The sequence below is a fragment of the Lonchura striata genome, chromosome 15 (assembly GCF_050655825.1).
Source record: "Lonchura striata isolate lonStrDom1 chromosome 15, ASM5065582v1, whole genome shotgun sequence".
NCBI classification, from domain to species: Eukaryota; Metazoa; Chordata; class Aves; order Passeriformes; family Estrildidae; genus Lonchura; species Lonchura striata.
In genome coordinates, this window is record NC_140717.1 from 15,679,443 (window position 1) to 15,964,823 (window position 285,381).

Consider the following 285,381-nt stretch of genomic DNA (forward strand, 5'->3'; position numbering starts at 1 on the left):
GTCTGTACTCCCTCAAAATGTGCTCTATTAATAAAAGATACAGGCTATAGCTGATTTCCATTCTAAAAAAAAAACCTGACAAATGGAATAAACCCTGGTGACAGAGGATTGGAGGGTGAATGTGCCACCTCTCCAATTATATTGGATAAATTATTAGTATATCAAATTTTTCTGCTTCTATGGAGGAATGTAAAATAATAGATTGTTTATAGGAATTTGCATGAGAAAGTTTTCTATAAGAATGTAAACTCAGAAGGCTTTAGAAAATCTTAAGAATCAGGGCAGCATCACTGCCCTGGACAGGTCTGGTGATCCTGGGGTTCTTATCCAAAGGATGCAAATAAAACAGCCCTGTCACAAATATTGCCTTTTATGGGTTTTAGCACAGAATTTCTATATCTTGTTTGTGATAAAACTCAATTCTCACACTCCATTCACTGACTGCTGCATTGCACCTGCAACAGGAGCAGGTGTAGGAACAAAGTGAATTTTTCAATTTCACCTGTTGCTTTGAATTCCATTAAAAGAAATTTTGAAACAGTGCGAGTCCACACTTTTTGTTTGATCTTTTAACATATTCATGTTTGCAAGTAGCTAAACTAATGTCAAGAAAAAATAATTGAGAAAAGCTTTAAATCTCATGCACACACCTGAGGATTTTAAAAGCTGGGCCTAGAAAATTGTATTGGTCTATTAATAAATATCAAGGACATTTTTTGCCAGCTCTGTTAAATGCTTCCATCAGCTGAAAATGTATTATTTTGCAGTTAGAAGGGTGTTAACCTTTTAGTTGTGTGGGAACAATAATAAATCCATCCTCTTCTAACATGGTTTATCAGGTAATGATGATAGTTTAATAAATAACAATGAGCTCTTTATTCAACAATACATAAAACATAACTAGAATTTTGTTTAATGACTCATAACAGTAATTCCTTATTTTGCTGCTTTTTTGGGTTGTTTTTTTTTTGTTGTTGTTGTTGGTTTTGCAATTCCCTGACCTATTGTCCCTGGTATCATTAAGATACTTCTGTGCAATCCTTAAGAAATGAGATTTATCATCATGCCTTTGAAGTGCAAAGGATCACAAGCCTCTTGCCTGGTGGCTAGGATGTATTTTTGAAGGCACTGCACCATTTGGAAGTGTTTCTTTTCTCCCTCACACCCCACCAATGTCACTGCACTCTGCACAGATGATTTGCAGGGATGATTTCCCATCCGTGGCCAGCTGTGGGATTGGAGAGGAAGGCAGGGGAGATCCTTGAACTGGAACTGTCAGTGCTTGCCTGAGCTGTAAGAACTCTGTGCTCTGACATCTCAGACACCATCCACGTCTCTGGCAATTAATGACTTTTTTAAAACGTGATTTCTGCATTAGAAAATTAAATGTCTTTTCTAGAATGACCAGAAAGTCCATGTAACACCAGAGCTGTGACATCTCTGAAGCATTTCTAAGTGCAGAAGCACTTCCAGAGACAATACAGAGGTCAGCAACATTTTCTGTCCATGTGGAATTATCTGGAAATATCAGTTTTCCAGGAAAACTGATTCAAGATCTATGCAGTGCAATAAAAGAAAGTGCTTTTTATTTGTGATGAACTTTGGGCAGATGCTGCTGACCTAGAGAGTCCACATCCAAAAACCACACTGAGGAACTGGCAGGAAAGGCACCAGGCTCAGAAAGGAAGGAGAGAGGGAAGAGTGAATTTCTTTGCTTCATGTGGAAGGGTTCCTTTGGATCATTCCCATATCCAGGACTGAAGCTGGGAAAGAAATGGAACAGCAATGGCCCAAGCAAGAAAAGGACTTTTTATGGATATTTGATCTCAGAAACCAATAACAGCTTTAGCTCTAGAGAAATGGGGAAAGGATACTCATACTGGTTTTACTGGTATCTCTTTCTCTTGGGATTCTGAGAGGAATCCAATCCAAGCCTGCTGCTGCTCTTGCTAGTGGGAGACACAAGGGAAGAAAATGAATAAAATGGGCATCCAGAGGGATGTTTTGGAAATCACTGTTCTTATCTTATCTGATTGCTGAATTCTTCTGGCCTCCCTGCAGCTGTAGTTCTGTATAAAAGCAGCCAAGCTGCAATGTTGTGAGCAAAGGTTTAACAAATAATAGCCTGGGATCTATTTATTTCCATCTGCAAATGAATATGTCTTGCTAGTCGCATTTGCATAATGAAAAGAATCCAGATGCTCATCAGCTTGGACACACATCAGGTTGTTGGAGGGGCAGTTTTGATGCCTCAGTTCCACACCTGATCCACTGGGTTTAAAAGTCAGTGCAAAGTCTCCCATCCATTACGTGAACCCTGTCCTGACAGTGCAGGGTTTTCAGTCCTCATCAAACAAAATTCAAAATTCCACATGTCATTACTTGAAGACTTTTCTCCAGCAATCACCCCTTGTCAAGTTGGAGTCTGCCAGCTGAAGTGAAACCATTAATCAAAGTATAACCAAAACAACAAAAAAAAGACATTTTAGTAAAATTCAATAATATTTCTACCATACCCATTCACACAGGATAAATCCTCACCTATTAGTAATCTCATTTTCTTAGATGCCAAACCAGCATCTTTTGAAGTGGAAAAGTTTAAAGATGTTAAATAATTTCTCAATACAATAATGAAATTGTTTTTGTCCTTTTCCTCAGTAGCCAAAGACTGCAATGAATCACTCCATTTTTAATGAAGTCTAACACTCACTGTGTCAAAAAGATATTTAAAGTTACCAAGGAAGCTGCATTTTACTTTGGCCCATAGTAGCAGATTACCAGCACCAGTATTTCCAGATCTTTGACTTGCTCTGGGGGCAAGAATTCTTTGGATACCATGTGATTTCTGCATATGTTTGCACAGCTTTCTGTAACAGTGTTTGGGTAGCTGTTCCAGCCCATGTTAAGTTGTCGCTGTGTTGCTCCAGAAACCCTGATGGTTTTGTATCTTTTTTTAAGTGGGTAAGATGGAACAGGATCCCGTTCTGGCTCTGTAACGCTCTGTGCATTCTGCACGGGCGTAAAGGATGACATGAATTATTGCAGAGGCTTGTTGGAATACCCTCAGTCAGAGAACACTATTTGCTCAACAAAGTGATGAATTTTAGTACAACAAACCTGCATTTGCCCATCACTTTGCTAATGGCTGCTGCTCCCGACATGACAGGAAACAACCACATATTGACAAATACAAGCGAGCCTCGAGCTGCTTCGAGTAACTCTGCGAGGCTGGGAATGGGATTTTAGGAAATGTGGCTGGTGTGGAGCTGTGCGACAGGGCCCTCTGCTGTGCGAAGGAGCGGCACCAGCTGCGAGCGGCGCGGGCCTGGGATTTGTTTGGGATTTGTTTGGGATTTGTTTGGGATTTGGGTGTCTGGGATTTCTTTGGGATTTCCTTGGGATTTGGGTCTTTGGGATTTGCTGCAGGATGGATGCTCTCAGGTTTGCTCTGGGATGGATGCTCTCAGGTTTGCTGGGGGATGAATGCTCTCAGGTTTGCTGTGGGGTGGATGCTCTCAGGTTTGCTGTGGGGTGGATGCTCTCAGGTTTGCTGTGGGATGGATGCTCTCAGGTTTGCTGTGGGATGGATGTTTGGGTTTGCTGTGGGATGGATGCTCTCAGGTTTGCTGTGGGATGGATGTTTGGGTTTGCTGTGGGATGGATGCTCTCAGGTTTGCTGTGGGGTGGATGCTCTCAGGTTTGCTGTGGGGTGGATGCTCTCAGGTTTGCTGTGGGATGGATGCTCTCAGGTTTCCTGTGGGATGGATGCTCTCAGGTTTGCTGTGGGATGGATGCTCTCAGGTTTGCTGTGGGGTGGATGCTCTCAGGTTTGCTGTGGGATGGATGCTCTCAGGTTTCCTGTGGGGTGGATGCTCTCAGGTTTGCTGTGGGGTGGATGCTCTCAGGCTTTGCTGCACTTTAAAACCTCTTTGGGCCTCATGTGCCGCTCAGCCCAGGCTCCTAACGAGGTCAGGCACATCTCCCACCCTTGTCAGGCAGCACAGCCATCCGATTTCTGATGGCTGCTCTCATTTCTGTTTCATCAACTCGACTCTGCAGCCCCTTGAAAGAGACAATGGCCTTTTCAGTGGCCGGGGCTCCCAGCCTTTGCTGCTCTTTTGAAGGGTAGGTGTCTCTTGACCTTGGAGATCCTCAGCGTCTGTAGTGCTGGAATGTGCCCTCAGGACACTCCAGAGCTCCTTTACATTATCGGAGGCAAATGTTTGTTTATGAAAGTTGAAGTAAAACACTTGAGTGATCAAAAGAGGAATGAACAGACACCTGGAATGCACAGTAAGGAGATCCCTCCTAAGAGGACATTTGTCCTGTCTCAGCTGCTCTTCTGAGTTAGGACAGAGGAAAACGTTTCTCTTCCTTAACTCTGAAATCTAAAAAAGAACAGGATTCATGGGGAAAAAAGCCAGTTAACATCCTGATTCGCTCTCCTGTGTGTGTGAAGTGCTGATGCACTGCTGCCAAGAGCTGTACCAGTCCATTGTTCAGCTGGGGACAGGACTGGTGACTTCTCCTTGTTCCTTGGGTACAGACCCACGCAGGTCAGCAGGTGGATTTTAGAGGTGTTCTTGAGAACAAGATTGGGACTGTTACCTTCCTAGGAGAAAGAAAGCAAGCCAAAAAGAAAGCAAGAAAGAGGCATTAAAAACATCTCCTGGCTGTTCTGCCAAGCAAAACCAGAACAGAATAGGGACAGAAAGTCCTGCACAAAAGACATTGACATGTCATTTACAGACAGGTTGTGAGCATGCAGTTATTTCCTTCCTCTGGATGGAAGTCATTGTGTTTTGGAGAGGAAAATGCAGTTGATATTTGAAATCAGAAAAATGATTGTTTTGAAAGAACAGCACAAGCCTTCTTAGCAGAAAATTACAGAGAAGTCCAACTCCTACACTGCTGATTGCAAGCTTTTGTATCCAGACTTATCCGAGACAGTTTGTACCCTGCCTTGGACAAAGATGGCATGTCAACCTGCAGGTGCCAATGCAACTTAATATTTTAATAATAAAATACTATTAAAATAATGCATAACAATATAACATATAATAAATATTATTAGAAATACTCTAGAGAACAAAAATGTCAATCAAAGTACATTCTTAATAAAAATGCTTCTACTGTATTGACATTAAAAATCAAAGGATTCTTGCATGCTGACACACGTAGCTTTAAATGAAACCTCATAATAAAATTAGAATTGAGTAGCAAAAGCTCCCATGCTCAACCTCTCAGAAGCAGTTGCAGTAGGGGATTCAGATTGATGCAGTGTATTGTTACAAGATAATTTCCCCTGAAATAGAGTTCCTTAATTTATTTGGTAAAAAGGTGGTTAATACTCTGATGAATGAGAGCTTTTACATTTTCTGAAAATGCTACTGTTGTAATTTCAGACGTTGCCAATATAAATTTCCTGTACTTTTATAACACTGCTGATCACTTCCACTGCTGGTGTCTGTGGGAAGCAGTTCCACAGACATTGCCACTCTTCATAAGGGCAATTTAAAAATTGCTGTATTGCAATTATATTGAATATCCCTTTGGCCTTACATTAATATAAAAATTAATGAAATTCTTGATTTACCTTGCCATTATTGTTCATTATTTATGCCATTTAATCTTCTCTACTGATAGCAATAATTTAACTGCTAATTGTTCTTACCCTACACTAAGGAAAAATGCAAGGTTGTCTCATGGACCAGTTTTGCTTTAAGTTCATAAAAGTTTGAATGTAGCTGTGGAAATCTGGACAATCCCTCCCTTTCTACCTTTCAATTTGGCAGGCCAGGGAGGAACAGCACTCCTGATATTATAAAAATCATGATGTCAGCCTTAAGTCTAAATTTGTAAGCACAGTAAAATCAAGAAAACTTATAAAAATTCCTCCATGAGTCTTTCTAAAGCTGTTTTTTGTGTTAACAGACAAAAATGACTTCATGCACAATCTATTCCTGGCACTAAATGTGTGAGCCATCATTCAATGGCAAGATAACTCTCAGCCTAAAATGCCAAGTTTCCATCTTGGTACTGCAGACAGAAGTCCTCCTGTGCTGGTAGTGTGATTTATCCTCGGCACTCAGGAGTTAACCAGGTCTGTCTGCTCCACAGATGGGCCCCGTTCAACTATTGATTAGAAGCATTAACATTTGTGGAATGCATTTTGGAATGATTTGGGTTGGAAGGGACTCAAAGCCCACCCAGTGCCACCCCTGCCATGGCAGGGACACCTCCCACTGTCCCAGGGGCTCCCAGCCCTGTTCAGCCTGGCCTTGGGCACTGCCAGGGATCCAGGGGCACCACAGCTGCTCTGGGCACCCTGTGCCAGGGCTGCCCACCCTCCCAGGGAGGAAGTTTTTTGCAATATTTGATCTAAATCTGCCCTCTTACAGTTCCCATCTATTCCCTCTTGTCACTCCAGGCTCCCCTAAGGATTCTCTCTCCATGTTTCCTGTGGCTCCTTCAGGTACTTCAGGCTGCACTCAGGTCATCCTGAGTCCTCCTCTCCTCTCCTCTCCTCTCCTCTCCTCTCCTCTCCTCTCCTCTCCTCTCCTCTCCTCTCCTCTCCTCTCCTCTCCTCTCCTCTCCTCTCCTCTCCTCTCCTCTCCTCTCCTCTCCTCTCCTCTCCTCTCCTCTCCTCTCCTCTCCTCTCCTCTCCTCTCCTCTCCTCTCCAGGTGAACATTCCCAGCTGTGCCAGCCTTTCCTGCCAGCACAGTTTCTCCATCCTCTGCCCATCCTCTGCCCATCCTCTGTTCTCTCTGCAGCAGCTCCAGCTCCTCCCTGTAAAGCTGGGGCAGCTCTGCAGGTGAGCTCTCACCTGTGGGCCACAGGGGCACAATCCCCTCCCTGGATCTTTGCCCACGCTGCTTTTGGAGCAGCCCAGGACAAAGTTGGCTTCCTGGGCTGCCAGCACACGACGGAGCCCAGAGAATCAAAGATTATCCCCAGAGCTCCAGGTTCAGTCTATTTCTTTTTTTGGGCATCTTGAAGTTCCTCTTCTACCAACTTGTGTTGGCAAAGATGTCCAAAAAAGCAGCAAGCAGTGACAGAACTGTTCTGTGGAGAGCTTTCTGCCTTGCTCTGTTCCATCTAAATAAAACACACCGCTTCAGGAAAATGAGCTGCTTTCTGGAACCACAAAACCTGGTGTGTGTTACTGAGGAGGGAAGAGCAGGCAGACTTACACACCCCCTGAGGAGTTCCTGTCGGTCCCTGGGGATCTTCTAAAGTTTACATCATCACTCTGCCTGTCACAGCCTGCCAAACTGTGCTCTTCAGACCACAAATATTTAATGGGAACATAACTAATAGTCTCTGGCTCGTCTGTAGAGTCATATTGTCTTTCATTTCTAATTAAAATTCTCATTATAGTAACAGTGGTGGTGGTTTCTGCAAGAAACATTCAGGGCTGACAGTTATCCATTGATCCAACAACCTCCTCTAATGCTTCTTGCCTTGAGTTCATCCCTCACTTTAACGTCCTGCCCTCACTGCCAGCGATTTCTGTAGGATTGGTGACTTGTAAATCAAAATACATCCAGGTGACTTGTTTGTGCCCTGGTAATTTCATGTAAATTAGTCTGGAGACATATTTATGGAGAGCTCAGCATGGACAGTTATCACTTTTTTCCTCTTCTCCTCCTCATATTGTAATTAGTGATTTTCTGGTTCCCATAAAGAACAGAACTGCAGAGCATTTTAGATTGCAAAAATACTCTGGAGGCCATCTAACACAAGCCCTGAGCCACTAAGAGTCAAATCTGGGGTGATTCCAGCATTTCTGCTGAGAAGTGAATGTCCTGGTAGAAGAACAAAACACCTGAGCACTGAACATAGTGAACTGAAGCTTCAAATTTGTTATCCCCTGGAGACAGTCATAAGGTAGGGCTTAGTTCAGCAAATGCATCATTTTAGGATATGACTTTGGCACTTGGAAGGAGGTTTTGAAAGCAAATATGTAAATCTGAATATTCAAGAAAGTCTTTGGGACCTTCAGAAGAGCCAAGAGGCGGCAACAAAACAGTTCCTGCAGCACCTGCACGTGTTTCTCAAAACCTGTTTAGATGGCTCTCCTAAACCATTAGGTGCCTAAAGTGTTTTCCTAATACTTCTCTACTTCTGGTTGTTTGTGTGGGATTTTTTTGTTGTTTCAGGTTTTTAAATCTGCCCTATGACGGGCAAGACTCAACATTATTATTATTAAAAGACAGCTGTATCTAAAGTGCCATTTAAAATCTGTTTGTTGCAGATTTCCTTCATTTGATTGGGGAAAAAATAAAAACAGGCAGAAGTAACATCTAAAAGTTCCTGCTCCTTGCTAGACTATTATTAATTTCTAACTAGGACTATTTAATTGCATCTTCACTGATTTACAACAGTTATTGGCCGCAGTAATCAAACAGCTATTAAAGCAATTTGAAGCATTATACCCTTCTAAGACTGTATTTGTTTTGCAGCGTTTTCTTTATAAATAATACGCATTAGTTTGTAACATTATCCTCATCAGCCCAGAGGGCTGCTGAAAAGCAGCAGCTACGTGAAAAGATTGAATTTCAGCATTTCAGGTCCTATTATGCTGGGTAATTAAATGAGAACCTCTTCTAATTGTAGCGCATCAAAGCCCGACGATGCCCCGGCAGCAGCGGCGCGTTCCGTTCAATAGGCAGGGAAATGGGAAATGCGGGAGGAGCGCGGGAGGAGCGCGGGGTGCGGAGCGGTGCGGAGTAAGGAGGGTGCGGGATGAGGAGGGTGCGGAGCAGGGATGCGGAGCGGTGCGGGGATGCGGGAATGAGGAGCGGAGAGGGATGAGGAGCGGTGCGGGATGCAGGGATGCAGAGCGGTGCGGGGATGCGGGAATGAGGAGCGGAGCGGGATGAGGAGCGGTGCGGGGTGCAGGGATGCGGAGCGGTGCGGGGATGCGGGAATGAGGAGCGGAGCGGGATGAGGAGCGGTGCGGGATGCGGAGCGGGATGCGGTGCGGGATGCGGTGCGGGATGCGGTGCGGGATGCGGAGCGGTGCAGGATGCGGAGCGGGATGCGGAGCGGTGCAGGATGCGGTGCGGGATGCGGAGCGGGATGCGGAGCGGGATGCGGAGCGGTGCAGGATGCGGTGCGGGATGCGGAGCGGTGCAGGATGCGGTGCGGGATGCGGAGCGGTGCAGGATGCGGCCGTGCCTCCCGGCCGGGGCGCAGCGCTCCCGGAGCGCTCCCGCGGCCACGGCGCTCCTCCCGCACCAGGGGGAGCTGCGAGCGCTGCGAACCCAGCCCGGGGATCGGATCCAGCCCGGGAACGCATCCCCGGAGTCCCTCCGGGAGCCGCCTCCATCCCGGGAACGCATCCCCGGAGTCCCTCCCGGAGCCGCCTCCATCCCGGGAACGCATCCCCGGAGTCCCTCCGGGAGCCGCCTCCATCCCGGGAACGCATCCCCGGAATCCCTCCCGGAGCCGCCTCCATCCCGGGAACGCATCCCCGGAATCCCTCCCGGAGCCGCCTCCATCCCGGGAACGCATCCCCGGAATCCCTCCCGGAGCCGCCTCCATCCCGGGAGCGCATCCCCGGAATCCCTCCCGGAGTCCAGCCCCGCGCTCCCGCCCGGGAGCTCCCGGGAGCGGCTGGGCGCTGAGATCCGCTTTCCAGGAGTTTCTCCTGCCTCGGTTATCCTCTGCGAGGATCCAGTACCGACACGACCATTCCCAGAGCATCCATCCCGTGCATCCCTGCCTGCAGCTCCGGGTAATTTTAGGAAGTGCTGGAAGCACTGGTTGAACTGCAGCTCGGTGTCAGGGCTCCCCCGGATCAGCAATTTATCCTGCAACACGTGGGACTTGAGTATTCCAAAGCTTTGCAGGCAAATCCAAGCATGCAGCAGGGAGGTGACAAACACCTTCACAAATATTGTATCTGACAGATATTTTGTTTCTTTGGTAAGTGCGCATGAAGACAACTAATTGTCTTAAAGCTGAGACCAGGACACTAATTCACATTGCAGAAAACATCCCAGAGAGCTCCTGGTATTCATACTTAAAGCTTATCAACAGATCTTAATTTCTTTTACTTTATGTAAACAAGGAGTAAGAGGGATCAGAAACATTTGTGGGTGAACTGTTCCAAAGGTAATAAATATAAATAGATGCTACAAAATACACAAATAAAAAGTGCTGTGTAAGGCACAGACTCAGTGTGTTCTGGAATTCCATGGCAAAAGAACCTAGAGCTTATAATTATTGCAGCATGGTCCTTCCCATGAATATATAGTCCCAGGTTATAATACTTGGATAAAACAAAGAGGAGAATCATTACAGATTGAAAAAAATACTGCCAGCAGAACTTCAGTAAGTATTTGCTATATGAAAATAAATTAGTTATTTTTGGCCCTGTCGAAATTCTGTTGCATTTGCTGTCCTCAAATGATGAAATTGTGTTTGAGTTCTAGAAGCCCACAGTCCCAAATGTCACTGGTAATTGAGTATTTGCTGCAAGTGTGGGTGTTCTGGTAGTTGTGTTGAATGGCAGGATGGAAGGCCATGTATTTAATCCCTTTGAGATCAGTGATTTCAATGTCTACTGGGTTTTTGTGTGCTCATTTGCATTTTTCTTCTGGTCCAAAAAGCCACCTGTTCCCACCTCAAGCTGAAGGTATCCACCCTGAATTTTTGATGCATGCAGTGGGCAGATGTTGAGTACTAGGAAAGATCAGTGACCAGGTGAGCTGATTCCTTTTGCAAATATCTGTACCTTGTGATCCCCAGTGGGTGTTAAAAACATTTGTCAGCCAAAGAGATGACAACGCCAGGCCCTGTGGTGGAAAATCCCCTTTCAGATGTGCAGAGTCCCAAGCCAGGCCGTGCTCTGCATGCAGCACCAGTGAGTAACTGCGAGAGATACAAGCTATATCTCTATTACAAGGATAGATGCTGACACTGGAGGATAATAAAATCACTTTAAATGGCAATACTCCTAACTGCAAACAAAGCACAGAAGGCAGAAGAGAGATGATAATGCACCCAGGCACAGGGATGGCATAAAACTGAATGTTGAGTATTTTTTCACTCTATTCCTTTATGCGACTCCAGATGTCTGGCAGAATTTGGGGTGCATCCCTCTCCTGTTCTTCCTTTTGGAATCCTGTATAGATGGGACAACACAGGCTGTGATTTCTGTATGGACACTTGGGTGAACTAGCCACAGTCACATGCTAAGGATTTAAAATTCTGTATTTAAAGAGAATGAGTTATGAAAATTATATTGATGAATAATTACTGAGAGAGCAAGAGATACATTAAATGGGACAGACATATACACACCCAGTTTGAGCAATGTAAAGAACAGCAGAATGTACATACAGCTCTTCCCTCTCTGCATCCACACCCAAGCCAGGTGGTGCCACATTTCACACCGAAGGCCACTGAGGGACCTGGCTTAAGGTGACACTAAAAGCCAGAGTCCCTGGGATGATGCAGTGCCAGGGGAGCAGGGCACAGCAGCTCAGACTGAGCAGCAGCCCCACGGCCTTGCAGGAGCAGACACTGCCCAGGATCCCTCCAGAGCCTCTCACGTGCACCAGGGCAGTGAATTCTGCCTGGGCAAGGACACTTGACATTGCAGAGTTACTAAATTCACCATCACACACTGCAATGATGGCACTCGGGTGTGCCAGGAGTGCTGAGCTGCTGGGAACATCCCAGCCCCAACACCTGCATTCTGTCAGGTTATTCCCTCTGATACACTTCTGCTGCCAGTCCAGTTTTGGGGGGGGTTGACATGTTTCTGAATTTCTTTTAATATTGATTAATATTTTAATATTGAAAGTCTACTTAGCACAACATTTAGCCTTAACCCTTCCACATTTCCACATTAAGAAAATAGTGTATAATCTTATAGTTCAACTATTTTTCCATCTTCTGATGAACATTATCCATCCCATGCATAGAACAAGACAACTTTTTAGCTTTTGCATTCCCTAACAAAAAAAAATAGCAATTTGGACAGCTGTAGTACCTGTTGTCATGCTCAATCACCTACACAAAATGCTACTTCTCCAAATGTATGATCATGTTTTCACCTGAGAAATGTTGGTGAGATATATTTGATGAACAGAACTTCTGCATGACAAAATACCAATTGTACAAAACCCTCCGATGCCTGCACAGGGGTTGGAGAGTTCCTCTAGCAATTGCTACCTGCACATGGAAATAGGAGCTTGGATTTGATGAGTTTTTCTTTCTGCTTTCATTTTTGAGCATTGGGTCAGCGAATTGGCACGTGATTTCAACATTGTGGCTGGCAAAATACAGAGAGGGAGATGAGAGCCCTCAAAGGCTGCATTTTCAGCCTAAAGTACATTATATGGTACATCTGAACATTTTTAGAGGCTGACTGACCTCAGGAAGACAACTTTGGTGCAGTCACTCTCCCTTCTTCTGAGCATGTTCCTTATTTCCTTACAGGTTTTGCAGGAATATGCTACACATGAGATTGGAAGTTTTGGTTTTGTCTATTTAAAGTCATGAGAGCCCATAAAGACTTCAAAAGAAACTCCTGAGATTCTCATGTTCTATAGATTCTCCAAACTAACCCTCAGCTGGATAATCTGAGGAGCAGCACAATAATCACCATGAATAAAATGCCAGAATCTAACTTTAACTTACTCTGGAGCAATCAAACATCACAAAAATCCAAACCTATTCAGGATTAGAGATCATTTAAATGGCTTTGATTAATGTTTAGAGACATAATTTGTATTGTATAAAAGGTAGGTAATGACATTTGCTGTGTTATTTAGTGTACAGTTTCCTTTTTCAGGACTCCTTATATACTGTCCCCTGCCTTCAGACACACTGCTCTGTTTCTGTGTTTGGTGCTAATGGAGCTGTTGTACAGTGTCCACAGCAACCCATATTTTCATTATAAATGCATTAAGAAAGAAATTAATCTGTGTTCTTTGAGTGTGATTTGTGTACTTAACCCCTTCGGTTGAAAATGCAAGGCTAAACAAATCATCTTGGGCAGAACCTGTACTGAAAATTCTGGTACTGAATGGCTTTGCCTAGAAGGACATGAAATCAAATTTCACAGGAGTAAGAACAGCAAAATTAGCAAAACCTAATCTGTCCAGACTTCTTTACCATTTATATCTCCTCGTTATTTGACTTCTGCCTCTTATCCACGACAGTCTCTGACAATGGACTCAAGGTGCAACTTCCAAAACTTTAACACACAGCCTCCAGCTCAGACTTGATAAACAGGACCTCTACTGCCTGTCAGTACTTCTGAATAATCTCATCTTCCATCTAATTTACATCAGACTGATTTTTTCCCCCCACAATTCAAAGAAGACAGACGTTGGTAGTTTATGAATTATGATAAGATTGGGTTTTGGTCCCTTAGTGAAAGTTGCCTTGGAAAGAAATAGCATTTCTTGTCACCGTGTCTGCTTTTTCTTATAAATGAGATGAATTGTCTCCATTATCTACAAATTCAAGATACAGGACATAAATGTTTGATAGCTGCTGTGTTTTACTGTCAACTGCTGGATTCTTATATTTAAACTCATCCAAGTATTTGTAGTGTCTAGTGAAATCTACAATCAAGCAGAAGAGACTAAAGCAGTTACACATTTTTAAATGAGTTTTTCAAGGAGAAATGTTTCTTTACACTCTTGTGGGAAAAATTACATTGAAATTGCATCAATGCGATATCCTCTTTTTGCTTTTTCCACATTTGAATTAGCTGCTACTGAGAATAAAACCATGTAAACCATGACAGCACAAAGCACACTCCTGACAAAGTTCTTTGCAGTGGAAATCTCTCTCCCTGGAAATCTCTGTGTTAAGGAACTCTTTCCTCACTTGGCTCATCAAACCAGGGACGAACAATAAGCTTTTTAGAATCTGCCAAAATAGGCATGTTTAGGGTAGTATCTACTAATAAACTTAGACACCTTTTTCAGGAACTGACTGCAAATAGAGCCTCGATTTTGGCCAGCTACAGGGGAATGGCTGCACTTGTCTAAAGATCAGAGCCTGATTTCTCAGGATAAAACCAGCAGATTGTGGAATAAGCCATCATTTAAAGGGGTTGCTTTGTCATAGTGTTCGTGGAGGGTTTTTTCCCCCGCTTAGGTGATTTCTGCCCTCGATCTATTTCAAATACTCACTACTTGATACCAACCCGCCCCTTGCTTGCTGTGTGCTACAGCTGTAGTAAATATTATTGAAAGTGTGTTTACTGTCGGGCCACAAATATTTACGTTTTTTGCCACAAGAAGGAAGGAAAGAGACGCCAGCTATCCAGGATGCCCAGGGGAAAGAAAGCATCAGAACGAAAGGAATAGAGATGAAACGTCTGCATGTGAATTATGTTTGGAGGATGGGGGTGAGAACGCGTAAAAGAGGCAAAGCAAGAGGGTGAGGAGGGGGTGGCGGGGTCCGGTGAAACTCAGGTGGGCTTGAGGTGGGGAAACGCGGGTGGGGCGGCCACGGGCGGGTCCGGCTGGGACGGACACGAGTGGGACGGACCCCGGTGTTTGGCGGTGGGTTTCCACCGCGGGTGCAGAGGAAGGCGCACAGGGCAGTCTCGTTTTTTGACAGCGCTCTTCTCCTGCGCTTTGCCGCTTTCCCGTGCGCTGCTGCCCGGCGGGAGCGCCGCGGCTGAACCGCTCCGTCCGTCCCTCCATCGCTCCGCTCCGCTCATCGCTGCGCTCCGTCCGTCCCTCCTCTCCGTCTGTCCCTCCTGCTCTCTGCTCCGCTCATCCCTGAGCTCCGTCCATCCTCCCCTGCGTCCATCCCTGCGCTCCGTCCGTCCCTCCTCTCCGTCTGTCCCTCCTGCTCTCTGCTCCTCTCATCCCTGAGCTCCGTCCCTCCTGCTCTGCGCTCCGTCCATCGCTGCGCTCCGTCCGTCCCTGCGCTCCGTCCGTCCCTCCTCTCCGTCTGTCCCTCCTGCTCTCTGCTCCTCTCATCCCTGAGCTCCGTCCCTCCTGCTCTGCGCTCCGTCCATCGCTGCGCTCCGTCCGTCCCTGCGCTCCGTCTGTCCCTCCTGCTCTCCGCTCCGCTCATCCCTGCGCTCCGTCCATCCTCCCCTGCGTCCGTCCCTGCGCTCCGTCTGTCCCTCCACTCCGTCCGTCCCTCCTGCTCTCCGCTCCGCTCATCCCTGCGCTCCGTCCGTCCCCTCCGCTGCGTCCATCGCTCCTCTCTCTCCATCGCTCCGCTCCCTCCATCGCTCCGCTCCGCTCATCCCTGCGCTCCGTCCATCCCCTCCGCTCCGCTCCCGCACCGGGGCTCCCCTCGCTGCCGTGCCCGCTGCCCGGAGCCCCTCTCACCCTCCGAGTCCCTCCCACCCTCCGAGCCCCTCTCACCCTCCGAGCCCTCCGCCCTGAGCCGCAGCCTCCCCGCCCCACCCGCGGGTCCCGCTCCATCGCCGCCTCAGCCCCGAGTCCCCCCACGCCCCTGAGGGTGGGGCTCGGCGGTGCCCCCTCCCTCCATCCCTCCATCCATCCCTCCCTCCCTCCCTCCCGGCAGGGAAAAGTGTCTGAGCGCGCCCGGCCCCTCACACCGCCGGGAGAGCGGCGGAGGGCGCTGGGGCGGGCGCGGCCGGACAGCGGCCGTGAGGACGCGCCCGCCGCGCCGCTCCGCGCCCCGTCCCTCCCGGTGCCGGGGCGCTGCCAAACTTCAGCCCGGGGGGCGGCGGGGCGGCAGCGGGGGCCGTGCCCGGGCCGTGCCCGGTGAGGCGGCGCGGGCCGTGCCCGGTGAGGCGGCGGGGGCCGTGCCCGGGCCGTGCCCGGTGAGGCGGCGCGGGCCGTGCCCGGTGAGGCGGCGGGGGCCGTGCCCGGGCCGTGCCCGGTGAGGCGGCGCGGGCCGTGCCCGGTGAGGCGGCGCGGGCCATGGCGCGGCCGGCGGGCGCGCGGAGCTGAGGGCGGAGCGGCCCCGGAGCCCCGCGGCCGGGCGCGGCGGCGCTCGGCATGGCGCGGGCGGCCCGGCTGCTGCTCGGAGCGCTGCTCTGCGGAGGTAAGGGGCGCCGCGGGCACCGGTTGATCGCGCACGGGCGGCTCCGAGTCCTTCCCCAGCCCGGAGTGCCCTGCCAGCCGTGTGAACCCAGCTACCCCTTCCTCCTCTTCTTCCCCCTGCCTTTTCCTTTCCCTTCTGCCTCTCCGCTGCTTTCTCGCTCCCCGCTTATGTGAACTGAGCTACCCCTTCCTCTTCTCTCCTGCCTTTTCCTTTCGGTCCTGCCTCTCTCTGCTGCTTTCTCTCTCCCCGGTTATATGAACTCAGCTACCCCTTCCTCCTCTTCTTCCCTCCTGTCTCTCCCTGCTGCTTTTTCTCTCTCCCCGGTTCTGTGAATGGTGGGCAACCCTGCGAGCTCGCGTTTGTCTGCGATGAGGAACGGGCAAAGTTTACTTTCGTCCTTGACCATGATGGTTTTGCAGATGCGTGTTAATTACTGCGTTGTGTTAACTGCGTTCTCTGTGGGAGGGGGGTCCCAGCGCCTGCTTGGAGCGGAATTTGGGCAGCGCTGAAAGCTCCGAGAGCAGCACGGTGACAGCGTTTGGGAATAGCGTCCTTTCAATTCTCTTGGAATTGTGCGGTGGTAGCTCCGGAGCCTGGATGGAAGAGCTGTCACCTGGGCTGGACCAGATGCAAAGGGACAGCTGAGGAACAGGTTTGGCTTAGCAGAGAGGTCATTTGAATGATCTGCTGGTTTTTCTCATCGCTGGACTTCTGTGATCAGAGTTCCTTTGACAAAGGGAAATCTCTTCTGAAGTGCCTCGGGGATGCAAGCAGTGCGTGCTCCCAAGGGGGATTTCTGTGCAGAACAGTAGGTGACTGCCGTGTCTCAACACTTCTTGTTTTATTGCTCAGAAGAAACATGCTGGTTGTGGATGCTTTGTTAAACCATGCCCTCCTCCCCGTCTGGGTGGGAGGGTGTGGAAACTTCCTAAGCTAGCCGCAATGCCTGCTTCTGTTGCCATTCCTAGGAATGAAACCATGATTTTGCCCTTTATCCTGCTGGTATTAGTGGTGCTCTTTGTGGTAAAACGATTATTCCTAAAGACTCCTCATTGTTTAGCTCGGTCCAGCCCTGCCAGCCTCTCTCCCAGGGCAGTTGATTGCGGAGGCAGCCGTGAGAGATACGGGAATATCTCAAGGGTGAAGCAAGAGCGGCATCGGGAGCAATTCATAAAAGGACTTTTCCCACCCCAGTCGGCAGGGAAAACAAAGTACTTGGCAGAAAATTGCATGGCCTCTTAGTGCCGGTCATTTCAACGCGCATTAAAATGAATGGACAGCGCGGTGCCTTGACGCGCTCTGATGTGCAGAGTCTAAAATGCAGGTTTCTGTTCTGGAGGTGAGAATGAGATCAGCCTGGTGCTCAGCTGCAGGGCCTGCACGGGATGAAGGTTTGTAAGCAGTGCCTGGCGTTTTGTGGGGATGCTCTGATGAGCGCATCCCCTGCAATGAGCTTGGGCTCAGCGTGCTGAGTTAGGCACCACTCCATGGCACTGCTCTGGGACAGCATTTGTACAGCAGAAACGGGGTATGATTCTTCCTAAAGGCGGGAGAAAGTTCTCCAGGGACAGTTTATAACCAACCCAACTCCTTAAGCCCTTTGTCCCTGCTGGAGCCCGGTGTCTCAGCCATGCAGGAGCCGGGAGTGGTGGCACTGCCAGCAGCTGCTGCTGGGGCTCTGCTCTGCAGAGGAAAACACGAAATATTACTTTCCTTCAGGGGAGAAAAGCAGAGCTGCTGAGCGGGGAATTGGCCTGGGCATTGTTGGGCGCTGTATGATTTAGAAAAGAGCCACTTAATTAAACTTATTTAATAAGGTGTTTGTATAGTTTCCTGTGGAGCCTTAATGAGCGTTTCATTTGCGCTCCCCTCGTGTATTTGCACTCTCTTTGTTGGTGTGTGAGGACAGTGATTGTTCTTGAGAGCTAAAGTCCAACTAAATGAAAGTCACTTTATAGCTCGAAAGCAAAAACGTTTGTAAATGTGCTGAGAAACTTACTGTTATGGACAAGTTGTCGTTTGCTATTTAAAGAACCATATTTACTTCTCTAAGCTCATTAGCATCTCCTATCAGGCTTGAATTTCTAAGAAAATTCTCACGAAATGTTGCCTTAGGCCCCAGTGTGCCATTATGCTTGGGTTATTATCTGGCCAATAATGTTAATTCATTCAATCTCAAGCAAGAAGCTTGGCATTTAATTTGAGCCATGCCTCTAGTTAGACCAGGATGTATAAAAGTCAGTGTGCAAGAGTGCTCTTGCATTTAGGTGCAAGCACATGTTTTACATACCGATGATTGGATGTCTGCTCCTTAGGTGGAGAGGATGTGTGTGAAATTGTATTTACATAAGTAAATCCCAAGTGTATATATATTCCTTTCAGGAAATGACCTCTTTTCAGCAAAGTGCTAATGCATGTGCTTAAGCCCCTTTATAGCCTATAGAAGGTATTCATGAGCTTGAAGGAAGATTATTTATTTATTTTAATAGCTTTTCCGAGGCAGAGCATAAATGTGAACACACATGTACAGATTTACTGCATTTTGGAATGGATAGATAAGTGGGAATCTTCATTTGCTGTTAGCAGTGAGCTAGAGCAAGGCTCACAGAAATTGCAAGTACACTAAGCCCTAAAAAAGAGCATTTAAGGAGGCACAGCTAGAGAACTGATTTGTTTGCACAAGCATCTGTAAGTGCAAGAAAGTATTGAACAGGAGCAGCCGTTCAAGGTGAGTGGATTTAGCAGGATTTTAGGTACAGAAGCAGTGTTTGAGCCCAAATGCAAACACAGCTGTGCATCCACAGGTTGGCACAGCACCTGCCTGGGCTCTGCTCTGCCCTTCTTCATCCCACAGCCCTGCAGCGTCCTTGCTTTTGTTAAACTGCAGTGGTCACTGATTGAGGCTGTTTATTTTCAATATTGTTTCATTCTCATTTTGAATTAATCAAGCAGCGAGAGTTTTTATATATCTGATTTTGGAAGTTCAGTAGCATGGCATACCCTACTGTTATGGAAAACTCAGTAAATTTCCTTTTTCTCAATTTCATCACGTTAGTACTAGCCAAGAGCACAGCAGGAGCTTGCATTATGTTAAATTATAGCTGCGTGCAGTTTTTATAAGTGGCTAATCTCTCTTCTGGATAGAACCCTTTCAAAATGGAGATAGTGCTATTAATATTCCACTTTACTTTGTTTTCATATTTGGTAGTAGATCAAAGTTTATGAGACACTGTACTTACCTAGTAAAACACCCAGCAGTTGTACTGCAAATGGTTGTTCAAAGCTGCTTCTAAGTGCATGACTGTGATATAAAATATCATCCCTGTAATCGTTCTTCTAATACATAAATGTGTGTCTGGCTCTTGAATTGCAGAAGTAAATATCTGTGTAAAATGAAGTACTAAACAGCACAATGTCACGTTTTCTTAAATGGCCAAATATTAGTAAGTATTGAGAAATTCTATTCTATTCTGTTGAAGTTCAGCACTGCTGAAAAGGTGGCTTGTAAGGAATAGCCAGAAACTCTGTTAATAATGGCAAACTTGCCAGAAGAGTTGGAATACAAACTTTCCTGGTCAGAGTTTGGAAGGCAATGCCCCTCTGCAGTAAATTTTTGTTCCCAGGTGTGGCTGTGTCTATCTAAGACAATTAAGTGACAAAAAAGTAAATTAAATCTTGCAATTTTCAGGGTGTGACCGTGCCATGAAAGAGGTGTCAGAGATTTCTGTGCAGAATCCCACTTTTCTCCAGGGCTTTGGTAAACTTGTTAATTTACTCAGAAGCTACATGCAAGTTTGTGCTGCCACAGTGTGATTTTGGCAGTGGTTCATACCTGGCAGGCACCACTAGATGTGCCCCAGCTATTCCCAGAGAGACAAAAAGCATATTGTGATAAAAGATGTAAAATGGCAACAAGCTGAGAGAACTGGGGTGTGAAGACAGTAATGGAGAACCATCCAGTAGGGATGTTGAAAGGGTAAACTGAGAATTTTGGGGAAAGCAAATGCATGTTTTGGGTGACTTGCAGTCGTACCTGTGCATCAGTTGGGAGCTGTTTCCTGTGCAGCAGGGAGAGCTGCCTGTACAAGGGAGGTGGCTTCAGTGCAGGGGAGGCTGTCAGCAGAGCTGGAGCTGGTCTCTGCTGCCAGGATTAGCACTGCCTTGCTGGTTTTGTCAATCATTTCTCTCTTTCTCTCTGTCTCTTACTCACTGTGATTGCCCCTTTGGTGAAACACTTGACTCTAGTTTGGCCACCTTGTCCGGTGGGGCTTTTTGGTTTGTTTACTATCCAAAAACTCCAGTGATAAAAATACAGGCACTATTTTGGGATGCTGTAAGGTGTGAGCTGAAGGTATTTGGCTGAAATTTGTTTTCCCTGTCCTTCATAGTCATTAGCAATAACTTTCTGGCCAGAAAACTTGTTTTTGTCTAGTTCAAACTCTTGTCCTGACTTGCTCTTGGCGGCCTGAGTCCTTTATATTTTATTCAGCCTTCCTTACAGACTCAGTACCCCGGCAAAACAGTTTCACAGTGTTCAGCTCTTCAAGCAGTTGTACTGTTTTGTGTTCTGTGGACTGGCTCAGGCTCTAGTGACAGATGTGACCCCTTTGAAACAGGGAGGGACAAATGGTGCATTCAAAGTTCAGAGCTTCTGCAGTCTCCTCACTGCGAGGTATCTGCCGAAAGCCTGCGGATGCATCTCGCTCTGGAAATCATTTCAGCCCAGCAGTGCCTGTGTTTTCGTTAGCAAATGGAAATGCTCTCTCTTTATCTATTTGTTCACATTTTTTTGGGTCAATACACAGCCTCAGGTCAGCATTTTTCTTTTCAGCTGTATCCAGTGAAATGACCCAGTGAGTGTACTCTTCTATTTTCCTTGCTAGTCTAAAGCATATTAATCTGTAGAGCTTGGATTCCATACACCAAGTGTCATCCCCATCACTAAAATTACTGGCAGCTCTGCAGCCCTGGTCAATGAAGTGAACTTTTCGTAGGGAAGTGCACTGGGACGAAGTGGCTCTTTCCCATTACACTTAAGCAAAGTGCTGATGTGTCTGTTGCAGCCCTGACATCCTGGCTCGGTACCTTTGTGCTTGCAGACAGCCTCTTCTGGCACTTTTTTTTGCTTGAATAGCAGAGATCATGCCAATTGTAGTGCCACTGCCATGAGCAAAGGCTGCTCCTAGAGCAGTGCAGTTTTAGCAGCTTGACAGCTGGAGCAGCCAGACCAGTCCCCTTTAGTGGACACTTTTATTGTACCCTCCTGCAAGAATTTAACCTGGTTTTGCCATCCACTGCAGTGTCAGGGGTGAGGTCAAACGTCTTTTTTTGTTTGTTTGTTAATCGTTCCTTCTTGCATCCTATTTTTACTATTCTCCAGTTGTTGTAAATTTCTCTGATTTTGTAGAAGTGCACTGTGAAATTTCAAATTTTTTTTCATAATTATGTTAATGACTGCTGCTAAAATTTCTGTGTTTGGTGCTTTTAGTTGTGTATTTCTCTATGAGACACCACCCTGCTGTGACTTGCCCTTTCCAATACCATGAAGCCAACACTAAACCCCAAAACAGTGCTTAAGAATTTGACATTTATGAGAAAACTTGGAAGGTAACTAAAAAGGTAAAGTTTGAGAAAGGTGCTTATTTACAAAAAAAAAAACAAAAAAAAAAACAAAAAAAAAAACAAACCACTTTGAAATAAATTTATGCTTTTGGATAAAAAAAAAGACTTAATTGTTTCCTGAGTATACTTAAAAATCAGATTTTCTGTGTCCAAAGAGGAAATCTGAAGTAAATAAAAGGAAAGCTGATGTTCCCTGATGCACCAGAGGGCTTGGACCACTGGATTCTGCTCATTAACTGCAGCAAGTAGTGCCAGGGTGTAGATATTGAAATATCCCATCAATATGTTTAAAATTTCATTACTAGGGTTACTGCTGCATTTTGCTGCTTGGTACCATTTTTCAACTGGGCAGCTCTTCATTTGAAAATATTTTTGAAACGGATACAATTTACAAGGCAATTTGCTTTTAAAATTGGGCTTGCATCCCAAATTTACTTGGATGAGTCTCTATTTTTTGTGAACTATTTCACATAAACTGACCATTTTGACTTCAAGTAGATCTATTCAGATATAAACTGACAGATATTCTATTAATGTTTTTCTGTAATATTGTATTGCTTTTACAAAAACGAGCCGTGATGAAAAGATTTGTCACTCCAAACAACTTCTGAAAAAGCACTGTAACTTTATGTAACCATTTAATTTTTCCTTCTGATTAAGAATGAAAGTTAACTTTTGTAATGTTCATTTCTGTCCTTGTGAAATTCCATTTCTAACCAGTTGTATTGCCTGAGGGTGCTGCTCCTTACCAGCTTGAGCAAATGGAAATTGATGCTGCCAGGTTTCTGCCCTCTCCCAAACTGAGCTCCCCTCTTTTTGTGTGCCAGCCCTGGCGTGCCTCTAATTCCTCTGGAAACTGCTTCAGGGCAGATAAAGCACATAAAATACACTTTTTTCTTTAAATGAAGGCTGAGTTTGTATCACCTTGGGATCCCCTTACAGCTTGAATAAGCAAGAAGGGGGAGGAGAGCAGAGCTGAGCTGGCCCTGCAGCCCAGCAGCTCAGTGGTATGGCTTTAATTTGTCCCAAATTAAAACAAGGGATTGTTCTGGGAGCTGCTTGCATCATACATCCACTGCAGGATATTAAACACTGAGAGGTTAGAGAACATGAGAGGCACTCTGTAAACCATGCAGCTTTGATTTCTGTAGTGGGTGGAGTTTTTTCCTCATTCTGCTGGTTCTGTATCGTGTTGAACAAATAAAAGTGAGGCTTACATGAATACACTGCCATTCCCTCATGCAGGTAGAATGTGCTTTTTGATGCTTAAGATAAAACTATTTTCCTGAACTCAAACCAAACACACACCATCACCACCCCACAACAAACAAGAAAAACCCCCAAACCCTGAGTTTCTTGCAGTGTTATTTCAAACAGGGTTGGTAGCACTACTGCTATTGGAGTTGTCATTAGGAGAGTTTGTTTTTAGTTTCTTATAAATTCCCCAACCATTAACTGTTTCAGCTAAAGTATTCTGTGCCAAGCATCTGCCTCAGATTGAATATATTTTTTTTCTTTTCCAGAACTTCAGCCAAGAATTCAGTGGTTTACAAGAACAGATCTTATGAAGGGGGGCAGGGGGTGGGTAGAAACTCTGAATTTTCCTTTGTTTAAAAATAGTTGCTGACCTCTTGTTTGGGAAGCACTGCTACCCTGATGGAACATCAGTTATGCCTTATCCAGCTTTTCTCTTCTAAATCATTTTTCCACGACTTGAAGTGGTGTTTTTTTTTTATTTTCTAATTTCATCTCTCTGGAAACAGCCAGAATGTTTGATTTTTGCACTGTGGAATCAAATGACCTCTCACTCTGCTGGTATGAAATAAAGAGTAGCAAATGGAATAAATAACTACTGTGGGGAAGGTGATACAGTATTGACTTCTGAATACCTGTTAATTTTCACTGATCACAACATGGGGGAAGAAGGAGATTGAATTTGGCTGCCCCTTAGTGAGGGGTGGATACCTACTTATGAACATCATCCTAAAAACTCATGAGGGTTTCCGTTTTGCTACAGATTTATGTAAAATCTTGTAGAGCATCAATTTGTATTACAGCTTTGTCATACTTTGTATACTTTGTTATTATGCCTTGAATTCCCACATTTTTAATGATGAGCTTAATCTAGGCTTTCTGTAGCTCTGCTCTCCTGGTGGGGTGTGAAATTTGATGTTTTGTGACTCCAGGTGTGCAGCGTTGAGCTGTTGAGATGGAGAAGGTGCTTCTCTTTGTGCACGGCTGTGATTTGGGATTTAGAGTGGACTGGTACAGCTAGGAAGGACTGCTGGTTTCCTGGGGTGTCTGTGCTGGGGGCTGCTCGTTGGGTGACTTTGTGTGTGCCAGGCTCTGGCTCCAGTGGCCAGGAGAGCTGCCCCTGCCCCACCTGGGTGTGTACAGCCTCTCCTGCTGGGGAAGCTGACCTGACCCTGCCTGAGCTTGGTCTGTCCTGCTGCGTCTTCAAATCTTTGTCTTTTACATGGCCTTATTTTTACTGTTAAAAATAAAATGCTGTGTTTTACTTGGCAGAGTGACTAATTGCTATATTTTCTATCTTTTATAGGTGCTCAAAAAAACCTGGTGTTTTATGACAGATGTTACTGAGCTCTTATTGTCTCAAATGCCTTTGTGCTTCTCTTTTTCATAATTATACCCTTGATAATTCTTGATAATTCTGAAATCTAGTGAAGGAATTCAGGAATAGGGAACTCTCTTGCCATGTGTGTGTTGAACATGCTCCCTTGTCATTCCATCACAGTGAGAGGAGGGAAGAGCAAGGAATTCTAAGTGGTGTTCCTTATTTTCTGTAATTCTCTCTCCAGCTGTATGTGTAGATGTGAATGCTGAGGTCACCTGTCAGATTTCATTTGTTCATCTGTAGAATGGAAATGACTCTAGCACTTGATTACCTTTTGTTATCGTAATGTGGATAGGAAGAAGAAATATTTTTACTTTGGGGTAAATTGCAAGTTCTTTTTACAACAGTACCTGCAGCTGACTGGGGAGTACTGTGAATTATTGCTGATACATTTTACTGAGGGATAACCCCAGTGTGATAAAAGATCAGGCTCACATGACAGTGCTCAACAATTCACTGCAGGTGCCCATTAGTTGCATTTTCATATTGAATCCACAAGCCGATGTGTTGTGCTTTGGAATGTCAGCAAGCTGGTAAAAGGAATTTTTCCAATTGTGTGCGACATAATGGAATTAGAATATTCTCCTTTTTCCCTTGGAGTGTCACCGGGAGTCTGGAGATAAAAGGGTGGTGCTGACTGGTCTTGAAAGACAAATGTGGAAACACCTATAGTGCAAGGTCCATCTGGAAGGTCTTTATTGCATTATACCCTTGTTCAAAGAAGCAGGGATTGGTGTGTTGCCTTGGCTATTTCACGGATTAAAGCTGGATATCGCTGCAGCTCAGGCTCAAAGCTTCACAAGTCCTCAAAGCTTCAGGCTTCCATTGAACTTTAGTCTTGGTTTTGAAAATTCATTTAGAATTAAATTAGCTGTAGCGATGAAACTGTGGCACTTAAATAGGAATCATCAGATGACATTTAAACATGATCCTGTAGTGCCGTCGTGTCAGAACTGGTTTGAGGTAAAAAAATCATGCCTTTAGGCAATACTGGTCAGGAAATACAAAATGCAAATGGTTCCTTTGAACAGAGCTGACATTGATTTGTTTATGTTTTGAGAAAGGAAAGGGATCCACCTGTGCCAGTTGCTGAGATGTGTGAATTGGAATGGACTCCGCAGTTCTGGATGCCTCTAGAGCGTGGCTCCTGATCTAGACCCTGAAATGCACCTCTCAGCCCTCCAATCAATCCAGCACTGCTTCCTGGCCGTTCAGACTTTAGCAATGCTCTGCCCTTTCTTTGTACTTTCTGCCTTTTGCACCTCCTCTTTCTTCCTTCAATAAGCGTGTGCCACGTTGGAGCCGTGGCTCTCCAGGGCTTGTTAGCTTCTCTTGACTTTTCCCAGTTCCTTTTTTTATGACTGTGGACTTTGCTAAAATTAAAGATGCGATTTTCGTGTTAGAACCTGTACAGGAAGACCTGCCAAGACACTGGCACAAGCTGTTGCCTGACAGACTTTATTTATCTAACGAGTCATGGTTGCTTGGAAAATGCCTTCAGCCCACCTTGTTTTCCATGCAATTTCCCTTCCAATGACCAAAACTGCATTTGATGTGTCAGACATTCATAGTGTTATTCACAGACGGATAATAGTTCATTATGATTTTTTTTCTCCCCCAGCATTTACATATTCCTTTGTTGGAAGAGGGGAAAGTTCAGGATGTCAGGTATATTTTGACACTGCTAGACCATGTCAGAGCTGAAGTGGTTTTGGAAATATCTCTCTTTTAGTGATAATTATTCTCTTTATAGGTGCAGTTCAAACAGAACTATTTCAGTATCCTTCATGAGAGGATGTTTGAAACACCCTGAGTCCGTTTGCCCAGATTATTAAAGGACATTTCATGCAAATTATTTGGCTGTTACAAGTAGGGGCATTTTAAATGTATTTATCTGTGATTACTTACTTGGTTTTCACCTCTAAAGAAATAAAATGTAACCAGAATTTTCCTTGCTCTGCCCTGTGCCATGCTGTAGCCTCACACAGTTTCTGGATGCAGAGAGAAGCTCAGTTTTGGTGGAATTTTGCTCTGGAGTTTTATCAGCACAGCAGTTACCCATTTCATCTGTGACTTTGTCAAATAATAGTTCATGAGCTGGCTTCATCTGATGCTGAGACCTCCTGAATGTCAGCATTCTCTCCACCAGAAAAGCAGGGTGATACTCAGGGAGGGTGAAAGGAAAGCAGAACTTTCATGGGTGAGTTTGGGTGGTTTGGTGCTTACTGGGAATCAGGGCTTAAAACTCAGTTCTGGTTCCATACACTGGCAGAAGTTTTTGCTGCTGGTGCTGCAGGGAATGGCCTTTGCTCAGGAGGGAGATTTGAGTTCCAAATGCAGACACCTGGGATGGGCTGCAGCTGGAAGTGTTTTCTGTGCCCTGACAGGTGGGAACAATTCCACTTTACACAGGTGCTGACAGTGACAGAGCTGTGGTCACAGGTGAGCTTTATTAATCCCAATTATTTCCCAGTCAGTAGGGGCTTGTAGCTCTTGGTGAGTGGTCAGTGCTTTTTGGGGATCCATCCCCTTTGCACAGACTTGTAGATAAAGTTAAGATCCTAAATTACTCTGCTCCAGTGATCACAGAAGAGTAAGGAATGCTTCCAGAGGATAATTCACATTGATGGGATGCTTTGACTCCCAAAGGACCTTTCTTCTTCCATCCACAGAATAAGTTCATATTCTGGGCATCAGATGAGGTAAAAATCTTTCTTTTCATTTACCTGTGCTCTTTTTTGTGTGTTTGATTATCCAAATATTGCTCTAATAAGGTATCCAACCTTCTTTGAAAACAAAGTGGGAGTTTCCAGCCTCTGCTTTTGTTAAATTTCTGTTTGTTATTGAAGAAATACACTTGGGTTTATATTGAAATGTACTATGCTAAAGTGGCACAAAAGTAAACAGCACTTTACGTAAGTATAGGGTGAATATGCAGGCCCCCACCTCAACTCCCTTTTATAATTTTTAATTTGTCTCACTACATTTCAGGTTTTAGCTCTCTTAACTGCAAATGAAATCAAACAGTGTGAGCTTTTGGGGAACTGTTTTGAAGAACAGAAAATGCAAACCACATGGTACATTCCCGATGTGAAGATTTAGTGGAGAAATCTATTTTCATTGGGAAAACAAACTCTACTGGGTTTACTAAGTGACATTTCAAAGCAGTTGGAGATGAAAGGACTGTGGTCTAATTCATTGCACATGTGATATTTCCTAGTGGATAGGTGCTATGGTGAGAAAGAAGCCAGAGAAGTGCAGTAAAACTGAGGGGGTTTCGGTCTGAATTGGTAGTTTAAAAATGAGTCTAATCCCATTTTTTCTATCTGAAAAGTGGCAGATACCCACGATCAGAAAGTGACGGAGTAGCTGTGCAACACTTTGCACTATAATACTTCTAAAATGAGACTGTCTAAAGCTCAAGCAGTTTTAGCTGAGGTTTTTCATGCTGTTTTCTGACTGATTCAGAGGAGTCTCTGTGAAGTGGTTCAGTTGTTTCTGAGAACAAAGGCAGCTGGAGAATCCTGACTTCTAGCCAGCCACAACCATTTCCAGGAGCAGCACTCGCTGGGTTAAATCCTGTGATTTTCACTTTTGGAGGCAAAGATAGATGGTGTTTTCCTTAATCTCTCTTTCTGAAGTGATGATGATGTATGAATGCTAGCATTCATTTTTACTAAGTAAGATTCATGACTGCAGATAACTCCTGCAAACATGTCCCTGCATTACAAAAAGGCACGAAAAAAAGGGGGATGAAAACATTTTGAAGCTTTTGGTCTAACTCCATGAAAGTCGCCAGACTCCTCGAGTTCAGAAAACTGCAGAATGGTTATTGCAGAATTGGGGTGGTGGCAGCAGGCTGGTTTGGGGGGCAGTGTGCCTGTGGGATGGGTGGGATTTGTGGGTTTGTGCCTCTCTGTAGCCGTGGCGTGCAGGAGCAGAGCTCTCAGTGCCCCCTGCTCTGTGCTGCTCCTTCCCAGCCAGGAGGAAGCACTGGGGGCACACCAAGGGTTAAGGAACAGGTGCTCATCCACAGGCCTGCTGTCTCATTTTGCACACAGGATGGATAGCTTCCTGGGAAAAAATCCCAGTTTTGGGGCTGAAGGAGGGTATTGTCTGCAGGCTGGGGCTGTGTTTGCTCCAGGAGCTGGAAGGTGTGGGGCTGCTGGGGCTCCTGGCTCTGGAGCAGCCCTGGCAGTGAGTGGTGTGGCTGTCCCTGCTTTGCACCCTGTCAGAATCTGTGATATTTAAATGATCCTGGGATTGTAGAAAGTCTCTGATATTTCTGCCTCGCTGCCAAAGCAGAAGCCATAATTGGTCTGTGCTGGTTTCCAGGTTGTTTATTCTGTTTATCTCTCACATGTTCTGCTGCCCTGCCCAGCTCTGTCCTGCAGGGCAGCGTGTGGGGCTCTGCCCTCAGTGGGATGTGACAAACATTCAATACCAGAAACTCCCTGGGCTGCATTTACAAGAACGTGCCAATATCTGTCACCTCCGTTGGACAGTGTGTCCCCAGCCTGAACCAACAGAAAAATGCCAACACCACAGTGAGACATGGAGGGCATGAAGGAGGAGAAAAAGGACAAGGCACACCCAATTTCCTCCATCTTGTCCCCTTTGGACCCCTAATCTAGAATCCTAAAATTTGACTTTTGCACCCGTGCCACATTTAATTATTACTTGTATCAACCACCCAGAGCTGGTAATTCATGCTGTAAGATTGAAAACTCTTTTCCATGGGCAGAGATCACAGCCAGTGTCTCTGGGGGCTCTGTACAGACACTGTCTGTGATCTCTGGCCATGGGTTCCTGACCCCTGCCAGGGTCCCAGACCTGCCAGGGCAGCCAGAGGTTCCCACAGCATGCTCAGAGCTGGTGGCAGCATCCTAAACACCTTTTAACAGCCCTCCAAAGACCACAGCCTTGTTCTCAGGAGCCAGGTCACAGAATGAAGATAGGCAGGGGGTATCTGGTTCTAGGCATCTTCTGTTTCCTCGCTGCAATTTCCCTTGGTGTTCAGGACTCCATTTTCTGAATCCTTCTTTTACCTTCCCTTGCTGTAGCCAGACGTGGTGGATGAGTTTGCAGGTTAACTTGTGTCTTGTGGAAGGAGCAGAGATTGTAGAAGGACAAAGAGAATTTAGTGACACTCTGGAGAATTATTTTCAGTTCCTGTTCTTGCTGCACAGCACTATGCTGGGGGAAAAAAATGCACATTTCTGTTATGCTTTGATATCTTTTTATACCTGTCCCCAATGTAAGCAGGAGATTTGATCAGAACTTGCACTAATACTGAATCCTTCAGAAAATCAGGCCACAGGTTTTCTAATTAAGCATCAGTATTAGCAGATGCTTCTGAGAGTGTAGCTGTTAATTTTGCTGGGCTGCAGTTCAGCCTTTTAAAATTGTGGAAAATTCTGTTCAAGCAAAGGGCTGTGTAAGTAAATGTATTAATATTTCTGAAGTGTGCTGCATAGTACCATGATAAGCTGCCTAAAAAGTTTATCAGAATGTTCATAATTGAGTGCAACACTTGAATATTGTGTCTTGAATGACTGCATGGGGTTATACATAATGATAAAGAAATGGTGAGCAGCTGTCTGTTCTGTCAGCCTTACTCACAAGTACTCTGGAAGAAATAAATTGTCATTAAAGGCTGGATCTTAATGCATATGTATGTGGGGATGAATTAAGTTAAAGTCTGGATTTCCTTATTACTTTTTTAGTGCTTTCCTTGGCAAATGTAACATTCTTTTTTTGTGAAGGAACCTTCTGGCTCATTGTAGGCTATTCCTGCTGCTTTTAATATCCTTTGAGATTGATTCATGAAGTGCCAACATCTTGAGCTGTGGAAAAAGGGTAAGAATCCTAAAGAAAGACCCTGGATACACGAGAATAAATTTGAACTCAGACTCTTTCTGTGCCACTTTGATCTGAAAGAGACATCTTGTGATTCAAAGGAGCTTTGCTGTTAACTAAGACCATGAATTTAGTCAGTTCCATTTTGATGAAAAACTGATAGCATTAGCAAAATCTATAAAGACAACATCTGGTTCGAGTTTACTGGAGTGATACTTTAGAAAACTAAAAGAGCCATGTCTGGTAATTGTTGAATGTGTCTGTGTGTGATAACTGCTTGGAGGGAAAGAATCTCTGTGGCTGGGTGAGCTGGAGAACGTTTTGGTGCTGGTGATGTTGAGTGCTGAAAGTGCTGGTGGGTACAGGGTGGGTTGGTGTGTGTCCCCTTCACTGGCTGGGAGTTCAGCACAGCAGAGTGAAGTTGTGAGGAAACCAAAGAGCTTGGAAGTGCAGGATGAAGGTTCCATCAGTGCAAGGATGCTGGGATCCCTGCAGACCTGCAGGAGGAGGTGCTGCACCCGAGTGCAAACAGCTTGGAACTGTGCATGCTTTGAAAAATTACCAACACAGCTCATGAGAAGGAAAAACCTGTGCATTTTGGACTTCTTTAGGTGTCTGAGCAGAGGGCAGGAGAAAAACAATCTCAAAGCAATGTTTTCCTATAAATTAACCAGTAAAACCCTTGGCGTGCTGTGTGTGCTCTGAGCAGTGTCAGGAGGATCCGCCATTCCCTTTCTGCACACTCCTGCAGAAGAAATACTTTTCCCCCACCAGATTTCAGATGTTGCAGAATCCCCTAAAAGCTCTTTGCAGCTGTCAGGGAATGGGGATTCAGCACATTGCAGAAAAGGCTGAGCACGCTGAGGTCAGGAATGGTATTGACCTGTATGGTTGAGAAAAACATTACAAGAACCTCCCCCAGTTTTTAATCTGATGTATTTTTTAGTTTTGAATTTAAATTATTTCTAGGCTTCAATCACAAAACTCAGGCTTTCTTTAAGATCTTTATAAATATTCCTGCTAATTAAGCTATTGACAGTGAAGCTGAGAAAATCCACTTACAGATTTTTTGAGTGTAGTGGTTAATGCTTTGAGAATTCTGTTGTGCATTGTATGAAGTTCTTTACAGTCAGCTTACAGGATGAAACTTTATTTGAATGCCAGAGTGGTAATTTCCTTCAGCAAGTAGCAGAAATAGGCTTAAGACAATCCATTAATTAATTTATTTTAAAGAAAGGGAAATAAGAATAAGAAAGTGTTTAGAGAGAAAGAAAAACAGAAGTGTCCTCTTTTAAAGTCTCAGAAGTCTGTTCAATGGCTCTAGAGTTCCTTGATAGTTCTTAGAGCGCCTGTCAGTGCCAGTGATGATATTTTCATCTGTTTACTGACACATCACCACTGAACTATAGTGTGGGAGATTCTTCAGCTGATAAATCAAGCTTTTATCCTCCTATCCTTCTTGCAAGAGGGCTTACTTGAAAGCAAAATAAATATTTCGTAGGTTCTTTTTTACAGTGTGAACAGAGAGCAGTTATTTGTAGTTCTGAGGGCTTTCTTCTGGGACCTCTTTTGGTTTCCTCAGGAAATATACCTTATTCTCTTTTCCATCCCTTAAATGTCATATATTAAAAAAATCTAAGGAGATGGTGGTGTTCAAATAATTGTGACTGAGAACAGAAATCTTCAGTTCAGGCAGCCCAGCAGAGCAGTGTGTGTTTCAGAAACCTTCCTCTAATAAGCAGAAGTGGCCCGGAGGGTTTCTGTGGAGTTGAAGTGGTGTGATAGCACAGAGATGGGATGCACTGCAGATAAACCCAGGCTGAAATGCAGATTTTAATGCAGCCAGGCAGCTCAGCAGCTCTGCTCCGTGCAGCTCTGTGTGCTGTGCTCCTCCCCAGCCCTGCACGCCCAGCTCTCTCCTGGCTCCGAAGGTAAATCCACGCCAGCAGGTGCACAGTTGGGTTCTGGCCAGATCATCCTCGACAGGACAAAGTTGGTTTTGTACTTTGTTTTTTGGATGTGGCCGTTATGTTGGCAAGCTCCCACAATAAATTATTTTTATGTGCCTAATTCATCCTCGATGAAAAAGACCAATCCATTAAGGATTCTGCACTGTTATGTGTTCTTGTGGTGTATGACATCAGTAGGATGCCACAAGTTAATTACATTCTTAATTACAGCTTTGTATTGAATTAGGGTTGTATTATCCATAGAATAATTGAAAACCTGCTGAGATCACGTCTGGTAACATCTAATTGTATCCCATGATTTTTTCTCCCTAAACTTTAAATAAAAACTGGCATGTCATTTAGCATGGTTTTAATTAATTGACATGAGAAATGTAATTAGATCTGAGGCAACAGACCAACTATCTTTAAAAAAACACTCAGAAATTAATGCTATTTTGGGGAACAATTAACAGTTGCCAGAGCAGGCTCTATTCTCCTGCATTTCTGGAAAAACCTTGAGCGGGCACAATTGAAGAGAGGAGTTGCTGCTCTCAGAAGAGACACATTTGGATGTTCAGGGATGTTCTCAGCTTGAGGAAACTCCTTCTGCTCACAGCTCCAGGCAGAAGAAACCTCAGCATATCCCGGGAGGAGCACGGGGAGGGAATGGTTCTCCCAAGCTGAGAAGGACAGGGCATGGCTGCGTTGTGCCAGCAGCAGCAGAGCTCCCTGGTGCCCCCAAAAGCAGGGAATTTCTCTGCCAGCTTTCACTGACTCCGGTGGAATTACCTTCTGCCTGCCCAGGGTTTCACCTGTGCCCCAGCAGGAGCTGCCTGAGCTGGGCTGGGTTCCCTTTCTGCCTTTGAGTTTGTCTGGAAGCTGCTTTGCCACCCAGAGCACGACCTCAGGTAACGGGGAAAAACGTGATTTCCTCTTTTCTTTCTTCCTGCACTTTGCTGTAGGAGATTCTTGCCCTGAATTTTAAGACTGTACCTGGAATCAGGCAGGACCTGGTAGTGAGAGCAATGGTACCTGAGTTAGGCAGGTAGTGAGAACAGTGGTCAGGTACTTGGCCAAAACACTGGGCATCTTTTCTCCTTTTTTGTAAAAATCTTCTCTGGGATCTTAAAGAAAACTCACTGGACTTTAAAGAAGTCATTGAGAAGGAAATGCAGTGAACGGTGTGTTCAGTGTCAGCATTTCTGAGCCTGACTTCTAATCAGAAGCTTTGGATCTGTGCTTCTTTTTCACTTTCCTTTTGTAGGAGGCTTGAAAATTGTTTGGATTTGTGTTTTGTTTAACAAATTATGATTTTTTCTCTATTGGTGTTTTTCTGTAGAGACAAAGCTTTTCATTTAAATCCACCTATGACAAAGCTTTAATTCCAGGGTGAAGAATAATGTCCTTTGGCTGTTTGCAGAAATATTTATTTGTTTCAGGACATAGAGTTATCTCCTGTGTATAACCTGACTTAGAAGTTTTTCTGTTTGATATCTCTAAAATGAACGTGCACTATTCAGACCTGGCTGTACATAAATCTGCATCTGCATGAGCAGGGGTGGTGAGGGCAGGTCTGAGCTCTCGCTGTGCTGGGACAGCAGCAGAAAAGCCCTGGGTGCATCAGCTGGGAGCTGGCTGGCAGCCACAGCACACAGAATGGAGGGAATGTTTGCCTAAAAGACTGGATTGTGTCAGGCGTGACTAAGCAGGAATTTCAGCTAAAATGTGTTAGCAAATTGAATGCTCGGAGCAAAATAAGAACCTTCATGCTCTTATCTTTGTTCACTCGGGACTGGGTTTGATTTTTAATATAAAACATCAATGGAGGGAGGGAAAGGAAGCTCTGCGGAGTGTTCCTTGATTTTTAGGAATGCTGATGGAGGTGGCTGCTGACTGTTTTGCCATGGCTCTGTTTACATTCCTGATGGAATATGTGTGCCCTTTACTGGCCTGTGGCTCGTGGGGCGCTGGGCTGTCAGTCAGGCAGTAAAATACTTTAATTACCCCCGTGCAGGGCCAGAGAGAAAGGGTGGGAAGGGATGAAAGGAGTTCACTTCAGGCTTACTTTCTGACTGTCAGGAGAATGATAAACTGGAAGTCCTGGCTATTATTACCCATCCTTTCTCCAGGAAGGGCATTCCTGATGGGAAGAGGTGTTGGGGTGGATGTGCTTTGCAGGTCCTGCTTTGAGGGTATGGGAATGGCCACTGCAGAGTGGTGGCTCCGTGGACTTTTATCCAGCAGCTGAGATAACCTAGAGCTGAGACAGGGAGAGATTTCCTCCCCCTGCTGCAGGACTATGAGGTTTTTGAGATGCTGTGATGATATTTTTTAACTACTTCTTCCCTTCATACTCTTAATTTCCTTTTTACTTTTTCCTTTGATACCAAAAATGCTTCCTCCCAGGTAGAGATCTTCAGCAGTTAGATTGTGCTCACCTGGAATAATTGGGAACCCCTGTTGCTATAAGGTTTCTGGAAAGCTGTCTCAATTAATTAATAAACAGGTAGGAAGCTTTGCTGAAATACATGACCCTGCCTGCTCAATCTCTTTTTTTTCTGGCCTGCTGTGTTCTTTGTTCATTACTTTTCTAATGATTATGTATGCAGCTCAATGAGCAAATCACCATATTCATATTTGTCCTCTACTTGGATTTAGCATGTCAAACACTGCTGTTCTGGCAAGGTTCAGGGAACTTGTGGAATGGGAGAACAGGGCAGCTGGAGGCTCACAAATTAGTTAAAAGGTAATTCTGCATGTTTGTTGTACCACTGTATCCCAGTGTTCTTGGGAATATAAGGAAAAAAGGGATTTAATAATGGAGCAGATAAGGTGTGGTGACCAAAAAAAGGGCTTTTGGAGCTAGAAACCATTGCCTGGCAGTGAAGGAATGCACTCAGCACAGCCTGGAGAGAGCAGTGGCCCTTGTGTCACTGCTTGGACCCGGGATGGAGCTGGACAATTCTCTGTGCTGGGGATAGCATTGGAGCAGTGGTGCAGGAGTCAGCTGTGGGAAATGGTGTCAGAAACTTCATGCCACGCTGGTGTGCTGAACTCCCGTTTCCAGCAAATGCTCCTCTTGTTTGTGCAAAAACCTCGTGTTGGGCACAGAAAATTCCTTGCTGAGATCCCCTTTGCATCCAGGCTGTTTGCTCAGAGTTGATGCTGGGCTAAGCTTTTGGGGGCAGAAAAAGGGATCCAATAGGCTGAATGGGTGAAGTTAGGGAGCTCAGTTTTTCTTGCTGTGGTTTCTGGCAGATCCCTGTCTCCTGGAGCTGGAGCAGTGAGCCCAGGAGGCGTGTGACACTGGACACTGACATGCAGCTGTCTGTCTGTCTGTCTGCCCATCTCCCTGCAGCACTGCCCCAGCCTCCCTTTTTCAGTGATAATGCTAAATGAAGTCCCAGCTTGGACAGCAGCCAGGTGTCAGCACATGGCAGAAGGTTTTAATTCTGCTTTTAGAAACCAGATAAGTGGTGTGCTAATATAAGCTAATAAAAGCACAACCTCCCTTCTCAGTTGGACAGCTTGAGAGTGAAGATGATCATGACACTGCCGTGTTGTAGGGTTTTGTGTTGGAGCCTGTTAAAGCTCTGATTATTACAGCTGTCTCTGTAACGTGCTGCCTCACCATTATAACATCTATTTGATTATATGCAATGACACAGCCACCAGATACATTCATTCCCTGGGAAGCTTTCTGTCTCTTGATTATGTGCTTTTTTCACTGTTGTGTTCGGAGTCAGACTCTGCTCAGGATTCATCACTGCTGTCGTCCTCTTCCATCCCCCTCCCAAGTGCAGCCTGAGAGCTGTGTTCCTGAGCCATCACCAGGTTATTGCATTTAGCTGCTTCCTCTCTGAGAGTCCCCAGTTTCTCTGGATGTGCTGGAACTCGTGCCCAGGACAAGCTGATTATGCTGTAGTGTGTGCATTCTGGTGATCACTGCAGACATCTGGTTTCACTGAAGAAATTCAAACTGGAATGCCTCTGAATGCACAAATGGGCTGAAATTAGTGTTTTTAACATTAACTGCAGTAGTGCTTTTTAGCCTTTTTCTCTCATTCTCCACAGATTTTAACCATTTCCACTCTTTAGCAAGTCTGTGCTTGAGTTTGAGATCCTCTGTAGCATTGGAGAAAGGCTGCTTTAATTTTATGGCTTTAAAGTATTTTTTTTTTAACACGTGGGATTTCTGCAAATTGTTTTAGAGAGATCAGTGAGAACAAAGTGACCACCTCTCCCACTGTGAGACTGACTCTGTTGTGGAAGGTGAGCATTTCTCCTCTACAAAATGCCAATTTACAGAGGAGCTGGTTGTTAGGCACATTTTGGGCACTGAGGAATTTCAGGGTGTGAGTCTGGATTTGCAGAGGAGAGTGCTGTTTTCAATGCATAAAAAAACCAGGTCTGACTTCTCCAGAGCTGGCCAGGTGCATTTAAAACCTGCAGCTCCTCTGCTGGGGCTGCTGAGCTGACCCAGGACAAGCTGTGCCAGCACATTCGGAAGCGTCTCGATGGCTCCTTTGCCAGGCTGCTGTTTGCCAGCTGAATTTAGCATTCTCCTTCCCCTGATCAATGGATAGATTTTTCCCTCAGATCCTCTTTTATTTTTCGGTTTCCTCTGCAGCTTTTTTTCCCCGTGGAAGATGAAATCTGTCACAGGGGCTTAGATTTATGAACTGCTGCCTGAGTCACTTTGTGTGATGTCAGGGCGGGAGAGGAACCGATTGTATCCTTAGAACTGGCTTAACAGAAAGGCTTTGGATAATTCTGTAGATTTTTAAGATGTTGTGTTGGCTTAAGTGATTAGTGTGAAAGCTTCAAAGAAGACTAAATATTTAAGGCTTTATTCTGCCCTTACTTGTACCCGCGCATATCTCTGGATTTTCACATTTGAATGAAAAAGTAATTCTGCGTTTCCCATCCAGCCCTTCCCCTTTTCACCTCTCCCCCAGTCAGATTGCAGAGCTGGTGCTCTCCCTTCCAGCAGCTGGTGAGCAGCAGTGCAGCACTGCCAGGCCCTGGGAATGGGGGAAGGCAGAGGATCCTGGTGGCACACAGGGCATCATCTCCATCTTCAGTGCTGACTGCTGCTCCTCTCCATGCCAGGTGCCAGCTGTGACGGTGCTGTAACTAGAACTCTGCATTCAGACAGGGTCAGGAGCTCACTCAGCCTGGAGTGAACTTTTTACTGTCCCACTGTGTGTTAGGGAAGGCAGAATTTGGGTGGGAAGGACTGACTTGATCCCCTCTGCTCCCTTGGAGTGTCTCATTAGGGCTTTCCACAGCTGGATCGTCTTTGCTAGGGGAGTTGTGGTTATTGCACTGCTCTTCAGCTCCCCTTCCAGAAGTGGATGCCTCGGGGGTGGGCAGTGATGCAGCTCTGAGGGAGGTGTGTGTTGTTGGTTTGCAGCACCATTGCTGTGTGCTGGGGCTCCCGGGCACGCTGCAGGGCTGGGCTGGGTGGCACAGCTGGCAAAGCTGCCAGCCCAGAGGAGGGTCAGTCATTGCTGGGAGGGTTGCTGAATTCATCAGCAGATGTGTTTTCCTTGTTGGCCCTTGCTCTGGGTGGTGTGTGATTGCATCAGGGCAGCTATTTGCCTTCTGCCCCAGGCAGCCCTTCCTGATGGTTTTTTTTTTTCCCTGATGGGTTTTTTTTTTCCCTGATGGGTGTCTCCTGCCCTGGCTTTGTATCCTGCCAGGTCTGGAGGTGCCAGCCCTCCCAGGAGCACTCCTGAAATTGTTCACAAGGGCTCTGCTGGGCAGACTAGATCTGAGGATGCTTTCCCCAAGAATGGACTGCTCAGACCCATTCAGCTGATGTGTGGGAGGAATCTCTCAAATGTCACTTGCAAGAAAATGAATTTAGTAACTGTGGCCCTGAGACAGGTTATAGAGTGAGCTGCTGGTTAGCCATGTGTGCTGTGTGACCTCTGCCAGCCACAGCAGGCAAACAGGGGCATTGCTGGATTAAGGAGGATGCTGATTGTTCAAGATGTGGGGGGAGTTCCACCCCTGGAGAAAAGCCTAGAGGACTTTTTATTACAGCTTTGAAGGGCACAGCATTTGCTGTGGTGATTCACTACTTCTGCCAATTTGTAGTTGAAAGGTGGGCTCTCTTCATTCAAACGGATTGATGGCTCTGAAGAAAGCAAATTTAAGTTGGTTTTTAATCCTTTTTTTCTTAAGTAAGAGCATTGCTTTTCTCCCAGCTGCGCAGAAAGTGAATCTGATTGCTTTCAGTTGTTCCTTTGTGGAATTCACTTACGTTCCCTCGCAGTAACTGAGGAAGTGACTGACTTTTTCATTATACTTTCCATAGTACAGATTGGCACAGAAGGTTCCTCTTGATCTTTCATGAAGTGGCATTGTAATTCAGGAGGAGGAGGGAAGAGGGAAAATCATTTTAACTTCTCCCTCTCCCCTGCTCGAGTTCTTTCTATAAATCATTCTTGTGCAATGAAATAATTACTACTGCTTAGTAAAATCACTTGGAATTTATCCCCGAGGTGGCAAATGGTAAAGCTTGAGGAGCTGCTGAGGAGTCTGTAGAGCTCTGGAGCTGGCAGTGGGAGGCTGGGAGCTCTAAGGGGGATCTGACTTTGGGAATCCTGAATCCCAGAGTCAGAGTGACTCGGGCCCATAGCAAGGAGCACGATTCAGCTGATGCTTTGGATTAAGGTTTATTGGAATCTGGCTCTTCCCCACTTGGTACTTGAAAATAAAGTAAAACCTGAATTGAAATGGAGCATTCTGTCAGTGGGTGCTTTTTCTAGAAAAGTCATTATTCTTTTCTTTTTGTAAGAGGCTGAGGCTTCATTTTACCTCTGCAATAATCAAGATGCAACGTGCCACAGAAACTAGTACATTCATTTAGCTGTTTGCTTTGGTACTTCTTTATGCTTAGAGCACATACTCAAACTGTGTTCCTGACTATTCCCTCCCTGCAAAAAAAAAAAAAAAAAATTAGTGTGTAAATATATTTGTATAAGTATTTTGATGAAGTGCTTCTATGCCTGCCTCACACTCAGTCTGTACATGGGATGTTCTCTCTCTCTCTCTCACTGATGGCCTGGTCAGTAACCTATGGGCTGAGGAATATGTTGATGAATATAAACATATTGATAAATATAAAAATATTTAATGTCAATACCTCTCTGTGGCTCACTCTGGAAGACTTTAAACAATGTTTTGGTTTTGAGCCCACTTCTTCCCAGTTCCTGTGGTGTCATTTTCTACAGTTCCACTGTCCCTCACCAAGTGCCCCCTTCTCACCTCACCTTTAGCTGAAAGAAAAGTGATGTTTTCACATGTGAGTCCTGGAAACACCTGGATTTGTATCCCTTAAGGCTCTTTATGCTGCCTTTTTCCCCGAGGAGCCAGGCCAGCTCACATTGCAGGGAGCAGGAGCAGGGTGGGATTTGCAGGCTCAGGAATGAGCTTATGGGCTCACTGGAAAAGGAACTGCAAACACTTTTTTTTTTGGGTTTGCAGCAGCATCAAAACCCTGACTTGGTCCTTTTCAGAAGGAAGTGAGGATGAGAGGTGTATGTTACTGAGACGCTGCCTCATTTATCTGTATCTTCTCTAAAATCTGGATATTATTAAAATGCCACAGAAGTTTAGCTGGAGTGAAGGAATATGGAATCTCTGTTAATATTGAGGATGCCCTTTGACTTCTACCAGTGGAGGATGTGATGTTGTAGAAAGACTGTTAATAAGGAAGATGCTTTAAAGCTGGGTATTTTAAATATATTTCTAAGTGGAAGAAGTATTTTTTTTTGGTGCTAGTACTTAAATACTGTAATTTGCTATAAATAGTAGTTAAGAAAATGGAGAAGTTTGTACAGTTCTCCAGTTTAGGTGATTTGGACCTATTTTCAGTAAAAACTCTTCAAATGCATGCTAACTTGCAAAATGAGATTGCAGCATGCCTCATCATACTAAAAAGCATATTTTACCACAAGGGTTTCACTAGAAATCAATATAGAATACTGTGTTTGTTAGAACTATTCTAATACTCTTCTATTAATGTGAAAGTAGTTCCCTTTTCCCCCAAGATCTTTGGGCTGCTTTACATCTGTGATATCTTCTTTACTTCTGTAGGAGACTGACTAATTGCAGGAGCTCAGCTATTTTGTGTTTTGAGGAATTAGCCATTAAATAGCTCCGACTTAAAATCTTCTTTGATTGATTACATGTAACTGTCTGAATTGCAACAGTAATTCAATGTAGCAGCCCTTGCTTATGAGGTGTAAAGTAATTTATCCTGCTAATAAAACATAATTGTGTGCTTGCTAAGAGAAAATATTAAATTCATTTCTATTACTCTGTATTTTTATATATTGATTCTGTTTGAATTTCTGCTGGAATATGAAAAAATATTAAATTGCTTCTTGATAATCAGTTGCTTCTTGTCAGAAAGATGACTTTGAAATCCTTTGCAGTGGAAAAAATCAAGACAAAGAAGTTCCAAGCAGAAGTTGTACCCTGTGAATGTAAATAGGTTCTGCACTGTAATTAGTGATTTTCTAGGGCTGGACTGGAAAACACCTTTGATGTGTCCCATCCCTAATTCTGCAGTGCGTGCCTCTGTGGGTAGGCTTTGTTCCAGACGTGCCCCCAGATGTTTCGAGCTCTCACTGAAAGCTGCCCGGCTTCCCCGCTGGTGCTGGGCTTTGCTCCGTTTGCCAACTTTCCTGGAAAGCGTCAGTGCTTCAGTCCGCTGGGGGAATGGTTGGTTTGTGTGTTCCCTTGGTACTTTCAGAGCAGTGGGATTTCAAACGGCGGAGCTGACTACAACTGGTTCTATTTCAGTTATGTTTCAGCTGTTTGTTTCCATTTTGTTTTCTTTCCTTTTTTTTTTTTTTTTTTTTTAAACCGTGAGTCATGCAGAACAGAGATAAGGGCTTGCTTTGTATCTCAAGGTGGAAAGTTCTATTCTTGCAGCCATCAGTTTTAGTGTCATTTAATAATAAGTCCTTGCTTCTCTGTTCTTATCAGTAACTTTTGCATGTGGATTGTTAGTTGTTTAATTCTTTTTCCTCAGGTGATTTTCTGCTATGACATTGTTTGGTTTTTTTTTTTTAATTTGAGCTGTGATTTGAAATCTTGCAAACAGAACACAGGGGTTGGCACAGGTACAGTCAGAGCCAGGAGATGCTGACTGACTCCAGGGGCTGTTGGTATTGAGGGTGACTTCCCAAATCCTAATGACATGTGCAGAGCCCAGGTGAGTGGAACTCCTCCTTCCCTGCAGGAATAGCTTGTGGGAGCAGTTGTGTTGTGCAGAACCCAGATGAGTGGAATTCCTCCTTCCCTGTGGGAGCAGTTGTGTTGTGCAGAGCCCAGGTGAGTGGAATTCCTCCTTCCCTGTGGGAGCAGTTGTGTTGTGCAGAGCCCAGGTGAGTGGAACTCCTCCTTCCCTGTGGGAACAGCCTGTGGGAGGAGTTGTGTTGTGCCAGAGCGATGCTCACACAGTGTCCTTCAGCCAGCAGGGCTGGGGGCTGTGCTGGGCTCCGCTGGGCTCCATCCCATGCTCGTGGGCTCTGCCAGCATCCTGGGCTTGGGGACGGTCACAGACCGGCGCAAAGATTGTTTCACTGGTGCAGGAGTTCCAGGTGGCTCCCGCAGGGTGCAGATAAGGAATATGAGAGTGTAAACTGATGTCTGTGGTTAAGATGGGGCTGTGAGGTGGATTCCCCCCGAGCTGAGTTGGTTTTCAGGTGTGTGGATGGCACGGTGAGTTTGCAGAGTCTCACCCAGTCCCAGCGCTTGGATTGTGGCTCCTCCGCATTGGCGTGGTTGTTACTCCCGAGAGTACGTGTTCATCCATTGCATCTCCGTGTGGCAGTCAAAGAATTAATTACTCTGAGAAGGGACAGGCCTCCAGGTTTGAATGGATGAGAGCTGCCCGCTGGGGCTGTGGCACGGCTTGTCCCAGCACTGGCGGCGGCCGCACGGGTCAGCGGCTCCCGAAGCGCGACACCGTGCCAGCGCCCACGCCGCCGCTCCTCAGCCCCTCTCCTGGGGGAGCTCAGGAGGGGAGCTGGGAGCCCCCGAGCCATTGTTCACAGCCAACAGGTTTTGAGGTTCTCATTAAAACAAAAAAAAGCAGCGCTTTATTTAAGGCCGCGTTGCCGGCGCGCTCACCTCACCGAATCCCGATTGTGTGAATGGCCCGGCTTCAGTGCTGCTGGATGTTTGTTTCATTATCTAATGTCCCTTATTGATTTTCATTAAAAACATGTCAGCATTGATTTTGCTAAAGCACCCTCGGAAATGCATTCTGACCCTTTTTTTAACGTTGAATCCACTGCAGAGTCTCCCACTGAATCGGTCTAAAGCAGGATTATTTTCTGACTGAGAAATGTTGATTAAATATTTTGATGTGTGAGTGGTTAAGACTGCTTTAAGAACAAAGCGTGCCACGGGGAAATGAACTGAGACAAGGGAGAGGCTGAAAGGGAGGATGCTGTAAGCCAGGCACTTTGTCCATTCATGCATTGCTATTTAAAGTTAGCACTGGAAATGAGCTGAAGGCCTGGTGCTTTGCATGAGCATCAGTTCCCACTCCACATTGTATTGACATGATAGGAGAAAGGAATACCAGTTTGAAATATAGTTAAAGCTGAGTCTCAGAAGAGTCTGAGTACAGTCTTTTACCTCATTGTGATGACTTTTCAGGAAGCCTGGTGTATTTGTTGTGTAGTTTTAAAATGCTGTCAGTCACAGAATTTAAATTACCAGCTGATTTTTTCATATGCCTGTGTTCTTTTCCTGCTCTCCTCCTCCTGCTCGTTGTGCTGATTTCCCATCTCTGAGAAATGGGTTCTCAGACACATCTGGTGATGTGCAGTGACACATGAGTGATGTTCTGGGGTCCCTCACAGTAACTCCAGCACAGCTGCAGGACTCGCAGCTCACTGCTCCCAGACTTGTGCTTGTGTTCCTGCCTTAGTTACCATTCACAGAACTGACACACAGCTGAAGTTCAGTGACTGGAAAGTTCTGATACTGCTGAATTGACTGTTGAATTTAAAGCAGTGGCCTGCTTTGGGTAATAGTGTGCCACAGCAATCCAAATCTTGTCTGAAAACAGGAAAAGGCTTTCAGAGTCAGCTTTGTGTGCACCTCTTTCTAAAGACAGACTAATTGGTTTCCCTATAATTTTGACTTGCTTCTCCTGCCCCATAATCTGGATTTTGAGTAAATAATTTTGCTTGTTTTTCTCTAGATATGTATATTTCTCAGTGCACATTAAGCTCTCAGCCTTTTCTTCTTTCCTCTTTTACTGTGCTGTGTTCATGGTACTCCTAGCTGTTAGCAAGGCTCAGTGTGTTTTTGGGATAGGTGACCTGTAAACACTTGCTGAGGGTTTGAGAGTGGGACCATCTCTGCGAGTGGGACCAGCTGGTGTAGCCAGCCCTCCCTGGCACCTCTAAAGGCACATAAATTCACATTTCTCACCTCTGTGTGGCACAGCTCTTGTTGCCCAGAGCAGGGCTGGAGCAGCAGGGAGCTCCACAAGGCACAGAGGTATTGTAAATACAGGTGAAGCTGGTGGGAAGAAATGCTGATGTCTGACTCCAGCTCAGAAGGCTGAATGATTTCTTTCTAATAACTATATGATAATACACTATTTAAAGGAGATACTAAAACTACAAATCTAGTTTTTCTAACTCCCATATCTAACTCACTCCCAACTCGTGCCCCTCTCTGAGTCCAGCCCCAGGTGGGTTGGATTGGCCACCAGGCTCAAACAATCCTCACCAGAATCCAACCCAGCAATCACCCCAGGGAAACAATTCTCCAAACACATTCCACATGGGAAAACAAGGAGCAGAAATAGAAATTGTTCTCTCTTTCTTTGCCCTGTGCTCCTCAATGAGAAATCCTGAGAGAGAAGGATGTGTGTCCCAGCTCTGGAGGTTCAGATGGCCCCAGGAATGCACCAAACCCCCCAAGGTGCCTGGTGATTGTGCAACCCTACACCCCCGGCTGCAGGGAGGCCAGGGGCTTCTTCCTGACCCCCACCTGCCACTCAGCTCAGCCCTGAAGGATAAGCTGATCTTTTGAAGTCCAGGCTTAAAATGGTTGAGGCTGGAGGGCATTTGTAATAGGTTACTGGGTTAGCAGGGAGCAGCAGCAGGCTGTGGATGCTATCAGCTTTGCTTTGATCACACTCTGGAGTGCTGTGCACACACACAGGAATTTAATAGCTACTGCTTAATGCTTACCTACACTGTTTGTGTTCCCAAATCAGAGCCAGAGGATGTCTGACACCACCCTTTGCTTGAGCAGATACATCTGAGAGCTTTTCTCCGGAGCTGGTGCCTAAGGAAAAAAGTTCTTTTCCCTGATAAAACAATGAATGAACTTGTGGGATGTTTAAATGTGTGTCAGTGTAAAATGCTGTGAGGCTGCTCCAGCGGGGAGGTTTCAATGCCACTGAAATGTGGCACAAACCTACCCAGAGCAATGCACTGCAAATGCAACTTCTGAAGGGGAAACACCTTCCTTGCCCCTCAAACAGCCACACCATAAATTCTCCCCCTCTTTTGGTTTTAGTGCTGTTGTAAAAAGGCCAGGCCTGCTTTAAAAACCTGAAACTTTCTCTTACAATGGCCGGGGCTGAGCTTTGAGGCACTGCCACAGCTCATTGTCTGTGGAAGAACCCTTGCTGGGAAGGCTGTGATTTATATCAGCCTGCCTGTCATGGGGTGAAAGGAATGCCCGGTTTTTCATTTTGATCAAATGTTAGGTTTGAAAACCACCCACTGCTGTAAACTCAGTTGGAGTGGAGAGATGAGATGGAGCACATTGCATGCTTTGTTGCTGAGATAGTGTTTTAAGGCTGGCTGAATCTGTTTCCCATTGCTGAGTGCAGGGAGCAAAGATGAGGATTTAAGAAAGGGAAAACTAAACTGAGTATTTTTTTTGTCTCTGCTTTCAGTGAAGTAGAAGATGGGGTGAAAGCAGTTTGGGAATATACATTGTCTTCAGTGCAGACACGAAAGGAGGAAAAATCTTTGGTGTAGATGAGCCTGTAGAGAAGATGGGGGGTGGAATTTATGGGGGTGAAATTTTACAAAGGACTAGCAGAGATAATCACTTAGTTCCCACTGAAAGCTGCTGGACCTGCCTTTATGCCTAAAACTGGGAGGGGAAGACAAAACAATTCTGATCTGTAGTTGAGTTTATCTCCTTTTTGAGATTTGCAGTTTCTCCTATCCCCTCTTTTTTGTTCTCATTTTGTCTTCTGTTTAGCAGCTTTTACATGCACTGTCCTTTCTGAAAGTTTGGATGCTGATACCGTTCCAGAACCATGATATTCTTTATTTAAAATGCACAGTAGTTTCTGTGGCTTTTTCTTCTCTTGACTGTGCTGGCAACAGCATAGAGGGCTTTCCCAGTTTTGAGTTTCATCACAGGTTTCCAGCTTGGACTGCCCTTAAGGTATAAAAGCATCTGATCTGAGTTTGTGGCTTTGAGTTTGTGACATAGAGTTTCTGATCTTTCTTTGGTTAATTCTCATTTTGGCTGAATTTCGTGATGTAGAGTAACATTTTACCTCATTAACATGACTTTACATTCACTTGGTCCTAAAATGAGCATTCAGAAACCAGAATCTGAGTTTTTAAGCTCGAGAGCTGGGAGCAGTCCATGCTAAGGTTGTGTTAAGTGAAAGCTGTGATGAGTTCCTATGGGCTCTTCTGTTAACAACAAAGAATTCTGTGCTGTTGAGTGTCTGTAGATTGTGATCACAATCTTTAGATAGTTCTGTGTGATGCTCATGAACAAATTTTATGATTAAGGATTGACTACTATGAGTAAGAAAACCACTGTATCTTGCCCTGCTGTAGTTCCATTTGTAAATGTAAAATTAGGAGATGCAGATAATTTTCCAGGACAGGCTGTACAACCTTGGGCAAACCACGTCTGTGTTCACCTGATACAAGAAGGGATCATGCAGCCTCAGAAGGGTGCTTTGAAGCTGAGCACGTTCAAGATTAAAATATTATGGTGACAGTGGTGAAAAAACCCCCAGTGTGCTCCAAGCAGTGCATTTGATCAGTCCTGCGGGTCACGGGAGATTTAAAGGCCATCTGTGGTACGACTCCATTGACTCCCATAACGCAGGATCAAACGTGCTTCGTGCATCTGTGTGGTCTGACCCCTTTGAATTCTCTGGTCAAGTTATGTCAGGGAGGGAGAGAAGCACTGAGGTTTGCTATCAGTTTTTATGTGGGTCTTTACAGGAAACAAAACCGTGTCAACAGCTGATGGGAGTCGTGCAGGTTTTGTCACAGTTTCAGGGACGTGAGGAGCAAGCTGAGATGTGCCTTTTAAGTTACAATATAAAAGACCTCAATATTTTTTGAGGCAGTTAATATGGGCGTTATAAAGGAAATTATTTCCCCCCCCATGAAATAATTTAATGCCAGAGCTGCTGAACTAGAACACCAGCTATTATTTTAGGAATACAATTTAAACCCATTGCTTGTCCATGTTTTTTTTAAGCCATAGATTACACCTTTATTAGTTTTGTGTTTCCAGACATAAAGAGGGGAGTTACTCTGTGGCCACATAATTCTGTCCCAGCTGGGAATGGCCAGAAGGGCTGGCTGCTTACAGTCCCTAGCAGTGCCCCACAAAGGTGCTTTGCAATCTAGGAAAAAATCCAAGGTTTGTTTCATCGGGGCATCAAAGGCTGAGTTTTTTTAACATCAGGCTAGTACTGCTTCCCAGCTGGAATGTGTTAACTGCAGGCATTATTGTCAGAAATGGCAAACATCAGGTAACATTGCACTGTGGAGCTGGAAGTGATTCTCAGACTTCTCTTGCAGCTCTCATTCTTGAAATCTGTATCCTTCATAAGGTCCAGGCCTGCGTTTCTTGCTGCTTGGTATTAACTTTGTGCTTGTTCTGTTCAAGGGGTGAGCAGAGTACTAAATGCCAGCGTTCTGGAATGTTCTCAGAGATGTGGGGTTAGGATAACGTTTGCTTCTCTGTTATTTTGGTGATGTGTCTGTACCTGGGGAATCAAAGCAGGGCTGAGCTCTGACAGGTCTGGCTCTGTCTGAGACTCTTTTGCAGATAAGGATTTTGGAGTTTGAGTTTAACAGCCATTCAGAAAACACTCCAGGGCTCCCAGCAGTGAGATTTTGTGCTACTGAGTGCAAAGACCTTGGAAGTAAGAGCTGGAGATGTTTCTCAGTGGAAATTGATGTTACAACTGTCTCCCCAGCTCCTGGAATGAAAGCTTGCACAGTGCATCTCAGTGTACCATCAGTAAGATTCTTTCTAGTTGATAAAAGGAGATTATCCATTGAAAAAAAAGCAGTGTAAGTTCATTTAAAGTCCTCCTTATTACATAAAATGGGAGGCTTAGCATTTCTGCATTTGATCATATATTGATATGTAGCTGCTGCATTTCTGTCACTTAGATCAATCATATTTGTGCACAATCTCATTTGTTTCATTTGTGGGCTTTCTGAAAGAGATGTGAAATTATTCACAGCAAAAACTGAAAATATGGAAAAGCAAACTTTGATGTGACAGAATATTATCACAAAGTGGATTACTGCTTTCTATACCTATGTAGATATGTTTGATTCCTTGTTACCAGGTTAAACATTAATGATAACTATTGCAGGATAACTGGGTACTTATAAGTCACAGAAAAGGAAAAACTTCTGAATTTACTGCTAAACAGGCAGTGTAAATTAGGGAATCCTTTGGACCAGTCCCATTGAGCCCTGGAAGTGTGAGGACCTCAATATTTGATAGAAGCCACAGTCCTGCGATGGAGAGAGATCTGGAAGGAGCTGGAGGGTCGGCTCTGATCTCTCTGGTGAGGCTGGAATTTGTCCAGGGGGGATTTATCTGTGAGGTTCCCTCCCACACTTCAGTTTTGTGCATTTGTGGCACACATTTTACTGAGCAGAAAAGGAGGCTGCTGAAAGCTGCCTTAAAACCACAGGCTCTGAAGGGATCGGGGGAGAAGAGGGCAAATTCTTTTTCATTCCCATTTGTGCAAATAATTTGCAGATTAAGGATTTTGGCTGAGAAAGAGAGGCTCAAGTCTGAAATGTATGGCCCCCATGTGGGCTTCATATGAAGCAGCTGAACAGAATGCTTCATTTCCAAAAGCCACTGCTCAGCTTCCCACTCCGTTCTCAGGGAGATGATGAAGAGAAAAGACGAGTTTTCAGCTGATTAATCACTGGGAAACAGTAATCACTGGTGCTGTGTTTGGGATCATTATTCAAGGACTTCCAGACAGAAATAAACCCATGAACTACCACAGTAGCTTTCTCTAATTATTTTTCTGTGCTCAGCCCTACTTAGTGTACTGAGTAAAGCATTCCTCTTCTTCCAGTTTGTGGGCAGTGATCTCTGGGGCACAGATTCAAACCCTCCTGGCGAGTTCATTCTAGAAGCTGACTCAGTGTGACCATATTTACAACTTTGAAAGATGCGGTTTATTATGGAATTCATTCTAAAATCATAGCTAAGGGTTTATATAGCATGTTTAAATGTATATATCTGCTTGGAAAATAGGTTGAGATAGATCTTTGTTGTGTTTAAATAGGCACAGCCTCTCCAGAGCAGAAAGAAACCGAGCAGGTTTCCACCCACAGAAGTTTGGACCCCTTTGATTTTCCTTTTCAGTGTGTATAATGCATGGAGAGAGAAGACAACTCTCTTTAATCTGGGAGAATTTAGACACTCATCAAGCACTAAAGAGGCACCATGCCGAGGCTGAGAGCCGAAATCCCGAGGATGAAATCGAGTAATTGCTTTATCTCTTTCTTTTCAGACATCTTGCAAGACGCTTAAAGGCAAAACTAAAAGTAAATGAATGAACTGAGCTGAGTGGATTTCGGGGTGGGTGGATGTACTAAACTTGCAGGGAAAATAGCAGTAAATGGGTGACATTCTGTGCAGCTGGCAGCAGCAGCATTCAGGCTGCACTGGGGCTCTCTCAAGCATCTCACTGAAGGGAAAATGTGCTTCAGAAAGGACAAGTTTGATCTGAGTTGTTTTGGTTTTTTTTAAATAGCTAGTAATCAATTAACTACCTAAATACTGTGTTCAGCAGTTAACCATCTTCATGTCTGTAATTGCTCTGAGATCCCAGTATTTGCCCAGGCCCCGAGCTGTTGCAGTAGTGATTTAGTGATTTTTCTCATTAATATAATTTGAGGGATTTGTATTTGCAGAAAGACAAAGTCTAGAGGAGGGGAGGCAGGGAAGGACTGGGCACTCTTTTTAAATGAGCTATTGAGTCTGCATAACAACATGACCATTTTACAGTCACATTCTGTTGCAGCCAGTTTTTCATACTTTGCAATAGGTTGGGATCTGTTTATTGCTACTGGAGGGTTTTTTTTTTTTTCCCCTCAGCTTTTTCTCATGTATATGGTTTTATGCTTCTCATCTAGGTTAGGAACAAGAAATGCAAATTTTTTACCAGACTTGAATAACCAAGCTGTTTCCAAGGAAAAAAAGTTTCAGGCTTGGACGTTAGGTTCTGAGCAAAGAATTTATGGTATTTTTGAGCTCACTTTGTGTAAACTGTAAATGAGTAGTGATACAGCAAACTTAAGTAAGGCTAGTAATAAAAAAGTAAAAAACCGTACCAGGTTCTTTATTTATGGCTAGGAGGCTTCTCACTGTTGGGAAAACTATTGACACCAACTTTCAGCTGCAAAATGAGGACTGAGCATTACAGACCAAATTTTGCTTAAGTCCCAGAGGCCAGATTCTCACAAGAGCTCAGCCTACAAGATAAAGAAAAAAAAAAAGACATTTCCAAATTGACTAAATTTCTAGAGCCCTGTAGGTTGGATCTCGAGAGTTGCTGCCTGCTCCCAGACTCCAAATTTGGTAATGACAGTTCAGCCTGAAAGTCTGCACCCTAGATGTGTTGTAGCTTTAATTTTGGCCCCTGAGAAGGCCAATTAACTCATACAGACCTAATGATGGCTCATCTGCACTTTAATTAACTGGGGCTATGAACATATTCAGTACAGGAGCCATACAAGAATGCCACTCACATTTCACTTTAAGTGTTCTGTGTCAGACACCATCACCCAGGAATGAGCTGCTGCTATTAAATTTCATAAACAATCATTTGAAATAAAGAGTTGTCACAGGGGCAGACTTAAGCAGCATTTTAATGCTGCATCAATGGCACTGCTGAGCTGAGAATTACAGAACTCCCCTCCAGTCAGAAAGGAAAGGTCACCAGCTCTTGGTCATACTCACCTGAGTGGCCAGGGTGTGATTTATTTATTACCCGAGTGATTTATCTCTTCTGGAAGTTACAGATGTGGTTTGGGAGGTCATGAGGCCACCAGCCCTGCCTTGGCATCTGCCCTGGGAGCAGCCAGAGTGTGTGTGCCAGTGCTGGCTGCTGCTGGCAGCTGCTTGTCACTGAACTGACTCTTCCCCAGTGAAGAATTGTGGCAGCAGGGCAGTAATAAATTCAAAGCAGTCACTGTCATGGCCACAGCGGGAGAATTTTTGTTATTTTTGTTTCTCATATCCACTTTCTGAGATGTGTGATTTAAAGGAACCATGTATGTGATGTGGCTGGGGGATCTGAGTGCTCACTGACTGATTTTAGAGGCTGAAGCAGCTTTTCCCCCTTGTGTTGTGCTGCAAACCTTCCCTGTCCTGGGCTCAGCCAGCTCACAGGGACCCTGTGCAAGTGCTGCTGCTCCTTTTAGGACTGAGGAGTAGGGGGCTCTGAGCAGTGGGGGGAAATTGAAGTTGCTTTGAGGAATAAATGATTCCTGCTCAGTGCAGAGCTGTGGAATTACGACCCTCCCAAAGACAAGATCCATGTTCCTAAAGCACATCACCTTGCTGGGAGGGGAGATGAGAACTGACTCAGGTCCTCTTTGGCAGCTCTGTGGGTTTAGTGTTTTGGAATTTCTGGGGAATCCTGTTAGGGTGAGTCGGCTCAGTCACAGAATGAAATGTGCCAATGCATGTTTGAGGAATTTGCAGTTCACTGAAATGGTGTAATCAGGGCAGGGAAATGTGTCTGTGTGGAGTGAGCTGCTGTTCATGCCTCCTGGCATCATTACTGTCTGCAGAAACACAAGAGTTTCTCATAGGTCATAGATGTTCAGTTCTTTGTGGATACCACAGTAATTCTCAACAAAACAAATACAAACACATATTTTTAACTATCCTGTCACGTTTGGAGTTGCTGAACAGAGTTCTCCAGTTCTGTGATCAGTTCAGCAGGAATAGTTCTCTCTGTCTGCAGTAAGACCAGGTCAGGCTCAATCTCCAGGAGTTTCATACCTTGGAGCAAGTTCATGGATTCTAAGAGGAGCTGCCAACGCCATCTAGAGTTGAGGCTGCCTGGGATTTCTCATTATTATAGGAATTATTGTAAGGAAATAACACCTATTTCTCAGCGCTTTTGGCAGAAATACTCTAAAAGAAAGAAACAAATACTGTCCATTAGCAGAGTGCCTTTTTCAGCATCACACTGAAGAAGGAGAGATGTGCTGCAAGTTCCTTCTCTTCACTCAGGGGGCTGTGTTTCATTTTTCCTGAAGCAGTTTTTTCTTCTTGAATTCTTTTCCTTTGCTCTTGAGTGCCAGGTCTGGTAAGGTCTGACACACCCAATAATCCCCCTCTCATATCTGCAGTTACAAAAACCTGGAGAAACCCAAACCTACCGTGGAAACATGCTGGTTTAATCAGGATTTTTATCAACTGTTTTGCTTTGTTCCCCTGAGTGTTTCAGGATGCTTCCATAGTAGGTGCAAGGGAATTCTGGGAGATGGAAATGAGGATTTCTATGTAAAATGTGGGATTTGAGGGGGTTTAGAAGGAAAGGTGAACTGGGTGAAATGGTCAGATCCCATGATTTTCATGCCTGTTTTTCAGCTGGGAAGGCTGTTCTGAGGCACTGAAGGAATGGTCTCAGATCCCTTCCCTGCAGTGTGCTGGAAGTGGGACTGGAGCTGGGATGAGCAAGGTGATCATCTCACAACAGCAGAAAATTCTTATTTGCTCCATGTCATCCATGAAGAGTTTCCTCCTGCTTTGTATGAGGAGTGTGAGCTTGAGTTCAAGTAGTTACTTTTTAAATGAGATTGAAAACAGCCAGTATTTAGTGTTTTAGTGAATTATCTAGAGACTAGGAATCAAATCTAGGCATGCCAACTTCTATCTTGCTTCTCTGCCCATTAGCCCGTGCTCACCTTTCAAGATTTGTTTCAATTGGCAGCATTTCTAATGAGAAATGCAGCTTTAAAAACCAAAAGGACGTTTGTCTTCTTTAGTTCTTGAGATGCTTTATTGTGAGGCTCGTTATGGTTCAGCTGAAACTTTTTGAGTAGGGGACAGTGTTGAAGCTGGAAGGAAATGAATGGAAAATGCAAAATAGAAGGAGATTTAACAGGATGAAGTTGTTCATGTGGTTATTTGGTGGTTATGGGAATTAAATGTGCCCAAGAAATTCCCTACTTGACTATCATACAACTGATTCCCACCAACATAAAATACTAATATTCCATCAGTGAGGTTTATTTATGCTCTTGCGGTAATAACTTTAAAAATGCTATGAAAAATCCTTTATTTACATTAATAATGCCACTAATATTTCCTGGATCTGGTGAAGTTATTGCTTTTTGCTGCTTAAGGAGATATAGTAATTCAATATATAAGCTTGAAGGAAAATGGGGAGAGGTGTTTCTCTGAAAGGAAATGAAGCTAAAGCTCCTAGGAAATATTTCTAGCCCACATCAAATTGAAACATCTCCAGCAGAGATATTTGCCAGTAGGTGTTTGGTGGGTCTGTTCCTGAGCATGGACACTGACAGGAGCCAGGCTTTTGAGGGATGGGGTGGCCAGGGAGGATGAACCAGTTCTGGCTGAGGCTGGAAGGAACTCCCAGAAAACAGAAACCTGCTGGAGGTCTGCAATTTCCATCAGTGCTGGAGGAGCCAGGAGCAGGCTGGAGCAGTCAGGGTGGGTTTGTGGAGAGAAGGGAAGGGTGGTGTGGAAACCCAGGGCTTCCCTCTGTCTGCCCTGGCAGGGGTCAGGAACCCCCTGGACAGAGCCCCCAGAGACACTGGCTGTGATCTCTGCCCATAGAAAAGAGTTTTCAATCTTACAGCATGAATTACCAGCTCTGAGTGTTTGATATAAGTAATAATTAAATGTGGCACGGGTGCAAAAGTCAAATTTTAGGATTCTAGATAAGGGGTCCAAAGGGGACAAGATGGAGGAAATTGGGTGTGCCTTGTCCTTTTTCTCCTTCTTCATGCCCTCCATGTCTCACTGTGGTGTTGGCATTTTTCTGTTGGTTCAGGCTGGGGACACACTGTCCAACGTAGGTGACAGATATTGGCACGTTCTTGTAAATGCAGCCCAGGGAGTTTCTGGTATTTAATGTTTGTCACATCCCACTGAGGGCAGAGCCCCACACGCTGCCCTGCAGGACAGAGCTGGGCAGGGCAGCAGAACATGTGAGAGATCAACAGAATAAACAACCTGGAAACCAGCACAGACCAATTATGGCTTTAATTTGGCAGTGGGGCAGAAAGACAGAGACTTTTAGAATCTCAGAATCATCAATAGCTCAGATTCCAACAGGGTGGGATGGGCTGGGCAGAGCAGCACAGCTGGGACTCGGCCCCCCCTGCCCTGCTGGGCTTTGCTCCTGGGGCAGATAATTCAATAATTGTCTGGTGCTTCATCCCGTAAACAGCTCTGCTCACAGCCTTGGGACTGCCAACACCACCAGTGCCAGAGCTCACCCTTGGTCAGGGGTGGCTCCGTGTGATGGAAAAGTCTCTCCTCCAGCCCGAGCTTCCCAAGAAAGGCTCAGCAGTCTCTGTTGTTGGGTCTCAAGGCAGTTTATTGCAAGTTATCTAAAAGATTTTCTCCTGGGGCTGCTGTGGTTTGCTCAGAGCTCAGGCAGAGGCACACACACACCCTGACATCCTCTCTGACCCCGACTGCTTCTTCTCTCCTGCCCAAGGCTGCTGCTGTCTTTTATATGGTACATTACGTGTTACATGGGTACAGTTTTCCCCAATGCCTATTACCTATATTAAATGGTGATTTTCTGTCTTTTATATGGTACATTACGTGTTACATGTTTACAGTTTGTCCCCAGTGCCTATTACCTATATTAAATGGTGATTTTCTATCTTTTATATGGTACATTGTGTTACATATTTATATTTTTTCCCCACTGCCTATTACCTATATTAAATGGTGCCTTTCTACTCTAAACCAATCTGTGAGTGCCAACATCACCAAGAACATGGAGGTAAGGAAGAGGAAAGAGGGAGGAAAGGGCAGGCCCAAATCCCAAATCCATCTTAAAACCTCTGACCCCCATGTACAAAACCAAAACCCCCCTGTACAGCACTCAAAAATTCTTCCCTCTAATTTGTGACTACTTCTACTCTAATATCTAAACTTTTGTGACTTGTTCTTCCTGCAAGGTTGGTAACTCATTCCATGGCTCAAACCCAAAATCCCAGCTGTTTCCAGCTGCCTGCCAGGGTCTCAAATGCTTCTGACCTGGGCCCGGAACCTCCAAAAATGTCTGAGGGACATTTTGAGTTCCGACACACCAGCAGCCCTGTCAGTGCCTCTAAAGCAAGATAAGGTTGGTGTAGTTGTGAAATGCTAAGCAGTAAATATTTTGCTTGTTTGCTTCTACTTAAAATTGAATCTTGGAGGATTTACATGCAAATTCTATCAAATACCAATCTTTGTTCAGCCTTTGCTATGTGTTTTGATTTTTTTCTTTCTCTCATTAATTTGAAAGCATTTGGGAAAGGAAAAGAGCCAGTGTTTTCTAATTGGCTAACATAAAGGGAAATTGCTAAATCCATATGTAGGCACCAGACTGTGCTTTGTTTCTTAATGGGGCTAATTCTGCTGAGACCTGAGGGACCTGAGCATCACCAATCAGGTTGCCCGTGCAGGTATTTCAGTTTAAGAGGCTGGTTCAGTCCTCAGCTGCTGGGGCCTGCCAAGGGGGCAGGAGTTACATCTGCATACTTGAGGAAAGCATTTGAATTGCTGCTGGAATCCAGATTCTTTTCTGTGATAAGAACATGTAGCTTTATATCTTGGAAAATTTAATTTATCCTGCCCAGATTTTCAGTCAGTCCCAAGAAAGCCAGAAGGAGTAAGTCCATTGCTGTGACTGAGTTGGTGTCACGCCCTTATTTTTAAGATGAATTGGACTTTCTTTGTCTTCTGTAAATATTGCTGAGAATGAAATTTGTCACTTCTTTGCAATTAGACTGGTATCAAATATTTAAGAAAATTTTGTCTCCTCTTCCTGCACCTGTACCATAGCTCCTATGTGGAGCTATGTGAACAAATAATGAAAATACATTTAAATAAACGTTTTTCCTTTGCTTGAATGTATTGATATACCTTAATATACTTTGGTTTTATAATTTGAATAGTTCCACTATTATATAATCACCCTTTGAAATACCCCAAGGCATTTTTGAGCGCTAGTTAAAGCCCCAGGCTTTAAGTAATTTCTTTCTGCAAAAGAACTTTTAGTTATTTTATTTTAGCTTCTGCCTATTTAGAAATGAGTGGCCTAAGGTAACCCAGCATCCCTAGGGGAATGACAGATATGGTGCCTCTATTGTGGGATTACCTTATTTTGGGTAGCAAGCCTTCATCTGAACTCAGTTTTATCATCTTGGCATAACTACAGTGAGCAGTTGCATGGTTTATTCTTGACCAGTTGATCTGAAATACTCTGGTTTTTCTTCTCACCACTGCTTCCACAAAGCATCCCTTAGCTCTTGATCTCTGCAGGTTTCTGACCTGCACTTTGGGGAAAGACAGTACATTTAAAATGGTTTAAAATCTATGTCCAGCTCTTTTGCATTTGAAGGATCTTGGTCCTGTTGGAATATTTTGGCTTTAGTTCCCCCCTGGGAGCAGCAGGACTTTTGGCACTGTGGGTTCCTCGTGGTTGCTGCTGTGTGGGGGGAGGCTGGAGCAGGGAGGCACCGACCTGGCTGGGATAGATTTGCTCTTTACCTGTTCTGCTGTGGAGTAAATCAGAACAGATTTTTGGCTCCGAGCATCTGTGCATAAATTCCGTCTGAATAGGAGGTGAGTTATGAAATGAGATCAGCTCTGAAAAGTAATTCTAACCACAGCTAATTTTTTTTTTTTTTTTACAAAAAGGTATATAAATGGCTACCTTTTGAGCAGCCAAGGAAAATCAGGAGCTTGTGTAGGCTCTGAGATTTTGCCAGATTTTGTACTGATTCGTGTTAAGTCTGGTTTGCTTGAAAGGGTGTTTCAGAGTGGGTGTGAGTTTTCAGCATCAGGAGGATGTGTGTACCTGAAGCTGGGCTGAGGGCAGGCACAGAATGCTGTGTGACAGCTTCAGCTTGGGCACATCCCTCACAGCCACCCTGAGCAGAGCCTCTGCTGGCCTTTCTTGCTCCTCGAGTGTCTCCATCTGTTTGCTGACCTGGGCACTGCCTGTGCTGGGATGAGATGGGAGCAGTGACCAGGCTGGTGCAGCTTGCATTTGCTGCCTGCCTGGACTGGATCTGACCCAGGCATCTGGAGCAGAGATGGCTTGGGGCTTCTTTGTTTGCTAAGTTTTCTGAGCTGAAGCACGACAGCTGAGGAGGGAGCACTGGAGGGCAGAAGTAAATCCTGGTGGTGTAAGGAGGGAAATCAAGTGACACACTGCATGACAAATGGTGGTGTGTCATCGAGGACAGGGCTCACTGTGCCAGGGAGGCTCTCCTGAGCTCCACGAGGGCTCAGGCCATGAGAGATTGCAAGGATGCTGGGCTCCAGGACAGTTGGGATGGATGGAGACCAGAGATCTCTGAAGGCTGCTCTTAGAATATCTGGTTTATTAGAGAGGGTGGAAGGCTCTGCTTGGAGTCACCAGACTGACCCGAGGCAGGGAGAGGCAAGGGGTAGAGGGAGATGGGAGAGGATCCCAAGAGGGAGAGGATGCTCCAAGAGAGAGTGGGAGTTCCAAGAGGGCGTCTGGCTCCTCAGGGACTCCTTGTCAGGGGGTTCAAGGTGGGCTGGAACAAGACTTGGGGCAGTGGGGTCACAGACTCCTGATGCTTCAGGGGAGGGTTACAGGTGTGGGATGAAGCACACATTGGGGTGACATCGAACAGTCCATTTGACCCTTGGACCTACCTGTAGGTAAGGGCATTGTTCAACCAGAAGGGGGATTGTCTTCATCCTGGCTGTACTATTGTCTTCTACTTGTGCAGTAACTAAGGTTTGGTATGTCACAACTTGTTACCATCTCAGTCTCTGTATTTTCTAAATCCTTTGCCAGGCAATCATATTTATAAGGCTTTCCTATTTTATCTCCCCCAACAAGAGATGGCCTGGGAAGCTTTCCCAAAATGCTGTGTACACTGCTGGGGGCTCGCAGGCCACTTCAAAGAGCCCAGGCAGGCATGCAGAGCTAAAGTACACAGCAGTGTGCTTTGAAAGGGCTGCAAAGGGCTCCCAGTGCTCTCCCTGCTGCAGGGCAGCTGATGGCAGGAGTTGGATGAGATGTTGGACACGTTTTGTTCCGTCTGAGTGACGGTCTCCTGACTCCAAAACGAGGAGAGCAGCACACCTCTGTCTCACCCAGGGCGAGGGCTGCGAGGTGCTGGGGCTGCCCAGGGTGTTCATCCCGAGTCAGGACTGGGGTTCAGAGGGAATGTGTGATCTGCAGAGTGCCTCTGCTGGAGCTGCTTCTAATTAGTTGTTTTTATGAGCTCCAGAGTCAGACAAAAATGAGGAGCCCTCCCCTTGTGTAGTTTCCTGTTTGCTGGGTGCATGTAAAAGAGATCTGGCCCTGATGTATGTTAATAATGAGCTGATAATGTAAGCCAGCTGAGAGATGTGGAGTTAGTCTGGTGTGCTGCCAAGCAGGAGGTGAAAGTTCAGGAACTGACTCATGTTGCCAAGACCTGGTCCTGTGGAGAAGGTCTGCTCATTAATAGATTGAGTTTCTCATTAGGGCTACAGAGCATATGCTTACAGCCTTTGGGTTGCAGGCTGAAACCCAATCCCAGTAAAAGCCTGCTGAACAGAGAGGCAGATTTACTGGTAAATAAAGGATTAAAGGAACACTTGGCAGGGTTGTTGGACTGGAAACCTGACTGGCCTTTGAAGATTTCTCCATATTGTAGGTCCTCCCTTTAAATTTATACCAAGAAGAGATGTGTTCTGCTCTTTACCAGGCAGCCCAGAGGTCAGAGCTTTCCACAGTCTGCTCTGTGTCCAGCAAGGGTGGAAGATATGGATATCTGTCTTCTAAATCAATGCATGATACTGCCTTTAAAGTAAAACCTCCCGTGTAAGTTGTTAGCTCAGAGGAGCCTGGTGCAAACAAGGCTTCCCTCCCACACCCCCCTCACTTGGAGGCCTTGTCTGCACACAGAACAAGACTCTGCATTAGTTTGCAGAGCAAGCAGCTCGGCATTTACAGCATCTCTAAAACTACTCTTGTTCTCTTTGGTTTTCTGAATGAGTCTCCAGCAAACAGGCACCACTGCCTGCTTGGGTTCCAGCCTGTGATGTTCATTACAGCTGACTGTGAATGGACTTCATACTTGGCTCAACAGCTTCAGCAAACTGAAATGCAGACAGGTTTAAATGCAGTTGCAAAGGGGAAAAAAATACATTTATAGCAGTCCAAAAGCCCTCCAGCTGACAAGAGTGCTAATACAGTACTTTGGGAATTCAGGGTGGCATTAGCTTTTTATTTCTTTATTGAAGGAAAAATGATCCCTGTGAAAGTTTTGATTATTGAATTGGATGATGTAATGGCTTTGTAGCACTCTGCCTTAGCTGGCAAGGGTTACCTGGGGAGACCATGAGCCAAGAGGAGCTGCAGGAGAGGCCTTGGAAGCTGGTCAGGATGGTCAGGTTCCTTTTCTTGTCATGAATTGGAGTCATTGCTTTGTTAGCTAATGAACTGCAGGAGTGGAGAGAGCCGTGGATTTTCTGGAACCCCTCTTCCAGCAGAAGGGTTTCCTTTGTTCCTGCCTGCCCAGAAGCACAGGCAGCTTTAATCACTGCAGAAATCATTGTCTGGATGCAATAGCCATGCTAGAGCACAGGCTTTACTGCAGCCAGGTGTCCTTGCCTTGCTCAGATGTGGCCAGTGAGGCCGAGAGGCAGTTCAGGACTTGGATTTACAGTTTATCCTGCAGAAATGAGCTGTGCTTGTGAGTGTAGGCACAAATACATGTTTTACCCGTGCTTGTGCATGCAGCATGTTTCCTTGTGATGGTACCCACTACTGCTGTTACACAAAGAACTGTGTTATTCCTTTTATATTAATAAGAACAAGCAGAAAGATTTTTTTTTTTCTAACTCCAAAGCCTCTATTGAATATCACAGACCGAGATGTGGTTGTGGAGCCCACCAGGAGCTGAGATTCACATTAGTGATGGAATTCCTGCAGCAGAGAGAATTCCTGCAGAAAGAGAAGCCTTTCTTTTCCTAAGAAGGGCTGCTGGGGATGAGCAGCTTGGCTCCGTGGGATCACAGTGGGATCACAGTGGGCAGGGGGTTTGTCACCACAGCAGTGTCACAGCTCCTGCCTGGCCTTGGGCACAGAGTCCCAGCCAGGTGACAATGGGGACAGCCAGGTCCTACAGCCTCCTCAGCCCTGAGCATGCCTTGGTGTGCCAGCACCTCCCTGCCAGTGGAGCCCAGAGGTGAAATCAGCTTTTATCCAGCTGCCACCCATCCCCTGCCCCAGGCTCTGCCACCAGAGCTGCTGTGGCTGCTGGCAGCAAAGCCAGCAGCGTGAGTGGACAGCAGACTGTATTGAGACATCTCTGGCCAGACACATCAGCCCCTCCATCCCTCAGAGGGCAGATAAAAACACTCCTAATGCTTAATAACATAAATTTGGAGGAGATCTTATGTAAACATATTCAGTGAGCCCTCATTAATTTCCCTTTGGAGCCAGGCTGAATGAAGATGAGCTTCAAAGAAAGGAAGAAATTAAATTTGTTGTTAAGGACTGCACATGTTGGAAAAATGGCAGGAGGCACTGTGTGTTTTTAGCTGTGTGAATTAGGGATTTGTGGCAGGGACGTGGGGGAGGAGGAAGGTTTGGAAGTTATATTGGGAAAGGATAAAAATAGTGCTTAGAAAATGTATAGCAGGGCTCTATTGCATTGATTTGCTGGGAGCTCTCAGTGATTCTTGAGCACAGCAGCACTTTAGGAGCACGACACATTCAACCTCTTCAAAAGATGGTGCAAGTCATTTGCTCTATGCAGTTTTGTGGTGCTCAGCATAACAAACTGGCATCCATCATTGTCATTTGTCTTTGCCAATGACTTTAAGGACACTTGAGAAGCAACAGGAAGGTAGGATTCTGCTTTCCACCCACTCAGAAAATACAGAATTACTCTGTTGTACCTTCAGAGCTGCACAGGCCAGCTTTGCCTCTGGCATTCCTGCCCTCCCTGAAGTTGATGCAGACTGTTGCTCTGCTTTGAACATAAATTGGATCCAGGTTCTTGTCTTCATCTTAGGCAGTCCTTTATCTCTGGCTTCTGAATGTACTCCTTTTATATAATCATCATCTTGGAAAAAAGAACTTGGTCTCATTGGCTTCTGCATCCTAGTTCCAGACCTGGAATTGCCAGAAGTGTTCTCCCAGACACTTTCCTCAGGGATGGCACTGTTGGAGTGTTTTGGTTTGGCCCTTCCTGGGCAGGTTTTAGCAAGGCAAATAAAAGATTTTATTAGAGCAAATAAAAGATGTTAGAGAGTGACTTCTCAACCATTTTCTCTGCCTTAAAAAACAGAATTAAACCCACGTGTTCATCATTCTTCTGCATTTTCTCCCTGTGATTTAGCATTCTGTCAGATCTGCTTGTGTTCCTCTGGAAGATTCCCTCCTCTGGATCTCATTTCTCCTTTTGTAGTTTTGCCTTTCCCCTTCTCACTGCCAGCACCACAACCACTTTGTTCTCCTGTCGTTTCTGGCCCCACTCACGTTCCTGGTGTGGGTAAGCTGGGAAGAGGAGATGCCAGAGGGCTGCAGCTGGGGCTTGGGGAGCCCCTTCCCTCCTGCTCCTGCCCCTCAGCACCAGGGCTGTGGCTGCCAGGGAGAGCTGGGCTGCTCCCACAAAGCTTTTGGGTCAGGACAGGACCCTTGAGAGACACAATTTGGGGGCTGGGGAGTCGCTGCTCACCCCTTTGCTCTCCTAGCAGAGCCAGGGTGCTTTAAAAGCAGCCCTTGGAGGTGTGGGAGCACGAACACCAGTGCTCCAGCCATCCCTTTGGATTAATCCCTGGGAAAGAAGGTGTTTAACCAGATAAATTTCCGCTTGGTTTCTGTCCTGCTGCTCTTCTGGAATGATGAGTTGCTTTGTGCTCTGTGACAAAGAATTACTTGGAGGTTAAAGGTGATGCCGAGTTCATTTCCCCAACAGGCAGGGCTGTCCCCCACCCCCTCAGCCTCGTTTCTCAATTAATCTTCTCATAAATCCTCATTGCATTTTTGAAATGGAGATGATTAGCAGGGCTGTAGCCAGGATATTGAGATATTCTGGCATGGTTTAAATCACAGTTTGCATACAAGCAACTTTTAATACATGCAAGTATTAAAAGTGTACATGCGTTGCATCTGTTAGTGCTCTAAATTCTTCCATGAAGGAGAGAAGGGGAAAGTAAAGAAGGGATAATTGGCTGCTTTACTCTTAAATTAAATTTTCATATAAATAATAAACTTTTTTTTTTTTTCAAGAAGCAATTAAAAATACTTTTGGGTCCTTGCTGGTATAGCACATGATGATTTTCCTGTCTTTTATGAAACTTTATCGATTTATCCAGTGATGAAACTTTCTCGAGAGTGGAATTCTGCAACAGTTAATGCTGATGCAAGTCAGTACTTGCAGGGTCTTTTCTTCTCTGCGATTTAGCTGTTTCCCACCGAATTTGCAGATTGCAGCAGAGCAGGCAGCGGAGGCTGAGGCTCTTGGTTCCCGCTGGCAGACGGGGCTGTGTGGTCCTGGCAGCAGCTGCTGCCCGGCCGTGCCAGGTCCGTCCCTCAGCAGCGAGGCTCTTGCATGCCCTCACCTGGGTGCCTTCACCCGCTGCCCCCGCGGTGCCCCTGCTCCCCTCTGCTCTCTGTGCTCCTGCCAGCTCAGCGTCACTGCCGAATTCCCTGTCTGCACCGTGGCAAGAATGATGGCAGGGTGGGAGGTCTGAAGGGGTTTGTTCCCAGCAGAGCACAGGAGCCTGGCAATACCAGCCCTGAGAAGGGAGTTGGCATTAGGAACGTGCTAAAAGTGCATTACAGACCCCAGGGAAAGCCTGATTGCAAGAAACCCCTTTTCCTTTTCAGCCTTGGAATTGCTCACTGCAGGTTATGCCTGGCTCTTTGGGTGATATCCCCTGTACCTGTGTGAGGCTGGGTCTCAGTGTGAGGCAATGTGAGATAAAGTCCTCTTGTTCATGTTGCTGGCTGGCTTTATTTTTCATTAGTACCTATTTACAAGAAAAAAAATACTCTTTTTCTTCCTGGATGGTGAGGGGAGGAACATTGTAATTCGTTTATTGAGTCCTCTGTGTGCTCCTTCTATGCTTTTGCAGCTGAAAGCTTCATCCTGTGCAGGTCTGAGCTTTTTGATACTCTTGGTTCTTGTTGGTTTTCATGGCAGTCGAGTGCTGAGCAAATTGCCCCAATGAGGCTCTAGGAGCCTAATCTCTCTTTAAACAAGGAGCTGTGCAAAGCAATTCAGTGTCTAAACAGAGCAGTGAGTGCCTATCAGCATCTGACAGAGACTTAAACAGCAGTGGAAAGCACAGAGCTATTAAAAACTGGAGAAGGAGAGGCAGGACAAGTAATTGATTCATTGCCAAGGCCAGAACTTGTTCAAGTTTGTAACTTACATCTTGCATGTTCCCATTTTTATGACACTTGAGAACTTTAAAAAAAAAAATAAAAACCCAAACCCGACTAACTGTGATATTCGTGTATTTCAATCATTATGGCATTCTGGCCAAACTTTAAAATGTTGTGGAGGCTTTGGTGAGCCATCCTGTAAGGCTAAATTTGATACATGCCCTGCAGAGAGAAGTGTCTTTCACAGATTGAGCTGCCATGAAAGTGAGGGTTCCTCAGCTGTGTGCTTTCCATGGGAGATGAGCAGTCCAGGTCTCTGCAAAGGTCCTGCTGAAGGGAGAGAACACCAACCACACTGGCTGCTTTTCCCCCGCTCTGGCACTGCCACTGGGCTGCTTTTGCCTGCTTTAAAGACCAGAAACCCCCCAGACAGACAGAGTTTTACTTGGCCTTTTGTGTGATGAACTCAACGTGGTTTTGACTCGCAAGTCAGTCAAGCTGAACGATGGCTTCTCTGATTTCACTGCCAGAGAACCTGGCCTGCACAGCTTTCCTGTGGCCACCATATGTTTCTGATGGAGCTGGCAATAAACTCCAGTGCCCGAAATCCTCCTCTTCTCTCCAGCTATCGGACGGGGCTGGCTGAAGTGCTCTGTGCTTTGTGGTGGCAGTGCTGACACAATGGATGGTGCAGAATGCTGGGTTCTGAGGATGAGGAGGGCAGGGCTGCAGGGAAAGGCCAGCGTGTGGCATTTTGCCCACCATGTGCTGCTCACGGGACACTGACATTTGCAGCCACAAAACCTGAATAGTGTTTGTATTCAGGCAGAAGTTTTCCAACCCTTTTCTCTTAACAAAAGCTTTCATTAGTGGGAATTGGAGTTCCAGGTATTTATCTTTGATTCCACGCAGCAAACTGGCTTAAATAGGTCAGATGGCCTCGGCACTGGAGACAATTGGGAATGGCAGCCCTGGGAATGGGGAGCGATTCCGGAAATCTTCACTGACCTTTGCATGTACACTGTTGTTTTACAGACTCTTAAGGTCATCAGCCAGTCTGAGAAAACCATTTATAGATTTCAGCCCTGAATGTCAGGCAGTCTTTGACTAATGCAGCTCTGTGAACAGAGGGTCAGAGAGAACACAGACCTGGAATAAAAGAATATCTTGGTATTTTGCAGCCAAAGGAGGTGGTGTGTACAGAACTGCAAAAAACCATTGGAGGCTGTTATTAAAATATTGGAAACGCATTTCTGATGTGCAGTTTTTTGAGAGTTCTGTGTTTCCAAAATAGACTTGAAAGCTTCTCTTTCCTGTTGGTGAAAAGGCTGTGCCTCACAAGCAGCTATTTGTGGTTTATACACGTGTCTGTTGTGTTGGTAATCCTGAGGAAAATGGAACAACCTGACAGATGTTGGATAAGGCTTTAGAATGCAGAGGTCTAATCCTGGGTTCTAATAGATGCACTAAACCAAGGAGTTTTACATGTGGTTAATGACCCTGCTCTGGATGGGCTGCAGGGCAGTGCAAGCGTTCTGATCACCCTTTTCATTCTGGGAGAGTTCCCTGGCAGTGAGCTCCAGCATCTAGCCATGCTCTGTTTGAAATATTTTTTTATCCACTTGGAGTTCCCATCATTTTGTTTTGGTGACCATCCTGTTGTTTTTGTGTTTTCAAGGAGTGCAGAGGTTGCTGGAGTACCTCTGTTCAGTGCTTGCTTTAGGTGCTTGTCATGTTCTGACAGCTCTGAAATGTCACTGTTCTGCCTCTGCTGGCAAAGAATGGGACAAGTGCTCACTTCTGTAATAAATCCAGGATTGTCTGTAGGATTTGAGTGAGGGTTTGATCTCTGGTAATGTACAAAGGATAAATTTATTAAAGATATAATCTCAAAATGTGAGAGAAGTCTCTTTTTTCATTTAACAATATACTGAATGAATGAAGTTAATGTCTCCCACTGAAATAAAATAGGAAATTTGTTCACAATAACTGATTATAAGGTCTCCCAGCAATCTTTGCAATGTGGTTTAATTGAGCTCTAATCTAGGCTAAATAAGACTGTGCCTATATCTGGGCTTAAAATATGTCTGGTTGGTTACCAGCCTCTGGACTGCCATGTATGTGAATAGGAATACCCCATTTCAGATTAATCGGCAAAGCCCTGCAGGTACAAACCTATCCTTGGACTTCAACTTCAGTTTAGGGAACTCTGGATTCAAAAAGGAACAGCTAAAATAATTTTGTTAGCATTAATTTTGTTTGATAAAATTGCCCTCACCAGGTGCTCACAGAATATTTGATAATAGGCTGCAATTTCCCTCAAATGTTTGCTCTGTGGATTTCTTTGCCAGATTTGTTTGCAGAGTTTATTTTTAGCGTCACAAATTGGTCATCATAAGCATTTGACACTTGGCATTGCCTGTGTGCAGTTAGTCCAAGGGTCCCTCAGAGGGTGGGGAGCAGCTCTGGTGGGCACACGTGAGGAGCTGTGGCTCCTGCCCCTACCCTGCCACAGCTGCTGTTTTGGAATGCTCACAGAATTCAGCTTTTAAGCCAGAAGGGAGTGTGAGTCTGCAGTTATCCCTGTAACTTGTGCAGAGAAAAACGTGCCTGTAAGGGGGATCCAGTCTGGGTGTGAAGACATGGACGAGCCATTGCTCTCTTTGTGGCTGTATTTTATCAACCTCACGGTTCAAAATCTGCTCCATATCCTGAGCTTGTTTGGTTTAAGATTCCACTCAGCCTTTCCATCAGCAGAATTTCCTATTTCTGTAAGTTAAGAAATGGGAACTTGGAGGGGATGAGAGTACAGCTGAGGTCATCCTGAGGTCTAAGTGAACGTATTTGCTGAGCTCTAGTTCTGAGCAAAACACTGCTGCAGAGATTTCATACACTGTGGAGTCACTGAGTGTGACTGAATGTGGTGCTGGCACAGAAAATTAAGGGAAAATGAACCAGCAAACAGAGCTGTTGACATTTTTGAGGTGAAGGAAACATTTGTGCTGATTGAAGTGAGTCCTCCAAGTTTCATTCTGTTCTGCAGTTGCTGAGCTGGAATATGTGATTTGCTCTGCAGGAGCAGGACAGGTTTGTAGTGGAAGATGGAGTCAGAAGAGAATTAAGGATGGGGATTTTGGGAGGGCATGGTTTGTGTCAGGTGCTCATCTGGGTGCAGGGGCAGGTGGGAATGGGTGTCCATGGAAGGAACAGGGATGACCATTACAGCATTTGCAGGACTTTAGCTGATGGTGGTGCTGTGAATAATACTAGGTGGGGTTTGTTTCTTAAAACTCTGGTGGCATGGAAGTGGAACAAAAATTAAAATCAGTATGGTGCAGCATTCAATGATAGCTAGGTTTAGGAATGGAGGAAAGGTAGTGGTAAAGCTGCAGGAAAAAGGAGGGAGAAGAGCCTGCCTTAAAAGTTAGGGAATTCGTGGTGGGATCTCCAGCTGTGCTGGGGTTCCAGGAAAACACACAGGCACAGGAATCTCTTCAGCTCTTTTCCTCTGGCTTGTCTCCTGCAAGGGACAATTATAAATGTGCCTCTGTGGGCCAGACAAGGTGCAGGGAAGGTTCTCACATCCCTCCTCCTTTGCATGGGCAGATGTCTTCTGCTCCTCGCTGACTTCCCTGGCCCAGAAGCTTCTGGCTCAGGCACAGGCAGATGGCTGCCTGGAAGGCTCCGTGGCTCATCCAGCATCAGGCACTGAAGATCCGTGGCCACTGGCCACTAATCTCCCACCCAGGAGCTAAACCCTTCATCCCCTGCCCAAAAGGAGGTCACTTCAAACCAACCTCATAAAAGAACAACTCCAAGACATTAAGCTTTTATGACTGTTCCAGTGAATCCAGCACCCGGGGCTCCAGCTCCATGTGAAATACCCCCAAAGAAAATTCCTCTTATGCTGGAATCCAAGAAATAATAAGAATAATACAGCTCAGAAGTCAGTTTCCCATCCCATGAGCTGCCTGGGTTGCAGGAATTTGAGCTGCTCTGTCACACTGGAGCCAGTGATGTGCTTAGCAGATGCCTGCTTGGGTTCAGATGAAGTGCTGCAGAGGCATATGATTCCAGAAGAAGGATTAAAAAGTCAGCAGGCTGTTACAAAGAAGAAATAATTACTTGTAAGCCTTCACTTTTGTTCTTGGCTAATACTGGCTTTGTTTGATGGTTGTTAACCTCTTCCATGCAGGGCATCATCTCTGGGCAGCTGTGACTCCTGTTGGCTGATGGGAAGGGGTGTAAAGCATTTTAAAATGCAAAAATCTATTCCAGAGCACCTGAAAGCACTGACAGGCAGAGCTACTTTTTAAAAAAATACTTTTTCAGGTAGATAAAGTAAACCCCGCTTAATGGTTGTTTAAAATAATAACTTGTGGTGTGAAACTCAGGAAAACCCATGGCGTCTTGTTTAAATAGATTCTCTGATAAATTAAAGAACTTTGCAACTGAGCTGATCAAGCATACAAAAGTGTTCTCTGGAAATGCTGGTAATTAATTATACCAGGATGTGGAAGTTATTGGGTAGAGATGAAGAGAATAGAACAAATCCCTTAAGTGATGGCCTGCAGTTGCTGATGCATGGTGTTGGTATTCTAAAAATAAAATGGACAATTTAAACTACCAGTTTGATCAGTAAAAGGCTTAAAGTGCTTAAATAAATTGTCTAAAGTACAGCCTTCAGTATAGAAATATAGGAATCCATTATGTATGGTATGAAAGTGGGTGGAAATCTTTAGACTGCAATAAAAAAAAAAATGAAGCTTTTTTTCTTTCTGCTGTCAGTCTGGCCACATGGGTTTTGCTGTTTGTGTTCAGCTTCTTAAGGCAGAAGTTTCATGACTGTTTTTCTTAATGTTGGGCCAAGTCCTGCATACCTCATGCATGTGATTAACCCAGGATAAATGAAGTGTCTGCAAAAATGAGCCCACTGTCTGTCTGAGGGTAATGTGCTGCAGCAAAAGTCCTGGGAATTGCACAAAAACAGCTGCTAAGTCTCAAGCTTAAATCTGACCAACAGCCCTTTGAAATCACAGGACTTCACTTGTCTCTGCAGCCTGCTGAGATGATTTCTGATTTGTGTGGCTCTGTCGAAGGCAGGGATTCCCTCAGGAGCAGCGGGGCCATGTCTGGAGAATTCCTGGTGGTGGAAACCCTTCAGAAAACTCGTGAGCTCAAACCAGTCCATGCCTCCCTTCTTCAGCAGGTGTTCTGTGCCTCCCCAGCACAGCCCTGCTCTGGTACCACGGGGCTCCTGGCTGAGCAGACACCGAGAAAGCAATTCCTGTTAGCCACCAAGGCAAATTCAGTAGCCAGAGTGGCCTCCCAGAGATTCTTGTCTAGCAAAGCAGGTTTCAGTTGGCATCTGGCATCTGTCCCTCAGGTGTCAGTGGCTGCTTCTGGCAGAGGCTGCAGGCAGATCCCAGCAGGCTCATCCAGGGTGGGTGAAGGGGCTTTGAGAGGAAACGCCAAAGACATCTCTGGGTTTTCCTCTTCCCTTGAAATGTCCAAGGTCCAAGGTGGATCTTCCTTTCATTCCTTTTAGCAGTGTTAGAGCACTTTGGTGGAAGCCTGACAGGCTCAGGTAAGGGAAATCAATCAGCTCAGGAGGTGACATTTGTAAAGTCTTTTCCAGCAGAATTAAACCATGTGCCAAGGATTGGAGCCTTAACTGATGTTTTATGTTTTACATGTGATTCTGCCTGACATAGAGGGTGTTGGTAATTCACTGGTTCTTTTCCTTTCTTCACCTTTTCATTTTGTTTTGTTTAAATTTCTGTCCATTCATGGCAGTTTGCTCAGTTATGAGAACAGTTCCATGGTGGCGCATGAATTAAATATGAGTGAACACATCTTAATTCCTTATTTCAAATGTATGGCTGCTGTCCTGTGAGAGTTGTGATTTCCTCATCCTCTACATTTGTCTCCTCCTTTTCTTAATTACCTCACACCTGCCTCCCAGAGCTCTTCCCTTCCCTGCACTCTGGCATTGCACACTCCACAGGACTGCAGTGGGGTTGTCTGTCAGCAGCCATTTGGTGTCATGACAGGTATCGATTGTTTATTCATTACTTGAAAACATTTAATTAAATTTGACTGCATAATTAGCACGTTAGCAGCCAGACATGCCGGGCAGCAAATGTGACTTGCAGACATCCCCAGGCTGCTGCCCTTTGTGAGCAAGGTGGTAAGACAGTGTTTCTGTGGGGTGCTTTGGGATCCTCAAGTGTTCCTGAGTTCCAGATGAATCTCTGCGTTCTGTGTTGTCCTTGTGGTTACTTTTATTCTTCAAAGAGCTGAACCTACACAGAACCTTAAATCCTGATTCTGGTGGGGTTCCCTGAGAACCCTGGAACTGAGGGCAAACTCTTTTCTCAATACTCAAGAAGTCCAGCACTAGGTGTGTTTACCTTTTGTACCTATGGCCAATGCCTTCAGCAGGAGGTAAGGAGAGGGGTTGTAAGACATAATCAATGTGTATTTGAGCTCTTCTCCACTGTTTCCTACCCTAATTTAGACAGTACATTTTGCCTTTCAGCAATGTGGTGTTAATCTTAACAGGAAAACATTTAGGTCAAAAGGGATCTGATGTTCAGCTGAAATTTGAAATTGGCCAGCACATGCTGGTTCTCTCTGTGTGCGTCTTACCTATCAGTACTTGAAATACTTCTGGGTTGTGATGCCCATCTGCATTTAAAGAACTTGGGGAGTTGTCAGTATTTTACCACAGAGATATAGACTATAGTGCCAGAAACAATACAAGAGCAAGGTTACCTGACAGAGAGAGTGAAGAGTCCTTGGAAAAGCAGTGTCTTTGCACCTAGAAGAAAAGCTCCCTTTGGTCCTGCAGGGCTGGTGACTAGCAGCCCTGGGGCTGTTGGTCATTGGGCTCTCCTGACATGCTGCGATTCATTTTCTTTTCCAGATGTAATGCAGAAAAGAATTATTTGTATCTAAACACGTAGCTACTCTGTGAATGTGCTTTGCATGGAATAATGCACCTAACTTACCAGGTGGCTCCGCTGAAGTTGTGCTGTGTTCCTTTGAGTCCATAAGCAGACTTTGTCTAACTCACCTTTTCTTTTATTAGTGACAGAGTGTCGAGGGGTCTTGGACAATAATCAGCGATTTTCTTCACTACCAACGTACCTACCTGTGAGCTATCGGCTCTTCAACGCCGAGACATCCTTCTTCCTCAAAGAAGCCAACCAGGACTTGATGAGGAACTCCAGTCTGCAGTCCAGGGTGGAGTCGTTCTTCCCATACAAAGCCAAGAGGCCGCCCGTGTTAAACGCCAGCTACGGCCCCTTCTCCGTGGAGCAACCCGTGCCCCAGGACCTCCTGCTGACTTCCAGCTCTTTCGGCTCCGCCAACAAGTTCACGTACAACTGGAAGCTGCAGGCCTACATCCTGAGCCCCAAGATCTACCTGAGCAAGCCCAGGGTGCAGGTGCTGTTCTACGTGGTGGGCAGGGACTGGGACGAGCGCAGCCCCGCGGAGCGGCTGCCCTGCCTGCGCGTGTTCGCCTTCCGCGAGACGCGCGAGGTGCGCGGCAGCTGCCGCCTCGGGGGGGACCTGGGGCTCTGCGTGGCGCAGCTGGAGCTGCTGCCCGCCTGGTTCAGCCCCCCGCCCGTGCTCACGGGCCGCAAGAAGCCGGCGGAGCAGCCCGAGGGCAGCCCCGTGGAGCTCTACTACACCGTGCAGCCCGGGGACGAGAAGGGCGAGTGCACGGCCGAGGATGGCCGCAAGGGCAACGCCATCCGGCCCGGGAAGGACGGCGTGGACGAAAGCGTGTCCCACCTGCGCAGGATTGGCTCCGTCAGCCTCTACCGGGGCCAGGAGGCCTCCCAGCTGACCGAGCTACGGCTGGACAGCAACGTGGTGGTGTGGCTGCCCTCCAAGCCCGTCAAACAAGGGGAGGTTGTGAATGTTTACGTGACCATTGCCAACAACTCCACGGTGGACCAGTTCATCCTCAGGTAAGGAGGTTGGCCGGGCGTGTTTCTGACGCATTGACACACAGAGGTGTTGGGGACGTGGGATGAATCTTGGCTGATTGGAAGCTGATGCCCACTGAAGGTTGTTCCTAGTTGCTGCAATATCTTATTTTCCTCTTTGCGTGCTGTGAAGAGGATTGAACGCCCCGTCACGGGGAGGTTTTTAGCGTGTCTGCCGTGCTGTTTATCACAGGCCCACGGCGTGCAGCAAGGTAAAAACCACTGCTTTGGCAGGGCCATTCCTGCGCCGTGACAGACGGCGAGGCATCGCAAAACTTCTCTGCTTTATGGCGCTGTTAAAATCGGGTTTTTATTGCACAGGCATGGAGTTTGAATGTAGAAAAACTTCAATTACCTGCTTTTCTGTAAGTGTTCTGGCAGAGCTCGCCTCTCCCACACACAGAGTGGTTTTGTTAGGAGAGCTCTGTAGGGAGGGTTTAACTATCCACTTGCAGTTAAGCAGTGTTTGTCTTTGGCAGCACATTTGTCCTTTAAATAAAGCCCAAGGTGTTTGATATTGCTGCTGCCTGGAAGGGGCTGTTAGAAGTGAGTGCCATTATTTTGGACAGGAGTGGGAACAGAGGAACTGCCTTACTGGGTCAGATCACTTCCCTTTTATTTTCATTTTTAGCCGTTTCCCTACCGATCAGATGAAAATCCTTTGAGGATGACAAAGACTGGGAAACTTGTTAATCACTGAAAAATTTGATGTATCTTTTTTTAACTTGTTACCAGGCTTTAAATTCAGTGGAAATTTCCACGGTGATAAGCAACAATTGCTCTCTAAAGCCTCAGGGAATCAGTTTCCCAAAAGATTCTGCACATGAAAGAATTTATTTCTAAGGCTTATATGAATTAGATTAATACATAGTTGACAACCGCCGAGGAGAATAGCCTTTAGAACAGGAAGTGTCGCTTGGCAGATAAAAGGCTTTTATTTGAAAAAGGGGGGATTTTAGTCATCCCAGAACCGTTGTGGTGTTTGCAGCTTTGGTTAAATTGGCGAGATAATCTCCCAGACACCTGTTTACTGAGAGAAACCTCTGTGCTAGAAGTATTTTCTGATGTTGCTACTTCCCTTCTATTGAAAATCCCTTTACACAAAGTAGTAGGAAACAGAATACTTTTGCACATAACAAACAGCAGCGGTAAAAGAAGAAATCCAGAGGCAGGGAGCTGGGTGTTTGTTGGGTGAATGGGAGTGGGGATCACTCTCTGAAGGTCCTTGTCACTGCCTTTATTTTTCTGAAAAGGGAGTTGGAGATAAACAAGCCTGGTGAAATCTGGGGCTGTATTTCTTTGCCCAGAAATGAGTCTGTCTGAGAGGTGCAGGAGACAGAGGTGGGAATGTGGGATGTTGGTAGTTGCCTGTGTGACTTGCTGTTATGGACAGAGAAGATCGCTGTAGTTTTGGGAACATCTATCTGGAATGCACAGTCTGACACAAGTTGGTGTATTGGTGGTTCTGTGCCAGCACAAATGCAGGTGCAGGACCCCGTGCAGTGTCTGTGTCTGCAACGAGAGCCCAGAGAGCAGAGCAGCCAGGGAACAGCAGTGCATGTGCTGGGCCTGTCCAGGGTCCCCTTTCACCTTCTCCGTGGCCATTTGCCTGCTCGGAGAGAGCTGTGTGCTCTGCTCCTCTTGGGCTCCCAGCAGAGCGAGCCCTACATCCTGTGACATGCACTCACATTTAATCATCCCAAAGAAAAACACACCACACGTTATCCCCGGGCACAGCGGGCTTGTTTATTTTCTGCTCCTTGTATATTATTCATTGAGGTATTGCAACATGCAGAGCTGAAGCAAACAGCATGTGATCATTGCTTGGGGGGTGGGAAATAATAGCTACAAATCTTCTCTGGCAAAAGGGACAGACTGGTCTAAATGACCTCATAGCCACAAATCATAGCAATTGAAAGTGTAGTCTTAAATTGTGTCTTCATTCAGAACCCTGGTACTGTATCTGTGAAATTATCCCTGTCTTTAAATTGTGTCTTCATTCAGAACCCTGGTACTGTATCTGTGAAATTATCCCTGTCTTTAAATTGTGTCTTCATTCTGAATCCTGGTATTGTATTTATGAATTTATCAGTGTTCTTAAATTGTGTCTTAATTCAGAATCCTGGTATTGTATGTGTGAATGTATCCATGTCCTTAAATTGTTTCTTAATTCAGAATGCTGGTACTGTATTTGTGCATTTATCAGCCCAGGAGCACCAGTAAGGTCCAGGAGGATGGATGAATGGTGTGGCAGGGAGTGAGGTGGGTTGTGCAGGGTAGTGCATTAATGTGGATAAACACAGCTCCTCCTTTCCTGCCCCCAGTGAGCACAGGACTGTTTTGGGAGCAGTCCAAACCATCTTGAGAGGTTGTAGGCCTTGTTCCTGTCCCGCTGTGTCACCTCTGGTAGGTCTTTACAGGCATTTTCTACCTGCAAAACAGGAAATGCAAACAGCTGGTCAGCATCACCCATTCAGCCCTTTGACTGCAGGACTTGGATTTCCTCTCATGGAGGGGGTTTGCTGGTTTGCCTTTTGTTATCAACAATAATATAAATGGGAAGATCTTGATAAAAGAGCTGAAGGAATAGAGAAGGGGGAGGAAAATATTGCCCTGCTTTTCTACCACTGGATTTCTGGGCTCCCAAAAGAGAGGTGAATTACACTTGCTGCTGATGGTACAGTGAGGAAAATTACTGTTACCTCTAGCATGAATGGTAAAGCATGAATGGAAGAAAAGAAGCATCAATACAGGAAATAAAATAAAAAAACCCAGCAATTTTTAAAATGAAGCTCATTGAGGTCTTGTGTTCTTCCCAGAGCTGCCACAAATTGGTACCAGTGACTTTGGCAGAGCTACCAGGACTGACTGTCACCTCTCCAAGTGCTGTTACACACTTATCTAATGTGAGTCCTCATTTTGGGCGTGCTGTCTGTGAGGATTAGAAAGCAAAATCCTTAGGGCACGACCCTGTTCTTGACTGCTTTCCTGAGCCCTCACACCCAGCAGGCTGCAGAAAAGGGAGAGCATCATATCCAAATGGAAAGGGAGGTGTTCTTGTGGGGGTGGCTTCCAGAAGGTTACGCTGGATGTGATTGCTGGGGCAGCTGGAGGTGAGGAGGAGGCTGGGGAGGGCTGAGCTGGGGCACAAGGCAGCTCTGACAAGGCTGTCCTGTGTGCCCTGCTGTTTGTTCTGGGGCTCACAGTGCTTCTCCAGGGACTCTCCACAACGAAAGGATCCTGCCAGCTCTTTGCCATGCCATGGTGGGGCACGGTGGGCTTGGCAGAGCCCTGTACAGCACGGGGCCAAGCAGAAGGGGTGGCAGTGCTGAGTGCTCTGTGTCACTCTGCTGGGCAGCAGATCAGCTCTGACTCACTCTGCGAGGTGCTGAACCAGCACATAACCTGATTTACAGCAGCTATTGAGCGGGATAAGTCAAGAGAAAGGGGATGAAGTTGTTACATCCTGATTAGAGAAAAGAGGTGAAACACAGGAGTGTTTTTTTCTTCCCTTTAGGCTTCTTATTAGAGATTTTTCAGGGCAGCTCGCTGCACCTGGAGGGATGTAGGTTGTAATCAGTGCTGCCTTTGTCCAGCAAACAAATCTACCCAACACGATGGATAATTAGGAGTAATAATAAATCTACAAATTGGATAAGGATAAATGCAGTGAGGAAAGCTATTAAACCCACGAGCTGGGACAGCTTTTACATTTCAGTGCCTAATGAGTATTGACAGCAGAGCTGTGTTGGGTGGTGCTGGCAGCAGCTGAAGGACCTGGAGGAGGATGCATGTAATGAGCAGCAGCAGAGGTAGAAAAGGTTGTTATGGTCATAACATCTGTGTAAGTGCTTGGGAATCTCAATATAAAGAGACATTTTGGAGGAACTGGTCACAAAAAAGGGGCATCTCCATCACTAGCTCTGCCTGTTCTCCATGACAGAACTGTCTGAGCCTCCCCAGGCAGTAATCCTCTCCCAGGAGCTTGGCACTGCCCTCAGCTGTGCCAAAAAGAACAAAAAAAATTAACATTTTCAAGCAGTTCCTGTTTGCTTTTAGATAGTGACGTTTTCATCTTACCATGTGACGAAATAACATTTACTACCCTGAAATCTGTACTTAATTGTTGGTTCATTAGTTCCTGACACTGCAGTGTGGTGGCATCATGGCAAACACAAGTGACATCGTAATGAACTGAAGTTGAAGGTATCAAAACATGCAAACCAGAGCTGGAATCACTGTAAGTTTTGTGTTAACCCAGAATTTGGGATGCATTATCCCAAGGATCTGTTTTCCATGGTAAATGGAATGCAATTTTTCAGCTCTGAGGTGAAGGGTGCTTTTTTTTTTTACACTGATTCATATTAAAACCAGCAGAGCTTGGAGTGAAATGAAGAGAGACAGAAGAGTTTGGTGGGATGCTCTGCTGGGTGTATGTGTCCATCTCCAAACGGCAAGAATTGCAACAAAACATTTTACAAGTCCTATGCAGCCTTGCATTGCTTAAATATTTAAGAGTCATTTCACTGCACGAAAGCATTTCAGGTGACATCTGAAGGGAGAGGAGTTTGATCCCCTGGACTTGGTTTTGTTGTCTCATTATTGCAGGATGTATTTTAATTGGAAAATTTAGTTGTTTTATGTTGGTATGGCCCCTAAAGCCAGGTTCTGGTCCAGAGTTGCTCTGGAAAAATGCCCAGAGGTGTGAATTATGCCTTGAAGGGGTTTTATATATTTCATTGGTGAAGGTTTATATACTTCACTGTCTGGTGTTCAGCCTTGTGGAACTTTAAATTTTACTGATTTTTTTTTTTTGCTTGTTTTACTTTCCCTTCTGTAGAATAATTAGTAACAATTCAGCTACACATCTACAGCAGAGCAGGTTATTGAAAGAGAACTACACTGGGGGATTTTGGTTTTAGGAAGTGCTGAGCTACAGCAGCACCTTGCAAGTGCTTTGTTGAGCTTTCTCCCAAGTAAATTCGTAGCAGTGGTGCCATCAGCTTGGATGTTCTGCTCCAGTAAGCAATGGGGGCAGTCTGCTGGAGCACTCCTAATTACCATTTACTAGAGAAGTGACACACGAAAGGGGGAATATTTCCCAGTGCAGCTTTAAAAAGCATTTGTGCTGTAAAAAATACTACTTCAAAGAAGGGAACGTGTTCACGCTATTTTGAGAGAGTGGCATGCGCTCCAGTTTAATTTCATTAGCCCTTAGCAGGCACTTTTCAGGGACATTGGTGTCACACCAGAGCAGCTGGGTCCTCCAAACTAATGACTTGTTCTCAGAACTGCTAAGCTGGGGAGGAGGATGTCCTTTAAACGTCTGAGAAAGGTGTTTCTCACCAGAGCAAGGGAAGGGAGGGAAGGGCTCACTGTGCTAGCAACGAGTCTGGTTTAATACAGTTTTAGAAAGAGCTAATAATTAGCTTGAAATTGAAGCTACCTGGAAAAGAGAAACCAGGCACTCTCCCCTGGCTCTCTTTAAATGCCTCTGAAAAACTGCGGTGCCTGAGAAACCTTTTGAACAATTTTCCAACAAAACGGACTCATTACCACCGAGAATACCCGATGGATTTAGTGTTAGCCAGCTGATTCTGTGCTCCGTGCCTTGGAAATCGCTGGCTGATGGAGCAGCCCTGAGCTGGGGACCACAGCTTTGGGCCAGGAGGGTGTGAGTTTGTGGACCCCGAGTTGGGCAACTCCCGGGGGCTCCCCGACCCTCCTGGGGCAGTTCTGTGGCAGGAGCAGCACACACACATCGGACTTTTCTGGTCTTCAGCTCCTGTTTATTGTTACCTTACCAAAACTCCAGCACGCTGTCTGCATCCAGACCTTGGTGTGAAAACAGCACAAAAATGGCAACAACCTCGTGCTGCAAGGGCTTTTAAAGTCTAAGCAAAAACTAAGCCACCCAATTAAGAAGTGACACGTAAATTATTTCCCTTTCTAACCCAATAACTGACCCCTAAAGACCCACAATGCCAATTTTTCTAAGCAATTACAAGATAGCACCTAAACCCAAAAAGAAAGAGGAAGAAGAATAAGAAGGGAACTCAACACCCTCTGTCCTCCATACAAATATTTATGTATAAATGTATATATATACACACACTACTCTGTATAAATACATGTACACTATATATACCTATATGTAAATACATATAACTATGTATAAATAAACACATATATAAACGTTGTATCTAGATATATATATAAATATATATATTTATATAATATATATATAAATATATACATAGTGAATATATGTATATTTATAAATATATTCTCTGAGCTGGGTCCTGAGCTATCTCCATGGAACTGTAAAGAAACCTGAACTATATATAAACATTTCAATATAAAAGAAAATACATATACTACTATGATATATAACTATATATATATATACATAAATATATATAACTGTATATAAATAAATGTATAGAACTATACATAAATATATAAATAAATACAGATATAAACATTTTTATATATATATATATATAATGGGTTGGGACTTTTGCACTTCAGGCTTGTGTGTTGGAAAATTTTTCCTAACGTGTTGATTGGAGAAGTGGAAGAAGTGGCTGAGGGCTGTTGTAGGGATTGGCTGTGAATGGGAGAGGAGGAAATCAGAGAGTTCCTGGCTGCTGGTGCTGGGGGCTGTGTTAGCTCCTGGCAGAACGTGTTGGAGTTTGGGAATTTGTGCTGCTCAAAGCCTGGCAGAACGTGTTGCAGTTCAGGAATTTGTGCTGTCCAAAGCCTGGCAGAACCTGTTGGACTTTGGGAATTTGTGCTGCCCAAAGCCTGGCAGAAGCTGTTGGAGTTCAGGAATTTGTGCTGTCCAAAGCCTGGCAGAACCTGTTGGACTTTGGGAATTTGTGCTGCCCAAAGCCTGGCAGAACGTGTTGGAGTTCAGGAATTTGTGCTGCTAACATCCCCTGTGTGTGGTGCTGCCTGTGCCATCCCCTCCAGCTTGGCTGGTGCCAGGTTGGTGCCAGGCTCTGGTCACCCCTGGCTCCTGCCCTGCTGCAGAGCCTGCAGCCTTTCTGCCCAGCTCTGGAGCCCTGCAAGGCTGCCTGGAGATGGGGTAAGGCACCATCTAATTCCTCTTTAGACTATTAGCCATTTAGACGATTGTGACTCGAGTTACAAGCGTTAATTAAATCCTTGGTTCCCTGCCTAATTAGTGCCAGTGGTGGCTCGTTAGAAGATCACACAGCGTAAAACCCCAGCCCTCCCCAGGCAGGGTGAGGAGGGAAATCCCACTCTGCTGGGAGTTGGGTTGAATCAGGAGAATGTTCTGTGGCTGTGATCTGCTGCATTAGGGCATCTCCTGGGAATCCTCAGGGCGATTAGCTGCCAAGCTGTTGGGTTCCAGGGCCCCTGGAAGCAAGGAAGCGTGCGAGCCTGTGGGTCTGAATGGAAATGAGCATCCCTGAGAAAAAGCCAGGCTTTAAAACCTGAATGCATCTGTTGAAGCTGCAGAAGCAGGAGTGACTGGCTGGAGTCATCCTGGGAGGGACAGCAGCAGCTCAGAGCTTGCAGGGAGGAGCATTTGGGATGCGAGGATGAGGAGGATGTCATCCAGGAGTAGGTACCGTGCTAGCAGAGCTGTAAAATCTGATGGGTTTGTTGTTTCATTGCTGCTGGTGGGGTTTATTATTTAAGACAGAAAGTGTCAGATTGATTGAAGTTTCTGTTCTGGCAGGATGCTGCTCCTCACTCATGACAGCACAGGCACGAGGAAATCATTGTTTATATGTTCTTGTGGCACTTCACAGTTAAAACTCCCACAGGAGGCACAAGGATCTTGGGAAATGCTGCTCTGCACTTACGAGTTAATTTCTACAGAATGCTGAGCTTTCCTGTAATTTATAGAATGTTTGACTACCTAGTTTTGCTACCTTTTCCTTTGGGACCCCCTTTGGGGATGTTTCCTGGAAATCCCACCCTGCCCAGGTGTGCTGCTGTGTGTGGTGTTCTCTCGAGAAGCAAGTTGCATTTCTACACACTTGGAATTCATAGAAGAGCTGATTAATTCATAGTTGAGATGAGGCTGGGTTAAAAGGAAATTCAGGTTTTTTTTTTGTTTGTTTGCCTGGTTCCTGGTGTGTTACAGAGTGTCTGTATTAGCAGAGCTGCCAGGGGGTTAATTTGCACTGACAGCCTAATCATCTCCAATGACACCGTGTTGGGTTTTCACATTGCTGCTCACATCAGCAAGAGCAGAGAGAGGAGGGCTTGAGAAACAACGTGGATCTTGGGAGAGAAGAAAAATGGGGGGAAGCACTTCAGTTACAGCCCTCTGCATTTTCAGCTGTCAGGCTGCTTAAAAGAATCTCTTTTTCATACAAGCTCAGCTCTGAGCTGTAACCCTTCCTTTCCAAAGTGCCAAGAGAGCAAGCACCTTGTACAGCACAGGCTCATTTAGGGGAAGATGTGGCATTCCCAAAATGTAGAGCTTGCTTCCTCAACCTCCCCGATTAGTTGTTAACCAGAATGCATTAACAGGTGTGGGTCACGAATCACAACTTGGTTTTGCAGATAAAAGAGTGTCTGACAGACCAGACCATAAAGTCATGTTAGCCTTTCACTCATCCCAGGAGTGCTGGGGAAAAGTTCAGCCCTACAGCTGATCACAGAAACGTTGTTACTGGCCAGCCTGAGGGTTCCTTATTTGCCATATTGGACATCTGTGGATCCTGTTTTGAGGAAACGGAATTTTCCTATGGCTTGCGTGGCTGCTAACTCAGGGCTGTGAGCTTTACTCCAGCTTTTTAAAAACGAGGTGCTGTGATGGAAATTGCTGGAGTCACTGAGTCACTCGCTGTGCCTGGTCTCTGCAGGTTGTACGGATACCACCGGCAGCAACAAAAATATTTTTCTGCTTGAGGTTCTGTCTGGCTTAGAAAAAGCTCTGATTGCATTGAGAATTCTTCCTCAGGAAAGGAAGCAGCAGCCCACAGTAGGAGCCTGTCACTTAGGAACAGGCCCAAATTTAGTCCTGTGGAAAGTAATGAGAATATTCACAAGCTTTAGGCTACTTTTTATTCCTCTGGATTCCAGACATCCACGAAAGGCCACATTAGCAGCAGCCTCTGATTTTCCCTTCTATAGCAGCCTGATTACAATTTTCCAGTAGAAAGGAATGACAAAGCCATTTGTTTGGTATGTCCTTAGCCACTGTTGGTTGTGTGATGATGACTGTGGACAATGTACCCTTGTAATATTGGGTTTTGGGACGGAAAAGGATAAAAGGCTGGTTTTAAAGCTGTAATTCACTTGTGAAGAGAGCAGAGCTGGCCTGAACAGAGGCTCCGGGCAGGCACAGGAGGGAGCAGGCAGCGTGTCACAAGTCAGCCGTGGGGACAGGAGTGTCACAGCCCCACAGTGACATCCCAGCAGTGTTCAGGGAGTGGCTTTGGCTCCTTGGGACAGGACTTGGGTTTGTGGGAGCGTCCTGCTGTCCTCGGGACCCGTGAGAGTGGTGGCTCCAGATGGAAGGAGCTCACAGCAGCCTGTGCAGGGAAGCCCCAGGACTGGGGCAGGTCCCTAGGGCTGGGCTGGGTGGCACTGCCCTCCCTGGAGCTCCCAGTGCCATTCCTGGTGCTGTCCGTGCCTGAGCCACGCTGTGCAGAGCCCAGGCAGGACAGGATTGCAAATCAGGAGAGCCTGCTGGGAAGGAGTGCTGATGTCTGACTCCAGCTCTGAAGGCTGAATGATTTCTGTATTATAACTATACTATAATACATTAATATACTATTTAAAGGAGATACTAAAACTACAAACCTGCTTTTCTAACTCCCAACTTGTGACCCTCTCTGAGAGCCCAGCCCCAGGTGGGTTGGATTGACCATCACAATCCTCACCAGAATCCAACCAAGCAACCACCCCAGGGAAACAATTCTCCAAACACATTCCACATGGGAAAAACAAGGAGCAGAAATAGAAATTGTTTTCTCTTTCTTCTCTCTGTGCTCCTCCTCTATGAAAAATCCTGGCAGAAGAATGTGCCTGGCACAGGACATTGCAGGTGAGGATGATGTGTAACCTCCCTTTTCCACACTCGAGGGTACTGCTGAGGAATTTTTTTCCTCTTATCTGTCTGAGACAATGCTACTGTAATGTGTACTGGGCAGAAATATTGAGAGAGCTGAATGAAGATTTTATCAGCTGCTTGTAGATAGTGACAGCTGGTTAATGTTAATATCTTCTGAAAGATCTTTAAAGAAATCTTGTATAGTTGTGCAGAAATTAATATGCCTCATCCCTCTTTGTGTTACTGAAGTGGGGCTGTGCTGGCATCTCCAGCCTGCATTCTTTAATTTTCATAGCATGGGCTGATGGGCTCTCTGTCCATTGCTATGGTAACTGCTGCTTTATTTCTCACTCAAAGAAAACATTGACATAAAGCCCACCCCAACGTGTCCTTTTTATTCACTGTGCACACCTAATGGCTGCCAGGGCTGTGCAAGTATGTCATGATTGTGCTGGATGGAGAGCAGTGAGCTGCAGGGCTCCTGCCCTGGTGTGTAACTGCTGTCACCTTTCAGCACACGTGGAATTTTATGTCAGCTGCTTCCCCTCTGCTTTGATTCCTGCCCATGTTTAATTAGGCTTCAGATAGTTCAGGGTGGAACCAGCCCCTGGCTGGGTGTTGGGAAGTGCTGTGGGGGAATGGGATCTAACAGCAGACGAGGCATGTGAACTTGGGTTTTGCTCTTAAACAGCTCCATTTTGAAGTGGAATTGATGCCATGAACTTCTGGCAGTCATTCAAAATCCCTCCCAACCTTTTTGTGAGCACTAATGAAGGGAGCAGTGGTTCTTTCCCTGTGTTAGCACTTCTGTTTCCTTGCCTTAAAAGCCCCAAATGTCTCATGAAAATCTCCACAAAGTGCAGTAGCCTAAATCCCCTCCATGAGGTTCTGCTACCCAGTTCCCTCCAGATTGCTGTTCCTCACATCTCTGAGTGCTGCAGGTGCAGAATAAAGTGTCCCAGTTCCTCCCAGCACGGGCACCTTGCTTTCAGTCCCCACACCCCTGTGCCACCCCTGCCAGGGACAGCTCTGAGCTCTGGCTCTTTTGAAAGCAAAAATTCTCCTGGAAAAACAGCCTTCCTGCAAGTGTTTTCTAGGGTTTTCCCTGCTCCCTATCACAATTATCTGATAAGTGTGGCAATTATCTTTTCATCTTAGAGTAAAGAAAATTAAAAAGAAATAATTAAAAAATCTAATCATGATGTACAAGAGGCTTCCATGTTCTGTGTTACATTCTGGGTGATTTTTGAACCTCATTAAATATCTTTACACCCTCTTAGGTGCATCTCTGTTAACTCTTTCAGGGGTTTCCCAGGAGAAAATGACTCTGCACCACTTTGCACTAAAGTCAAGCAGAGTTTGGTGTGACAGAGCATTTTGCTGAGGTGCTGAACTCGAGATGCTGTGCGTGGAGAGCAGCGTCTGCAGTTTGAGCTCCAGTTCTCCTGCAGGGCTCTGTGCCCTCGTGTGCAGGGACTCTAAATCAGGACTGTGCTTCCCGAAATGCCTCACCCTGCAGCTGGGAATGTGCACTGAGAATTGTCAGAAGGGTCTAAGTGTTCCCCTGGTTGATGCTTTTGTGCCTCTGCGGGGTTATTTCAATCCTTCTGTGCCTCTGCGGGGTTATTTCAATCCTTCTGTGCCTCTACAGGGTTATTTCCATTTGCTGTGGTTTAAATATTGCTGATCCTGCTTTGGGGGCTCTCCTCGTCCCACGCCAGGAGCAGAAGGTGTTGTCTGGGGGTGTCCTGCAGGGTACAGGAGATGTGTTAGGTAAGAGCTGCTCTTGTTCTCATCTCATAACAGCTCTGTTCTCATCTCAAATGAGGGTGAGTCATGGCCAGCTCTCAGCTGGATGCAAGAGCAATTCCAGGCAATGGGAAACGGTCGGGAACTTCTTGTTCTGGGGAGCTCTGCTTGTTCAGAGAGCAGCGATTGTCCTGGTGTGTGTGTAATTATATCTGCCTCCACATATCCCACTGCTGCTCATGCCTGTTATGTGTCCTCATCTAAGCCCTGCCTGTTCAAGGAGGAAATTTAACAGATTGGTGGCAAAAGCAGGTGGAACATCCAGGTGTCCTTCTCTGCTCAAAAAACATGGAAAAGGATAAGCAATGTCACTTTGATAATTATTTAAATGCTGCTGAAGGGGCCTCCTGGACTGGTTACGTTTGGTCTGTGATTTGCCTTTTCACCAAAAACTCAACTGATTCAGCAACATGAAAGGAAAGGAGGAAGAAAGGCATGAGGATTGAGTCTTTCCAAATGTAAGAAAATTAGTTGTATTGAAATCCATAATTGCCAGTCTGAAGTGTACTAAAGTGTTTGTTTAATGGATAACTGGTTTTACCTTTGTCTTTTCCAGCAACATGAAAAGGATGGAAAAATCAGGAACACAAATTGAGTTTAACTCAATCTGAGCATGTTCTTAGCAGCTGGAAAAAAAAAAAAAAAAGACCAGCTATTCTCTGTGTTATATTAGAGCTTCGTTATTCAGAGCAGAAAGAGCCATGTGTGAGAATTCATTTCAGATGGGTATTTTGGAGAAAATTGGAATCTGGATTGATTTTTATAGGAAATTCTTAAAATCTGGCCATTTATGCTTTTTAACATTTTCCTAGTGTGTTTCTAAGGCTTAAAGCATCCTTAGAGAAAAGTTTCTTGTAAGATTCCAAATGAGTGCTGCTGACCTGGGGTAAAGCTGATTGTGCTGAATAGTTTTTTTCCCCCAATTTTAATTTCAGTTAAGTTTTTTATTCTGATACAGGTGCATTTGTGTAAGTGAATAAGTACTAGAGCTTTGCCTAAGTGTGTGGTTCAGTGTCCAAAATCCAGTGCATCCTTTTGTAGAGCCAAGTGGACTGTTGTTTTCTTGTTTGAGTTGGCTCTTCTTGCTTAATCTGGAGCTGTGCCAAAACCATGAATATTCATGACATTGTTAAACAAGATTTTTATTGAAAATAAAAAATGGATCTGAAGCTTTCATTTGTCATTCTGAACTCAGCTGGTGAAAGCCCTGTGAACAGGCACATTTATCAGGGAGGTTTTCTTGGTGTTTCCTGGGTTTTTTTGCTCATTGAGTGAAAATTTGTGAGAGACCAAGAGTATCTCAGTGGGCAGTGAGCCTGCTGTTAAGGTATTTCTGTGTACAATATGAATGTAATAGAGATGAAATATATAAATGAAATATATTATTTCGTATGCTGTACCAAGTAGGAATGCTTTGAGAAGCGTTGAGCCTCAGGGCAGGTGGTACAAGCAGAGGGCAGATCTAGCAGAGCTGGCAGAAGCCAGTGTTCCCTTTTTCCTGCTGCTGGTGCTCCCATCCTGGCTGCCCTGCCTGCAGGGCCAGGGCATTGCCCAGCCTCCCTTGGCATGTGCATTCCCATGCTCAGAGCTGATTCTGAGTCCCTGTGCAGTGGCAGAGAGAGAGACACATTTATTATTTCCCAGTGGAAATGGAGGGAAAGAAGGGGCAAGTGAGAAGATGAGCAATAAGACAGGTTTCTCCTGCAGCCTCTGGCCTGTACTAGAATTTAAACTTTAGCTTTTAGGTGACACGTGGAACTGATGGGAGAGTCCCTCCCTCATTTGTTTTGCAAGGTGAAATTCTTATGGGAGCTATCTCTCTGTTTCACGCTGCAGAGCAGACTGGCTGGGAGTTTTCCCAGAAGAACAGTATCCAGAGATTAGCAGGAATTATTTACTATATTCTCATTCAGTCCTGCTGAACAGTCAGCGTGGTGCTTTGACAACCTGCTGCCCAACGTGTTAGGTTGGGTGGTGTTCCTTTTAAACTAACAGGAATGTTGTAAACTACCCCAAAGCTGTGTAGGCTGCAGTGAAACAAGGTTTTTTTTTTTCAGATACCTTAAACAATTCTCCTCCCAGCTAGAGGAGGAAGGCAAAAGCTAATTCCACACAAATTGCTTGGGGGGAAGAAGGGCATCAGTGAGTGCAAGAAGGGAGCACACAAAGGGCAGGAGACACAGACAGTTCCCCAGTGAATCCTGATTTCCTCCACACTCAGGTACCTGGCACTGAGTTATTTTTCCCCCAGCTGCACTGATGGCAGTGCAGAAATCTCTCCATAATTATCCTGCACCTGCAGGATTATTGCACAGGTTTAGGACATCCCTGGAGAAGCTGTGGCCAAGGAGGGAGGGCACTCAGGGTTTGGAAACCAGGGGGGCTCTCAGGGTAGAGCTGTGGGAAAGAATTGCTGTAACAACAAACTGTTTGCTCTTAAAGAGGGGAAAGTGTGGAACACCACCAAAGGGGGACAAGGATTCAAAGGGAAACACATGTCTGAAACATACGGGTCAAGTTTATTTGAAAGGGAAATTTGTTTGCTTTTGATTCTTTATAGCATTTCCCATAGAGACTAGCAAATATAGCTGCCACATTTTTGGCAAAGGGTGTCTTATCCTAAACCTGAAACACTTAAATACACACACTTAAATAAATACGGTCTCTATTAGTTTCAGCTGTGGGACTTCTAATTCCTGCCTTTTGTAGGTTTTTTTTGTTTTGTTTTCTTCTGTTGGCTGTATTTGAAGCTTTAAAGGGGCTTGATAATAATAATAAAAAAAACCATGCTACTGCTTTTTTAGAAAGAGAAAGAAGGACAAGATGATGAAGAGAAATATTTCTCAGGGGCTCTGGTGTCTGAGCAGAGGTGTGCAGGAGTGGGGCACTGGTGATGGCCTGTACTAGAAAACCTTTCTGTAGGGTGCCTGAAACCACCCAAGGTTTGTAGCTATTGAAAGTGGTTGTTAAAACTGGTTGGTTCTTACAGAAAACATGTGGGTAGCTGTAACTCGGGAATTCTCTCTGGCTATGCTTTCCAAAAAATATCCATTAGCAGAGTTGAAATTTGAAGCAGGAATAGGGTGAAGTCAAATCCGCCCCTAATCACTGAACCATTCTGGTCCCAGAGCCTTCCCTGGGCTGGAATAAAGCAGTTTTTCCTTTTTTTTTTTCCCCAAATGGTGCTCCCAATCCCCCGCCACTCTCTTTGATTCAGTTCACTTTGTTTATTTTTAAAGAAACATATGGCACACTCATCTCTCACCCAGGCAGAGAGCTCTCAGTGATGTCAGTGGGGGCTTCACCACCTCCAGGATGGGAGCGGGGATCAATAGAGGAGCTCCTGAGAGCTGGCCAGGCTGCTGTTCCACCAAGGCAGGGTGCTTGAAAAAGCAAAGGATCCAGTGAGAGGAATCAAGTGAAGTGCATTTAAAGCACCCCTGGGGGCTGTCCCCAGGGGCCTGCAGGCAGCAGGGTTGGCAGGAACCGTTCAAAGCCTTGCTGCAGAGGTGGGCACGCCGCTGGCGCAGTCGGAGCCTCCCGGCTGCAGGGCCAGGCTGGGCGTGCTGTGTTTGTCACCCCCGTGCTGGCTGGCAGCACTGGCTGTGCACACACCCCAGAGAGCTGTGGCAGGGGGGTGGCAGTGCCAGCCTCCTGGTGTGCGTGCACAGCTCTTCTCCAGACAGGTCCCTTTGGCTCAGAGTCACAGGCTGGTGTGGGTTGGAAGGGACTTCAGAGCTCACCCAGCTCCACCTTCCACTGCTGCTGCTGCCAATGTGCTTCCAGCACTGGCACTGGGTTTAGGCTGGGATTAGGGTTTATGGCTCAGTTTTTGCCTTCCCTCCATGCAGGTGCTGTCCAGCACTGGCACTGGGTTTAGGCTGGGATTAGGGTTTATGGCTCAGTTTTTGCCTTCCCTCCATGCAGGTGCTGTCCAGCACTGGCACTGGGTTTAGGCTGGGATTAGGGTTTATGGCTCAGTTTTTGCCTTCCCTCCATGCAGGTGCTGTCCAGCACTGGCACTGGGTTTAGGCTGGGATTAGGGTTTATGGCTCAGAGTTTTTGCCTTCCCCTCCATGCAGGTGCTGCTCTTGCCTTTTCATGCACAATACAATCCTTGAAACAGCTGGAACAAGAGACAGCAGTGACAAACATGGGGACAGTCGCCAGGGTTTGTGTGGCTCTGTTTCCTTTGTCTGTCCAGCCCAAAAGCAGACACAGAGAGGAGGAGCAGGGATTTGGCTGTTGGCCACTTTGCTGGGGGGTTTGCAGAGAGCAGCATGGCCCCGAGGATGGATGGCTGCAGAGCTCTGAGCAGGAGGTGCTGGGGCACACTCAGGACCCTGCCCAGCCCTGCCCCAGGGGATGAGCTGCCTGAGCCCCCTCTGACTCCTGACAGTGCCTGGGGTCAGGTATTCAATCACTCTTAGCCAGTTAAACCAGCTGTGGGGCTGTGCTGTGTGTCCCAAAGTCTAATTCTGTTATTTTTACAGGGCTATATCTGTGATTTTGGGTGACTGATAATGCAGTAAATATGCACAGATTGTGTTTTGCACACATTGAGATAAAAATCTCTTCCACTGCTGGGCTTCTTTACCCAGAAGGAATATGTTCTTTAAATATTTCTTCACAGCTAAACTCAAGCTGAAAGATTCAGTCATCTGCCACAGAGGCAATCTTTGTGTGCAGATCTGCTTTTCTGTGGGAGACTTGGTGGGTGCTGGACTTGGGTTCTAAAACCTTGAAGTTCCCTGAGCTCCGAGTCCCAAATGGCTCAAGTATTTCTGTGCTGGAGATGTTTATTACACTGAATAATAGGATCAGTTTTCATGCTAGGAGTGAATCCAATCTTTGTGTTGTTTAGAGTTGGGTCTCATTCACTTCAGATACATCTTGATGTCATAACAATCATAAAAGTTTGTGTTGTCACTGTTGGGTTTTGGCCTTATGGCTGAGGATGGATTTAAGAAAATCCACTCTTGCTAACACAGGGATATTAAGATATTCTGAGCTACCTCTAGGAGTAATGATAAAGAGGGTGAAACATTCTAATGAACCTTTTCTAGTAGTCTGACTTCTCTTCAGATATACCTAGATTCTGCTTAGAAAATACAATTTCCATAATAATTTAAAATCTGTCAGACTGCCTTCCCAGTCTTGTTCTGAGTGTGTTACACAGTAAACCTGAAGGATGGTCTTTTTTAAGGACAGCCCAGGATAAAAATAGTATCTTTCTCACAGAGATGGGTGAAAGAGTTTTCACAGGCCCTGCCAACAGTGTTCCTGGCTCAGAGCATTTCTATTTATCCTGCTTTTCTAAAAGCACTGAATTCACTTTCAAGTTTGAAAGCATTAAAAAAAAAAAGAAAGAATAAATTGGAGATCCAGATTTGATGGTGCACTTGAAGGATCCAGCAGGCATTAAAGTTCCATCTCATATTTGGGTTCTCTCCGTGTCAAGCACCGAGGTGCCAAATCCCGAGCTGCTGGCAGTGCTCCCGTTTGCCCAGCAGGGCAATCCCCTCAGAATTCGTGTGGCCAGGCTTCTTCTTGGGCAGGAAAATACTGGTGGGGTCTGCAGAGCCCCCGGAACGCACCGGAGTGAGGAGTGAGAGCTGTGCCAGGCTGGGCTGGGCACACTGGGGACGTGTGCTGGCTCTGGCTGCTGCTGGCACCAGCCCTTGGAGCCTGGTGCTTGCATTGTCCTCTGCCACCCCTCCTGCTCCCAGGTGCCACTCCCAGGTGCCATTGTTGTATCCCAGGTGCCACTTCAGTGTCCCAGGTGCACTCCCATGTCCCCGGTGCCACTCCCAGGTGTCACTCCCATGTCCCAGGTGCCACTCCCATGTCCCTGGTGCCACTCCCAGGTGTCACTCCCATGTCCCAGGTGCACTCCCATGTCCCCGGTGCCACTCCCAGGTGTCACTCCCATGTCCCAGGTGCCACTCCCGTGTCCCAGGTGCCATTGTTGTATCCCAGGTGTCACTCCCATGTCCCCAGTGCCACTCCCATGCCCCCAGTGCCACTCCCAGGTGCCATTGTTGTATCCCAGGTGCCACTCCCATGCCCCCAGTGCCACTCCCAGGTGTCACTCCCATGTCCCAGGTGCCACTCCCATGTCCCCAGTGCCACTCCCAGGTGGCAGGGGCGCCCAGCAGGAGCTGCTCAGCCCCCAGGTGAGGCCAGGCTGTGTTCTGGGCTCAGTGAGCAGCTGCAGCTGGAGTTAGAAGTGACACTGGGCTGTGGCAGCACCTCCCTGTCTCCTCTCTCTGTGTTACATAAGCTCTTCACACAAATAGTTTGGAGTGTCTCATTATCCCCACTTCTTTCAGAAGTTCTGCAGCCAAACCCATGTACAGATCTGCTCTAAATGTGGAATAATCCTGCTAAAATCACCACGGAAGAGAACGGAATTTAACCCAGTATATCCAGATTACATAAATCCTGCTGGGAAGACAATTAAAACTTCAATTTTTGTGTTGATTACTTCAATGGTTTACTTTTAAAAACCTGCCTTTAGTAGAAATAATGCTGTAGGGTACTTAAAGTATTTATTTTTTTCTCATGCAGAAAAGCTAGTGAAAAGCCAGGTTAAAGGCTGCCCAATATTACAAATGATTGTTTATTTTTAAAAACGGTGTTTACCTCACTGGAAAGACGTTGGCATTTGGGAATGGGAAATGATGGGAGATGTAAACAGAAACATCCTTCATTGTCAGGGCAGCTTCACTACAGAAGCACGTTCAATCAGCACTGCCTCCTTCTCATTAAGTGGTGTCACTTAATTACAGCTCCAGGTGAAACAAAATGATTTGCAATAACCATGTCAATTTAATTAGTATGATACAAATATAAACCTTTTGTTTTTTTTCCTCATTGCATAATGCATGGCCGTGACCTCTCTAAGTGTATTTACTTTTATTGACATCTTAATTGGCCGCCCACGCCCGGCTCCTCCTGCAGAGATTTTCATGGGAACAAAAGACAAATGTCACTGTCGCTCACAGGAGGAACCACATCAAATCACACTGTTGGCCCTTTTTTGCTTCTCTTCCCAAGGGGTAAAAGCATCCTTAAAAACCTGCAGAGTGACTAGCACAGTAAGAGAGGACATTTATGTATTTTAGCGTGACCTCGCAGGGCCAGAGGTAACCAGGGCCCTCCCTGACCACTGAGCTGGGAGGAACTGCAAAGCACCCCCAGAGCAGCTCTCAGAGGATACCTCAGGCCCATTTTTCTCCTTTTTGAAATCAGGCATGCTTAAAGGGAATCCAGAACCAGAACATCTTTCCCCCATCTCCCACTTTTCCCCATGTTGCAGTTTGTAGCTACTTTTGTGAAATCTTCTAAGGTCATAAATTATTTCACACTTTATAAATATTTTTTTAAATTATTATTTAAACTATTTTTGCTGTTCTTATCCTGGACAGTGCGGGTTAGTTCCATTTGTCATTCTCTGTGGAGGGTTGATAGGTGCAGGTTCTTTTCATTAACTTCCCATGGATCAGTTTTTCAGAAGATCACCTTTCAGGTGCCTGGAGAGAGGTTATGAGTATCCAAACAGTGTCCATACCTTCTTAGACCTGGATCTTTGGTAAACATCATCTGGGTGTTTAACTGTGGCAATATCTTTAAAAATCTGGGTAGGTCGTGGTGTGATTTGTGAGCTCAGCAAAAGGTGCTCTAAGGGAAGGAGTTGTGCATTTGCAGATTTATTTCTGAAACAACAGCAAGAGACTCTGTAAGCCCAGATCTCCAAGCTGCTTCTGTACCTTTACCAGGATGATGAGGACAGAAAAGGAAGTCAGGCCTTTTTCTCACTCATTGAAAAAACTGCTTTCCTTCTGTGAGCAATAGAATTTTGTACCATGCCTAAATGGTCAGTGCTGTTCTCTGCCTAGAACTAATTCTCACTTTGCCTAGAAGTCACTGGAAAAGCTCTTCTTAAATTTTTTTAAAGTAGGAATATGGTCTGAAATGTCATTGCAAAACCCCACAATAGAGAAGCAAGTGGAAATTCCCAGCAGAAATGAGAGATGTGGAAGAGACCAACCTGCACATTGCCACCAGTGCTTCTAATTATAGGCCAGCAAAAGAAAACTTTGAGCTGAATTTTGCCAACATTCAGCCTACAACAGTCAGTCTATGATTAGTCAAGTCATCAAAATATAAACAAAAATAATTCAATCATCAAAGCAGAAATCCCATCTGCAAGGGGTGTAAACACGAAGATGAAAGAAGTGCTGCCTTTTGGAAGGACAGGGCAGGATTGTGTGTAACTTCTGCATCCAGCAGAAAAGCTTCACATGCTGTATAATATATATGTACAATTTCTAACGTGGCTGAAAACACAATAAGAACTTCATTTTATGGCAACCCCCTGGCAACCAAAGCGTTTGGCCTGTGAATCTGATGTTTTCAGACTGGCAGAGTCTCAGCTAGAAATTAATGTGTCTAAAGACTAGTTTTGTTTCATAGAGCATAGATGATATGAAAATTTGATTAGTTCATACTCCATCAACATAAAAGATATGAGGTATGAATATTCTATTAACATCTTTGAACTGAACAAATGGCTGTGCTTGCTCAGTTGCAAGCACTGGATTTCACAATCGCAGAGAACTCCTGTATGTAACAAAGGCTGATACATAATGCCAGCTTCAAGTATTTATCATTTTGCAATAGCACTTCTAGGACAGCTCATGGTCTACTACAGAAGCAAAAAAAAAAAAAAAAAAAAAGGAGGCTGAAGTTATAAATGAGAATAGAAAATGTAAAAGTCTGAACTCTCTGCTTTATGATTTTCATGAATATAATGAGAGATGGGTGGGCCATTTGAATAGATAAATGATGTATGATGGAAGTACAGAGAGCATCAGAAGAGAATTTTTTCCTCTAAGCATTTGAAAATGTCCAGTTCTTGTGGCACAGGCTGGTTTTTAGGTGAAGTGCAATCTAAACCCTTAGTGGATTAAAAAGTCCTTCTTGTTCCTTTTCAGAGGTAATGTTTTAGTGTCATTCTTTTATCTTCTCAAAATCCTTTCTGTAGCAGCAGTTCTAGAAACATTTCTGCTCCTGCCTCCAATCCTATTTCCATGAAATGCTGTATGGCTCCCTTTTCCCACTAATGGAAAAAACTCCATTGTTGTGGTGTTTATAGCTCTGGATTATTAGGAGCTGAGTTTGGCTGAAATTCTTGGCAAAATGATGTGTTCAGTGAAGAGTACAACTTTGAGGCAGCCAAAGAAATTAATATGTCAAATTTTAATTTAAGAAAGAGCTGAACAACCTGAAAATGAAACAGAGCCTTTCAATTTATGAAAAAAAAATAATTTCATCCAGTAACATTTTTTCCTTCCTTCTGGTAAATAGCAACCTCCAAAACCATTTTATGTTGACAGTAATAATTTTACCTCTGTTCGTGGTTTAGTCTGACCAGCAACCCCCAAACCAATTACTCACAAGGCTCTATTTCTGAGCTTTTACTTCTTAATATCCTTTAAAAATGCAGGCAGTTCTTTCCATGATTTGAAGACTCCTCGTGGGGCAGCAGCATTTCTGCAGTTGTGCTCCTGCTGCTCCCACACCAGAAGAGTTTCCCGTGCTGAGGCTTTTTCCAAGTTGTTGCAAAGAGCTTCCAGGTGCAGGGGAGGGAAAAAATTTCCAAAACCTTCACCAGATTCAGCCAGGTCTGCTCATTTTTCATGTTTGATGCTGGATGAGGGTGAGGAACCTCTCCAGGATGATGTGCAGATGGGATTTGGCCTGAGGTCACTCTGGCAGTGTGTATTTTGTGTGTTTTTGTGTAAAGGTGGCACCATGCAAGCGCTCTGTGAGAGAATTTTCTTGATCCTTATGCATGAATGAAATCCAAGTGTTGTTATTTCAACTCAATTATGATGGTAAAATCTCCACAAAATTTCTCTTTGAGTCTTCAGGTCAATGTCATCTTATTTATGTGCCTTACACATGGATTTTCTTCTTTTTGAGGCAGGACAAGTCTCTGGTGTTTTGTGTTGTGGCCACACTTGAGCCAGTGATGCCATCCCTTAATCACATTGCCAAAGTGGCACAAAGGAGGAGGAAAATTGCAATGCAAGCTTTTGGATGAGAGTCCTGAGATGGAGACAGGGCATTTCCTGGCTCCCTAATGGCTTTATGCCTTTCCAAAGGGAAAAATATGCTTCTATCAGCTTTGGAAGGTCAGCTAGTGAAATCAGAGGTGAAGCAGTTTCACTTTAGTTTTGGATGCAGCATTAAAAATTCCTGTTCAAGGGCTGGATTGAGCAGCACAGTCACTTCTGCCTGTTCATGGATCTCAGCTCTGGAGCTCAACTCCAGAGATTAAATCCCAGAACCACAGAATGCTTTGGGTTTGGAAGGGACCTCTGCTCCTCTCAGCTGGGACCTCTCCTTTGAAAGCCAGAAGTTCAGGCCAAGTTCTGAACTCACTGATAAGCAAGCAGAGCCTTAAAAATACAGCAGGGTTGTTGCCTTCCACCTTGGATTTCTGTCCATTTAGAACTGATAAAAGCTACGAAAAGATGTTGTTGGATTAAATCTGTGAAATCGGAGCTGCAGCTGCCTCCCATGGGAAACCTGGGGTGCAGTCATCCCTCTGTGCTCCCCTCTGCACCCAAGGGAAAGGAGAGAGGAGGGGAGGTCACTGCACCTGCCTGCAATTTGGGAGTTCACCTTAGGTTTCTGTTTCTCTGCTGAATTCTGCGTGGCAATGAACAAATCTGGAGCCCTTTACTCTCCACGGGTTTCTCTGTGAGTGCCAGCACTGAGCTGTCTCATGGGACTGAATCTCGGTGAGTGGGGTGATAAGGCCATGTAAAGTCACTGCTATGGCTGATCTGAGGTTGCTGATTTGGATTTAGGCCAAGGATTAGAGATTGCAGTTGCTCTTCCTGGATGTGGCACTGTGGCAGTAAGAGAGTCTTAAATTCAGGTTGGTTTTCCCTCTGCCCCTCATGCTCTGACTCACTGGCCATTCTGTCTGAACCATTTCCCACTGAGCTTCCTGTCTGTTCCTCACCTCTTGCATGGACAGAGCCTTGTCAGGACACCCAGTCAGAGGGCAGAGTATTTCAGAAGGGATTTCTCTGCTCCTCTTTTGAGCAGCCTGTGATTCCCTGCAAGCTCTGATTTCTCAACAAGCAAACTTCAGCAAGCTGGTGTTGTAATAAATGGCTTATCTTGCTCTGGCAGTGACCCACAGGTTGCTTTGATTATCTTCCTCTTTTTGGAGGTGTCTGAGCATTGACTCTTGGCTCTGCCTGGTTCAGGACTGTTGTACAAATAACCAGCTCATCTTCAGTTCTTGTGCTGCAGGGAAGAGCCCACTCATTTCATGCCTGACACATTTCTGTGCTTCTGGATCAGTATAAAAAGGACGACAGAAATATTAAGGAGAGTTGAATAAAGAGAACGTTTTGGAATAAACCAATCATGTGACCTCTCCTATTACAATGCATTTTGAAAATTCAGCTTATGTAGCAGAGTTCATTATGTATTTATAAGATAGCAGTTTATTTGGAAGCTGAGAATTGTCCTGGTTTTGTGGAATAAAGAGGCTGCAGTGATTCTGCTGTGCCAGAGAGCAGAGAAATGGGTGTAATTTGTAAGAGAGCCAGGTGTGCTGGGGGATGAGCAAGAGCAGAACTGAAGACCGGGAGAAGTGGAAGAAGCTTAGAAAGTGAAGTAGTTTTGACATTAAAAGTGATTTGTGTTCCTGCCTTTGAGGTAGGGTAGTTGAAAGTTTCCTCTTTATTTTTTTCCTTTTTTTGGTCCTGCTTCATCTACATTTGTCCCTGCTCTCTGTGGAGAGAATCTTTAGTTGGAAACAGAATGGATTTTCTTTTCTGAAATTCCATAGATTTCTGTATCAGCCTCTAGTGTTTCCACCAAGATAATTCTGTATTAATGAGGTTAACTGAAAGCGCAGTTGTGCAAATCCAGATCATCTGCATTGCTCCCCGAGGACTCCTTTAAAGTTGGGCTTTGGATCTCTCTGGCTGTAAAAGCATTTTGTAAAAACTCAGGGCAGGTTTCTGGGTTGGTTTCCTCGCTTTGCTTCCAGCATTCAGCTGTTGGTGAGAGCAGAGCAGGCAGGGAGGAAAGGGGCAGCCCGTGGTGATGGAGCAGGCCAGTAAATGCATTATATTAACAAAATTCAAGGGCACTGGAATCTCATTAAGGCTGTGTGGTTCTGGGTCTTTGGGTTTCCTCAGTAGGAGGAAACCTTAGCAATTCTGTTGACATTTGAAAGAGCAACATCTCCTCCCAGGGCAGTGTGTAGTTATTTCTTTAACTTGTGCAGTTCTGCTTTACCTGCACCTGATTCCCATTCAGACCCCCCAAAGCCATGACATGGTCTGGAGGATGATTTCTTTAACAAGGTGTATTTGGGTTTTCTTTGGGCTGGAGGTATTTTCCATGCTCAAGCACTGTCTGTCCAATGACAGCAAGGTTTAGAAATGAATTTCTAAAATTCCCATTGATATTCTCATGTATTTATACAGTCTTTGCTGTGTGTTGAGGGAGACACAAGGCACTGCAAAGTACTGATCACTGTGACTCAGCAATGCTGCTCATAATCTTCTGGCTTACTACAGAATTGACAAAATCTCCTCCTCAGTTTTTGTCTAAGCAGCAGTTGTGGCCAGGAGCAGCTGCTACAACTGCAAATAGAGCACCATGGAGAATAATTCGTGGTTTTTTATAGGAGTTTTTTTTCCAGGAGGTTTCCTGCACTCCTGAGGAGGTGGGGGCTTTTCTGTATTCTCCTTTCCTGGTATTCCCTGTGCTGTGCTTATTTTTATGCTCAGGTAGGGGAATTCCTCATGAGCCATCACTGTGCTGCAGAATGATGTGTCCCTCAAATGGCCTCTCCAGCTGCTGCCCCAAATTGCCAAACAAATACAGCTTTTTAGTAGCATCCAAACAGATGCTTTAGTTGTGCCCATTTCTACTTAACTGAAGTATTAGCTGGAGGTCATTCAGTGGCTTTCTGTGTTGTTCACTGGTGGGTTCAGTTTGAGGAGAGACCCATCATCCTGGGGCTTGCTTTAGGAGCACCTGGGCACTGGTTTCTTCAGGATTCTGGTAAAAAGGAATCACAGTCTCCAGAGTCAGAGCTGGTCCAGTTAAATCATTATTTGTTTGAGTTGAACATTGCTTTGTTCATTGACCTGGCACTTCAACAGAAAATCTGGGAGCTTCCTAGGAAATGGTGTTGGGAAGATGGAATTTTATATGTACAAAGGACATTACCTTGAGAATTCTGACACTCTGAGGACATAAGGTGTACTAGTTAATAGCTCAGTAGAAACCCCTTCATTGCATCTCTAATGTTAAAAAACAAAAAGCCCATGAAAATCCGTTTCTATTATGTGAAACCAAACTTGTTTCATGGATGTGATGCTGATATTTAGGGGAATGAAGAATGATTGACAAGATATTTTTAAGGACTTAATTTAAGGATTTTGTACAGGCTTTAAGGGAAACCATGCTCACCATGATTTCTTTTGAAGATGCTCTTTACAGACAGAAAATCAACCCCCTGCACTTGCAGAAATGTGGCCATTGCTGCCTCAAAGAGTTGGAATGTCAGGAGTGAGACAAGCCCAGCACCAGTGGCTGTTTTGTGTTTTCACACATCCCGTGTTAAAGCCCTGAGCCCTCAGCAGGGGGAGGAAGGCTCAGGGCAGGAGCTGCACCAGTTCCTCATTGTGACAGGGACTGTGAGCAGGATCAGCACTGGGGTATTGATTGTGCTACAATTCCCTGGTGGTACCGAGTGTGGATGAAGCATCCCAAAAGGTGAATTTCTGCTTGTCTCAGATGCATCCCTGTGCTTTGTTAAACACCTCTGCATCTCCAAAGGCTCCCACAATCCGTTGGATGGCCACCCATGGCAGCCAGTTTCCATTTAAGCTCTCACATCCAGGCAAAGGGGATGTGAAATGTGCTGTGACTAGGAAAATAGCATTATATATCAACCCAGGCAGCTTCCAATAGGGACAAATGACTGCTTCTGTAGTGCAAGATCAGGCTTTGGGATTTCATTTTTAAGTATCAGAATGATATAGCAATCAGGTGGGGGGAAATCCTCCTCCCACTGCCTTCTCATTTTGAGTTTCAGACACTTTCCCCCACTTTTATAGCAGCTCTGTATCATATTTACAACATCTAGCATTTCAAGGTTAGATGGCCAAGTGTTGAGTCCAGAAAAAATTGCCTTCCCAGGGATACTCAAATATTTCAGTTCATGTCTGGGAGACAGCACTGATGGGCTACTGGTGGATTTCATTTCAGAAAGGGACACCACAATGATTCACCTAGAGAGTCAAAAAGCTGATCTCAACCTTAGCCCTCACTTTTCACACACAGTCCATGATGAGATGTCTGTTGTGCAGGCAAGGAATTTATTTATCTACAATGCTGCTTCTGGAGGTTTTCAAGTTTTTGAAACCAGCATGTTTCAAATCCAAATGCAGCTGTGTTTAGGATGTGTCAGGGGGCTGAGAGTCCCCATCAGGGTTTCCTGAGCTTGGTGTCACTGGGTTTTCCTGATTCACCTGCACACTGTAAAGGAATTAAAGCAAAAACCTGGCAGAGGTATGAATGTGTGGCTGCTGCTGGAGAGTTCTGGAAGTTCTTTCCCTGTGCAATAGCACCTGTGAGGAAAAAAAACATGGGAAAAGTTCTTTTCCTGTGCAATGGTCTCTGTGAGGACAGCAGGGCACCCCTGGCTTGTGTGGCCTGGAGAAGAGGAAGGATGGAACAGGGAGCTCAGGCAGGTTGTAGAATTTATGTCCTTGAAGGATTTAAAGATCCAGCAGCCCTGAGCAGCCTGCTCTGAGTTCAGTGCTGAGGGGGGACAGGATGGGGCTCCCTGACCTTGGGTTGTTCTGTGCTGCTGGGCATTAATTAGAAAGGGGACCTGGAGAAGGTTGAAGGGGAATGTGAGTATGGATGTACAAAATCAATTAGAGAGCATAAAGCTAACTGGAATAAAATATGGATCACTTAAGGACTATCTATCTTAATGCATCATCTTTTCTTTTGCCAATTAATGTAGAAAGGGGATCAGCAAGTTGTCAGACCAGGAATGACCAGGGACTTTTGCAAATAATTCTGACCCTTTCCTGCTTTCCCTCTCTGATACAATGGCTGTTGGCTGCCACATTTCCATCCTTTCTTTTAATCTATGTCAATTCTTGTCAACAGGATTTAAAGTGCCCATAAAGCTTTAATGATCTCAGTGTCTTCTCCCTGCATTCTGTGTTTCTAACTTTAAGGAGTTCTGTCTAAAACCCAACGTTTCCAACACATAAAAATCTTCCTTTTGCTGCAGGAAAATGAAAGGTTTTTGTCTCCCTGCAAAGCCCTGGCTGTTCTGCAGAGAGGAATTCTCTTGTTTCCCTATTGTCTGTGGCTTGGCCAAAGAGGAAAATTGGAGTTTGTGCCACTCTTGGTGGCTGGAGCTTGAGCCAAGCTCTGTGATTTACAGGTGTGCTCCATTTCGTGGAGTCCCTGATGACAAGCTGGGGTGATTGGAATGACCTTTCACATTTTCCAGCAGTGATTTCAGGAAATTCAAAGGAAGCACAAACAAATAAATGTGACAATTGTATTGCTGTAAATAAACATGCTGGAAAGGGCTCCTTGCATGATTTATGCCTTCAGCATTAGTATTCCCTCCCAGGGAGGGATATTTTACCCCACGATATTTACTCCTTATTTTTCAATATAAATAGTTGTTATGTTGGTTCCTGATAATATTTATATATTCTCATCTGGGAGCAAGGCATCTATCAAATAAAGGTGTAGACACCTGGCCCGATTCTGTTGTGATTAAAGCAAAAATTAGGCTAAATGATGTATTTTTAATAACAGAGCAAAATTTGGAAACGCTCGACTAGCCTAAGAAATTATTCAGAAGAAAATTAATACTTTCAAGGGAAAAATAATATCTTAAATTTAAATCTCCAGAAGCTAGGAATTATTTTATATATAACCTATAAAACAGACCTATAAAACCGCTTTTCGGGTGACAATACATTTTCCAAGAATATAGCAGAATTCAGAATGGGCTGGACTCAGCAAAAAAATTGCCATTTCCAAATTTTCGTCATTACAGTAAGTTCTGATTAAAACCTGAACATGTCCTTTTAAGCTTTAGCAGCACACCTTGTTCTCAGTCCTTGGCTCCAGCTCTCGGTGTGCCTTCCCTCACCGGTGTGACCAAACCTGAGCTGTAAAGATGCCAATGCTTTCCTTGCAGCCCTTGCATCACTGGAGATGCTGAACCTTCCTTGTGTAAAGCTCTGAACGTGTCAGTGATGGAGCCAGTTGGTACCTCCCTGCACTCCAAGCTGGCAGCGTGGGACCTGCAAATTTACTTTTTGCTGTTTAACTATGAAGTTTGAAAGGCACTGAATGGTTTTTCAGATTGAAAGTGCTTTGTGCAAAAATAAATATCAAAACATCTCATTAGCAAGAATGGTTTCCTTTACGTTTCCATTGGGAGGTCGGCAAACGCGCGCTCATCGCTGTCCTGTTTTCCTGCAAAGCTGTGCTTTAAATTATCCCATCCTAAAAGCCCTGTTCCTTTTTTATCAGTGGAGAAACCTTTACAAGCATCCTAAGAGTCCTTGAAGCAGTTACCTTGGAGCAATTACGCCGATTGGTATAAATTTCCCATACTGGTTTTATTGCCTCTCTGAAGCGATCTGGGATTTTATATCCCTGCTTTTTCACAGGGGCTGCTTCTCCTGACAGATGCTTGCTTCCATCTCCCAGGAACACTAATGAGAGGCAGGCATATGTCTGCTGCCCAGCCAGACCTCCTTGTGCTCGTTTTGCATTTGTTCTTTTTTCTCCTCAAAGCTGCCCTGAAGTTGGAGAGGAGAGCTGGGGCGGTTCCATCCCGAGCTGGGCCTTCCCTTCCCTGCTCCTGCCCATCTTCAGAGAGCTGCAAAGTAATGACAGCAGTTTGCACTTGTGTTTTAATTCCTGAAAGAGTGCTTCTGGAGGCTTTAAAAACGTGAAATAGTGACAGTAAACTGCTGGGATTGGATGTAGGGACTGGATGGATCCAATCCCACTCAGAGCTTGGATGTGGAATCCATCTCTGCTGGTGAGCAGTGGGAAACTGCTGTTCTTACAGGTTTCTGCTCGCTTTGCCTTGCTACTCCCATCCAAGCACCAAAACCTTGAGAGGAGATTTCATTGTGTGAATGGTGAGAGCTCAAAGGCTCACAAACTCACAGAATGTCCTGAGCTGGAAGGGACCCCCAGGGACCCTGCACAGGCACCCCAACAACCCCCCTGAGCATCCCTGGGGTGGTGTCCAACAGCAGCCGTGGGGCTGTGCCCATGCCTGGGGAGCTTTCCCTGCTACCCACACCAGCAGTCTCTGTGTGTGCAGGATTTGCTTTCCCTGCTCCCCAAAGCAGTCCCTCTGTGTGCAGGATTTGCTTTCCCTGCTCCCCAAAGCAGTCCCTCTGTGTGCAGGATTTGCTTTCCCTGCTCCCCAAAGCAGTCCCTCTGTGTGCAGGATTTGCAGCGGGCACACACGGTGCCAGCTGGCTCAGGAGGTGCTTCAGGAGTGATCTGTGTGTGTGTGGCAGGTCCAAGGCATTGTGGACCTTCTGCTGCCCACAGGTGAGGACACAGAGGTTCTCTCTGCATGTCTCCTGCACCCCTGGGCAGGTGAGACAGAGTAGTTTTTATCTCTGGGCATGCTGCAGCACCAATCTCTTGGACTTGTCTCCTTTTTGGGCAGGTAGAAATTTCCCTCCTGTTGGGTTCTCTGGTGCTGTGATTGTGGCTGGAGGCTCTGGGCACGCCAGAGCACAGAACATGGAACCTCTCAGTGAGAGCTGCTGGCCAGGAGGAGCTCAGTGGCTGTGCAGGCAGCTGTGCTGGAGCTCACAGTGTCCCAGGAGACCTGCCTCTGTGGTTTCATCCTGCCTTTATCTCTCTTCTAAGTGCTTCTGATATTATAGGAGTTGCAAGAAATCTAATTAGCTAATGCTGCTACACGGTGTTCAGATCCTGAGATAAAAGCTGCCTACAGGCCTGCAGGAGGTGCCAAGAAAGAGTTTGGAAACTTTTGTGATGCAGGGTGTCTGAGATTAAGATGGTTTGGGATGATGGGGTGACTTCCAGTTTTCATTCTTACGTGTTTGCTTATTAAAAGGAGTAAATAGCTGCTAATTAATGCTGGCTGTTCATTTTGCTGTCTTAAAAATCTTTCCCGGGGTTGTTGAGAATGTCAAGAACTGTTTCTAAGTCAGACATGTTTAAAGAAGAGCATGTACTAAACCATTCATGACTGGCTTTGAATATCAACTCAAAAACATAGTGCTAAAAATGCTTTATAATAAAGAAAAGGTAGGGAAAAATCATTGCTTGTTTTTCACTTCTGTGCATCTGAGCTCAAACCCTGTCTCAGCACTAAAGCAAACAATATTTTGCTGCTGAGCTCTGGGGAGATTGTGCATTCTCTGTGGTTGGAACTGTCTTCTCCAAAGCCTTGACACAGCCCTGTTGAGAAATTTGACTGCTTGGCTGCAGTGCTCGCTCCCATTAATGCAAAAAAATCATTAAGAAAGTGGATGGAAAATGCAAAGCTTCTGTGCTCCTTAAATCCCCTAATCCTGTTTTGAGGACTTAAATGGTGAATAGGCTTCAGCCTGGGGGTGTGCAAGGCAGTGAATTTCACTGCAGGTGAGTTAAAGTCACATCAGGAACAAAACAGGCTGGTTTATTCTCCTGCAGATCTGTGTCATTCATTTGGTTTATCCCATCCTGGAATGGACAGGCAAACGCCTCATTTCTAAAGCTTTCTTGGAAATGCTACATCATCCAACCACAGAATATTTGATGTTGACACACTAAAAACATTCTTATAAAAGGTGCCACAGGTGTCATGAAGGACTGACAGCTTTGTAAATTGAATAACTCGCAAAATAAGAGTGAAAATCACTGTGTCAGTATCAGTTGGAACCAGAAACAACAGTGAATATTCTGGACAGATAAAGCAATCAGAAGCTCAGCTTTCACTGTTTGGTTGTGGCTGGGATTGCCCAGTGGGTCTGGGAAGTGCCTCTGCCCTGGAATTCTTTCTGCTTCCATGGCTGTGCAGTGTGATGAAGGAAAGCTTTCAGCTTAATCAGGAATAGCTCACACAGGCATTTCATGGCTGAAGTGGTGTTGCTTCAGCTCTGTCATTGACTTGTTCCTTGATCTCTGCTTGGGGAGTCCAATAACAGGAGATCCTTCCTGCTGCCAGCTCAAATGTACAGAGCAGCCACTGGTACCACTGGATTTCATGGTGCCCACCACAGCAGAGGAGAGGACATCAGCTGGGATGATCCTTTATTTGCCATTTAGACACTGGCCTTGGGTGAGCCATCCTTCCTGGGCTCCTTTCCTCTCCAGAGCAGTGCAGCACGCCTTGGATCTTTAACAACAATGCTTTTCCTGCCTGCAGGGGCTGCACCTTTGATAACCACCTAGAAATAATATTCACATGGCTCACATTTGAATTAGAACCTTAGCAATGAAAAGTCAGCATCAGCATCAGGAATTGCCTGTACTCCAACCCCTCTCCTTTTTATTTATATGCATTGGATTTATCAAGCACCTTCAGGTGAGACAGGAATGCTGAAATGCACAAATGCTTCCAGCTCTGCTTGCATTGCTGCTTCCTGCTGAATAGAAAAATTGAGGTGTCTGTGGAGGTTTTCTACGTGCTGTGTGCTGATTTTCCCTTGTTCCACACTATTTATACAGTCACAAAGCATTTGATGAGAAGATGCCAATCTTAGGCCAGGGTAATGGACGTTTCATTACTTATCTCTGCAGACATTGTTGGAAACTCGAGGTGTAAAATCTGATTCATTACCCAGATCCTGGAAGGGAGCGGGACATTAATCTTACCCTGGCTTGTTAAATTTTGTCGCTCATTGGCCTCTCCATTTATTTAATTCTATTTCTGCTTCCCATTCAGAAGATCTGCACGGGTCCTTTCAGGCAGTGATGTGCACCTGTGGAATTTGGAGCTGATGCAAAACAGCTTTTGCTGCTAAAACACTCACAGGGCAGAACTTTTTCACACTTTGCAGCTCATGTGTTTGCTGGTTCAGGTGGTTTGCAGAAGGTGCCCATTTCCCACAGACACAAATGGTACAAACACAAACTCCTGGTGGGACTCTGCAGATAGGTTCCATTCTAATGTTTCTTGAGCAAGCTGATACTACCAGTAGAGAAGGGGGAGGATATCACTTTTCTGTATTTTATTACAGCCAATGATAAAAAAGAGGCAAAAAATGGTAAGAGGAGAGCTAATTTAAGAGACAGTGATGTGCTCTGCAGTTCTGGGTGGTTTGATGTTGTGTCAGGCTGTTTGTTACAGAGCATTCCTGTTCCAGAGCCTTTCAGACTCCCAGTTCTCACCCTGGTGCTGGGTTTTCCATCAGCCACCCTGAAGTGTGAAACAGAAACCAGGAGGCTTTGGAGCTGCAGACAGGAGTCTGAGATCAAAACAGACTCGATGGAAGTGGAGCTGGTTGTTTGGGCAGTCCTTTAACCAGGCAGACCCACTGCAGGAGCGTTTTCAAGAGCAGAAACCCTCTTGCATGTCACAACCTTTTGCTGCAGTTATTTTTTTTTTCCAGGCTGCTCTAAGTTTCAGGCTTAGCTTGGTACTGGGGCGAGCATGGAAGGAAACATCAATTTTTACAGAGCAGAAGTCAGCTGCATTTCTTGTCCAGGAGCTGGCATCAAAGATGTTGGGGTGTGAAGGTAATCTCAGCGCCTGAGGCTGCTCTGTGCTTTTTGTGCTTTCAGTGCTTTTCTCTGCTCTGCCCTGGAGCTCCTGGCTCACAGCACTGAAAGCTCAGACAGCTCCGGGCAGGGAGGATTGCCTGGGGAACACCAAATTCACACAAGAGCTGCCTGAAGCAGAGGGGGAGCTGAGAGCTCAGCCAGAGGCTGGGCAGGAGCAGGATTCCACCCATCCCCTCTCCATGAATGTGTGTTCTTAGGTGGGCTCTGCTCCTCTGCTGTGCAAACCCAGACCCAGCCTGACACTCTCAGTTATTTATCGTGCCTGCAAACAAGCTCCATGCAATCTGTAGGATTTTCTGCCTTGCTTTTTAGCATCAGTGTTGCTCTGAACACTCACAATTTCCCCGGGAATTTCAGTCTCATTTATTTTCATTTTAATAGGAGCATCCTCTGCTACAGTTGAGGGATGGCAGGAGGACTGTGACTTCATGTTATAAAATGATCTTTTGAGCCCTTATTTTATGTTTACAGAGGAAATTGCCCCAGGAATTTGAAGTATAAACTCAAAAGAGGAGAACTTATGGAGTTCTTTTTTATTTCCTTCCATCCCATGAGATTAGTCACTGTGTTCTGAGCTGTTGAAATTAGCAATTTTATTTTTTAAAAGTCTGGGTTTTTTGGGTGCATCTATTTTAGACCACCCCCTGTGAAACACTTTACAAGAACATGTGCACTCGTGCCATGATTTCAATTTTATTAGAAAAATAGCAATACCAGAAGAAAGTCTCTTGCCTAAGGCATATTCCATATGTTACCTCTCAGTGCTTTATTTTTCAGCCCTGCAAGAGACAAATGCACTTATTCCATTAATAAAGCCAGTGACTTAAAGTGCAGCCCTACGCTGGGAAAAAAAAAAAAGAGAAATGTGAGGTTCTAAGTTGGTTTTCCATCAGTAGCTCCCTCGTTGAATTTGCTGAGATTCCAGATGAAAAGGTGCTGTTATTTCTCAGCTGTGAGCCCCTGGTGTGGAAATCCCAGCCCAGCAGCAGAGCTCAGCCCCCTCTGCCTCTGCAAGGTGACTCCAGGATTTCAGAGGGAAAATGTTATTTACATGGTAACGCTCCTTATTAACATGAATGTTATTTTTCATGTTATTTACTGCAGCTGCAGCCTGTTCTTGCATGTGTACAGAGGGCAAATCCTCATCACTGAAATGCTCTGAGTGCTCAGCCAGGGGAATGCCAACACCATCCTCTGCTGTTTTCTTCCTTCACAGAAGTTTCAATGCAAACACAAAGTGCAGTTTTGCTCTTTAAACCCCTCTCTGATGCAGGAATGATTTCATAACCTCCCAGTTCTCAGCCCTCTGCCTTACCTTTAGAAATAAATCTCCCTTCTCCCCAGTCTGGGCTGGATTTATTGCCTCTGAACCCCGTCCCCTTGGCCCTGATTTTCACCAGGAGCTCTGATGAACGTCAGGAGCCACAAGAGCATCTGAGTGCCCTGGGGAGGTGGATTCACCCCGGTGTTCTGTGTGAGCAGCACAGGTGGGCATTAAAAATGAAAAATAAAAAATAAAAAATGGGTCATTGCTCCTCTGAATGCTGCCCTTACAGACAGAGGCTGGGAGATTCCAGCGAGGAGGGCTCTGCTAAAAAACCCCAAATTGGCAAATTTCACATTTTCAAATACATTGAAGAGTTGTTAGGGGCTAGTGAGCAAAGTTATCATTTTGAGGAGGGAAGAAGGAGTAAAAGCAAGTGGTAGGGGTGGTGTTTGTTTTCTGCATCACTTGCAGTAAAATCTTTTTTTTTTTTTTAATCGTTGATCTAATGGGATTAGGAGGGCAAAGGTTCTTAAAAATTAGTAAAATTGGATTGAGAGAGGGGGTTGGTAGTGAAAGACTAAATTGGATGCTAACTAAAAGCTGGATTTGGGCTGGCTGATGGAGGCAGTCCTGCAGGCCAGCCCAGGTCTCAGGGACCTGCTCAGACACCCCTGGGAGGTGTCTGAAATTGCCACCCCCAGTGAAGCTCTTTCTCCAAAGAAAACACTCAAAGTGTTCACTTTGAGAGATCTTTTTCAGTTAAGTTCCACTGCTACTTTTCCATAACAGCAATTACACATTTTGTTATTTTTTTATGCTGAAAGGGCGGCCTTAAAATTTCCTAAGAAGGTGTAAAATGTCCTTGCAGCCTATGACATAAACTGAAGTCAGGGATGATGCTGTGCACGGGGACACTGCTGTGGGTGGCTCAGGATGACACCATGGTGATGTGGGCTCACTGCAAGGCTGGCACACGTTCTGCATATTAACTCCTGGCAGCTCTGCTCCGTGCAGTGCAGCTCTGCTCTTGATATTTATTCAATTTACTGCTTCTTTGTGCTGGAAATCAGCGCTGACTCTCCCTGGCAGTGACAGAAACAACAGGGACTGGGATGAATTTTCAGCTCCATGTGCAAACAGATAATACCTGGAGCTTGAGTAGTTTGATCCAAACAAAATCAGGGCTCTTCTGGCAATTTATGATGTGAATTTTCCCCTTTCTCCTCCCTTGAACAAACCCTTCTGGGGTATAAACTCTGTAATGATGCATTAGTGTGACAGCACAGCAGAGCTCCCAGCTCTCCTCTGCAGGCTGCTGTCTCTGTAACAACAGAATGAAATGGTCTGAGCTTGATCTGCCTTGGGTTGCCTTGTCACCTCTGTGTGAGTGAAAATGTGCCCAGGTGAGCTGTGTGTGCCCAGGTGAGCTGTGTGTGCCCAGGTGAGCTGTGTGCCCAGGATGGGTGAAGCTGTGCCCAGGTGAGCTGTGTGCCCAGGTGAGCTGCATGCCCAGGTGAATTGTGTGCCCAGGATGGGTGAAGCTGTGCCCAGGTGAGCTGTGTGCCCAGGTGAGCTGCATGCCCAGGTGAATTGTGTGCCCAGGATGGGTGAAGCTGTGCCTAGGTGAGCTGTGTGTGCCCAGGTGAGCTGCATGCCCAGGTGAGCTGTGTGTGCCCAGGTGAGCTGCATGCCCAGGTGAGCTGTGTGCCCAGGATGGGTGAAGCTGTGCCCAGGTGAGCTGTGTGCCCAGGTGAGCTGTGTGCCCAGGTGAGCTGTGTGCCCAGGATGGGTGAAGCTGTGCCCAGGTGAGCTGCGTGCCCAGGTGAGCTGTGTGTGCCCAGGTGAGCTGCATGCCCAGGTGAGCTGTGTGCCCAGGTGAGCTGCATGCCCAGGCTGATGTGCTGTCTCCATCACACCAGCCCTGCAGCCCCGAGCAGAGCGTGGTGCCTGTCCCGGTGCCTCTGGCTGATGTTTGCTGCCACGGCAGCTCCTGCTGATCCCTGGGAGAAGGGGCTGGAGTTCGGAGGGAGCTCGAGGTGCTGAAGGCCTGACCTGCTTTTCAAGCAGCTCAGAACTGCTGAATGATGGCTGTGTGCAGCTCCTGTCGCTGGGAGAACACTTGGTACCTGATGGCCAGTCTTGCCCCCTTAGTGTCAGGAGCATGAGCTGTGTCAGCCCTAAAGGACACGAGATTGAGAGCATCAGTGTCCTGCTTGAGGGAGACGTGTGTGGAATCCTGTAGAAGGATCTGTGAGACTCGGTAATTTGTCTTTCCTCCTGGTGTACTCTGAGTGTGGAAGTGTCTGCTGCTCACAGGAAAAATAAATGTATAATTGCACCATCAGCTGATGAAATCAAAGTGAAATTGCTGGCAGCCTTCTTCCTGCCCTCCCTGTGTTTTTCTAGCATTAACATTCCAGCTTTGTCACCTTTGATCAGGGGAAGATAAATCCTGCCTTTTGTAAGGAGCAGAAACACTTTCCCTGGGTACACAGAATAATGGCCTCTTCTGTATATTATTCATATTCCCCTCTTTGTACTTGTCATTTCTCTATATCCTTGCTTGTTGCACACCCCATAACTCTTGGTCGTGTTATCTGAGACCTTTCAAAGGAGGAGCTGGACGGCTCGGGAGGCAGGGGAGCTCTGCTGAGGCACACTGAACGTGCAGGTCCTGTGCCAGCACCTCAGCTCCCTGCCCCGTGGGGACCGGTGCTGAGCATCCCCCCCGGCCAGAGGGAGAGAGAAACCAAGTGCTTCTCACCTGTACCTGCAGGTGCTTGGCAGAGCAGCACAGAAATGGAGCTTGTCTTTGGCCCAGAGCAGAGGGAGCACCTCAGAGGGAGCGGCAGGAGGAGCTGTATTTTATAGATATTATAAATATCGCATATTTTCTATATAATCCTGTATAATCCTATATATAAGCACATCCATTCGTGCTGGCGTTGTTCTCTCTCTGCTGTTTGAGCCGTTCTGGTCCCTGCTGACATTCCCAGCCTGAGCTGCTGTCCCTTGAGCTGCTTTAGCTGCAGGCAGCAGTTGCAGGGGGCTGGAGGAGCCCGGGGGCTGTCCCTGCAGTGCAGGGCTGCAGGGATGCTCCCTGTGCCCATCCCTGCCCCGTTTCCCTGGGATGTTCTCCAGAGCCAGCCCTGAGCTGCTGCTGCAGCTGGATCAGGGCTCCTCTTGGCCCTGCCATCTGCTGTTTAGCTCCAGAGAGTTTCTGCTGCATCAGGCTGAAACAACATGATTTTCATCCCTGCAGTTAGTTGCTGGCTGGAGTTGGATGAATTGAAGTGACTTTTGGGGAGAGTCATCCAGGGGGAACAAAGAGACTCCCCAGGAGGTGATGAAGGGAATGTGATTTAAGCTGATCTGGAATCCTCACAAAGAGGAAGCCATGAACACGGTGAGACTTCCAAATGTATTGATCTGGTTTATCTTGAAGGTGTTTTATGTTGGTTTAGCTGTATCATGACCTTTATATCTGTATCCAGGAACAAGCTGTTGCCTCTGGCTTTCATTGACAGCTGCTTTTCTTTCAATACATCCCAGAATTTCCTGCTGATTCCTGTAATATGTCAGAGGAGCTCAGCAGTTTGCCCTCTTAAGACTTTTCTCTGTTCACTGTGGCTTCAAGAGTCCTCCATTCTCTTGAAGTACAAGCACAGCCTCAAAAAAAAAAACAATTTAAAAAAGAGTCCTCAAAATGTGCTGTTGAAATAGCCCACAGGAGATGCTGCTCTTGATTGTGTCCAGCAGTGGTTGCTGAGATAATATTGATGATCTAAATGGGCCTGGCAAATCAAAGATGTAAAACCTGCTCCAGAAAGCTCCTGGGTTTCCAGTGTGCAGACATCTGCCCTTGCTCCTAAGGCAGCCCCATCTCCACGAGAAACCTTTCAGCCTTTTCCAAAGGGCAAACAGTGCCTTGCTAAAAAAGGGCCAAATCATGCACTCCTTTTGGTTGCAGCTTTTTTCCTTTTCTCTCTTGCTCCTGAGTTTCTCTAGGAAAAGCCCTTTCTTTGATAGGCTGTAATTAGTAAAGGTGAAACCCACCATCTTTTGAAGAATTCCTTAATGATTAGAAAGTGTTTCTGTCTCTCTACTCAGTCACTTTCAGAGAAAAAAAAAAAACCAGAAAAAGCTGCAGGAGTATGAGAGTAGTTTTGTAGGCCAGTTAAGGTCCATGAGCCACATCCCATCCCTGGTTTTTAGTGTTCCTGCTGAGCTGCAGGAGCTCCATCCCTGGTTTTTAGTGTTCCTGCTGAGCTGCAGGAGCTCCATCCCTGGTTTTTAGTGTTCCTGCTGAGCTGCAGGAGCTCCATCCCTGGTTTTTAGCATTGCTGCCTGAGCTGCAGGAGCTCCATCCCTGGTTTTTAGTGTTCCTGCTGAGCTGCAGGAGCTCCATCCCTGGTTTTTAGTGTTCCTGCTGAGCTGCAGGAGCTCCATCCCTGGTTTTTAGTGTTCCTGCTGAGCTGCAGGAGCTCCATCCCTGGTTTTTTAGCACTGCTGGCTCCTGCTGAGCTGCCCTGCCCCTGAAGGTGCCCAGGGCTCTGGCAGTGACCCTGGAGACCCATGTGGGATCTGATCCAAGGGCTCTGAGGTCAGCAGGAGCCTTGCTGCTGGTTTACTGAAGGCTGGGGGTGTCAGATCTGTGCCTAAATACACAAACTACCAGCAACTGCCTGGGGCTGGAGGATTTGTGCTTTTGCTGGATAAACTCAAAGCGTGAAAGAGCCCAATTTGGAGGCTGTAGTACAGATCAGTGCCAGCATTTACTAGATTAAGACTCAATTCTGTGATAAAAGCTATCAGTTTGTCTTCTCTATCCCCTAGACCATCTTTGTAGCATTGCTACCACACTGCTGCAGGCAGAGTGCAGCACCAGGTGTGCTGGTTCTGACACAAAATCAAGGTTGGCTGTGTTAATGTGCCAGAAAGTGATCATGAACATGCTGAGGGTTGTGATGAGCAGAGCAGGAGCTGCACAGGTGTGGGAGTGGTGCTGTGGGGGACACATGTGGCCATAATTCCTGTCTGCAGCTTCCTGAGCGGCCTCTGTGCCTCTTGGCCAGTTTGGGCACCCAGCTGTGCCAGAAATGCCCACGTTTCTGGCTGGTGCTGCTCAGTACTTCAGAGGGAGGTGACACCTCAAATTGTAGCTGTCATCTTTTCCAGATCTGCACTGCATTGGTGTGTGGCTCTGAGCTCCATGTAACCTGTCAGCAGCTCTGCTCACAGCTCAGCACACTGAACAATCCTTTTCCAGCTCAGCACACAGAACAATCCTTTTCCAGCCCCAGAACCAGCCCAGGCACACTGAACAATCCTTCTCCAGCCCAGAACCAGCTCAGCACACAGAACAATCCTTTTCCAGCTCAGCACACTGAACAATCCTTTTCCAGCTCAGGCACACTGAACAATCCTTTTTTCCAGCCCAGAACCAGCTCAGCACACAGAACAATCCTTTTCCAGCCCCAGAACCAGCCCAGGCACACAGAACAATCCTTTTCCAGCTCAGCACACTGAACAATCCTTTTCCAGCCCAGAACCAGCTCAGCACACAGAACAATCCTTTTCCAGCCCCAGAACCAGCCCAGGCACACTGAACAATCCTTTTCCAGCTCAGCACACTGAACAATCCTTTTCCAGCCCAGAACCAGCTCAGCACACAGAACAATCCTTTTCCAGCCCCAGAACCAGCCCAGGCACACTGAACAATCCTTTTCCAGCTCAGCACACTGAACAATCCTTTTCCAGCCCAGAACCAAGAACACCACTGCAGCTTCAGCCCAAAAAGTGTAAAACGACAGGGAATTGAGGAGAGCAAACTGGGAGGGTGGGACTGCACAACCTGGAGCTGGAATTGGCAATTTACCCCAATATGGAAATGGACCAAAACTTATAAAAGTGTAAAAACTCGTGACATGCCATCCATCCTGGGTGGAGCCACAGCTGGGCTCTTGTACTGCCAAGGTGCATCCTTTGAAGGCCAGCACAGCCCTGCAGGCTGCAGGGAGCTCTCGGGGCTCTGCTGGAAGCCCAGCCAGTGTAAATCATAAATCACACTGACCAGATTACAGATCAGAGCTGCATCCTGGCTGCACCCGTGCTCAGCAGTGCTTTCCTCAGCTGCTGGGACAGGAACCCAGCATGGGTGCATTGGAAACAATTGCCTGGGTGGGAGGCTCTCCTCTTTCTCACTGCTTTAGGGACATTTGTCCCTTCCTCTTTCCAGCAGCTGATCTCAGCAAAATTATTTCCCTAAGGGAAGAAGTGTGACATTCCCATTCTCTGGACACAGAGACACGATTCTGCCTCTCAGGATTGCACAGGGAGAAGAAGAGAAAACAATCTCTACCTCTGCTCCTTTGTTTGCCCATGTGGAATGTGGTTGGGATTGTTCACCTGCAGGGATGGCTGGGCTGGATTCTGGGGAAGTTGTTTGGGGTCAGTGACCAAAGGGACCCAGCTGTGGCTCGGGCTCTCAGCAGAGTCACGAGTTTATTCATTAGTTAAATAGGTAAGGAGTAAGTATGTAGAATAGTACAGTATCTCTTTAAATAGTATATTAATGCAATATAGTATAGATTTAATGAAGCTATCCTTCAGCCTCCTGATGTGGAGCACACATCATCATTTCTTGCTGCATCCAGGGCTCACCACATTTTCCTGTAAAAAGGAAGCACAACCCTTGTAGCTCCGTGGCTGATGGCAAAACTGTGTTCACAGCAGCTGCTGAAGGGGCAGTGAGGATGGGATTAACAACACAAAGGGGCTGCATGGGACGATTACTTCAGAAAGTCATTGGGGTCTAGGTAATAATCCTAATAACCACTGCAAACAGTAAGTATTTCCCTCAGCACTGCTGTTGCTCTGCCAGCTGGGAGAATGTCACAAATATGCAGCTTAGAGATTTTTTTGGTAATAATAGAAACTGGATGTAGTAGGGAAATATAATCTCAAAGCATTTACTTATCTAAAAAGTGTCTCTGGTGCTATAAGATAGATCCATGAGCTTGTATTTAGCATGTGCAGCTGAATCTGTGCTCTGGATTCACCCTGGTAGGGTTTTTATTTACACAACACCCATCTCTGGCTCTTCTGCCTCTCTCAGCAGGCACGTGTTGGTGTGAGAAAGATTCTTCCAGCTGCCTTTGTGCCTGCAAAGCAGGTCTCCAGGCAGAGGAGCCGGGAGAGCTCCTGCAGGGCTGCCCCAGGTTCTGAGCTGCTGCAGGTGCGATGCAGCTCTGGGGGCCCTGGGCTGCTTCTCTGCTTCTCTGGGGCAGCAACTGAGCTCAGAGCAGCAGCAGCAGCTCAGTGGCAGCCCCTGGGAGCTCAGGAGCTTGCAGTGTTTGTCTTTGCTGGAGGCAGGATGTTAGCAGCTTGTAAATTCAGGTTGGGCTTCCTCGCAGCTTGGATGACGAATCCAGATCCTCTGGGTTGTGCAGTTTTCATCCTGCTTTATTTACAGATTTTTTTAGGATTTCCCCACTCCCCTCACACACCTTTCCTAACACCTTAACCAGTGCTATTAAAACTCAGTTTTGCCATAGATCTGTTAGGAGGTTCAGTGACTGTGCCTTGGGTAGGGTTATCCAAACTTCACAGAAAGCACCTCTTAGCTTTTCTTTTAAAACTCAGTAATGGGATACCTGGCAATGTTAACACAGAGTTAACCACAGATATCAGCCCAAAAACCGAAGAACTCTCTCCCTGGAACATCCCAAAATACATTGGATTTCTTTTTTGGAGGAAAAAACACCAATCTAAAATACAGCTGACAGCATCCACCTCGTGCCCTGCAGCTGAGCTCTTCAGAGCTTCCTAAGGGAGATGAGCACCTATTCCCTCTGAAATAGAACACAGCTGATTTTCCAAGGGTCTCAGGGAATTTCAGTTATGTAAGAAACACTACAGAAGATCAGCCCATGAGCTGTTTTAGATCCCAGGACTCCTCAGTGGCAATGGGAGAATTTGTATCATTTTGTTGGACATGAAAGTCACCAAAATACACAGTTTTGGGGAGGCTGAATTTAGGCCAATTTGCCAGACCTAGGAGGTTTCAGAAATACTGAAATCTGCCTCAGCTGCTCCCTATATTCAAGAAACTCAAGCATTCTGGTTTGGAGATTCTTAAAGGATTTTATTACTGCATTTTCAAAGTGAAATATTTCCATTTTTTTTGTTTTGATGTGTTATCTTCTCCAAAGTCTTTTCAAACAGACGAACATTGTTGTCTATTGGAAGTGAAAGGAAAATTAGAAGGAGTGAAAAGCAAGAGCTGTGTACCTAGCTTGGCTGTTTTGACATTTTAAAGGCTGTTTTCTCTTTTTCTACAAAAGTGGTTTCCTGAAGGCCTTTTCTGGACACACTGAGAGAGAAAAATGCCTGAAGCAGAGAGGATGCTCTGGGCAGCAAGGTCTTTGCTTTTACTGCTGATTCTTGCATGGATGGCCCTTTGCAGTAGCTCCTGAGTTGGGAACCAAATCTGAAATGCTGTTATTAATGTATTAAATTAATAAAATAATGCTATTACTTATTAATTTATTAAATACTGCAGTCATTTATTACCTAATCACTTTAATATCTAAATTCTGTAGCTGAGAGAGGGCTCTCTTTTGCTGCTTTCGTGGGCTTGTGGCTTGTAAGTGAAAATTTCAGTAGGAAAGAGGTGGCCATGTGCTTGCTGCAGTGGGATGGGGCAGACAGGGATCCTGTGTGGAGCCCTGCAGGAAGCTGGAGCTGATACCTGATCCCCAAATTCCCTGAGCTGAGCCAAGCTGCTCAATCACACTTACCCTGCCTGAGTGTTCTGCAAATGAAAGGATCATATTTGAAAGGCTGACCCAGCTAACCAGGTCATCTTCTGTTCCACTTCGGGCTCCTCAGCTTTCCATGAGTAAAGCTTTGCAGGCAGATGTTTGTCCTGTTCCTCCAGAGCTGCAGCGAGATCCAGCAACTCATTTCATCCCGAAAGATGAAAGGAAAAATATTTACTGAACAAAACAAATCTTGCTTAATTGCTGTGGCCAGTCTCTTGCCTGGGTTTTATGGGTTCCTGCAGCTGGCTTTAATCTCCTGATTTGCTCTGGGAACAAAGGAGGAGTGAGCATAAATCAGGGCAGGAAGAAGTTGAAATTTCTCTGGCAGAACTCATGAAGTTTTGAGCCTTAATTGCAACGTGCAGCGCTGCAACCAGGCAGCAGCAGGAGAGCTGCCCTGGCTCCCAGGAGCACTAAAGGCATTTCTCACAAGCTGACCTTCACAGCCAGAAAACCAAGAGCCTGGAGAAGCGCCGAGCTCCGGAGGAGGCTGGCCAAAAGGGGTCAGCATTTGTCCAGGGGAAGCTGCAGCAGGAGCAGGAGCATCCTCCGGGGAGCAGTGCAGTGACCGGGCACAGAGCCCCCCGAGCTGCTGCTGCCACCCCTGGGCTTCCCTCTGGCATCTCTGGAGGCTCTAAGGTGTGGGGTTCCTTAAAATCAGAGCGGTTTGGGCACGCTGCAAAAGGCAGGCCTCAGACACAGCAGAACTGTGACCAGAGCTAAGCAATAGCTGTAAGATTTGTCAGCAGAAAAATGATACAAGAAGTAGAAAGAAAGGACAAATAGAACAATGGTCTGTGTAATAATGCTTGGGTAGAATAACTCCCTAAGTTGCAGAAAAATATATATGGTGAGATATTAGGAAGGTCTAAGCTTAATAATGGAGATCTGTGCATTGTATCTTAAGGTTTACAAGCAGGTATTGTATTGGAAATAAGCCAGCATTGTTTTAACCAAAGGTACATGTGCTTGCAGTGGTTGGGTAGAACTGGTGTCAATGTGCTTTTGCTGTGTGTGACTGGTCAGAAAGCTTTTACAGTAAGTTGTAACACTAAGAGAGATCAGAGAGAGTTCTCTCAGGCTTTGGCAGGTTAGGAGAAAGAATCAAAGCAGTTATTATCTCTGTTCACTTGTAGTGCCCACGTGGAACGTGTTCTGGAGGTTGTTTGCCCACGGTGATTGCTTGACTGGATTCTGGTGCTTGGAGTCAGTGACCAGTCAGATCCACTGCTGTGCCAGGACTCTCAGCAGAGTCACGGGTTTTTGAGTTGCTAGTTGGTGAGAGCTCCTGCCACTGTAATATGGTGTAATAGAAGTATCATATAATATCCTATAAGATGCAGGGATCCTTGCTGGGACAACAGATGTGGCTGGACAGACTCAGAGCAGTGCCCTGCTCCCAATCCAGGGACACGGGGGAGCAGCCTGACATTTCCAGGGGATAACAGGTTATTCCTGTGGGCCAAAACCCACAGAAGCAGCCAGCCTGGCAGCAAACATGAGGCTGAGAGCCTGGACAGCTATCCAGAGCTGTGACCTCAGTGCTTGCAGGAATTCAGTGCTGGTTTAGCTGCTTGTTCTTTAGGGAGCCCTGCTGTGCAAGCTTTGGTTGGAGTGCAGGGTGAGCCAGGTGAGATGTACCTGGTACCTGCTGCTGTGTGAGCCAGGTGAGAGGTCCCTGGTACCTGCTGCTGTGTGAGCCAGGTGAGAGGTCCCTGGTACCTGCTGCTGTGTGAGCAGGGTGAGAGGTCCCTGGTACCTGCTGCTGTGTGAGCAGGGTGAGGTCCCTGGTACCTGCTGCTGTGTGAGCCAGGTGAGATGCACCTGGTACCTGCTGCTGTGTGAGCAGGGTGAGATGCACCTGGTACCTGCTGCTGTGTGAGCAGGGTGAGATGTACCTGGTACCTGCTGCTGTGTGAGCAGGGTGAGGTCCCTGGTACGTGCTGCTGTGTGAGCAGGGTGAGGTGTACCTGGTACCTGCTGCTGTGTGAGCAGGATGAGGTCCCTGGTACCTGCTGCTGTGTGAGCAGGGTGAGGTCCCTGGTACCTGCTGCTGTGTGAGCAGGGTGAGGTCCCTGGTACCTGCTGCTGCCCCGGGCATGCCCTGTTCCCCCTCCAGCCCCCATTTCTGCCCTTCCAGGCGCTGGCACTGTTGTTCCCCTGCTCCTGCACCGAGGCACAGCTCAGCCCTGCTGCGGGTGCTGCCAGCTCAGCGTGCCAGGCTCGGGGCAGCCAGGGAGCTGCCAGCCTGCCTGGAGCCCCAGAGCCTCCCTCTGCCTGACACAGCACACACACAGACAGAGCAGCTCCCTGGGAATCCCTCTGCAGTGAGAGCAGGGATGCTCCCCAGCACAGCCAGCAGGATCCTGCATGGGGAGAGCTGCTGGGAGCACTCAGCACTCTGCCTGCTCTCCATCACTGCTGCAGGTAGCACAGGCCTTTCAGCTCTGCAAGATGAAAATTGAAATTTAAATAGGAAGCTATAATTTGAGCTGCTTAAATCATAAGTCACATCTCCAGCTCTGGCTGTTGCTGATTCAGTTGCCTTTTGGTTGCTGTCTTTAATAACTGTACAGTATTATATCCAAATACTGCTGACATTTCTTGTAATTTGAGGATAGTGAAATGGAAGAATTAGATTTTCATCTGCAATTGATCAGAATGCATTAATTAGAAGCATCATTTCTAGATTTGACATGTTAGGAAGGTGAGGTGCTAAATGGAAATCTTTGTATATAACTGAAAGCTTCAAGTTGAAAGTGAAATATTTGCTTGGAAATTGCACATTTGCTGTGTGATTGTGTGAGTAAATAGATGCTTTAACTTGGTCTTGACACAAATTAAGTAAAGATTCCTAGGTAAGCTGCTGGAGATTCTGTAATATCTTTGAGATGCTGCTTGCTCTGCTTGCCAGCAGAATCTTTTAATTCTCCATTTGAGAGATTTAAAGAGAGGCAGTTATTTTGAGACAAAGCTGAGGCAGAGGTTTCCTGTGCTATGAGTTAATAACCTCAGAAGTTCCAGCAGCAAGAAAATCTCCCAGTGCTCTGGGTGCCACGTGTTCACTCCAGCTCACAGACCATCACCTCAAATAAACGAGCTGCTGCCCTCAGGTTGTGTGCAGTTTTAGTTTTGTGAAGTTTTAGTGTTGTGCAGTTCTAGTGTTGTGCAGTTCTAGTGTTGTGCATTTTGGTTTTGTGCAGCTTTAGTTTTGTGCAGCTTTAGGTTTGTGCAGTTTTGGTTTTCTGCAGTTTTAGTTTTGTGCAGCTTTAGGTTTGTGCAGTTTTGGTTTTGTGCAGTTTTGGTTTGTGCAGTTTTGGATTCAGTGACTCTCCAGGGAGGTTGTTTCGAATGACGTTGGAGGGGAAGATTTTGGCTCCTCTTTGGGTGCAGGTCCCAGCTGCCAAGCTGTGGCTGGTGGGTGCTTGCAGGCCATGGAAAGCGTCTGTGTGAGGCTTTTTCTGTGCAGAAAACCTCTGAGTGAGGACAACCATCAGCAGGAAGGGCAAAGAACTTCCCAAGTGCAGTGGGGAACTCCACATTGAGTAAACCTGAAGTACTCAGCTGTTTGTCCTCTCCATTTATTGTCACCCTACCCGCCAACCTTAAGTAAACACTTAAATTTATGAATACTGTGAGGTTAGGTGGGTAAATACAGGAGACTCAAGTCATTTGGCCTCCGGGTCCTCGGTCTTGGGGTTTATTGAGGTAGTATAACTTACAGATTTTTATGTACAAAGTTGGCACTATTGATTTAAAAAAAATGAATATTTAATCACAAGCATCCAACAAGGTCAACAAATCTTTGGTAAGTAATTAAATAGACTTTTCCTTGCTAGCACTCAAACAGCAAGTAAATAAAAATTGGAGTGAAAACATTTGTAGCATATGTACAGATTGCATTTGGAAATGTGTGGGGCTCAGTTCTGACTTAATTCTGATTCATCCATTGACCTTGTTATGTAAAACTCAATGCCCTTTTTAGAGGGAGAGTTGCAAATTGTGCTTCTGCATATTTATTTTGGAAGTTCAATCTTCTGGGCGTTCATACCCTCATTCCAGTCCTAAGTGCAATCACAACATTGATTTTTCTCACTAAACATAACCTACTTTACCCTGGGATGGAATTTTTTTTTTTTAATGGGCTTTATATAATGGCATATGTGAAAACCACTCAACGTAATGCCCCATCCTGCAGTTAATTAGCAAAATGGCATTGTAGCCATGCTCTGGTCCTCTGGCAGTGTGTCTGGGCACTGACCCTGCCCATCCCCAGTGCCCATCCTAATTAGCAGGAGCCAGGTATTGACTGTGCACAGCTCCATGGTGGAAGGAGCAATTTGCAGCTGCTGGCAGAGCTGTAATTCTGTTGAAAACCCAAGCACATTTTGGGGCCTCATTTGGAGTGGTGTTTTGTCATTTCAGAGCCTGTCTCGAGGGGCAGCTGAACAAAGTATAAACCATGAGGTTTTACTTCTCTCCAGTCGCTAAATTGCAGTGTCCTAAAATACACCCAAAGATCTCCTAAAATACAGATTGCCATAGAAATACTGATGAGTTTACACAGCTTCAAGATTGGCAGGGGTGTTTTATAAATACTGAAACATTTATTTATTGTTCACTTATTTGAACTGTAATACACTGGAAAACCTAATGGGACTTGGCGCTTTAATGAACCTTCAGGAATGAATTTGATTCTTCCTTTGCCTTTCTGTTTTTGCTTCTGAGTAATTTAGCTGAAGGCACAAGAGATTCATCAGGCTACTTTTACAAGAGCAAGACAGCATTCTCTAAAGCTCCATGGTGTTTCGTGTTACAAATGAGAGAATTAATCTTTTATGCTTTTATACTGGGAAGAAAAAAACACCAACTTTTCTTTTTCAATACCTTAAATTAATTGTTTTTTGTTGAAAAACTGCAAGAAGACAGATAATCTCAGTCACTCCTAATGACAGCTTTTGAGTGTTTTATTGGCTGAAGATGCAAAAAGACCATTTTTTTAAAGAAACTTAGGTGCCAAGTCCTCATAAATGTCAAAAAGGTACCAGCATCTTGCTAGATGATGATTTCCGTTCAGTAACTAACGTTTTGTGTTGCATAAATATTTTAGAAAACTGTGATTCTATGTTGAGGCTTTGTGCTGTGGTGACCTGTGATGTTACCTGGAGTCAGGCAACCCTTTCCCTTATTCCTCTTTCCTTTCTCTTTTTCTTCTTCCCTTTGCCTTCTTCCTCTTCCCTTTGCCTTCTTCCTCTTCCCTTTCCCTTCTTCCTCTTCCCTTTCTCTTCTTCCTCCGAGGCTGTGGCCACGCTGCTCCAGGGCTGGGAGCTCCTCAGTGGCCTCCTCCTCCCCACATTCTCCCCATCCTTTTGTCCCTCCCTGTCCTCAGAAGAGAAGGGCTCTGTAACTCTGCATCTTCCCCACTCCTGGTGCTTTGTGATAGGGCTGAGCATCAGCAGCTCAGCATTCTGCACCCAAACTACAGCTTTGCTGCGAATTCTTTGTGCAAATGCTCTTTAATTAGCAAGTGTTCTGTAATTAACCTTCCACGCAGTTGTTGTTGATGTTATCAGCTTCACTAGATAAATACAGTTAACTTTTCCACAGGGCATGACAACTGAGAATGGCAAAAATTGCATCCTGTAAGAACTTCTCTGGGTTACAAAGTCGTGTCTCAGCCAACACCTGCATTCTCTCCAGGCTGGAGATTTCAAACAGAAATTTCCTTGGGAATCTCTTGGAAAGAGGAAATTGTCAGGCAGAGGAGCCACAACCTGTCCACTGATACCTGGAAGGATATAATCTAGAATAAAAATGGCTTATTAAAAAGCCTCCAGTGGAGTATTCCTCTGTGCAATGATGAGGCACAATTTTGTCTTGATACAGATAAACATGTGTTGGGACAAGCTTCTCTTTGGGAAAAAAAATATTGCCTGACTAGAGAAAAGAACCTTGGGTGCAGGTTTTCCTACAGGTTCAGTTTGACTCCTAACTCCAGCAGAACATATAAAGGCCCTGTCCAAAAAATGTCATGTTGCCAGAGGTCTGCATTCACAATATCACTTTCCTGTTTACTGCTGGGTTAGAAGCACATCTGATACTTACCTTTAAACTGACCTGCTGAGATTCCCGTGCCTGAGCTGCATTCAGAGATCCCCGAGTGAGCCTTGTAAACCTTTCCCAATTGCTGTTTCCAACAGGGCAAAGGTGAAGAAGGGTGTGAACATTCTCGGTGCGAGGACAAGTGACCCCCGGCAGTGGGACGTGAAGCAGGAGGTGGGCAATGGTGGGAAGCACTCCACCACCACAGTAATGTGTCAGAGGATAGCCCCAAGTTCAAGGAACAGGTATGAAACTCATCTTCTCGCCACATTAAACTCATTTATGTCCACGATGAAAGACTTAAGGCTCATGCCAGCACTGCTCACAGCTATTAAACCTGCAGCCTGAAATCTGGAGACACTCACGGTAACTGCACTACCATCTGCTGATCTACAGCACAGGGCAATAAAATTCATCACTGCAAAGGAAAAAATTAATAGAACAGACCTACATTGAGGCTGGGGGGTGGTGGCATTTTGGCAGCAATATGAATATTCTTAATTCAAAGGGTTTTAGTGAGCCTTTAGTTTTTCTGGCTTGATAGTTTTGACCTTGTTTCTCTGAACGTGGCACAGCCTCTGGGGCTGGTTCATCGAGCAAGCAGTGAATTCTTCCACAGTGAGCCACTGTACAGGGTAATTCAAACCTCCCAGTGTGTAATACAGAATAATCCTTGTTGGCAAACAGTTGATTCTTCCAGAACTGGGGGTTCTCTTGGCCTGCTGGGTGGCAGCCTGAGGCAGAGCCCTGTGGGGAGCACTGGGATGGGCTGGGCTGCCACTGCCTGCCTCCCTGTTTGCTGTGTTTGCAGGGACTTGGTCTGGCTGTTGCACAGCACAAAAGCAGGGTTGTCTTTCTCCATGGAAGACAGCCCATGTCTTCCATGGCACACAGCAGAGCTGTGGATTTCCAGTGGAAATCCTTTTGCTCTCCCCAGGTTTCGTAATGAATTCTCGCAGCACTGTTGTACATCAGTCCATGTGGAGAATTTCCCTCTGTACAGATCCAAACAACACTTGGATCATTGGGAGCCACAAACCTGGGCTCATCAAGGAGCATCGTGGAATCTTGGTGGGTGCTGGGCTGGTCATTGCTTTGTGCCACACCTTTGGGCACAGAGAACCCGAGCAGATTGAAACTTCTGCATTCTGTGCCCAAATATTGGGCGTGTGTGAAGTGCAGAAATCCTCTTGCCACGAGCAGCTCCTGATGAGCTGAGTGTCTGAGCCAAGGTATTTCTGATCTCTCCCTACCTTTATCTCGACCCTGAGCCTTTGGTTCTTTTTTTTTCTCCCTGTCCAGCTGAGGAGGGGAGAGATGGAGCTGCTTTAGTGGGCACCTGGCATCCAGCCTCCCTCAGGCCTGGTAAAGGGAAAGGAAAAATGCATCATTTGAGGCTGCCAGGAGTGAAAACCAAACCAGTTTGAAAGGTGGGCTGTAGCTGTAGAGCAGCATGTAGCTCTGAGCAGATTTGCAGAACTATAATAGTCAGGTTATCAAACCGCAAATTAAATCTCCTCAATCCAATTTGCATGAAGTCTAATTAACCCATAAAAATATTTTTGGCACTAATTATGCAAATAAAACTCAATGTTTTAATTAATGCCTCTCTCATTTGTGCATGTAAATAGTTGCTGTCTTCTGGAAGCACGATGAGCCTTGGTTTGAGTGAAATGTTTGTGTGCAGGGAAAGCTGAGGGAAGCACAGGGTGTGGTGGGCATCACTGAGCCTTGAGTGTCACTGGGAGCCCTCTGCACAGGGCACAGATACTCCACTGGCCTCATTCAATTTGGTGGAGAATTGTGAGTCCCTCATGGTGATTCTCTGTGCTGCCAGCAGCTCTTCCAGGCTGGCTCAGCAGGGGCTGTGCAGTTCTGTACCGAGGGCAGTGTGGGGGTGAGGAGCAGCTCTGCACTTCCAGCACTGCCTCATCCTCCCTGCAGCAGTCTCAGCCAGCTCACAGATATGCTGGTTAATTGATGTAGGATGTAGTAGAAGGAGTTTTCTGCTGTGTTTGCTTAGAAATCTACCTGCTGCACCATGGAGAACCATTGCACTCTTTCCCCTTCATACCCCAAGAGACAAGGGCCCAGACTCAATAAAAATACTGATTTTTATTTCCAGCTTTTCCTTTCTTGCACATTTCTCTGTCATTAGTGTGTAGATATAATTACACTGTAAGCACTTTGAAAGAAGCAGTTTGAGTCTGAATGTAACAGCAGCTAATACACCTTTCACATTATATAAATAATAGAACACAACAGATATTTTAGATACATCACATCAGTAATTGTTTACCATTACCTTTTGAGAATTTAAGTGGGTCATGCTTCTTTACTTTTTGAAGAAATACTTTGTGGTGCTCAAGCCAGGAAACAGAGCTTAGCTTAAAATTATTCAAAAAGGCTTTGCAACTATGCCAAGAAACTGCAAACAGCTTGAAATCAGCAATGTTTGTGTGCCTCATAATGCAGTTTCTGCTGAGACTCAAGTAGCTATTGATGAGGATAACAACAGTGTTGATTAGTGAAAACAAGCTTAGACAACTGCATGGTTGCTTGTTTTCCTTTGTTGTTCTGCTTCTGGAGGTTTGATGGGTGTGCCTGGGCTAGACCAAGAAAGGATATTTTTGGTACTACTGGAACCAGTTCCATCTCTCAGTATTGCCTTGTTTGGTTCCAGCCTGAGGTTGATTTGTGAGGTACCACACTGGCCTGAGGACAGCCCCAGTGGAAGGGCTGCTGCTTTTTGGGTACCTTGTTCTGGGCTGCACACGGGGCAGGAGAGCTGTTCCAAGGCTCAGCCAGGGGCATTTGTGGTGTTGGTTTGCTTTTTACTGTGGAAGCCTCAGCGGAGCAGACCTGTGCTTGCTCCAGCTGTGGGGATGAGGAGGGCAGGGGAATTTCTTAGGCTGGCTTCTGTGCCAAAGCACCAGAGCATCCTGTAATGAGTCTGATCTGCCCGGCTCCTCCTGCTGCTGCCAGGCTGGGCTGTCCTGGAACAAGCTGCTCTGGACTTGGCATTTGTGCCCCTGGATGTGGCACTTGGGTTGTGGGCACTGGAGTCACCCAGCGCTGATTTCTGTCAGCCAGGCAGAGAAACCCAGAGCAGAGAGTGCAGCAGCACTGACATCATGGAGAACTGCTGGGATGGAGCACTTCATCCTCTTGGCCTTGAACCTTTGGAGAGGCCGGGGGGCTTTTGGTCTGGTAAAGAGGCAGCTGGGGAAGAGTGCTCCCAGATGTTGTGGCGATGCTTCAGGCCGTGCCACGGCCACTTGCTCCCTCTCGTGTGCCAGATGTGCACACGTCCTGTCGGGCTGGGGCTGTGGGGGCTGGTTTGGAGCCCTGTCTGGTATCTCTGCACGCCCGTGGAAGCAGCAGTGATGTTACCAGGCTGTGTTTGGTGTCATTAGCACGAGGAGGAAAGCAGCAAAGCCGCTGCAATTCTCTGCAGATCCCTGCTCTGCCTGCTAGCACCATATGCTGCCAAGGATGTCAGTGAAATAAATTCCCTTGTGATTGGAAAACAAAAGTAAAGTGTGTATGTACAACATGAGTCAGGCTTGAAAAAGTGTGAGCCATGTGGAGTGTGTCTGCCTGTAGCAGAACACAGCCAGTCTGTGCCCGGGATGTGAACAGACAAGAGCAGTCACACATTATGAGCAGGGAAGATGTTATTAATTATTTCAGAATCTGGGTCATCCTACCCTGGCAGTTTTGGGTCAGAGTGCTTTGCAGAGCTCAGCAGAGTGGCAGTGGTGCCTGCTGACCTCAAAACCTTGCAGCCCGAGCAGAGAGCACGGTTCTCACAAGGATTCAGACGTTTAGTGCCTGTGGGTCAGGATTCTTTCATGCCAGTTGTTTATCCCTTTGACTGATAATTGAGGCAGGAGCAGAGCTGAGGTGGCACATGGCACTGCTGTAGGTGCTTGGGAAATTGGGAAATTGTGCATGTCTGAAGGAGGTCACATCTGTGTCTGCAGGGACGGAGCTGGACAAACTGAACCTTTGGGAGGAAAGGCACCAGCAATGGATGTCTTACACCACTAAACCATGAAACAGAAACAATTTCCATTCATTTACAAGAAATTCACATATTAGCAGGCATTATATATAGATATATGAACAAAAGGAGAGCTCAGGAGAATCTCCGTTCTTCACTGGATTGGATCATGACAAAGGATGAGGAAGAGGCTGAGGTGCTAAATGCCCTCAGCTGAGCAGAATGAAGCCTCCATAATTGAAGGGAAAATTGGAAGAAGAGCCTGGAAGTGTTGGCTGGCAGCTGGCTGAACACGAGCTAGTTGTGTGCTCAGGTAGGGCAGGAGGAGATGCCTCAGATTGCACCATGGGAGGTTTAGATGGGCTATGAGGAAAAATTCACCACTGAAAACCCTGTCAAGCACTGGAACAGGCTGCCCAGGGAAGGTGTCCCTGGAGTATTTGAAAAACAAGTGGATGTGGTGCTTGGGGATGTGCTTTGGTAATGGACTTGGCAGTGCTGGGAGGATGGTTGGACTCAATGACCTTAATTAAAGTCTTCCTTGCACAACAAGTCCAAGGTTCTGGCCCTTTGTTTGAAGCATTGTGCACATTTCAGTGCAGCCTTTTAGGCAGCTGGCAAGTGACTGGAGCAGCCCTGGGAGCTTCCAGCCTGCATCATTCTTGTGCTGAGCATCTGTGTGCTCCCAGTGCCACTGGAACGTGTGTGTGGCTGTCCAGAGTGCAGCAGGAGCCACAGCTGAGCCTTCCCCTGCTGCTGTAGCCATCCTTCCCCTCCCTGCTCGCTCATCTCATCTCCCAGGGAACCTCTCTTTGCTGCTGTCCTTGCTCTGGGAGGTTCCTCTTTGTTGGGTCACACAGGGCACAGATGTCTGCAGCGTGCAGGGGAGGTGCCAGGACACGCTGGGCATCTGCACACACCCAGGGGCTCAGCCAGCTGTGCCCTGGAGCAGGATCTTCCCTGGGGCACACGGGGCTGGGGTTAGAAGGTGCCTTCCCAAAGGAGCCTTTCAGATGGCTCCTCTTGTGCTGCTTGGAATGGCAGCAGTGCTCAGCAAAGCCTGAGCCGGGAGGAGGGTGAAGGATGGAAGATGGAGGATGCAGGATGAAGGATGCAGGATGCAGGATGAAGGATGGAGGATGCAGGATGAAGGATGGAGGATACAGGATGCAGGATGGAGGATGCAGGATGGAGGATGCAGGATGGAGGATATCTGTGGTGCCTCCCAGGATCAGCTGCTGCAGTAAGGAGCAGCTGCTCTGCTGTCTCTGGCTGCTGCAGTGTCCTGAGTGTCTGCACAGCTCCCCTGGGAGGCAGTATTTGTTTTAGACCTCGCTGTGCCCCGGGGTGACAGTGAAACAGGGCAGCTTGTTGAACCTGTGCATCCTGAGCGTTAAGGGCTGCCCTCACTCCAAAGTGAATGCCTGGGAGCCCTGGTGGACAAGGAGCCTTGCAGAGCCTGAGGACCCTTCTTCTCCCTCCTCTCAGGGATGCAAGTTCAGAAAGCCCCAATTTGAGATGAGTGGAGCAGTGGTCATGGCAGCAGCACAGGTCTGTGTGGGTTCCCTGCAGCAGCAGCTGCCCAGGGCGAGCCCAGCAGCGCGGGGAGAGCCTCACGTGAGGTTTTTGAAGGCCAGCTCTTGGGTGCTGGTGAAAGGAATTTTCTTGTTGGATTTCAACAGAACCTCTGTTAGACTTAGTCCTGACCATTCAAAAAAATACTACAATAGTCTTCATGCATAACTTAAAATAGTATTAGCCAAGGAGTGAGGCATGCCCGTGAGTTTTTTATCTAAGAGAAGAAATTAATTAGTAGAGATGAGATAAGAAAATGCATTAGAGATCTATCCATGATCTCTACAGAACTTTCGGTTGCAATAATTGTTCTTTTTTTTTTTAATCTACTTTGGAGTTCCGGGTCTGTTGGCAAGCAGCAGGGCTGAAGCTTCAGAAGAAAGGGCATTCTTCACGTATTTCTTGCCCAAATGAAAGCTTCAAATCTGTTTGCACAGCAAATTTGTATCGTTTGGAAAAGCTTTTTACTTACAAGCTTATCAAAACCAAATGCTGGAGGCTCAGTCAATGCCTGCAGTAACCCAGCCTTGCTGAGAGAGCTGCAGCCAGTGCCTGCCCTGCTTTCCTGGCAGGTTGGATGTATTGTTTTATTTCATTATAATGTAAATAGAGCAGAACCCACACAAACAGAATGGATGTGCAATCATGGAATAATGGGAGAACAGCTTTCCATCCATCCAGAGTGATGGACAGGTTCAATAATAACTGTAACTCCTGATGTCCAGGGCCACAGGCCTTTCTGACTCTCTGACAAGGTAATCATTTCTCAAGAGCGACCTGCAGACATGCAATCTGCTTTCCAGCCTTCCCTGGGGCTGGGGAAGGTGTTCTGGGGCACTGCTGGGACATGCAGGAGGAGAAGCTGCCGGTGCCACTGGCATCTCTGCCCCACGCTGCTCCTCCAGCCCCTTGCACCCAGAATCCCACTTCAATAAGCTGGCACTCAGAGAAGTTATCCACGAGAATCTTCTCCTGATGCCCATCCCTGGCCCGACCTTCTGCTCCTTTCCCCTTTGCACTTCAATCTGGGGCAAGGTCAGCCCTTGTCCTGTGTGACACTCCTTGCATGGCTTAGCAGCTGCTGTGGCAGAGCCTTCCCTGGGATTGGGAGGCAGTGGAACATAAGAGACAAAGGATGCAGGATTGGGGAGGAAAAGATCACGATTGGGAAGGAGGAATTTGTGCATGTGTATTTTTTTTTTCTCCCCCTGCCTTTGAAGCAGAAACATCTGCTGAGAGCCACAAACAGCTGAGTTCAGCAATACCCCATCACGCTGCCAAGCAACTCTGCTTTCCTCTGGAACTTTCACAGCACAGGAAATAAATCAGTCAGGCAGTAAAGAATGGAGAAAATTTAGGAAAAAGTGCCAAAAGCCAAACCTTTCAAAGAATAAAGTGAATAAGAACTTTGTAAGTGTTCGACAAAGCGAATTGAAATATGTTTCTTACACATGTAAGCCCTCTGTGCCATTGCTGCTTGAGGAATTTTGTAATAACAAAACTCCTCTGAGCTAAAGACACGTAAAACTGGTGAGGAGAGACTTCTGGGAAGCTGGCTACAATATCATAAAAGACAATTAGATTATTTTAAATATTTTTTCCATCTCGTGTCTCTGTCAGATCAGTCACAGCTGACCAGCTAACAGTGGTGAAATACCAGCATTTATCTGAAACCTTTCCATTCCTTACACAAAATATAATATATTAGACAGCTGAACCATTTGTTTCTGCACTGAGATTTACTCTTCAGAGTTACTTTGGTTTGATGTGTTACTGCCTATTCAAAGTACGGATAAAAATCTCTATTTCTTTTGTTATATCGTAACAGGGACTGCTCTATGGGACAGGTGGAAAATCACTACATAAAGCTGAGTCTTTGTTGTAAATGGTGCAAGAGAAGGATGGTTAGGAAGCCAGGGGGTAGGTGCAGCCTGGGAGGATTTGGGGATGTGCTGCTGGTGCTGTGGGCTCCTGCTCCCCCCTGGCAGCAGAGCTGTCCCTGCAGCCCCCATCCCTGCCTGCCCTGCTGCTCCAGATCATTCAGTTCAATTCCCAGCTGTCCCTGGAGTGGGATCCAATAAATTCCTTGTAAAGCTGCATGAGGGATGGCTGAACAGGCACAGTTTGAGGGGCTGATGTTGGTGCATCAGTCCAGGTGTGTTTTTCTCTGATTCTCCCCCGTCTCAGGCATGGGAAACCCTGCTCTTCTCCAGTTGTCTTTCCAGAAGGGTGTTGTGAATCGCTGGGTTTTGTCCTACACCTCTCCAGGACTTTTTGAAGTGTCCCCTGCACCCCTGACTACTGTCCCTCTGCAGCAGGGTCCCAGCACATGACACACACCATAAAAATTCCATCCCCTACCTGCCAATTCTGTCTGCCTGTGGATACCTGAAGGGATCCTTTGCAGGCTGACACAGAGGTGACAGAATTTGCTCCAAAACCAGGAACAAGCCCCACTGGCAGTGCCTCAGTGCAGGGAGCAGCAGCACCATTGCTCTGCAAACACTCCCAGCCTGGCAGCTCTGGTAGCAGACACAACAGTTGCTGTAATTCGAGCTGGACAGAGCACAACTCAGCAAAACCCATGGCTTCTCATCCTCTCTGAGATGGATTCTCCTCAGCTCCCTCTGCACACTAGAGCAGGATAATACATGGCCTTTTACAAGCTTAGGAAGTAAAAATCTTCGCCTGTTACAGCCAAAGCAGCTCCTGTAGCTTAAAGAACTGTCTTGTATCAGAGATTGTTGCACTGAAAGAGGAGTTACTCTGTTGGCTTCTATAAGTCATCAATTGCAAATCGTAATTTATCCACAGCTCAGCTGCAGGGAGACCTCTGGTGTGCCACACTCTGGGAATGACAGAAGAGCTTGGGTTGTTTCACTGTCACTTCGTGGTGAGTGTCAGCAAATAGTGACATTTTACAAGGCAGCCTTTCACTTCCAGAGCTGTGCAGCCACAGTCCCTGAAGTGTAAATCAGTGCTGGATCTGTCTTGCACTGTGCCAAGGCCTTGCACAAATCACCTGCTCTGAGCTGAGCTTTGCTCAGGAGTTGGTGGCTTGGAGGGGACACGGGGAGTGCTTGGAGGATTCTCTGCATTCCCCGAAAGCTTAACAAGGCAGAGCCTGGCTGCTCTTTTGAAAGGTGGTAAATGTGTGAATTCCACAAAAAAAAAAAGTAAAATCTTGGCTAAATAAGTCCCTGGACTCCTGTTTCTTTGAGTAGGTGTTATGGACAGTTAAGATCTGTAAGCACATCCTTTTGTAGAGCTTTCAAAGTAAGGGATGAAAAATGAAATGGGAGTAGCAGTTTTATACAAAAGGTGCTGACGTTTTTTGATGCAAAACCTTGCCTTTCTCCTTAAGCAAGGCAAGTCTGTACTTTTTCTTGGAAAAATCTGTGATGAGTCCCTGTTGCTCTGAAGGCTCAGGATAAGGAGTGACAAGGACTAGTTTAAATCAGTCCATATCTACTGAAACAATGTAGAGGGATTTGTCCCATGGTCATTCACAAAAAACTCCTACAACTTTGCTGTGACTTGGTTACCAACCTGCCAGTAATCTCATGGAGAAGTGAGTTTAGTAAAGAAACCTGAGATGTTTTTTGGAGAGAGGTTTTTGGATTGATCAGTGCTGAATTCCTGATGGCTTGCCAGGAAGTTCAGTCCCACTTAAGTTTCCAGGGAAGAAACCTCTTCTTCATTGAAGCAAATGGCAAAATTTCCTTTGCAGACTGAATTTCAGCCCAAGTTTAGATTAAATTTTGACTTTTCTCTCGTTTCTCCTCTCTGGGGTACAGGTCAGAAAACAAAGTGATCTCTTTTCCATCCAGGGCTGTGACAGCAGCTTCCCCACTCCCCTCCATGTACACCCTTGTACATGGTGGTAATTATTACAAAAAGGAGTTTGAAGTAGCACCCCATTGATTTTTGGTTTGCATGCTGCAGATTAATGGACTGAGCACACACTCTTTGTACTCACACTGGTAGAAATTCAATAATGACTCTGCCAGAGCACTCAAGTGACCTCAGACACTGAATTCATCCCTGTTTCCACTATTTTTAATGAGACTGGCATATTTAGCAGTGCCATCAGATGGTTTGGAAAGCAAAGTGTCCTGTCCACCAGAGCAATCCTGACGGGCCAGCTGACACTGAATTTCAGTGTTTACATCTGTTCTCAGCCAGAGGAGTTCACAGTGCCTGTGTGGCATGGAATCCATTCATTGGGATGTACTGAGCAGAAGAAATCTCTGATGTGTATGATCTGCAGGCTGCACTCCACTAGAACAAGATTTCAGGCAAATCAGAGCTCTGCAAGTACCACTGACAATCCCCAAAGGAGCAGAATCTCTCTGGTTAGTTTAGCAATTGTTCACTTGGGTTTGGAGGCTTTAATTGCTTGTGATTATCATTTCCTGTGGCATTTTTTGTCATGTCTGAGAAAGTGCAGGAGTGTGGTGAGGCTCTCCACTTGGAGATGCTATTTGTCAATTTTTATCTTGAGAAATGCCCAGAGATTTAATGAGACTGCTAAGGAATATTCAAAAGCTGAATCTGTTTATTGCTGGGGATGTTTGGCTGGCTGCGTGTGTGCAGTTCCACAGTTTGGTTATACCTGCTGTGATTTCCTCACCAGCTGTAAAACTCCTGTACATTGCAGATAAACATTCTTTAAGTGCAGGGTAAATTCCCAACAGAACTCCTGGAAAAGTTAATCTGGAAATGTCATGGTAAGGGCAGGGGGACTCGATCACTCAGAACTGGCCAGAAACTCAGCTTTTGCTAACATTACTCCCAGAACCACCCAAGAAGGGGATTGTTGCCATGTTCTGTTAATTAAAGCTGTGTTAATTATTTTGACAGGCAGCCTCTCCTGTTCTTTTCAGTGTTTCTGGGGCTGGTAGAGTTGCTGAGGTGAGATGAAACACAAAGTCATCAAACATGATATAATTGCCACATCCCTCAGTGATGCAAAGCAGTTGAGATTTGTTGAGGTTCACTGTGGATCACATATTAATTCATTGTGTGGGTTTATTAAACAAAAAAAATCCCACAAGATACCCAGAGTTGTGGAACAGAGTGCATTTAGAGCAAAGCCAGGACACTGGAGGGCAAGTGGCTTTTACGTGCTGTGCATAAAGAGGCTCTGAGTTTTTAAGTGTTGGGAAAGTGTGAACTCCTCAGCACCATCCGCTCCCAGGGGATTCCTGATTTCCCTCCCTTTGCTCTGACCTCGACAACTGATGTTGAAGAGATGTGTCTGTAATTGGCAGCAGGAGTTATGACCCTGCCGTGGGGACAGAAAGAAGTAACCAGGTTTGTAATTTGGAGCCTGGTTCTGTTCAGTGAAGTGTAGGGAGGAATGTCCAGCAGCTTTAACACCTCTGTGGTTGTGGGAACATAGATGTTTCATTTGGGTCACACAGTGACCCTGGAGCAAAGGCACACCGTGGATGTGCATCAGCAAGAGTCCTTGCAGGCCCAGAGTCTGGGCATCACCCACACTGAGGGTGTTGAGATGCTTTAGGCACCAAAGCACAGTGAATAATTTCTATTCTTTGTTATTTGCCATCCTTTCTGTGTGCTTGCAGTTCTCAGGTCCCTGTGTACATGTGAGACACAGAGCAGAGTCTCAGTTTCAGTGACTCTCCAAGATAAACCCCAGCCTATGTGGGGTGAGCAGCTGGCTGAAGCATTTATCTGGCTCCATTATAGCTGTTCCTGCCTGCTGGAAAATTATTCACAAATACACAAGCATGACTTCATTTTGCCAGGAAGCAAGACCATTAATCCTGCCTACTTTGAAGCCATGTCTTTTGTGGACTGTGGTGGGTAACTTATCTGTTCAGATTACTTAGATTCTTGGAGACTTCATCCCTTTGTAATGTTAATGACTGCTGAGTAGCTCAGCCCTGCATGAGAATTTTTGTCTTACATTTAAGACTATTTTTCTTTTCTATCTTACATTTTTTCTTGTATTTTCTTATATTTGACTGTGCTTAGTTCTAAATTCTTGCATTTCTTGTTTTATTATGTATTTTGTATTTTTTTGTATAATAAATCCTCTCAAAGGGGGATTTGGTTTCTAAGGAGTTAATTGCTGTGTGCTCTTTTACTCATGAGCCAATTGAATCAGATAATTTGCTGTTTCCTGAGTAATGTCAGAGAGTGTACAGAAAGATCTTTTGTTCCACTGAAGATGTTAAAGAGGGTTTGAGGATTCCTTTCTCTGCAAATCCTTTACATGAAAGATTTACAGTATGTACGCTCCAAGATTTGGAAATGCTGCTATTTAAGCATCTACACATGTAATTAGTCACTAATTGTTAACATCTCCTCCTCTCTTTAGCTTTTTTATTAGACCTATTCCAGTTATCTCTGAAGTCACACTCAGGAAAGTGTGCAAACCCTTTCGTTGTATAGCTGCTGCTGGTTTTTCACCTTAAGCAGGGAAAGATGGAATTTCCCAAGGCATTGGGGTGCTGAGGTTCTGGCCCCTGACGTTCAAGAGCTTTGAGCTGATGGCAGCCCCAGCTCCTTTCTGTGGGAGCCCAGCCTGGTGCGTGCTGCCCTGGGCACAGCTCCCTTCCAGCAGCAGACCCCGAGCTCAGAGCACAGCTGGGGCCTGGGTGCCCTTTGTGTTCCCACCTTCTGCTGCTGCCCTTCTGACCAGGGACAGCCAGCCAAAATCCTGCTGGAGACACCCTGGGGAGAGGCTGAGCATGGGTGAGTGTGAGGGGTGAAGGGCGAGGAGCAGCAGCTCTGGAGCCCTGGTTAGGGAGTGATTGTGGGATCAGGGACATGGAGCAGCTCTGGAGCCCTGGTTATGGGATCAGGGACATGGAGCAGCTCTGGAGCCCTGGTTAGGGAGTGATTGTGGGATCAGGGACATGGAGCAGCTCTGGAGCACTGGTTATGGGATCAGGGACATGGAGCAGCTCTGGAGCACTGGCTATGGGATGAAGGACATGGAGCAGCTCTGGAGCACTGGTTATGGGATCAGGGACATGGAGCAGCTCTGGAGCCCTGGTTAGGGAGTGATTGTGGGATCAGGGACATGAAGCAGCTCTGGAGCCCTGGTTAGGGAGTGATTGTGGGATCAGGGACATGGAGCAGCTCTGGAGCACTGGCTATGGGATGAAGGACATGGAGCAGCTCTGGAGCACTGGCTATGGAGCTCAGGGAGCCCTGGCTGCAGCCTGCCCACGTTCCTCATGGTGCAGACCTGCTCTGGAGGCTGAGTGCAGAGCTGGGGCTCCACATCCCGAGGCTTTCCCTGAGCTCAGAGGCTGTGCAGGTTCACTCTGAGCTGTCCATGGCTCACCACACCCTGTCCCTTGTCCCAGCTGCCAGGATCTGAAGAAAAACAAGAAGCAGGGGGCTAATCAGCTGGGTCACCCCGTGGTCAGGCTTGGCAGGACTCTGAGTGGGATGGAAGTGAAGAGGCCAAACCTCTCCTGAGCCTTTAAAAGTTTTCTGTCTCTCCTTGTAATCAAGTGTAGATGACTTGGGCATTTCAATTTCTGACTTCCATTTCTCTGTGTTGCTCTTTTTATAATCTTAATGCTTCTGACTGCAATAGCCAAAACATCTCAATTATTGTCAGACTCCAAGGAGCTCAGTGATAATAATCCTCTACAGGGAAAAAGATAGTTTAAGTGAAAGAAAGAGATCATTAAATGCAAGAAAGATATGTCAACAGTCACTCTCTTTGCTAAGTACTTGTAACTTAAATTTTAAAAGAAAGTATTGAAATTACTGCTCTTCAAAGAGAATACAAAAGGATAATGGTTGTTCTTTTTCTAAGGAAAGTCATATTTCTCCTGGGGCTAATGCCATAAGCTTCTTTCTTTGTACTGAAAACAGCAGAGTGCTAAACAAAGACTAAAGATTGAAGTTATTAGAGGGAGATCTATGCACTTATAATTTTATACTTTGCAGTATGCCATTCCTGGTGTTGCCTTCCTTCTGCGCATTCCATCTCAGCAGGCTATAGACACACTTTCCATTTTGCCATCAGTCAGTGACAGCATTTTCACATTTGCCTGAGGTTGTGTAGATATTTAACCCCAGGTTGTTTCTGCTGATACCTGAAAACTCTAGGTTTGTAAGTCTGGAGCATGCAGGCTTTCCCAGAGTTTCCCAAAGGTGTTGAAAGTTAACCTTCAAAGTCTTTGTAGGACTGGTGTCCCTCTAGTCTCTTCTCTAAGCCAGTTTTCACATCCATCTGTCATTTTGCTCTGAGACTTACTGATGTGGGTAGAAATCACCTCCCTAACTTCTCCCTCTCCTAAGATATATACTGGAGATAATGGCCCCTATTCCTCTGCTTGACATGCCAGGTTAAAAATACCAGAAGCACTCAGCCCAGCTCCCCTTGCAGTCCCAGTCAGTGTCTGGGAAGGACATTGAACTGATTCATGACCCGTTTGCAGCAGAAATGTGCTGGAGTTTCTGGGGTGACCTCTGATCATGGGATTGCTGCTGCCTGGGAGCTGCCCATCACCAGCAGAGCTTTGGCCCTGGCCAGCTCAGGTCTGTTGTGTCAGAAGGGGAAAGTGGTTGATCCCCCAAGTCCAGAACATTCACTTGAACCCCTGCACTCTGTCCTGGGTGCTGCTTCTCTCCAGCCATGCCCAAAAGCTGCCCGTGCTCAGGGGCTGGGTGGAGGAGAGGATTGTAAATGCAGGGGAACCCAGTGTGGAGAAATGCTGATGGCTGACTCAGTTCAGAAGGGTGAATGATTTCTGTATTATAACTATACTGTAATACATAACAATACTAGAAACTATCCTATAACACGTATAGTTATACTATATTTAACTATACTATAATACATTAATATACTATTTAAAGGAGATACTAAAACTACAAACCTGCTTTTCTAATTCCCATATCTGACTCACTCCCAACTCGTGACCCTCTCTGAGTCCAGCCCCAGGTGGGTTGGATTGGCCACCAGGCTCAAACAATCCTCACCAGAATCCAACCAAGCATCACCCCAGGGAAACAATTCTCCAAACACATTCCACATGGGAAAACAAGGAGCAGAAATAGAAAGTGTTTTCTCTTTCTTCTCTCTGTTCTCCTCTATAAGAAAACCCTAAGAAAGGGAAGAATGCGCGTGCCAGAGGAGAGCTGGGGATTTGCCATGAGCTGGGGGTTTGTGATGGGCTGCACAGAATCCTCTGCCATGCCCATGGATTGATGAATGCCCTGTTGTCATTAAAGCTTTATCTGATGCTGCCCAACCCTAAATTTCTTCTGAGCACTGATGAGGGCCCCAAAGACCAGAGCTCTGGTGTGGGGTGCCTGCAGTCTCTGTACTTCACTGCCATAGCTGTGGCAAGCAGGGGAAGGCAGTGTGCTAATTCTGAGTGTCTTCAGTTCTCTCCTCCCCACCTTTAGCTTGCTGCCTGAAAGTGTCCTTTAGAGGGAAAAAAAGCCACAGTGGTGCAGAACTGGCTGATTTGCCAGCACAAACTGCATTACCCAAGTGCTCTCTTGTCCTTTGAACATCAAAAGACAGACAGGTGGAGCCTGGGGTATTACTTGGTACAAAGCAAACATTTAAAAAGCACAGAGTTTCAGGTCCTTGCTGGTAATGGAAAGTGCTATTTTCAAAAGTGCCATTTGACATTTGGAAGATTAACTGGTATTGACTTCCTGTGTGAGTTGGGCTCCTGAGTATCTGAGTCACTTCTGGAAACCTGAGCTGGCCATCTGTTTCACTTAGGCTTTGCAGTGCCAAGTGAAGCAATGCATAAATACTTGGATGGCTGTAGTCTGTAGTACCTAAATTTAAAAAAGCAGTTATTTCAACAGCCTGACACCTATTGGAATTTTCAGAACTTCTGGGGCCTCGAATTCCCAGTGCCTGGGAGAAAGCAGAGGCATTTGAAAGCAATCAGAGCCTGAAAGGAACTGGTGTTCTTGAAAGCCCCATAGCTACCCCAGCACGTTGGAATGTGGCAGCAAGGTACTTCCAGAAACGTCACCTGCATCCCAACGAGAATCTTACTGCAGACTTAAACGTGAAAGCAAAGTCTATTTCTTAAAACAGAGCCAAAAAGTGAGGTGTAAAATGGTAACATACATAACAGAGACCTCCTAGTGCAAATTTGTGTTCAGCATGAGATGGAAGAAGTAAGAGAGGAGATGCAGGGAGCTGCTCTGCATGGGGCTGCAGGAAAAGGCAGCCTTGTGCTGAACAGTGGCTGCTAGTTTTTGGTTAAAGATAGCACTGCATTTTTTTTTATTTCATTGTAAGTAACTGTGTTGATTGTTTTAAAGGACTTCAGAATAACGGCTGGTGTTCGAGTTTATTCCTGCAGCTGGATCAGGAGTGTAGAACAGCCTCAGTTTTATGATTGCTTAGCTCTGACATTAATTAAACAGTCATTGGACTTTGTGGATGAGGTGGATCTGGACTGGTTAACATGAGAGTAGATGCACATAATTTTAAAATATTTGGTTCCTCCTATATAATGTACTGATTTCCTTTTATACCAATGTCAGAGTGCTCAAAGCTTCCCTCACACAGTAGGCAGAGCTGTGCAGCTCCTCAGGACTCAATTTAAACATGAGTGTATTGTTTGTGTCCTCATTTCTCCCATGAACTCCTGCATGACCTTGGGCAAGTCACTTCCTTTATCTGTCCCCCAGCCCTGCTAACACAAAGTAGGTTAATAGTTGTGTGCTGTGCATGGAAATCCTGTCTGAGAGCAGCAAGGGAAATGCACTGCAGTTGTTGGTGATGTTATGGATCTGTTTGAGCAGCGTGTCCTTATGGACGTGTGCATCACCCCAGCAGCCCTCTGAAGGCAGCAGGGCTGTTTCCACGTTGAAAGTGCTTTGCTGGACAGTGGCCAGAAAGCAGGAATGAACCCAGAAGCAGCAGAAACTCCCCAGGGCGTTCGGCAGCAGCAGTGATGGTTCAGAGCCCCGTTAGGAGGGTGGTGAGGTACATAAATAATTGCCATCGGGATTTAGGCATTCAGGAGGCACAGTCTGCTTTGCATGTAAACAAAATGTAGGTCTTGAGGGAGTCTGTGTCTCAGCTAAATCTGCTCTGTATAAATCCTCTTTTTTAGGCTTTATATTTTGTAATCATTGCAATTTAAATTCAGCTACAGTCCGCAGGATTTGCACATTTTACCACCATTAAGGAAGTCAGTAGGAGCTGTGCATCCCACTCCCCGGAGCTGCCCTTCAATAATTAACTCCTTCCCCACTCCTAAAGCTGAAATTAGGGACAGCAGCAGCACTTGAGAGAGGCTTTGAGGATCAGCCTGAGGATCTGCATGTGAAGGACAATGAATTCAGCTGCTCTGTTCGTCCCTCCTGGCTGCTGCCTTTGCTGGGCTGCTGCCCCAGCCCTCAGCAGCAGGTTGGGCTGTCCCCTGGTGCTTCCATGCCAGGGGATCAGGCTGCCAGCAGCACGGCCCCTGAGCCCTTTGCCTTCCTTCTGGTGGTGCTTTGGCACTTTTCCCATCACCCACATCCCGTGGGATGAAGCAGCCCCACGTGCCCTGCCCAAACAGCCCTGACCCAGCTGGGGCTGGGCAGGAATCCTGCTCCCAGAGCAGCACTCCACTCTGCTGGCATCCCTCTTGTCCTCCCTTCTGCAGTTCCTGGGCAGAACGTGGTGGTCTGGGGCTCTCCAGGGGTGGCAGATGCTGCTCTGCCCCTCGGCACAGGAGGCAGATGTTCCAGGGAGCAGGACTGAGAGGAAAACACCAGCCTCAGCCACCAGCCATGGCTGAATGTTTTCCTCTGCAGTTAGTCATGCAGAATTCAAACCTGCAGGAGGAGGGGGTGTTGAACACCACCTCAGTTGTGCCTCTTAGAGAAGTGTTATAATTGAAAGAAAGGGAGCCTCAATATCTGTATTACATGTGGAACATTTTATTAACTCACAGAGGCACTTGGGGCTGGCTTTTTCCCCCCCTGGAGGCAATAGTAAAATTTGACAGGTGATTTTGTAGATGAAGACAGTAAACAGCTGTTGAAAATGATAATGTCTGAGTGGTTTTGTTGTTTCTGTGAAAACTTAGTTACACTCATTTTAGATTAATTTTTCATTGTCTTCTGTAAATGAGAATTGCTTACATGGCTGCTTCAAATGGGACTTTGATTGCTTTCCATCTACTGCCAAGACCCTAAAAGACAAAAAAAAAATCAAGTGCATAAAACCACTTATGAGCAAAGATACAATAAATTCGTGTTAGAGTGCATTTTAATTTGATAAAGCAAAGTTTTGCTATGCAGCACTTTGTACTCATGTGTAAGAGAGGCATCTACATTGGCCAGTTGAATTCAGCACTGTGTTAAACAGCAATAAAAGCAATTCTGGCTGCTATTGGGAGCTTTTGGTGTGGTATTGGGGAATTTCCCAAAAATCTGAGAAGCAACGTGGGAAAAACAAAATGAAATTTTACTCATGGAAGAGTTGTACTCATGGAAAAGGAAGTGCAAGTGCAGTCTTGCAGCAAAGCCACCAGCGAGGGATGGGGAAGGGGGAGGTTCAGTTCAGCCCAGATTTCCTGTGCTCCTTTTTTGGGGAGGGTGGAAGGAAGGGGCTGCCCTTGCATGCAGGCACAGCACTGGGGGCTGGGTGCAGGTGTTTGGGGGTCTGGGAGAGCTCAGTGCTGAGTTTATCAGTGAGCTAGCAGAGATGCTGGCACCCTCCCTGTGTGCTCAGTGTGAGTGTGGCACAGAGCCTCCTGCTGAGTGCAACCATCTCTTCAGTGGCTGTGCTGGGCCAGAATTCAAAAGGAGCAGGGCAGAAGAGCTGGGCAGAGTCTAAGCCACAGCTCAAGCCTGCTCTGGAGCAGGGTAGAGGCATTTCTAGTGCTGACTCCCTGCAGGGGGAGATTTCACCCACGATGGTCTTTGGGCCTGGGGAAGAGGTCAGACCTGTTGTTGGTGAGTTCACAGAATGATCAGGTGAATGTGAGTGCAAGTCATCTGCTCTTTTGTCACATCACACAACACTTGAGTCCTGTGCTGACCTTTTGCAGAAGTTTCTTTTGGCATAAATGTCAGGAAATGCAGCTGGGAATGAAAATACTGATAAATATAGTGCAGGATCTAAATTGTAACTTCAGCTTGCTGGGGAGCAGCTATTTGGACAGCCCTCATTTGTTTTTGAAACACTGTGCATCACCCAGTCCTTCATCTCAACACCTCTGAAAATGTTTCTGACAAACATCCCTTGCCTTCCAAGGCTTCACACCACAAAGAGCATTGTTCAGAGAGGGAAATCGCTGCCTCTCTAACAAATTGATGCTTCAGAGTTCACAGCAGAGCTGTTTTTTATAACTTCTTCACCGAGGAAGTTGAGCTCAGATGTGCCAATCCATTTTTAAGGAGCTCCTGTTTTTCAGAAGGTGTTAGGGAAGGGGTGGGACTCGATGATCTTGAAGGTCTCTTCCAACCTTGTGATTCTGTGATTCTTGCATTGAGCCAGTTCTTCTGACAGGCTTAATGGGAGGCCAGGGAAGGCAAATGGCTGGTGTGAGATCACACAGCCACTGCATGACCCCTCAGAGGGCTCTGACACAGCTCTGAGCACCGTGGGGACCTGCCAGAGGCCAACAGCTGATGGAGCTGCAGCCTCTTCCCAGTTCCCAGAGCCTGGAAGGAGGCAGAGAGAGGGCAGTGAGCAGGGAGCTCATCAGTGAGCAGAAGATGTGCTGTGGATGGCGTGGAAGGAGGGAGGGAGCAGGGCAGTGAGCAGGGAGTTCATCAGTGAGCAGAAGATGTGCTGTGGATGTTCCCAGAGCCTGGAAGGAGGGAGGGAGCAGGGCAGTGAGTAAGGGAGTTCATCAGTGAGCAGAAGATGTGCTGTGGATGTTCCCAGAGCCTGGAAGGAGGGAGGGAGCAGGGCAGTGAGCAGGGAGCTCATCAGTGAGCAGAAGATGTGCTGTGGATGTTCCCAGAGCCTGGAAGGAGGGAGAGAGCAGGGCAGCGAGCAGGGGAGTTTATCAACAGAAGATGTGCTGTGGATGTTCCCAGAGCCTGGAAGGAGGGAGGGAGCAGGGCAGTGAGCTCATCAGTGAGCAGAAGATGTGCTGTGGATCCCCTGGGGCTCTGCTCCCCTGCAGGAAGGGCCCAGGCTCTGTGGTTGGCATCACAGGAGCTTGGCCAGCAGAGGATGACACAAATGTGATGGAGGATTTGGAGCAGATACAATCTCAGCTGGGCAAACTCAGTCCACCCAGCCTGTTTGTGTCTGTGTCACTTCCCACCCAGCACTTTGTTCACAAGGCCCATGCCCTCAGCCTCTGGCCTGTCACAGAGGGCTTTGTGCTTGCCAGTAAATTACATCAGTGATTCCAGAAGCTCCTTTTTTGTGTCTGCTGGCACAGGTAGAATATGGGAGTACTCTACGATAATTTAATACGGCCAGTTTAGACATTCTCTGGTTTTTCTCTTCCCTTTCTCTGTTCTCTTCACCAAGACATTTAGTGTCTTGTTGATGATCTGTGAACCACATCATCAACAAGAGGAATTGAATAAAAATCGACTGATGTCAGGAAATAATGTCAATTTACACTAGGTGTCATCTACTGAGGATGAAGAGATGATCTCAGATAGCCTAGAGCATTTCTGATTTGCCTTAGGCATAATTTTGTCTTTATATTTGAATATTTGGAGCTTGGTAATCCTGTAAATCCCTTTTTCTATATTCAAAAAGCTCCATCTGCTTTGGGAAACCCTTTAAATTAATCCTAAAGGCCAAGTCTCTTTATAGATATAACTGGATAGCACAGACACCCTATCTGCAGAAAAACCAGCCAATTTCCTAGTGAAAAGTAATTACTGGAAGAGTTGGCAAGGCTGCTAAAAATTATTAAGGAAATATTTGTCCATTTTCAAAAAGCTTTTTGACTGAATGTCATGCAGATATGAGCATGTTTGGAATGTATATCAGACTGTGAAGGTTCTGCCATGCAGAGTGGGAGAATCCCCTCTGTGTGTGGAACAAACTGTGCATTCTGCAGCAGATTTGCAGAGATCTGTGCCCTGTGTTTGCCAGTTCTGTGTGTGCCACGTTGGCTTAGCACAGCTCAGCCTGCCCAGAGCAGCAGAGCTGAACAGCCTGGAAATTCAGCTCCCGGTGTCAGAGGTTTTACCTCTGCATCAGCCAGAGCTTGGTGTGGAAGGGGAAGTTTTTGTTTCTGCTGCCACAACCCCCAGGCATTGAGAGGAGGAGTTGCTGTGTTGGCCTTTGAGCCTGGTGACAAGTGATGCCACAGCACAGGGCTGGTCCCAGAGGGCAGGGACAAAGGTGTGCAGCAGAGGAGAGCCCCACTGGCACCCCAATTCATGGAGCTGGGGTGAGCAGAGGGGCAGCAGGAGGAAAATCCAACCCTCCTGCAGCACAGCCAGGTCATCCCTGGGGGCAGAGCATTGCAGCTGCTGCAATATTCAATAGCAGCGGGCAGGCAGCTCTCTGCTGGTGGAAAAGGTCATCTCTTGTTTGCCTTGGGCTTTAGGAAATACTTTCAAATTGTCCTGCCTCCTCCGAGCTGACAGTGCTGCTGCAGAGAGCGCCCGAGGGTGCAGGAGAGGTGACACTGCAGCAGGGCCCCACTGCCATCAAAATCAAAAGCAGAACCACCAGTGACTGCAGCCAAAGTCAGGTCAGCCCCAGAGTGTCCCAGGAGCCAGGCTCAGGGCTGTCATCTGCAAAGATACAATAAATTCGTGTTACAGTGCATTTTAATTAGATAAAGCAAAGTTTTGCTATGCAGCACTTTGTACTCATGTGTAAGAGAGGCATCTACATTGGCCAGTTGAATTCAGCACTGTGTTAAACAGCAATAAAAGCAATTCTGGCTGCTATTGGGAGCTTTTGGTGTGGTATTGGGGAATTTCCCAAAAATCTGAGAAGCAACGTGGGAAAAATAAAATGAAATTTTACTCATGGAAGAGTTGTATTCATGGAAAAGGAAGTGCAAGTGCAGTCTTGCAGCAAAGCCACCAGAGAGGGATGGGGAAGGGGGAGGTTCAGTTCAGCCCAGATTTCCTGTGCTCCTTTTTTGGGGAGGGTGGAAGGAAGGGGCTGCCCTTGCATGCAGGCACAGCACTGGGGGCTGGGTGCAGGTGTTTGGGGGTCTGGGAGAGCTCAGTGCTGAGTTTATCAGTGAGCTAGCAGAGATGCTGGCACCCTCCCTGTGTGCTCAGTGTGAGTGTGGCACAGAGCCTCCTGCTGAGTGCAACCATCTCTTCAGTGGCTGTGCTGGGCCAGAATTCAAAAGGAGCTGATTCCTCAGGCACAGGGCAGCAGCACTCACTGAGCAGTCCAGGACTTTGGAGAGACCACAAAAAGTAATAAACTGGCTTTTACCCAGCCAGTAAAAGCTTTGTCACAGGTTTTGCTGGCTGGGTCCTTTCCTGCACGCTCTGGTTCCTGTGTTAAAGGAAGGATGGATGCTTTGCTGCATGCTGAGGGCAGCAGTGTCCATATTCACCCCTCTGATAATGGCTCTGATGGGGCAGCTGACCCCAGGAGAACCAAACCAAATGGAGGAGCTGAGCTGGGAGCAGGCTGCAAGGGGAAAACCCCTTCATTCTGTTGAATTTCCAATTTCTGCCTGGCTGGCATCATCCTTCCCCCTGTGTAGCCTTTTTTCCATATTGCAAGGCTGCTGTATCAAACAAGAACCTGTGAGAGCATTCTTGGGTTTTCTGTCCCTACAGCTGTGTTTGCCACTGGCAGCTCAGATGGGAGCAGAGGCAGCCTGGGCTGACAGATCCTGAATGCTTTCCTTGAGGACTTGTCTCTCACCTGACAGTCACACAGCTGTGGAGTCCCTGCTGCTGCTCTTCTCCTGCAGGAACAATTAGCAAGTGTAAGAAAATTCCTTACCATGCAGGCAAAGGTGGAAATGGAGCTGAAAGGTCCAGAGGAGCTTCTGATTTTGGTTTTGTATTTCCCCAGAGCCTCAGAAAGCTGGACTTCCATCAGTGCAGTCCCACTGTGATCAAACAGAGTGTTCAAAGTCAGCAAAGAGCAGCAGTGGTGACTAATATAGTTGAAGATTTCAATAACAAAGGGAAAGCCTGTTTTCTTTAGAATCTTCTTTCCTTTTACTTTTTTGGACAGTGTCTCCTAAATGTCATTTGTATAATTACATAGAAACCTGTTTTGACTCACCAAGTGCAAAAAGGCACAGAAAGAAGAGCATAAAAAGGCAGCAATGATTGCTTGGAAAAATCACAGCAGAGTTTGAAATCTTTGCTCTGGGCACTGAAGAAAATGTGAAACTGTGCTGCATGGAGGGATTCTGTACTAGGCTCTTGTTTATTACTTTCTGCAATAGAAATCTTGCTGTTGTTTAAAGAGTATTCTGATATCAGGGAGCCTGTGGCTCCCCCTAGCACTCCTGCACTCTTCCCGGGGGTCAGGAGAAGATGAAATTGTTTTCCTAGCAATGGAAAGTCACCTCTGTAAAGCACATCTCTCAAAAGCCCCATCCAGGTCTGTTGTGTTTTCTTGCTCTGCCTGATTTAGCACATTTAAAACTGAGGTTTCCCAACAAATTAGACATGGCAATTTTCTAATTGAGGTGCTGGAGGGGAAAGCCAGATCTGGACAGAAGCACAGATGTCAGAGTCATCACTTCAGAGCTGCTCTCGGAGCCTTTCTGCAAGTGTTGTGTCAGTCGAGGTGGCACTTGCTTTTCTCCCAGGCCATTTCCCATTAGGATCATGTCTCCTTCATCTGTCTTGTTGAGGCACTGAGGACACGGCTCTCTGGGTGGCTGGCAGCAGGCAGGAGTGTCTGCAGCCTGCCTGGAGAGCCCTGGCCCCTCTCAGCTCTGAGCAGGAGCATCCCAGTCTTGTAAAGGCAGGAGAACCCAGGGGGAAGAAATGCTGATGTCTGACTCCAGCTCAGAAGGATGAATGATTCCTTTATTATAACTACACTATAATACATTAATATACTATTTAAAGGAGATACTAAAACTACAAACCTTATCTAACTCACTCCCAGCTTGTGACCCTCTCTGAGAGCCCAGCCCCAGGTGGGTTGGATTGGCCACCAGGCTCAAACAATCCTCACCAGAACCCAACCAAGCATCACCCCAGGGAAACAATTCTCCACACACATTCCACATGGGAAAAACAAGGAGCAGAAATAGAAATTGTTTTCTCTTTTATTTCTCTGTCCTCCTCCATGAAAACTCCTGAGAGAGAGAAGAATGTGCCTGCACATCCCAGCTGTGAGCACAAACACTCACATGCCGGGGAAATCTCCAAAAGTAGCTGCAGTCTCCTGCAAGATTTAATGAACATTTTGCTTAAAGACAGATTTTCTGCTAGAGCAGATACCTTCTGTGTTTTCCTGCCTTTTCATTCTGTTAATTAGCAGGGTTGGATCGAAATGCCAAGGAACAAAGATCCAGATTTTTCATAAACACAGTCCAGACCTGGATCTCCATCCTGCTTGTGACAGTGCCTTCACTCACAGTACACAGTGGCTTCTTTGTTAACCCACCCTAACATCAAACAGCTTTTGCCCCACAACTTACTTTCTCCAAAAAATGAAGTATTTTTCATTGTGAAAATTAGAATTTATTTGTGGAAAGCAGAACATTAAAAAAAGGAAACTTTCTTTTGTATAGAAACTCTGATTGTGATACAACATTAGTGACAGAGGGGGAAGAAGTCAGAGAACCCTCTGATGGTTTGGGTTGGAAGTGACCTTAAAGATCATCCAGTTCCAAAGCCTTACCTTGGGCAGGGACACCCTCCATTAGACCAGTTCCTCCAAGTCCCATCTTGAATGATGGCCCTGAATGATAAATTCATAAAATGACAAGTCTATAAAATGATCAAGTTTTTATAGCACCCTCAATGCAGTAGACATAAGGAGAAAGAAAAATATAAATATCCAGAAGTGAGAGGGTGAACTTGCTAGTGAGATGCTGAATTAGGCAGAAATCCAAACAGAGATGGTTGGTGTAATCTCAGATCTATCAGCCGTGACAGTATCCATTTAAATGAATCCTTAAAAATGTTAATTGCACATCATAGGCACTTCAGCAATGACATTTCTGCCACTGAATGTCATGGGGACATTTTCCTTTTATTATCCTTGAACAGGAGGAGTGAACTACCACCCAGTAACTGTATCACGAAATGTAATGGATCTACCTCCAGTATTTATGCTGGTTCCGCTTTCAATAAGCTTCTTTTTAAATTTACAGTGAGCAAGAGCTTTGGATGGCATTGGGAAGGCAGCGTTGTTAAGCTTTGCTTTATGAACTGTTAAATAAAGGTTTGTCCATCAGGCTTCCAGAACTGCAGCTACTGAAAGCCCCAGGGTCCGTGGTTTTTGTAAATTTGAATAAGAGCTGGTTTATAACTGCAGCCTGAAGTTATCACATTTTTGTCTGATTTCCCCAGGACATTCCCTAGAACCAGCTCACTCTCTTTTGTTTTAAATATTCAGAAGAAGGCAAAAAGACAGGGAAAGCAGACAGGGAAGTGGAGAATCATGGAATGGCCTGGGTTGGAAGGGGGCTGAAAACCCATCTAGCTCTGCTGGCCTGGCTCCTCTCAGTTTTGACTCGTGTCATTCCCAGTTACATGGGGTTCCATGAGCTCAGGATTTATCCCACTGTTGCTGCTGGGTGTTCTCCTCAGACTGGTTTGGGTTTCTGCTTCACTCTGCTTGTGACTTTAGCATAGGAGAGACCATGTGAGCAGCACACAACATTAAAGAGAACTTACAACAAAAGAGTAGGATTAAAAGAGTAACACAAACATTCTGCAAATACAGAGAAGGGGAATAATGTGGTCTGAGACAGCAGGTACAGCCTGAGACTGGGGGAGAGGAATACACTCATGCTGCAGAGTGCTCCTTAGTGAAGCTTGCAAAAAATATTGACTTTCTAGAAAGAAAACTTCATCTTCCCCAGACTGGTATTCTCCAGCTTTGGGTTGAACACAGTATTACCCAATTCCCTGCAGCCCCCAGTCCAAGGGACTCCACACAAAATGGGTTTGCTCTCTGTGAAATTGCAGCTGTTGGGTTTATTTCTCTGAGGACACAGCTCATTTCAAGGTGTTTTCCTCTCTATTCAGGCAGCTTCACAATCACCATGAGAAGCTCTGCAGCTGAGCTGGAGCTCTCTTCAGACAGCTGCCATCCAGCAGTGTTGGACATTGCTTCTGCTCTGAAGCAGCCCTTGGCAAAGGACACTTGGAAAGTGCAGTTGTGTCCACAGGGAGAGCAGGGGGAGCCTGGGGCTGGCACCCACAAACTTGACTTTTCCACGCCCATGGATTTGTCCCTGGCCAGCAAGTGTGACAAACTTCACTTGAGTGTTACTTTCTTAGTTGTTCCACCACAATATTCATCACTTAAATGCTGTTATTCTCCTTACTGAGCCATTAAGTGGGAGCTTTCTTTAGATCCGTTGCCTCTGCAAAATGCAGATATTATATCAGCTTTACATGCCTGGTGAATGGTTGACTTGGTAGGTGTTTTTCCAGCAGGCAGGTTCTCTGTTGAGAAGGAATGGGGATCTTTATGCAAAATATTTTTGGAGTTTTAAACAAAGAATACAGAATAAAACACAGAATAAAAAGCAGATACAGTGGCAGAGCTGAAAAAAACCCTCAACCCATAAGAGCTGTAGGAGCTGAAATCTGAATACCTGACTTGAAAATGAGATGTGCATACCCCACATCTGATCTGCACACACAGTTACATCCAAATGTGACTTTTCTTGCCAGCTGATTCATAATGCAGCTTCATCCTCAGTTTGTTTCAGAGTGCCTGGTACTGGGCACTGGGGCTGTGTCCCTGCCCTGTCACTGTGTCACCTGGGGCACAGCTCTGCCACAGCCCAGTCAGCACAGAAATCCACTGGTCATGGCAACAGCAGCTGCCACATCTCCACTGGGCCAAAGGTGGGGGCTGAGCCCTCCCAGCTCACAAATGGATTTGGTAATTGTAGTTCATCATTTCCAGGGTACTGCTGCTTCTAAGTGGAATAAAACACATATGAAAGGTATTTGTGCCAGAAAATGTCATGTCTAGGCTGCTTTGTCAGAGGTGTTCTCTTGCCTCTGAAAATGTTTCACTGGCTGCTCCCAAACTGTTAAATCAGCAATTAAATGGGAATGATAAAACCTCCTTTGGGGTATTTGCTCTCATCTTGCTGCATCTATCTAGCTGCAAGAGCCATAAAATCTGAGGCTGGTGATGAGAAGATCCTGCCTTCCCTTCTCCACTTGAAAGCTCTGGGTTTGGAGTGAGTCTCTCTGGAAACATCTTCTCAGGGTCTCCTTTCCACTGCTGTCCCTTGGAAACTTTTCAGTGCTTGCACATTTGCTCTCTCCAAAAGGGGAAAGCGCTGCTTTACTGACCGTGCTGCTGGGGAGGCTCCAGCACTGGAGGAATACCGAGTAGGAAATGTCCTTCTCAGAGGCAGGAGGAGATGATGGATCACTGTGAGAGCCCATTCCTTGCCCAGTGTGCCGATTGTTTTGTTATCTGCAATGGTAATGAACCATCCTGCCTTGTGCAAAGAGATGAAGGTGGGAGATGGGGCAGCTCAGGACCTGTGTTTGCACACAGCCTTTTCCAGTCCGAGGCAGAGGCTTCACACCTGAGTCCTTTGGGAGCAGGGAAAAATCAATCTCATCTGTCTGTGCCTGGTGTGATGCAGTATCAGAGGAGACTGATGAGCTGCTGTCCTCCTGCAGCGTTTATTGGTGATTAGTGACTCTGGAAAAGTGCTCTGCATGGAAGGAGAGACTGGGGATTTATTGTGATCCCCAGTCAGGTCTCACTCCTTCAGGGCCTGTCTTGTTCAGCTTTCTGCCTGTCCAAGAGAGGAGCATTTCTGGTTTTCTGCACTCCAGTTACCAACATGACTTTTGCTGTCTGCTCTCAGTGTAACATAAATGAGATTAGCATCTGTAGGCAAGGCTTGGACAGAGAATTCAGGCACTGAGCTGATTTTTTGTGAGACTGGAAGAACAAATTACTCTTCACCTTGTTCCCCTGGGAAATAAAGGCACAGAAATATCCCACCCTGGGCTCTCTCTAGCCTCTGCCACGCAGGCAGTGCTTATTTCATGAGCTGGGAATGACCCTCCCACCCAGCAGGAGAAGCAGGAGTGCTCTCCAAGCCCTTGCCCGTCCCTGCTGAGGCTGAAGGCAGCAGGGATCCTGGGCTCAGGCAGCGTGGCAGAGGTGCCACGTTCAGGTGCAGCAGGCAGGCACCAGAGGTTTCCAAAGCTCCACCAGGCCTAATGCCTATTGATTTTATTTTAGCTGCAAGGATCTGTATCTTCATGTCTTGCCTCAGGCCGTTCAAGGATGCTGTGGAGGAGCTGGGAAGTGAAATGAGATTTCCTGTCCTAGTTCAAATGCCTTAATCAAAAAGCGATGTTTTATATCACGGTTTATGACAAGAAAGCCAAGAAACCTTATTAAGTAATCTAACTCTGATCTGGACTGTACAAAGAAATCAAGTGCAGCATTATATCATCCTCCTGAGGATACACACGTATATTATGTTATGGTGATCAAGAGTTTGCTCTTCTATATAACCTTATATATACCTTGGATATTTGCCTTTGGAAAACCTCATAATAATTCCAATATCTTAGGTTTCCATGAAATTATGTCCTCCCTATCTGTAAAGTCAAAACAGATCATCCTTTTCTTTCTCTTCTGCTGGTTTTTTATGGTTTAAAGGTAAAAGCTGGGTTAATACTGCAAAATGAGATATTTAAGCTGCATTTTGTCTCCAGTAGTTAGCATTACTCTGTAATTACTTCATCCTTTCTCCAATTTTTGAGGGTTTTAGCTTTGTAACAGCTTTTATTAAGGACTTGCTGAAAGAAACTTATTTTTACACATTTGTACTCCGTGTGAAAAAGTATTTCAGGTGGGCAGTGGTGGAGCAGCCAGGTCTGATGGAACTCAGTGATTTTTAAGATCCTTTCTCCCCAAACCATTCCATGATCTTTAAAGTCATCTGCAGTCACACTCCCCCAGATCAAGTTCTAATTCTGCGCCGTTAATTTTCCTGAAATTGCTGTGACTCACTGGTCCCCAGGCGTGTTCCTTACAGATATCCCCATTATCTGCCGTGGTGAGGAGAAGGGGCAGGAGAACAGGAGATGGAGAATGGCAGCAGCACAAGCCCTGAACCCTTCCCCAAGGTGGGCACAGGTCCTGCTGTGCCTCAGCTGCAGCACAGATTGCTCTGGGGTCCAGTTTGACCAGCAGCTCCCGATGGTTTTGCCTCTGCACATGGTAATAACATGCTTCAATACATTCATTTTAGTGAAGAGTAAAGGGAGGATGGAGTTTGTACTCTTCTCTATTTTTTGTGTCATTTGGTGAGTGCTGATCTTGCATTAAGATGTCACTGTCAAACTGGAGAGCATTAGAGAAGAAAGGAGTTGCTGAATTTCCAGCAGGTCGAAGTACTCTCGGATCCCTAGGCACTTTCAGTAAAAATCTGTTGGAATAAAGGATGGCTAAAAAATGTTTTTAATCTAGGCTTTTTAAAATTTCTCTTTTGAGAGTCACTGTAATAAATCGAAATTATTGATTTAGCCTGTAGCAGTCCTAAGATTCACTCATTTAAGAGTGGAAACTGCTCTATTACTTGGAGCAATAACCCAGCACTGTGAAATCTCCCATCAGAGACTGCTGGGCCACACCTGCAGATGGGCATCCAGCAAAGATTTCTGTCTGCTGATGGCTCTGGCAGCAGCTGAGCTCTCTGGGTGCTCCTGGTGATCCTCTGCCTCCCTGCTCCTGGGACACCCTTGCAGCACGAGCCTGGTCTCTCATCCTGCCCTCAGTGGTCACTCATCCTGGGGCCTCAGTGGTCACTCATCCTGGGGCCTCAGTGGTCACTCATCCTGGGGCCTCAGTGGTCACTCATCCTGCCCTCAGTGGTCACTCATCCTGGGGCCTCAGTGGTCACTCATCCTGCCCTCAGTGGTCACTCATCCTGCCCTCAGTGGTCACTAGTCCTGGGGCCTCAGAGGTCACTAGTCCTGGGGCCTCAGAGCCAGTCCTGCATGTGAATAGAAGAAAAATCTTCCAAGAGGAAATATTTCTTTTTTCACTGAAGGTTTGAATGATCAATAAGTGCTTACAAAGGAATGCTTAATATCATACTCAAAATCTTCTAAAAACAAAAGTGCAGTTAACACTGGCTGATCCTCAAGGGTGTGTGCTGCCCACACAGCTGGCAGCAGCTGCCGACTTTAATGGCATTTTCTCCTGATGCCACTTCTGTTTTCCCTTTTATGCATCTTTTATTATCTTCCCATTAACAGAACATTTCCATTCCACCTTCTTTCCCCAAAACTGTGCTGCTCAGAGGCATTTAGGGGCTCTGCTGCCCGTTCTCCTGGGGCAGCACTTTGCTGCCAGCCTCTGCCAGGAGTGAATTCCCCATCCCTGAGCTGCAGGCAGCTGCTGAAAGCACCAGCGTCTCCTCACCATGGGCCACCAGCATCTCCTCACCATGGGCCACCAGCATCTCCTCACCATGGACCACCAACATCTCCTCACCAGGGACCACCAGCATCTCCTCACCATGGCCCACCAGCATCTCCTCACCACAGGCCACCAGCATCTCCTCACCAGGGACCACCAGCATCTCCTCACCAGGGACCACCAGCATCTCCTCACCACTGGCCACCTGCTCCAGCAGGGAGGTTCAGCTGCTGCTGATGTCTCCTGCTCACACCCACCCTCCCAGGGGCTGCTCAGCACATCAGGAGTCCTCACTCCCCTGTGCTAGCACGTGCTCCAGTCTGGCCCTGAATGATTAGCATTTTTATAAATTAAAATAAATCCAAGGAGTGAGCTGGCCCAGGGGAGCTCTCAATCCAATCAAATTAGACTCGTATACCCACCCTGGAGCAATTCCTTGGAAGCTCTTCCTTGAGGAAGCTTCATTTGCAATCACTGCGTGCTGTGTACTTTAGAAAAGTTTTATAATTACTTGCTGTTCCGGCTGCTGAGCACTTCTAAATGTTGGATATTAAGGAGCTGCTGTTTCAGTCAGTGAGCAAGCTCTGAGCATTAAATGTGCTTCACCAGAAGCATTTTCTCCTCAGCCATTACACATCTCTGAAGGCATATTTTCTTTCAAGTGGATGCTTTCCCAGCTGTTGATCTTCTCTCTGTTTCTTGTGTGTGAAGAGGGAAGGAGGAAACGGATGATGCTGTGACATTGCATCAGGGCTGCTTTGCTGCGGAGGAGGTGGGTGCATTACTCACAGATGCAGGCACTGGAATATTGATGCAGGTCAGCCTGGAAGAGCAGCAGGCAAAGCTTTGTCTTGCACCACGCACGATTTTTGACATTTTTGTATCTCGTGTTTTACAGAAAAAATACATGAGCATTAATCAGAAATCTGTAGATGAATTTGGGGGCTGTTTTTTGTGGCCCTCCACCACTAAAGCAGCCTGTCTTTGTCATGGGTCAGGGGGACACAGAACAGCTCAGTGAGTGATACCAGTGCTGGGGGAACTGGAAATCCCAGCTTGGCAGGGGTTCTGTAGAAGGTGTAACAATGATTTCTGTCACAGAACAGCTCATGAAACACGCCTCAGGTACAGGATGGTGGCAGGATGCTGAAGAACACTTCCAGAACCAAATCCTGTGCTTGTCAGTGAGACCAGAACGGTGGGGCAGTGATTAATAAAAGATTAATAAAAGACTTGGCTAAACCCAGAGCTGTTCCTTGCCTGTGCCAGCCCTCCTTCCACGTGGCCGTGAGTGTGTCACCAGCCCCTCCTGAGTCCTGGGAGCAGAGCTGGGCCACGGAGGGGAGGGGAGAAGAGGTTTGGGACCAGGGGCTGGCTGGAAATGAGCTCTTCACCTGCAGGTTCTCACCTCCAGCTCTGGAGCTGCCAGCACAGCTGGGGCTGCTATTGGAAAGATGCAGCACATGTTATAATAATGCACATTTTCAGAGGATCTTTGGAGGAATGCAGGCAGACTTCTTCATCTGGAGACCTTTCCTGGCGTTCATTCACTCTTGGAGCAGCTTTGATGTGTGCAAAGAGTTATTCTCCTTTTGGTGGAAGTGAAAGCACTGGGATGGTCAGCCACACAGAAAAACTTTTTTTCTGTCAGTTCCTAAGAATCAGAACTAGAAATGGTGAAAATAATGTCATTTCAGGTGTCATTAATCTGAGGCATAATGGTGCCTTTAGCAGCCAAATGGACGCTGCAGCTCAGGTGGTTCAGGTATCTTTGCACGTGCTCATGTTTGCAAAGAAATCACCGGGTTCCACACAGTGTGCCTTCACTTGGAGGTGTCCAGGAGTGTGTAAAGCACAGCTACTGCAGCTGCCTCGTATTTACAGGCTGTAAGATTTATGTAATAGCAACTCTTCAAGTGCCAATAGGCTGGGCTTGGGTTATGAATTGCTAAACCCATCCATCCATCACATTTCTGCCCAAAATCACTCTCTAAAAGCAGGCAGGAAATGTGCCACTGTCACAAAAAGTGCTCCAATGTCTCTCTTTTGACATAGCAAGAAAACAGCAAAGAAAATAAATTTCAAGATTAGGCAGTGTTAAGACTTTTCAGAGGGAGGCATCCGAATGAAAACCCATAATCAAAATAATAATTATCAGGGGAACCATTTGCTTTCAAAGTAATCATGCAAAGTAAAGCACAGAATATGTCATAAGTAGCAAAAAACAGTGATTTCTGTTCAGAGGGAGAAAGAAAGTCTAGAAATTGAGAATGTAAGTGCTTCGTACATGAGCAGTTCTTGATGGATTTTCTCAGAAATGGGCCTTCATGTATGGGATGCAAAAAAGAGAGGAAAAATTGAAGCTGTTACGTGAGCAATGCAGGCACAGGTGTGATGAGGCTGGGATTGGGTTACTGAGCTAGGAAGTTACCTGTCATTCCCTTCATTTTCAAATCATTGCAACGTAGGGTTGGAATGCAGGAATATTCAGTAGGATATTCACACTGTGGGAAGGCATTTGGAAAGTTCCAGGAAAGTTAATGGATAATCTCTAAACCTTTTTTTTTATATTCAATTAAACCAACAGCTAGTCCAGCAAATTAATTTAATATATTTTTATTATTTCTGGTGTAGTTGAAGAAATTTAATGTGAGGGCAACATTTCCAGCATGTTTTTTCATATTTGTTTTTCAAATTTGCTTACTGACTTTGTGGTATATTTTACCTGCCACAGCTTTTTTCCTTTGTTTGGTCTCAACTGCCTGAGATTTTAATATCCAGAGGAAATGAAATCTATTAAATTAAATTTAGTCTAATCTCTAGGATTAGACTAAAATTGTCATTTTTTCATTTAATCCTGTTAATTGTTTTAATGACTTTCCCACACTGGTTACACTGAGCTTCATTGCTGAGGATTTCTGTGACTTTGGTGGTGGACAGTTTCGAGAAACCTTGGTTTTCTGTCTGACTGCAGAAATTCTGGGCTTCTCAGCCTTCACGAGCTGCTCTGGCCTTAGCTTCGATGGATCAGAGTTCTGATCCAACTCAGAGCATGAAACGTGTTTGAAAAATCAAACAGAAGTTGGAATGGAGTAAGTGTGTTGCAGTAACCTGGGTTCCACCCCTCCGCAGTGCCCGCAGGAGAAGCTTTGGGTAATTGTGAATAATTCCAGTTTGCGTGCTCTGGGGCAGCTGTAGGTTGGAAAAAGCCTTCCTGGAAGTGTGATGTGCACGGGTGGCCAGCTGAACTTGCAGTGTTCCACCTGATTGTCTTTGTCAGCCCCAGTAATGGCTGTGCCTTGCCTCTTTGCTCTCCGCAGGAGCACCAGCCTGTTCCACGAGGTCGTGCAGCTGGACTTTGAGATGGCCAGCTTCAGCAGCCTGTCGGGCACGCAGCCCATCAGCTGGCAGGTGGAGTACCCCCGGCGCGGCTCCTCCGACCCCGCCCTGGCCGAGATCTTCATCTGCCAGAAGGACCTGGTGGCAATCGTGCCCCTGGCCATGGTAAGAGCCTGCCCCGGCCCGTGCCAGCCCGTGCCCAGCCCGTGCCAGGGCTTCAGCCTCGGCACGGAGTGCTCCCTGCCCTGGCACTGCCTCTGGGAGCATCCTCACCCTGCACAGCCCACAGCTCTGTGTGTGCCCTACACTGACCCCAAAGGAGAGGAACCATCCTCACCCTGCACAGCCCACAGCTCTGTGTGTCCTACACTGCCCCACAAGTGAGGAGCCATCCTCACCCTGCACAGCACACAGCTCTGTGTGTGCCCTGCACTGACCCCAAAGGAGAGGAGCCATCCTCACCCTGCACAGCCCACAGCTCTGTGTGTGTGTGCCCTACACTGCCCCACAAGTGAGGAGCCATCCTCACCCTGCACAGCACACAGCTCTGTGTGTGTGTGCCCTACACTGCCCCACAAGTGAGGAGCCATCCTCACCCTGCACAGCACACAGCTCTGTGTGTGCCCTACACTGCACAGCACACAGCTCTGTGTGTGTGTGCCCTACACTGCACAGCACACAGCTCTGTGTGTGCCCTACACTGACCCCAAAGGAGAGGAACCATCCTCACCCTGCACAGCACACAGCTCTGTGTGTGCCCTACACTGACCCCAAAGGAGAGGAACCATCCTCACCCTGCACAGCACACAGCTCTGTGTGTGCCCCAAGGGTGAGGGGTGCTCAGGAGGATGCTCAGAGGGAAGGTATTGTAAATGCAGGTGAACTCGATGGGAAGAAATGCTGATGTCTGACTCCAGCTCTGAAGGCTGAATGATTTCTGTATTATAACTATGCTATAATACATTAATATACTATTTAAAGGAGATACTAAAACTACAAACCTACTTGTTCTAACTCCCATATCTGACTCCCAACTCGTGCCCCTCTCTGAGCCCAGCCCCAGGTGGGTTGGATTGGCCACCAGGCTCAAACAATCCTCACCAGAATCCAACCAAGCAATCACCCCAGGGAAACAATTCTCCAAACAAATTCCACATGGGAAAAACAAGGATCAGAAATAGAAATTGTTTTCTTTTCCTTTCCTCTGTGCTCCTCTGTGGAAAAATCCTGAGAGAAGAATGTGCCTGGGACAGGGAGGGATGCTCAGAGAAGGTGAAGCTCAGAAGGAAGGGATGGTCAGAAGGAAGGGATGGTCAGAGGGAAGGGATGGTCAGAGGGAAGGGATGCTGCCTCTTCAGCTGTCTCCCTCACATTTAAACCCTGAATTTCCTGGCTTTTCTCACAAACCCCAGTAGATTTTCCTTCCTGTTTCTGACTGCCTTGAACCTGCAACTCCAGAGGGCCTCAAGGTCCTTCTGCTGAAGGCCAGGTTGCTTGGTCTATAGTAGGCTGAGGCTGATCCTCATTCTTCTGCTTGATGACCTAGTAGTGTAAGAACTTTTGGGTTGAAGTCAAAAATAGAAAACAGTAATAGCCTCTGTAATATATTTAAGAATCATGAAGTGCAGACTTTCCTGTGGGTAAATGGTTTGGGTTCAAATCTGCTCTCTCTGCTCAGTGTTTTAGGAAAACAAGGAATTTCACTGGATTCTCCAGCATTTCAGCTGTGCTGTTGTTAGGCAGGTTTTGTTTTCTGTTGGTCAGGATTTGGAAGAAGAGTTAGACATAGCTCTATGCTTCTTGTGAATTTTGCCCCTCTGGTGCATCATCTTGGTGGCAAAATTCTGGCAGTCTTTTCTTTGAGCAGTGTTCACCAGATAATTAGATGAGTATTATTTCCTGGAAGTCCCAGTCTTCAATATATTCTTCCCCATTTGAAGAGTGAAACTGCTGCTCATATCAAATGAGGTCATGCCCAGCAATTTCCTGATCCACAGTCTGTTAAGTCAGCAGAAAGCCTGCACTGCATTCCAGATCTGAGGGGGAAATAATTGTCCTCATTACCTGTCAGCTTGAGCAGGGAATATTTATTGGAGCATCTGTCCTCTAAGGACTGGAGAACGTGCATAAAGAAGAATTTTTGTGGTCAGATTTTATTTTGAGATAGATGCCTTCCACTACCAAACAACAGACATGTCTGCTGACATGTCTTCTTGCTCTTTTCATGAAAGAATTCATGAGCTTCTTCTCTGTATTCCATATCTGAGGGAATGGAGATTCTGGCGTCTCCTGTCAGGGTGTGATGCCTTCACACTTGCATACAGGGTTCTTGCAGACGTGTGTCTTTTCTGCATTAAAATTCATCTGCCTGCAAGGCTTCCTGTAAGAACTGGAGGTCTAAAAGGATGAGTTTAGTGTTGTATAAATCATGTAAGGCAAGATCCTTATTCCCAGCAGACTGCCAGTAGGCACTGCGGGTTCAAACAATGAAATCATTAAACCTTTCTCTTCACAAAGCTTTCTTGTGTTCATCCCATTGCTGTGCCTTGTGATAACACTTAGCCAGAGCCAAAATACACTGTGTGAACAGAGTGCAGCTGGCTGGAGCACCAGACCACAATTGGCTTTACTAGCAGGATGTGGGTAGATAAAGGAATTCTCACTTCTGTTAGCTAGGGTGTTCCTTCATCCAGGCACTGATCTCCAGGTAAGCTGAGCTGATTACCTGGCAGCCCTGCTCACAAACCAGAGTCCCACTGGAGGCACAGAGGTGACCCTGGCTGTGCTGAGAAGCCAGCTCAGAGCCTTCATCTACACTGCCACAGCAGCAGCAGCAGCACGTGCTTGTGTACAGACAGCAGCCAGACCTCAGGGGGGTTTGTGATCCTCTGGAGGCAAAGGGAATTCTGTTGATTCAAGCCTGGAGCCTTGCAGGGTGGAACTGTGTCACTACAGGACACGTGAAAGCACAACGTGAGCTATTTGCTATTGCAAGGTGAAAAAGAGGAAGTTTATTTTCTGACTCCAGCATTTATACTTTCCCAAAGGTGCCAGTGGATTGGAGGGTGAAGGTGCCACCTCTCCAATGACATTGGACAAACCACCAGTACATCAAATCTCTCCACCTCTATGGAGGGATGCAAAACAATAGATTGTTTACAGAAAGTTGTGTGAGAAAGTTCTGTACGAGAATATAAACTCAGAAGGCTTTAGAAAATCCTTAGAATCAAGGCAACAGAACTGCTAACATCCAAAGTCAAAGGTGTCACTGCACAGTTCCAAAAGTGCCCAGGAGAAGGAGCTGCCCAGAGGCACTGCAGGGACCAGGGTGTGGGGCTGCTCAGGTCTCTGCCAGGCTCTCAGGGACACCCTGGAACGTCTTTTAGCAAACTTTTCCCTGCTTTGGGTGTAACAGAAAGATAAAGGCTGCTCTGACCCGTGGACTAAAGCTTGTCTCGTGTGAGCCATTCCAAACTTATGAAGCAAGAAGGATCATGTATCTTTTATTGCCCTGTGCCTGATTACATTACAAAAAGAGTAGGAAGATGAAAACCAAGTGGTCTTCAAAAGATGAGTGCAACTGTTGCTATGGCGTTCTGGAAGAGATAAAAGAATTGACATTGTCAGCAAGAGCTGAACCTGAAATTTTCAAATGGCCTTGTAGGGCTTGGATCAGTGGAGCAAGGGGTAGGGTAAAGCTGCTGAAAAATGGATGGAAATTCTTCATGCAGTCAAAAGAGAGGGTGTTAGCAGAACCCCTATTCCATGTGCCTAAGCAGCGTGTACAGGTAAGGAACAGCAATGCAGGGATGTGCTACAGGGAAATGATAGGAGCAAGAGACATAAAACAGCTTGGACTGATGGGAACTGTAATCATTTTTTGCCAGAAAAAAATAACATGTAAATTTGAGGGAAGTCTATTTTTTTTTCCCCAAGATCAGAAGTTAATCAGTCTGAGTAATTTTGGAGGATGTGTCACCCTTCAAGGTAGTTGGAGAGGAAAAATGAGACAGAAATGTTAGAAAAATACAGCTTTAATGGGTTTGTTGCTTTCTAACTCTCCCATAACAGAATATCAGCTAAGTCCTGTGCGCCAAATGAAGTTCTAATCAGACATATCCTCTGTTTTCCAAATTCCTGAGTATGGCACTTGGTGACAGCATCCACTCAGTGTACCCTACATGCAGGCTGTGTGAAGGTCTGTGTGTCTCACTCAAAGTGTGAGATTAAATTCACATTGTTGTATTTCCAGCACTGAATAGCAATAATTACTGAGGCAAGATCTGTAAAGAGGTAACATCATTTATTAGACCTTTGGATAGAGATGGGAAAAAATGAAAAACTGCACTGTCAGGCCCATGCTCTCCCTTTCAGATCTCTGGACTCACTTAAATCACAGCTGCTGTGAGATAGCACAGCTACAGAAAGTGGGGCTCACGAAATTCATCAAGTAGGAGAGTTGAATAAGAAGATAAAATAATTTCTCAAGGCACAGAAAATATATGCCACTGTCTGTGGACAGGAAGAACCCACTGGCTGGACTGTGCCCTATTCTGGCTGGTTTTAATTTCATGTTACTTCTTGCAGGATCAATTAGGAAAATGCTTTCGTAGGGCCTTGAATAATGATCTGCTAAACTGCTTTTGGGAACCTCCTCAATTAATCACAGGTAGCCTCAGAACTAGCCAATTAAGGTCTGCAAGGTTGCCTGACTTATTTCCCACAAATTTTCCTAAGATTTCCATCCCGTCATGAGCAAATGTAGCCAAGTGTGTAGATTCTCCTCTCGATCCTATTAAAATACCCCAGATTTACACCTGGGTGTGTGCACACGGGAGTCCCACTGGAGAGCTCTGGGTGTCTGTGTCCAGCACAAAGCACGTTCTGGGAAGCTCAGCCAAAGGTTTCTTTTCATGCTCTAGGTGGGTAATGCACATTTTTAACAGTACCAAATTCTGCTTTGGGATAGAACAAGGCACAAAACCTGTGTAGGAGTGCATTGTTCAGTGCTAATATTGAAGGAAAGCTCCTTCTTGGGGGGAAGATGGGGAATCACTGATTTAATGTTTTTATTTAATATTTAATTTTAATACTGACCATCTGTATGTGGACCTGGAGCTGCAATCCTTCACCAGCACGATGCACTCCCTCTGAAGTTGATCTACAAGTGTGACTTGCATGAAATACAGGCATTAAATGCTGAAGCATAAAATCAGTTAGGAGTCTATTCTCAGAGTTATACTCCAGATTTACTTCAAAGGCCACTTGTCCCCATGGGAAGCCATGCAGCTTGCTCCTCCATGCATATTTCCTCTTTAAAATAAGGCTGATTTTCAGTGGGTCTCTTGGGTTTCACTCAGCCTCTGTGATGCCCTGGCACCTGCTGACCAGCACAGCAAACCTGGAGCAGCTCAGGCCTTTCTGGAAGTTTCTTGCTGCTGTTTCACGTGCCCAGGAGTTGTGCTCAGCTGTACCAGTGGGTCTCACAAGGGATGTGCTAATCTGTCTTTACCTGTCCTGCCTTTCTGCTGCCATGAACTGACTCATGTGCTGATGGGAACTGATTCTTCAGTGGTACAGACTGAACCTTTCCCCTGTGAGCTGCTGCTTCCTCCAGGTTTCCAGTTTGTACACAGAGTAACCTGTGTGTACATCAGTGTGTAGTGGGACTCTCAGCTGCTCACTAGGCAGTGCAGTTCCTCAGGTGCTGATTGCCCAGTGCTGAGCTGTTCATTGGGCAGTGCTTGGTTTGTGTGTTTCTTTACATCCTGAACTCAGGGTGTTGGTGCTCCTGCTGCAGGAGCAGGGCATGGACCCACTGCAGAGCTGTGACTCAGCCAAAACCACTTTTTGACAGTTTTATGTGTGCTTGTTAACTGGCTTTCCATTAAAACAGAGGTGATCAAAAACTTAGCTCCCAAAACACTGTTGTTTTATATACACATTTATGTCTGCTGTTCCCTAAGGAAAGGATTTTTTAAGGTATTTCATTGTAATGAAGTCCCTGCAATACCATTTTAAAATATGGGCCTGAATAAATAGAGTTTTCATCCCTGCACAGTCTGTGAGTTCACACCATAAAGCTCTATCTAGTTCAAGGGCACACAAGTACAGAATTCTCACTCTGGTTCATGTTTCAGTCTTGAGTGAAGTGGAGGCAACAGGCACGGAGGAGCTTTCCAGAAGGAAAAACCCATTTCCTGACTTGCTTATCACAAACAAACAAATGAACAAACAGATCATCCACGTGCCAGACTTTTCAGCTGACAGGTATTGTCTCAGATAATTCAGTTGTGAATCGCATGAAATAAATACTGTGAGGCTGGGAAATTCATTTTATGCAGAATGGAGTTGTTCTATTAATAGTGCTGAGTGGGACAGCTTCAGTCAGCTCTGAGCAGCACCATGGAGTCAGGAGTTCCAGAGTTCAGAGTTTGTGCAGAGCAGAGTCCCAATCTCCTGGTGGGAAGGGGGGCACAGAGATCCTCCTGTGCCTCCCCCCAGTGCAGCTGCAGTGCCCTAAAGGAGAACAGCATTGCTCCCTTCAGCCTAGGGGGGGTTAATTGCACTAATTGTGCCTCTGCTCTCAGTGTGCACCCACAGGGCTCTGCACCTGCCTGTGGAGCTGTGTCACACAGTGCCTGGGGCCTGCAGTGCCTATTGATTCACCTTGGCTGGGGAGAATTGGCTTTTTTTGCTGCCTGCCCATCAGGAAACAGAAGCAAAACACGGGCAAGCTGTTGTTCATTGATCTCAGATTGGTCAGAAGATGCAGACAGCATAAAGATTCCAAAGTGACTCAATTTAACACTGCCTTTTTAAGTCCCAGAGATCATTTCTACAACCCTTGCACTTTTGCCTCCAGCTTCTGTTTTCCTGCATTTACTACATTCCTACTTTATACCATCACATTCAGTCCTGCCTTTTGCAGGAAATGAGAATGGATCAGTAAGGCTATCCCAGCTGGCTGGAATAAATATTTCCATTGGATCAAACTGTATGTCATTTTCTGTGAATATGTGCAATTTCCTCTTGCAGCATCCCCCATTCTGACAATGCTGTGGGATGGATTGCTTTGGGATTTTTAAGATGCTGAGGAGAGGTGGGACCAGCTAACTTCCAGTTTTATAAAGATCTCTGAGAAATGTTAATATGAGGCTTAATAGATGCTTCTTAGTCTCAACAGGAGGCAAATCCTGCTAACCAAACAAGAAATTGCAGAACAAAAATAATGTGCGGTGCAACACAAAGTAAATTACTGGCTGCTGGGTGTGCTGATACCAAAATGCTCCCCTGGAAGAGGAGTGCCAGAATCATCTAGGGAATTCTGTGTGTGAGCCAAGCTGATCAAAGGCAGGGGTTAGGGTCAAGGTTCAGTGAAACAGCTCCCTGAAAGGGAAAGGAGGGACAGCACAGCTGGCAGAGGGACAGCACAGCTGGCAGAGGGACACTTGTGTCTGCTCATGGTTCTGCACTGTGTGAAATCTGCTGGATTATGCCTTCTCCTCTGGAATTAATGCACCAGTTCTGCCTCAGCTCGAGTTTTCTCATTAGCTTTAGCAAACTGGTGATTGTCTAGGCTTAGCTGGGAAATGCACACCCACTGTCCAAACCAACTCCAGGCAGCAAACATTTGTGCTTTTCCCTGCAGGGTGGGTGGTCTGCAGCTCCTGGTCTGTCACCTGCAGGAGGTGGCAGCTGGGCAGGGGCTGCCAGGACAGAGCAGGGTCTCAGCCTGAGCTGGGGTGGGGTAGCTGTGACCCATACAGACAGCCAGAAGGGATTTCTCTTCATTGGCAGCTTCTAATGACAATTTTGATCTGTAAAGAGGGTTCTGATATTTCTGGGGATGCCTTGCTCTTCACCAGCAGGTGAAATATTTGCCTAGCAGAACTGTGAATTGTTTAGGCTGGACTCTAATTGATGAGGTCCTGAGGTGTCACAGCTTGGACAGTGAAACGATGGGGACAACAGAAAATGCTTTACTCTAATGGGAGATAATGAGGGAGCGTGGGGTTAAAAAATCACCATGACTTTTATAAGACTCAGTGTTTTAATGAACTCCCCCAAACCTTAAAAACCCAGGAACTTTTCACCTTCAATTTGCTCTGGATGCATGTTTGCCTTGCCCTGCTCTCAGTTTGCAGTTCATTATCCAGACAGGTGCTGCTCACTGCGGATGTTTGTCATGGAATTCACTCAGAATCCGTCCTTCAAACTCCGTGGTTCTGCTCGAGGGAGATAAACCACAGGAGCAGGACAGGCTGAGCAGTGCAGGGGACAAAGCTGGCACTGTGCTTCTGGCTCTCTCCTCTGCAGCAGCTGCTGGAGGGCAGCAGCAGGGATGGGGTTTGAGTCATCCATAATCCCAGAACCAGAGGGGCACCAGAACCTCAGAAAAGCTTGGACCACCAAAAAAACCTCTTTAAACCAGGCCTGGTGCCCCAGCTCTCCACGTGATGCCATGTGCTCAGGGAATTCCCAGCCCAGCCCTTGGGCCCCAGTGCTGTGGGGTGTCCTCAGAGCCCAGGTAAACTGCAAAGGGAATCCACACAAACACTGATCAAGATGGGTTTGCCCCTCAGAAACAAATCATCCCTAATATTTAATGCTCCAGCACCATGGCACGACCACCAGCACGCTGGTGAAAGAGGGAATTTCAGCAGGCAAATGAAAAATAAGGACCACTGACATTAATTTTAATCAGGTCCCAGTCATCTGATTTGTCCTCTGTACTTTTTTTCCTCTAGCAGAGCTGATTGTCTTTCTGCAAGATTTGTTACCCCACAGAACAATAATACAGGCTGTAATGATGTAATTTATGGCTGTAATTTGCTTTTGGAAATCCTCTATTAGTGAAAAATAGCAACAGTGCAGTTTTATTAATTGCAGTAGGTGACTGTTGAATGCTGAGTGTCAGTGCCAGAGGAGTGACTGTGCTGTGCTCTGCTCCCCAAGGTCCTGTAGGAACAGAGCTCTGTGTCCTTTGGAGGCTGTGGAATGAGTATTTTCCTTAAACGAAATAAGTGTAAAAATAATTCAAGTTCACTGGGAAGCTGGAGAAAATGACAGAGGGAAACATTAGCCTGTAAATTCAGTATTGAGAGGCAGGGCAGAGTGTTACTGCACCCTATAATGTGCTCACAGACAGGATGGCTCTGCAGAATTGCACATTTATTTACACTTCTACCCCCAAACTGCTGCTTGCACTTCAAGCCTTGCGGTTCATTACTGAGCTCCACTCTCTGTGTGCTGTGCCAGGGAGAACCACTTCATCTCCCTCCTTCTTTAATGTGGACATTTTTTACCCTGCCACAACACTTTTATTTTCATTTGCATAAAGCAGACTTTACCAGGATGCAGCTTGGGGGGAGAGCGTGCGGGCAGAAATCACCTTTGTGTGATTTAAAGGTGAATTCCCTTCCTTTTGTGTTCTGAAGCAGCTGGCTGAGGTCCAGGCCTGCTGTAACCTCTCTGTGCTCTTGAGCTCTCGTTTTGGGGAGCTGACAGAAGGCAGGAGCCTCCTGCTGCACGGATGATGTCAGCAGCAGGAACCCAAGCCAGCAGCTCCAGACCTGGGCATCCTCAGCAGTCACTTGGTCCAGGCTCCTCCGTGCCTGTTTTTGGGCAGCTTTACACAGCTTGCTGCTCGGTTGAGCCAGCAGAGGAGCCTCTCTCTGCTCTGGCTGCTGGAAAATGGACTAAATGGAAAGCTGGAAGGCTGAGAGGGGAGCTGCCAGCTGGCACAGGTATCCTGAGGCATATGCTGTAAGGCTGCCTGGAAGCTGCAGGAGTCAGCCTGGTGTGGCAATAAATAAGTCATTCCAGACTCACTAATTCCTCCTCGCTGCTCTTACCTCATCCAAATTATGGGCTACTCATTAAGCCCTGGGAGCTCTGCTAGGCAAAAATAGGAATTGTCTGGCGGGGTGGGAGCCACGTGTCTGTCTGCAGTCAGACTCTGCCTCATCTTCGCAGAGGGCATTGGAAGCCCATTGTAATGGCATTTATTGCCTGGGCCGCAGTGCAAGGGCTTGGCTGGCACTGTTCAGGAGCACATTAACCACGGGATATCATTATCTGCTTTTATTGGGAGCTCTGGGATCAGGGGTGCAGACCCAAATCTGACTCCCACGTGGCTCTCGAGCTGAACGTATTTTATATTCTATCGTTATATAACTTACATATCAATTATTAAACTTATATTGTTCTATTGTATACATTGATCTTATTCAAGCATGAATCTCTTGTGATCTCTCTCAAGCCCCTGACCACAGTTTCTCATGATTATTCTTATGATTAAACAGCAATTATATTTAATTACTAAACAATCATTGCATCTAACAATTATATCTATATATTTATCATATACTGGTTACACAGGTGCAGTTCTAGCAAGCACAGGCCCAGGGTATTTGCCCAGGGTCTACTAAGCCTAACTTTCCTTCTAACTTCCCACATCCCCATGATTTTAAAACCCTTTTACTATCAACAGGATCACTCTGTACTGCTGGCTCTGTGCTGTATTATGATATGAAGTAACTCATGCATTTATACTAAGATAAAAGAGCAAAAGTAAATAAATTTTATTTCTTACTTTGTAATATAGAGAGTTTTAAAAGTGGTAGTGGATTGGAGGGTGAATTGCTACTTCTCTAACTACACTGGTTAAACTAATAGTTTATCAGTTCTCTCTTCTCACAAAGAAGAATGTCAAACAATCATTATTTACATGTACAGGGTGTGAGGAACTCTAGTAGACATACCTAAACATCAGAAGGCATAGAAAACTTTTTAAAGAACTTTAAAACTTTTAAAAGAACAGGGTGACAGTTCTGTGTGAAGGAAAATCCCCTGCTTAAACATGGATGCTGGTCTCCCCTGCTTCTGTAGTGGCAGGGCAGGTCCAGCCCTGAAGAGTAAAATTCAGAGTAATTCCATGAGTGAAGGCAGGTTCCTGGCTAGAGGTGATGTCTTTTATTTGGCCATCCATAGAGCAGGACAAAAAGGCCAAGCTCTCAAGCAGGCTGATCTTTTTTCCAGCCTCTTTCAGTTGGAAGCTGCTGTGAGATGCTCAGATAAAGTTAATGGTCACTGGGATGCCCCAGGTTACACTAACAAAGAAAATGGTGCTTTAAACAAATGGCTTTGATCCCCTTGTGTGTCATATCCCTGACTTACACAATGAGCAGAGCTCAAGGATGTTCTCTGGCCAGGAGCCTCCAGCAGGATGTGGACATGCAGCCCTGGAGGTAAAACATGTTTCTGCTTGAGGAAGGGGGAAGTAATTGCATCTGTGGTTATATATACTGTATATATTTAATTTTCCTCCTTCTAGATATACGCCAGATTTCGTTTCTATAAGGCCCACCAGTCTATCAGACATGTGTCTGATCAATAATTTAATTTTCCTGTGTCACTCTCTCATCTTTTTAACTGCAGTGAGTTTCTGATGTCTGTACAGTATCTGCACTTATTAATGCAATAATCTTGTTCCTGCCCTCTGTGTGCTTTGCTTATGTAGAGCTGCTGTGAAGCCAGCAAAATCAATAAACTATTTGAAAAGGAAAAACAATCTAGGTACAAGGATAGGAAATAATGACTATTTTCTGCATTTTTATGACCACCTTTTCATAGCGGTTGCACAAGAGTTTGTGGTGTCTTTGATACAGATTTTGCTTATCAAAAATTAAAACTATACAGCCAAAGTAAGAAAAGAGCAAGTAGAAAGTTCCTCTTGCTGATTCCAAACCAGAGTAAATTGAAGTGAAATAAGTGGGGTGCCTGCTCCACTTCCACTGTGGTTTGAGCAGGGCTCCGAGATCCTCAGACTGCAGGACATGAGTGCTGTTGTGGCAGCACATTTCTCTCCCTCTCAGGATTTTTCATAGAGGAGCACAGAGAAAAGAAAGAGAAAACAATTTCTATTTCTGCTCCTTGTTTTCCCATGTAGAATGTGTTTGGAGAATTGTTTCCTGGGGTGATGCTTGGTTGGATTCTGGTGAGGATGGTTTGAACCTGGTGGCCAATCCAACCCACCTGGGGCTGGGCTCAGAGAGGGTCAGGAGTTGTGTTAGTCAGAGAAAGTCGTGTGTAGTTTTAGTATCCTCCTTTTATATAGCATATTAATGTATTTTAGCATAGTTATAATAAAGAAATAATTCAGCCTTCTGAATTGAGTCAGACATTGTCATTTCTTCCCATTGGGTTGGCCTGCATTTACAACATGCTGTCTAATAGAAGGAGAAAAGAACTCATTAATAATCCATGGCATATTAATCTACCCAAATAAAACAAGTTCACAACCTCCACAGGGACCATAAAAATCATCCCTGTATCATGCAGTACCCCAGTCACTTAAAACAGGACATTGTCCTTGGGACTCAATCCTTGGAGTCCATAAAGCATTGGAAATTCCTGTGGCAGGGTTCAGATCAGCCTCAGCACCCTCAGGTTAATGCTCTTTACATGTTTCTCTGCCCTCTGTTTCCCAAGCACCTGTCTAAGGGTGCCATTAAATAAAAAATTCTGTGTATGGCTGTGCATCGTAGATATTTCCCGTCTGCCAGAGATGAAATGTGGATAATTTATGCACTGCATAAATGCATAAAACCAGAAGTTTTCAAGAGAACTTAGGACAGTTTATTGCTTGTATTTATCAAGTGTGAGTGTAGTCAGAAGAACCTGCAGTGTGCTTAGATCCATGAGCAGCAGCAGCTCTCAGGTGTGCTGGGCTCACAATAAGGGCTTTTAACCTGTCACTTCCCACATTTCCATCTGTTCCCATTTGCTGGGCTAAACAGAGCCAGTTCTGGTGCTGGAGCTGGAATATCTCAGGTAATCACCCACATTTCAAGCCGTAACTACAATTTGTTCTCTCTAGATAATGTTTCCCATGTAAGTGCTTTCATTTCAAAGTCAATTTAGCTCAATATTGAAAGAGAGGACTGAAGTGGCACAAAGAGGAGCAGGTAGTTTCCTGTGTTACAAATAAGCATCTTCTAAAAAAATATAGCATTTTTTTTTTTAGTTTATGTATATACTTGGAGAAATAAAATGTAGGCTTCTGCTTCCCATCTTCTCCAGTCACTTTCATATCCTTATTCTACATTTTAAGTGGTTACAGAAAGATGGAATGTGGGGTTCTGTTTCCCATCTCCTGCAGTTTTCCTTAAAGTTTTTTGTTAAGTTTTAATAGGTTCCAGAATTGCTTCCTTTGAAGTCATTTTCAGTTCCAGAATCTGCCTGCACACAGCAGGAAATGCCATCTTGCTTTGCAAATACAGATTGGCCACTGAATCCTGACACGGCTGTGCAGTCAACAGAAATCAGAGACAGCTCTGGTGTAATATTTGGGTTTTTTACTTATTTATTTAATATAATTTAATATTTGACCTGTGCCTGATGGGATTTGGTGCCACAGCTCCAGCAAAGCAGAGAGGCCCCAGCCAGAGGCTCAGCACTGGTGAGACACACTGATAATGATAAACAACTAGCAAACTGCAACCCTTTACAGCTTTAAAGATGCTGAAGTGAGACACAATCTAACATGAAAACATTGATTTTATTCCATGTCCTAATTAATTCACTTCTCCCATCACCTTACTGCAGGTTTTAAGGTAAAACAGAGGGGTTTATATATATACATACATACATATATATATGTATGTATGTAGAAAATATATATTTTATATAAATATATATATGTTCTATATATAATATAGAAAATATTATATATATAATATATAAAATATATATTAAAAAATCCATAAGGGATGGATTTGGCTAGACCCACTTAGCTATAGTGGTATTTGGAAGTCTATAGTTCATAAATAAGAGTAATCAATTTCTTTGATGGGGGCTGTGTATTTCCACAAATATATTTGGAAAATAAACCAAAGAAAACTAGAACACTTCAATACTTCTGAAGTGTTTTGTTCAGCAAGGAAGGCAAAGCCAAGCAGTGTCAGATACTAACTGCAGCTGACCCAGCCAGCACTGTGAGCTATCCCCTTCTGTTACAGCTCTGTTAAATACAACAGAAATTTCTATCTCTGCTCCTTGTTTTTCCCATGTGGAATGTGTGTGGAGAATTGTTTCCCTGGGGTGATGCTTGGTTGGATTCTGGTGAGGATTGTTTGAGCCTGGTGGCCAATCCAACCCACCTGGGGCTCGAGTTGGGAGTGAGTCAGATATGGGAGTTAGAACAAGTAGGTTTGTAGTTTTAGTATCTCCTGTAAATAGTATATTAATGTATTATAGCATAGTTAATACAGAAATCATTCAGCCTTCTGAGACATCAGCATTTCTCCCCACCAGGTTCCCCTCTTTTACAATAGCTTCCCCCAAGGTGTGCTGGGGATCCAGGATGTTGATCTGGCTGCTCCCGGTGTAGGAAATGCCAGCCCAGTCTCTGCTCACCACTGACAGCCAGGATGGGGCTGCTTTTAGAGGAAGAATAAATTCAGATTCAGACAGTGGAACTTGACTGGTAGAAATATTAATGCAAGTGCTTAGATCCTTATTTCACAAGGGAGAGGAAATAAGATTTCCTGGTTAGTCTCAGTTTGCCTGTGGCAAACTCACACAGCTCCAAAATTAAGTTTTGAATTGGTTTTATGAACTGCATATGATAAAGTTAGGATAACAAATACAGTGAAGTAAGTGTTTACTTCTGAAACCAATTTGTTAAAAGAAATCTGAATTTGATTCTCGGTTGTTCAGAAGTGGAAGAAGTGACGGGAGCTTCAGGGGCAGTGTGGTTCTGTGGTTCTGCCTCTCTGGAGCTGCTGGTGGTTAAAGTTCTTTATTCCAGCTGGCTCCAGAGCTGGGTGAGGGAAGGGCTGGGTATCCCCTGCAGCCTCACAGAGATCTGCCCTGGCTGCCAGGGTAACTCCTCTCCCCGGGCTCTGCAGGAGGGGCATTCAGCAGCCTCAGCTTCAAGCAGAATTTCTCAGGATTTGTCCCTTTGGGAGGGTTCCTTGTTGGCTTTTTGAGGTTGGGGTTGAAGGCACTTGAGATGGTGTTTTATGTTTGGGCTCAGGTGTTTATTATTTCTCACCACTCTGAGTTTTGTAGTCTTTTATTAACAAGGTATAAAATGGCTAACTAACTCTTGTTATAAGGTCTTTTAAAACTAAACTATCTCATTAAGAAAGGACACTTCGAATATTTTCCCTTTTTACTCAATAACTGAAGTCTGCAATGCGAACTTTTTTGTTTAATCACAAAATATCACTCAAACCTATGAAGAAGGAAGAAGAAGGTAAAGAAGAACTTGCATTCACCCTAAAACTTCTATTTTGTTTTATATTTATTTTTATATCTTAAAAGTTTTAAGTTTTCTACTTTGTGATATTCTGGATTTTTAACTAAGTACATACTCGTAATCCTAGTGCTATTAATCAATTTTAAAAGCTTGTTCTGTGACTTCAGGTTAAATGCAGTGTTTTCTTGTGGGTCAGTGTCTTTAAGCACAGAGTTTAAAATTCTCAGCACTCAGAATCCCTAGTTCCTCCTGCTCTATCCCAGGATGTGCCCATTGCTTCCTGCTGGCCAGAGCAGCATTTATGGCCTTTTCTCATGGAATGCTGATAAAATTTCACTTTTTTTTTCACAATGGCAGAACTCCTGCTGTCACAGTAATGTGGGCAGAGCCCAGAGCTCTGTCCCTGCCCTGGGGCAGCGTGGCCTGGGTGCCACACACAGACCTGGGCAATGCCAGCCTTCCACAGCACTAACTGCTGACAGAACCAAGCAATCCAGTGCTCCAGTCCCTTCTTCCTTTGTAAGGGATGCTCACTTTTGGCAGATGCTAGAATTACATTTAGCAACCCAGTCTGCATCTGCTAAATCAAAGTAATCATGGGTGATGCTCCCTTCTGCACGTCTGGATGCTAACAGGATGGATTCACTGCAAGGAGAGTGGGATTAGTCATCCAAGGATCCAGAGATATTGCTCTGCATCCCTGTCTCTTAATGTATTCTACATCCCCCTTTTTGTCTGCAGACTGTAATTTATCAGGCCTCCAAAATTCCTCTGGCAGGGTATTTGAAAACTCTGCAAGCAGGGAAGAAAGCTGAATGCTTTGTTGCTAATGCAGGGGGCCAGTAATTAAGATTTATCTTAATGTGGAGACTAAACAGAGACAAGATCCTTGATTAAAAGGGCACTGCATTTGCAGAACACTGAGTTCCCATTCTGAAGAGACACTTAGATCTTGATCATAAATTACACTGGCCACAAAAACTACAGGAAGATTGTGCTGGGTACAGAAAATTCCCATCCCAGCTTTGCTCTGTCTCCTGCTGGCCCTGGGAAGTGCCACCGTGTTCCTGGCAGTGCTGCAGCCCCAGGAGAAGCTGCTGAGGGGCACCAGCCCAGCCTGAGCAGGGCTGGGCTCAAAATGTCAGAGCCACTGTGCTGGGAAGTGGGAAAGAGCCCACTTGAGGGAGTCTGAATCCCTCCTTTGTGTCCCCGGTTCCACATCCCCTCCTGTCCCTGTGCAGGGTTCCTGGGCACCCACATCCCTCCCTGTCCCTGTGCAGGGCTCCTGAGCACCCACATCCCTCCTGTCCCTCTGCAGGGTTCCTGGGCACCCACATCCCTGGTTCCACATCCCTCCTGTCCCTCTGCAGGGTTCCTGGGCACCCACATCCCTGGTTCCACATCCCTCCTGTCCCTCTGCAGGGTTCCTGGGCACCCACATCCCTCCCTGTCCCTGTGCAGGACTCCTGGGCACCCACAGCCCTGGTTCCACATCCCTCCTGTCCCTCTGCAGGGCTCCTGGGCACCCACATCCCTCCCTGTCCCTGTGCAGGGTTCCTGGGCACCCACATCCCTGGTTCCACATCCCTCCTGTCCCTGTTCAAGGCTCATGAGCACCCACATCCCTGGTTCCACATCCCTCCCTGTCCCTGTGCAGGGTTCCTGGGCACCCACATCCCTCCCTGTCCCTGTGCAGGACTCCTGGGCACCCACATCCCTCCTGTCCCTGTGCAGGGTTCCTGGGCACCCACAGCCCCAGTTCCACATCCCTCCTGTCCCTCTGCAGATTCCTGGAGACTCACAGCCCCTCCTGTCCCTCTGCAGGGTTCCTGGGCACCCACATCCCTCCCTGTCCCTCTGCAGGGCTCCTGGGCACCCAGAGCCATCTCAGGCTCTCCAGGCAGGTGCTGGGCAGGGCAGGGACAGCAGTGGCAGCCCCAGCTCTGGCTGTGTCCAGGGGAGATGTCTGGGCTCTGCTTGTTCTCGGGGGCAGGTGGTGCCCTGAGTTGCTGTGCCCTGTGTGCTGTTGTATTTAACAGAGCTTTAACAGGAGGGGATAGCTCAGAGTGCTGCCTGTGTCAGCTGCAATTAGCATCCAAAGGAAACGCTGAGCTCCTTTGTTCTCCTGTCCTGTCAGAAACAGACTGCAGAAATGGCAACTTTTATTCACTAAGTCTGTTTCTTATGTAGATGTGGAATGGCCTGATTTTTCTCCACAGTTAATTTGTTCCTTAGCTGACATTTTCCTTGGCAGTGTGGACTTTAGAGTCATGGAGTGACCTGGATTCCACCTGCATCCATGTTTGGAGACTGAGGGATGCTGTTAAGGAAGAGCTGTCCCCTTTTGCTTCACTCCTGGAGAGCAGTTCCATTTCTCCTGCAGCTGATACTACTCACTAACTAAAAGTCTCCTATTAATGAAGTGATAAATGAAGAGCAGGACTGAGATGTGATGGGCCAATAATCTTGGAATCAAGTGAAAGAGCAGCCCGAAATCCAAGCCACGAAATCTGCCCTTCCCCACTCCTGCCAGAGGGTGACTCTGCCTCAGGGGTCCCAATCACCCAAACCCTTGGTCTGTAGTGTCACTGTTGAGGCAGGGACGGGAATGAAGAGACTCCATCTTCAGAGGGCAAAGGATGATCTTTACTCAAAAACACCTCTCTTTTATAGAGAAAATAATGAACATTGATTCCATTGGAATTAAAGTGAAACCATTTCACCTGATTGGCTCACTGGGCTCGGGTCAGTGTGGTAGAACAGATCTATGAACAATATGAATGGAAAGCAAGATAATCGATTGTTTGCATTCCTCCCAGACTTTTTCCCAGCCTTAACCTGGCAGAAAGCTTTCTCTTTTTCTCTGACTGAACTGAGAATATCCACACTGTAGGAGCACCCCTGTTCTTCTGCAGGGTGTGCTGAGAATTTCAGAAGCAGAATGTCAGCTTCCTTCCCCTCCCGTACCAGTGCTGTGGATGATGTGGAGTGTCAGAGGACCCAGTTGGCAGCAAGCACAATGTGTAATTCACTGTTAATGTGGGATTATGGAGCTGAGCAGGGCCTGCTGCCTAGCAGTGTTATGCTGTTAATCAGCTGTAATCTCAGCAGTGCTGATGGCTGAACCCACAGCCAGGCTCACACACCAGCCCCACAGCTCTGCAGCTGCTCTGGAGATGTGATGCCCAGCTCAGTGCCCCTCCTGCCTTACCCGGGCTGTTTGCAGCTGGCACGGGCACTTCACATCTCCCACATCTCCATCTCCTCTTGCAAGGTGCTGCCAGGCAGGCAGTGTTCTCAGTGGAGGCACCAGCTCCTGGAGCTCTCTGGTGGGCTTTGTCTCCACTGCAGCCCTGTCAGCAGCCAGGACTGGCTGCCTCTGGCTTGTTCTGTGAGCAGCTGCTGGGTTCGTTTCAAGGGTGGCAGTGCCCAAGTGCCCCTTTCCCACGTGCTCTTCCAAGCAACTTTCCCTGTCCAAACAGAAATGGCATTTTTGTGTCAGTCCTTCAGGTTTGGCACTGGTGAGGTGGCGTGGCTGTGTGAGGGACAAACCTGAATGCTGAGCCTCAATTAACATTGTCCTGGGAGGCTCCACTCGGATTTCCAGCCTGCACACTGGACCATTCTCATGACCTCAGGCTCCCGTGGATTTCTCTTGATAACACCATCTAATCGGATTTAGAGTTTAATTAAACAGCTGTCACTTTGCTTCCTCATTCTGCCACAATTTAATGTTGAATTAGTTCCTGAATCAGTCATGGCTGAATGCTTGCCTTCTTACAATGGAGAGGCTGGATGAGCATAAGGTTTGCTCCTCAGCTAAATGCAAGCAGTATTTTGTATTCTTGCTCTTTGAGCAGAGCTCCCACTGCCATCAGTGTGAGTTCCCTGGCTGGAGAGGGCTGGGATGAAAGGTGAGATGCTGCAGAGCCATTCCTGGGTGCCTGGCTCTGGATGAGCAGGTTGAGCACAGCTCCTGAGCTCTGGGGCACGCCTGCTGCAGGGGTGTGCTTCCCCTTTCTGAGGAGGGGATGTTCCTGCAGGGCAGTCCTGCACAGCGGTGCAGCTGGGGAGGGCAGTGCTGGGGCATTTCATCCAAAATAACCTGAGCAGAGTGTCAGTGCAGCTTTATGCTGCTCTGAGTGTAGCAGCAGCTCAAGGAGGAAAGCTTGGAGTTCTCCTGGACAGCGGTGGTTTTGCATCAAATTCTGCCAATACATTTTAAAGTAATTTCTTACACAAAAAATTCAATTATTTGCTTTCAGATGTCTCCTTTGATACCTTCTTGAGCCTAACCACTAAAGTTTTCCTGTAATCATTAGAGGAAAAATTGTTCTTTATTTATACTATTTGTTAATTAAATGCATTTAAGTAGTAATTATTTCCTTCGTATGTTGCATCCATTGAAGGGATGCCCTGGTAACAGGAAAGAACCTTCCAAACTGGGAGCTTGTAGATGTTCTTCAGGCAAGAAAGGCAGCTCAGCCTCTGCAGTATCAGAGTCAGATGTTGTTGGGATTTGGGCATTGTGCTGCCAAGACAGCTGGAGGCTTCCAAGGTCAGAGCTGAATCTCCCTTGTTTCCATGAGGATTATCTCTGTAGTTCTGTTTTAGCTGTGGAAGTGCCAGCCCTGGATTTTTTAGGGTTTGCAATCCATTTACAGAAACGTCTTTCTGACCTGGATATTGATGCTGACTTACAGTGCATCTTCCTTCTGGTTTTTTTTTTTTTTTTCAATTTACTCTACTTCCCTCATTTTTTAAATTTCTTGGGGAACAAGTCCAAACACTTCTATCAGATGCTTTCAATTTTTTTGTCACATAAAATAAACTTCATTTTAAAACTCTACTTGCTGCCTGCACAGAAAGTAGATTAGTTCTTGGGGGATTTTAAAAATTAAAGAATGTGGAAATGGCCAAGATATTGTGATTTTGAAAAGTGCCTTCATTTTAAATGAATTCACAGTCTCTGAAAGTTTCTTAGGAATGCTGTTTGTGTTCTCCTGAATTAGGCTGCAGCCAGGGCAGTATACTGTGTTTAAGAATGAGACCCAGGAGCCCCCAGCTCTGCTGGCTGCTGGGTTTCCTGTGCTGCTGGAGGGAAATTGTGGTCCTGGTGCTGCTTGACATGTGTGACATTCCCATTCTCTGGACACAGAGACACGATTCTGCCTCTCAGGATTGCACAGGGAGAAGAAGAGAAAACAATCTTTGCCTCTGCTCCTCTGTTTGCCCATGTGGAATGTGGCTGGGGATTGTTCACCTGCAGGGATGGCTGGGCTGGATTCTGGGGAAGTTGTTTGGGGTCAGTGACCAAAGGGACCCAGCTGTGGCTCGGGCTCTCAGCAGAGTCACGAGTTTATTCATTAGTTAAATGGGTATGTAAGGAGTAGTACAGTATCTCTTTAAATAGTATATTAATGTAATATAGTATAGATTTAATAAAGCTATCCTTCATCCTCCTGATGTGGAGCAGACATCATCATTTCTTCCACATCCAGGCTCTCCCCACATTTTCACTGCAGACATCCCTTGCAGATGGGACTTGTGCTCCTCAGTGGATATCCGGGGCTGTTGCAGGGGTGGGAGAGTGCAGGGAAGCAAACCTGGGTCTGTGGCTCACGTTCAGGCTGCTCATGGACAGACAGACGGACAGACAGATCTGCTTGAGCTCCTTTTATTTTGGTCTGTTTCAGTTCAGCCTTTGAGGAGCCCTGGGCCGTGGATGCTTTCCTGTGTTCAGAGCTGTCTGTCAGGTTTTGTGGTGCAGACAATGGCTGATTCTCCCTGAAGTGCCTTTGGCTTTATTGCAGCAATATAAAGGGAACACAGGAGGCAGCAGTTGTGCCATGAGGCTATTCCATATCCAGGGATATGGGATACATGCTTCTCTATTTTAGTTCTAAACAAAAAAAGACAATAAAATCAAGGCTTTGTTCCTTGGTCTTTTTTTTTTCTGGTTTGTTTTAACTATCACAGGGCACTTGGAGCCTGAGGAAGGGAAGTGGCAGAGCTGAAAATTGCTTTTAGTATAGTGTGTAATATATTAATTGCTTATACATCAGTATTTCTTAATCTGTGTAATACCCATGAGTTATGGCTGCTTTCAGGGGAGGTGAAGGCAAAAGGTTTCCATCTGTGCTCAGAGCTGTGGCTGGATGGGCACCATCCCTTCCCAGTGCTGGGGATCTCTCATGCTGCAGTGGAATGATTTGGGGTTCTCACATTTCTAGAACAGTCAACATTCCTGTTTAGCATTTCCTTTTAAGTTTGATGGGATTTCTTAAGAGAGCTGCAGGAGAACCTGAGATATAACAAGTTGCCAGATGAAAAGAAAATCTGACCTAAATTTCAGACTCACTAAACTTGAATTGAAAACAGTATCAACAGTGTCAGTGCCCCATTTTGCTGCTGTTGACATCGGTGGCTGCAGTCCTCATGACTTCAGTGCTGAGGAATTTGCTGAATGTTTTACTCACTTTATACTGAAAGCTGAAAAGCTGAAGAAAACTTTGAAGTTTTTCCTGCATGGGAATCTTGGGAATACAGTGATGCTGACACAGTTGAGGAGTTCCAAGTGTTGGCCTGGTCGATGGTGCATTGAAAGGCTTTTATATGCCACAACCCCAGTTCAGACTTCAAATTTCCTTGTTATTTCCCCTGCAGTTAACAGCATCACTAACTCCTTCTGGATTCCTTACATTGCTTCATTGGCCATATCAGAGGAAATTAAATAATCTTGAAACAGCTCCAGACACAAAGTTCACAGAGAGGCCCCGTCTCTGCAATGGGCTTGGATTCATTTTTACTTTGGAGGCTCTTTTATCCTTACCCAAACATTGCCAGTCAAGCCAATATTAGTAAAAGCTCTGCAATCACATGTTGGAAAATGAATATTGGGAATAACTCCACACATCTTAAAAGCAGGAGATACCTGTGGGGTATGCCTGAAGTTAGAGATCGGTGCTGAACAGAGTTCAGCTCTGAGTGTTTGTGACATTCCCATTCTCTGGACACAGAGACACGATTCTGCCTCTCAGGATTGTACAGGGAGAAGAAGAGAAAACAATCTCTGCCTCTGCTCCTTTGTTTGCCCATGTGGAATGTGGTTGGGGATTGTTCACCTGCAGGGATGGCTGGGCTGGATTCTGGGGAAGTTGTTTGGGGTCAGTGACCAAAGGGACCCAGCTGTGGCTCGGGCTCTCAGCAGAGTCATGAGCTTATTAATTAGTTAAATAGGTAAGGAGTAAGTATGTAGAATAGTATCTCTTGAAATAGTATATTAATGCAACATAGTATAGATTTAATGAAGCTATCCTTCAGCCTCCTGATGTGGAGCACACATCATCATTTCCTCGCTGAGCCGGGGTTGCCCTTTTTGCTGTGAGTGTTTATGCAGCAGCTGAAGCGGGGCTGGGGGTCCCTGCCTTCCAGCAGGGTGCTGCTCTCTGGGGTGGGCTCCCCGAGGTGCAGTGAGCAGTGCTGTGCTCTGTTTGGCTGCAGGACACCGAGATCCTGAACACGGCCATGCTGACGGGCAGGACGGTGGCGGTGCCCGTCAAGGTGGTGTCCATCGAGGAGAACAGCGCTGTGACGGACATCTCCGAGGCCGTGGAGTGCAAATCCTCCGGGGAGGACGTCATCAAGGTAAGCTCCTGCCACCCACTGCCTTCTGCCTCTTCACATTGCATCTGCACAAGGAGAACGGCCTGGAGTAACCACTAAATCAGCTCCTGCAAATCAACCCTGCTCCCGTTCCCCCGGCGTGAGGAGAGGGGATTTTGGGTGAGTGAGGTGCGGCTGTACAGCCACCACACCGAGGGTCGTTCTTATATCCCTGTCCCACTTTTAAAGTGCCTGGGTAATTTCACCTCAGGCCCTCTGTCGCTATAGGACACGAGAAAGCACAACACGAGCCACTGCGATGGCAAGGTAAAAAAGAAGAAGGTTTCTTTTCTCACTTCAACTTTTATGCTTTTCCAAAGGTGACAGTGGATTGGAGAGTGAATGGGCCACCTCTCCAATGACATTGGACAAACTCAACTTCCTTCACCCCCACCAGGAATGCAAAACAATATGTTGTTTATAGAAAATGTGTGGGAAAGTTTTCTAACAGAATGTAAACTCAGAAGGCTTTAGAAAATCTTAAGAATCAGGGCGACAGCCCTCTGTGCATGGATTGCATTCAGTGCAAAAGCAGCTCTGCTGTGAGCCCTGCTCCTCCAGATGTTCCCCAGCACCTTTCCAGCTGTGCCTCTCAGCTGCACAGCTGCCTGGGAGGGCTGGGCTGGGCCAGCATTGCCCAGCAGCTGCAGGGCAGGGCTGCCAGCCTGCTGAGAGGCTGCTGGGTGGCACTGCCAGGGCAGCACAGCTCCTCTGCTGCAGCCAGTCCTGCAGGTGGTGCCTTTTGGGGCTACCTGAAAACAGAGGGCAGACAAAATTAAGGGAATAAAAAGCAGTTGTATTTATTGAAGGGCCTTCAGGTACATTTAGCTGCAGAAAGCTACAGAAAAGCTTTCTGTGTTCAGTGGATCCTCCAAAGCCAACCCAAATATCTCCATTTTGCTGGAGCTTGATGCTTTTTCAGGGATTTTAATCTCCAGGAATTCCTATCAATGCTTTTCCTAAGGCAGTCACGTAATCACAAATGGAAGTAAAAAATGAAATTTAGTTTAGGGATCGTCCAGATTGTAACCTTACTAGAAACCACTTCCCTGAGTAAGAAAAAATACAAGATAGCATTCACAAATAATGATTTTAAAAGAATCAGAAAAGGACTGTTGTGATTCTGTATGACTTTAACAGCTTATAGAATTCCACCAAATAATTCCAGCCCCGTGGGGATTTTTTCTTTCCAACAGTGAGAATTACCAGTATTAAGTTCTTCTACTTAATGGAACAAAGAAACAAAGAGTCAGATTAGGGAAAAAAAATACATGATACGTAATGCATCAAACGATGCACAGAAAATGACAGCAGAATTATTTCTCAAGCAAAAATCCTTCTGGAAAAATGGCTTCTGGCTGTTGTAGTTTTTATATTCATCAGGAAGGAGTGAAACCCCCAAGCCTCACAAGAAAGGAGTGTGTTCTTGCAGGAACTACAGCACAGCCTGGACTGTTGCAGTTCTGCAGCAATTTGTTTGGGAAGAATGTTCTCCTGAAGCACCGTGTGCTTTGATTAGCACCCAGGGCCCTGCTGTGCTCTTATTTTCTGCAGAAATAATGTATCTACACTAAAAGGGTTCCTCACAACGATGTTTGCCCCATCAGAACATTTTGAGAGGCTTCCAGGAGCCTCCCCTGCCTGGGCACCCTGAGGCTGAGGTGACCAAATAACTGGAGGTGGGCACAGCATTCACTGGAGCAGCCAGGGACATTTCCAGGTGCCTTTTCCTCTGCAGAGCTGGTTGGAAATTGCTCCGATGGTGACAGGAGGTGTCTCCTCGTGCTTGGGGTAGATGCAGAACCTCTGGAGGGATGTGGCTGTGACACGAGTGCTAACTGCTGTAAAACACACAGCTGGCTGAAAAACACAGCTCAATTAAGGGCTTGGAACAAAAAGGTTTTTCTCGTCTCATCAGAAAGGAAAAAAGGCTTTTTAGGTTTTTTTTTTTTCATCTAGAATGTTCTTGTTTCCACAAAATTTCTTTCTTTACATGGGGAAGTGGTTTGGGGTTCAAGGCAAATTGACATCTTCAATTGGTTTAGATTTTAAAAAGCACTCAGAAAGCTTCAAATGAGCACAGAGGCCTTTCATCCTTAATTCATTTTGAAATTCTCCATCAAGCTTTTATGTTCAATTCTTTAGAAATATCTTTCTCTGTGAAATCCTGGTGTAGAGACCTTGTTGGGAATAACCTTTCTGCTTAAAAATAAAATCCAGTCATCATAAATTTTGTCTTTTGGGCAGAGCCCATGGTACAAGGGCTGTGTGCATGAGCTTACAGTGCATGTAAAGCCTGTAGATTATCTTAAATCACAAACTTAGGGGTAAAAAAAGGACTTACTGATGAGAGCTATTGAGAGCTATTTAATACTTACTCATATTATCATCTAGAGGTTCGGGCAGATATTTTTCTGTGCTTTCAATTGTGTGGAATTTCTGGTGATTTGGGTTCAGCCAAACCTGACAGTGAGGCCAGAAGCTGAAGGTGCTCAGTGCCTGTCTGCACTGGGCCTGTAATATTTAGTATCAAAGAAATGTCCTTTAATTCTGGTAGAGAGCTTAAAGCTCTTGCCCAGCAATTGGCCATCAGCTCAAAGCTTATTTATATTAATTTTGACTTCAGTTGGCCTGAATTTCATTGTTCTCAGTAACAGAACCCTGTGGAAATCTGAATTTAAGATCTATCTGCAAAGAGCAGGTAAGAGTTGCCCAGTGATGCTCATGGTCCCAGGGCAGCTCAGTGCAGTGTTTTGAATGCGCTGACTGCTATTCCTTTTACTTCTTTTATTGTCTCATAGTTCCCAGTCTTTATTTCCAAATTTACAGCTGATTTCATGAACTTTAAATGCCTTTGAGTGCTCTAGACCTTCACACAGTGCTCCAACCTTTCAAAAGTGGACACAAAATTTATTATGGCACTAAAAAGGAAGCAAAAGGCAAAGTTTCTTTGGCTAAGCTGGAATTTACCAATAGGATCCATCTGTCTGGATCCATTATAGCAAGTGCAGCTGCATGCACAGGCTCCTTGCCCTCTGCTGGGAGCTCAGGTGGATTTTGCTGCTTTTGCTGATGTTTTGTGCTCTTTGAGCAGCAAGTGCAGCTCCCCCTGACCACAGCCAAAACCAGCCCGAAAGCCCTGGCAGCAGGAGCTGCATCTCTCTGTGAGCCCAGAGCCAGCAGCCTGTGCTCTGCTGGCTCCTCGTCCCCCTCCGATGCTCTGGGAACATCTGTGTCAAACTGAACAGCTTTAAAACCAGGGCAGAAAGCCCCAGCATGGAAATGCCATTGCTTTGCTGCTCTGCAGCCCCGTGGCTTTGAAGGTTTTTCTTCTGGCAAAGCTGGTGTTGTATTCTGAACAGGATAACAAGTGGAAAGTCCTCCTCCTTGCCCTCCTCCATACTTCCCCTAGTCCTGTGATTTATGGGATCAATATACAGCAGCAGAGCAGCAGAACTTGGGAGGAGCTTTATAAAAATGAAGCTTTGCCACACACTTCTGCCAGATGTCAGCAGAGTAAGGAGGGCAGCAGTGGTTGGAGCTCTCACAGGAGATGTTCTGTCAGGCATGGTCAGCCCCACTCCCCCAGCAGCCAGCCTGTGGAAATTGGAACTCAAAATGGGCATGGACCGAGATACATTCAGCAATCAAAGTTGTAAACACCTTGCCATCCCACAATGGGCAAAAATTTCAAGGGCAGCTGAAGAAACTTCCAAACTACATCCGTGCAGGCTTCCCTGCCTGTCACCTCGTGCCTTCACCCAGCTGCCTGCCTGCACTGGGGTGGAGAACCAGCACAGCCCCAAATCACAGCAGCAGCACCTCGAGTTGCACAGAAAGTGCTTCAAAATCACCTCCAAAGCTTTGAGATCAGGACTGGGAAAGGAAATGGGAGAAACAGCTCCAGTCTTGAGGTGATGAGACTATGATGAGTTTGCTCCAGACCTGTCTGAGTAACAGTCAGCAGAGAGGATGGCTTGATTGTACTTTGCTTTCTGCCCCTGGTTGTAATTTACTCACTGTGCATCTGTGTATTGGAGATACACACTGAGTTAAGGAATGACAAACACTGTGATGGAAATGCACAACACTGCCTGAGCTGTGAGATGGAATTAGAAGTGATTCCACCCTGGGATCTGCCTTGCCAAAAAAGATATCTGGGGCCATGCTGCATATATGGGCTGCCATCCCCAGTGAGCAGGAGCCAAGCTCTCTGTTTGTCCCCATTTCCAGAAATTGCTTGTTTGGAGAGTGCACAAAGCAAGGCAGATTTTGGGTTCTGTGATAATGTGAGCTGCAGCAGAGCTCCCGTGGCTCAGCACAGCCACAGTTCAGCTTCAGGAGCTGGTCATTTGGGAGCAAATAGATGCCCTCCAGCCTCAGCTGGCATTTTGTACCCCTTTTACTCTCTCAGTTCTGTCGTAGTGAATGATATTCAGTTAGTTAAATGTAGTGCTGCTGCTCTGCAAGGCTGCCTCTGAAATCTCTGTAATGAGATTAGGTAATGTACAGCCTTCTCCCTAAGAAAAGCTCTCTTGCTCTGGGGGGGTTTCTGCTTAGTTTTGCTAATCTGGCTGCTGACACTGAAAATGAAAACCCTGCTCAGCAGAGAGAGCCCAAATTGCATCCAAAGCATGGCCCTGGTTTTGCCCAGCTCTCCTCTGCAGTGCTGGGGCTCCATCCCTGTGCTGTTGGTGTGGATGCTGGGAGCCTTGCCTGGGGACTGGCCAAGGATCCCCCTGGGGATGTGGCAGCTGCTGAGCAGCACAGAGCCCCGAGCAGCCAGCCCTGTGTGCCACTGAGAGCTGTGAGTTCTGGGGGTGCAGCTGGGACCAGCTCATGCAGGTGATGCTGCCCTGCTCCTGTGCCCAGCGTGGGAATTCTTCCCCAGCTAGCTCACAAACCAGATCCATTCTTTTGGGGGGCACAAAAGGGGGTGAAAAGGACTCTGGGGTGGTTATGGCACCAATGTGAGCAAAGCAAGGCTGTGCAGAGCTCAGGTGAGAGCTGCCCAGGGCTCTGTTTGCCTCTGGGGGTTATTCTTGCATTAATGTGAGCAAAGCAAGGCTGTGCAGAGCTCAGGTGAGAGCTGCCCAGGGCTCTGTTTGCCTCTGGGGGTTATTCTTGCATTAATGTGAGCAAAGCAAGGCTGTGCAGAGCTCAGGTGAGAGCTGCCCAGGGCTCTGCTTGCCTCTGTGCTGGCAGGCAGCTCCTGGCTGCATCCCTGGGAGCCAGGGCTGGCCATGGCAAGCCCAGCCAGTGCAGCAGTCAGCAGCTCCTGGAATGCAGCTTTCCATTCTGAAGGCTGCTCTGACATTGCCACGAAGCTGTAAATAGCATGGAGGAGCTCGGGTCTGAGGCTCTGACTTTTATCAGACTTAAACAGTTTAATTTGAAAAAATGAGTATGATGGGCCTTGAGACAGCTTCAGTTTTCCACTAGGTTACTGATTATTCAGGATTATGCAGACAGGCATTGAAATCCTTCTTAGGAAGCCTAATGTTCATGTAGCAGAGGATTTCCTTTGTGTGTAAGGCCGTGGTGTTTAATTGGAATCAAGGCTGGAGAGCCACACGGAGTCTCTCTTTCAAAACCTGTAGAATTAATTGAGGATAATTCCCTTTCTACAGAGCACGCTGTTAAAAAGAAATCTTGAGAGAAATTCTATAGCAAGGACAGGAATATCCAAAAAGCTTGTGGGATGATTTTCACTGTCTACTATTTCCTGTAAATGACTGAAATGATATTTCCTGTGTTGGTCTGTGGTGAATAAGTGATCCTGGTGCTCTGTGTTCCTTAATGCAATGAATGGCTGCTCCCAGAGCTTGACCTCCATGAGCTCCAAGTGCCTTCCTGCTGTGGCAGAGGGATGACACCGAGCTGAACAGGGAGTCTCATCTATGAGAAGTGCTGAACACCACTATTCTTTGCTGATTATCCTGTAATTTTTTTTTTTTTTCCCACTGAAATTGAGATTCCTTTAAGAGGCACTGGAAAAAGCTCTCTGCTCATAGAAGTGCTGTCATAAATATTTAAACATTTATGTAACCTTTGAATATCTTAGCAACATTTACATGAGTATAACAGAAATGGGTACATGGGTTTACAGACAAAAATGCAAGATTCTGAACCTGATGAATGCAAGGAGGACATCCCCTGGTACCACGTCTCCCCATTTCTGCTCAGTCCTAAAGCCATTCTGACCTCTGCCTAGAAAATGGACTGATGCCTCTCAGTTTTTCAGTCTCCATAAACCTGACAGGATTGCTGCATTAAAATCTTCTCTTTTTGTCCTTCTGAAGTGTCCTTCAGAGACTGGGCTGGTGTCTGCAGAGGTGCAAACCACTGGGAGAACAAACAAGCTTGGACCAGCCTCACAGAGGCAACCACTCATTTATTTTTGGGTTTTACAGCTGTCATTCTTTCCACTCCTGTGTACAGCAGGCACGAAGCAGGACAGACAGTGCTTTGAGTTCCCCATCTTTTGAAAGGCAGCCTTAGCTTGTATTTGACATGAAATTTGTCTTTCTAAAACCGCCTGACTCCACCAGCAATTGAAGGAAGATTTCTCAGGAATCTGGAGTGGAATTTAAGCTGGCAAACCCAATACTCTGCAGAGGTGCCAGCAGCCCCTCCCTGGCTGTGCTGTCCTTGTCACATCCTTTGTGTGACCTCCAGCAGCTCCTGCTCCCTTCCTGCAGTCCTGCAGTACAGAGGTCACGGTGGGATCAAAAGTTTAATCTGAGATGAGGAGGTGTTGGGAGACCCAGAGGCTCTGCACTGGGCTGGTAACAGCTCCAGGAATATCCTTTAAATTCACTGCAGCCCACCTGCAGATTGCCAGGGGCAGTTCCCTCCCCAGATCCCTGAGTGCCACAGGTGGCCATCAGGACTGCCTCTCCCTTGATTTCCAGGAAGCAGTTTTCTCTGTCAGCTCAATAAAATGTGATTTGTTGCAGAGAGAATCTATCCAAGTCATCTGGAAAGGCAATGGCCTTTGTTACAAGAGGGCACAAAAATATAATGCCAGGAAGAAGACAAAGAAGAAGTCTCTAGGGAACTGTGCTTAGCCCTGTCTTTGCTGTCTGCTTCTTTATTTTACTTTTAATCTGGAGAAAGAAGTTAGGAGAATAGAAAAAAGGGGAAAGTAGCTGAATGCAGCTTAATAATGAAAGAAACTGCTGAAATAGCATCAGAGAGCTCTTTAAAATGCAAAACTTCTTGCTGATCTGCTAAGCAGGAAAGAAAAAACCCAATCACTTAAAGGTGGTGGCTGAGCAGGCTTTCCCTTCATCATTGCTCTCTTCTTCTGATGCCAGAGATAAAAAGCACTTTCAGAGGGAGGATGTTTTCATAGTAAAAGCATAAATACTACAGGAGATGAGAGACACAGTCTCCAGCTTCTGTTAGAGACTTTCTTGACCTGGAGTGGGCAGGAGCCACAGCTGAGATTGTCCCTGCACTGCTCCCTGGCCTTCCAGAAACGTTGACAAAAGCCTGGAGGAAAACAGAAAAGTACTTCTATCTGTCAAAAACTCTTCAACAAATATACCTTTTCAATTAAAAAAAAATATTTTGAGTTCTAATGTGACCCATTTTCTTAAAAATCTGTTTTCTATCCTTCCTCCTTGGTTCCATGTGACATTGGTCACCCCTACCAGCCCTGTGTTTCTGTCCTGTCTTACCCACAGGAGAACAGATCAAAGCAGGGTAGCCAAGCTGCACTGAAGAGCTCCAGAACCAAGCTGGGATGCTATTTCCACCTTAGTTAGCCTCAGCTGGGGGCTGGTGAGGCACCACACAACCTGTTCCCTTTTTTTGTGAGGGCCATGTGCCCAGCAAATCAGACCCACCTGGGGCTTGCTGGAGCTGTAAATTGGAGCAGTCCATCTGCATCTGTCCTCTGAGGCTGAGAAACCTTGTTTATTGATTTTTTAAGTGTCACTGTGTGAGGGAAGGGTGAGGAAGGGAAATGCCCCTGCTCTCATTTTGGTTCTGCTGTGGCTGAGCTCATCTGAGGAGCAGATTTGGTGAGGCTGTACCTGCACGCTGTGTGGGACAGTGTCAGGAACCCACAGAGAGCACAACCACCCGTGATCAGGTGCAGACACTTCCCCCTGTGTAGCATGGGCTGGGAAGTGCTGCCTTTCTCTGTCAAGAGTGATGGATGATCTTCCAGGATGGATGCCTCAAAGGGTTAAAATGCACACAGAATTACAGGAATGCAGTACAGCCTGAGATTTGTTCCTCTCCTCTGTGCTACCTCTTCATCAGGAGCACAGAGCAGAGGAGAAGCAGTGCAGGGACGTCAGCAATGCTTGTTCTTGGGGAAGAGGATCATGTCTCTCACCATGCAGCTCCTAAAGACCTGCCAGTGTTGCTGATGCATGTCCAGTAATAAATACCAACCTGGAGCACTTGGAGAGGCTTTGTGCTGGCTGCTCAGCACCTCTCAGGAGCTTACGGACTTGTTCAGCCATTTGTTTGTGCCACAGCCACGAAGGCTTGGAGCAGCTTTCCAAATACAGATGGAGGCTGGATCCCAGCCCAAAGCCATTCTGGATTTGCAGTTTTGCTACTGTCGTTATTCTTTTTCTTTCCCCAGCAGTTAGATTTGTTCAGTTACTGACAACATTGAGTTTAGACAATATAAAATCATACATCTGGAGCAGACCTGACCAGTCTGAAGCCGAGTATGTTGTCAGAAACCTTTTATCAGCACGTGCTAGCCGTTTGTACAATGCATAAATGTGAGAAGATTAAATAAGCAACTTGCAGAGCTAAACCAGAAACTTCACTTTGTCTCTGGGTTGCTCTCCATAGAAATGAGTGGGCTGGAACCAGCTTCAGGACAGCAATGGCTGTTGCTCCAAGCAGAGTTCAGCTAGATTTTGCTGACAAGCCTCCCAGGCACTTCTGCTCAAAGGAAGGTAAGGCTGAAGAACCAAGAGCTTTATGTGAAGCTGCTTTGTGGAATGTTCCAGACCTTGGATGGACACCAGCAGCCCAGATACAGGGGCTGAGTGTCCAGGGCTCAGGGCTGGGGCTCCTGCCATGCAGCCCTTGCTGGCCTGAGCTGGAGCTCTTTAATGAGAAGCATTTCAGGGCTCCTCTCCCAGGGTGAGGCTGATGCAGAGACACCACAGAAAGAACAAGCAGCCCACCTGAGGGGTGTGTTCTGAATAACTGCTGGCATTATATAAGATATCAAACACAGTGTTGGGTTCCTCGTCACCTGTGCTGCACGGTGCTTTCAGGTGAGATCAGACAGCCATTCTGAAACAGCCTGCTGTGAACAAAACCTGCTTCTGTATTGCCATTCCAGTTAATAGATGGGAAAATAGGCCATGGCATTCATAGTGCTAAAATGAAGGTGTTTCTGCCCCCTTCAGGCTTCCAAGCCGGCCTCAGGAGGGCTGAGGGAGAAGCCTGAAGAGAGGGATGGGTCAGGTATTGTAGCACATGGTAGGGCTTCAGTCAGCACAGCTGTTAGAGCATTGGGATGCTATACCAATAACCCCCTGAGGCAGCCAGGAAGAGAAATGTTTGTATTGTGTTCTCAGAAGCTTCTTCTTGCAATCTCACCATCAAATATTTTACCAGAATATGAGTCTAAAGCTGAGAGAGGATACAAAGGGGCTGTGTGGGACTGGGAGCAGCTCAGCCCCTGCATCTGTGCCCACAGAGCACATCCATCTGCTGCCTTAGTCTGGGGGCACCAGCACTGCCAGCTGATGATCCTCATCTGAACAAAACAGTGCTGGGAACGGGTAACAGGGAGCAGATGATAATATAAATACACCTTCAGGTGGGGAGATGCAGTTCCACCATTACCAGTGCTCGTTAGGGGTGATGAAATAGAATTCTGACAGGATGGGAGCAAGAGCAGGAGTTGGGATCTGCTGGGCTTGCTCTTAATTTCTGCAGACATACCAACTCATTTAGTAATGTAACAGCTCCCACTGCTCACCACTTAATGTATGATTAATGTGCCACAGGATTTCCCCAGACATTTATGACACCTTTAGGAATAGAAATGACAATGACTTTATCACATGGAGTCACTTCATACTATCTGCATCTCTCTTAATGATTTATATATCCAGGAGTGATTTTATCACTAGTACTCAGTAACATAATAAATGAGAAAACTCAATGGTCTGTAAATTACAACACTGATTAAAGAAGTGATTACTGATATAACTCTTACACAGCTATGATAATGCTTGCTTATATTTCAGGACAGCATTTACATATTAATGATAAATCTACTGTAGTGTTTAGAAATACTTTACAGCTTTAATCAAAATGTAAACATTTACAAACAGATAATGTTTATTGCAGAGGAAATGAGTCGACTTCTGTTACTCTTCAGTGGGTGAAATCTACTGCAGAGCCAGTCTCGAAAGCAGCATCACTCTTGGTGGAGGTCATCAGGGCGGAGCTGTGACTAGCTGCTTGCCCCATGGAGAGCAGTTTGGGTTTGCTGGGTTCCTCTTGAGCAAGCTTTTGCTCACTGAGAGTTCCCCAGCTCTGCCATCACATCGGTTTGGAGCTGGCTGCAGAAAATCAGGGGCAGGCTTCACAAACAGTGTCCAGTCCTTGGCACCTCCAGCACAGCCCAGCCTCCGAGCCAGGGCAGGGCTCTGTGCTCAGCTGCTCCCACCGTGCCAGCCCTTCATAAATGGGCATCCACCAGGGGAGCCTTTTCTCTTGGTTTTGGGGCTACACTTGGGGTTGGTTTTGCCACAGCCATCACCCTTTCTCCTTCCCCCTCCCAGGTTTCTGACAGGTGTGACTACGTTTTTGTCAACGGCAAGGAGATGAAGGGCAAGGTGAACGCCCTGGTGAACTTCACCTACCAGTACCTGAGCGCCCCGCTGCAGATGACGGTGTGGGTGCCCCGCCTGCCCCTGCAGATCGACATTTCCGACACTGAGCTCAGCCAGATCAAGGGCTGGCGCGTCCCCGTGGTCTCCAGCAAAAGGTGGGCTTGAGGCACAGCCCTTCCCGGGTGATTTGTGACAGGAATGCTCCCGAAATGCAGCGCCTTCCCCTGAGGAGCAGCACTGCTGGAACCCCCAGCCGTGCACTGGGATCTGCAGATACACAAAGCTGTAAAAGCTGTGGGGTTGTGCTTCTGTGCACGTGTCTGTCTTGGGCAACAAAATGCAGTGTGGGACTCTGGCAAGGCCCGCTGGCAGAGGTGTTGTCTGGAGATGGCAGCACAGGTGAAAAGGTGGCACAGCCCAGTCCTCCATCACGTGAGGTGGACCAGAAATCCAGTAATCAGTAGTCCAGAAACCCAGAAGGGAGGGCTCTGTTGAAGGGGCACTCCAGTGTTAATTTTCACGGATGTTCTGAGAACATTTCTCTGTGTGTTCTCCCTGCCTCCAGGCCCACCAGGGACAGCGATGACGAGGAGGAGGAGGAGCGCAGGGGCAGGGGCTGCAGCCTGCAGTACCAGCACGCCACGGTCAGGGTGCTGACGCAGTTCGTGGCCGAGGACTCGGGCCCCTGGGGACAGCTGAGCTTCCTGCTGGGCTCGGACTGGCACTTCGACATCACCGAGCTGGTCAGGGACTTCATGAAGCTGGAGGATCCCCACATTGCCAGGCTGCAGGAGGGCAGGATCCTGGTCGGCCGGGAAGTGGGAATGACCACCATGCAGGTACAGCTCTGGGAGGGGTCTGGGCACGGGCTGGGGGGCCCCACGCTGCCGTGCCCACGGATTGTACCTCTGGGGGGGTTACACAGGTGAGCCCTTACCAAAGCCAGTGTGTCGCTGTCAAGGCACGACAAGAGACTCTGACTCAGAAGTTGTTGAGAGTAAAACTCTGGTTTATTCAAAATACATCACTCTTTTATACAGAGCTTTGTGAGGACCAACTCCATTGCTCCTGAAGTGAAACCAACACACAGCATTGGTGCAAAGTGCTTGACGCACAGTGATAGAATTAACTATAAACAATGTGAACAACAAGAGAGATAAAGAATTATTTACATTCTTTTCCAACTCTTTCTGAGGCTTCTGCCTGGCTAGAAACTCTCCGTTTCTCTCTTTGACTGAATCTGAGATCCACACCAGTGCATAAAGGGTAGCTAGAGCTGTCTGTGTGGATATGAGGAAGGTGGAGAAGACAGCATGTGCATGAGCTGGCTAGCTGTAGTTCCCCAAAGAGAGCAGCATGGCCCTTCGTTTCAGCAAAGGGGAGGATATTCTGCTGTCTTGATGTTCCATCAGAAACAGAAAATGCTGGAGGAACAAGAATTTCCAAGCCATGAAATGAAGGACAAATCCTAGGCTGGTAACCTCCCTTTAAAGTAGCTGGGAGGTTTAATGAGCTCGTCCACATGGGAAGACAGAGTAACAGGAGAAGAGAATTTTAAATCCACTCTCGTGGTGAAATAATGCAAATAACACAACTGGGACAGGACAGCTCCCAGTCTTGGATGCTTCTCAGCCATAACCTCTCCACTCAGGATTTCTGACCCTGCTAATGAAATCAGACTCCCTTTCCTGTGCTTTTCCTTTCTGTGCATAAAGCTTTGGAGACAAGAAGGGATGATGACCTTAAGAAAGGTTCTATCAATTGATCAGCCTTTTCCTAAACTGATTCTTCTGTGTTTTTCCAAAGGTTTTGTCTCCTCTGTCTGACTCCATCCTGGCAGAGAAGACGGTGACTGTGCTGGATGACAAAGTGACCATCACAGACCTGGGAGTGCAGCTGGTGTCTGGGCTTTCTCTCTTCCTGCAGCCCAGTGCAGCCACCAGCAGGGCCATTGTGGCCACAGCCGTTGCCCAGGAGCTGCTTCATACTCCTAAGCAGGTGATGTGCACTCTGAATTTCCTGGCTTTGCCTTCTGGCATGGGGCAGGACTTTATCAGTGTGAAATACAGATGGTAATTCATGCCAGTTTAGAATTGAGACTTTAGGTGTAGTCTGTGTTAATTGCTTTTCCCTACAGATACTCTAGAATTGCCTTGTCTGTTCTTCCTTTCCAACGGGGGTTTCAATCTGCAGTAAAAGTTCTAACTACCCTGAAGTTTGTGCTGTTTACAGGTTTAATACTCTTTCTTTAGCTAATGAGCCTGTGTTGTTTCCATTGCACAGGCAGTCTTTGGACAGTGATCCTGGTTTGCTGTATGAGCACAGCCTTCTTTTCTGTTCTGGAGAGCACAGAGCTGTCACCATTTAATATCTTCAAGAGCTGTAAAATAGAGGCAGAAGATGGCCACATCCATTTCTTTTCCCTCCTGGAGCCATGACACACTGCCAGGCTCATCTCTCCTTTTATTTTTCATGTGAATTTTGGGGGTTTCATCATCCACTTCATGTGCTGATCTTAATTTAAGCCAGCAAATTCTCATCTCTCTAAGGGGGTTATTTCAAACAGCTTGTTTCAGGTCACAACCTCTGTGGAAAAGAAGATTGGAGAGCACCACCAGATCAAGGCAAGCAGTCACTCTGGCCCAGAATAAACCCAAGGGTCACTGGAGTGTGCTTCCTTGGTCAGTTGACTTGAGGATTGGGACTGGGAACCATGTAATTAAATCTGTCCACAGCTACTCCTCTTGCAGAAAGCATTTTTCTTCTCACATAGATAGGGAGAGATCTCAAGTCAAGTTTTATGGCCCATTTTCATGATTATTGCTACCTAATTTTCTGGGACATAAAAATAATCTAGTTTGTTTTATAACTTAGTGACAGGAAAATGTCCAAGCTAGAAGGACACGGTGCCCATCTGTTCCATTTGTTGCATCCTGTAAACATAAGAATCTTATGTAATTAACCCATTTATACCCTTCTTCAGGGCTTAGAAACCACATCTGGCATACTGTCTTCAGACAAAGACTGTGGAAACAAAAACTGCAGCACTCCTCGCCCAGTCCTGCCCTGTGGGACAGAGCAGCATCAGTCCTGCAGCAGCACTGGGAGAATTGTGGATTTGATTGCAGATAAAAGAGCCTGTGAATCTGGAGAGGCTGCCCAGTCCCTCTGTCAGCTTCTCAGATTTATGGATGATCTGTCCTGAGTATGCAAAGGCATTTATCAGCATCAGGTTGTGGCAGATTGTGCCAGGGGTGCCCATCGTGACACCTCCTGTTGTTTATGCTCTGGCAATATGATGTGACATGGCACTGCAAGTGGCAAGTTAGGAAGGAATACAAAAGAGGGAAAACGTGTAAACGTGGTTTGGGTTGAAATTATTTTTCCCAGCATGTGAGTTCTGAGATGATTTTAGTGGAGTGTTTGGTTTAAGCTGCTCTTCCTCTGCAGGACAATTTCAGGTTGCTGAGAGTGGCACAATTCTGACACACAGGTCAGGCCCTGGTTCTGAGCAGTGCATCTCCATCACCAAACCTCAGCCAGGAACAGATTTCACACTGGGGGATAAATGGAAGGAAATGGCGTAGGAGGGACCTGTAGAGTCACAGACATTATTCCTTTCATTTGTAGTTTGAATGAAGGATATAACATTTAAGTCACTCTCCCTTAGGAAAACTAATGCAAATTTGAGAATGTTTGTGGCTAAATTTTGCAAGAAGTGACTCATGATTTAGAGTGCATCAGCTGAGATCCTGACTGAGCTGGCGTTTTGAGGCAAATGCTGAGTGTTTTCTGAAAATCAAGCCCTTTTGAAAGAGGGTTTTTTCCAAGGAGACAGCCCAGGACTGAGCCTGTACTTGAACATTGTGAGGGCTTCATTATTTAAGTGTGCCTTTTCCTTTGAAGCAAGTTTATAAAAGGCCCAAATAACTCATGCAAACCTTACTGATGCAACTGAAAAACAAAATGCAGAATTTTTGGTGTGGTTTTCCTTCAGTGACCAAAACAACTGGATTGCCTTAATTTTAATGAGCACACCTTGTCTGCATACACAGCACACAGTAGCCAAAACAAAGTGCTGAAAAGTTGGCAGTTTCTCCATAAATACAAAGCACTCTAAAGAAGATAAGCCAATATTTTATCACCTTGGATGCCTTAAGTTAGATACCTTTATCTGTAGCTGGGCAACTAATTACTTGCTGTGCCAAGGTGACCTTGAGGGATGCTGAGCCCATATATTATTTTTTAATCAATAGGGAGCTCATTGGCACTGGAAAGTGGATCAGTGATTTAAGTGCCTAAAAATAGACACAGGTTGACCAACTTTTAGATATCAAAGATGAAGTGTCTTGTGAAAATTTGGAAACTCTATCTGTGAGTAATCTATTTTTGGTGGCCATCTGCTCAGGTAGGAAAGCTGTTCCATTTGGCTTGCTGACGGTTGTTAAATCAACACTGTCATCTTAAAGGCTTCTCCAAAATGTAAACAGAAGAAAACCTGCAGTGCTTAAATGTTTTCTGATCTAAGTGAGCTTCAAGGACTCTCAAAGCTCAGCTGGCTGTGCAGGGGAACTCACAGTCATACCCAGCCTTTTTGTCACTGTAGAGTATTGCATGGGGGCTAATGAACTGAAATGGGTCAGTGAAGAAAGAAGAAAAAAGCCTTTAATGTACAGCTCTGTGCATTAATGCATCTCTCAGTGCTCCTGGGGAGCTGCAGACACTTTCTCAGGGGAAAGGAGCAATGTTGGTGCTTTCTCAAAGCCAGGTTCTGGAGTTGCCCAGCTGCTCCAGCCCTGCTCTCCCTCTCTGGGAGGGGAGGGTGCCCAGCACCCTTGGTCATTGCCCTGGGGTCACTCCCTGGGCTGCCTTGTGCATGGAGGAACCTTGGAGGAACCCGTCAGGTTCAGCTCCTGGCCTTCCTGCAAGTGCTGAGAATTCACTGGCACCTCTCAGTTAACAACAGATACCAGCAGTATTTTTATGGTGTGGATTTATTACCCATCCTGGCAGTCTAAGTTACACCCAAATTGTATTTATGCCTTCTCTAAGCTGACAGAGCCATGGAGGGGCTCGCAGGAATGACAAAGGAATTCAGCAGCATGGGAAAGGGAGAAGGGATGCATTGTTGGATAAGAATCTCAATTCTTCCCTTGCAAAGACAAGCAAATTCCCACTGGAAAGGAATGTCACATTAGCAGAGTGGACAAAAAGGAGAGAGAGAAATACACAGTGGGGGAATGCATGGTTTGAGTTAAGATCTGAGTCTTGGCTGCCTTTCATTTCCACATCATAATGATCAAGCCAAATTTTTACTACACAAGCCACAGGCTTAAAAATAAATGCACATGTAATACTTTGATATTTCACGTGATAAAATTGCTAGGGAAATCCATGCCAGCATTCAAGTCCCCAGACAGAACAATGAGAGCTGGTCTAGGAGAAGCTGCTGAGAACAGTATTCCTTTGCCTTTATTTGAGGGAGAGGTGTATTTGTTTTCTGCAGAGCCAGCCATTTCTTTCCTCTGATGTCCTGCCTCACTCCAGGACCCTTGCAGCTGACCCCAGCAATTGAGGGCTTATTCACAAATACTTTCATTTGTTCTATAGTGAATGAAGACCATTAAAAGGCCATTTTATTCTGAGCATGGAATAAAATCAAATATCCTGATCTGTGTTTCTAAGCAGCAAAATTCTCTAAAATGCAACCAGTTTATCCAAGAAGATTTATCAAGTGGTATCTTTGGGCTGATAAGTCACGCTGTAATTCAAGGCCAGGAAAGGTGGTGGAACTGCCAAGAGAACAGCAAAGGCACAAAGGAAAGTTTAGACAAAATATGTTTTGGTAAAGTTTTTGATGTGCTTAAGGAAAGCCTGATGCTAATCAGGAGAGGTGCTGGGAAGCAGTTCTACATCTCTGGGCTGGATTTTGCTGTCATTAGCACGACCTAATGAGCATTCTCTGACTCATTTCACATCCAGTCAGGCTGCAGATCCTCGGCTCTGCGGGAGCACTGGCACTGCTGTGTCCCTGGAGTGCAGCACCTCCGGGTGTATGTCAGGGCAAGAGGCAGGAGAAGTGGGGGACAGAAAGGCTGGAAAGCAAGATAATCCCTCCAACTCTTTGTTTATGCTTGATAATTAAAGAGCACAAGCATTTGTCACCTCAGTGGTGAGGGCATGAGGCGAGGGGCAGCAGCTTGGCAGGTGGGAAGGCTCCAATCCATCTTCATCTTCGGAGAGTAACTGGAGGGCCTTGTCAGAGATTTGGAGGGGATTTATTGATGTGGTACACAGGATTTGCAGAAACGGCTCCTTGAAGGACATGGCACTAAATCATTTCCTTTTTCTCTCTTCTTTTCTTTTTTAGCTTTTCAGAATTTATAATCATTTGGGAAATTCACTTCCTTGCCCTGCCTTTGGCTTTCCTTTAATGATGGGAATGAGAAGAAATGATCTCTTGCCAGATAGGATATTTGGGCTGATACAATGCATTTTGGCAGGATTTTAAACTCTCTCCCTCTTTCTCTCATTTGTTTTCTTTCCCTTTTAATTAATGTTGTCCATAGTATGGGCATGACAATGTTGTTTTGTCTAAAAAATTTGTTCCTCCTATGAAGAAATGTTCTCTTGGAAATAAAAAATGTCAATGCTGGTAGAAAATAATGGCTAAGCCAGTGCACACCTCTGTTACCTACAGTAAATCACATGTGCGCCTGCAAATTTCAGCTGACTGCCATCTCATTTTTCTTTGTCTCTGCTTCATAAAACCAGAAATGCAGAATTGTAGAGCAGTGGCATAAAGAATAAAAGTTGTTTTGAAGTTGGAGGCAACTTTGGCCAAACACACAGAGGATTTAGTGACGTGGATCCTGTGGCAGAGGTGTTGGAGCTGTGCAGGTTCCCAGGTGCCTGCCATCATTTCCAAAATCCTGCACGATTTTCTCCCCCTGCTCTCCAAAGGAGGGCATCACTGGCAGGCAGTGCTGGAAGTGTTTTCCCTGGAATAGGCTGGTGAAAAGTCACTGTGTCTTCCCCAGTGGCACATGAGGCTGACCTTTGTTTTAGGGAGAAGGAAGACAACAGGATGCTGAATTGCCTGAGGAGGTGAATCTTTTTCTCTCTGCATGTATCCATTAAAAAAAACCCTTTGCTTTCCTATCACCGGGGTTGCTCCACTGTAGATTTCTTTGGTAGAAACTCGAGCTGTGCCCTGCAGTTTTGTGTTTGTTCAGTCATTTCAGGGTTTTTTCTCTAATGAAAGATCAGATGTTTTAATTTCCTTATGCAGTGCACCCTTCCCAGTTTCTGAGTTACCCTGGCTCTGTTTCAGCTCTTTGAAGTAAATTTGAATCACCAAGAACTTTGCCTTCTTTCCTGTTGTGCCACAACTTATTTTTCTTCTTTCAGTCCCTCAAGTACTTGCTGATAGTGCTTTGGAAATCAAATATTCAGTATGGCCCAACCTTCTGCCCAGCTAAATGCCCCTTGCTGTTTTCATTGAAAAGCTTTAAATTCAACTGGAAGGGCAGCAATTCTCTTTGTTTCTAACCATAGCATCACAAATTGCAGCCAATTGGAAACCGTATTAAGTTGTAAATTTGTATTATGACTGGACATGAACAGGGTGGCAATGTTTTTCCCCAGTGCTGGTTTTTCAGCCCAGTTGTTTGGAGGTACCCAAGTGTGAAGTTATTAGAGCCATTTGTGGTTGAAGTGTGGGAAGGAAAGAACTTCCCTTTTGTGGGAAGTTGAACTCTGGCAATCTGCCTGGCCGTCTGCTGGCTATGCAGGCAAGACATAAAACAAATTAAAAATTAAAGAAATGTCCTGCAAACAAAGCTATTGAGATGTGGAGAAGTAAATATCTGTGTCATCTGGATGGGATTTCACATGGCAAAGAGCTGACCTCTGGCTTTGTGTTTGCTTCTAATGATGACTTCTGACAGTGCTACCTGCAGAGCACAAAGACAGACCAATTAAATCCAGGCCATTTGTATTTTTATTGTAGAGATCATGCCAGAATCCCCATCCTCCTCTTCTTGACACAGAAATTTGGTGGATTTTTTTATTATCTCAAGGATAAAGTATGTTTTACTCAAAACAAACCTTTGTCCAGCAAAATGGCAATTGTTCTGTGAGTCTTTTCCTTTCAGATGTATCTTCTGCTCCAGCCATTTCCAAGATACTGTGGTATCTCCTTCCTCCTGCTAAGATACTTATGCCTTAATTTGACAGCTCCTCATGACACCTGTGCATGTGGAACATGAGGGATATAAGTGTTCTGTCAAGTGCCTCTAGTAATTTTTGTGATTTGCCTCTTTTGGCTTTTGTATGAGAGGAATGACTTTCCTTACAGAGCTTGTAAAATTGGAGCTTGCTAATGGGTACTTTGGTAATAAAGACATCTCATATCAATTATTTTTGTGCAAAACATTTTCAGGGAGAGTAGCAGTGGAACCTTGAGTGACAAATGTGACCATTTTCTGCCCCATCAGTCGAAGCTAGCTTTGAATGCAGAGTGGCTGTGTCCTGTTTCCTCCAGCTGAGGGGTGGATGAGCTGCAGCGGGTTGGGCTGACCCACGAGGGCCCCGTCTTTAACCATCTCGCTGTGCTTTCAGGAAGCCGTGGTCAGCACCTGGATCCAGTTCAGTGACAGCTCCGTTACCCCGCTGGACATCTACGACCCCAAGGACTTTTCGCTGTCGGCCGTGTCGCTGGACGAAGCCGTGGTGTCCGTGCACCAGAGCCCTGCCCTGAGGTGGCCGGTGGTGGCCGCGGAGGGCGAGGGCCAGGGAGCGCTGGTCAAGGTGGACATGATGATCTCGGAGGCCTGCCAGAAGTCCAAGAGGAAGAGCGTGCTGGCCGTGGGGAGCGGCAGCATCAGGGTGAAGTTCGGGCAGAACGACGCGGACGCGGAGGCGGGCGGCGACTACGACGCGGGCGAGATCGAGAACCGCGCCAGCGACCGGCGCCACAAGGGCCCGGAGCCGGAGCGCCACGGGCAGGACGGGCGCTACCACGGCGGCTCCTCGGCAGAGAGGGACGAGGGGCTCCTCAGGAAGGCCGGCACCACGGCCAAGTCCATCCTCAAGAATAAAGTCATCAAAAACAACCGCCTGGACGGCGGCAAGCTCTCGGACGACAGCCAGCTGCAGAACATCCCCATCGACTTCACCAACTTCCCCGCCCAGGTGGACCTGCCCAAGGGAGGTGCTGGCATGGAGGACAGCGACCTGGTGCAGACACCCCGGGGCCTCAGCGACCTGGAGATCGGCATGTACGCCCTGCTGGGCGTCTTCTGCCTGGCCATCCTCGTCTTCCTCATCAACTGCGCAACATTTGCGCTCAAGTACCGCCACAAGCAGGTCCTGGTGGAAGGACAGACCACCGTGACCCACTCCCACGACTGGGTGTGGCTGGGCAACGAGGCAGAACTGCTGGAGAACGCGGCAGACGCGTCGCCTCAGCAGGACGAGCACACCACCATCATCGACCGGGGCTCGGCCGGCGAGGAGAGCAGCCAGCTGCTGAACGGCAGCGCCCAGAAGAACACTCAGAGCCAGGTGCACAGGGCTGCAGACCCGGGGGGGAGGCTGGCCAAGGAGCACAAGGTGGAGCCCTTGCACTCGCCCACGTCCAAGAGGAAGCGGGTGAAGTTCACCACGTTCACCACCATCCCGCCCGACGACGGCTGCCCCACCGTCAACTCCATCCTCAGCAGCCACGACGATGACATTAAGTGGGTGTGCCAGGACATGGAGCTGGGGGACTCCAAAGAGACACGGAACTACGTGGGGAAGTTCAAGGACAAAGCGTAGCTCCCTGCTGGGGTTCTTTTTTTGGGTTTAACCACACCTTGATGCCTTCAGTTCTACAGTATATATTGGGACGGGCGAGGGGGAGGGGAAGGGATCGCCAGGAGAAGTGATGAGGCAGTTTTATAATCAGGGAAAGGAATTTGCCAAACTGTCCGTGGTTTGTTTTTGTTTTTCACTTCGTTTTGTTGGGGGTTTGTTGTTTGTTTTGTTTTGTTTGTTTTTTTTCCCAGTGGTTATTCTGCTATTCATGGATTTAGGAAGTGGAACACAAATAGCAGAAAGGAACAAGGAAATGGTATGACCAATATGATGAACTGGGCGAGATGAGGTTGTGAAAATTCATTTTATGGGTCATACAAATAATAAATGATAGTAATATTTCACAGTACCAAAAATATCTTTAAAATGAAATGAGAGAATATAAGAGCATGAAAAGAGTAAGCAAGAGGTAAACAATAACTTGTTCTGGTTCCAATAAAACATCACAGTAATGGACATATGACCCACAAGGACACTTTTTACATTGGTACTCAAGCCATTTCTTTTCATTCCTTCATTTAAAATGAAGATGTGTCTTTGGCATTATGTGTGAAGGAGGAAGAAATTACCTGGTATTTTCATTTTTACTTTTCCATTTGTCTTGTAAATTGAAACAGAATCATTTTCCCATTTGTAGTTTTCTTTTAAGTATCTTGAAAACAGGAAAATATAAAATTCAGTAAGTTCACAGTGGGACAAGAACATTCTAAGTTAGCTGTAAAGAGTCTCCTGTCATTTAAAGAATTCAGGGGATAAGTATTGACTAATAATTTCCATGTGATGTCTCTTCTGAAAGCCTGAGCCTCCATTTCACCCTAGCTAGAAAGATGTTTTGTTTGGAAGAATTTTCATTTTCCTTTCAGGTTGGGGTTGTTTGTTTAGTTGCTCATTTTAAATTTCCACAACCAAAGCTCCTGTGTTTCACCAAGGGAAGAAGGTGCTGTTTTCTGTTAGCTTTTACAAGTACCACGCAGTGGGATGCCCCACTGGTGCATTGTAAATGTTCCTGGAACTGAGACCATCACAGGCCAAATATGCACAGCCTGCAGTTGAGTTGTTTGAGGGTTTTTTTATTTGCCAGGTTCATGAATCCATAATTTTGTGCTGTAATTTTCTGTTTATTCTGCTGTCACCAGCTCTCATCAAGCCCTGAAAGCAAGAAGAGGAATGGACAGAAAGACCCTGGTTGCCCCAGACGTTTATTCCCTTGTACTGGGAGAGCTGGGCACGCTGTTGGGAGGGAGGGAAATATTGCTGAAGCAAGAACAAGAAATATCTGGAGCTGTTTTACAGATTTTTATTTTTTTTTTTTTTTGCCATTGGACCAGCTAAGACTGAAAAGTTTAGACTAGACTGCAAATCTGATGTTTTGAACAAACAAATACCAAGGCAGTAATAAATCGGAAGCAGATACAAACCAGAGATTTAATTAATTGGTGGTGTGAACTGGCAGAACTGTGTTGGCTCAGTGCCAGTTCATGTTCACAGAGGACACAGAGCAAAATCTGTTCAGTGAGGAAGCCACTGTCCTCCCAAAGCCCTCCTCACAAAAAGGAGCTGCTAGATCCAGCCTTTGGAAAGCAGTGGTACATCCTGACTGTTAGCCAGAAGCACTTGCATCATCCTGTCCTTGCCACGGATTTCGTTGTTTCGGGTTTTTTAATTACTAAACTCCATAGTTTGTTGTTTTTTGGTTTTTTTTTTTTAACTTGGACGAAGTCAATCCTGCCACCCAATAACATAGATGGATGTTTTAACAAGATATGCCTAGTATGCATTGTAGACTGAAAGAATGTAATATTTATTTATACATGTTATATGAATTGTAATTAAAATGCTTTACACGGCTTGACAAATTAACCTTCCTGTCCTCAGGGGGGTGCTCCTCTGTCATTTCTGTGGAGGGCTGCATCCCCTGCCCTGGAACACGATTTCAGCCACTTCTGGAGGGAGAACAGGGATGTGTGGAGGCTTTTCCCTGCTCTGACCCTTCCTTGGAGCAGCGCTTCCCTCCCCGTGATGCTGATGGATGGCAGGAGCAGCTCGGCCAGGCACAGGTCAGGGCAGTGCCACAATCCTTCTTCTTCATCCCCTGCCTCCACCAGCACCTCCAGGACTCTGCTCCTGGCGTGGCCAACCCCTGCAATTCATTAATTAATTATTTCATTCCGTGGCTCTTCCTGGGAAAACGCAGGCGCCCCTGAGGTGGAGAAGGCATTTACAGCGTGGAGCTGCAACAGAGAACAGCAGAGGAGGGAGAAGCAGAGCATTGGAGCAGAAATAAGGTGTGGTAGCACAGAAGGGACCAGTTCCAAGGGTGTTTTTGAGGAGGGGTGGCACCTCCAGCAGCCCAGTGCTGGACAGGAGCAAGGTGGCCAAACCCTGGGTCTGTGCACAGGAGCACAGGCTGGATGTGAAAAGACAACAGAGGGAAGTAAAAAAGAAAAAGGGAAAAAAACCAAGCCCTGCCTTCACATTTAATTTCTCTGAAGCTACAGAACATGGGGCTTCAGAGGCCAATACTGAGACTTCAGTTTGTCTTGCACTGACCAAAATTTCTGTCACAGCCCTGTTCCGAGCGAGCCACCCTAAAGGATCATCTCGGCAGGGAGGAAACCAGTGGGCTGTGAAATATCATTTATTTGAGGAATTCACGTCGGGTCAGATGGCAGGACTTACATCTCTGGGGCTCTGCAGTGCCAGGGGCACTGGGATGGGGCACGGGGAGCTGCTGGAGCATCCCTGCTCCCAGCACAGCTCCCTTGGCAGAAAGGGAACCTGCCCGTGCCAGGGCTGTGTGCTGCAAAGATAACATGCTGCCAGGTACATCTCCCCGTCAAGGAGCCAGGGGAGAAATTCATTAATAATCCTTTGCACTTAGAGGAGAGCCTTTCATCTGAGCTCAGTGGCCTGCAGTTGTAAAGGTGCAGGTGTGAGCAGCTGAGTGTCCCGGTGCTGGCTGGGCTGCCTGCTGCAGGCACGGTGAGTGAAAACACCTGGGCAGGGGCCGGGTGGGGGCAGGAGAAGGGCAGGAGTGGTGGAGGCTGTGATGGGGTGATAAGAGGCAGCTGTGGGAGAGGAGAGAGCAGGTGAAGGGCAGGGAAGCTCCTCTGCTGCTGAGGCCGCTGGGACAGAACGGACTTCAGGGGAAAAAGTGAGTTCTGCTCTTATTCCTTTTTATTACTGAGTTCTGTTTGGAGGGCATGGGAAGTTTTATGGTTTAAGTGTCCTAAGTGTGGAAAACAGCAGGAGAAACTGTGTTTATCCTGCCTGCCTTTGGCAAGGGAATGAGCTGCAGCCAGCCTGGTGCACACCCACCCATGGGAGCCCCTGGCAGTGCAGCATCCCCAGGGAGCAGATCCTGCTCCATCCCAGATCCTGCTGCACCCCAAATCCTGCTCCATCCCAGATCCTGCTCCATCCCAGATCCTGCTTGTCTGGCTGAGCTGCTGGGCAGTCCATATTCCCTCCCCAGCACACTCACTTGCCCTCAGCTCCAGAAATACTTTGATACTGATAAAATTTGAGAGGTGATCTGAAAAAGGCTCTGGCTTTTGGGGAGCAGGAGGCAGTGAATTTGGGGTGCTACACCCCATGTGCTGGGGTGGAAACAGGACAGGGACCCCCAGTGCTTCCTTCCAGAGCTGCTCCTCCTTCCCTTGCCAAGCTCCCAGGCACGGCAGCAGGAGCATTGCTGTGTTCTGAAGTGCTCCTAGGCCAGATTTCAGTGCTCAAAAATGAGCTGTCAGCAGAGATGCAGCAGCAGACAAAGATAATGATGGAAATTGCCAAATAACTCTCCCTCTTGATTACTTATTTTGGACCAACTCAGACCCATTCTTTTTATGCTTATGTTGAGAATTAAAGCTCTTTGTGTGAAGCAGCAGTGTCAAGGACAGCCTCGAGCATCTCGGGGAGTGTCTGATGTTCAGCTGAGCCGTGTCAAGTTGCAAAGACCCCCTGTGCTAATTGCAGACCCCCCTGTGCTAATTGCACACACCCTGAACCAGTCCTCTGCCTGTCCCCTGGCTGCTGCAGGGACTGCTTGGGCACATTTCTGGAGCTGTGTTCAGAGGTGGTTGGTTACTGCTTTACCCCTCGTTTTCCCCTGGATCTGGGGGTTTTGGGCAGCTGCTCTGTGGCCATTGAGGGGGTGGGTGCAGCAGACTCTGGAGCAGCTCCCAGCCCCTCTGAGCCTGAGCTGCCAGGGACAGTTCACTGGCCTCAGCTCACATGCTGCGAGCAGCAGCTGAATTCCTGGAGCGGAGCCTTGCAGGAGGTTTTGGGGAGTTCTGCCACAGCCTCTCAGTGGAGGGGGCTTGGCTGAGGATTTTCAGAGCTGCTGTGTCAGACCCTGCTCACTCGCTGCATGTTTCCTTCACTGTGGGCATTTGACGCTTCCTGAGGTTGCAGATGGAACTTTGCTAACTAAAAGCCACTGGTAGAAGTTCATGCTTTGCATTTGTGGGGAGGTGGGAAGAGACGTGGACAGGTTTTGTTGCAGAAGTGAAGAATGAGGGAGCAGCTGTGTGAAGGGGAGGGTTGCTGGTTTGCTTTGTGCAGTGTTTGTGCCATTTCCGTGGCTGCTGCGGTCTCTCCTGGTTTGGAGTGGTGATTGTCCTGTGTTGGGGGTGAGATCTGCCCAGCGCCCCTGAGGAGCTCTGAGCTGGGCAGCACTGCTGGTAAGGGCTGTTCATGCAGTGTTTTCTCATGCTGGGGAAGGCTTTGGTTCCCAAACTGATTGCACAGCTTGTGCTGCTGCTGGCTGGCTGCACTGCCACTGGAGAGCCCCAGGGGGACAGACGGGCACCCAAAATCCCGAGGATTGTCACACCAGTGTCAGCTAGCAGCAACTGCTACAGGAGCAGAATTATCCAGGGACTCCTCTTGATGACAGTGCACATCTAATAAATCTGAGCTGAGCCCACCATAATGATGGACTCCATTAATTTAATATGATATTGCTGCAGGGCCTTTCCATGCATTGTCTGAAAAGATTAATATTTTCTAACGGAAGCACTTTGGCAAATCAAGGCACCATTTCCCATCCTTCCACTCCAGCCCTGTGTTTGGGCTCTGCCATTTGCTTTTTCCATGGTGCCTCTGGGTTCGTCATTCCACATCCATCAGCACGGCAGGAGCTGCCCATGCTCTGCACAGGTGCTCCAGGAATGTCTCCTCTGCTCTGGAGGGCACTGTCTCACTGCTTTGCAGCCTGCCAGCACAAAAATAAAATGTGAGATCACGCTGGGGGACGAGGCCTCTAGGTCCCCCTGACTTTTGTCCTATTTTAGTTCAATAATTTTAATATCCTGGTTTAAATTGCCTTTAATTTTGGACTGATGAACCAGGTTATGCTTTGATAAAATAACCAGTCCTATGTTCTTCCAGGTTTTATTAAAAAATAGCAGCCAATAAATATGAAACGGAGCAGGAACATTACTGAAGTTACCCAGTGCAGCTCCACTGAGCTACCGGAGGGGAATGCTGCATCCATCAGGGGCTGCTGTTAAACTGAACCCATAAATCAGCAGATCCAAATTGACCATTCACCAAATTAGACCAGCAGGCAATCGAATTCACTGATGGGGTGATGCTAAGAATTGCTCTGGGTTGCTTTCCCTGGAAAACCACAGGGAGAAGCCAAGAGCAGGACTTTGGCCAGGACAGCTCAGCTGGGGAGGTTAATCAAACTCGGGACAGCAGCTCTGTGCGGACAGAGGCAGAAATTTGGTTTGCAGGTGTGTTTTCCGTGGAATTACCAGCAGCTGCAGCAATTGCCTGGCCTGCGTGGGGCTTGTTCAGCCCCAGCCCTGCCCTGGGCACGCTGAGCGAGCTGCAGGCTTCCACACAGATTTAAATATACAAACCACCCAGTTTCCCCAGCTGCTGGGGGGTGAGGGAGCGCGTTCCCAGGCTGGGTCCTGTGTCCAGGGTCCTGTGTCCAGGGTCCTGTGTCCAGGGTCCTGTGTCCTGTGTCCAGGGTCCTGTCGGAGGGGCAGAGCCCATCTGGGCTGGCCCTGGGGAAGAGCCCTTGGGGAGCTCAGGGAGGGGTGAGGCTGCTGCCAGCCGTGTCTGTGGGAGGCAGATCCTGCCTGCGGATCCCTCCGTGGCACAGGCAGTGGGAAAGGAGCTCCGCATCCCAAAGCCCGCTCGGGCACGGGGAGCGCCGCTCCTCCGCGGATGCTCCGAGAGCGGCGCACGGAGGGGAGCCCAGCCGGGACCCTTGGTGGCAGCTCCTGCTGAGGTGATGGGCACCACAACCTGCGTGTGCAGGGAAGTGTTCGCACACCTCGTCACCGGCCCCGGCTCAGCGCGGAGGGCAAGGTCGGGATGCGGGGCAGGTCCTGGCAGCTGCAGCGGCAACGATCCCGCTCTCCGGGCACGATCCCGATCCCGCTCTCCGGGCACGGGCACGATCCCGATCCCCCCCCTCAGGTGTGTGTGTGTGTGTCCCCCCCCTCAGGTGTGTGTGTGTGTCCCCCCCTCAGGTGTGTGTGTGTCCCCCCCCCAGGTGTGTCCGTCCCCTCAGGTGTGGCACCCCCGCTGCCCGGAAGGGCTCTGTGATGCAGGAAAATGTTTGTTTGTTTTGTCGGTTTTTTGGGGGTTTTCTGCAGGAAGTCGCTGCCGAGACCTTCGCCTCGCAGCTCTCGGGGAGGCTCCAGGTGCTGCTGCACAAACCCAAAATCCCCGGTGTCCTGCAGAGGGATCTACCCTGGGCAGCACTAACCCAAAATCCCCGGTGTCCTGCAGAGGGATTTCCTTTGGGCAGCACTAACCCAAAATCCCCGGTGTCCTGCAGAGGGATCTGCCCTGGGCAGCACTAACCCAAAATCCCCGGTGTCCTGCAGAGGGATCTGCCCTGGGCAGCACAAACCCAAAATCCCCGGTGTCCTGCAGAGGGATGTACCCTGCGCAGCACAAACCCAAAATCCCCGGTGTCCTGCAGAGAGGGATGTACCCTGGGCAGCACTAACCCAAAATCCCCGGTGTCCTGCACAGGGATCTGCCCTGGGCAGCACAAACCCAAAATCCCCGGTGTCCTGCACAGGGATCTGCCCTGGGCAGCACTAACCCAAAATCCCCGGTGTCCTGCACAGGGATCTGCCCTGGGCAGCACATCCCAGGGGACAGAGCGGCTGTGCCGCCTTTGGGAGCCACGGAGCGAGTGTGGACAGGGCGGAGGGCTTTGCTCCCAGCTAGGAATGGTTTTAAACACAGATGGAAAGTGTCGTGAGGGAGATGTGTCGTGCTTAAGGTGGAGCTGCAGCTCTTTGCTGAAAACATCACTGGCTCCACGTCCTCTGGCAGCATCAATCCTTGGTAGGAAACACAGAAAACAAACCTTGGAGAAAGCAAAGCGAGACGCTGTGTAGCAGAGAAAGCTAAGGGGGGGAAAAGGAGCAAATGATAATTAAGAAAAAAGCCAGTGAAGCAAATAGCATGACCTTTTCAGGAGGGCTGGGTGGGTGTGAGCAGGTTGATTGCTGTTTGTGGTCCCTCGCTGCTCTGCCTCCCCTGCCGGCACCTCTGTCCATCATCTGCTCCCTGCCCCGCTGCCAGGGCACCTCTGCTCCTTCCTCCCACCCTGCTCTGAACACCTGGACATTTTCATCCCTTTCTTCCATTGAAAACTTCCAGGATTTGGTTCTGAATAGACATACTGGCTGGAAAACAGACGTGTTTGGGTGGAAATACCTGTGCATCCTTTGCTCTGTCACTCCCCAGGCTCTGCTCTGGGTTTGAGCCTGTCCCTGGCATCTCTTGGGGTGCTCCAAAGGTATTGTGAATGCAGGAGAACTGCTGGGGAGAAATGCTGATGTCTGACTCCAGTGCAGAAGGCAAATGCTTTCTTTATTATAACTATACTATAATACATAAATATACTAAAACTACAAACCTACTTCTCTAACTCCCATATCTGACTCCCTCCCAGCTCCTGGCCCTCTCTGAGCCCAGCCCCAGGTGGGTTGGATTGGCCATCAGGCTTAAACAATCCTCGGTGCCTCAGGCCAGAGACCAGGTGAGCAAGTGATTCAGCAGAGTAAGGAGCAAAAACCCTCAACCCTTTTTGAAAATATTTATAAATGCCATCATTTTCCCATGGGTGATTCAGGTATCTTGCTCTTCCCTTGTTGTTTTGTGCAAAGTATTATTAGGATATGGTTTCAGTCACTCTTGCAAAGAGTCCCTGTAGGCTCCCTGGACATGGCAGTGCTGTGTTTTCCTGGCTCACTGCCATGTTTGCATTTTCATTCAGGTCTAGGTTGTGTCTTAAAAAAAAATACCCATCCAAGACCACTGAATGTGAGACATAGCCTCATTTATGTGTATGACCATATTGTACAAATATAATATTTCTATATGGACTGCCTGGCCCCAAGCTGTACTGAATTCCTGAGAGGTCATTTCTGTCACAAACAAAAGAAAATGCAAATTACAGTGGAACCAGGAGTGGGAGCTCCCGGGCACTCCTGTCCAAGCATCATTTCACCGTTGTCTGGGCATTAAGAACCCCCCATTTTCCCCCAGCAGAGTCCTGCCCTCCCCCATTCCACGGAGCAGTTGCTGCAATAGAGGAGCTGTTTTGGTAATTACAGCTGTGCCCTCAGCTGACTGCATTTTCTGCTTGACATGCTCATGGCCTTGGCAATTAGTAAATAAAACAGCTGCTGGAGAGCTGAGTCACAGCTCCTGAAGCTCCCACAGCTCGTGGGAGGTTTTGTCACTGACTCAGGTTTGGTTTTCTCTCACTGGCCAAACTCAACAGTGCCGTGGTTGGGCAAGGGGATTTTTGTAGGGTCAGTCAAAAGCTCCTTCATCCTCCCTCAGCCCCCGTGGCAGTAAGTCCAGTCTAGGTGCTCTGGTTTAATTTTCCTTTTCTTGGTGTGGAGTGAGTGACTGAGCTGCCCGGTTCCAACTGTGAGCGCTGCTCAGCACAGCTCTGGTTCTGCTGCAGGTTCTGGTCCCCTGGGATGGTTTGGGATGTTGGGTGCTCCCTGTTGGCTGGGGGCTGTTCTGAGTCCCCACCTGCGCTGGGGCTGCTGTGCAAGCCTGGCCTGGCGGGTTGGTACTGGAGCAAGATCCCTGTCCAGCTCTTTTCCAAGTGCATCCTGACTTTCTCCTGCTCAAATTGCAGAATTCCCTCCCTGTCCCAGGTGTGCCCTTTGTGGGGCCCTGGGGGGCTGTGTCCCATGGAACTCGGGGCCAGCTCTATCTGCAGGAAGGGTTTTTGCACAGGGCACAGAGGTGGGCATGGCTCGGAGGCACCGAGGAGCTCCAGCCCTGGGCAGGGGCTCCGTTAAGCAGCTGAATCTGGGCAGATAATTGTGTTTTGTGACAGCAGCATCCCCCAGCAGAGTGGCTGTGTTAGACACCCAGCCTGGTAAAGTGGAGGAGAGGGTGGAGAGAACTCGTAAATCTTGTGCTGGGAAAGGCTCCTGGGCTGCCCAGCCCCAAATTCTGCACCAAAGTGCCCCAGGGGCTCCCCTGGCCCTTGGTGCCAGCCGTCACTGGCACCACTCCCGGAGATGTCCCAGAGCAGGACACTGGGCTGGGCTTGGCCTGGGGCAGCTCTGGGCAGCTGAGGCTGGGGCAGGAGCTCGGCTGGGCTGCAGCTCCCAGGGATGAGGAGCTGGCAGGAAATCTCCTCCTCCCTGCAGGAGAAGCAGCCCTAGAACAGGGCTGGGCTCTCGGAGGTGCCAGGCGATTTCCTATTCAAGGATGCAAAGAGGAACATAAATAATTTGATATTCACAGTGGCAAGTCCAGGCGCTGCCATAGCCCCAATCTGTAATGGACAGTGTGTTATCTCAGAATGTGCTTTGAGATCAGAGCGGATTTAAAGGTTATTCACCCCAGGAGAAATTGTGCTGTAATTGAATTTATCTTGCATTTGTCTATTCAAGGAAACATAACTACAGTTTAAGCGAGAATAATATATCAAGGAGCTAAATTTTTATCATCAATTTGTATAAAAAGATACAAATTATTCCAGCAAACTTCCTCCACTGAGCTGTGTTATTTTCTGCATAATCGAAGTCCAGACTGGAAAATAAAGACTTCTTTCAGCAGAATAAGCTGCACACCTTGAACTCGGAGCATGGCTGCAGATGATGGTGCAGCAAAGCAGCACTGAAATAATGAGGTTAATGTGAAATGAATCAGAAGCTCTGGGCTTTCACAGAAAAGGAAAGGTTTAGCTGTGAAACTAAAAGTGGAGCTTTGGCATTCCCAGCCCGGGCTGGGAGCACTCGCTGGGGCACAGGGAGGGCTCAGGGCTGCCCCAGGGCTGGGGGCAGCTTCTCTGTGGCTCAGGGGATGGGGACAGGGCTGGGAGGAGCCCCTGCCCCCTCTAGGGCTGTGCCAGGCTGCCCCAGGGGCTGCAGAGGAGCTGGGGCAGGGCCAGGGGCGCCTCTGTCCTGGGCAGCTCCAGCAGCAGAGCTGGGCAGCAGGGACGTGCTGGGTGCCAGGGCAGAGCCAGGACGGGAGGTGGCAACGGGCAGGGCTGGGCTCAGCCGGGCCCAGGAGCTTGGGGCTGACCGAGGTGGCACCCCCAGGCACTCCTGGGTGTGACAGAGGTGTCCCTGGCACTCCTGGGTGTGACAGAGGTGTCCTGGCACACTCAGACCCTCCTGGGTGTGAGAGAGGTGTCCCTGGCACTCCTGGGTGTGACAGAGGTGGCACCTCCATACCCCTGGCACACTCAGACCCTCCTGCGTGTGACAGAGGTGTCCCTGGCACTCCTGGGTGTGAGAGAGGTGGCACCTCCATACCCCTGGCACACTCAGACCCTCCTGCGTGTGACAGAGCTGTCCTGGCACACTCAGACCCTCCTGGGCGTGACAGAGGTGTCCCTGGCACTCCTGGGTGTGAGAGAGGTGGCACCTCCATACCCCTGGCACACTCAGACCCTCCTGGGTGTGACAGAGTGTCCCTGGCACTCCAGGTCCCTCCCCAGCCCCTGCCTGTGCTGCTGGCCCCTGGGCTCAGGGGACACTCGGGGATGTCCCTGGGCTCAGGGGACACCCAGGGATGTCCCTGGGTTTGGGGAACACTCAGGGATGTCCCTGTGCCCCTGGGCTCAGGGGACACTCGGGGATGTCCCTGGGCTCAGGGGACACCCGGGGCTGTCCCTGGGTTTGGGGAACACTCAGGGATGTCCCTGTGCCCCTGGGCTCAGGGGACACCCAGGGATGTCTCCCTGTGCCCCTGGCACTGCCCTGGGGCTGTGCCAGCCCTGAGCCTCCCCTGCAGCACCCCAGGAGCACAATGGTAAAATCTCTCTGGGAGCACTGGGTGTGTGTGTTCCCGTGACCAGCTGATCTCAACCAGCTGCTTTTAAAGCAAAGATGGATCTTAGCTGATAAAACCACTCCTGAATGTGGCTCTCTGTATCTTGGGGTTTTTTTGCCCCAATCCAGCAATTTTGATAAAGGGAAAATAATTAATTTACCTCTGAGATAACAAATTTTATGCTAGATTTCAGCCAGATGGTACAGAAAACAGCTGAGAGATTATAGCCCCCAAACCAGGCTTTAAATAGAAATGATAAGTTGCTATAAAGCTGCCACTAGCACCATTCTAACAATGGAAGAGTTATTCCCTCATTCACTCTCACATTCCTTATTAATCTTCCTGTTCTTCATTATCCATTTTATTTCACTTCTCCCACTGCTCATTATGTCAGAGGGAAGGGCTGGAGCCTTAGAGAGCCTCAGAAGCAGCAAGATTTCCTGCTTTGCCTTGAAGTTCTCTTCAAAACTCCTGTTTTACTTGTCAGAACTATTCGGAGGGACGTGGCAGCCCGGGAGCTTTGGCTCAGTAGCAGGGAAAGGCTCCTTGGACGGTGCTGGTGGCTCAGCAGTTGCTGTGGCTCTCCTCAGGTGTCCCCTGCCCAGCTCAGCCCCTCTGAGACCACAATATTGCTGTGGTGTCACCCTGGTTTTGTGAGAGTTTTAAAGTTCTTCTAAAGGTTCCTGTGCCTTCTGGTATTTACATATTTCAACTGAGTTTTCTCACGCATGTTCATGTAAATAATGATTGTTTTGCCTTCTTCTTTGTGGGAGAATTGATGGGCTGTTGGTTTGACCAGTGTGGCTGGAGACGTGGCAGCTTCACCCTCCAATCCACTGCCACTTTTGCTATTGTGCAAACAGTGGAGTCATAAAGTTTGCTTTTTTAGGTTCTTTTTCTTTCCTCTTACATCTAACCTGCTTCTGTGAGTTATTTGGTGTCGCAGTGTGACACTGTAGGGTTCCTCACCTGCTTCCCTTCCCTCTCTTCCCCGTGGCCAGCCTGTGCCTGGTGCTCCATCCTGCTCTCAGCCTGACTGGGACAGTCTCACGCTCTCACAGTGATGGCTTTCTCTTTTTCAAGCAGCCCTTCAGATGGACATTTATTGTCTGTGAGAGCCTGAGGGGGCTGCAGGAACACTGAGTGTTATTTCAGTGGCACTGGAGCCCACGCAGCATTTGGGGCAGGCCAGCATTTGGGGCAGGCCAGGCAGCATTTGGGACAGGCCAGCATTTGGGACAGGCCAGCATTTGGGGCAGCCCAGCAGCCCCAGTGCTGCTGAGAGGGGCAGAGCAGATCCAGGAGTGGCTGTGCCAGGGCACCTCTGAGGATTTGCATCCTCAGAGCACAATCCTCTGGGATGCTCCTGGGCTGTGGGTCTCAGATTCAGTCTAAGAGAGAAACGGAGAGTTTCTAGCCAGGCAGAAGCCTGGGAAAGAGCTGGAGCAGAATGTAAATAATTCTTTCTCTCTCTTGTTCACGTTGTTTATAGTTAAGCTCTCTCACTGTTCCTCAAGCACTCTGCACCAATGGTGTCAGTCTGCGTGAATGTGTCTCTGCTTGGCCAGCCCCACGCCAGGCTGCAGCTGCTGGCTGTCCTTTAAGTCATGCAGCTGCAGCAAGAGAGCTTTGATGGTGGTGAGGGCCCTCTCCAGCCTCTCCTCCAGCTCTGCCCGTGGCAGGGTCTTCAGCTGCTCCCGGGGACACTGCCAGAGCAGGAGTCTGTTTCCACAGCACTGTCCTTGGCACAGGAAGGCTTCCCTTGGATGTGTTACTGCTCCTCTCCCCCACGTCCTGAGGTGTCATGAAGGTGCCGGTGGCCATGGAGAGCACTGGGGTCATGGTGGTGCCCGTGATCATAGTGAGCACTGGGGTCGTGCTGGTGCCAATGGATCTGGTGGGCACTGGGGTCGTGCTGGTGCCAGTGGATGTGGTGGGCACTGGGGTCGTGCTGGTGCCAGTGGATCTGGTGACTGCCGACGTGGAATTGCACCTTACCCTGAGGACCAGGCTCTGGTGACCCCAACGTGGTACTGCAGCCTGCACTGAAGGGACGGGGTCTGGTGACCTGAGGTGGAATTGCAGCCTCGGTTGAAGACCCGAAGCTGGCGTCTCCCTCTGGCACAGTTCCATGCCAGCAGCCTGGAGGCTGTGCTTGGCACCTTTGCCTTCTCAAAGAAAGGTAACGCTGAGGCCACCTGCCTTCTGGAGAAGCTGGGCGCTGTTTGGACTGCGGCTGGCTCTTAGAGGCTGGAACTCTGCGGGATGGGTTTTCCCTGGAACAGCAGACTGTCGGACTCTTGAAGTTGACATCTGCTAGGGGAAGGTTCCTGACAATGGGAACCAGCCATCGGCTCTCAGCTCCTCGGGGATAAAACCCCAAATTCTGGCCGAGCAGCCCCGAGTGCCCGTGCCTCCTTCAGCCTCAGCACAGTGCTGGGGGGCGAGAGGCACAGCAGCTCTGAGCAGGGGCACAGGGACGTTCTCATCCACTTCTGGGATGTTTTCATTAATTTCTGCCCCAAAGTCTGGGGAAGAAGGTCTGTCCCTGTTGCTGGGGTAGCTGACAGGGAAGTGCCCTGCAGGAGCCCCTGGCCAGGAGCTTTTCCTGGGTTCCATGGCTGTGAGCCCCCGGGCCAGAGCTGTGCCTGGGCATGATGAGTGCAAAGCGTGGGTGAAGCCTTGGCTTGGCCTGAGGAATATCCACACATCTCTTTACTCTTCCACGTTGATTCAGGTAGAAATCCCAGGCTGGTGGAAGTTCATGAATTGGCTGAGCTGGACTTGCACCACTGGGGGAGCTCCATAGTCCCCATCCTAAATTTTTTTGTGAGCAACCTTTCCAATATTATTCAATAAAATTGCTTTCCAACTTAATGCATCGCTGCCTCTGGATGACCAGAAACTCTGAAAGCACACCTGGATCCCATATGATTTTTAATATTTCAGGACATGCATTTCCATGTCTGCCTGCCTGCCTCTGTGCCTCGTGTGTCCCTTCAGGTGACAGCAGCACGTCACAGCCCTCATGCCTGACAAGCAAGAAATAGAGAAGCAGATGCATTGACTGGTAGAGAGCAGAGCTGGAAAATCAGTTTGATGGAAAACAAAAGGAGAAGGTCTCTTGGTATAATAAAATCTGCTGGTAGCTAAGCAGTTATCACCTGAGCTGCTCTGGGGGAAAGCCAGGTTTGATTTCCTAGATGGAAAATTTCCCTCTGATGTTAGTGAAGGGTTTGGGGGAAACAATGGGGGAGGGAGGAAGTGTTTCCTTCAGGTGCTCCCCAAGACCCAGCAGGGCACTGAGAGCACTGACTCTTGTGCTTTTTCCTGGATCTCATGAAGTGTGGGAGGAGGATTTCCCTCCTGGGAGCAGGAGCTGCCTTTCCTCATGGAGAGGTGCAGCCGGGCAGGAGGGAGAGCTTTGGGAATGGGAGCAAATGGAACGGGGCAGGGCAGAGCCAGTGCAAGTCTGTGTTGAACTGTGACCCTTAGGAAAAGCTGGATGCCCTCCTCATCCCTGAGAGAAGGCAGGGAAAGGAGGATTGATGTGCCCAGGGGCAGTTCAGGAGATTTCAGAGCAGCTGCACTTCTCTTTTTCCCACGGATCTTTGTGGGCTCCTCTGCAGGTGCAGCCCAGCCTGGCTGCTGCCAGCTCCCTGCCATGCTGCTGCAGCTCAGGGGCACTGCGGGCACACCGGGGTGGGCAGAGGGAAATGTTCATGTCAGCTGCTCTGCGTTAATTTTCTGCTGTCCTGGGCTCCCAGCCTCCAGCAGAACTGCACCAAAAATGACTCAAAAGATGCTTCTGCCTCCCTTTTGCCCCTGTGCTGCCCCAGAGTGGATGGGAAGCGTTCCCAAAACTGCTGCAGCCTCACCCAGGCTGCAGGGGAAGGGCATTAGCTCAGCACCCCCTGCTCTGGGGGCTCCTGTGCCTCTGCCGGGCACACCCAGGGCAGGCAGGGACCACCAGCACCCCTGTCCCTGACTGCTCTGGGCCTGCAGCTGGCCTTTATCTCTAGATTTTATTTCACAGGCACATTTTAAATTGCTACGTGTATATGGAAAGCAAACAATAGGCCTCTGTGCCTGCCAGGGACATGAATCATGTCAGGGAAGTGAGAATAATAAAATATTGTTTAATATACTGCAATAGACACAGCAGATGTTTAACTTTCTTTCAATAAAAATGACCCCATATCATTTTATTAACTTCAGGGATGCATTAGTCCCCTCTCCAGAAGGCAGGAGAAAAATCCAGCTATTGTACCAAAAATTAAAGAGGAAATTGAAGGGGGATGTTATCGTGGCATATTTTCCTACTACATTCTGTAGTTCTGTAGCACAAATGTCACTGGAAGCAGCTCCTGTCAAGTCTTACTCATATCTGCGAAAACCAAACAAGGTGAATTTGTACCCCAAATTAGCCATCTTCTCCAAACCCCACCAACATCAGGCTGCTGCTCCAGCATTTTACTCACTGCTGAGAAACCCTGTGAAGTCTCTCAGAGCTGCTCTGCTGCTGCCCAGGCTGGCACGCCCCAGGTGGGCACACACCAGTGCAGATTTTGGGGCTGGGTCCCCCAGTGGCAGCCAGCTGCTCTGGGTGTGGATATTTACAGGAGCTGAACCTGCTCCTGCATCCACAGGGGCCAAACTCCATCAGCTTTTAGCTCCATCAGCAAACAGGCTTCTGCTTCAGGAAGCTGCAAGCTGGAGATGAGCTGGGATTTTTACTTTTCAACACACTCCAAGTGGTTTTCTCAGCCTGGGGAGTATGTTTTGATGTCTGCTGCTTTTGCTTCAAAAGGCTATTTGACCATATTCTGCTTTGACATCCTTGTAAAAATATTTGAAGTGCTCCAGCACCATGAGAGTGCTTTGAAAAGCCCACTTTAAATTATCATAGTGCTTCGTGCTTTTATAAGGACTTGAATTTGGGCAGTTTTGTATCACACAGAACAATTCCATCCCGTTAAAGCTCATCAATTTGATGAGCTGGAATTTAGAAATGATGAGGGTTGTGCACATGTGTAATACAATTTTTGGAATTACTGAACTTTTGACAGCCTGCAATAGCAGCACTGCCAGGCTTTGCCCTGGGTTTGTGGCTGTGTCTGGTGTGAATCACTGCACCATGAGTGGGACAGGAAAGGAGAAAGGTGTAAAGGTTAAACTAGAGAGATTCAGGTCTGTTGAAACAGGAATTAGGGCATCTCTAGACTTTCAATATGTTTGACAAAGTTCTGAAATGTGCAGTCAATTAACGGGAAGCCTCTCCCCTGAGCATCCCCTGCCCGGAGCCTCTGCTCCCAGCTGAGCAGATCCTGCTCCTCACAGATGCTCAGCTTGCAGAGCTGCTCGTGGAGCATCGGGCCTGGCACTGAAGCCATTTGTCATTAGGATAAATTATCAGTTCTGATAAGTTAAATGTGCCACAGCCAGTGGTGCTGGCACGTGGCATTAACCAGTTCCCATGGCTGCAGCAGACAGAACCTGAACCTTTGGCTGCCCTGAGACCACAGCCAGGAGAAAACTGCTCTGAGGTGGGATGGGATGGATCAGCAAGGAAGTGAAATGCCTTGAAGGTTGAGAGGTTGACTCTTGGGGCTGCAGGGGCTCTGCAGCTCATGCAGTGCAAGCCCTGCCAAAGCCAGGTCACCAGGAGCAGGTGGCACAGGCTCACTGGGATAGAGCGAAAGTCTAACAGGGCAAAAATCCACTTGGATTTGGGTGAAATGTGCTGCTTTGGGCTTGCTAACAAGTGAAATATGCTGTTTTGTGCTGGGGACAGTGCCAGGGCCTGGCTGTGGTCCCTCTGTCCCACAGCTGCAGTCCCAGCTCAGCTGGGCACAGAATTCCCTCCACTGGAGGACATCCCTGAGCGTTCTGGGTGTATTTGGAGCAGAACTCTGCAGGGTGCCCTGATAAAGGAAGCAGGTTCAATGAGAAATATGTGTAAGGAAGTAGAAAAATACCCAAAGAATGGCATTTTGTGTTCAATGGCTGCTGCCCTTGGGTCTCACCTCCTTTCTCTCCCTGCAGGCACCTCCTTGCAGCGGGCCCAGCAGGCAGCAGCTCTCAGGTATGTGCATTGTTCCACCAGCCCTGCTGGCTCACAAATTCTCTCTTGCTCAGAAATGAATCTGTCTCAAACCACTGCCTGCTCAAATGGAAACTCTTCTAATCTGCTTCCCCAGAGGGCTTTGCTGCAGTGGCAGAACTTGCTCTGCATAGAAACAAAATCACTGGGATAAGATTTGGTGTTTGAAATTGCTTTTTTGGAAATTAAGAACTCTGTGCAGCTTCTAACAGCAGTTTATTGTTAGGCTGAGCAAGCTTGTCTCATGTCAGCCCTGAGCAACTTCTGTTAACACCAAAAATACACAAATGAATCCAACTCAGAGGTGACTACAGACTTTTGAGGGAAATAGGGGAATAGGGATGTCTAAACTGCTGTAATTGAACTTAGGCTGGAGGTTTACATAAGCAGAACAGATGAAAAAAGCTCCCCTTTCTGAGGAGGGATATTCAATATAAATACAAAGGTAGGAAAGCCAGGTTTTGCTGTACTCTGGAAATATCCACCATTATATGAGCAATGTACCCACATTCTAATCTCAAATAAAACACAGGCACCCTCCTCCATCCCTGGTTAGAGCCTGGGGAGGCTGTAATTAGCCTGCAATACTAATTATTTCTACAGTTCTTCACTGTATAATTTTATTCACCTAGAAACAAAGGGTCAGAAGTCACAGCATGGAGGTTCATTTTATTTTGTAAACTCATTAAAAAGATGTCCATGTACAAAATAAGGACATTTTAAACAACAGAACTGCAGACAAAGGAAACTATAAAAATTCAACACATTAATAAAAAAGTTTTATTTTCTTTCTCCATAATTCCTTGCACCTTCCATACCAGTCTGCACACACTCTGAAGTACAGTTAGAATCATTAAAATTCAAGAGGCTGAATATAAAGCCATTTGCTCTGCTGGGGTAATGTATTGCTGAAAGATCCAAACCCTGGAGCACGTTAGCTAAAAGTAAGACAAGACTAAAGGACCTGGCTAAAGGCTGCTAAATGGTTACTGTGCATTGATCTGCTCAGAATTCCTCCTCACTTTGCTTCCTGCAAATATTTGGAATAGTCCTTGGGGGAGTAACAGTGTTAGACTGAACGAGGCCTTGTCCAAAGGTGGGTGTTGTCCTAACACATCTAATGCAGTCTCAAAAATAAAAATAAAAGCACCGCTGCAGTCAAACAGCTTCAATCCCAACAAGTGTTAACTGTGCACCAATCTGCAGCAGCTGTCTGAGCAGCTCCTGGGGTTTGGGGTTCAGTCCTGGATCCTCCTGACTGCAAGCCTGGACTGAAATCCTTGCTGCGCTGTCAGTAACAGGTCAATTATAAAATTTAAGCTGTGCTAATTTGTAATTGAATTTGTTTCTCACCCCCAAATGACTCCCAGCACTGAACAGCCATGCACTGCTTGAGGCTCCTGTCGAAGGTTTCTGTGCTGTGTCCTCGGGGTCGGTTTGGCCAGCCGAGCGTTTCCGTGGATCAGAGAGCCCGGGTGGGGCCCTGCACCCCACCTGCAGGACTTGCTGCACCCCTTGCAGGAGGTGCTGCACCCCCCTTGCAGGAGTTGCTGTAGGAGTTGCTGCAGCCCTTGCAGGAGTTGCTGCAGGAGTTGCTGCAGCCCTTGCAGGAGGTGCTGCAGGAGTTGCTGCAGCCCTTGCAGGAGGTGCTGCAGGAGGTGCTGCAGCCCTTGCAGGAGGTGCTGCACCCCCCTTGCAGGAGGTGCTGCACCCCCCTTGCAGGAGGTGCTGCAGGAGTTGCTGCAGCCCTTGCAGGAGGTGCTGCAGGAGGTGCTGTAGGAGTTGCTGCAGCCCTTGCAGGAGGTGCTGCACCCCCCTTGCAGGAGTTGCTGCAGGAGTTGCTGCACCCCCCTTGCAGGAGTTGCTGCAGGAGTTGCTGCAGCCCTTGCAGGAGGTGCTGCAGCCCTTGCAGGAGGTGCTGCAGGAGTTGCTGCAGCCCTTGCAGGAGGTGCTGCAGGAGGTGCTGCAGCCCTTGCAGCAGTGCCAGCTCAGGGAACATGTCCCCAGGAGCAGAGAGCACTGGAGCGCGGCGGCGCGCTCCCGGCAGGCTGCTGTGCTGTGCCAGGACGCCGTGCAGGAGCAGCCCTGCCATAAGGCACTTCCCGTGGCACAGGGTCCCTGGGCAGCCGGAGCTCCCCCTGCCCCTTCCCTGCTGCTGCTGGCACGGGCTGCCCGTGCCAGGGCTCACAGCCTCCCGTTGGCAGCCGCCTCGCTCGCCTTCGACTTGTGGTGCTCGTACTTGACAGAAACGATCAGGAAAAGCAGCAGGGTGGCTCCTTGGATAGCAGCCAGCAGAAAGAAGTAATAGTTCAGTTGGCAGCCATTAATGTTACCTAGAAAGAATTGGGGAGGAAGAAAGCATTAACTAAGATGATACAAACAAAAACGTGAATCTGGTCAAGTGTAAGTGGTGAACTTTTCTGCAGAAGCAAACCAAAGCACAGCTCATTTTTAATGATCCACAGCAAAGGCTGGCACTGCTGAGGAAGATGTGCACAGCATAAGGAATGTTTTATTTTTCCTCCAATGCCTTAGATCAAATCAAAAGAAAATAACATAACCAAAAAATGAATGCCGTAAAGGAAGAAGTTGGAAACTCCACAGATATTAAAAAAAGCCATTACTGCAATTGTTTCCCAGCCTTTTTTGGCAACAAAGTTTAGAGTTCATGAAAACATAGGTGACTTCTTTGTGGTTCAGTTCACCTGTGATGCTCCCTCTAAGTTGTCACAAATGACTGCTTTGGGCATTGAACAATGTTAAATGAAGAAAGCTCACTGCTAAATCATTCCTCTGTTAGGAAGCATGCCCAACTCCTGCTGGATTTCCAAGAATATATTGTGGCTCATTTCCAGCACACCACAGCCAACTGGACCATTACAATTATCAGATGTGTTGCAGAGACTCAAATAGTGACGTGTACATGGACCCTAACCAGCTGTTCCTGCAGCAAGCCTATAAATGTTCAGATTAAATTACTTAATTACTGAAACTTAAGATTCAATTAAATGAACTTATCATAAAATGCAATAAAATTAAACTGAGCCTTTCCTTGACACTTAAAATACAATATAGATGTGAATCTCCATTTCAAGAGCAGATGTGTTTAAAGAGTAGTAATTATCCTTTATGAGATGGGATATTAAGCCCATGAAATCTTAGTTTTGGTGGGAGAAACAAGTCAATTCAATGGCAGCCACCAGCCCTGAAGTGCTGGCAGAGAGGGAACTTCCTCGGGAGGTTTTGGAGGCAGGCAGTCACCCCCAGTGATGTCATGAGGTGGCAGAAATGGAAATTTAGGGCACCTCATGAAGAAGCTCCCAGTCATTCCTTGACCGACCCCTTGCAATTCCTACCCTGGAAAAGCCAGGCACAGTTCAGGAGTGGCTCTTTCAGAAGTGGTAACAACTTTCAGTGATGCTGCACCACTGAGGATGGAGTTAGAAAGTTACTCAGGGCTGCAGCAGGGCTGCTGTGGATGCTGCAGCTGCAGTCCCCCAGGCAGCCCTGCCAGTGTGTCCCTGCTGGGAAAGGCATCCCCACCTGAGCTGGGCAGCCTGCTCACCTTGGCCAGCGGGGCTGAAGGCAGCCCCTTCCCGTGCTGGCCACCTCTGGGAGATGCAGCACAGCCCAAATGTTTCCCAGAGAGAAGATTTGGCAGCGTCTCCTCATCAGCTGCTTCAGAGAGCAAGGGCAAGGGGCTGAAGAAGCACCTTCATTATTTGTGTGGAATTCTTATTCCCTGCTGAGCTCTGATCAGCTGAATGACCTCTGTATTGCAGAATAGGCTCCTTTTCCAATTTTGAAATTGACTGGGGAAAAGAAGACTCAGTGGGATGAAAAATTCCTTTGGGGAGGACACTTCCATAAGGGTCAGGCTGCTTGTTTTCTTCTGCAGCTTTTAAAGAACAACTTACAAGCCACAGATGCCAACTTGGGCACATGGAGGAGTCAGACACCATTGCTTTTTGGTAGATTTGAAAATCCAGTTGAAATGCAAATTCTCTTGGACCAAACTGAAAGTTTAGGCTGCAATTTTAAGCCACGTACACACAGCAGGTCTAGCAGACATTTTAAGAACTGTTCACACTCCCCCTGGTTGAACTAATTAGCCCACTGAGGATGGGAGGGTTTTCTGAAATTCCCAAGGTGCCACCTACTGGTGCCAGGAATTATTTTTAACCTCCACTGGCAACTCAAACTCTGTTGAACTTTAGGAGTATAAATAGCCAGCAGACACAAGTGCAGAATTAACTCATGGTAATTTCAATGAAGTCACTTGAAATGAGGAAGCTGAATAATCACTTGGAGAGAAATGGGTACATTTTACTCCCCATAACCACAGAAAGCAATTTCAGTACTTTATACCAAATATATTCTTCTGCTGCACGTAATTTAAATATTTTTTACTGAAATGAAAACATTTGTAATTTCTAGTGATGAAATGCAGTAACAGCTGAGCAAGTAACTGAGGCTCTACAGAGGTGTTCCTCATGCTTTCATGAGGGCAGTGAATTATTTTGCACAGTCACATTATTTCATACTTAGATGCAAAATGAAACTCTAACAGAACAGTAGAAAAATTAACATTTTGAATTTAATAACAGTGTTAAAACTCAACAATGCCATGTCCTTGATGCTTAACTGAAACTTCTACTTTCCAGAGCATGAGCACACTGAAAAACACACTTACCAAAATCTGTGTGATTACTCATCCAGCCAATTTCTTTAATAGACACCAGTGCCAACAGTCCAGAGCCAACAAACGAGCCAATCCCCGAGAAGAAAAAGAACAGCCCCATGATGGCACTCTGCATGGATTTGGGAGCAGCTGAATATGCAAATTCTAGACCTGTAGTACAAGATGAAAAAATGCTATTAGAATATGTAAGAAATAAGAGCAGATTGATCTAGAAGTGTTCTAGAAGCCACAGGTGTGCAATGAATCTTTAGCAGTTCCAGGGCCTTTTAATTGCTTTATGAATCCTCTTAAAGGTCATCAATGTATCAACCCAGTGTTGAGACACAGACTTTGATCTTATTTATATTCCAGGTCTAAAAGCAAGAAATCTTCTCAACCAACATATTCCTTTTTCTGTGTAAAATTTTCCTCAAAGAAATGCATTAAACTAGCTCAAACCTGACAACTCCACGTTCCCCATCTCCTGTTCCCTGGCTGCTGGGCAGTGAATGCAGGACAAGGAAAAAAGTCCCTCTTGCATTAGCCATGAGCATTTATTTCTTACAGCCTCAGTGTCTGTCTCTGAATGTGCAGACAGATAAATTAACTGGAACTGGAAAGCCAGTAATTATTTTAATTTAATTTACTTTTGATCTAGAATTCTCTGAGTTCATTGCTTGCTACCAAGCAATTCTTTTTAAGATTTGTAAGAATAGGGCTTGAATTTTCAGCTGTCTTTACTCAAATTTCAACCAATAAACCCAAGAAAAATGTACCAGTGACCATCCATCTGCAAATCTGTGCTACTGAATTTGTGTACCAAGAGCACGCACTGGGTTAGGTTCTGCCACACAAAGATTAATGCCCATGATTAACTCTCCTTTTTAGAATAATACTCCTGTCAAAAATCAAATGGGATTATTCACCAGAGACAATCAAATACATTCCGTGCAGAGCTTTTCCTGACAGGTGAAATGCTTGTTTCAAAACACTCTGCTCATACTGGGAATTAATGCTACCTCATCGAACATTTTTCTCTGCAAGGAGAGCATTACAGAGCTGAAATTGCATAACTCTCATGTCTGGCATAATAAAGGCATGCTTTATTTCCAGCACCACTGCTGCCTGACTTCTCCAGGCAGGCTTTCACAGAAATCCAGGGGCATTTCCTTTCCAGAAAAGGATGAGCTTCAAGGTAGACAGGCCAGCCTGCCAGGGAGGAGCTTTGATTTTGGAAAGAAGCAGAGCTGGGTGCTCTCAGTGCTCCCACTGCAGCCTCCTGGCACTGGGATGGGTTGGGATGGGATGGGATGGGATGGGATGGCATGGCATGGCATGGCATGGCATGGCATGGCATGGCATGGCATGGCATGGCATGGCATGGCATGGCATGGCATGGCATGGCATGGCATGGCATGGCATGGCATGGCATGGCATGGCATGGCATGGCATGGCATGGCATGGCATGGCATGGCATGGCAGCAGGAACTAAAACTCAGCTGTGGGGCTTCCCCAAACTCAAACCACAACCAGAGACTGGGACAGACACAGCTGCCAACAGGCAGGGCAGGAGGCAGAATTTATTTCCAGAATTAACAGTGCCTCTGTTTCCTAGGCTCTGCCACCGATAGAACAATTCTGATTTTCCAAGCACTATTTTCCTGTCCAACTGCACTTTAAGAAAAAACAAGCAGACTACTCAGCACACAGCAGCTTGTTTGTGACTTCTGGTTAAGTTCTCAGAGCTGCCACAGGGCTCCTGAGCCTCAGCCACACCTTGGTCACCAGGCTTTGGATGTTTTGTACAAGTTAAGCCCAGGGGTAACCCGTGAAAAGATCTGGACTCTTTCTTTTCTTGTTCATTTTACAGGTACACTGGATCTGACCGTTCCAGCTGGAAAAAGACTTAAGACTCGGAACAAAAAACAAAATGAGTGTAACCCTGCACTTTTTGCAACAAAATAAGGTACATTTCTAAATTTGAATGACTTTTGCAGCAACGCTAATATTTAATCTGGCATAAAGAATATAAAATCTTTCCTTTGCCTTCAGAGCTCCTTTGGCTGCTGGCAGCCATTAGCCATTGATAATGATTTCATGCTCCTGCAAACAAGCACTTCTGAAATTAAAGCCCCTCACTGGTGTTGTCATGTGAGATTACAATTCCCAGTTAGACAAGGCTGCTTTAGGAGGATTGACAGAATAATACAAAAGATTAATGCAATGTGTGTCATCTTTTTAAAGGTACCTCAAGTGTAACTAATGTGGCTTAATAAGAATATGCTTAGTTTTACAGTAAACAGAAAAACAGAGGTATGTTTCAGCTCTTGGGCTATTTAGTCCCTTTTTGCTCACAACAAACATCTCCACATCATTATGGTTTTGTAACCAGTAACACTTTGCTTATTTTAAGCCTGAATTTCATAGCATAGTAGATGCCTTTATCAAGTTTAATATTGAATTGGTAAAGTAAACTCTGAGTCTTGAGAGGCCTTCTTAATAATATTATGTTCAGATAACAACCAGAAGGCCGGAAAGAGGCTTTGTAAAAAAAAAAAAATCCAATGAAAGTGCACTAACAAAGCAATTAAGCTCTGCACAGAATTTCTGGTACACTTTTTTCAAACACTGACCAAGAGTTTTTGAAGTTATAATGCTGTTGGTACAGACCCAGCAGTACAGAATATTCACACAAGAAGGAGCAGAATATTCACATAAGAATTGTGCAAGCCTTAAAGACGTCTCACAAGGAACTCCACTGAAGTCCTCTCAGCTTGGAGTTCAGCAAACAGAAAGTGCTTCAAGACCTTTCCACAGCCTACAGACAGGTTTGCTATTTTTTCCTTGCAAACACCTACAAACTATTAATAGTACCTGATGGAGAAACAAGATTGTGTAAGAGGGAAGAAACTGGTTTAATTTCCATGAACACTTGTGTTTCTGTAAGTCATCTGTTTAGCTGAGCTAGGATTTAAGTGGCACCATCACTAAACTGACTACAAGTAATTCATTTTATTATTTGGATAAAAATGCTAAATACAGCCTTAGTTTTAGTAACTAACTGAATCAGGCAAGATTTTATCTTCAGATTTTTGTGTGTTAGCATTTGTCACAGGTACCACACACACACAATGAGATGGACAGCAAATGAGTAGCCAGGAACAAACAACAAACCCCACTGTTATTCTCCTTGCCAAGCAATGCAAGCACCTCATTTTATTTCCTAACCAGTGTGATGACAGCAGCACACGAGTAACCAGAAACCTGCTGGAGCAGAAGTTCTCTGCTCCACGAGGAGGGGAACAAATGGGCCATGTGAGAGCTGGGGCCAGGGCCAGCCACATCTCCAGAAGCAGAGAGCTCACTGCAGCCTGCTGTGATGGCCCAGGAATGAAAGTGCCCTCGCCCAGGGGAAGTGAAAGAGGAGCTGTGCCACCAGCAGTCCAAGAGAAGAGCTCTGGGTATGGCCAGTCTGAGTGGTTCAGCATTTGCTTGAAATTCAGTTTTGAAAGCACAGTTTCAAATAGCCAGGCCTCCAATGTGCAATACAGTGGTGAGCTTTGCCACTTAAATTGAGCACTGTTGTATGCAAATGTATTTGGGAACATCAGAGCTCTTTTGTAATGATTTCAGAAGTATTTATTTTCTAAGATTCCATCATTTATGATAGATACAAAAGCAGATTTAAGCACACACAGATTCTTACCTGCTATACTTGCAAATATTTCACTGAATCCAATCAGCACATATTGAGGAATCTGCCACCAGATTGGCAAATCTGCAGCATGGTATGTAACATTCCCAATTGTCTGGTTAATTGTTTTAACCTTTACAATTTTCAGTCTGTTGCTTTCCAGAATTCCTGTGTGAAAGGGGAGGAAAAAAAGATTGACCTAAGATGCAAACATTGTTTCTCCATATTAAGAATTAAATTAGGATTCAGCCTTGCATTACAATTAGAAATGATACAATAGGAATATGTATTTATTTCCTGACATAAAGCATTTCAGACTACTTCTGCTGATGTTATTTCAAGACATACAGTTGTTCTGCCATAGAATTGGTGATTATATTCTCATTCAGTAGCAATAATTATACAAACACTTAGCCCATTTCTGTATGGATCAGCCCAGAGCTCTCATGGACACTGTGCTGGGGCTTTTTTAAAGACAATCTCATTTTCACAAACTACTACTTTGCACTGTTGAACCATTTCAACTGCTACCATAGTATTCATAAATTAGAAACCCCTTTGCTTATGGAAATAGCTACAGCAGTCCTGTAGAGCTGTGAAAACCCTCTATGAATATGATTATGACATTTATATGACACTTTTCATCTGAAGAGATCCAAGAGCTCATTAGAGCTTGATTTACAAGCAATACATTGCATAGAAAGTACTTCATATGGAATGAAAAAGAGACAGGACAGTGTAAAATATAAGCATTTTTAGCTTGCTCAGCACAACAGTTTAGAGTAGAAAGTGAATATCAAATAATGCTGTAGGGTTTTGTTGAAGTTGCCCAGATTAAACGATTGACTCAGTTACATAAAATACAGAGTAGCTAACAGTTAATACAACTCCCTGCTTCACCCAAAAGAGACCTCTACAAAGGAACTCTCATCTCTTATCCCTGGAAAGAAGGTGAATTTATTCATCACAATTCAGAGGAGCAGGACTGAGCCACTGCCACTGTTCCTACAGTGTGGTTACACTCCCAGCCTCCCATCAGTGCTGCCAGCTCATCCTGGGACACAAAACGTGTCCCCAGAACAATGTGCAGGCCTTAGATAAGCTGCTTTCGTGGGTATCACAGCATGTGCAGGGATTCCATCTGCTTCCTCTGCCAGCCTCCCTCCCTGGAGCCACCCAGAGGGTGCCATGGCACGGCTCCTGTGCTGCTGAACCCCCTGAGCCACACTGGCAGCACTGCCACAGAGCCCAGCACCATCCCTGACGTGCAGCACCGTCCCTGATGTGCAGCACCATCCCTGATGTGCAGCACCATCCCTGATGTGCAGCTCCATCCCTGATGTGCAGCACCATCCCTGATGTGCAGCACTGTCCCTGATGTGCAGCACTGTCCCTGATGTTCAGCTCCATCCCTGATGTGCAGCACTGTCCCTGACGTGCAGCACCGTCCCTGATGTGCAGCTCCATCCCTGATGTGCAGCACCACCCCTGATGTGCAGCTCCATCCCTGATGTGCAGCACTGTCCCTGATGTGCAGCACCATCCCTGATGTGCAGCTCCATCCCTGATGTGCAGCACTGTCCCTGATGTGCAGCTCCATCCCTGATGTGCAGCTCCATTCCTGATGTGCAGCACCGTCCCTGATGTGCAGCTCCATCCCTGATGTGCAGCACCATCCCTGATGTGCAGCTCCATCCCTGATGTGCAGCACTGTCCCTGATGTGCAGCACCATCCCTGATGTGCAGCTCCATCCCTGATGTGCAGCACCATCCCTGATGTGCAGCACTGTCCCTGAAGTGCAGCACTGTCCCTGAAGTGCAGCTCCATCCCTGATGTGCAGCACTGTCCCTGATGTGCAGCTCCATCCCTGATGTGCAGCAATGTCCCTGATGTGCAGCTCCATCCCTGATGTGCAGCTCCATCCCTGATGTGCAGCACTGTCCCTGATGTGCAGCTCCATCCCTGATGTGCAGCTCCATCCCTGATGTGCAGCTCCATCCCTGATGTGCAGCTCCATCCCTGATGTGCAGCACCGTCCCTGATGTGCAGCACCGTCCCTGATGTGCAGCACCATCCCTGATGTGCAGCACCGTCCCTGATGTGCAGCACCATCCCTGATGTGCAGCACCATCCCTGATGTGCAGCTCCATCCCTGATGTGCAGCACTGTCCCTGATGTGCAGCTCCATCCCTGATGTGCAGCACCGTCCCTGATGTGCAGCACCGTCCCTGATGTGCAGCACCATCCCTGATGTGCAGCTCCATCCCTGATGTGCAGCTCCATCCCTGATGTGCAGCACTGTCCCTGATGTGCAGCACTGTCCCTGATGTGCAGCTCCATCCCTGATGTGCAGCACTGTCCCTGATGTGCAGCACCACCCCTGATGTGCAGCTCCATCCCTGATGTGCAGCACTGTCCCTGCTCTGGGACACAAACCCAGCCAGATCAGCACCTCTGTGCTTAGTGGCACTGCCAAATTTCTTACATCTGGGTTTGAGGGCAAGACTGGTCTGAATTTATTCCTTTCTCATGTCACGCCAGCCACATTTTCTCTGTATTCCTCACTTCTTTTTAGGTGACCCATCTTATTTTTATGTGACTTTCTTTATCTCTTCAGCTACGTCAGTGCCCTCTGAACTATGAAGAGCTGCTGTAATTAAAATGAAACTGGACTTCTTGATGTTTTAATTCTAATATAGCTGCCAAACACTTTAGAGTGGAACTTAATTCAAGTGTAAACAAAGCAGCAGAGTCATCTAAGAGCTCAGACATAATTTCATTTATTTACACTCAACACAGAATTGTTGCACCTCAAAACATCAAGTGATCTTAATGTGTTTATACTCTTGCAAAATGAGCCACCTCAGAGCACAACTACAATATACCAAACTTTGCCATAAACTCATCTTCAAAGTACTTCAGAATCTGGAATCAATTGATTCTTCCTGTAAGACCTTGATAGACAACTTTCATATTTAATTTTACACTCTTAGGAGTTAAAATAATCTGAACTTCTTGCTATAATGGTTTAAACCCTATAAATGAAGTAGATTTTCCAGTTGAATAACCTTGAACATTGCTGCTCAAAATTCACCATAAGATGCATGAAGCACAGCAGATGTTCATTAAATCTCATCAGTTGTATTTTAACAGAGTTTATGAACTATTTTAAATAATCTAACCAATATAATAGGCAGCCTCAGTAGTGTCCACAACTAATGGCTGTTAGATAAGCAAGTCAAAATGGAAATATGGCACAAACAAATCATTAAGATATTGCCATGACTACAAATTCTTGACCTTTTCATATCTTTAAGATTTTATTCAGGGTCCCTCTTGAAGGCAGCAATGGTTGGAAGCAGCAGTGTACTTTAAGAATGTTAAAATATGGCAGCTATAAATATCACTTAACAAGAAAATAAAAATTGAATGAAACATGTAAACCAACACCTTGCTAGAAATACACAGTTTCCTAAACCCCAAATTTGTCACAAATTAAGCCCTTAAATTCCTGCTATGATGAAGAGATGTGAAGTTACTCCTAAAGGTTAAACTTCCCAAACAGATTGCAAATAATCACCTGAAGAATTCACCTTTTCAGTTTCTACTGGGGAAGACGTGGGGAGGATCAAACCAACAAAAGCATTTGTTACGTTTGTAGGTGAATTGAAAAAAGCATCTGAAACTTTAAGGAATTCTGCTGTATGAACCCATTCCCCAGCCTGGCTATCACAGCTTGATGTGCTCTTCCCCACTCTGAATAAAGACAGACATTGCTGGTTTTGAATTCCCTCATGTGTGAGCCCACAGGTTCTATTTAAAGAGCTGACATTTAAGTGTTTTACATCATCCTCTCCTGCAGCAGCAGTGTCCTAAGAAACATGGAATAAGAGAAACACTTCTAGTTCAACTTTAAATGACTTTGCTTGAAGAACTTTCCTTGCCCACAAAGTGACCTTGGCCTAATAATTACCTCTCTCATTGAAAGAAATCTTAATAACCATACAAAGTGTCCCTCTCCCTAAAATATGGGGGATCCCAAGTGCTGCAATGAATTTATTTAATGCCATAATGCTTTATGGGGATGTTCATTACAGTGATGCTGTGAGGGCTATAGATTCTGTGAAGCATTGCTCAGAGATGTTCAGTTCCACATCAGCAGCACTTAACAACTTGAAATCATCTCAAAAGCAGTTGATTTATGGGGCCAGCAGAGTTGCCATCTTTTCCCTTTCATGCTACAGCTGAGCTATTTTACACTACACTAATTTCCAAACATTAGGGAACAGGAAGACAGAGGAGAGAAAACCCAAAGTGGGAGGAAACTCCTGCTCAGCCATAACCTAACTTTATTATTTCAAAGCAGGGGAAAGGATTTTGGGTAAAATTTCAGCTTTTTTATACTTATGAGTCAGAATGTATGAAAAAACATTTTAAAGGGTATATGCAAAGTCTACTTCTGGAAGGAAAAATGGTCCAATTTTATTGCAAGTGTTCAAAACAGTTTAGTAAATTTTTGGATACAATCCCCTTTATTGAGGAAAATGCATCCATAAAGACACATTCCAACTATCCCACTAAAAAAGATCTGAATAATGCTGAATTAAATATTCACACAGTTCTTTAAAAAGTGCTGTTGCAGCGAGCTGAACAATTCACCAAGTCAGGAGATGTCCAAGTAATTTTCTTACCTGCAGCAAAGGCAGAGCACATCACAAAGAACATTCCAACTGCAATCCTCTTCAGCGAGGATGGCAGCAAGCCATTCCTCTTCAAAATGGGGTCCACCAGTTTGTCTTTTAAGGGTATTAGGATCAGAATAAGCACTGCATCAAACATGGTCAGCCAGGCTGCTGGAAACTGGAAGGGGAGATGACTCAAGTTGGCAATTTCATACTTAGGAGTTAACTTTTACTATTATTTTACAAATAAGGTTTTGATTGAACACTTTGATCCAAAATAAACAACAATGCACTGACAGACATTGTGAAAAGTCAAAAAAGAGTGTTTAAAAGCTGAAGAAAATATTCAGCTATTCAGGTTTTCATTGAATCTGGCTGCTCATACATCTGTAAGCTCAGTTTCTCATCTGACAGAATTGAACCTTTTACCTAATTCAGTAATGGAAAGTATGTAATAACCAAGCTCTGTGTTTCTCCTTTAAGCTTAGAACCACCAGAAATATGCCACAGAACAGCAGAAACAGAGTCTTGCTAATGTAAATGCAAAGTTCAATTAAAATCAAGTTACACTTGTCAAATGAATAGAGAGGGTGGTGTAACACATGTAAATCATGTAAATCCTGTGTTTTACTTCTCTGTACCATTTCTGCAATCACATGATGCAAGCCCTTCTTGAAAAGTATTGATTGAACAGCTTCTTTCAATATGCTGAAGGTAAAGTGATTATTGATTAGGCAGTCTAAAGTAACAAATGTGTCTCAAATTCCAAGTGCTAATGTATCACTTAAGGATGGGGATTCATTCTCACTGGGCTTGCAGAAATCCTTCTGTCCTGGTATGGAGACACAGGGCATGAAGACTGATCAGCTTTCTTCACAGGTCAGACCTGGGCCACTGAAGGATAAGGAAACTCTTGATGAAAGCAGTGAGAGTTACCCAAATGCACCCAGGGCAGGTTGGTGTGAACTCCAGACACTTCTTGGTGTGATAAAATCTGGGATGTGTATCGTGCTCCTAAATCCCCAAAGGCTGAGGCCACTGATCCCCAAATGCACTCCCTGAACTTCCTGGAAGTTCTGTACAAGACTGACCTAAACTACATTTCCAGCAAAGAAAGGCCCTTTGCACTTGTTTTGCTCTGCTCACCGTGTGGATGGAGTTGGTGTCATTGGAGATCTCAGGAATTTTCAGGTGGAGACTCTGCAATACATATGTTGTCTGCATCTAGCATTAGGAAAGAGGAGTTGAGATTACTTGGACAAGGAGTGCTGGGAGCAAGGTATTTTTCATTTTGTAACAAGTAACAAAGATTATACCAGAGGTGAAATGCTAACACAGCAAACTGACAACAATTACGGTCAGAACATTACAAGATTTTTTAACCTTGTAGCTATTTTTATTAAAAACACAAAGACTCATTCTGTGTGCCTTTGAAAACAATTTCTTCATTGTTTCTTTTGCCCAAAATGTATCTGATATCCCAAATCATCGCCATAAGGCAGAACCTGAAAATTAAAATGAGGTCTAGACCACTTAGCCTGACCTATATAAACAGCTGCAAGACAAAACACAGCACAATATTTAAGATATGTGAATTTGTACAACTGTGAGTCTTAACTACAATTGTAATTATTTTTTTTTCTATTATTAGGTCAAAATATTTGAGAGCATTCCTTAGCAGTCATTTCTCATCTCTCAACTTCAAGGTAAGTTTCCTGTTTATGAGAGAACACCCCAAAAATGTTAAATTAGAAATTATGTAAAGTATAACTGTAACCATTTGGAACTACTCACTTGAAAATACACTGTCCAGTAAGGTATTAAAGCCAGGAAGACAGGGATAATCTTGACAAGAGCTTTGACATCCTCCACCTTATCTTCTCTGAAGGGCCCCCCCCGAGACAGCTTGGCCATCTCGAAAAGGCTCTGCTTGCGAGGTGGGTGCAGCACTCCCTGGCCTTCACTTTGGAAAAGGATTGGAGATGTTCAGTTAAGCATAACTGGCAATCTTGTCTTCCTTATAAAAAGCTAATGCATTTCCAAAATGAGCAATTAATGTAAGTAACAGCAACACAGCTGGGCCAGAATGGATCCCCAGCAGGTGGAAACACGAGAGGAAACCTTTTGCTGTGGAGCTTCCTTATTTCCCATCCTCCCCACACACCCCAGCCCTAAAAAACTGGCAGAACTTAGAGTAACCTGCTTTTTGTGATATTGCTTGTTAAGTCACTGAACTGTCTGGCAATCTGAACACACGAAACCCCACTGCAGAACAGGCACCTGACATCTCTGACCAGTGATTCAACTCAACCACCAGTATTCATGGGCAGCTCTTAAGAGGGGAAAAATTTTGGCTCCCCATCAAGCTACTTACAGTATTAAATGTGGATGACAGTGCTTTTCAAAGCAGAAGGCATTCACAAAGATATCTGCCAGAGAAGTTAACTAATGCTGAGAGCAGCAGGGTCAGGTTACGTGACACCCTCAGAACTCTGAGCTGGCAGGACACAAAGCTCAGCTGCCACCAGGATCTGGCTGCAGGAGCACCCAGTGATCTCACTGTGCCTCTTCCAACCCTCAGCTCCCAGAAAGCAGCTCCAGAACTCGTTTGCCAGCTCTCAGAGCAAACCTGCTCACTCTCCTGCAGGCTCTGGTGGAGTTCCTACAGCCAGTCTGAGCTAAGGAGTCCCATCCTAGGCTGACTCTGCGTGGAGGCCACACAGAAGAGCTCATCACAAACCTGTTTGCTGAGTGTTCCCCGTGGGTCTTCTTGGAGCAGCAGGAGTATGTGAGAATTCTGAACATGTCTGTGAAGGCACTACCATCAGGAGGTTTGGTGATGAAGAAGCTCTGCCCACATAAGAACACCATGAATGAAATCCCAATGCAGACTGTTGGGATGCTGTATCCGATCACAAAGCTCACGTTCTGCTGGATGTATGCAATGCCTCCCAGAGAGAGGATAGCTCCCAAATTAATGCTCCAATAAAACCAATTAAAAAATCTTCTTGTGGCTTCTGGACCCCGGTCTTTGACCTGGAGAAGATTAAAAGCAAGCCCTTCAGTTTCTGAAGGAAATAAGTCTAAACAGAATTAGAATCTTTGAATTAGAATTCAAACAAGTTCAATACACTGAAGAGCTCAGGTTTCATTTAGGGTCACACTGAAATGATTTAAGTGTTTTGGGCTTCACATGGTATTTGATGAAATGACACCTCAGTGAAAGCTGCACCATTATGTGAGTAACCTTCTAGAAGCTCAGCACAGGGATAAAAAAGCCCCAGTACTGAGGGACACAGCTTCCCCAGAAAGACTATTGTTTCTACTGCACTGACTCTCACTGGGTCACTTCTCTACAAAAAAGCTCCCTCAGACTAACATCCCATAGTCCACAGGACTTTATGTAACTAGTTTTTAGTAACAAAAAGTTAAGCTACCTAAAAATTCATGTATTGCCATAACTGCTTCTTCTAACTTTATTTACATAACAGTCAACAGTATTCCATTTTCTAAGCCTCAAATGAATACTTGGTACTTAAACGACAAATTTAATTTTTAACACGGTCTTAATGCGTCTCATTAGAACACAAATTGAGCACTTGTCCTTCTGACCTTTAAAAAAAATTAATTAAATTTGAGTTGCCTGAGGATCACAAGGCCCCAGTAAATATTTATCCCTGTAAGTCAGTGCTGTTAATAGTGTTATTTTTTCTGCTTGAAGCTCTCAGTGTCTCTCCAGTGAAAGTAAAGACATCCCTGGTTTATAGAACCATCCTGTACAGTTTTCACCATCCCTCTTTATTACTGCCTACTTAAGTTACCCCACAGTTTGCAATTCAGTCCCAGGAATCCAGCATCACTCATAAGAGGTGATGTAAGGGAAATGATGCAAATTAAAATTTGAAATACATTAAAAAGATCAAGGAGTCTGTAGAAGAATGCATAATACTGTATATGTCAGTGCTTGATGACTGAAAGGCCATTAACAGTGACTAGCAAGTCAGTGCCATGCACCAGCCTGGCTGAGTCAGTTATTTTTCATTTGCAACTGCAAATTCCCCCTCCTCATTTGCCAGATCTTCACAAGAACCCATATTTAGTTTGCAAGCTGTGTCTTAAAATGAGTTTTTAACACTGTCAGTTCTGATTAACAGCTTCAGGTTTCCCAGCGGTGCAGAAACCCATCTGTACCATTCAGCCAAGCCCCACAAAGGAAGTATTAAAGTATCTATTCCTGTGCAGAGTTAATAGCATTGCCAGGGTGCATCTGTTAGACTGTCCAATTCAATCCTGGAGACTAAACCCAAGAAATTCTGGCTCTCCAGCTTCAACTTGGTACTCAGTTCCTAACTTTCATCAACTGCAGCAGTGGCTCAATCCAGGAATTCCTTCTAAAGCCCAATGAGCAGCAGGATATTAGCAAATAATTACATGGAACACAGTGCTCCAACTTGTGTAAGTGTTAGCAATCTCTTTGATGAAGTTTCCGTTTCTTCATCACAAAGTCTCAGTTCTCTTATTTCTGCAAGGCAGATGACTTCTCATCCTCCCTCCTGCACATGACCTTGCTGACATCTCTACAAAGGAAAGCTGGGAGAAGAAAGCAAACTTTGAAGCAGGTAAGAACAGGGAAGCACACCATGAGGCTTCTGACAAGCATTATCCCAGCCTCCAACCATTAGCTCCTGAGAAACTTCCTGAACCAAGGATGGCTTCTCTCTGCTTAATCAATGCAGCAGCTCTCTCTCCATGAGCTTGTGTAACCTGCCTCTGAACCCAGGTCAGCTTTCAGAATCCACAGCATCCCGTGGCAAAGAGCTCCACAGGTGGGAGGACAACCTCCACTCGCCTGCTTTGAACCTGCCCCTTCCAAGCCCTTCTCCTTTCCCCTTGCTCCAGGAAACAGCACAGACAGCCCAGCTCCATCCCATTGCTGCTCCAGGGACAGCCCAGCTCCATCCCATTGCTGCTCCATCCCATTGCTGCTCCAGGGACAGCCCAGCTCCATCCCATTGCTGCTCCAGGGGCAGCCCAGCTCCATCCCATTGCTGCTCCAGGGACAGCCCAGCTCCATCCCATTGCTGCTCCATCCCATTGCTGCTCCAGGGACAGCCCAGCTCCATCCCATTGCTGCTCCAGGGACAGCCCAGCTCCATCCCATTGCTGCTCCAGGGGCAGCCCAGCTCCATCCCATTGCTGCTCCAGGGACAGCCCAGCTCCATCCCATTGCTGCTCCATCCCATTGCTGCTCCAGGGACAGCCCAGCTCCATCCCATTGCTGCTCCAGGGACAGCCCAGCTCCATCCCATTGCTGCTCCAGGGGCAGCCCAGCTCCATCCCATTGCTGCTCCAGGGACAGCCCAGCTCCATCCCATTGCTGCTCCATCCCATTGCTGCTCCAGGGACAGCCCAGCTCCATCCCATTGCTGCTCCATCCCATTGCTGCTCCAGGGACAGCCCAGCTCCATCCCATTGCTGCTCCATCCCATTGCTGCTCCAGGGACAGCCCAGCTCCATCCCATTGCTGCTCCATCCCATTGCTGCTCCAGGGACAGCCCAGCTCCATCCCATTGCTGCTCCATCCCATTGCTGCTCCAGGGACAGCCCAGCTCCATCCCATTGCTGCTCCAGGGGCAGCCCAGCTCCATCCCATTGCTGCTCCAGGGACAGCCCAGCTCCATCCCATTGCTGCTCCAGGGACAGCCCAGCTCCATCCCATTGCTGCTCCATCCCATTGCTGCTCCAGGGACAGCCCAGCTCCATCCCATTGCTGCTCCATCCCATTGCTGCTCCAGGGACAGCCCAGCTCCATCCCATTGCTGCTCCAGGGACAGCCCAGCTCCATCCCATTGCTGCTCCAGGGGCAGCCCAGCTCCATCCCATTGCTGCTCCAGGGGCAGCCCAGCTCCATCCCATTGCTGCTCCAGGGACAGCCCAGCTCCATCCCATTCCTGCTCCATCCCATTGCTGCTCCAGGGACAGCCCAGCTCCATCCCATTCCTGCTCCCCTGCTGCCTCTCTCCCCTGATCACTGCTGCCACAAACCACTGTCACATCTTCCTTTTTATTGCCTTTTCAGGGACAGGAAATTTAGAGTGATTTGTGATTCCTCACCTGGAAACTACTGACCATGTTCATGGCCCTTCCTGGAAACTTCCTTCACCATCTCCACTGTTCTTTTTGTAACAGAGTGACCAAAAGGAAGGCAGTGCTCAGAGGACAGACACACCGCAGACTTACAGTGCAAAGAATCCATTTCCTCCTTCTTTATCAAAGCATGTATTTGCACTAAAAATCACATCACAGCCACGTCTGAAATGCCACTATGGCATTTAACTGGCAAACATTAATAACTGAATAAAGGTCCCACTGAACTACCTGGTGGGATATCTTCTCAAAGACAAAGAACTATGAAGATGTCAAAACCCCACATGAAAGGAACATGATCATTCAAAAGTTCCTGCCAGTAGCAGTTTTCATTTGTTCCTACAGTCAACTGACAGTCACAAGTGACAAATGTGACAAACACCCCAAACTCATCCCAGTCAACTCTGAGAGCAACCACATGAGAGAGCAGGGATGGAACAGAGAGCCCTGTCCTCGTCCTTAGCCTACAGAAGAAGGTACAATGACAAGAGTTCTGTACAGTCACATTTACAGAATCCTGACCCTCCTATCCATCACTTCAGACAACCACTTAATCTTTGAGATCATCTGAGAGAGCTGGGTAGCTGAGCTCCACAGTGGTACTCTGCTGCTACATAATGTCAAAGTTTATTACTGAAATTCTGCAAGCCCACATATAAAGTCTGCTCCTCTCCCATCCATCATTACTGCCTGTGTGAATGCCACAACTTGTTTCAAACTTGTTCTCTGCAGAGCCTCCGAGGTCCACAGGCTCATAAGAAGTTTGACAGCAGCAACAACAAAGCAAGTTGCAGTCAGGGACCTTCAAATCTTTTTACGTGGCTCCCCATTGCCATCCTTATCCAGAGGCTGGAAAATCTACTCTCTACAAATATATAAAAGCTGAAAATCACTCTAAAGCCATCTTTACAGCAGCAATTTCCAATAGCAACTGTAAACCACGAATTTTAGCAGAGCTAGAAGATCTCTGGGAGTCATGGCCTGATAGATTTATTGGCTGTGAAGGCAGTTCAGAGGGCAGCCACAGCATGGGTGAAACCTGGCCTCTCATCGCTGTAACCCGGAAAGAGATCCAGCCATAATTAGAACCATTATGGCTGATACCAGATTAGGAGTCTGCTGCTGTTCTGGCTTCAGTGCTGGGGCTGAGCCAGCTTTCCCAAGAGTGACCAACAGCCCTGCTGTTTCCCAAGTGCAGAAAGTCACACTGCTCCAAGGAACAGGAAGTGACAGCAAGCACTCGCACCAGAAAGGGGAACTGGAAAGTGCCAGGTTTTGGATCACATGAGCAGAAACACCATTCTGAGAACCTTCCCCTCGGGTTTACAGCAGCACCACGGACCAGGCTGCAGCTTCGAGGAAAACATGAGCAACACAGCTGAGAAAAGCTGTCTGTCCCAGCTTTGCAGGAACTCTTTTTGCTACACTGACTGGTGGAAGTTACTTGATCCTAATGATAGTAAAAGGGTTTTAAAATCATGGAGATTTGGGGAGTTAGAAGGAAAATTAAGCTTAGTAGGCCCTGGGAAAATACCCTGGGAAAGTATAGGCCTTGTACTTGCTAGAACTGCACCTGTGTAGCCAGTATATGATAAATGATATAATTGTTAGATGTGATGATTGTTTAGAAATTAAACATAATTACTGTTTAATCATAAGAATAATGATGAGAACCTGTAGTCAGAGGCTTGAAAAACATCACGAGAAACTAATGGTTGAATAAGATCAATGTATACAATAGAACAATATAAGTTTAATAATTAATATGTAAGTTATATAACGATAGAATATAAAATACGTTCAGCTCAAGAGCCATGTTGGAGTCAGATTTGGGGCTGTACCCCTGATCCCAGAGCTCCCAATAAAAGCACCTGCACCGTGATTATGTGTGCTCCTGAACAGTAACACTAACTCTACAACACTTCTAAACGCAGACACTCAACGGAGAGTTAGAAACCACACCTTCCAACTTCAGAGAAAAGTAAGTATTGCAATTCAGTTTCCGATTTTCCACAAAGTGATTCTGCTAAATAAAGAAACCTCTCATTGTACAAGAGCTCTCCACCCAAATTCTATACACACGTTAAAGCTGAGAAATTCATTTGGTCATGTTTAAATGTAATTAATATTTTGAAAGGTGACTGTGCCAACTAAAGTACGTAATATACAATTCATCCTTTCCTTTGGGGAAAGAGGACAAATCTTATCAGCACACAAATCCAGCCAAAACACATCTACAATGTGCTCTGGCCTCCCAAGAATGTGGCTCTGGGATGGACTTTATTCTCAGATACACAGATAGGTAGATAGAGATATACACAGATATAGATATACAGCTATATAGATATATACTCATCTCCTCAGCAGTTTTCTACATTCCTATGCAGGGAAAAGGCACCCAAGAGGGCCCCAAACTGCACTCCAAGGTAAGTGGCATCCTGTAATATATTTAACAAGAGATAAGCCAGAAAAAGGGAGAAGGGGAAAAATTCAGACCTCGGCAGAGCTCCACTGATTATTATGGCCCAGAAAGGAGTATTTCTTTTGCTTCACCCTACATAAATCACTGTGAATTATCTGCAAACCCAGCCAAAACCTGCTTTCTTTGAAATCCTAGGGGAAAAGCCTCTACAAAATCCAGCTACAAGAGCTACACTTCCATTGGCAATGGTTCTTCTTTTGCTCTGTTCCTGCCATTATTTATCTCCCATATTTAACTTTCATAAAGTGTTCTGGGGATAAGCAGTCAGTTTTGAAAAACACCTTACAAGATAAAGCCATATTAAAGCTATTTCACTTGATGGGCTGAGGCTGGCTCAAGCAGAGCTAATGCACTGGGGACACACAGTCCTGGGCTGTAATAATGTTTTACATTTATATACTGCCTTTTACCCAGAATTTAGAATACACGAAATGCCAAAGAAAGACAAATGCAAACTGCACAACAGAGAACAGAGGTATGTTTGACAATGATTCTGTGGTGGATTCTCCCTCTTTCAAAGAATTCATGGCAGTTCTGGTAACTGCTCTAGCCACAACTCAGTGAGCCAACAGACATGCAACTGGACTTTCAGTTTAGTTAGAAAAGCTGCTCAGCAGTACCTGAGCATATTGAAATTCTCCATTTGTAAAGCAGAAATTACATTTCAACATCCACAGCCAGCACACCGCCTTAACACAGGGCTGTAAAAAAAGCACACGTAGCAGAGCGTTCCAGTTGCTGCTGAGCTGCAGGTCGCCTCTCACGTGTGTTCTGTGCAGCCCCTGGGCTCTGCAGCGATGACCCAATGAATGACAGCACTGTGGCGGGTCCCCGTGAGGTCATTTGACAGGATGTGTCCTTAGGAACAGCCAGGTGATGTTTACCAGGGTCAGAGCAGCTTCCCCCATCATGTGATGCAGCACGAGCCTGCACAGAAATGCCACTCAAGGGCAGTGCAGTGCACAAATACCTGAAGGAGAAAATCTGTTGGTTCTGCAGCCTTCCTTTACCACACAACGGCAAAGGCCTCTGACACTGCCTTAGAAGGCCCATGTCATCCTCGTCACAGCTAAAATGTGTGTCTTGTACTTCATCTGATGAGCTCTGAGGTCAAATTAACTGGGTAGAAACTCACCAGCGTGGACAATTAACAGTCCACTTAATGGCCATTAAGTATTCAACCCAAGTCCTCAAGACGGCGATGGCTTAGCCAACTCAGACACCACAGCTAAGGCAGGAAAACCAGGAAAGCAAGGCTGGTAAGGGATCTGACACCGCACAGGCACCAAAATGACACCGAACTGAACAAGCTGCAGTGCGCAGGGCACAGAGCTGGTGCTGCGGTCCCTCCGAGGCTGAGCACCTGCAGAGAGGTCAGTCGCTCGGGCACTGCCCACCCACCGAGGCAAGCCCCTGTGCCACCCCCGAGCGCTGCGGCCGCCGGACGATACTGGACCTGGTCTGCCCCGAACGGGGTGATGTTGGCCTTGACCGAGCCGACGCCCAGCCCCACGAGGACCAGTCCCACGAAGGTGGCGGTGGCGCAGTAGCGGGTGGCTCCCACCTGGGAGCAGGGCGCCGGGGTGGCGTTGGCCGCCGGCGAGGAGCAGTTCTCCACGGGGAACAGGGGGATGTCCCCGCAGAGGCCCTGGCGGGTGTGCGGCGCGGCGATGACGGGGAAGGCCAGCATGCCCAGCAGGTACAGCGCCATGCTGAGCAGGATGGTGCCGAACTTGCCCAGCAGGGCGTCAGCCAGCCAGCCCCCGAACGGCGACACCAGGTAGGTGATGCCCATGAAGAGCAGCAGCGCCTGGCTGGCCTGGGCGCCCTCCCAGCCGTAGGGCGGCCCGTTGAGGAACAGCACCAGGTTGGAGGTGATGCCGTAGAAGGCCACTCGCTCCAGCAGCTCGGCCAGCAGCACGGCGGCGCAGGCCAGCCGCCGGCCCTGGAAGGCGCCGCTCGCCGCCCGCCCGCGCTCGCCGCTGCCCAGCAAAGGGCTGCGCTCGCCCGGCTCGGCCTCGTCCATGGCCCCGCGTCCCCCCGGCCCCGCCGCGGCCGCGCCGCGCTCCCGGCCCGCCCGGCGGGGCCCGCCCCCCGCGCAGCGCCGCGCCGCCATTGGCCGGGGGCGCTGCCACTCCGCCGGCGCCCGGCCCCGCCCCCGGCAGCGGCGCGCTGCCATTGGTCGAGAGCGCTGTCACTCCGCCCGTCCCGCCGTCATGTGCCGGAGTGGGGCGCGGCGGGGCGGAAGTGGCCCGGCCGTGAGGGAGCCCCGGCGGGCGGCACGGTGCCCGTCAGAGCGGGCAGGAGGCCCCTCACGGTGCCCCTCAGAGCGGCCGGGCGGCCCCTCACGGTGTCTGTCAGAGCGGCCGGCCCGTCTCCCCTCCCGGTGCCCCTCAGAGCGGGCAGGAGGCCCCTCGCGGTGTCTGTCAGAGCGGCCGAGCGGTGCCTCACGGTGTCTGTCAGAGCGGCCGAGCGGTGCCTCACGGTGTCTGTCAGAGCGGCCGGCCCGTCTCCACTCCCGGTGCCCCTCAGAGCGGCCGGGCGGCCCCTCACGGTGCCCCTCAGAGCGGCCGGCCCGTCTCCCCTCCCGGTGCCCCTCGGAGCCGGGAAGCCGGGGTGCGGCTCCTCTCCCGCTTTGTCTCCGCTGCCGCAGGGAAGTGGGCTCCGACAGCACCCCCGAACCCTTGGGTCCCCGAGGAAGGGAGCTCCGCAGACCGCCCTGCCAGGCAGGCTCACCTGGCGCAGGTGCGCTTGGAATGCCTGCAGCACCTGCTCCGGTGCTCTGCCATCCTCAGTGAAAGGAAGATCTTCACGGAGAGGCGGAACTTGGGCTTTAGTTGATGTGTATTGCTCCTCATCCTGTGGCTGGGCACTGAAAAAAGCCTGGCACCAATATCTCGGCCTCTGAGATATTTATATGCATTTATGAGATCCCTTCTCAGCCTTCTTGAGACTAAACAGACCCAGCTCCCACATTCTCTCAGAGATGCTCCAGACCACAAATCATCTTTGGGGTTTTTAGGGTTATTTAATGCTGTAGTTTAAGGTTGTTGCACAACAAGGCCTTTCAGCAGGAAAAGGTGATAAATGTGCACTGTAAAAGGCTGGTTTTATATGTGTTTTTATGTTTGGGCCTGGCTCAGCACCCAGGATGTGCCTGGTGACTCAGGGGTGGGAGCAGCAGCTGGGTGTGAGGGCATGCAGGAATTACACAGGTGCACATGGAGAATGACCACTCTGATTTCAGTGGGACAAAGCATGTGGTTAAAATGGGAAAACATAAATCAGCGGTTGCAAGATTACAACCCTGAGATGTGCTGCAATTACACATGTTGAGGTAAACGTTGTGAATGTATCACATTGTCTTCAGCAGCAGATCTTAAAGTCTTATTTTTGGCCAGAACAAAGTGGGTAAGACATGGCTGGTTGTGTGTTTTCAGTGAGAAAGTTAAATTTATTGACATAATGTGGTTACATACCAAACATTTAGGCATGACTTACTTTGGAGCCATGTTGGTAAGGGACCAAGTGATGCTTGTAAAAGTAAATATATTCGTTCAATAATGGGCCTTTGTAAATAACATATGCCATAAAAATGACTCATTAAATATATTTGCTTTCTTAAGCAGTTAAGAAATTTCATGACAAAGGACAATGAGGAAAAAGCAACCAGCTGTACAGACATTTCCTTGTGAACTACTGTAACATGACTGATTCTGTAACAAAATTACATTTTCCTAACTTAATACAGTATTGTCATATTAGCTGTGATTGCACTTTCTGAGGAGTTTAGTAGTATTTTCTGGAGACTCAAAGTAATGAGGCACACTTTGTATTATTGTTATTTTCATGTGTATTTCATATCTATTTCTTATTTTCATGTTTTAGACCCTTCATAAATTGACCTTGGTGAGTGAGGTGAGATTTCTACACTGACCTATCCCACAACTGGTACGAACACCTACCAATGCTGAGCAGTAGCTGAAATGTACATTAAAATGTTACCTAGCTCTTCAGGTACAGAGGTGCAGGCACTCTCCCTGAAATCCACACGTCACTGGTAGAACCCATACGTTCTCTCTGGAAGTGCAGCAGCTGAGGAAGGAGGTTTTCGTTTCCCTCCAATCAATCCTTAGCTACAGTGTGTTTCGAAGTTCATTGTGATACATCCACGACCGTCTGTGCACACAATGAATGCAGCTGTGTCTATACAGGAAAACATTCGTGCCATGTCCATGTTTCCAAGACACAGTGCTGCACATTTCCAGATTATTTTTTTTTAGGCAAGGCCTATACAGCATAAAGCCAGAGTTACCATAAATAGTAATAAAATGTTAAGATCTCTTTGAATGTTTCCTTTATTTCCTCCTTGTTTCTCAGGTGACTGGTTGAGTTTCCTCATTTCTCATGGAGCAGGCTTTGTCTTACTTTAACGTTTGCGGTTTTGTCTTCTTTGTGTTGCACACTAAAGGTGTAGGACAGCTTTTGTTAGCACAAAACGTGGCTTTCTGAGCCACAGGCAGACACCCTGCTTCGGGGTACGCCTGGAGAATCTCCATCCTCGGTGGCACAGGCTGCTCTGGGCACACAGTGCCAGAGCTGCCTGCTGACACCCCTGGATGGGGAGTGACGAGATCGTGGAGCCAGGAGGGGCCGCGGGGCGGCTGTGCAAGCCTCACACAGCCCGTGGGACACCTTCAGCTCTGGGACAACCGAGAAGCCCAAATGTGCTTCACGTGGGCCGCTTCGAGGCTGGAATCCTGGCCAGACTGACACAAGCCCTCCACATCTCAGCAGGAGTGGGATTTCCTGCCAGTAACACTCCCTAGAACGGTGACACAACCATTCTAGAACCAATGGTTTGGTTCTGCCTACCCTTAGATTAGCGTTTACCCTATTTTTAGCATTTCTGCAGGACAGGATTTGTTGCTCTTCTAGGTTGCAGCCAAAATTTTTAGTTCCGGTGGAATTTGGCCTAAAGAATGTTGTGCTAAATCTAAGTGATAACTCAGTGAGATGCAGCTAACACAGCTCTGCAGCACTAAGATTCATTAGCAAAACATGGGCCTGCCCAACAAAATGTTTACAGTTTGCCAGAACCCACTCCAGTGTGTGTCTTTACAAGTTCTAAACCCTCAATTCCAGAACACCTGTTAGCCTCAGAAATCCACACAATTTATTGGAAGAAGTACTGTTTCAAATATCATTAAATTCAATATTCTTCGGCATGCGGCATGTTTTTCTCTACCTACCTGACACTGAAATTTGAAGAGTAATTTAGGCCAAAATAACAAGGCACTGCATTTTTTGAAACCCACTTTTCCCCGTCTTCTCCAGCCTTTGGGGAAGCTAGCATGTGTGTGACCCTGTGGTGAATTACATCAGGCAATCAGGTTATAAGCAAAAAAGAGAGTTTTCTGTCCAATCAGCCCCCCCTCTCATCACCACCAATGTCCTGCACCTGGTCTCAATACTTTTACAAGACGTTGAAATAAGTTGAGGTGAGAATCTGCCATCAGCCACCTGTTTCCTATTAATGTCCCAACGAACTCCCCAAACTGGCCTCTCACCTTCCTGCCTGCTGTCCCGAGTTTGTGGCTGTAGCTGCCCTTTTATCCTGAACACTGGCTTGCTGCTTTGGGATGTGCTTTTCTTCATCTGGAGTCCAGGTTTGTTCCTTTTTCTTCCCTGTTTTGTTGTATCTTTGGGTTCTGCTCTTGCTGTGGTTTCTTGCCTTTTCCCTGGTCTCACGGACCTTTGGTTCTGCTTCTTCATGTGGCTTTCCTGATGCTGGGAGTGGTCTTCGACCATGCCATTGCCTTATTCTTCAGACTAATGCATTCCTCTGGCTGTTCTGGCGGTTGGTATCTTACCCGCATTTAGGTATTTTCCTATCGGCATTCCTGCACCGAGCATGAGGCACCTCCTGGGTGGCATCGGGAGGCAGAGGCTGCGATGCTCTTCTCGGGAGCCCTTAGAATTGACAATCTGAGCATGTCATCTCTGTGCCTAGCGAGGACACAGCGCGGTGCCGAGCTGTGGAAGGCACCCAAAGCTCTGGCTCGGTAGCCAAGTGCCCTCTGGCCAGGCTGGCCCATCCCGCAGGGCCGGGGGCCGCGGCCGCTCGGCCCCGCTCCGCGGCGCCGTTTCCGGGGGCCGCGGGCAGGTGAGGCGGCGGCGGGCGGAGCGGAGCGGCCGCTATGCGGCTGCTGCTGCTGGCGTGTCTGCGGGCACAGACCGGCAACGCCACCACGGCCGCCAGGATCCGGTAAGTGCCGCGCTGGGAAGGATGCGCTGCGCTCCGCGCCCGCCATGCGCTGCCCGCGCCGGCGCACGGCGGCGGCTCCGCCGGCCGGGCTGCGCGGGGGCGGCGGCCGAGCCCGGGCACCGCGGGCACCCCGCGGGGGCGGGCACCCACCGGGCACCGGCACCCACCGCGCACCGGCACCCACCGCGCACCGGCACCCACCGCGCACCGGCACCCACCGCGCACCGGCACCGCACGGCCGGCACGGGGGCCGGGTGCCTCGCCCGCAGCGTGCCCCGCGCAGCGGCCGCGGGGGCGGCACGGGCGCTGCGGAGGGCGGCAGGGCAGCGCCGCGGGCAGCGCCGCTGTGCCCGCAGCAGCTGTGCCACAGCCGCTCCGCTGCCGCCCGTGCTGCGGGTTCCGCACGCGGCTCCCGGGGGGATGTCGGACACGGGCTGCAGTGCTGGGAAATCGCACCGGCGAACACAACCGCAGAATTATTCCCAATGTCCTCGGTTAGCTCTTTCTGTGACGTCGAAAGGGGATGTGGCTGGGAAAATTGCTGCTGGGGCTTCACTGTGCATGTCAGCTATTGAAAAAAAAAGTCACTATAAAAATAAAACCATTTCCCAATGGTTTTGTCCTCTTGAGGACGATTTGGTTTCATCTTATCTAAAAGTCATCCACAGTTTAATCAGATTAATCTCTTGGGATATTCTGCTTGATCTGTGCATTATCTCATATGTGGTGTTATAGATAGAAACATCCTCAGACATTAAGTTTTCATGCTGCTTGTGTCATATCAAGTCAACCTTAGACTTCTGCAGGGCTACTCTGTTGTATAAGGTACTGGTAGGGCATATCTGCTGATCCTGTCAGTCACCCAGGCACTGAAGATAAAAAGTCCAGAGAAAGATGAAGGTTTTGCTATTTTCAAGCAATAATTGCTACTAAAATTTTGAGACAAAACAAGTAAATATATATATATATATATATATATATACACACTTATTTTTATGCCTATACATTCTAGCAGAGTTCCTGTGGCATTCTGCATGTCCATTTTACCCTTTGCTCTTACTGGATAATGCAAAACTAGTTATTGTTGGGCACATTGTTGGGCACTGCTCATTTTTCTTCTACAAGGTTATTTACTCTACCTTTACAAATTAAATATTTACTTACCTTCTTTTTCCACTTTGAGGGAAGTCAGATATACATTTAGAATTCCTCTTGCAGAGTGTGGGAGCTCCTTGCACAAAGTTTGGGAATTCTCACAGAGTGTGGGAGCTCCTCGCACAAAGTGTGGGAATTCTCCTTGCACAGAGTGCAGGGGTTCCTCACACAAAATATGGGAGTTCCTCACACAAAGTGTAGGAATTCCTCACACAAAGTGGTCACTGCTTTCTCATGCACACAGAGCTCCAAACAGAAAGAATGAAAGGTAAACTTAATTCGTGCTCACAGTAAAGCTGAGTAAAGGATTCCAGTGGAAAGAGTGGTTGAGAGTAACTTGTCATGTTCAGTTCCTGTTTTATCACCAACTGTAAATGTTATTTATTGAAATAATATTAATGAGCCTTCAGGGAAAGAAAATTCTGATCTGGGAAAAAGAGTATAAGCTAGCAATTAAGTCCATCTTTCTGATTAAAAGGCTAGTCAGGTCATCACTAAAAGCATCCTGTGCAGGTATTTCTATCAAATACTGGTTTTCTTAAGATTTTATGCCATTCAAAAAAGCCCATGAAGCCTATACGTGTGGCCAAAGTCTTGGCTGTGCACGTGATAAACTTTGTATTGTGTATGTTAATACACATCAAACACACATTCCAATTAATATTTGGCCTCCCCTGTGTCTCTGTGTATGCTTAGGAAGTTATTTGTTCAATTTTTTTTTTCATTTGAAACTTTTGCTTAAATATAAATGAAACAATGACATTGTCTCTGGGTTGAGTGCTTGCCAGCATAGACTAATTTTATGGCTTAATATCACAGTGTATACTCTGTTTATGATACTACAGCTCTTCCAATAACTGCTTCATCTTTTCATAAATAAGATACTCATTTCCTGAGTTTAAAGTAAGTGGTGACAAAGGTACCAGAATCTAATTTGGCTAAAAATCAACTTGCTAAAACAAGTGGTATAATGAATGTGCTTTGGGCTTTATTCCTATTGGTGTGCATAATCTTTAATCACCTTAAAAATATGAACAATGAATAAAGAATACAGCACTAAGCAAAAGTCTTTAGTTAGGCTGCCATTGTTCAGCCTTAGAATTGAGATCAACGAAGAAATTATTCTTCCCTGCCCCTTGAAATGTTTTGTTCATCTTTTATTACTTGGTAGTAAGGAGGAATAGAAATCTGGAATTAATAGGTTAATTAGAAAGATTTAGATTAACTGTTTTGCCAATATGTAAATGTTTTCTGGAGAGGGAGAAATTGTTTTGTCTCACTGGCCAGTTGAGACAGCCAGTCTGTAAATCTCCAGGTAATCAACTGCAAGAGAATTAAACCCACAAATCCAACGTTGTCAACATTCATCTTGACAATTGGGTCTGAGCTTAGACATTTATTGGAGTTGTTCAGTAATCCAAAAACTTCTGCTATTTTGTTTTACCCTGTGTGCCAGTGTTGGAATCCCACAGGAGAACACTCCCAGGGCAGGTGTGGGACTCCTGCACCTCCCTGCTGGCTCTGTCCAGGGGCTGGGACATCCCTGCTCAGGCTGGGACATCCTGCTGCGACATCCCTGCTCAGGCTGGGACATCCTTGCTCAGGCTGGGACATCCCTGCTGGGACATCCCTGCTCAGGCTGGGACATCCCTGCTCAGGCTGGGACATCCCTGCTCAGGCTGGGACATCCTGCTGGGACATTCCTGCTGGGACATCCCTGCTCAGGCTGGGACATCCTGCTGGGACATCCCTGCTGGGACATTGCTGCTGGGACATTGCTGCTGGCTCTGCACAGCCATCCCCAGAGCAGGGACCTGCAGGACAGGTGTTCATCTGCACCTTGGCACGAGATCCAGGGCTGCCCTCGCTAACACCATGGTTTGCACTGCAGGAACTGTTTGTAGCACAGGTTGAAGCTTTGCAGAGCTCTTTGGTCCTTCCAAAGCTCAGTTACTGATTTCAGAACACAGGAGGAGCTGGTCCCCATCTACACTCACAGGAATTTTTAATTCCTGTGATTCGCAGTGAACTTTATTCATGGTTCACTCATGCCAATGCAATTTGTCTGTGTTGTGTCAAGGAGAAGTTTGAGAGGGAAATGAACTGAAGGACATGTTGTTTTAACAATTCTGAAAAAACCAGATCATTTACAAAGAAAACAGGGGATCAGGCAGGGTTTCAGCTCTTGTAATTTGATGAGCTTCAGTGGGAATTGTGAGTATTCAGGTCTGGCCAAGTTTCTAAGAGGCAGTGCAATGGCTCTGCTCCCTTAACAAGCTCTGAATTGTGCCATATACATTTAACAGTAGTTGGTGCACAGCTGCTGTGCAGAACAGACAGCTGAGGGAAAGAGATAATTAATATTTTGGGACGAAGCCTATTTTGTGCCATTCAAGAAGTGTCAGTGTATCCACCTACCAGGAATTTTTTGGAAATCAAACATTCTTTGTCTGCAAGTAATTCCATTAAATCAGTATCAGTTGAAATTTAGAACGTAAATGTTTCTGAAAGGAGATATCACAGAAAACAGAGCAAGTTTCACAACCATAATACCTTATAAATAAGCACACTTTCAACTCCTGAGCCTTCTCATAAGCCAGGCTGTGTTTGGAACTCTAAAACTGTTTCCTTCTATGAAAACCTGTGAACTGCAGATTCATGCTGAAGGAGGGGACGCTGCTAGCCAGGCAGAGTGAGGAGTAGTGATCAATTACGTAGGGAATAAAAAATTAAACATTGTAAAACATCACTTGGTATTTCATAGATGTGTTAGAGAAAAATGTTTTTTGTGTAGAGATCTCAAAGTGAAAATGTGTCAGAAAAGGGCTGTACCTTTTAGCAGGATCTCTGCACACAGTATAGATCCAGGGAACACACTTAAAAATTTTACTTAAAAGCTTTGTGATTTCCAAAGAATATAAAAAATGTACCAAACAAAAGAGAAATTAATTTCCTGAAAGATGAAACGAGGGGGACTGGGAAATACTTTGTCCAATACTCAGGTGTGTATTAATAGCACAGAGTAAGCAGTGGCCAGTATAATGTGCTTCTAAAAATGCTCCTTCACATTTACTGAATGGCTGAAGTTCTCCCTGATGCTTTCTGCCTAGAAAAACACCCAAAATCTGGGATCTGACAGCTCACCTCCACTTCAGAAATATTATTTCCCCAAGTCATGGCATTGGCTTCCATGAGAGTTTCAGTAGAAGGGAAGAACACGGCAAGGCAAATTCTGGATCCAAGCAACATTCAGGGTTTGTTAAGACACTTGGGAATTTATCTCCTGCATTAAGAACTGTGATGGAGAGAAAATGTAGCCGTGAGATTTGGCATTTCCAGTGTTGTCGTTGATTCCCAGACAGCAGGAGCTGGGTTAATTTTTATTTCTCATTCACAAAGTATTTGTTTATGAAATGGCAGAATAATGTGAAGAGACATTTGCCAGCAGGAGAAGAGCGATGGATAATGTGTCTCCTCTGCCTTGGCTTCATTCAGGGACATCTGTGACTTCACAGACTGATCAGTCTTCCAAAAAAATCCCCTGCAACAACTTTGCAGCACTCCTAATCATGTTCCTTGGTAACAGCATATGTGTGAAAATCAGTCTGCTTTTCTTGGTTATAAAGATGAAAAGCCATTTAGAAAACATGAAAATAACACTGTAAATTTCAGTACTTAAATACAACCCAATAACTCAGCTTCTACACACATGTATTTCCATATATGCATAATTTGAAGCTTGTGATTAATGTTATCAAACTCAATGGAATGTTTAGGGGATCAAGGCCTCTTTAAATCTGGGAATTTCAATTATTCTGGGAATATTTGCTTATTTTTCCTTCTAAAGATGTATGCAAATTTTTTTACGTGCTCCTGAGTAGAATAAAAATCTGCTAAAAAAGAAAAAATTGAAGTAGAGGTAATGCACAATTTCTGAGCCTCGGAACACTTGAGGGAGTCCCTCTCTATTTACTGCAGGAACAGCTGTCATTCCCCAGGGAGATGTGGAGCTGTGGAAAGTGTGCAGGAGAAGTAGTCATCCCTAGGATATTTTACAAAAAAACTACTTTCGATTGGCATTCCTGGCTGAGTTCCTTGATTCCTGATGTCCAGAGAGAGTTATTTTCAAATTAATTGAAATATGCAAACATATTGCTTGTACATGATAGTGATTTATGGTAATTGGAATACTGATGTAAAAAAAAATCCTTTTAGACCATTTAATGAGCACCTGTGAAATTATGGAATGCATGCACGAGCATCCCAAGTATTTGCCAGAGAGATTTTCTCTCCACAGCTGGGAGATTTGGGCATCATTATTGTGATATAAATTGAGAACCTCTTTCAAGAGCAAGGCAGGTACTTGGAACCAGTTCATGGGGCAACTGGTGTTAATAATTGCTCAGCAGTGTACAGAAGGAGCTTAAAATGTGCCTGTGTTTTATTATTTATTAGCATTTATCATAATTTATTGGTCTCGTTGAGAACAGTGGAATTAAAAGGAGTTTCTTTTTAGGATGGGGAAGAAATGCAGCACCATATGTTGTGCCAGTGGAGCTCTGGCTGATACAGTGCTAATGCATTCCTTCCGAGGCCTCCAGACATTTTACAGCACTTTGAGCACCAATTTCTGCAGGACAGAAAATCCCATTTCTTGGGAGGCTATGCAATAATCAGGAAATGAAAGCCAACATTATCCAGGAAGTCAATGAGCTAGCAGGATTTTAATGCCAGCACAATTAACACACAATGAGAAATCAATCCACTGCCACAATAGGGAATAAGCAGAGAACGTTCTTGTGGTGTTTTTGTGATCCTGACGATGCAAACCCTCCGTGGCAGCAGACACAGATTTTCTCCTCTGTGTTTTTTGGCTGCTGTTCTTGGGAACATTGATACCTGATTGTGCTTTCAGGGGAGGAGTAAAGCTGTCTGTAACCCATCAGCTCCTTGAGCCTGGCAGCCTTGGCATCAGTGTTTTAATGTGAGAACCACTCTAGCTGAAGGTGAATGGGCAGGCTGATGGTCAGGGATTTGTTGTTGGGTTTGTTGTTTCTTCTGTTTGGAACTGAGATTTTTAAAGCAGGTTATGAAGGTATTTGTATAATTATTTTTGTATCGTTTTTTGCTTATACTTCAATTATCCTTTGCCTGGTTTATAAATGGGTGAGCTAAGACAAGAAGCAATGAAACCCACCATCAAACAGAAGGGGAACCTGTTCAGCTCCCTGGCTTTCTTGATGCATTCATTTTTGATGTTCTGTGGTTTTAGTAGCATTGATGGGCTGGACATGTTTGTGCTTTCTTCACTTGGTGTCCTTTCTCCAGAACAAGGGTCTGAGAATCTCTAAGAGCAAGGTCTGACAAAACCTGCAAAGGGAGGGTTTCAGAATAATAAGTTGGGTCAGGAAGGGTCCTGGGCATACTTCATTTTTTCTGATTCTTGGAAGTTGTGTTGATCAGGCTTGGCCCATGCAGTGTTACATTGCTTGGAAGCATGCTGTGGCTTCACAGTGCTGAAGATAACAAATACCTTCCAGGAAAAAGAACATCCTTGTAAACAGCTCCTGGTTACTTGAACAAAAAGGCATAAAGTTGAAAGTCAGAGCAAAGTTTAAGGAAAAATGTTTTGATTAAGTTTGCTTCATATACTGGTGTGCCTTTAACATTAATAGTGACTTCTTTATTCTCTTTTTATTTGTTCCAATAATGAAGGGATCATCTACATGCTGCAGGTCATATCTGTGTTCTTAAAGATGCTTTCATGTATGAAAGTCCAACTGAAATAGCAAACCTGACCTCCACAGACAAGTTTGATGCAGCCCTGGCCATTCACCTCTACAAAGGAGGCAGACTGCTGCAAGGTAATCCTCTTTCTGCTTGGCAATAAAAATACCTCCTAAAAAAGTCCTGCAAGGGGAGAGAATGAATCCTAACTGTTATACATGGCTATAAAAGTATAAACCCACACAGAATATCCTTACTCTGTTTATCCGCTTCAGCAAACCTTCAGAAATGCTAAAAATCCCTCTCAATGGGAGATCTGATACAGAGAGAACAAAATAAATGTACTTTTAAACCACACAGTGCTTTTGATAATTAAGTACTTTAACTACATCAGGATAAGAGCATTACATTAACATTAGGATCCTTTCAGCAAATGTGTTCTTTCAGAGGACAATGGCTTGGCTAAGTAGAGCTGGGCTCAAATGGAAGAAGGCAGGGAGGCTAATTTGATTTTTCTGCTCAAAAATGAGTCAGGGTTTTTCAACGTGAAATAACATTCCTGTCAGCTAAACTGTAGGAGACAGGATGTTATCAGACAAATAATAAAATTTTCTATCCTCTCTAGCCACGTAGAACAAAATTTTAGCCTGCCACTAATGATACACTAGAAACACTGGCTCTGGAAATTACAGGCAGTCACCTACTGAAATTGCAAGTTTGCATGCTTTGCTGAGACCACTTGTATTGCAGAAATCTGTTCCCTGGAACACAGGCACATAATTGCATCCTTCACTGAGCTGGGGGCAGTTCTGCTTTGGAGGCTTCAGCAGTGCCCCCCAGTTTGCCCCGGGGGTTTGCAGACAGCCTGAATTCCCACGTCTGCTGTGCCTGGGTTTCTTTTGTTCCAGAGGGGTTCTGATTTCAGCAGGGACCTGAAATACAAATACAAAACGAGTCTGTAAAATGAGCTGTGCTAACCTAGGAATTAAGGCTTGTTGGAACACAGAAATGATTGGGTTTTTGACAAGACCTTGAATTGTTTTGGAAGAGGCGTATGAAAGTCTGAGCATCATATTTTTGGGGATTTTTGCTGAGGAAAAAAAGATAAAGTTGAATTTTAACTGTTTATTGGAGTAAAATTTTACTGGTGTTTCACTTGCATGGAAATGCCCAAATGCTGATGCTGTTATCTTTTCAAAGTCCCAAGTGACCTGAAAAGCCTGATACTTTACAAAAGCTCAGGAATTTAAATAAATCAGTTACACTGTTCTAAAAAGTATGTACTGTAACTTAAAGAAAAATAACCCAAAAATCTCTGAAAGGCAGGGCAGTAACAGCAAGATTGCTGGGATGATCATCGTGTAAAGTTATTGCAGACTTCTGGGAGGAAAAAAGGGATTCAGAGAACATTCCTGGCTCCTAGAACATTTAGAAATGTACTGATTGTACTCATACCACCGTTGCTGCCATGCTATTGATCTGCTTGACCTCATCCTGGAAATTCTGTTTGCAGGATCAACACAGGTACTAGATGACATCATAACTATTCATTTTTTTAATTTATAAAAGAGGCAGTACATATTTTATATGGTATTACAGACAGCCTGTCTCTTGAAGATGAGAGGCAGTGGTGCTTTGATAGTGCACATTAATTCCCTCCACCTGCAAACATTAGAGTATAATATCAACAAATGCCAAGGAAATTCTCCAAGTAGCCAGGTTGGTAATTAGTCTTGCATTCTTTTTGCTTGCTCTCTCATTTAGTAATGAGGAAATTAGCAATGCTAATAAATCCTGATCTCACAGCTCACATAATTGTCAAATGCAAATGTGAAATCTATGGTACATTTTCTATTTTTGTCAACAAACTTTGTTTCCCATTTGGTTTGATGTCCTGTGAAAATGCTGTTATTGTGTGTGGGATTACAGTACTAAAAAATGAAAATTCAAGTTTCCTTTTCAAAGCTTTCTGCTCAGATAGGTGATTCAGTATTATCAGTGTACTTTTTCACTCCTGATCATTACATGGACACATTGGCCAACTTCTCATTGCTTTGCAGGGAGCAAAATTCCTTTTGGAATCATCTTTGGTGGGACAGATGTAAATGAAGATATCAAATGTAAAGAGAAGCGCCAGGTAATGGGAGCAGTGCTGGAGAAAGCCAGGTAAGAGCAGGGGTGAGATTTCTGACAGGAAATTGTATTTTTGTATGGCAGATCTTTTGGGAAGTTTTCCATACACACTTGGAATCACTGGAAGATGTGTAGGCCACCAGACAAAGGCTGGACTTTTGAAACCCTGGTGATCTTTACCTGTTATTGCCTGATATTATTTGATCAGAAAATGCAGTCTGTGTGCAGTTTGTTCTGTATCTCCCTGTTTCTCACACACAGCTTGTTGACAGAATGCCTTGTTGAAAGGTGGATCCCTCAAGTACAAGCAGATTTTTTAAATTCTATTTTTTTTCTCCTGCTAATGTGATCCTTTCCCTGGGTCATGAGCAAAGAAGCAGACAGTAAAAAAAGTCTTGAAGCAAATTCTCTCTGATTTTAGGTGAAATGACACGGGAGTGTTCTCAGGGTGTTTTAAAATCAGGAAAGTTTTAGTGACATGCCAGTGTAGTCATCAAATGTAGATCGAGAATTATCACAAACCAGAGGAGATTACTAAAAACTAAAAAGACTTCTGAGCATTTTTCATGGTTTCAACATCCCCAGAAAAGAAGTTTTCTCCTGATTGATCCAAAGGTTTGTTGACTTTAGCAGTGTTTGCTCATGGCCATGGTGGGGGAGGAAAGCTTTTTGTTGTTGCAAGCCCAGAGCAGGATGGATTTTGGGCCAGCAGGATCTGCACCAGGCTTCTCTCTCCTGGTTTATCCTTGCTGATGCCATTCTATTTCCCAGCTATTATTGGCTCACTTAAGGCTGGCAGAGATGTGCTGCTCTGTCTGTAATCCCCTGTAAAATGTGTAAGTAAACAGATTTTAAAGGTAGCACTTAATCACACTCACTGAAGAATCATTAGGGCACGTTCTGGTGTCTCAGTGTGCCTTGGAGCTGAAAGCAACTGAAGGTTCCACTCAGGAGAAAATTTATGAACTTGTTTACTTTTGTTACCAAATAATCAGAAGTTATTCTTTCAACAGGTCTGAAGGAAAAGAAAAAGATATCTAATGTGTCAGATGAATTTCAGCACTGTGCAAAATGATAAATACATTAAAACCATCTCTCAGTGTGTCCATTTGATCCATCTCTGTTTAAAATATTGTCTGTCACAAATACAGCTATTACAAAAACTGCTTTACTGAATGTTTTTTAGTGGTATTGAGTTGGAAACCTGAAGTATACCTTAATAGCTTGAATTATCCATGATATTTCAAAATGTATTGCAATATCCTTATGCAGTTTACAATATTTTCTCTGCTACAGGAAAAGCATCTCAGTTTTCTAGAAGTTATTGTGAATGTAGCTCTTCTCCAGTAGCATCACTGGTGTTATTCATTGCATAGTTATTAAAAGAAACATTGATTTCTTTTTTCTTTATTGATTGCAGGGTTCTAAGCAGAAAGCATCATGAATTGTAGATTACCTGTCCAGTACAATATCCCACCGCATTCCATAAAACAAACTATTGAGCACTGTCTAGCCTTATGAGGGTTTCATTTTTAATCAAATTCCTCTAAATGGTGCTTGTACTCCTCTAGGGTATTTTTTTTCCTATTGAACAGTATTTTGTAGACTTAGAAGCAACATCTTTTTATGCTTGTTAATGTGATGTATTGAAAGGATAATTGCAAAATCTGGGAAGGGAGCATGTGTAACTTGACAAAATGAGCATTTGCAGAGCTTTAATAACCTTAAAGCTGTCAAGTTGTGTGTGTGAAATTCATTGGGGGGCCATAAAGCAGATCCTACAGAACAAATGTAGGGGAAGAAGGTTTGTTTCAACAAAAAAATAGGAGTCATAATTCAGCATTTATGGGAATTCTAATGAATGGTTGTGATTTCATGCCCTCAAATGATGACAGAACATCTGCAGTGGAGAAGCTCTGTCCTGGTTGTGGCTGTTGTGCTTTATCTGGAACCTTTAAGGTGTCAGAGGCTTGGCCCAGGACAGAAACATTTAGGAAATGACATGAAAAAGAAGCACTGAACCGTCAGGGCGATGTGTGATGACCTCTGCTTTATATTCAGTATCTCTACCAGGAATTTAAAAAAGTGTTTTGCTAAGCAGAAGCTTGGCTTGTCTTGTGGGAAGGAGCCATTCAAACATTGTTTTCCACAGGACTGCGGGTCTCCAGAGATGGCCACATTTTTGGGTCCACCTGACGCTGAAATTCCATTTGAGAGCATCCAAAGCATTTGTTTGTGCTCCAGTACAGCTTACAGCTACATTAAAACCCAGTGTGTTCTTGAGATCTCCCTGAACAGGGGTCTTCACTAACTGTGTGAGAACATCTCCTACAGCTGCTGGGTGCTCCACCAAGGTGCAGTTAGGGTAACTTGCTTTTCGGGTGTGTTTAGAAATCTGCCCTTTGTTGGCTGTGCTGGGACAGCCAGAAAAGGAGTGTTGCTGTCACTGCTGCCTTTGGGTGGCCTCTGTGTCCCTGCTGTGCACGGGGACAGCCCAGCACACATCCCCCAAAGGCTGGCACAAGGTGGGAACCCCGAGAAAGCTCTGACATCTCCTTTGGATGGCACTCACAGTGGCACTGGCCATTGTCCAAGCAGTTCAGCTCCCTGCTCACCTCTGCTCTGGCTGTGAAAAGGCTCCTGCTGCAGCTGTGTGCATGAATTAGGGTAAACTGGCAGCTGTCCCCGTTATTTGGGGTTTCTCTTATTTCAGAAATCCTCACTTCACCTTCCCCAGAGCTCTGGGTTGGAAAGCCTGAGGAGCTGCTGCTGGCTGGAACAAGTCTTTTCTGCTTTCTGTCTTTCAGCTGGGATCAGCTTTGTAAGCCTCTGACCTTAGTTCTTATCAAGGGTTTTTCTGAAGTAGTTTTTTTTATGTTTAAACACTTTAAGCAGATGATCCCAACTATTTTTGTCCTTTTAACCAGGTTTGCAGTGGCTTTCACAGTGGAAATGAAGGAGCTGGCAGCAGCAGAGTGGGTATGTTTGTGTGATGGCAATGCTTACAGTATTAGCAGATATGCATCCTGCTAAAATGTGCCCTGAGTAGTGCTAGAGAATTGCAATAATCTGCATTGTTCCAGCCCTGCTTGTCCTCTCAGACAAAGCATTTCGTGTTGATGTACTTCAGCAGGTCAGAGAGATCTGCCATTAAAAGCTGTTTAGTATTAGAAGTGTAGAACAGCTTAGGAAGTGTTTCTCTACAACACTTAAATCATTTGTTGTTACCGAGTCTCTCCTGATGTCAAATTGTTTCTTTTGGCATTATTTACTAAACTTCATGCTGACAAAATTCCTCCAGACAGCATTAGTTACAATACAGATTTTGGCAGTATCATTTAAAAACACTTGTTTTGTCAATTCTGGAAATAGAATGAACTTCTTAAGGTGAACTGCAGAGGTGAATGAGATTTGCTGTGCTGAGCAGCAGGTCCAGTGAGGGCTGAGCAGGAGCCAGCAAGGCAGGACCCCCCTCCCTCCCTCCTGCTGGGTGTTGGCTCCGCTCAGCTCACCTTGGAAACAGCAGCTGAAGCTGAACAATTAATGCCAGGAGCTGAAACAAAGTGCTTGGTACATCTTCAGTTCTAATTTCCATCACGCTATAACCATTAATGCACTCTTGCCTAAAAAATCATCACTGAGAGTGGAGCTGGCACAACACAGCAGGAAGATATACAATGCCTTATTTCAGCATTAATTGATTTTTAAAGTCTATTTGCATTAAAAGGATACATGAGCAGACATGTGATTTGGTGTTTTATTTTACAAATGTAATTTGGTTTTAATAGTTACTACAATGAACTTTATGATGGGTAAATAGGAAAGGGCACAGCTTCTGTCAGAGATATTAAGCAAGAAAAGGACAAAAGTAACAGAGTGAAGGAGAAGAAATAAAATTGAGCTTTGAAATAATTTCAAAATCAGCCCCTCACATGTTTTTAGGTACCAGGCTTTGATTTCCTAAGCACTTTTGTACTCGGGGCCTGTGAGACCAATTCAGTGCTTTGGGGTCTGTGGCAGGCAGGGAATTGGGATCTGTCACGTCCTAAACTGAAATCCCAGCTGCTGACCTGTGCCCAGGTGCTGGAGCTGCTGCTCTGCTGGGTCTGTGTGTGAAGGCTGAGAGCAAATGCCACAGCTCTGCTCCCAGGCAGGGAAGAGCATGAGCACATCCTTCACCCACAGCTCCTGGGATATTCCTGATTTTTACATTTTAACTCACACTGCTGTCAGATGCTTTATTCCTTAATGTGGAATAAGATAATAATCTCATTTGTTGAGCTAGTCACTTAAGAATTTAAATTAAAGACATGTAAGCAATTGCAGTGTGTTCAAAGGCTGTCTCTTCCAACAAATCCTTTTCTATTTCATTGCATAAATTACCCTTAATTATGAAGTATGCAGTCCAGCCCTTGTAATAATCTGTATTCCAAGTGCATTTGAAATCCTGTAGCAGATCTCATGCTTACGGTCAGCATTTCATTTCAGCAGCACAAAACTGCTGCAGAGGAATTGCCTAAGCCCTTTCTATTAGCATTCATTTTCCTCTCTCCTCAATCCCATTGAAAATAAAGACCATAAATTGCTCTGTAGATGCGAGCACATCCCTGTGCCCCCCAGGCTCTGCTGGTTTCCTGCTGCTGCTCCCAGGCTTGGTTTTGCTGCCCGGAGCCAGCCAGGTCCAGCGGGGCAGGACGAGGATGCTGAGCTGGAACTTCTTTTGGAAACTTGGAAGTTCTTTGTGAAACTTGGAAGTTCTTTGTAAACTCGGTGTTTCCAGGAGCTGAGGGTGCCTGAGCCAGCAGAGGCAGGGCTGCTGCCCCCCTGCCTTCCCTCCTCCTCCTCTCGTGTTTCTCTCTTTGGCTCAGTCCCGTTCTGCTGCAGAGCTCGGGGCTGGAGCTGCCCTCCAGCTCACAGTGCTGCCCATTGCTGCCAGGGGCTTTTTGTCTTTTTATCTTTTTTATCGTGCTGTGTAATTCAAAACGCTAGTCAGAGACGGTCCAGTGTTGAGTAATAAAACCATCTAATGAGGCATTACACTATTTTTATTATTTTTAAATCCTTTGAACACAAAAGTTCAAGAAAGTTGAAGTCCATGGAATATCCTCAGGTTCCCACTGTGGCACAAAGTTGTTTCCTTCTCCCCCACTTCATTCCCATGTGGATTTGCTGCTTTTTGGTGTAATTTTGGTGACATTGTTCGCTCTGATTCTCAGAAACCACCTCCTTCCCATCTGTGAGCTGCTTGGAGATGCCTTTTTAAGTGACCTCTTTTCTTTCAGTATTTTTCCCCAGTTCATTTTTAGTAACTGCAGTGCCTGGGCAGGGGACTGAGGGGCAGCCACAAAGGAACAACAGGGAAAACCAAAATCTCTGCAATTAGAAAAAAAATTTAAAAAAAAAAAAAATCACTTCTGTGGCTTCCTGTTTTCTGAGCTGACTGCTTTGAGAATTGGTTGCCAGAAGTTTGTTTCTGAATTTATTTTTTTTTTCATTAAAAAAAAAAAAGTATTCCACAAATCTACAGTTGGAGTTATAGAAAGATATTGAAACAGGAAATTGCTTTTTTAATTACTTAAATTAAATAACAGCACTTGAGGAGTGACTTTGGAAGTGTAGTAATTACTTCTTTTACTACAGCTATTTTAAGGTAATTTATTTTACAATTTTTATTTGTGAATGTTCTGCAGTAGTTACCAGGCACCAGTTTTCCAGTCTAGGAAGGTCTGTACATTTGACAGCAGTTTCTGAAACTGATATGTTTATAAATTGTATTATGGATAAACAGAAACTGGATTTTCAAAACCAGTCTTCCACGACCAACAGCTTTTTGGGAACTAGGGCTGATTTTCAGCTAGATAGTTGAAATTTGTTTTAGTCCAGAAAAGCAGGATAATTATCATAAGGATAAAAAACTAGAAATGTATTTGTACTAACTTGGTAGTTGTGTTTATTGCAAAATTGATTCATTGATACCATAAATGGACATAGTAAATATAAATTACATTGTTGGCTTTTGGAGTTACTTAATGTATCTAATAGTAAGTTTTGCTTTTTAATAGTCAAAAGAAAGTGACACTGGCATGTGTTTTGTTACTCTTTATTGTGGTTTGTTTTTGGGGTTTTTTTTGAGGATTGAACAGATATTTTTACGTTGAACCCTAAAAGTGATTTTTCTTCTCCTCCTCTTTACAGCCAGATGCTCGGAAGAAAATCCACGTGCAAAGCCAAGGTGAGAGCTCGGAACAGCTGAGATGCTGAGCTTGGTGCCCCTCTGTGCACTGCCCAGCAGGAGGCAGATGGCTCCAAAGGCTGCAGGGGTTTTGAGGGTGAATATTGAATTTCTGGAGCCCCAAATCCCTTCAAATGCTCCAAGCTGAGTTCTGACCCAGTGAGAGCCAAGCACCTCACCCAAGGTCCCTCCCTTGGTGAGCAGCCCAGGGAACACAAGGTGGTATTTTAGGTGTGATGACTTCATTTCCTAATTTACTTACTTAAAAAGAACTCTCTGTGGATTCCAAAACTCATTCCATTTTGCGTATTTCACTTTCAAAGGAAGTCACATTCTTTTCCAGACTGTGCTCTTGAAATTACTCATTGTGAAGTCTGTTTAGTTTGTATTTGAGTCTCTTGGGAGGTAATAGTTAAATAAGTGATTAAATAAATTAATAAAATAGTTTCTTCATTAAAATAATTAATCTTTAACATAAGGAAAAACAAATACATTAATATTCAGGGCAGATTAATATTTGATTTGTGCATAAATTTAATTTGCTTCCTTTTCTATTGAGGGCTCTGGGTCGTGGCTGCCCTGGGTCACTTTGGAATAATGTGCTCCCTCGGGTGCTGTGTAGTTTTGCCCCCTGTGTGGTTGTAGAAGGCCACATTCAGCAGGGCTGTGCTGCTGCAGAAGTCAAGCCCTGGGTGACTGTGCAGAACCCCCCAGTGGATTTCAGGCTTCTGTCCTGGAAGGGTTGCACAGGCAGCCTGGCACTGCAGAGGGCAGGGCAGGCTTGGCAGAAATGTTGCTCTTTTTTCACTTCAGAAAAACCTTCAGGAGCCACAGCTCAGCCATCCAGGGCACATTTAACCTGGGAATCTTTTTTTTTTTAACACAGGAATTAAGACTACACCCAGTGAAACATTTGATTGGTACAGATTCCTACAAAATGCAGGTAAAACTCATTTTTTCCCTTTGTTTACTGTGTTTGTTCCTAATAGGTGTCAAGGATGAAAGAAACTTAGAATCAGAGTTTGACTAATTATGTAATAAAGTGCCTTCATGCTATGGGAAATGGCAGAACATCAATCAGATGAGTCTGGGTCATCCAGAACCCAGAGTGCCTCTGAATTTCTGTCTGGCCAGAGCTGCACCAGCTGTGCTCCAGCTGTGGGGAGTGTCCCTAAAGGTTTGTCTGGAGCCCAGCACCCATCCCTGGGCTTCAGTGAGCCCAGCTGGGGCTGCCTGCAGCAGGGCAGAGGGGAAACCACTGGAAATGCATCACCATGGGAAGGAATGCTGATGTCTGACTCAGTTCAGAAGGCTGAATGATGTCTTTGTTAGACCTATGGCTAAAATACATTAATATACTATATAAAAAGGAAGAGACTAAAACTACACACTGCTTTCTCTGACTCTAACACAACTCGTGCCCCTCTCTGAGCCCAGCCCCAGGTGGGTTGGATTGGCCACCAGGCTCAAACAATCCTCACCAGAATCCAACCAAGCATCACCCCAGGGAAACAATTCTCCACACACATTCCAATGGGAAAAACAAGGAGAAGAAATAGAAATTGTTTTTTCTTTTATTTCTCTCTGTGCACCTCTATGAAAAATCCTAAGAGAGAGAGAAACGTGCTTGCCACGAGGAACAAGTGCTGCAGTTTGATTTTTTGGTCTGGAGCTGTCTGCTGCCACCAGGGCAGGGAAGGCAGGTGACCTAATTCTGAGCCACCTGATCTTGGCAATGCTTTAATCACTTCATCTTTCCCCAAAAGAGTGATTTATAGGCGTTTTACCCTGGTAAAAACGTTTCAATTTTACATTCATCAGCCTGATCTCTGGTAGTACAGCTGTTCCCTCTGCTGCAGATGAATCCTCACCAGTCAGTGGCATTATCACATCAGGAAATGTGTGCCATTAGTCAAAGCCAGTGTCAGTTTTAAACTGAGCATTGTGAGCTTATTTTGTTCTCAGTAAATCACAGCCCACAAGCACAGTGCCACTAAGATTAATAATTTTCTGAAGTGAAATGATTTGTCGCTTGCTAGCACAGCCTTAGTGTTGATTTGATCTCTTGTCCAACCATTTTGTGATTAAATGAGCAATCAACAGATTGAGGAGGGGGAAGCTCCCCCTAAAGTGAATTTCTAATATATTAGAGACTGGTTTTTGCCTAATGTGTACTAATGCAAAAGTACAAAATAATTCATAATGTACATGAAAAGCAAACTAAAATGTGACTCTAACATCTGTGCCTTATTAAATAATAACTTGAAAACTGGCATCAGATTATTCAGTATTGTTTTTATGACTGTTTCATCTCATTTATCTTCTCTGCCTGGTACCCATGTCCATCTCTGGTGGCAGCCCAGAATTTCCACTTCTTTTAATACTGCACAAGGAGTCAGGCTTTTTGGCTGTACCTTTGTGCTTTCCAGGGATTAATTAGGAGTTCTCAGTGAATTGCTTTTTTCTGGGCATTTGCAGCTCTAAAATGTTTAAAATTCTACTAAACTTGGAGCAATCAGAAGAAAACTCTCAACACCAGGAGGCAGTTTTGCTCAGGAGGATGTGATTTTGGCAGTGTGGGCTTGCACAATGTGAAAAGACTTGAAAAGACCCCGAGCTTTAATGCAGGTGAAGCTGTCCAGTCTCCTTCAGCTCATGGCATTTGTGAGCTTTTCTTTTTAAAGACTTTTTCATGAACTTCTGTTCCATGTCTGAGGGCACTTGGTGATGTTTTGGGGAGAAATATTTCTCCAGGTAACCCTTGCCTGTGTCTTTAGCAGAACCCTCGGGCATTTGTCAAATTCAGGATTCCAGGACAGAATGCAAAGGAACAGCACACAGGTTTTAATTCATCTGAGGCATCACTGTTAAATAACCTTTGGTGTTGAGGGTGCCAAACTATTCTCTCTCATGAATTCTTCCAGACTTTTCTCCACAGAACAGACTTCTTAGGAATATTCTTTGTACTGATGTTTCTTTTCAGTCAGAGGAAACATTTACTCACTTTAAATATGCACCAATACATAAACATCCTCTTTAAATCAATGTAATGGATTCAAAAAGAATTGAATGGTAGCTTTAAGTGAGTGGCAGAATGCACCAAGTGCATTTTATGGTGGGAGATTTCCAGCCCCCAAATCTGAATGGTATTAAACCAAAGTCTAAGGAATCCCAGCTTTCTGTGCACTCCATGTGACAGTTTGAGTGCTGATGTAAATAGCAATTGCCTGGCACAAACAGGAGCAGTGCTGTGAAGGGTTTTTGTTGTCATTATTATTATGGGTGCAGTACAATCTCAGTACAAAAATCATGGAATTTGTATTTTTTCATAGTCTCAGACCAGAGAGAGTCCAGAGGTGATGGTGTGGGGTTACTGCTGGCTCCTAGCTGCACTATCTCCAGGGGCTGGCTAGCAGCATCCACTGGCTAAATCTACAAAATAAAAAGGGGCTTTTAGAGTTAATTTGCATCGTGGTTAACAGTCAGCTTCACAGTTTGTCTTCTGTGGATGGGAGAGTGTGAGCAGCAGCAGCCAAAGCACAGAGCTGCAGCAAGTGCAGGTTTCAGCTCAGCCTGCAGCAGCACAGCATCTCCAGCCTCTGGGAACTCGGCCTGTTTAAGGGAGTTCTGCTGCCTGTGGCAGCCTGGAGAGCACACCAGATGATCAAACTGCTTTTCTCTGCCCCTGCCTTGCAGGGATCTATATACAGCACAATCCATTTGGCTAGAGCAGTTTTAGAAGCCCTATCTATAGACTTGAGAGCCAGCGTGGTTCAGCCTGGTGCTGGAGACTGACAGAACATGACAAGACAGTTTAGGAGATGAGAAACCTCAGAGTGATCTTCTCACACAGCTCAAGGCTGGGGCAGGGCAGCTTCTGATCACAGACAGGCCTGAAGGCATCACTGCAGGATGAAAAGCTCCTTTTGATCACAGTGGAATGGGGCTGGAGATACAGACCCCAATAAACATCATGTGATGAGAAGATGGAGATAACAAAGGCTGCACTAAAATCTGAGAAATCTTTGTTTAGCCAACAGCCAGGACTTAAAGCTGCTCTCATGGAGGTGTGGAACCATAGGGTCACATGCTTATTGCAGCAGCAAATAGAACATGCAATATGCTCTTGTAGTTTGATTTTTCAACTCTGTAATTTCTGCTTTGTGGCAGGGCTGTTCTCCGAGCTTGAGAAGTTTACATAAACTGCCATGACACAGGCAGGCTTTTACTGAGGCATTAGATTTTCCTAAAGCTATTCTGGAAAGAGAGGCCCACGTAAGAAAAACTGAACAGTAAAAGTTTGTGCACTTACACAGCTGAGTGTAGTAAAAACTATATGATAGCAGCAATAAAGTGAGTTCCCAAACTGATTTGAAACTGCAGAGCTTTTTTGTTGTCTGATCTGTTAGAAATAATGAGAAACAGGGGAGAGGAGAATTGATTGAGAATTTTGCAGTCCAATTTTTCTGGATCAGTAGCCTGTCCCTGGAAGTTTGCAGGTTCATTTAACTTCTGTCTTCACCAACACAGCAGCAGCCCCAGCAGTGATTCCCTCCTGGGTGTGACAGCAGTGGGAACATTGGGGTAAAGTTATTGCAGCCTGGAGAAGAGGAGGCTTAGGGGGGACCTCATTGCTCCCCAAAACTCCCTGAAGGGAGGCTGCAGGCAGGTGGGGTCGGTACAGGTTGGATATCAGGAAAAATTGTTCACAGAAAGAATAACAATGGAATTGTCTTCCCAGGGAGGTGGTGGAATCACATCTCTGGATGTGTTTAAAAAAAGACTGGACATGGCACGTGGTGCTACAGTCTGTTGGGGTGTCAGGGCATGGGTTGGACTTGATGATCTCAGAGATCTCTTCCAGCCTCATCATTCTGTGATTATTCTGTGATTCTGTGACCTGTAGGGAGCAGGCTGCTTGGTGAGGTGCCATGGCACAGTAACAAGTGCCTGGGACCTGAACAATCTGTTTGAGATGCCTGATGAGGGCTGGCTGGGTTCCTGTGGCAGCAGTGCCTGGGCTGTGCTCAGAGGGCAGGAGGAGATGCTGCTGCAGCTGCTGCTGCTGCTGCTGCTGCTGCTGCTGCTGCTGCTGCTGCTGCTGCTGCTGCTGCACAGGCTGCAAGTGGCTGCACAGGCTGCAAGTGGCTGCACAGGCTGCAAGTGGCTGCTCCAAGCTGGGCTCGGAGCTGAGCTGCAGAGAAAAACCCAAATCCAGGAGCCAGGGCACTGCAAGAGCTCAGGGCGGGTGTTTCTGCAGTGTGCAGGGAGATGAACTTAAGAAAAGCCATGAATGGAAAGATTTAGAGTATCAAAGGTTCGTGCTGCAGTTGGACAAATTTATCTGTTTCATGCTCAAGAATATAAAATCCTTGTCTTAAAGACTGAAACCTCAGCCATAAACCTGTGGATTTGCTTTTTGAGGACAGCAGTCAATGCTTTCAGATGCTCAGGAGGTGGATAAATGAAATATTTTCAAGAGGAGTAAAAGACCTGCCGTGCTTCAAAGTGACCAGGAAAGAAAATAAGGTTATTTCCACTCACAATCTCATCACGGCTTAGATTTTGTTTCTGAACAAAACCAGAAATGGACAAATAATCCTAAATAATGTGGACTTGGTGTTGTTCTCTGAAGGTCTATAGAAAACAACAGTGAACTTGAAATCAGGGCTTGGAAAATTAATTTTTAAATCTTCTTCTTTACCTCTCAGCAAGCTAATGCTTGGTATTACTCATTCACTTCCAGGCCTGCAGCTTTCAGTAAGATTAAAGATTTTCAGTAATACATTTATTTTTATTGTGCACCTATGACTGCTGCATTTTTTTTCCCCTGATAGTACCTGGAGGGATGGAGTTAAATGAATCTACACTTTCAAAATCTCTTTAGATAACACTTGTATTTATTCCTGCCTTCTTTAGAAAAACAGTGTCCCTGCTGAAGCTTCAGAAATTATTCAGGCTTTTGTGTTTGCTGCCTGTGCTCGTGTTCTGGTTTTTATAATGGCCCAAGTGTGGAGTGTCACTGTGTCAGAATCCTGTTCTGCCCAGCAACAACAGTAGGGCCAAGGAGGTGGCACCAAGAGAAGGTGGCACCAACAGGAGGTGGCACCAAGAGGGGATGGCACCAAGAGGGGATGGCACCAAGAGGGGATGGCATCATGAGGGGATGGCACCAACAGGAGGTGGCACCAAGAGGGGATGGCATCATGAGGGGATGGCACCAAGAGGAGATGGCACCAAGAGAAGGTGGCACCAACAGGAGATGGCACCAAGAGGGGATGGCACCAAGAGGAGATGGCACCAAGAGGAGATGGCACCAAGAGAAGGTGGCACCAACAGGAGATGGCACCAAGAGGGGATGGCACCAAGAGGAGATGGCATCAAGAGAAGGTGGCACCAACAGGAGGTGGCACCAAGAGGGGATGGCATCATGAGGGGATGGCATCAAGAGGAGATGGCATCATGAGGGGATGGCATCATGAGGGGATGGCCTCAGGGTGTGCCAGGGGAGCATTAGACTGGGGAGCAGGAAGAACTCCTTCCCCCTGGGGGTGTCAGGGGTGGCACAGCTGCCAGGGCACCAGGGCAGTGGTGCTTTGGGCTGCCTGCAGGGATTTTGAGGATGCGTGGGTGAGTGGTGCCCTTGGCTGGGTTGGTTGCAGTAATGATCACTTTCCATAATCCACTCTTTACTGCTTTTACCACTGTAAGTGCTCACTCAGGAACGATTTGGAGTGCTCAGGGTTTGTGCCTGCTTCCCTGATGATTTTTCCAATTTGTCCCAGGCATTCCTACAGACACAGGCAGTGTGCACCTCTTCCTTCTGGTGTGTGGGCTCCGGAGAGTCAAAGACCCTCTGTACTTGGTGGAAGCTTTCTCAGGTGAGTACTGGCTTCTTGAATATTCTTCTTTGTCACTCAGTGCATTCTTTTAACGTTTGAAGTTTGGCATGAGCTGTTTTATTTATTGCAGGAAACATCATCATATACTTACATTTGAAAGGAGAAATTCTAGTGTAACCATTGATCTGTTCAATTCATTATTTCTGTGCCGTGGCTTTTCCATCCTGCTGGGAATGACAGAGCATTCCAATCAAAGCAATATTTGATGGTTTTGCTTGCTGAGAAAACTGTTTTGCTGTTACATGCAATATTGATGGAAGACAAAAGAAAATATCATCTACTTCAAAATAACTTTTTTATCTTGCTGTCCCGTGGCTGCTACATTGATTTGCATGTGTGCTAATTAATGCCATTGAAGCTGCAAACAAATTTTCCCACCCATTGTTTGGCTCAGTGCTCAGACTGGGCTGAAGTTTCCTCCTAAAAAGGGAATTTTTTGCCAGGCTCTGCTTGTGTCTGTAAGAGACTTGAGCATTCTGAGCTGGAAATTCAGCCTGCACTATTCAGCTGACTTTTGTAATCCTTGAAGCCTCGTGCTGCTGAGTAACAAATGCAGCTGGGAGTGAGCTGCACTGGTTTGTTCTGGGATTCAAAGAGCAGCAGATATCTCTTGTGCATATTAGAGTGATGATGGTAATGGCTGCAGTTACCTCCACACGTTCCTTTACACAGGAAAATATTCAAGTAATTTTGGCTTAGTGGCCATGATCAGTGCATTATACAGAGCATTGTTCTCTTGAGTGATTCAAAATTAATATCTGAGCTTAGTTAAATAACCCTTGAGTCAGAAGAGATTGCATGAAGCAGAAAGGCTAAATACTAACTTTCAGATATGCTAATATTTGAATTCTGAGGAGTAACGTGAGGGCTGAGCATGGAATCTGGTGCACATCCAGTTTTTAAAGTAGCAATACAATATTTGTCTAGTTCTTCTTTAATCATGGAGCTATTTATACTGATTTAAAAACTAATAATTTTTATTAATAAAACAGTTTTGTCTTCTGTTTCAGACTGGCACAGAAAGGATCCCAGTGTCCATCTGGGCATTATTGGGCCTGCAGTAAGTAATTTTTATTTCTAATTATTTCCATTTACCTCATCTGAGACACCTCAGCTCTGTTCCAAAGGGAACCTAGGTCAGAAGATTTCTGTTGGAGACAAGAAGCTCCAAAGCCAGGCCTTGGAAAGGCTGTTCCCACAGCTCTGGGCTGTGGAAGTGGTTCAGTGGCCAGAACTGGCAGCAAAGGGGCTCCTGCAGTGCAGAGGGAGCAGCTCCCAGGCTCATCCAGGCAGCCCAGCTCTGCTCCTCACTGCTTCCATCCATCACAGCAGGGACTTCTGAACAGAAAAACCACCAAAATACTTGGATTTGATTCTTGGCTGCTGTTGTTACACCTGTGGGGTTTTAGATACAAACTACTAAAATGTGTACTTTGGCAAATGAAATACTAGCAATGCCCATTTCAATGGGAATAACTTAGAGATGAGGCAGTCACAAGTTTTGAGAGGCAGCAGTCACCATCTGGGAGGATTTTGTTATCCCTGTTCTCCCTTCTTGTTCACGTGGAGCCTGGGCTGGTCCCCTCCCATCTGGGCTGGTGCCATTTCTGGCTTCCTGCACAATTAACAGCAGGGGCACAACCATGGGCAGGTTCTGTCTGACAGCAGCAGCAAGGACAGGGCTGGAGCTCACAAACCCAGCTCCTCTTCCACAAGCATCTCAGAGCACTAAAGCCTGCCAGAAACAGGTTTTTAAATACACTCCCATCTCAGAACAACCCTAAAGTTGGTACCTCTGTCCTGATTCTTTGCTTCTGTGTGCTGCCTTTATGCTAAAGTTACAATTGCAGGGCTTTAGAGAAGGAAATTGGTGTTCTCCACGGAGCTCCTGCAGCACAGGGCTTGCAAAGGCAGCCTGAAGCCTTGGCTCCAGCTGGGAGAAGGAGCTGTGGCAGGTGAAACAAGCTCTCACTGCTGCTTGAAGGGCACTGAAAGCTTCCCTGCTCCATCTGCCTGATGTGTTCCCTCTGCTCAGCCTCATCTCTGATCCCTCTCCACGTCAGGCCTGAAAACTTGCAGGCAATTTGCTTTATAAAAAAAACAAATACACTCTCAATAGGCAAATAAGAACAATTTCTCTGTTTTCTCATTCAGTTTTATTCTTTGCAAATTTGGGGACATAGGATCTTATTGTTAAAAGCTGTTTTTATGTTTTTATTTCATCTGGGCTTTTTCCACGCTAATACACAAAATGATTTGGAAGTGAACTGGTGTGGAAGGCAAATCTAGAGCAGGTGTAATGAAGCTGTGCTTTAGAATCCAAAGATGCACTTGCTGCCTCCAGTGAGGATTTTATAAACATTTTAGTTGTCTTTTTAAATTTGCTTCACTTTCTCATAAGCTAATGTCTTTACAGGCCAGAAATAACCCAGTGGCAGTGCACAGGCTGGATCAAGGGCTGAACCTCCTTAAAACACTTTTGAGCATATTTCTCTCATGGAACTAAAATATTGCTAAAGAAAAAAAATACATCTCATCTCTATTGGTATTTAGCTGTACTCTTCTTATTCATGTTGCTTCTCAAACCACAAAAATCTTAAGAAAATCAGTGCCACCATCTATGAAGCATGTAATTTTTATTGTGAATATTAAAAACTCATACAGTAAGATTATATTAATTAAGAAGAGAAAGAACAAAGGCCCACTCTATTTTCTGCTTTACTTCCATGAGATGATATATTTGCTGCCATAAGATTATATACTATTCCCTGGATTTTCTATGCATGATTGTCTCAAATGGTGCAATCGAGGTAATGTTGCAGGATTGAGGCCTGTGTTATGTAAAATTTTCACCATTTGACTCCACTTCCAGTTTTCCTTTTGTTCATTTCTATAATGAAATTTGGAACAGCAGCTAATTTTCAGCAGCTCCATACTCCAAGAATAGGAGCTTATGAAACTTAAAAAAAAGAAGTTAAGGCCACAAAACTTTAAAGTTTTATTTAAAGCATTCATCTCCTGGGTAACCTCTCAGAGCTTTTTTGGGGTTTTTTTAGGCAGTACAGAACATTGCTCCATCCCTGGAATGTGGGGTCACCTGCTGCTGGGAATGAAGGGAATTCCTTTCCCAGTGGTGCTGCCAAAAGCTCAGAAACCTGGGAAACTGAGGAAGTTCTCCCTCTCCACTTTGAGTAACTCTGCAGATTCCTCAAGCAGTGATGCTCTGACAGAATCCCAAATGTACTGAGACCTGTTTTCCCCTGCAAAGTCTGGAGTCTCAGCACTATAAAACGTTTCAGTCTGAGTTCATATTTATATGGCAGCATTTGAATGTTGTGTTTACAGAAGATTTGCTGGGTTTTGATCACGGTGGGCTCTGTGCCAGCAGGCCCCTTCCTCTGGTGCAGCATTTGATCTGTGAGTTCCTGCACTGTCCAACACGCCTGGGATGTTCCTTTTGCTGTCAGCAGAACAAAACTCCCTGCATGGCACATCTGGACCTGCCTGGGGGTGCCACAGCCCTTTCCTCGTGTCACCCCTTCTCCTGTGACAGGAACTGTCCCACAGCTCGAGCTGCTGTCCTCTGATCTCTGCCAGACTGAGAAATGTGCAGCCCTGGCAGGGCTGGGCTTCAACAAATAATTACAGGGAGCTGGGATGCTTTAACAAATGAATTACAGGGAGCTGGGATGTTTTAACAAATGAATTACAGGGAGCTGGGATGTTTTACCAGATGAATTACAGGGAGCTGGGATGCTTTAACAAATGATGGGGAGCTGGTGAGTGCATTTGGCCTCTGTGCTGAGAAGTAACAACGTTCATGTGGTCACAAATGCTGCCTGTGGAAGAAGTGGATGCTGGAGATGTTTGGGGTGGCAGAACGTTGTTTTCAGGATGTTTTTGGGTGCCTGGATGGCAAAAAGCTGCTCTCAGGATGTGTTTGGGTGTGTGGATGGCAGAATGCTGCTCTCAGGATGTGTTTGGGTGTGTGGATGGCAGAATGCTGCTCTCAGGAAGGTTTTGGTTGTCAGAATGCTGCTCTCAGGATGGTTTTGGTTGTCAGAATGCTGCTCTCAGGATGGTCTTTGGTATCTGGGTGGCAGAGTGCTGCTCTCAGGATGGTCTTTGGTATCTGGGTGGCAGAGTGCTGCTCTCAGGATGGTCTTTGGTATCTGGGTGGCAGAGTGCTGCTCTCAGGATGTTTTTGGGTGCCCATGCTCAGTCCCTCAGCCAGCCTCAGGGGCTCTGGGAGCTCTCCCATGGTCCCAGTGCCCTCCCAGCTCCTGGCATTGCCAGGGTTGAGCCAGGCTGGGGCAGCCCAAGGCACTGCTGTGCCCACCCTCAGCAATGTCTGGGCTGAATTCTCACCTCAGGCCAGGATTCCTGGGGTTTTCCCCAGCAGGGTCCAGCTCCAGGCTCCTGGTGCCTGCCTGGCTGCCACTGAAGAGGGGACAGGAATTAACATCTCAGATTTTAGCAGTCACGGGCTGTAGTTCTTCTGATCCTCCTAAAGGGAAAGAACACAAGACCTTTCCCCCTGCTCATTCAATCACTTGCAACAACTCCAAGGGTTCAATGGAAGCAGAGGGTGGCTCCTCATGAGAGGAGCTCAGCATCAAAACAGAACTTTGGGGGAAAGGCTGAAAATGTATTTATGTAGAAATAGCAGTTGGGAAATTCAGTTTGAAATAGCAAAAATACTTTTTTAAGCAGTTAAGCAAGGCTTTTAGTTTGTAATCAGTAGGAATTGATTCCTTAGTGCAAGAGTGATTCACTTTAATTTTCATTTATGAAGCCCAGTTTTCATATAATAATCAATTTTATGTTCAAAGCATACAAGCATAAAATAAAATAAATCCTGACTTTTTACCAGAAGTGTTTTCTAAAACACTTTGTGAGTGTTCTCTATCTCAGAAACTGAAACAAAAACCAGCAACCAAACCCAAAATATTAATATACATTAAAAAGTCATGTTATTCCCAGCAAGCTATCATGTATCAATCTAATCTAGTCAGTGAGCCTTAGTAAAAAAGCTGAGTTCTGTTCTTTGTGTCTAGCTAAGGATTTTCAAGTTCTGTTTATTTCCTTTAATCGTGCTAAATTAAAGCAGCAGACAGAGCAAAGCTTTGTAAATAAATCTGCTGCAGTGAATCACCCAGCTTAGACAGGCCTTCAACAACTGCAGCTTGTTTGACTGGGGCTGGGAATTTTGTGTTTGCTTTTTACTGGGGCTGGGAATTTTGTATTTATTATTTACTGGGGCTGGGAATTTGGTGTTTGCTCTTTACTGGGGCTGGGAATTTTGTGTTTGTTTTTTACTGGGGCTGGGAATTTGGTGTTTATTATTCTCTGGGGGTTAGAATTTTGTGTTTTTTACTGAGGTTGGGAATTTTGTATTTGTTTTTTACTGAGGTAGGGAATTTTGTGTTTGTTTTTTACTGAGGTTGGGAATTTTGTATTTGTTTTGTACTGAGGTTGGGAATTTGGTGTTTATTATTCTCTGGGGGTTAGACTTTTGTGTCTCTTATTTACTGGGGGTTAGAATTTTGTGTTTATTAGGTTTCCAACATCTCTTTCTGCCAGAGCACCACATTTATGTGAGTGTCTCAGTTTACATCCTGAGCTCCCTGAGGCCCATTTTCACTCAGGGAATGCAGGGACACTCCCTGGGCACATCAGTGCCCTGCCCCTCACTTACACAGCAATTGTCACACCAGGCCTTTGACACAGACCTGTCAATGATGATTTTATGATTTTAAATCTCAGCATTTAAAGTATTTTAGATTAAAAATGTGCTAAACTTTGTTTCTTTCTCTGGGTGTGTCAGACATGAGCTGCAGTGCTGAATGCTCAGTGCCACTGACCTCTGTGTGTGCTCCCGTCTAGGTTGATCCACTTTTTGCCAGTGAAGTTAAGGAGAGAGTTAAAAGGTAAGAAGTTCATGTTAAAGCTGCTGCCTGCTGCCCCTTTTTAAATGCTGTATATGCAAATGCCTGTCCAGGCACAGCCCTGTGGCACTGACAGCTCTGCTGGGATCATCATGGAACAGTCTCAGCTATCCCACGCTGAGCGTCCCAGAATAACCAGGGTGTTGGTGTTTTGGGTTAAATCCCATCTTACTGACCCTGATTTAGATTTATTATTCACAGAAGCACGGCAGGGCTGAAGGATCACCCAGTTCCACCCTCCCAGCCACGGGCAGGGCCAGCCCCGAGCCCCGTCCAGGCTTGAGCACGTTGGTGTCCAGGAGCACACATAACCACGGGATATCATTATCTGCAGCTGCTTTTATTGGGAGCTCTGGGATCAGGGGTACAGCCCCAAATCTGACTCCAACATGGCTCTCGAGCTGAGCATATTTTATATTCTGTCCTTATATAACTTACATATTAATTATTAAACTTATATTGTTCTATTGTATACATTGATCTTATTCAAGCACGAATCTCTCGTGATCTCTCTCAAGCCCCTGACCACAGTTTCTCATGATTATTCTTATGATTAAACAGTAATTATATTGAATTACTAAACAATCATCACATCTAACAATTATATCATTCATCATGCACTGGCTACACAGGTGCAGTTCTAGCAAGGTACAAGCCTTCATGTACCACGGGTATTTATTTTTTCTTTCAGGGCCTACTGAGCTTAATTTTCCTTTTAACCGTAAATCCCCATGACTTTAAACCCTTTTACAATCCAGCACAAGCAGGGATGGAACGCCCAAGGGCTCTGGCAGCCTGTTGGGAGGATCCGGGGGTGCTGGGGTTGGGGGTCCCTCGGGTGCTCTCCCTGGCTGTGTTTGCTCGCAGGTTCCCCGGGGTGCACGTGCTGCAGGAGCTGCCCCAGCAGGAGCTGCACGCTGCTCTCAGGAGGAGCCTGGCCGTGCTCAACAGCTCCGTGTCCGAGGGCATGTCTGCTGCCATCCTGGAGGTACTGCCCATCCTGGCACCAGAGCCTGCCCGTCTGCAGCCACCCCCTGCCAGCCTTTGCTGGCCGTGTTTCAAACCTGGTGAAGAGAAAACGAAAGTATTTCTTTTATTCGAGTGTTAGCAATTAAGGTTTCCTTCCCTTGAACTGACAGTTTGTTATGCTTTCTCAGTTTTTAAAGGATAGAAGGTAATTTTGTCAATCCTGCCAAATTAACAACACCGATCTGAGATGTAGAAATCATTCTGATTTACTGAGGTTGTCACCAGGCTTGATTCAACACCCACTTCCTTATAATGTTGCTAGAATGAGCTTTCATTTATTTTTACATCCTTTCAAAAAGCAATCTAAGAGCAGCATTTGGTTATTTAATTCTGAAATGATTAATGAATGAATGACACGCTGAGTTAATCCTTTTGCCATCAGTATTGAAAATTAATAACCGGTTTTATTTTATACCTGCCAAAGTAGGGCACTGCTTAGTATCAAGTGCTTTCTCAGAAAAAAATAAGTGTACTTGAAGTGGAAGTTCTTTGGGGAAATGCCTTTCATTGCTCCATTTGTTTTGGTGGGTGCTGAATGTTGGTTCATCAGGAGCTCAGAAGATCACAGAAATGATTACACCATTTGTGTTAATGAGCCTCCATTTCTGTTTCTAATGAGTTGCATTTCCAGCGTTTCCACTCATCTGAGAGTCTGAGAACACCTCTGTCTCACAGAGTGGCAGTCCTGGGCAGTGAAGCTCTGTCAGTGAAGTTCTTTCCTGGGCTGGCCAGCAGCAGGAAGGGCCATCTGCTGAGATCTTGTTCAAAAATAAGGCTGAAAACTCTGCATAAAAATCCCCTGGTCCTAGGCTGGAGAAAACAGGCTTGAGTTTGGAAATGCAACTCTCATTGTCCTCAAAGTTCAGTATTTAACAAGGTCATGAATCTGTAAACAGGATTTCAGAGCGAGATAAATATATAATAGATAAATGAGATAAATATATAATCCCATCTCGTCCAACCTGCCTGGAGGTATGGAAGAGCCAGGAGCCATCACTAATTACTCTGTCAGCTGGTTCTGAGATCTCGGAGATCTGACTGTAACTGATCTGTTTGTGTTTGGCATTTGAAGAAGAGAAAACAAAGCATTGGAGCAGACATTAAAAATGCATCTCCTCCTCGGGAGCTGTGCACGTTCCTGGGCACGGGGTGGTGGCAAGGCACCACTGAAAGGTTCCTGTGTTCCCTCTGTCCCTCCAACAACAGGGCTGGGATCCAGCACCTTTCACTGGAGCTCACTCTGTGCTCTCAGGAATGTTCCAGCTGTTGTAAAAATCATTACATTCTTATGCTTTTACCAAGGAGAAGCCAATTTACCAAAAAAATGGCAGAAAAGGAAGTTGGATAGACTCTACTGTGCTGTGAGGCACAATCCAATCTTGGCCAACATGTACAGCACTAGCAGTCTGGAGTAAAACTCAGAGCAAATTATAAAAAAAACCAAAAAACTAGAGGTGAAGGGATGTGTTAAAGCAGTAAAACTGAAGAGCCAACAGGAAGATGCCTAGGCTAGAAGGAAGAAGAGGAGGGACAATGCAGAAGACAGAGTGGTAAATAAACCCTGCATTTGCTCTCTCAGCCTGTAGTGCTGCGTGGAGATGCTTATTGGGAAACGTCCCCACAGCTTCAATTTACACCCTGCATCCTCCTGCAAGAGCAGCTAAACACATTTGCAGTCAAAATAATGTAACCAAACAGATGGCCAGTGGACTCAAATGCTGTTTTGTGCTATTATTCCTGGAACCTAGGTCAGTGAATTATACATATTTTCAACAATGCAAATGATAATTTTTACTGCTTGAAAGCAGTCTAAGTATCTAAATTAAATTTGAAGCCACTTCTTGCAGTAATTATTTACAGCCCAATCCATTTGGTTGAGGCCAGTGGCATAAAGGCAGCCCTGCATCTGAAGTGTTTGGCCATCTGTTCTGGCTTTCAGTAGCTATAATTCATTGGTACCTGTGCCTGTGGGGACCTGAAGATTTCCTGGTGTAGCAGTTCCTGCCCTCCAAGTCTCAGACAGAACAAATGTCTTTCCCTTTAGCGTTTGGAAATGGCAGAGAATTAAATATAAACTTGGTGCTCAGCTTCAATCAGTCAGCAGCTCTGTAGCTTCATTAATGTGTGTGAATGACCCCAGATCATCTGGTCCTTTCTGATACAAAGTGCAGAACAGGTTTTGTCATTAAGGGCTTTATTTTTAGCACTAACTGCTGCAAAGCAGATGTTTGTGCCAGGGCTATGGAAATGTTATGGTCAGACTAATACACCTGCAGTGGTGATTTAAACAGTGCTTTTCTTGGGTATTTTAAATTATTAAAATATGTTGCTAAGTCCCAGCAGTCCCTTCCTGTACCTTATCAGCCTGGGCATTTGTCTCTTCAGTTTTGTCCAAGCTATAAAAGATGGTTTTCTCCTTGGAATTTTGTTTCCTTGCTGTGTGGACTGAAGCAAAATTGCTCCTCATGCAGGACTGCAATGTTAAAAATGCACTGACTGGAGTGACAGGGAGTCAGGATGAAACAGAGTGGAGATGTGGGGCAGGGAATTTATTTCTCAAATATTTGACACTGTGATAATTGCACAGTGTGAGTGTTTCTGGTTTTACACTCAGTGCATCTCCAGACTCCCCAGCAGTGATGAAAGCCCCAGGTCAGGACAGGTGTGAGCAGCAGAGCTCGGGGTTTGCTCAGGGTTTGCTCGGGGTTTGCTCGGGGTTTGCTCAGGGTTTGCTCGGGGTTGGCTCAGGGTTTGTTCAGGGTTTGCTCGGGGTTTGCTCAGGGTTTGCTCGGGATTTGCTCGGGGTTTGCTCGGGGTTTGCTCGAGGTTTGCTCGGGGTTTGCTCGGGGTTTGCACACTCAGAGCTGCAGCTGTGTCCTGTGCAGTGCCTTGGCAGGGCTCTCTGGGGAGTGGCATTTTTCAATTAAAAATCTGGAGAGGTGGGAAGGAAGTTTGGGTTGTTGTTTCTGCTTTTCTTATTAAAATTGTCATCATTAGCACCTCGAAATCCATGGATCCTTATAAAATGTTGTTCCTCTATTCCTCTAGGCAATGGATTTAGAAATCCCAGTGCTGGCAAGGAACATTCCTGGGAATGCAGCACTAATAAAACACAAGGAAACAGGCCTGCTGTTTTCAACTCCCCAGGTGAGAAGCGCACAGAGTTTGGGTTCATTCTCCATGTCCGTGTGCAGCCTTGGCGTTTCCTGCCAGCAGTTTTGCTCGGGTTCTCCTTTCCCTGCGTTTGCAGTTCAGGGAGCTCGGACTAGGTGTCAGCCTTGCAGAAGCTTTTGGGAGCTGCTCACAGCTGCACTGGGGCCTGAAGGTTCCAGAAGCAAACCCTGCAGGAGATGCTCTGCAGGTGTCACATTTCCCTCCAGGTCATCCCTGCAGCAGGAACGTGTGTCAGACAAGCTGGAGCTCAGCACGAGAACCAGCCTCGAGTTTCAGGTGACACATCTGCTGTCATTTCTAGCAGTGTTAATGGAAAGTATTTTTAGATGCAAGATATTGCTCAGTCAGAGAAATTAATGATAAAATTAAGTGAAGTGTTAGGATGAAGTCTCAGGGAAGTTAAATAAGAGTGGGAAGAGAGGGAACACTGCCCATATTTAAATACTGAAAATTTTCATTTCAGCATATTTTCCTGCATTAGGGCTTTGCTGTTACATATTCATGTATGCCATGGAAAATGATTTTCAGAAAAAGATTCCCTCAGATTTTTATCCAACTCAAGATTAAAAAACACATACTAGAATAGAGCATTTGATAATTTTGCAAAGTAGAGAACATATTTATTTACATTGTGGACTGTGTGATTAATGAATCCTATTAAGTTGTGTTTCTGGAAGGTGAATCCTCTTGGTTGGTTTTGAAAGAGTTTTTAATAGAAAAACTCTTCCAATTCAAGTATAATCTGGAATATTCTGTTTTTTCCAGTGCTTTCTACAAAACCCAAAGTATTTCTTTGATAATTTGTGTACATGTATTCCTTAAAAAAAATCTCATTGACTTCCAACTCCTCCAAAACTCCCAGGGCACACAACCCTACTGAAGGAGGGGCTGGGAGCTCTCCTGGTGTTAATGCTGCTACATTCTGTTGTTTTCCCCAGCAGCCTGCCTGCACTGGCTTGGAATTCAGATTCATTTTTAATACCAGACCCAGTTACCATCAGACATCCCTGTAAGGAGCCTCTCCTGTGGTCTGCAAGCATCCCACAAGGTGTTTATTTGGGATTTGAGATCCACTGGGGGCTCTGGGCAAACGGCTGAGGGTTGGAGGATTCTCTTTGCAGCAGAGCTGGAGTCACAGGCTGTCAGCATGCCTAAACCACTGTAATTTTAATTTCTGTGAAGCCCTTTTTGCCTGAGCTCCCTGCTCTGCACTGTGCCAGAGATCAGACCCCCGTCCCCCTGCTGCTGCTGCTGCCCCTTTCTGCTTTATTCTGCCTCGGCATCTCTGAGGTGAGATTGCAGGAAAGGTTTGTCCTGGCATCAGCAGAGTTTGTGCAGCACCCCGAGAGGGGAAGGCGACTTCCCCCTGCTCTGCAGAGCAGCAGCTGGAGCTCAGTTACTGAAAGCCCTGGGATCATTTATTGCTGGCACTTGGAGCATCTCTCAGAGGCTGCACCTGGTCAGAAAAGCCTTGTTTCCATGTCCTCATCCCCCTGCAGAGCTGTGGAAGAACTCTGCTCGTGCAGAGGAGCTCAGAATGCCAAACCTCAGCACTCAGGGCTTTGGAGATGAAGGAACCACTTACTCCTGCTCCTCATCTCCCCAAACCATACCAAATGCAGCTTTTAAGTCACTGCACACAGTCTGCCAGAGGTTGAGAGTCACATTAGATCAAAGAAATGCAATTAAGTTTGAAGGCATTTTAATTGCTGGGACAAGGGACAGTGCCCATGGCTCTTAGAATGTGACCTCAGAAGATTGGTCTGAGTGAGCTGGGACTGGAAAGCATGTTCTGGTAAGAAATTCTTTGGGGTCTTTGATTACTTTGATTACTTCGACATCTTAAGTATCTTTTCTGCTGTGCCCTCAGATGCACATTAGTGAGGAAAATGCCTTTAATCTACAAAAAGAGTAGAACTGTGTCTAGGTGCTTGGGAGAGTCTGGCTCTGGCTGGCAGAATCTGGACCACCAAAGATGAGACAGTTTGGTGGATTAGAAAAGGAATTTTCCTTGCTGAGTTGGTGGATCCTGTGTGTGTGAGGATCCAGGCTGGAGCACAGCTCAGGAGCAGGAAGCATTGCTCCTTCTCAGTGGTTTCTGAGTGAGGGGGAAAGCTCTGCAGTGCCTTGGATAGGAGCAGTGTGCCTGCTGCCTTTTGAAAGCCAGGTCAGAGGGATATTAACTGACCATTGTGCAACGAGAATTGTTCTAAATGGTGAGTGCTGCTGGCTTTCTGCTTGCTGCAAGTGAGCTTCTGTGGCTTCCAGGAAAGTAGGAAATGTTGTGTCTCGTTGTAGCCACCCTTAACCATTTGCATTTGGCTGGAAGCAGCAAAAGCCTTGCCAGGCACTGGAGCCAGCACTCAGATGGAAATAGTTAATCTGGGAGAGAAAGCCTGGAACGTTTTGTTCCTCACACTCCATCATTTGTGCCCATTACTGTGCACATCACTTTTAAATCATGGGTTGATCCTGCTGCTGCTTGAATTTGCAAGTTTATGAAATATTTGACACCGAGTTAATGGGACCTGAAGTAAAAAAAAAGTAAGAGATAAGAACGGGGCAATAAATAATGCAAAACTGTGTTAAAGGGAAGACACAAAAAGTTACTCAGCAGGCTGGGTTTCAAAATGACACCTTCCATGTCTGTAAAATCTCACAGAAGGACCTAAATAAAGACAAGGAGGCAAATAAACTTCCAAGGCAGTAAGAAGGGACAGAGGTGGATGGAGCTGACCTGGGCAGCCCCTGTGAGGATTTGGGGGGTGGGAGGGGTGCCCAGCCCAGCTGGAGCAGCTCAGCTGTGGCCCCAGAGCCTTCCTCTGCCAGCCAGGAAAGAGCCCAGGGCTGCAGGGCTGTGCCCCTTCCCCAGGGCAGCAGTTGTGAGCTGGGGCAGTGCCAGCACCCAGCTCACAGCCCCAGCCTGGGGGCACCCAGGGCTCCGGCTGCCCCCGGGACCCCTGGCATGCTGCACTCCTGGCCTCTGCCTCCCTGGGCTCAGCGCTGGCTCAGAGCCACCTCAGCCACCTTCTTCTGCCTGCTGGAGCTGCTCTGAACTGGCTTCATTGCAGGCTTGCTTTCGTGATATAAATAATATATTAACCATGCATCTTATTTTCATTATGTGTGAGCTGCGGCACCAGTGCAGCTCTCGTGGTAATTGAGGAATTATTCATCCTTTTTTACTCAGTGCACTCATTTTCCAGCTTTATCTCCTGGATACCTGCGCTTCTGTGTCTCTGCAAAATACTGGACAGGATTTATTTTAGGTACTACACAGAGGAGTTGACATTTTCTTTAGGGATGATTGGTCAATTTACCAGGAGAAAACTGTATTATGGATGTTGCTGTTGAAAAATGCCTGTTTGTGGTGGAGCACTTCCCATGAAAAGGGCAGATGTGAGAGTGCTTCTGGACACATAGGAGATGATTTGCTCCCATTTTTCTGGGTTGTGACTTACTGCTGAGCCTCAGCCTGTACACCGTGCTCTGCTGCCACCTGTAAATTAAATCTACCCACTCTTGTGAGGGAAAAAAGGTTTGTTAGAAGTATGGATGGCCCCACGTAGTAAGGCAGCTTATAGATCACCTCCTTCATTTGGGCTGCTGGAAGTCATCCCTTAGGTTTTTATAACTGAAAGGCAATTTGTGAATTTGACCCCTCTTTCACCAAAACTTAAGCTACAATGAAATATGGGAGTGCACAAATATTTGTGCAAACATCACTTGCACAGACACAGCAGAACAGCTGCTGGAGTCCTGTTGCCTCCCTGGAATTTCTTTACGTGTCACAGGCTTCTGGAAAAGCAAAATGGAATTTTGCTGGAGTTCCTGAGGGAGTTGAGAGTTCTGGGTGTGTGCACGCTGCAGGTCCAGCACAAAGCCAGCACTGAAATGCGAGTCACTTGTGGTTAGGGGAGACACCTGGAAAATGAAATTATTGCTGTCTAAGCTGGCCATCCAAACCTGCAAACAAGCTAAGCCAGCTGCTCCGAGGCCACGAGGCAAAACCCAGATAAGTCACAGTGAATCTTCCCCCGGCTTCCAGAGGGACTGCAGGTGACCTGGGGGTGGTCACTGGCTGGGGAGGAGGAGGAGGGTAAAGCTCAGGAGTCCTCACTCGCCACTTCCTGGTATTTTTCCATTTGCTTTTTCTCTCTCCTGCATTTTCTCCAATTTTGTGCTTTGGACTCAGTTTGGCATTTTTTCCTGAGATTATCCTCAGCCCTAAGTATTGTAACTGTGAATAAGGATCTCATTTTTTCTATCATTTACATGTTTCCAAGTTTTTGTCCTCCACATCCACAATTTAAAAGAATGCTAATAGGACTACCTGTCAAGAAATGTTACATTGCTGCTTCTGCTCTTAGGTAATTTACATAAATTACTTTTAAACATTACTTTAAATAAAATCCTCCACAGGAGCATAAAATTAAAGTTGGGGGATGTGGGTGAGGGTGAGCAGTGTTTGTTGCTGTGATTTCCCCTGCAAGTGGATGAGGGCAGCAGAAGGCAGGTGATTTCCCCCCTTCCCTGGGCGTGGGCTGGGGCAGCTCCCAAGGAAGGGGCTGAAATCCCAGCTCGGGCACAGCAGGCAGGGGTGGCAGCAGGCTGGACACGGAGCTCAGCTCAGAGCCAGCACTGCTCTGCTGCAGAATAGGGGCTATTCTTCACCTGAGTGCAGGAAAACCTCCTCATTCTCTCAGCTGGCACAGAGCTCTGCACAGAAGTGATCTGTGTCTCGGGGTGTTTCATTTCCCTGCTGCTCTGTGCTGTCAAGCAGTGAGGATCCCCTGCTCAGTGATCTCCCCATCAGGGTGGCCCAGGGGCCACTTGCATTGTGCATTGTGCGCTGCAAGAGCAAAGTTCACCCAAAAAATCCAAAGTTCAACCCACGATTGTACAGCTGTGGAGGTACTGAGACATTCTGTGTACTCAGATTTGCAAGGATAGTTGTCTCCTTAACCTAATGTGGATATGAACTCTGGTCCTAGCTGGGCTATCTCCTGCTCAGCTGCCAGCCTGTGGAAATAATGGCTCTCCTCCTCCCATCCTCTTTGTCCCCCTGTCCCTGTGCACTGATCTTCACTACCAATTGTGCAGGAATACATTATCTTCATTTCCCACTGCCACCAGGGCTGTCTGCATTTCTGAGCTGAACCAAGGCACTGCTTTGCACACATCTGAGCAGTTTGTAATCAAGCTGCAGCTCTGGAAGTTGTCTCTGGATGGAAAATTAGACCAGCTGCTCAGAACAGATTAGTTCAGACATCAGATCTCCTTTCACATGTTTGAAGTTCAGTTTCTCCTGCCTAGAAGTAAATGAGAGAGGCAGAGGAGCAGGCAGAGGACAGTTGTGGTCTTTGAGCTCTGGTATTTTGCCCAGTGAAGGTAAAGGGAATATATGGGGTTTTTTTGGTGTTAGTTGAGCTAACCCTGCTGAATCTGTGTGTGCCCAGGTGCTGCACGCCTGCTCCTGTCCTTACACTGTGTTTGTGTTGGGACTTTCTTAGCCCTGCCATAAAATTCACTGAAGCTGTTGCAGTAGCAATGAGGTAAAAGTTTGGCTGAGCTGAGATCAAACATCTGATGCCAGGTGTCCTCCATGCAGAACAGGCAATTCATTTATAACCTGGGTTTCCAACCTTTCCAACCAGTGGTAGGCAGACAATTTTTGTGTCATTAAATGTGAATTATCTTTGATTTTTAATGCTTAGTTGGTGGGCTGTGTGAAATAATAAAATTACTATTTATTAATAAATGTTTATAAATAAAATATGGTACTTGACCTTGAAAAATGACTTAGGACAGCTTCATCTATTGGCTCACAGTTGGACAGGTACCACCTTTTCCAGTATCATTAGGACATCTACAAAGACATTGTAATTTATTCTTTTCTTCATCTTTTTTAGGAATTTATTGCACTGTCCAAGAGTTTAATGAATGACCCCATTATGGAAAAGGAGATTGTAACAAGGGCCAAAGACTACGTGAAGAAGCACCACTCCTGGGAAGGTGAAAGGAAAACCTACCAGAACCTCGTGCAGAGACTCCAGTGACGTGGCAGGCTGCAGCGGGGAGCCAGGGGAGCACTTTCACGGTGGAAATGTGATTAGCTTTGGGTTCCTCTTGGGTTCCTGTGGGAGAGCAGTCAGACCTTGCAGTCCCGGTTCCACAAACAGCTCCCAGCTGCTGCAGCCCTGCTGGCTGTCCAGCTGAGCCCGGAGCAGCTGCCCGGTGTTTGCTGCTGTGATGCCAGCCAGGGCAGGGCACTCCTGGCACACAGAGCTCTCAGGAAACCTCCTGCCCTGCTGCGTCCCACCCCTGCAGCAGCAGCAGCAGCTCCCTTCCCACTGCCACCCTCTGAGCACATCCAGGTGCACAGCACACGCTGGGCTAAAGCCAGAGGGACAAATGATGGCAGCAGAGCTTCCTGCAGCCTGCCCGGGGGCAGCAGGAGCATCACAAGCAGTGAGCAGTGCTGCTGCTGGGCAGGGGGAGGAGCACAGGGTGATCTGTGCTGCCCCTGAGCCCTGCAGAGCACGGCCCAGCTCCCCTGAGCCTGCATTCCTGCCCCTGGCACCAGGGCAGGAGGTTGGCCCAGGTGCCAGGCTGTGCCAGAGATGCTCTGTTACATCAACTACCTCTTGGTTTGCCAGTTCCTTTGGTCCCCCTGTGATTTACTTATTTATTAAAAGATTTATGAGACCTACGAAAAGGGATGGGGGGTGGAGGTGTTTTCAATTTACTGTTTGTTCTTATTTGTTACTTCTCAGGATGTATTTCTATAGAATATAGCAGCCTTGTCTGAAAGTGAGACTGATCTCTGCTGAAAGTCCCCACTCATCATTCCTGGCAGCCCAGGGATTATGGACACACCTTTGAGTCTGTGACTGGGCATCCAAGGACTTGCATCTACAGAAAAAAAAGAAAAAAAGAGGGGCGTATTTATAACTACTTGTTCTTAGGCACCTTTTTGGTTTGTATGGTCTTGAGCCTAGAAGAGCCTGTGAAATGTTCTCCTGGAGCCTGGAGAGCCTGTGAAATGTTTTTTGTGACTTCAGTGGCTGTTGTGTCAGACTTTTCTTTGTCATAATGAAGTTCACTGTGCATTTTAAGCTTTGCTCTCTATTTTTGATGTGTTGCAAGGTTCTGGTGCAGTAAACAAGAAAGCAGTTTGAATGTTGTCTATTGATTTCTCACATTTCCCTCCTCGTTCTGTGCTGGGGCTGCTCTGCACTGCTCAGTAACAATCCCCAAGGGCAAAAGCAGCCTGAGTTAAATCCCAGGAGTGCTGCACTCCCTTCTGAGCACCTTTGTGCTGAACATTGCTGAGTGTCCTGTGCATGGCCTGGAGATGCAGCTGTGAGCTCCAGCTGGGGCTTCTGCTGCCCCAGGGCCCTGCTGGTCTCTTGGCCACTGCAGACATGTCAGGAGGAGCTCCTGCAGCCTGAATTTCCAGCATCACATACAGCAGGGGACCTCTGGAGGGGATAAAAAAGGACTTTGCCAGCTAACTGAGCCAGCTTCAGGTGCCCTGTTCCTCAAAACTCTCAGAGATCTCTGCCAGCTCATTTCTGATGCCCTGCTCGACTGGCTTTGATCCTCAGCCATCCCCCCTGCCCTTCCAGTAGTACTGAGAAAAGCAGGTTTTAAAAGCAAATAAGTCCACAGTGTGGGACAGAAGCCTAAGCACTGAGCTGGTGGTCAGTGATTAGTAATAGTAATGATTAGAAACTTTTTTCTCCAGCCTGATATATTTATTACTGGGCTTCAATATAAATATATTGATCTGGAATCTGTGCTCTTCCCAGCAAAACAAAATATGTTCAAGTGAGAAATTGCACTACACCCTCAGAATGTAATTAACATATGATTTTTCAGGCTGTATTTAATCTATAAATATGAAATCTGCATCTGGGGAGCAGCATGCTCATTTGCATGTGCTAACCATGGCAGAGGCACAAACACCCTCCTGCAAGGGATGCAGGAAGGAAAGAGGGGACCAGCCCCAGCTGAGGAGCAGCACTGACAGGCAGGGCTCTGAGCAGGACACCCAGCAAATCCCGAGGGCTCCCAGCACTGCAGGGACTTCATCATCAGCCACGACTGGATTTATGTTTCACATCCCACCCACTCGCCTGTCCCAGCCCTATAAATATTCAATGAGTCTTGTAAGTCCTTGTAAGGAAAATATGAGACCCATGCAAGCAGTTTTGGGTGTAATTATCTTTGCAGCAACTTCACTCAAATGATTTTATAGGTAGGAATAATCCTTTTGTTGTCCTGCAGCCTAATTACAGTATTTATCTTCCCCTTCAAAGCCCCACTCCTACCCAAGCAGCTCTTAAAGCAAAGCACACCTCGATGAGCTGCAGCTACACTCCAAAAATAACACTTGTTCTGTTTGCAGGAAGAAACCTCCATTGTGCATCCACCCCACGGCTACTTCTGTATTTCAGGACCTTGAAATGTACTGTTAATTAATCTAATTACATGCATTTTATTTTGCAATTAGCTCTGCCATTGAATCCATGGGTAGTGGACCTGCACAATGGGTACCACGATGCTGTTCCCCTGCTTGGCACAGCCCCCGAGAACTGGGGACAATTTGGTGGCATGTGACAAAGCCCAGCCCTATGAACAAGGATTTCATTTTAATTAGCCCTAAAGCATACACATTCCAATTTTCAGAGTTAGCTTCTCTGCTTTCCTGACCATCCTGCCCTAAGAACACTCGTGCTGGGCTAAGGTTTCCCATTTTTTGGGATGCTCACCATTGGGGTTTCCATCTCCAGAACCCCCGAGCTCCAGCCTGGCCACAGACAGCTGCTTTGAAGGTTTGCTATAACCATATCAGGACTTAATTGTGAAAGAAAAACATTAAAATGAATATTGGAAGACTTACAAATATTTCCGTCTCTTCTGCAAATAGTTTACCACCAATTTAGCCCCAGTATTAACCAACCCAAACATCTGCAAGTGCTGCCCTTGGGTTTAATGAATGCACAAGCACTTCAGTGTTCATTTCCAATGTATTTTCTCCTGTCTCTTGGGCCCATAACTCATTCTGCCCCTTTCTCCCCTCAGTCTCTTTAATCTTTAGGTCAGGAATCATTCCCCGTGAAAGTAAAGAAACAGTTTTGTCAAAGGCTTGTCAGAGGAGATGGGTGCTTCCATGTGGAATTCAGTCATTTAATGGCTCAGTGGGATCTGAGCTTTTTTTTTTCATTAACTTGTCCAAAGTAATTTCATCACTCCAGAATTTATTTCAGTTCCACCCTCCTCTGCCTGGCTGGTCCCAGCCCAGTTCCTTTAATGTCTGCAGCTTGAACCTCGAGGAAGAGCAGGTCCCCACAGCCCTGTCCCGCTGTCCCTCCGTGTCCCTCGTTCTCCTGACACACACAAAGCAGCTCCCTCCTCTCCAGGGCCTGCACTGCTCTGAGAATTTCAGGGGAAAGCAGCTACTGATGGAAATGAGAAGTCTCACATCACCAATACAAGAGCACACTGGAGGAAAAAAATCCTACTTTTTGAAGAACCAGTTTACATTTTCAAAAGGGGTGGATAATAATCTGCAATTTCATTCTTTCTAAATGAAGCATATTTTCATCAGGTAATTATTCCATGTCATTCCTATGACAGCACTTTTAGGTATCAAATATTGAAATCTCACATCCTCTCCAAAAAAACGTAGGCCAGCTCTTGTTTTGTCCAGTGCCTGAAAGAATGACTGCAGAAATTCATTTCCCTTAGAGCATTGCCATTAAGCTAATTTAAATCATGTGTTTGAAATGAAACAATACATTTTAATCAGACCAGCAGAGAACATCTGGTCACCGAGGAATCAAAGTTGTGGGCACCTGACCTGAAAGACCATTCACCCCCTGAGCACCCTTTAACCCTTCCTGCCCCAGAGCAAGGGCTGGCACCCCTTCATGAGATTTTAATGTGCTTCTTACATGCAAGCCCTATTTTTGTGCACTTCAGATCTGCTTAAGAAAGTCCAGCCACAAGTATAACCTTGCCAGATAGAGGTCACTTGTTTCATTTGTCTGATCCAGCCAAGTTTCATCATTCATTGAAACTAAATGCTCTTCTACTGCTTCAAAAATTAATCCCTGCCACGGAAAAGTTCCACTGTTATTTTAGTGGCTTTAACAAAGTCAGCTGAGTTACCCAAGCTCTAATATAACTTGAGCAATACAACAAAAGCTCATAGCCCTGAGTGTGGCCTTTGCCATCCCTAACAGCTCCCAGTTTGTTCCCAGGTGTTTTTTTGGGGTTTTTTGGGGGGATTTTTTTGTTTGGTTTTTTTTGTTTGTTTGTTTTGTTTGTTTGTTTTTCCTTTGTTGTTTTTTTTTTTTTTGGTTGTTGTTTGTTAGGTTTTGGTTTTTTGTTTGTTTGTTTGGGGGGGTTTTTGGTTTTTTTATTTGTTTTTTTTTTTTTTCCTTTTAAAAATAGATTAAGGTAAGTCCAAATTCACCTGCAATCACTTTAAAAACTCCATCAATGCTGCCTGCCCCAGCCTGACACCTTGCAGTGCCCAGCTCCCAGTGCTCCAAGGCTCACACTGGGACTGGGCCAAGGCTGCCTTGGGCTGGGTTATTGCACAGGCTGCACCTCGAGGCAGGACAAAAGCTGCATCTTGTTCTGCAGGACACCAAAGTAAGGGAGAATACAAATTCAATAACCATTTTCTGGAGCAGGAGAACAGCAGTGTTCCATTTCTGAATATTCACCCTCTTTGAACAGCACTTCACTCTCTGCTGTCTCAGCGTGGCCCTGGCACTGATTC

General features: G+C 46.2%; 3 protein-coding genes and 1 long non-coding RNA gene across 11 annotated transcripts; 2 read left to right on the plus strand and 2 right to left on the minus strand.

Moving 5' to 3' along the window:
* The first annotated feature begins 15,864 nt into the window (after positions 1-15,864).
* Positions 15,865-198,786, plus strand: TMEM132C (transmembrane protein 132C). Of its 3 annotated transcripts, none has more exons than XM_077787270.2 (9): positions 15,865-16,012; positions 70,066-70,954; positions 119,984-120,130; positions 153,286-153,469; positions 176,076-176,219; positions 187,019-187,224; positions 187,635-187,908; positions 188,876-189,067; positions 195,692-198,786. In XM_077787270.2, the coding sequence occupies exons 1-9, from the start codon at positions 15,967-15,969 to the stop codon at positions 196,889-196,891; spliced, it is 3,282 nt and encodes a 1,093-aa protein (XP_077643396.1). In that variant the 5' UTR covers positions 15,865-15,966; the 3' UTR covers positions 196,892-198,786. The 3 variants fall into 3 exon arrangements, with proteins under 3 accessions (XP_077643396.1, XP_085449511.1, XP_085449512.1); XM_085593386.1 differs by lacking the exon at positions 15,865-16,012 and adding an exon at positions 16,019-26,971; XM_085593385.1 differs by lacking the exon at positions 119,984-120,130.
* On the minus strand, positions 181,348-187,228 carry LOC146766027 (uncharacterized). The gene is made up of 3 exons (XR_014958692.1): positions 183,927-187,228; positions 183,629-183,734; positions 181,348-183,216 (listed from the first exon to the last, which is right to left on the minus strand). It is a non-coding gene; the product is annotated as an uncharacterized LOC146766027 (long non-coding RNA).
* Positions 198,787-214,977: 16,191 nt separating the features above from the next.
* Positions 214,978-238,131, minus strand: SLC15A4 (solute carrier family 15 member 4). Of its 4 annotated transcripts, none has more exons than XR_014958690.1 (9): positions 237,472-238,131; positions 230,127-230,422; positions 229,181-229,349; positions 228,533-228,610; positions 227,396-227,564; positions 222,716-222,871; positions 219,022-219,180; positions 216,159-216,661; positions 214,978-215,989 (listed from the first exon to the last, which is right to left on the minus strand). XR_014958690.1 is itself a non-coding variant. In XM_021545076.3 (8 exons), exons 1-8 carry the CDS (start codon positions 238,129-238,131, stop codon positions 216,513-216,515), a joined length of 1,836 nt encoding a protein of 611 aa, XP_021400751.3. In that variant the 3' UTR covers positions 214,978-216,512. The 4 variants fall into 4 exon arrangements, 1 of the variants encoding a protein (XP_021400751.3); XR_014958689.1 differs by having other exon boundaries at positions 214,978-216,020; positions 216,091-216,661; XR_014958691.1 differs by having other exon boundaries at positions 214,978-215,855; positions 215,997-216,661.
* A 2,627-nt stretch (positions 238,132-240,758) lies between these two features.
* On the plus strand, positions 240,759-281,765 carry GLT1D1 (glycosyltransferase 1 domain containing 1). Of its 3 annotated transcripts, none has more exons than XM_085593388.1 (13): positions 240,759-241,684; positions 249,154-249,302; positions 251,226-251,331; positions 254,226-254,277; positions 257,494-257,530; positions 258,417-258,473; positions 264,316-264,411; positions 265,443-265,492; positions 270,319-270,362; positions 271,248-271,368; positions 274,458-274,556; positions 280,496-280,691; positions 281,360-281,765. In XM_085593388.1, the coding sequence occupies exons 2-12, from the start codon at positions 249,203-249,205 to the stop codon at positions 280,640-280,642; spliced, it is 909 nt and encodes a 302-aa protein (XP_085449514.1). In that variant the 5' UTR covers positions 240,759-241,684; positions 249,154-249,202; the 3' UTR covers positions 280,643-280,691; positions 281,360-281,765. The 3 variants fall into 3 exon arrangements, with proteins under 3 accessions (XP_085449514.1, XP_085449513.1, XP_021400752.3); XM_085593387.1 differs by lacking the exon at positions 240,759-241,684 and adding an exon at positions 241,901-242,283; XM_021545077.4 differs by lacking the exon at positions 240,759-241,684 and adding an exon at positions 241,901-242,283 and having other exon boundaries at positions 280,496-281,765.
* The last annotated feature ends 3,616 nt before the right edge of the window (positions 281,766-285,381 follow it).

Excerpts from the sequence above, each read along its gene's own strand:
- TMEM132C (XM_077787270.2), top strand. The coding sequence starts at position 15,967 with ATGGCGCGGGCGGCCCGGCTGCTGCTCGGAGCGCTGCTCTGCGGAG. Across the intron at positions 120,131-153,285 it reads GCCCCAAGTTCAAGGAACAG|GAGCACCAGCCTGTTCCACG; the intron begins GTATGAAACTCA and ends TGCTCTCCGCAG. Across the intron at positions 187,909-188,875 it reads TGGGAATGACCACCATGCAG|GTTTTGTCTCCTCTGTCTGA; the intron begins GTACAGCTCTGG and ends GTTTTTCCAAAG.
- SLC15A4 (XM_021545076.3), bottom strand. The coding sequence starts at position 238,131 with ATGGCGGCGCGGCGCTGCGCGGGGGGCGGGCCCCGCCGGGCGGGCCGG. Across the intron at positions 229,350-230,126 it reads GGGGAACACTCAGCAAACAG|TGAAGGCCAGGGAGTGCTGC; the intron begins GTTTGTGATGAG and ends CCTTTTCCAAAG. Across the intron at positions 219,181-222,715 it reads AATATTTGCAAGTATAGCAG|GTCTAGAATTTGCATATTCA; the intron begins GTAAGAATCTGT and ends CTTGTACTACAG.
- GLT1D1 (XM_021545077.4), top strand. The coding sequence starts at position 242,216 with ATGCGGCTGCTGCTGCTGGCGTGTCTGCGGGCACAGACCGGCAACGCC. Across the intron at positions 249,303-251,225 it reads AGGAGGCAGACTGCTGCAAG|GGAGCAAAATTCCTTTTGGA; the intron begins GTAATCCTCTTT and ends ATTGCTTTGCAG. Across the intron at positions 274,557-280,495 it reads TGCTGTTTTCAACTCCCCAG|GAATTTATTGCACTGTCCAA; the intron begins GTGAGAAGCGCA and ends CATCTTTTTTAG.